The 243,658-nt window shown below is 44.7% G+C and overlaps 3 protein-coding genes and 2 long non-coding RNA genes across 41 annotated transcripts; 3 read left to right on the top strand and 2 right to left on the bottom strand.

Moving 5' to 3' along the window:
- Window positions 1-14,419: 14,419 nt before the first annotated feature.
- PPME1 (protein phosphatase methylesterase 1) lies at window positions 14,420-108,107 on the bottom strand. Of its 3 annotated transcripts, XM_003357190.6 has the most exons (14): window positions 107,850-108,107; window positions 57,104-57,197; window positions 56,477-56,569; window positions 46,088-46,145; window positions 45,601-45,652; window positions 40,259-40,413; window positions 38,913-39,003; window positions 36,638-36,703; window positions 31,743-31,866; window positions 25,465-25,594; window positions 24,566-24,610; window positions 17,795-17,859; window positions 16,919-16,986; window positions 14,420-15,634 (listed from the first exon to the last, which is right to left on the bottom strand). In XM_003357190.6, exons 1-14 carry the CDS (start codon window positions 107,948-107,950, stop codon window positions 15,616-15,618), a joined length of 1,161 nt encoding a protein of 386 aa, XP_003357238.4. In that variant the 5' UTR covers window positions 107,951-108,107; the 3' UTR covers window positions 14,420-15,615. The 3 variants fall into 3 exon arrangements, 1 of the variants encoding a protein (XP_003357238.4); XR_014814605.1 differs by lacking the exons at window positions 14,420-15,634; window positions 16,919-16,986; window positions 17,795-17,859; window positions 24,566-24,610; window positions 25,465-25,594 and adding an exon at window positions 28,849-30,117 and having other exon boundaries at window positions 30,428-31,866; XR_014814606.1 differs by lacking the exons at window positions 14,420-15,634; window positions 16,919-16,986; window positions 17,795-17,859; window positions 24,566-24,610; window positions 25,465-25,594 and adding an exon at window positions 29,314-30,264 and having other exon boundaries at window positions 31,154-31,866.
- Window positions 108,108-108,479: 372 nt separating this feature from the next.
- Window positions 108,480-227,480, top strand: C2CD3 (C2 domain containing 3 centriole elongation regulator). 25 transcript variants are annotated; one of them, XR_014814551.1, is made up of 34 exons: window positions 108,480-108,619; window positions 111,305-111,574; window positions 116,173-116,330; window positions 124,548-124,768; window positions 125,350-125,597; window positions 131,248-131,380; window positions 131,854-131,982; window positions 138,222-138,369; window positions 140,946-141,100; window positions 141,676-141,885; window positions 142,384-142,496; window positions 147,576-147,694; window positions 151,119-151,241; window positions 155,221-155,715; window positions 157,631-157,782; window positions 159,553-159,799; window positions 162,098-162,278; window positions 163,620-163,803; window positions 164,901-165,073; window positions 167,436-167,559; window positions 169,783-170,051; window positions 171,275-171,364; window positions 175,284-175,886; window positions 179,210-179,551; window positions 188,482-188,620; window positions 191,761-191,825; window positions 195,224-195,429; window positions 197,782-197,912; window positions 201,641-201,802; window positions 205,296-205,516; window positions 208,025-208,955; window positions 213,308-213,419; window positions 223,975-224,168; window positions 226,781-227,480. XR_014814551.1 is itself a non-coding variant. In XM_084975136.1 (33 exons), exons 1-33 carry the CDS (start codon window positions 108,565-108,567, stop codon window positions 226,937-226,939), a joined length of 7,068 nt encoding a protein of 2,355 aa, XP_084831262.1. In that variant the 5' UTR covers window positions 108,480-108,564; the 3' UTR covers window positions 226,940-227,480. The 25 variants fall into 25 exon arrangements, 8 of the variants coding, with proteins under 8 accessions (XP_084831262.1, XP_084831264.1, XP_084831267.1 ...); XR_014814558.1 differs by having other exon boundaries at window positions 138,222-138,426; XR_014814562.1 differs by lacking the exon at window positions 223,975-224,168 and having other exon boundaries at window positions 169,874-170,051; window positions 213,308-213,730.
- LOC146399720 (uncharacterized) lies at window positions 217,910-227,552 on the bottom strand. Of its 8 annotated transcripts, XR_014814622.1 has the most exons (12): window positions 227,416-227,552; window positions 225,795-225,945; window positions 225,005-225,256; window positions 224,528-224,654; window positions 223,840-223,920; window positions 222,395-223,532; window positions 222,086-222,268; window positions 221,349-221,422; window positions 220,788-220,892; window positions 220,147-220,368; window positions 218,852-218,927; window positions 217,910-218,652 (listed from the first exon to the last, which is right to left on the bottom strand). It is a non-coding gene; the product is annotated as an uncharacterized LOC146399720 (long non-coding RNA). The 8 variants fall into 8 exon arrangements; XR_014814623.1 differs by lacking the exons at window positions 222,086-222,268; window positions 223,840-223,920; window positions 224,528-224,654; ... (1 more) ...; window positions 225,795-225,945; window positions 227,416-227,552 and having other exon boundaries at window positions 221,349-221,437; window positions 222,395-222,540; XR_014814624.1 differs by lacking the exons at window positions 218,852-218,927; window positions 222,086-222,268; window positions 223,840-223,920; ... (2 more) ...; window positions 225,795-225,945; window positions 227,416-227,552 and having other exon boundaries at window positions 221,349-221,437; window positions 222,395-222,540.
- On the top strand, window positions 227,425-233,295 carry LOC146399719 (uncharacterized). Of its 2 annotated transcripts, none has more exons than XR_014814619.1 (5): window positions 227,425-227,615; window positions 228,183-228,275; window positions 228,477-228,567; window positions 231,427-231,559; window positions 232,204-233,295. It is a non-coding gene; the product is annotated as an uncharacterized LOC146399719 (long non-coding RNA). The 2 variants fall into 2 exon arrangements; XR_014814618.1 differs by having other exon boundaries at window positions 227,425-227,652.
- On the top strand, window positions 231,615-243,091 carry UCP3 (uncoupling protein 3). 3 transcript variants are annotated; one of them, XM_084974584.1, is made up of 7 exons: window positions 231,615-231,719; window positions 234,704-234,995; window positions 235,739-235,940; window positions 236,174-236,374; window positions 237,886-237,987; window positions 238,353-238,533; window positions 240,228-243,091. In XM_084974584.1, exons 2-7 carry the CDS (start codon window positions 234,870-234,872, stop codon window positions 240,400-240,402), a joined length of 987 nt encoding a protein of 328 aa, XP_084830710.1. In that variant the 5' UTR covers window positions 231,615-231,719; window positions 234,704-234,869; the 3' UTR covers window positions 240,403-243,091.
- Window positions 243,092-243,658: the final 567 nt, after the last annotated feature.

Below are 243,658 nucleotides of genomic sequence, written 5' to 3'. Positions count from 1 at the left end.
GATGTGGGCCAGCAGCTGCAACTCCAAATTTGACCCCTCGCCTGGGAATTTCCATATGCCAAGAGTGTGGTACTTAAAAGACAAAAAACTAAGAAAACATCTCTTTAAGTTCTTGATCTGTGCCTCATTCTTTTTCCAAGATGTTGGATCATCTTTACTATCATCACTGAATTCTTTTTCGGGTGGATTGCCTATCTCCTCATCATTTGTGTGTGTGTGTGTGTGTGTGTGTGTTTGTCTTGTTCCTTTGACTGAAAGCTGCTGCTCTGTCGTCTCATAGTGTCTGCCTTTCTGTTCATCATCCCCTTGACAGCTGGTATGTAGATGCCGAAGCAGGTGTCCAGTTCTGGAGTTCTCAGGGCTGTAGTGGCTCGTGTGTACCCAGAACACGTTTTGGGAGCAGCGGTATCACACTTCCTCTCCTGGAGCTGGGTGGCTGCTAGGGTTGGGCTCTGTGAGGCTGGTGGCAGTGACTCCCCATTCACAAGATGGCTTTTGTAGGATGCAGGGGTAGCAGTGGCTCTTGCAACCCGTCCTGTTACCAGGTAGCTTTCAGGACTATTTCCTGCAGCCTGCAATGTCAGCAGTTGCTTCTGCCACCCTGCCCTGTGTCACGAGGCTCTAGGGACTGCTCCCTGTAGCATTCTGCCACCATCCCCTTGCTTGGCCACTCTAGGGCTCTCTCTCTAAAGCCCCAGGGGTGGGGGGCTTCTCCCTAACTGTTGCTAAAAGGCACTCTCTGTTAGCTGCAGGGTGTGTGTTTCTGGCAGTCCCTCCCCTCGCCTGGCTGCTGGGAGGAGCGCTCTCTGAGCCTCCACAGATCAGAATGTAGGTTAATGAGCCTCCCACAGCTCCCTTGGCACGAAATGAGTGCCACTTACCTGAGCCTTTGCAGGGCCACTGGTTGGGACGCTGTAGCTTGTGCTTTTCTCCAGTCCGGCCACGTGCAGCTCTGGCAGGGAGCGTGCACCAGCAGCCCTCTCTTGGCACTTTCTGGTGCAGATCGGGTGCCGCTATCGCGAGCCATGCAAACCCTCGGGGCAGAGCCAAGGGTTTTCCCTGGTTGAGAAGATTACTGCTCTTGTGGGGAATGGGTGCCACCACCAGCAGCTCTTCTGGCACAGGTTGGGTGCCACTAGTGTGGGGGCCACTGGAAGGAGCCAGGAACTTGTGTTATTCCCCCGGGCAGTTACTCCACCTGCTCCAAGAAGTCTGTAGCCCTAAGGGTGGGGCTGCTTCCCAGTTGATGCTAGGCAGCCACTGCTGCCAGGTGGTTCCCGGAGCTGAAGCAGGCAGGGCCCTGGAGCTTGAGACAGTGCCCGCAGGGAACAAGGCTGTGGTGGTGGATCCTGCGCCTTCCTGCCAGCACCCCAAACAATCGCATCTAGCCTCTAAGCCCGACTGGGTCGCCTCCACTTAAAAGCTCACGATTGTGGTCGCCCTATACTTGGGTCTCTCCAAGCCGTTTCTGCCCCCCCTGCTTCCCCCACTTAGCCTAACCCCACCCTAACCCTAACCCTAACCCTCTTTGGGTCTGATCTCTAAGGCCAGAGTTTTAGTTCCCGACACCTGCCGGTACCTGCCTAGGGTTGCCCATTGCACTGACCTTTTGTGAAGGGTTGTTTCCATTTCCCTGCTTCTCGCCGTTTGTCCAGACGCCTTTCTCCCTTTGCGGCTGGTCTCCCCGCTGGTGGGGGCCTTCCCAGGGTGCAGGAGCTATTCCTCCTGGGCAGCGGATGCCGTCTCGCTTCCTTTCACTTCTTTTTCTTCTTTCTTTTGTCCTATCTGCTTTCATGAAGTTTTTCTTGCTCTGTCATAATCCTGAGGGTTTCTGGTCAGTTTTTAGAAAATTTTCTATGCAAATAGTTCCATACGTAGGTATTTTTTCTTTTTAAGGTGATGATTTGGTTTTTCATTCTTGACTTTATATATTTATTTATTGTGTCTTTTTTTAGGGCCGCGCCTGCAGCACATGGAGGGTCCCAGGCTAGGGGTTGAATTGAAGCTGTAGCCACTGGCCTATGCTACAGCCACAGCAACATCAGATCCGAGCTGCATCTGCGACCTGTAGGTATATTTCCAGTGTATTTTTGGGAGTAGGTGAGCCTCACATCCTGCTACTCTGCCATCTTGGTTGGTCTCCTCTGAATCAGTAATTAAAAAACTCCGAGCAAACAAGAATACCCGACCAGGTGGCTTCACAGGCAAATTCTACCAAACATTTAGAGAAGAGTTAACACCTATCCTTCTGAGGCTATTCCAAAAAACATCAGAGGCAGGAACACTTCTGAATTCATTCTATGATGCCATCATTACCCTGATACCAAAACCAGACAGACATCACCAAAAAAAAAAAAAAAAGGAAAATTACAGGCCAGTATCACTGATGAACACAGACGCAAAATCCTCAATAAGATGCTAGCAAACCATCCCCAACAATACATTAAAAAGATCACACACCATGATCAAGTGGGATTTATCCCAGGGATACAAGCATTTTTCAGTATCTCAAATCAATCAGAGCAATGCACCACTTTAATAATCTGAGAATAAAAACTGTACAATTATCTCAATAGATGTAGAGAGAGTTTTTGACAAAATTCAACACCCATTTACGATAAAAACTCTCCAGAAGGTGGGCAGGGAGGGAACTTATCCCAACATAATAAAGGCCACATGACAAACCCACAGGTAATATCATACTCCACGGTGAAAAGCTGAAAGCATTTTCTCTAGGGTCAGGAACAAGCCAAGGATGTCCATTCTTGCCACTTTTACTCAACATAATTTTGAAGTCCTAGTCATGGCAATCAGAGAAGAAAAAGAAATAAAAGGAATCCAGGGCAGTTCCCTTGTGGCACAGCAGGTTCAGAATCCCGCACTGTCGCTGCAGCAGCCTGCGTCACTGCTGTGGCATGGGTTCAGTCCCTGGCCTGGGGACTTCCACATGCCATGGGCATGACAAAAAAAGAGAGAGAGAGAAAGAAGAAAGAGAGGGAGAAAAAGAAAGAAAGGGAATCCAAATTGGAAAAGAAGTAATAAAACTGTCACTGTTCGCATATGACATACTATACTAGGAAATCCTAAAGACACCACGAGAAAGCTACCAGAGCTCATGAATGATTCAGTGAAGCTGCGGAACATTGATCACACCACCAACAAAACGTAAGAGAGAGAAACTAAGGAAGCAATACCACCTACCACTGCAGCAAAAGGAGTAAGATACCTCGGAATGAACCTATTGAAGGAGGCAAAATAGCTGTACTCTGAAAACTATAAGACAGCGATGAAAGAAATTGAAGATGACATAATCAGACGGAAAGACAGACCATGTTCTTGGATTGGAAGAACCAATACTGTTAAAAATGATCACACTGCCCAAGGCAGTCTGCAGATCAAATGCAGTCCTTATCAAATTACCAACAGCATTTTTCACAGAAGAAAATTTTAATTTGTGTGGAAACACAGAAGACCCTCGATAGCCAAAGCCATCCTGAGAAAGAAAAGCAGAGCTGGAGGAATCAGGCTCCCTGACTTCAGATTATACGACAAAGCTACAGTCCTCAAAGTAGAATGGCACTAGCACAAAAAAAGACACAGAGATCAACGGGACACGATAGAAAGCTCAGAAATAAACCCATGTACCTGTGGTCAGTTAATCTATGATGAGGCCAGAATATACAATGGAGAAAAGACAGCATCTTCAATACGTGGTGCTGGGGAAACTGGACAGCTATGTGTAAAAGAATGAAATTAGAACATTGGCTAACACCGTACACAAAAATAAATTTGAATTGGATTAAAGGCCTAATCGTAAGACTGGATACTAAAAAACTCTTAAAGGAAAAAGCATAGGCGGAACACTCATTTTTTGGATCTGTCTCCTGGAGAAATGGCAATAAAAATAAAAGTAAGCAAATGGGAACTAACTAAATCTAAAAGTTTTTGCACAGCAAAGAAAACCATAAACGAGATAAAAAGATAAGTTATAAAATTGGAGCAAATATTTGCATACAAGGCAACTGACAAGGGATTAATTTCCAAAATACACAAACAGCTCATTCAGCACAGTATCAAAAACACAACCCAGTCAGAAAATGGGCAGGGAGTTCCTGTCGTGGCTCAATGCTAACAAACCTGATTAATACCATGAAGACTCAGGTTCGATCCCTGGTCTCACTCAGTGGGTTAAGGCTCTGGCGTTGCCATGAGCTGTGGTGTAGGTCACACATGCAGCTCGGATCTGGCATTGCTGCAGCTGTGGTGTAGGCTGGCAGCTACAGCTCCAGTTTGATCCCTAGCCTGGGAACTTCCATATGCCACGGGTACAACTCTAAAAAGACAAAAGACCAAAAAAAAAAAAAAAAAAAAAAAAAAAAAAAAAAAAAAAAAAAAAGCAGATCTAAACAGACATTTCTCCCAAGAAGATATACAAATGGCCAATAGGCACATGAAAAGATGCTCAACACTGCTAATTATTAGAGAAACACAAGTCAAACCCACAGTGAGGTATCACCGCACACCAGTCAGAATGGCCATCATTAAAAAGTCTTCTAATAACAAATGCTGGAGGGGGTGTGGAGAAAAGGGAACCCTCCTGCACTGTTGGCGGGAATGTAAATTGGTGCGGCCACTACCGAGAACAGAATGGAGGTTCCTAAAAAACTAAAAATAGAGTTGCCACATGCTACAGTAATCCCACTCCCGGGCACATATCTGGAGAAAACTCTGATTTGAAAAGATACTGCACCTCTATGTTCATAGCAGCACTATTTACAATGGCCAAGACACAGACGCAACCTCAGTGTCCATCGACAGAGGAGTGGATGAGAGTGTGTGTGTGTGTGTGTGTGTGTGTGTAATGGAATATTACTCAGCCATAAAATGACTGTCTCCACAGATGGTAACTAGCCTTCTGCTGTTGGCATTACATGTTATTTTGCTGGGGTTGCCTTGCTCCCATTGACAATGTCTCTTGGAAACAACAGTTTTCGAAAGGAGTCTCCAGCCTCTCCCCAGACATGCAAGAGGTCGCGCCATGTGCGGCTGATGCCTGCGGGCTAAGAGCGCCGCCAGGTGGAGGTACTGTGGGACACACAGAGGAATGGCCTCAGGTCCACAGATGCAGAGAATACCTGAGTGTGACCGGCCGTGCTCCACGCCCCATGAGAATCCAGTAAAACGAGGAGGTCTGCTCACAGCCCTAGAACAGAAGTAACACGGGCCCAAATACAAGCCTAGCGATTTGGATGTAATCCCGTAGCAAGCCGTGGGCTGCCCTCCCTAAGGCTCGCGGGAGTGGAGCGCACGGCGGGCACCTTGTGGGTGGCGCGGGATGAGAGGGCTTCCGCGCTGGGGCCCCAGGACACAAGGGCAGAGTGAGGACGTGCACGCAGAGGGCAGGGAACAGCCGCCACCTCCCGTGTCCCCCATGCACACGGAGGGGCAGGGCGCGCTGCCAGGGCGCGGGGAGCCGGAGGGCCTTGATTCCGGCCCGTCCAGCGGTGGCCCCGGGGGCTGGCACAAGGCGCCCTGCCATGGAAGCGCTCAAGGAGTGCCCTGTCTGGGGGCCTGGGCTGCTCGAGCGGAGAAAAACCAGGGACAGGGGGTGGGGTGGGGACAGAGGGACGCGGCAAAATGAGGAATGAGCTTAAGGTCGGGTTCACAGCACTCATGGGCCCCTTTAGCCAGGGAGGAACCCGAGGCTCCAAGAGGACCGCCCCAAGGCCCCGCTGGAGGCTGAGCGCGATGGGGCGCTGGCGCTGCGTTGGTCTCCTGCCATTGGCGCTTGACCCTCTCCCTCTCCCCCTCACCGTGGGCCCCCACGCTTTCTCCCCCGGGAAGCGGCGCCTGCCTCTTTGCGGTCTTCCTTTCTGCCGGGCGTCTTTTAGGCCCTTGCTTCATCACGTGACCCTTCCCATCAAATGCTTGAGAGGCCGGCTCCCTCTAAGGTCCGGGTGACCGTGGGGCCCTCTGTCCCTGCCAGGCGCCTGTTCGCATTTGAAGCGGGAGCCCCTGGTGAAATCAGATACGATGGCAAAGGAATGAGGTGTCTTTCTGGTGAGGGACTTAAGGGCGTGGACCACACGGGTCCCCACAGACAACACCTGTCTCTCCCGCCGCGTTGAGAGGTGGAGCGTAACTAAAACAGTGACCATCATGCCCCCGCTCCAGGCACTTATCACCTGCGGCCAGAGGGCAGCAGTTACTTTCTCTGGCCCAGAAAGGTGAAGTGGCTTGTCCACACAGTGTGCCAGCGGCAGAGCCAAGCAGAAGGCACATTTCCTGGCTCTAGACCCATGCCCTGTCCAGAGCTCCAAAGGTGCTTCTTGGAGCAGGAGCCCAGCGGGCAAAGGATAGAACCAAGCAACCCTGATGGTGTTTTCATGGGCACAGATCTCACGTCTGGCTGTTACTCATCCACCTAAGCGATACTGATGCCATCTCTGTGCCAGGCCCTTTGCTGGAGCTGGAGACGCCAGGGTGGTTCTGACTGAGTGTCCTTGAAGAGCTCGAGAGAAGAAAGCCCAGTGACAATCCTGGTAGAAGGGGGACATGCATATCTTACAGAAGGCCTAAAGGGGCATCACTGTATTTCTGGTGTGAGGGGCTCATGTGACATTTGATTCAGCCCTTGAAGGATAAGGAGGTTCGTGTGTGTGTGTGATGGAAACATGGGAGCTTATCTCCCTAACTTATAAGTGTATCGAGTCCTTAGGTTAATGTTTCTCACACTCAAAAAATCCAAACATTTCTTTAGTTTTGAAAATTCAGATACATTACTTGGGAGAGATTTTCTCTAACTTTCTGTTAATTAATCTGCTTCAGAAAACAGATTTTTTCCCCTTACCAAATAAAAAATTATATTGCTTTTTTTTTTTTGCTTTTTAGGGGCACACCTGCAGCATGTAGAGGTTCCCAGGCTAGGGGTCCAATCGGAGCAACAGATGCCAGCCTACGCCACAGCCACAGCGATGCCAGATCTGAGCTGCATCTGCAACCTACACCACAGCTCACGGCAACACCAGATTCTTAACCCACTGAGCGAGGCCAGGGATCAAGCCCACAACTTGATGGTTCCTAGTCAGATACGTTTCCATTGTGCCACGACAGGAACTCCATATTACATCTTCTTTTAAAAATTACACATGGTCGCCGAGGGGATGCCATCAGCCTAGAAACTCTTATAAGGCTCCCCAGGTTCTAAAGCTCTGGAATTTCTTTCTTTCTTTTTTTGTCTTTTTTAGGGCTGCACCAATAGCATATGGAGGTTCCCAGGCTAGGGGTCGAATCAGAGCTGTAGCTGCCACCTACACCACAGCCACAGCAGCGCCAGATCCGAGCCACGTCTGTGACCTACACCACAGCTCACGGCAACACCGGATCCTTAACCCACTGAGCAAGGCCAGGGATGGAGCCCAGGTCCTCACGGATACTAGTTGGGTTCATGAACTGCTGAGCCACGAAGGGAACTCCTGGAATTTCTATTTTTAACTCTCTTGCAACAAAAAAGGAAATAGGAATTGTCCGTGGGCTCACCTTGGAGAAGCAAAGCAATCGATCCAGCTGCCTCTGCCCAGGCAGTTCCTTCTCTGGTTGCCACTGAGCCTTCTCGGCCCTCAGATGCCTGAGACAGAGAAGGCGTCCTCCCTCCCCTCAGCTCCGTGAGTCCCGCTGGCTCTCGGACGGCAGGCCTGGGGCCAGGCAGGGAAACCTCCGGTGCCTGAGTCATCAGCCCACGTGCCTGATTCCAGGCCCCTCCACGGGGGCTCTGCCCAGGGTCACCCCACTCTCTCTCTCTCCACACCTGGCTGTCTTGAAATGCAAAAACTAGAGAAACACAATGAGGTACCATGTCTCACCACCAAGCCTATCATTTTTTCTTTTTTTAAGGAAATCGCACCCTCACACATTGTTGCTGGGGTTGTAAAATGGTGCAGCTCCTGCGAAAACAATTTGTCAATTCTTCGAAAAGTTAAACACACGACTACCGTATGACCCAACAATACTTCTCCTAGGTATACAGCCAAAAGAATTGAAAGCAAGGACTCAATTTTTTTTTCTTTTTTTTTCTTGGCTGCCCTGTGGCATACGGAGTTTCTGGGCCAGGGATCAGATCCGAGCCACATCTGCGGCCTATGCACCGCCTGTGGCATTGGCAGATCTTTAACTCGCTGTGCCAGGCCAGGGATCGAACCTGTGTCCCAGTGCTCCAGAGACACCACCAATCCCATTGCACCACAGCAGGAACTCCCCAAATAAACATCTGTACACCCAGGTTCATGGCGCATCATCCACAACAGCCAAAAGGTGGAAACAACCCGAGTAGGTCCCTGCAGATGACTGGATACACAAAAGGGGCACACACACGCCACAGACTGCCATGCCGTCCAGTCACAAAGAGAAAGGACTGTTTAATGGCCGCACAGGTGGCACAGGGACGTGCCAGGGGCCGGAGATCAAATCGGAGCTGCAGCTATGGCCTAAGCCACAGCCACGGCAACACTGGATCTCAGCCACATCGGCAACCTATGCTGCAGCTTGCAGCAATGCTGGATCCTTAGCCCACTGAGCCAGGCCAGGGGTCAAACCCACATCCTCACAGAGACCATACTGGGTCCTTAACCTGCAGAGCTACAACGGGAACTCTGAGGAATGAAATTCTGACACATGCTCTAACATGGATCTTAAAAACATTATCCTAGGGAAATAAGCCAGACTCAAAAGGACACACACACTGTATGAGTCCACCTTATGAGGTAGCTGGAACGGGCAAATTCACACAGACAGAAAGCAAAACACAAGTTCCCAGGGGCTGGGGTGGAGGGCGAATGAGGGAGCTGTGCGACCCTGAACAAGTCACTTTCCCTGTCGGAGCCCTCGTTTCCTCATCTGTAGGAAACGGCTAAGCTGCCCGCCCTCGCCTGCACAGAGCTGAGGTCTCTGAAGGCTGTGGATGCGCCGTGGAGACGGCACGTGCGCTGTGGTGCCAGTTATTCCACCTTGATCCGTGGTATCATCGTGGAGCACGAGGAGGAAACTTTGTACCCTCCCGCTGGTCCACCGTCCCCCCCACGCACCTGTCAGAGGCCAGCCGCTCGGAATCTCGGCTTCCAAGGTGCCGCGGCGCTGCAGGCTGGAGTTTTCCAGCAAACCGCCGGGAGAGGAAGGCAGCTCGAGGAATACGGGAGCCTCCTGAGTTTACATAACTTTCTGAGCCCTGGACCCAGGCTGAGAATGTGTTGACTCTGGCCACGAAGGGGCGGCCAGCTGGGGCAGAAGCGTCGGCTGGACGATTCCAAGCCAAACACTGTCCCTGCAGGAAGGAGTCCGATGCTGTTTGCCTTTCCTCCGCCTGTGGCGGACTCTTCTTTCCCTTGTGAAAAGTCCTGAACTTTTAACTCGCCACCCCCAGGTCTGGTGATGGGGCCGGGAGTCCAACGTAAGGGTCCCGGGCACCTCGCTGTCCCTGTCCCTTTCCGCCTCGTTCACTGCACCTGTGGACGCCGAGCCGTTCTCCTCCCGTCCCCCTGCAGCCCCCGGCGACTGTGCCTTTGCCTCGACCACCCTGCCTCCTCCCCGCTCTCCCTGCCTCGAGCCGGTGGCTGCCAGTCCACCCGCAGATACCAGAGTGACCTTGCTTAACTTCTGCCCACTCTCCATCCTGCCGCCCCGGCCTTTTGCTCCTGCCTCCGGCTGCCTGTCCTGTCACAGCTTGTACCCCAGCCACACTAGCCCTAATCCACCCGCCACATCAGACTGACTTCTGAGTCTCCTGGGCTTGGGGATGCTGTCCCCTCTCCCTGCAGTCTGTCTCCTTCTCCACCTCCACTTGTGGTGATGCTTCCAAGCCCCGCTCAAATGGCACCTCCTTTGGGAAACCAGCCCTGACCTGTGCCCGAAGTTTATTGTCCTCTTCCCTTGACAGTGTGGGCTCCGTTTCTGTAACAGTCTCTCTGGACCGTGGTCTCATCGGAAGGGCCTCGTTATTGATCTGTCTTCAGAATCCACTGGAGGTTTGGCACAGAACACGTGCTTAGATTTGCTTAGTCAGCACACACAGCAGGGTTTTGTTTGTTTGCTGCTCCTGTGGCAGTGGAAGCTCCCAGGCCAGGGACTGCACTGAGCTGCAGCTGCAGCAGCCCTGGATCCTTAACCCGCAGGACCACGAGGGAAGGTCCCCAGCAGCAGGTTTAGAAGAGGACACCGGCAGCCACACCCAGTTCTCCTCACGCTCTGAGTCCTCTCAGGCTCAAGACTCCCCACCACCAGCTCTGAGTCTACCCGTTCGCCTACCTTCTTCCTTCAGGAAGTTCTCCTTGGAGAGTCCTTAGGACAGGTATTCAATGGAATGGCCTCCGCTTTAACCCAAGTACGTTCCTTCCGTAGAGAGCCTTCGTTCAGAGGCTCCCAGGGGCTCCTTTATTCTCTTCCTGAGTTTGGGGTGCTGGTCTGCAGGCTTCACAAGGATGCTGCGGCATCCAACACATAGAAGGTGCCCCTTAAAGACACGTTGTGTGACCATGTGCACGGGCTGTCCACTGCTGGGGTTCGAGGCCACACTCCAAGACGGTGCCGTCTCCTAGCCACGTCTGTGGGCCGGTCATCTCACATCTCTGAAACTCATTCCCCTTGCCTTTGAATTGGGGGAAACTGGACAACTACATGGCAAAGAATGAAATGAGAACATCCTTTAGCACCATACGTAAAAATAAACTCAAAATAAAGACCCAAACTTAAGATTGAATACTATAAAACTCCCATAGGAAAACATAGGCAGAACACTGACATATACTGCAGCAGTATTTTTTTGGCTCCTACTCTTAAAGTAATGGAAATTTTAAAAAAAATAAACAAATGGGACCTAATTAAACGTAAACGTTTTTGCACAGCAAAGGAAACCATCAACAAAATGAAAAAATAGCCTATGGAGGAGTTCCCGTCATGGTGCAGCGAAATGAACCCGACTATGAGCCATGAGGTTGCGGGTTCCATCCCTGGCCTTGCTCAGTGGGTTAAGGATCTGGTGTTGCCGTGAGCTATGGTGTAGGTTGCAGACTTGGCTTGGATCCCGTGTTGCTGTGGCTGTGGTGTAGGCCGGCGGCTACAGCTCCGATTGGACCCTTAGCCTGGGAACCTCCATGCCATGGGTGTGGCCCTAAAAAGACAAAAGAGAGAATAATAATAATAAAAAAAAAAGCCTATGGGAATGGAGAAAATATTTGCAAATGATGTGATCAACAAGGGATTAATTTCCAAAATATACAAAGAACTTATACAGCACAATATCAAACAAACAATCCAATCAAAAAAAAAAAAAATGGGAAGGAAACCTAAAAAGACACTTCTCCAAAAAAGACAAACAGATGGCCAAGAGGCACATGAAAAGATGCTCACCATCACTGTTAAAGAAATACAGGAGTTCCCGTCGTGGCGCAGTGGTTGACGAATCCGACTAGGAACCATGAGGTTGCAGGTTCGATCCCTGCCCTTGCTCAGTGGGTTAACGATCCGGCGTTGCCGTGAGCTGTGGTGTAGGTCGCAGAAGTGGCTCGGATCCTGCGTTGCTGTGGCTCTGGCATAGGCTGGCAGCTATAGCTCCGATTAGACCCCTAGCCTGGGAACCTCCATATGCCACAAGAGCGGCCCACGAAATAGCAAAAAAAGACAAAAAAAAAAAAAAAAGAAATACAAAACTACAGGAGTTCCCTGTGTGGTTCAGTGGTACTGAACCTGACTAGCATCCACGAGGACACAGTTTCAATCCCTGGCCCCACTCAGTGGTTAAGATCTGTGTTGCCATGAGCTGTGACGGAGGTCACAGACCTGGCTCATATCGAGTGTGGCTGTGGCTGTGGCTGTGGCGTAGGCTGGCAGCTGTGGACCTGATTCCACCCCAAGCCTGGGAAGTTGCATGTGCTGCTGCAGCAGCCCTTTAAAAAACAAAAAAACCCCACCTACCTCGAGGTATCACCTCACACTGGTCAAAATGGCCATCATCAAAAAGTCTACAAATAAATGTGGTAGGGGGTGTGGAGAAAAGGGACCCCTCCTACACTGTTGGTGGGAATGTAAACTGGGGCAGCCACTATGAAGAACAGAATGGAAGTTCCTTAAACTACAAGGAGAGTTACCATATGCTCCAACAATCCCCCTCCTGGGCATATATCTAGAAAAGACACAAACTCTAAAGAAAAGACACATGTGTCCCTATGTTCAAAGCAGCACTATTTACAATAGCCAAGACATGGAAGCAACCTAAATGTCCATTGGCAGATGACTGGATTAAGAAGACACAGACACACACAGACACACAGACACACAGACACACACACACACACACACACACACGAGAGTACTCAGCCATGAAAATGAATGAAATAATGCCATTTGCAGCAACATGAACGGACCTAGAGATTATTATACTATGTGAAGAAAATAGACAAATATCATACGATGTCACTTATATGTGGAATCTTAAAAAATGATACAAATGAACTTATTTACAAAACAGAAATAGACTCAAAGACATAGGAAACAAACTTATGATTGCCAAAGGGGAAAGGCAGGGGCAGGGAGGGATATTTAGGAATTTGGGATTAACAGATACAACTATATATAAAATAAGCAATAAGGACCTCCTATATAGCATGGGGAACTATATTCAATATCTTATGATATCATAATGGAAAAGAGTATGAAAAAGGATATATATATATATATATATAAATAAAATACTGACTCACTTTGCTGTACACCTGAAACACACTGTAACCCACTTCAATAACAATAACTTGCGTGCACTTAAATGATGCCTATATTTTACAAGGATACAAAGGGTAACGATGTGAGTAGCACAGAATCTCACACAAAGCCAAATGAGCATCTCATTCCTTCTCGGCCTCCATCCATCAAACCTGGTCATCTCCTCTTGCTCTTTTAAGGCAGGTGTCTGTGCCCAAAGGACCTCTGCCCAGGGTTCCCTATATCGTCTAGGATAGGAGGCAGCGTGAAGCAGAAACAGCTTCCGTCTGAATCCGGACACTACTGTTTCTGAGCTATGTGAATTCAGACACAATGCCTACCTGTAAAACAAACGTAACATCACTTACCTCAGAGGGGTGCCGTGAGGATTAGAAAGAATTGTGGCAAGTGAATTAGCCGATGCCCAAACTTCTGATGCCGCTTATGACTTGCCTGTGCATCCCTGAAAACCACGCGTTTGACCATGCTGCCCCCCTGTGGACAGAGAGCATACAGCGCAGCCAAGGGACCTCGGCCCACCTCCGCCAGCCAAGGACACCGATCACACACAAGGCGCTTTCATGTGAAATTGAGGAGTATTTAGTGAAAGTTTAGGACTATTTAGTCAACATCTAATCCAGAACTTCTTCGAATTAATGTGCTTGTTGGGATGCAGATCGGTTTTGATTCAGTAGGTCCTGGGGTAGGGACAACATCTGGAACAAGCTTCCGGAGAATACTGATGCTACTGGCCCACAAACCGCTCTGAGTGAAGCTCTTAAATGTCATATGGGAGCAACGTGGCTGGAATATTAATTGCGTCATCCGCCAGCTACTGAGGAGCCGGTTAAGCCCCATTAAACGTGCGTAGTTCTCAAGCCCCTGGGAGGCAGGCACTACTGCTCTCCATTTTCAGATGAGGGACGGGCCGCAGAAGCAGCCGTCTCATCCAGCCAGTACGGGATGGGCCTCAGGAACTCATTTAGGCAGCCTGGCTCCCTGCTGGGGAGAGGACGCCATCGGCGGTGGAGGACGACCAGGGGAAGGACTGCGGCAAGGAAACGAGGGGACACAGGCTAGAGAAGGAGCTGGGCTTGGTGGGAGACTGGATATGGCTGTGAGACAGGGGGCCGACCGTCCACCTGTAGTACCTCGGCTGCCTGGTTTGGGACGTGGAGAGATGTGGCACCGAGCGCTCGCTAGCTAGGAAACGGGGGAGGAAAGTCCTGGGAGGAAGGTGAGCTCAGCTCTAGGAGTATGAGTGGCTTCTGGTCATCGGGGGCGGGGGTGGGGGGCACAGAGAAGTAGGTGAAACTAAGTTTCCAGAGTTCAGGACATGGCCCAGATTGTCAAGTTTGGGTGCTGGCAGATAGGAAGCCCTGAGAGCCTGAGGTCGGGTGGACAGGGCACAGAGCCTCCTGTTCAGGGCCAAAGCCAACACGGCAAATAACTGGCATAGATGGGATTGGAACCCAGTCTCCCTGGCCGCTGTGGAGCCCGATTCTGTCCGTTTCACTGGGCAGTCTGGATCTGGGGAGCAGGCAGAGCCTAAGAGGTTGACGGGCTACAGGAGGGAGGTGTTTCTGGCGCCCTATGGTGACTAAATCCAATGAACTGCCCCCCACCCCCAGATCACCAGAAATAAGGGCAACTCCAGAGAGAAAAACTGGATAGATAAAGGTTGGGAGATATTTATTTTCTCTAAACAAGGTCTTAAATAACAAAGAAACAAAGTAGGTCCCAGACTCCGGACCCTGCAGCAGGACAGGGAGAGGAAGTTGTTGGGTGGGAAGGTGGAGGGGCTACGCATCACCTAAGACAGTCACAGAGCAGGGGGGCTGCATGAGACCGCCCCCCACTGCCCTCGGAAAGGGCGTGCCCGGGCCGCAGGGGGCTGCAGCGCTGACAAGAGGCGGCTGGAAGAGGGCAAATATTGAGGATGCTGGGCTGTGCTGTTTCTGTGAAGAGTGACATGGAAACCACAAATGGCTAAGACAAGCTGTGGGTCTAGAAAAGGCAAGCGGGCACTCCTGCACACCTCCAGGGACCAGTTACGAACACGGTTAGATCTGACTCTTAAAACCAACTCCACGGCTCCAGCCTGCGGCTCTGTGCCTGGGCTGTACTCAACCTGGGTTACGCTGCGGTGGGTGGGGGCTCAAGAGGCCCCTGCAGCAGCCTGGCCTCAGCCCGGGGCAGGTGCCCAGACATGGGAGTGGGACGATGGACTGTCCCAAGAGGGGAGGCCATGTGCTTGGACGGGCGGGGCCTGATTTTCAGGCTGGGTTCTGGTGGCGCTTCCCACCGCCCTGCCCTGTACCTAAGGATGGGATCCTGGCCTCTCTGAGACTTGCAAGCCTAGAAGAGCAAGACTGGGACAAAAAGGTACCTGACTGGTGTTTATTTATAAAGGAAAAATAAAGACCACCCTGTGTACATGGTCCGTCCCACAAGGAACGGCGGGACCGCGGCAAGAACAACCTCAAGGCATGGAGGTCCCTGAGCAGGGAAATGCCTGCACACAGGGCCCTGCCTAATGCCAGGAGTAGGGCCCGGGGTGGCAGTTCTGTTAGAGGCTTCACCCAGGGCCAGGCAGGGAGGACAGGCTGGGGCGACCCCTGCACAGGGAAGGGACAGGAGCTGCAGACCCTTAGACTGGTGAGGCTGATGTTGGTCAAAGGCCCTGGAAAACCAATGCTTTTGGCAGGAATACACGAAAGGGTTTGTACATCTGGGGATGCCCGTCTATAGGGAGCCGGTGTCACGTGGGCGGGCAGGACGGTGAGGAGGAGACAGCGGCGTCACAGTGGCCTCTGGTGCGATGTATTTACAACAGAGCTCAGTGTCGAAGGAGGGATGCAGAGCAGGTCACTAACAGCCAGGAAACACACTGTGGAGAGTGGAGAGAGCGGAAAACAAAAGTCGCCTCACTGGCTTTCACCCTGCTTCCCCCGGCGCATCCTGGAAACCCCTAAGGACCCCCAAGGTCCCTCCGGTCTCTCCCGCCTCTGCTCAGCCCCGACCAGGGCCAGACGCAGGTCTGCTCTCAGCGTCCTGCGGACCAACCACGGCTCCGAATGGGCCGGGGCCCTCAGGCACTGCTTTACTAAGTTTACTAGTTTCTCTTACTAGAGAAATTACGTCTTTGTTGTTAATTCCTGGGATCCGTCCACGGCCAGCTGCTTGGAGGGGGTCTGGCAGGGCTCCCTGTCCCATGTCCCAGGCTTCTGTCCGCATTCTCGAGGCCCGCCCTGCTCTGTCACCTGCCCCTCCTGGGCCCTAACTCAGAAACCACTGCTTTTCCTTCCACATTTTATCTTCTTCAAACTTCCTGAGGGTGGGGAACAAGTTCCCCTGGACCCTCACCAAAATCAGCGACGACACTTTCCAGCCGGCAGGCGGGACTCCATCGGGCCTGTGGGCTCCAAGGCCCAGGGCCGCTCTGCAGCGGAGACGAGGAGCCCCTTGAGGTGGGGCCAGGACGGCGGGGTTGGGCTCACCCCGCCTCTCGTCCTCGCCCACAAGGAGACCGCCGCGTCTCCCGAATCAGACAGAGCGCTTCCTGGGAGGGGAGGCGGCCTTTCTCCTCTAGATCCAGTGGTTCTCAACTGGGCATGACTTTGCCTCCTCCTTTTGCTATATGGTAAAGTCTAGAAACTATTTTGTTGTCACACCTGTGTCTGTCGGGGGTGCTGCTGGCTCCCAGTCCATAAAGGCCAGGGATGCTGTTTAAACACGCTACGCTGTGCAGAAAGCCCCTCCCCACAAAGGGTTACCTGACCCACATGCTAACGCTGCCGAGCCTGGCAGGCCTGCTCTGGATCGCCACACAGCTCACAGCCTGCCCCCTGTTCCTCGGCAGCAGGGCAGAGGCACACGCAAGTCACTAAGAGCCTGGAAAAGGAGGATTCCCATCCCAGCCTCCCCAGGAGAGGCTGTTTCATAAGCACACATCACAGTGGGGGCTGGGGGACCGGCACCATTTAACGTCGGCTCAGCAACAACTCCCTGGACCAGAGCCCACGGAGAGACACACACGCTGGGCTCGGTGCTGAGGCAGAGGAAAGGCATGGTGACCTAAGCCGGGTGGGGCACGGCAGATGCTGACAACCCTGCAGACACGGCTTTGCTGGAGCGCGCGCTGCGGGGCTCCTTACACGTTGGACCGCCTTACCACTGGAATCCGCCGATGGGCTCTGCAAACCTGTGCCGGATCAGGAAAGTGGCAACCGCTTCAGCGACCTGGAAAAGGGAGAGGCATTCCAGCCGTGTGGAGGGCAGCAGTGGGCTCAGGCTGGGAGGCCCTGTGGACTCTGGTGAAAGGTAAGACTTGTGGGTCCTGTAGGTCTGGGGATGCTGAAATGCACAGGACCTGGGTCCTGGCTGGCCTAGGAGCCTCCTCCTTATCAGCCGTGTCAGGGCTGGTTCTGGAGAAGTCAGGAGGGATGCACATGCAGGCTCATTTGTGCCTCAGAGTTACAGAGTGCTTTCTCCCTACAAGAGCAGCGCATAATAATTCCTACCTGTGACTGTGGTTTAGGGAGCTTCTTGCCTTTGGCTTTCAGAGGTAATGGAGAAGGAGAGCTTAAGAGCTTAACCGAGGGGAGTTCCTGTCGTGGGGCAGTGGAAACAAATCCAACTAGGAAGCGTGAGGTTGCGGGTTCAATCCCTGGCCTTACTCAGTGGGTTAAGGATCCGGCATTGCCGTGAGCTGTGGTGTGGTTCGCAGACGAGGCTCAGATCCCGCGTTGCTGTGGCTGTGGTGTAGGCTGGGGGCTACAGCTCGGATTAGACCCCTAGCCTGGGAACCTCCATATGCTATGGGTGTGGCCCTAAAAAGACAAAAAAAAAAAAAAAAAAAAAAAAAGATCTTAACCACGGGGCGCTGGGATGAAAGGGCAGAAAACCCGTAGCTCCTCAGTGCCACACAGACAGCTGCCGGGAAGAGGTCGGGGCCCGTGGGGTCGCATCTGTGAGGCCCACAGCAGCTGCTGCAGGCGGCCTCACTTTCACAGTTGTCCTTTTTTCAGTCATTAAGCACTAGACTCACCTTGTCTGGGGCATCCTCATGGACCGCGTGGCCACACTGGGGTAAGACCTGCATCTGGAACTTTCCTGGGGAAGAAACAAACCAAAGCCTCCTCAGGGACTAAAACAGTCCTCTTCTTCCCAGCTCTGCAGCCTCACGGGCCTCCTCAGGAGGCAGGACCCCCCACCCCCCCACCCCCCATACTCTGGACTCAATTGCCAAGCCTTTGATGATAATACTTGATAATTATAAAAATAGTAATACTTGAAGTTGTAACCCTGAGCAAATCATTTTTCCTTCACTTTTTTCTTCTGAACTAGAGTGCATTTACTTCGGGCCAGACACATAGAAACAATTCCTATTTACACTATAGTGTGAGAGCAAAACATGAAAACCAGTATTTTAATACAGCCTGTAGTTCCTGTGAAAACAGTGAGCACACAGAACTGGAAGAACACAAACAGGGATCCAGGAAGGCTTCCCGCACAGAAGAAAATCACTCACACCAAGGGAAGAAGGATCAAATGGCCTTTGCTCCTGGAAAGAAAAACTGGGGGATGGTGCTCCTGAGAGTTAACAGTGAGGCTGGAGGGTAAACTGGGACCATACCAACAAGGGCTTTGTAAGCTACATGAAGGATCTGCGGATTGATTACTACAATAAGAAGTTATCACCCAGAGTTCCCATCGTGGCGCGGTGGTTAACGAATCCGACTAGGAACCATGAGGTTGCGGGTTCGGTCCCTGCCCTTGCTCAGTGGGTTAACGATCCAGCGTTGCCATGAGCTGTGGTGTAGGTTGCAGATGCGGCTTGGATCCCGCGTTGCTGTGGCTCTGGCGTAGGCAGGTGGCTACAGCTCCGATTCAACCCCTAGCCTGGGAACCTCCATATGCCGCGGGAGCGGCCCAAGAAATAGCAACAACAACAACAAAAAAAGACAAAAGACAAAAAAAAAAAAAAAAAAAGAAGTTATCGCCTGAGTGGTTCACTATGTGCCAGACTCCTACTAAATAAGCACCTTCTCACACTGTCTTGTAGATCACTGTAAGCTCACAGCTACCCTGACAGCTATGAACAGTGAACAGAGACCACTGCTAAAGACCTCTAAGAAGACGGGACCCGGAGCTTCTCAAGGCAGGGAGAGCAGACTCTCAGAGCCTCAGCGTCTCCACTTACCAAATAAGGAAGCAAGCTCTGGAAGCCCCTCTGGTTATCACATTCTGTGACTCCTACCTCTGTTACACAGTGCTTTACGAATTTTCCAAAATACTCATCTATCCATTAGTAAAGGCGAGCCTCAAATTTACGCTATAACATTAAGCAGGAACAATGCTGAAATTCCTTTTTGAGATGATGAAACTGAGGCCATGATTAGTGAAGTGATTTGCCCAGGCTCCTTGGCCAACAGAGGGACCAAGAACACTCCATGCAGGAAGGTCCAGCTTATGGCCTCCCTTGCAGCAAGCTGCCCGTGGGTGTTCCTGCCTAGTCCCCTCTTCCCTGTGTCTCCTCATGTACTACTTACTGTTAATGCACCTGGGTCCAAACACAGAGAAGCTCGTGCCCCTCCTGTTCTAAAAGCTACTCTCTATATGCCACTGTGCCCATCTCCGTAAGAGTGTGTCATTTCCACGTGAGAGCAGGGCCAGGGTCTTCACTCGCTCTAGATCCCTAACAGGACCCAGCACAGGGCTGGACACCGAGTGAGCGCTTAGTACGTCCTGGATGAATGAATGATTGAGCAAATAACCTGATAAAACTTACCACTCAAACCATCCTGGCCTTCGTGACTTGGGGTGCATTTTTCACTCCTCTTTGGAAGAAGGGAATAAGGACGGGGAGAACTCCCGCTAACGACACTGTGCCCGGTCCACATAAAATAACGCAATCAGGGGGAGTCCTCACAATGGCAGAGGAGGAATTTTAGGTTCAGAGAGACTGAATTATTCACCAATTCGCACCATGAATGGGTGCTGGGTTCCCAGGATTCAGTAACTAATTCTACTGGTTCGAACACACTGTTGGGAAAGCTATATTTAACGTCTGTGCTGACTGAGCCACTTCCTTTTGCTTTACGGGTGGTATCCCTCATCCAAGCCACTGACTCTATAGATACTCATGGAATGCTGGGAAAGAGAAGGTGGGCTTGGCATAATCCTTACTGGGGCAATAAGGGGAAATTTCATGAGGAATTGTGAGCACCTCCTGGACACAATGAAGCCATCGTTTATCTTACTTTAACCACATTTTTTCATTTAAACCTCACACAACTGTACTGAGATATTTCATTATCTCCATTTTATAGATAAAGAAACTCAGAATTAAAGTTAGCAATTCACTCAGGCCACAAAACCAGTAAGAGTGATTCAAACCCAGGACTGCTTGCTTCTGAGGCTGGTGATCACTGCTGGGTCCAAATGCTATTCCAGTCTAGATTAACTGCTTTCAGAGAGTATCAGGGCCACGTCTGATTCTTCTGTGTGCCTAGCGCCAAGCATAGTTCTTACACAGAAAGAGTGCGTAGAAAAGCTTTGCTTGATTGAATTTAAGGGGAAATGTCTAAGCTCAGAATTATCAACATCAGCTTCATAAAAGTCACACAGTCCCAGTCCAGGGTCCTGCTCAAAGCCTTAGGACACTCTGTAGCTGGGGGAAGGGAAGGGTATGAGGGTCTAGGGCCAGAATCTGAGAATCACTCAGGGCCTTTGAACAACTGTTATTAAGGAATGTAGAACGGGATTAAGATGGCAGAGTAGAAGGAATGGAGCTCACCTTCTCTCATAAAAGAAACAAAATTAAAACCAACTACTGAACAACCTTCAATCAAATAGACTGCAAACTATCAAAAAAGATATTCTACTCCAAAAGACAAGGAGGAGGCTACAAGACGGTAGGAGGGGAAATTATGCAATATAAGCAAGCCTATACCCATTGGGTGGGCAACCCACAGCCTGGAAAGTAACTGCATCACAGACTCCCCTACAGGAGTGAGAGTTCCGAGCCCCACATCAGGTCCCCAGGCCTGGGGATTTGGGATTGGGAGAAAGTGCCCCTGGAGCATCTGGCATTGAAAGCCAGTGGGACTTGTGTGCAGGAGCACCACAGGACTGGGGGAAACAGAGACCCCATTCTTGAAAGGCACACACAGGCTTTCATGTGCACTGGGTCCCAGGGCAGAGCAGAGACTCGATAGGAATCTGGGTCAGACCTGCCTACAGTTCCTGGAGGATCTCCTGGGAAAACAGGGGGTGACTGTGGCTCATGGTAGGGGAAGGACATTGGAGGCAAAGGTCACGGGAATAATCATCAGCATGAGCTCCTCTAGAGGTGTCCATTTTGGAAAAAATCTGGCCCCACCTATCAGGACTGAGAAGCCCCAGGCCAAATAATAATCGGGGTGGGGGGGAGGGATCAGAGCCCCACCCATCAGCAAACAGGCTGCCTAAAGACCTCCCAGGCACACAGCCACCTCTAATCTGCCCCAGAGACAAAGCCCCACCCACCAGAGGGATAAGAATCAGCTCCACCCACCAGGGGGCAGCCACCAGTCCCTCCCATCAGGAAGCCTGCAGCAAGCCCCCATACCAGCTTCAGCTACAAGGAGGGCAGATATCAGAAGTAAGAGAGGCTACAACTCTATTGAGAAGCTATAACTCCATTATCTGCCGAAAAGGAGACTACACCAAAAGTCTACACAAAATGAAAAGGCAGAGGATTGTGACTCAGATAGGGGAGCAAGAACCGCCCCCACAAAAACAGCTAAGTGATCTGGAGATTATCAACCTGCATGAAAAAGACTTTAGACTGATGATAAGAGAAGATGATTCATGATTCTGAAAATAAACTGGAGGCAAAGATTGATAAATTAGAAACACACTGAGCAAAGAAATACAAGGTTGAAGGATTAAGGAAGCAGAGATGCAAAATATAATAAGTGAAATAAAAAATTCATTAGAAGCAACCAATAGCAGAATACAGGAGGCATAAGAATGAATAAGTGAGGCATAAGACAGACTAGCGGAAATCACTGACATGGAACAGATAAGAGAAAAAAGATTGAAAAGAAATGAAGTCAGTCTAAGAGAACTCTGGGACAACGTTAAATGCACCAGTGTCTGTATCATAGGGGTGCCAGAAGGGAGGGAGAGAGAGAGAGAGAGAGAAAGGGCCAGAAAAAGATATTTGAAGAGATCATAGCTGAAAACGTCCCTAACATGGAAAAGGAATCACTCATTCAAATTCAGGAAGCAAAGAAGTATCATATAAATAAACCCAAGGAGGAACAACCTGAGACACATATTAATCAAACTGACCAAAATTAAAGACAAAGTAAAAATACTGAAAGCAGCTAGGGAAAAGAAAAAAATAACATATAAGAGAACCCCGATAAGGTTATGGGCAGATTTTTCAGCAGAAACTCTGCAGGCCAGAGGGAGTGGCACAATATATCTAAAGTGATGAAAGGAAAAAACCTCCAACCAAGATTACTCTACCCAGCAAGGCTCTCATTCAGATGAGAAGGAGAAATCAAAAGCCTTACAGACAAGCGAAAGCTAAGAGAATTCAGCACCACTAAACCAGCTTAACAACAAATACTAAAGGAACTTCTCTAGGTGGAAAAATAAAGGCCACAACTACAAACAAAAACATTACAAATAACAAGGCTCACCAGCAAAGACATAGCTATAGTAAAGGTAGGAAATCATCCACACACAAATATGCTACCAAAATCAGAAATCATGAGAAGAGGAGGGTACCAATGCAGCATACTGGAGATGCACTTGCAGTTAAGAGACCAACAACTTAATCTCATATATAGAGAGACTCCTGTATCAAAACTTCAGGGTAACTGCACATCAAAAATCTATAATAGATATACATACAAATAAGAAAAAGCACTCCAGGAGTTCCCGTCATGGCGCAGTGGTTAACAAATCCAACTAGGAACCATGAGGTTGCGGGTTCGGTCCCTGCCCTTGCTCAGTGGGTTAACGATCTGGCATTGCCATGAGCTGTGGTGTAGGTTGCAGACGTGGCTCAGATCCCGAGTTGCTGTGGCTCTGGTGTAGGCCGGTGGCTACAGCTCCGATTGGACCCCTAGCCTGGGAACCTCCACATGCTGCACGAGTGGCCCAAGAAATGGCAAAAAGACAAAAAAAAAAAGAAAAGAAAAAGCACTCCAAACACAATGCTAAAGATGGTCATCAAACCATAAGAGAAGAGAACAAGAGAAGAAAAAAGAGCAACAAAAACAAATCCAAAACAGTTAATAAAAAGTCAGTAAGAACATACATGTCAATAGTTACCTTAAATGTCAATGGACTAAACGTCCCAACCAAAAGACACAGACTGGCTGAATGGATACAAAAACAAGACCCATATATATGCTGTCTTCAAGAGACCCACTTCACTTCTAGGGACACATACAAATTGAAAGTGAGAAGATGGAAGAAAATAGTCCATGCAAACGGGAATCAAAAGAAAGCTGGCATAGCAATACTCACATCAGACAAAACAGACCTTAGAATAAAGAATAAGAGACAAAGAAGGACATTACATAATGATCAAAAGGAAGAAGATGTAACAATTTTAAATATATATGCACCCAACACACGATCACCTCAATATATAAGGCAACTGCTCACAACCTAAAAAAGAGACATGACAATAACACAATCATAGTGGAGGACTTTAACACCCCACTTACAGCAATGGACAGATCATCCAGACAAAAAAATCAACAAGGAAACACCAGCCCTGAATGAAGCATTAGACCAGATGGTCTAATAGATATTTATAGGACATTCCATCCAAAAGCAACAGAATACACATTCTTCTCAAGTGCACATGGAACATTGTCTAAGATTGATCACTTCCTGGGCTACAAATCAAGCCTTCGTAACTTTAAGAAAACTGAAATCATATCAAACATCTTTTCTGACCACAATGCTACATGACTGGAAATCAACAAGAAAAAAACTGCAAAAAACACAAACACGTGGAGACTAAACAGCATACTACTAAACAACCAATGGATCGTTGAAGAAATCAAAGAAGAAATTTTAAAATACCTAGATGCAAACAATAACAATGACAACAATCCAAAATCTATGGGATGCAGCAAAAGCAGTTCTAAGAGGGAAGTTTATAGCAATACAAGCCTGCTCGGGAAACAAGAAAAAGTTCAAATAAACAACCTGACTTTACACCAAAAGCAACTAAAGAGAGAACAGACAAGACCTAACTAAAGTGAGGAGAAGGAAAGAAATCATTAAGATCACAGCAGCAATAAATGAAATAGAAACAAAGAAAACCATAGAAAAGATCAATGAAACTAAAAGCTGGTTTTTGAAAAGATCAACAAAATTGATAAACCCTTAGCCAGATTTATCAAGAAAAAAAAAAAAAAAGAGAGAGAGAGAGGACTCAAATAAAATTAGAAATGAAAAAGAAGTTACAATGGACATCACAGAAATACAAAAGATCATAAGATGTGCTGGGGGTTTGGGATCATAATGCTATAAAATTGGGTCATGATGATTGTTGTACACTTATAAATGTAAAATTCATTAAATAATAAAAAAAAAAGAAAAAAGAAAAAAAGAAAAGGAAGATATTTGCCCATAATCATGTGGTGGGTCAAGAGCAGAGGTAGATGTCAAATTTGAGTCTAACCCTAAAGCTCGTGCTCTCTTCACTGCACCCCACCATTTTAGAACGTTCATTTCCACATGACTCTACCAATTTTTCTGTCCTTAGGGGGGCTAAAAACATAATTTTTTCATGACTTACCTTGCATTTGGCCAATAGTCAGATCTTTATCCAATCTATCAACACCTAGAACAAAACAAGAAGATCCATAAGTAGTTACTAGAAAAGGCTGTGGGAAATAGGTTTTGCTGCTGAAGTACAAAATAAAAATTGTTACAAAGTTGTAAACACGATGACATTCTCAATTCATGTTAAGGCCAATCCTAACTCCTTGAGGATACATTATTACCACATAAAGCTTTCTGGGCTGAGGTTCCCTGTAATCACTTTGCTTATTTTAATTGGTTTCTGAAAACAGGGTTTTACTTTTTTAATTTCCATTATGTTCAGAATATCCTTATACCTCTCAAGGAGAAGGACTTGGGCTTGACCAGGTACAGAGGCCAGGCCAGAATCAGGCCACTCCAGACTCGATCAGGTTTGGGGATTTGGCACAGGGAGGAGGAGAGATCACAAATGAGTGAGGCTGGTACTTCACTAGGGAAGTCGCCACCCACTCGATAAACAGTTTTAACAAAGACATGTTCAGATGACACTGCCACTGACTGAACTGTGTCCTCCCCAAATTTTATATACTTCACGATGTAACCATATTTGGAGATATGGGCATAATTAAGGTTAAATGAGTAGGTAATTAAGGTTAAATGTGGTCACAAGGCAGGGCCCTCTTATGACAGGATTAGTGTCCTTATACAAATAAACACAGAGAGCTTGCACTCACTCTCTCTGTCATGAAAGGACATAGCAAAAAAGTGGCTGTTTGCAAGCCAGTAAGAAAGTTCTCGTAAGAACTTGACAAGGCTGGAACCCTGATCTCAAACTTCCAGCCTCCAGCACTACGAGAAAATTAATTTGTTCTTTAAGCCACCCAGTCTACGGTTTTTTGTTATGGCAACGCAAGCTCACTAATACATACTTACCAGCCAAGAGCAGCAATTTAGGAATAGGACAACTAAGAAAGAGATTGGATAAGCCTCGGAACCAGCCATCCCAGTATTTTTCTGTTTTTGCCAGTTCAATTCTCCAAGTGTAAGGATGGTCTTTCTTGGTCTGGAGGAATAAAAGCAAATGCTGAGTCTCTGAGGGCAACCCCTGGAGGCACAGGATAAAAAGTAGGTTCCTGAGAAAAGGCAAGGGAAAGAAACTTGAGGGCCTACCATGTCCCAGACATTTTAATATATATTCAATCCTTAACAGCCTTATGGCATGTTATTATTGTGATATCTGTAGTCAAATATCATAGTTTAGATAGTCAAAGTTTACTTTTTACTTCTATTAGTGAACCTAGGAATCTTTCTTATGGTCAAAAGACAGTAAATGGTAGACCTAAGACTGAGCTTCTCAGAGCTCCCGCTGTGGCGTACTGCGTTAAGGATCTGGGATTGCCACAAGCTGCGGTGTAGGTCACAGATGTGGCTCAGATCCCAAGTTGCTGTGGCTGTGGTGTAGACTGGCAGCAGCAGCTCCAATTCAACCCCTAGCCCAGGAACTTCCATATGCCTACATATGCAGCCATAAAAATAAATAAATAAATAAATAAATAAATAAATAAAAAGGAAGACGACGACCCTGCTTTCATTTCTTTTGTCTATATTCCCAGAAATGGGGTTGCTAGATAATAAGGCAGTTCTATTTTCATTTTATTTTACTTTTTGTCTTTTTAGGGCTGCACCTCAGGCGCATGGAGGTTCCCAGGCTAGAGGTCAAATCGGAGCTGCAGCTGCGGGTGGCCTACACCACAGCCACAGCAATGCCAGATCTGAGCTGCATCTGCAACCTACACCACAGCTCGCGGCAATGCTGAATCCTTAATCCACTGAGCGAGGCCAGGGATTGAACCTGTGTCTTCATGGATACTAGTCAGATTCGTTTCCGCTGAGTCACGATGGGAACTCCTAGTTCTATTTTTAACTGAGTAATGCCATACTGTTTTTGATAGCAGTTGTACCATTTTGTAATCCCATCAACAGTGCACAAGAGCTCCAATTTCTCCATAGCCTTGTCAATACTTGTTATCTTGTTTTTTTAACAGTAGCCACATTAATGGGTACAAAATGATATTTCATTATGGTTTAGATTTGATTTGCAGTGATCACTAATGATCGCATATACTGTATGATTCCACTTGTATGAGGTATCTAAAGTACAGTGAAATTCACAGAAACGGAAAGTAGAACAGTGATTATCAGAGGCCAGGGGAGGGGGAAGAGGAGGGTTGTTTAATGGCACAGTTTCAGTTTTGCAATTTGAGAAAATTCTGGAGACTGGCTGCACAATTACTGTGAACATACTTAAAACTACTGAACTACACACTTTAAAATGATTAAGATGGTAATTTTTTTTGTCTTTTTAGGGCTGCACCCTCGGCATATGAAGTTCCCAGGCTAGGGGTTGAATTGCAACTACAGCTGCCCACCTACGCCACAGCCACAGCAACACGGGATCTGAGCCACATCTGTGACCTACACCACAGCACCACAGCTCACAGCAATGCCGGATCCTCAACCCACTGAACGAGGCCAGAATCGAACCCAATGGTACTAGTTGGGTTCTTCACCATGGTACTAGTTGGGTTCTTCACCACTGAGCCACAACAGGAACACCAAGATGGTAAATTTTATGTTTTTTAAAAACGACAATTTTTAAAATAAACTTATTTTTTTCTTCCCTACCTCCTAAAGACATTTTTTGTTTGCGGTGAATTAGAGAAAATGAGATGGTCCTCCCTGGTCTGGAGATGATGATGAGAAGATTATGATTTAGGTGAAGTCTGAAGCTTTTGGTGATAAGGAAGAGGGGAGATGGGAGACCTAGGTGGAGGAATAGGCTAATAGTGTAAGGAATTTGGAGATAAAGGATAAGGTTTTTTTAGGCCATCGAGTGCATCTCTCCTCTCCAGTCCTTGATGTTGATATTCTTTCTTTGACATACTGGGAATTAATTAGAGCTCAAGTCACTGCCTTGGTTTCTCTCAGTTCAAACCCTCCATGTCCCAACTTCGAGGATCCCGGGCTTCGCTGCGGGCAAGTTAGAACCAGGGAACCTAGGCACAAACTCAGACATAAGCCTGATGATGTATACAGGCACAACTGCAAAGACCTGGCTCCTCATTCCCACCTTTCTACTCTCCTGCCAGGCAATCAGTTCATTTGCATCATGAACCCACTCTAGACACAGAGGAACTATAACATCAGAGATTTCACCAGTACCATGCCTCCCCAAGTTGTGTGATCCCTTGACGTCTAGCCAGTTCAACTGGTCTTCCATCGGAGTTCATCTTCCATTGCAGGAAGATCTCCTTTTGCAGAGGCAGACAAGTACTTTTCTGGTCTCAATTGGCTTCCATTGCTATATAAAGACCTTTGGTTGGCTGTCCCAAAATTTAAGAAAAAGATCACTGGGGAGTTTCCTGTTGTGGTGCAGTGGAAATGAATCCAACCAGGAACCATGAGGTTTTGAGTTTGATCCCTGGCCTCGCTCAGTGCGTTAAGGATCCAGTGTTGTCGTGAGCTGTAGGTTGCAGATGCAGCTCAGATCTGGCATTGCTGTGGCTGTGGTGTAGGCTGGCAGATGTAGCTCCAATTTGGCCCCTAGCCTGGGAATCGCCACGTGCCACCAGTGCGGCCCTAGGAAAAGCAAAAAAAAAAAAAAAAAAACCACTGAATGGGAAGTCAAGAAACATGGGTCTTCCAGTTCTCACTAAATAACTCATTATTCAGAAAAGACAAAAAGTGGAAATAACCCACATGTCCATTAACTGATGAATGGATTAAAAAATGTGGCCTATCTATACAGTGGAATATTATTCTGCCATAGATAAGAATGAAGCACTGACACATGCATAGTCCCTAAATGTCCAAATTAGGCAAATCCGTGGAGATTCAAAGTAGAGTTATGGTTGTCCAAGCTTGGAAAGGTGGAGAAAAATGGGAAGTGACTGCAAGTGATTATGACATTTCTTTAAGAAATGATGAAAATGTTCAAAAGCTGGATTGTTGTGATTGTCGCACAATTCTGTGACTGTGCTAAATATCACTGAATTGTATACTCTGGGTAAGTTATCACTCAATAAAGTGGTTTAAAAAGACAGAGATTTATGCATGAAGAAATATCTCCTCGACAACTGAATTTTATTCCTTTAAGGACCAAAGCTGAAATATTTTCCCTTTCTTTTCTGTATTTTAACCATTTTGTATTAGAGTCTGCCATCTCCAATAAAAATGTATAACTTGTCTGCTTCTACAGAGCAGAATGGATGCAACTGACCTCATATATAACTCAGGGTCATTTCAAACACAACTCTATTTATTTATTTTCGTTTTCTTTTCTTTCCTTTTTTTAAGTTGAGAGTTTTATTTTATTCAGTGGACAAAACTAGGAGTTAAGCCCAGTAGACAGCATCTCAAGCATCTTTTTCATCCCTGAGAAAACTGCTCTGAGGAGGCAAAGAAGCAGCTAGTTCATTTAGGAGTTTTGCAACAAAGGGCAGGTAGTATGAATAAAAGATTTTTGTTTTAACACAACTTTTTATATTGTGCTTAACAGAGACGCCCCTAAGAAGTTATGCCTGAGTTTTTTTGTTGCTGTTAAGTTTAACTATCAGTCTTAATGTGGTTTCCATCGTTTTATTAGTTTATTTTACACTGATTGAGGAATAATTGACATACAACATTGTTCAAGGTCTGCAATGTGTTGCTTTGAGATATTTAATATTGCAGCATGATTACCACCACAGAGTGAGCTAACACCTCCACCATGTCACATGATGCTTTTTTTGTTTTTTGGTTTTTTTTTTTTTGTGGTGGGAACAATTAAGATCTAATCTTTTAGCAACTTTGAAGTTTACGTTATAGAATTGTTGCCTTCTGGACTTATCTATCTTCTAGTTCCAAGAAGTTGTGACTATAGGAGTTTTGTCTAATGTGTCCTTCCTCAAGTGAAGACTGTTCAGCTCTCCTCCTTTATTGATTGACGTGCTTTGGTTTGCACGCCTAACAAAATTGCTGGAGTTCATAAAACTCCATATAATTGGGCTTATAAAAAATTACAAGGAGGAGTGCCCGTTGTGGCTCAGCGGGTTAGGAGCCCGACAAGTATCCATGAGGATGCGGATTTGATCCCTGGCCTCACTCAGTGGGTTAAGGATCCAGTACTGCCACAAGCTGTGGCATAGGCCACAAATGCAGCTTGGAGCCCACGTCACTACGGCTGTGGCATAGACTGGCAGCTGCAACTGCAATATGACCCCTCGCCTGGGAACCTCCATATGCTGCAGGTGTGGCCCTAAAAAGGAAAAAAAAATACAAGGAAAAAAATGAATGAGAATTAAAATTCAGAGGAGCTGGGTGTGTTTTAACACTAACATTTAAGTGTGACCACAGGCAAGTATGGGCATCTGAGTTGTAAAATAGTGCAGACAGCTATAATGCAGAGCCAAAAGGAGAACTAGAGAGAACGTGAAATACTCAGTATAGATCCTAGCAAATAAAAGGTAAAAAGTATCTGACACTTTGTATCAAGAGTCTCGATTCTGCTAACCACTACTTGATTACCTTGGACAAAGCTCCTCCTCTCTGAGTCTCAGTTTCTTTTTTTTTTTTTTTGTCTTTTTTTTTGTCTTTTTGTCCTTTGTTGTTGTTGTTGTTGCTATTTCTTGGGCCGCTCAAGCGGCATATGGAGGTTCCCAGGCTAGGGGTTGAATCGGAGCTGTAGCCACCGGCCTACGCCAGAGCCACAGCAACGCGGGATCCGAGCCGCGTCTGCAACCTACACCACAGCTCACGGCAACGCTGGATCGTTAACCCACTGAGCAAGGGCAGGGACCGAACCCGCAACCTCATGGTTCCTAGTCGGATTCATTAACCACTGCGCCACGACGGGAACTCCGAGTCTCAGTTTCTACACTGTTGATACGGAAGAGAAGCTCTCCCTCACCTTACAGAGTATTGGAGGGCAAACCGATCACGCATTACGTATAATTTTGTAAACTCCAAGGAGGTAAAGTATTACTCACCAATCTTAAGAATGACAAGATCTTCATTAAATTAAAAATATTACTTTAAAAATGTACTCTCCTCCTTGCTAACAAATCTTCAAATGCAAAGGACTATGTGATGTACACCAAGTCCATTACTGGTCTCAGTAAGATACGCATAATCCATCGCAGAAAGCCCATGGCTCACACACACTCATCACTTCCTAGAAAAAGCATCCATTCCCGCTACTACCCTCAAATCAAATGCTCAGCAAATACTCACAGAACATGTATTATGCACATAATCCTGAGCTGAAGGCCAAAGAAAATTCATACAGAACATCAGTTCCTACCTTCAAAATATATAGGTTATTTTTGTTGGGAGTCAATTCTTGTGCTATTAGAGGACACTGAATCTGCATTCTAGGGATAACTATCAGAAATCCATAATTTTGGGGGAGTTCCCATCATGGCTCAGCAATAATGAACCTGACTAGCATCCACAAGGACGTGTGTTCGATCCCTGGCCTCGCTCAGTAGGTTAAAGGATCCAGCGTTGCCATGAGCTGTGGTGTAGGTTGCACATGGGGCTAGCATTCCAACTGCTGTGGCTGTGGTGTAGGCCGGTGGCTTACAGCTCCAATGTGACCCCTAGCCTGGGAACCTGCATATGCCACAGGTATGGCCCTAAAAAGACAAAAAAAAAAGGGGGGGGGGGACGACCATAATTTTTTTCACTGTGGCTTATGAAAAACCGTTCCATGTCTCAGTCACAACTTCAGAAAAGAAAGTACTAAGCTGGGTCCTACAGACTTTCAGTGCTGTATTGCAGAGGAAGTATAAACCAAGAACAGAAAACTTTCCCAAGGAGATACACCTTGAAAGATGGGTCAGATCTGGATAGGCTTAGCATAGACTGGTAGGAAATGGGAAACTCTCATGAGATAACCAAAGGAACAGAAGTACAGAGGTGAGAAGGTACCTGATAAGAGAGCAGTCTGTTTAAGGGAAAGGTAGGACGGTAAGTTTTATGTTACAATCTGTCAGAGCTACCAACAAGTGCTTTGTACCTTAGAGTTAACCTACGTATCTCAGACGGTAATAGCTTTGTCCCCTAAAATACCTCACAGTGGACCAAAAGGACAATGTCACCTTCCTGTCCCCACCTCGCACACTCTGAACCATCCCTACCCCGTCCTTCCGGGAATATGGGCTTTCACCCACCTCCATGTCATCCTCCTTTTTCCTCTTGTTTACTGACTCACTTCCTTCTTCATCTTCTTCTTCCTCCTCTATGATTCCTTCCACTATAGATTTTGAGCCTTCTGGACTTGTAATTCCTTCACACCTAGGATTAAAAAAAAAAAAAAGTATCACACACCTCTTCTACACACAAATTGCCTTAGAGATGCTGTTATTTCTGTCCTTTTATAATCAAACATTAGTTAAAACTTAACAACGCTCCTTGGAGAAGGCGAAGTGGAAAAATGTGCATTTAAAAATGTACGATTATACCAGGGCTGTGGAAGGTTGGGCCGATGCCTGACTATACTCCAAGGGCTGGTGGTGTCCAGTTCCTGCACCCACACTGACCCACAGCAGGGAGTAGGCATTTCCTGAGGCAAGGTGACAAGAGGTTTATTGGCGGTGCCTTACATAATCCTCACAGCAATCCCATAAAGCAGCCCTGAAGAGTGAAAAGGAGCACGTAGCTCATGAGTGGATAAGGCTGGCAGGCAAATCCAGGCCCAATTAACTCTAAAACACGGCACTTTTCCACTGTACCCTGCTTATAGCAGAACACGGCTCAAAGAGAATGGTAGAAGGCCCCCACTTTTAATTAGCTGACAGAAACTGGCAATTACCATAACCAGGGCCAGATGAACCTTAGAGATTAGTATATCCGATCCGTTCCTCTAAAAAGTAACAGCTCTTTATTATATAACCAGGTAGAAAAATTATTATAGGAATAGCTGGTACCATAATTCCTTTTTAAAGGGAATTTGTAGAAAATTATAGGAATAGCTGGTACCATAATTCCTTTTTAAAGGGAACTGACATGTGCCAAAGGTAAAATCCCAAGGGCTCAGGTAGCAGTTAATGCCAAAGTCTGCTCTGCAGGACAGAGAATCTGTCATTTTGTCCCTGAAAAGGGAGAGAGGAGGAAGAGGAGAGAGAACAAGCAAGATAAAGAGAGTGAGATAAATCGGAGGGTCAGAGAAACTTCAGTAGTGGGTTTCAAGAATGATAACCTCTTCTCTGTCTCTTCTACAGAAGCTTCAATGAAGTGTATGTTCACAAATATTTTGTTAGTGGAGGTTTTCTATGGAAGCTGAGGTGTCAAGTTTCGTATCTAAGTCAAAGTAACCAAGAAAGAGCAGGGGCTCTGGATTTGCACAGCAGTGGATTTGGAGGTTCAAGAGAATTATACCCAGATCAAGAAAGGCAGGAAGGGAGTTCCCATTGTGGTTCAGCAGTAATGAACCAAACTAGTATGCATGAGGATGTGGGTGCAATCCCTGGCCTGGCTCAGTGGTTTAAGGATCTGGTGTTGCCACAAGCTGCAGTGTAGGTCACAGATGTGGCCTGGATCCGGGGTTGCCATGACTGTAACATAGGCAGCAGTTGCAGCTTCGATTTAACTGCTAGCCTTCCATATGCCACAGGTGCGGCCCTAAAAGCAAAAAACAGAAAAAGAAAGAAAGAAAGGCAGGAAGGTTCCAGCTGATATCTGTGTGACAACTAAAACACACAAACTGTTACATACACAGGTTTATATAACTAAGCAACACTTAAAGTAAAAATCTAAAAATCACGGAACTACCTGTATATAAGTAACTTCCTTTCAAAATGCTTTACCCCTGCTTAGACAAGTCAGATGTCAAATATTTAAGCACTGCAAACTGGGCAGTCTCACAGCTTATTTAAATCCTTGCATTGTGTCTGCCAGATATTACTATTCAAACTGCCCTTTCAGGCATAAAATCCCTGACACAGGCTTTAAAGTTAAATACACAGAGGCTCTGTCATTCATCAGCTATGTAATCCTGGGAAGGTCACTTTACCTTTCTGAACTTCCATTTCCTCCCTATAAAACAATATCTATCTTGAAGAGGTATTGTAATGATTAAATAAGAGAGTACAAGTGAATTAATGAATGAATCCAGGTAATGATCATCAGTGGGCCCAAATATTTAAAAAAAAAAAGACAATCAGACCTTATGTGCTTCTTGATGGCAGTACACAATTCCACCGATCCAAAATAACAACAAACTTGAACCTGATCAAACCTCTGACCTAACTAACAACTTGCGGAAAATACAGGAAACAAAGGAACACGTTAACTCACACCTTGAGAAATCAATGAGCAAATACAGACTGTGGGAAATGCTACAGGGCAAACAACCAGGCTTCTTCAACACGTAAAATTGCCAGGAAAAAAAATGTTCAAAATAGAAGCAGAACTTACAGATTAAAAGATACTTAAGAGATTTATTGATTTATTGCTATATATCTACCCTATTGTAATTCTGGTTTGAACTGAAATTTATGAGACAATCAGAAAAGTGAATTCTAGACGTTTGGTAATATTAAGGAATTATTACTTTCTTTAGGTGTGATAGTGGTATTGTAATTTTTGTTGTTGTTTTTGGCTACGCTTGTGGCATGTGGAAATTTCTGGGCCCGGGACTGAAGCGGCCCCAGTTGAGGCCTACCACAGCTGTGGCACCGCCGGACTCTTAATCCACTGTGCCAAGAGGGAACTTCCTGACTGTGCTTAAAATGTCCTCACTTTTTAGAGCATACTGGAATCTTACAGAGGAAATTATATTGATCTGGAATTTGTTTCAAAATATTTTGTGCTTAGAGGAAATCTGTGAAATAAGACTGGCCAAGATGAAATAAGACTGGCCAAGATGAGCAATGTGAACAGTGGGGTTCATTATATTATTCTACTTTTGTACATAGAATTATTTTCCATTAACACAAGGTTGTAAAATTTATACAGAGTATATAAAATACCTTGCACAGTGCCTGGCAAACAGCAGATATTCAATAATGCTATTATCATTTTCATCAACTCTTGTGCTCCCTATCTGTTCCAGTAGGCAACATTTTCCCAATTCACCTAAAGTTTATTTTGTGACCATAAAGCAGTATCTAGAACTCATGTAACCCTATCCAGGAAAGTCAACTGGGCTACATCACCTTAGCTCACCTTTAGAATCTGGCTTTCACTTAGGCTATGCCAAAGGTTTTATGCGAACTCTCCTCACAAGCAGGTTTGGCTCAGAAAGAAACTGTTACCATAATGAAACCATAGCTGCTGGTAGCAGAGTAAATACTTAGTTTAATGTCCTTTCTCCGGTATTCTTCACCTACAGCACCTGGAGTTGTGCTAATAAGGTAATCTAGTATTATACAGAAAATATTATTTGGCTTTGGGATTTCTTCAAAAAAGGAAAGAAAAAGAAAATCTAGTGGGATAGACTGGGAGTCCAGGGTTAACAGATGCAAACTACTGCATCTGGGGTGGATAAGCAATGAGATACTGCTGTATAGCACAGGGAACTATATCCAGTCACTTGTCACATGATGGAAGACAATGTGAGAAAAAGAATATATATGTGTGTGTGTGTGTGTGAATACATATATATATATGACTGGGCCAGTAGAAACTGACAGAACACGGTAAATCAACTAAAATGGAAAAGATAAAATCATACAATAAAAAAATAATAAAATAAAATAAAATCACACCTCCCAAAATTAAATACCCAGGATAAACCTGATCATGGAGGGGAAAGACTTAAATGCTGAGAACTACAAAATATTAATAAAGTAAGTTAAAATATTAATAAAGTAAATAATTCAAAAGAAATGGAAAGATGCCCCATGCTCCTGGATTGGAAGAATTAATATTGTTAAAATGGCCATACTACCCAAAAAAATCTATAATGTGATCCTTATCAAATTACCCAAGACATTTTTCATGGAACTAGAACAAACAATCCAAAAATTTATATGTAGGGAGTTCCCATCGTGGTGCAGTGGTTAACGAATCTGACGAGGAACCATGAAGTTGCGGGTTCAATCCCTGGCCTTGCTCAGTGGGTTAAGGATTTGGCATTGCCGTGAGCTGTGGTGTAGGTTGCAGACGCAGCTTGGATCTGGCGTTGCTGTGGCTGTGGCGTAGGCCGGTGGCTACAGCTCCGATTAGACCCCTAGCCTGGGAACCTCCATATGCCAAGGGAGCAGCCCTAGAAAAGGCAAAACAAAACAAATTTATATGCAGTCATAAAAGACCCAGAATTGTCAAAGCAATTCCCAGGGGAAAAAAAAACAACAAAGCAGGAGACATAAATCTCCCAGACTTCAGACAATCTCACAATGCTACAGTAATCAAAACTGTGTGGTATTGGTATGAAAACAGTCATATGGATCAATGGACCAGAATAGAGAGCCCAGAAAAAAACCCACACACCTATGCTTAATTAATCTTTGACAAAAGAGACAAGAATATAAAATGGGAAAAAGATGGGAGTTCCCATTGTGGTGCAGCAGAAATGAGGAACCATGAGGTTGTGGGTTCAATCCCTGGCCTCACTCAGTGGGTTAAGGATCTGGTGTTTCTGTGAGCTGTGGTATAGGTTGCAGATGCAGCTCGGATCCTGTGTTGCTGTGGCTGTGGCGTAGGCTGGCAGCTGTATCTCCAATTGGACCCCTAGCCTGGGAACTTCCATATGCTGTGGGTACAGCCCTAAAAAGCAAAAAAGCAAAAAATAAAATAATAAAATAAAATAAAAATCCTGTCTTTAAAAAAAAAAAAAAAAAGGGAAAAAGACAACTCTTCAGCAAGTGGTACTGGGAAAACTGGACAACTGCATGTAAATCAATAAACATACCTTTACACTATTAACAAAAATAAACTCAAAATAGCTTCAAGACTTAAATAGAAGACATTAAAAAAAAAGCAAAAAAGAAAATCTACATAGCTGGCCAATTGAGTTCACTTATAAAAATTATCTAAAATAATGAAGGATGGTAGGAGAGGTGTATGGCCAGAAAGCAATCTGTAATTCAGCCTCTAACCTGCCCAAGGGGAAAATAAGACCTACTGTTTGACTTGGCCAACCATTGAGACTCGAGCAGACTCCAGATTTCGAATCTGGCCACTCTTCACACTAGAAGAGAAAAGTGAGATGGGAGAAAGGAGGTTATTAAGCATCCATCTTACCATGTCACCAAAGGTCAAATCAATACTTCTGCACACTGTGTGGGATCTTCTAAAAAATAGTGGTTACCAGTGTAGCTTAACATAGAGACTTCCACTACTTCCTACTTGGTTATTATGCTATAAGCCAAGCAGTAAAAATTAGGTAAAGGCATTGAAGCCATTTTGGTTCTGCAAATACCTACCAAGAGGATACTATGTGCCAGGGCTGTGCTCAAGAAGCACATAATTCAGTGGGGAGAAGGAACCATAAACAGTTTTATTATAATAAGGCAAGGTTCGAAGAAATCATTACATTTGGAACGAGGTTAGAGAAAGCTTCCCCAAAGTCCTGCCTAAACTGAGGAGGGAAGCTAAGAGGTTGGTCAGAGCATAACAGGCAGAAGGCACATGGTGAAGGAAGGCACTGCGATGTGAAAAAGTCGGCAGGATGATGATTTTAGAGGGCAGACTGCAAGGAGAAGCAGAGGAGAGTTTCAGAATAGGACAGGAAGGCAGGGCTAGCTGATAGAGGGTCTTGCACGCAACAATATATATAGAGCTTAGGAGTGCAGACTCCCAGAATTGGCAAAGTGCACCACAAAATGACTGCCTGTCCTGGGGGAACTGGGAACATCACCTGAAGCAGGAGGAACATCACCAGAACGCATTTCGTTAAATCTCAGTTTATGGCTTAAAAAAAATTACATAAAAGTTTAAAGTATACCCCTCTTGGACACTGACCTTGTTCCTTATTTTAATGATAAACAGAAGCAATCAAAGCTATTACTTCATTTTTCCACCACCAACTAAATCTACAAACTCACCAGTATTTAAATTATTTAAAGTTATTTTACTTGTTTACTTTTTTGTTTACACCTGTAGCACATGAAAGTTCCGGGATCAGGGACTGAACCTGAGCCACAGCAACAAACGCTGCCACAATAACAGCACTAAATCCTTACCCACTGCACCACAAGGGACCTCCAACCCACCAGTATTTATAATCATATACTCTGTCCTGAAGACTGTTTAATGTAGGAAATGTTTCTATCCAAGACTAACATTGGGCCCTGGTTCCCATTCTCTCTTGCGGATTAAGACCTTGTTTCCTTTACTTACTCTCTCTGGTGTGTTGTCATTTTTTTTCTCTAGTGGTCATCATAAAACATCCTTTAGAAACATTCTTTAGCCTTTAAAAAAATGCCCAACCCCACATTCACTACTAGATACTACCCCACTTCTCTGCTCTCCTGTACAACAAAACTTCTCCAAAAAGTCATCTTACTTGCTTTTATTCACTTTGTCACCTCTCATCCTCTCCTCAACCAATATCCCAGCTGAGAAGGAAACACGCACCTGTTTATCTTCTCTAGAAAGTGAATCTAGAACCAGGAGCATCAGAGGTGGAAAAGGGCTTAGACTCTCAGTTCAAACTCTCACCCTAGAGACGGGAACAGCTACATAGCAGATGATCCAAAATTACTATGATTCTAGGAGGTACTATAGTGTATTGGAAAAAGGATGGGTTTTAGACAACTGAGCCAAGTCTGAAACATTTAAAACATTTTCTGGAGTTCCTGTTGTGGCTCAGTGGTTACGAATCCAACTAGGAACCATGGTTGCGGGTTTGATCCCTGGCCTTGCTCAGTGGGTTAAGGATCTGGCATTGCCATGATCTGTGGTGTAGGTTGAAGACGCAGCTCAGATCTGGCGTTGCTATGGCTGTGGCGTAGGCCAGTGGTTATGGCTCAGATTCGACCTCTAGCCTGGGAACCTCCATATGCCACAGGAGCGGCCCTAGAAAAGGCAGAAAAACCAAAAAAAAAAAAAAATTTTTTTTTTTCCCTAAAAATCTGCCCTTGTAAGATCCCTGTGGTGCAGCAGTTTAAGGATGTGGTGTTGTCAAAGCTGTGGCACAGGCCACAACTGCAGAGTAGGTTTAATCCCTCGCCTGGGAACTTCCACCTGTCACAAGTGCAGCCAATGAATAAATAAGTGAATAAATAAATAAATAAATAAATAAATCTGCACTTTATATAACATTTCCATATATGACATTACAATAAAGCTAAGGCTTGGAAATCCAACTATTGCTTTCAACTTGATACTTGAGCTGATAAAAAATGAAAGCTACAATCTAACACTTAAAAAATAGACAATATAGATTTGTGGGTTACCTCCATTCAATGGCATTCTCCAAAGACTTGAAGGTTTTAGGACGACCACGTAAGAAATTCTGCATGCTATTAAGTGCATCCATGGCTGTACCTAGATGTTAAACAGAAAATTTTAACAACATGGAGCTTCCTAGCAGTTAAGGGTTCAACACTGTCACTGCTGTGCCTTGGGTTCTATCCCGCAGCCCAAAAAAAATTTTTAACCACACCACTTAAAATGTTCTGAGCATTTATATTTATTGAATCAACTGTCTACAACTCCTCTCACTGACAGCAGAATAAAGTGACGCTTGAGGGAAAAAAGAAGCAGTTGAAGAAAATTCCGAAGACTGATGTAACAGCCAGTTTCCAAGATGGCCTCCAGTGGTTCCCGCCTCCTGGTACTCACGGTCCATCCGCACTGAATAGGGCTGACTTGTATAAGCAATAGTATGACCTCTAGGCCTGGGGCCTAAAAGACATGGCAGTTTCTTTTTACATGGTAAATAAAATTATGGGACATATATACAACTGAAATATTATGCAGACATTAAAGATATTTATGAAGAGTTTTTGATGACATGTAAAATGATTATATAACGTGGGGTGTGGGCAAAATGGGTGAAGATATGAAAAGTACAAACTTTCAGTTATAAAATAAGTCCTAGGGATGTAATATACAGCATTGTGAGGATAATTAATAATACGTATTGAATATTTAAAAGTTGCTAAGAGAGATCTTAGCAGTTCTCATCACACAAAAAAATGTAATTGTGTGTGGTGATTAATGTTTACTAGACATATGGCAGTGATCATTTCACAAGATATACATACATCAAATCATTACATTGTACACCTGAAACTAATGCAAATTATATGTCAATCATACCCCAATTTAAAAATACCTGGAAAGCCTCTGCCACAAAATAATATTTAAAAAGAGGGACAACTCAGGGACTTGGAGAATAGATGTGTGGTTGCTGAGGGGGAGGGAGTGGGATAGACTGGGGATCTTAGGTTAATAGATGCAAACTATTGCCTTTGGAATGGATAAGCAATGAGATCCTGCTGTATAGCACTGGGAACTGTATCTAGTCACTTACGATGGAGCACGATGGAGGATAATGTGTGAAAAAGAATGTATATATGTATGTGCGACTGGGTCACCTTGTTCTAGAGTAGAAAACTGACAGAACACTGTAAACCAGCTATAATGGAAAAATTAGAAATCCTCGGAAAAATTTTTAAAAATTTAAAAAAATAAAAAAGAAGAACACACTTCAAGATAAGAGAAGTAAATAATAATTTACCATGGATGTCTCAGCTAAATCAAAGATTTTGACTTGGTCAGCACTGAGAAAACTTACCTTCCACAACATCAATCATGCACAGACCCAGGAGGCTTGGCACCAGGTTGGATGACGCTGTGTGGACTGCAATAGCACCGCCCATGCTATGTCCAATCAGCATAATTGGAGGGGGGAGGTCCCCGTACATGGCTTCAACCACATTGCCCACATCTCTGCAAAGAGAAGGAAAAAAAGCAGGGAATGTTCTCTGACGGCACCGTAAAGACAGTTTTCTTCCCTAACTCCCCCTCTGATTTATGACTAAGGTCCTGATGGTCCCGTCGAGGTCCACTGGACCATCTTGCCAACGTACCTATATAAACCTGCCAGCAGCCCCCCAAGGCCCTATACACACAGCCACACATCTAGCTCTTCTGACAAATGACTTAGTTTAAGGACTAAGAACCAAAATTTTCTGGTTTTCCTTAACATCATACTTTCACAGCTCCATATATGTACTCCAATTACATAAACATATATGTTTATTTTAAACCTAAGCTTAAAACTGGACAAATCATTTAACTGCCTATGCCTTAGTTTCCACATCTACAAAACAGGAAAGAAATTTTATTAAGCATTAAAATGTAGTAAGGTTTGACATCACAAGATGAACTGCAGCCCCAGTTTATTTTTTACTATGTAGTCTTGGATTAGCTACTTAATCTCTCAGACAGAGTTTCAACATCTATAAAATGTAGATAAGAATATCAGTTACTAGGAGTTCCTGTTTTGGCTCAGTGGTAGCGAACCCAACTAGAATCCATGAGGACAGTGGGTTAAGGATCTGGCATTGCCGTAAGCTGTGGTATGAGTCGAAGATGCAGCTCAGCCTATACCAGCGGCTGTGGTGTAGGCTGGTAGCTACAGCTTTGATTCAAGCCCTAGCCTGGGAACTTCCATATGACACAGGTATGGCCCTAAAAAAAAAAAAAGAACATCAGTTACTATTCTGGATTGCTTTGAAGATTAACTGAGACAGTGACTGTGAAACTACTTGGAAAAGAGTAAAGGGCTAGACAAACATTAATTATTATTTACAATTTGTTATGTAAAGTTGTTTGAAGTATGAACACAAATTAAGTATAGTGTTCTAAGGAATTAGAAAGATGTTTAGAGCTAATTTTTACTGGCTTCTGTTCTAGTCTTTAATTATGAGTGGATCTATTTAACAAAGTCAAACCTTAAAGCTTTGAAAATGAGAGTGAAGCCAGAACTTTGGTTTTTATTTGCATATGCGCCTTCTCTGCTATAGCGGCAGGTAAGTAAGGTGTGTTTCTAAAGACCACTGACTCTACTGTCTTCTTTGGGTTTTGGGTTTTTGTTTTTGTCTTTGTCTTTTTAGGGCCATACCTGTGTTACATGGAAGTTCCCAGGGCAGGAGTTGATTCGGAGCCATGGCTATAGCTATACTGCCAGCCTACGCCACAGCCACAGCAACACAGGATCTGAGCCGTGTCTGTTACCTGCACCACAGCTCACTGCAACACCAGATCCCCAACCCACTGAAAAGACCTAAGATCGAACCTGCATCTTCATGGAACTAGTCGGATTCGTTTCCACTGTGCCACAATGGGAACTTCCCCTACTGTCTTCTTTTGGGAGTGGGTGAGCCAGTCAACTTCAAAAGACAGTATTGTCCAGCTAAGTGTCACCACATACCTCGGGCACTCACACCATGTTAGCTAAATATAGCAGTGGTGGAGGTAGTGACACAGCCTTTTAGATATGATTTCCACAATATTCAGAATGACAAAGCTTTAATTTTAAAAATCTCATACAACAACTACAGATGTAAATAGGGCAGCTGCAGCATCTGCAGACAATCTGAATGGGAGATAAGGAGGCTGCCCAATTTTATAAGTGAAAACAAAAAACAATTTAATATTTCTTTGGAGTTAAATAAATTTAAGGTTAAAACCTTTAGTAAGTAACAGATATAAGCAAAGAATAAAAGGACATTATGAAAGACTATCTAGATAGTAATTGGAGATACCACAACTTTGGTAGATGCTTTCTAGAGGGATTCTATCATATTTATTAATAGTAGTTCATTTCCTGAGCAGTATAGTATATCACAGACATAACAGAAAAAGAAGTATCACAGTAAACTGAGCTCAAATATTGGCTCTTTTATTTTCAGTGCAGTTGCATTTTATGTAGAGTTTCGGTTCTGAAGTTGATCTGAAAGGTAAAAATCATGCTGTCGTGGGGTTCCCACTGTGGTGCAATGGGTTAGGCATCCAACTGCAGCGGCTCGGGTTGCTACAGAGGCATGGGTTTGATCCCTGGCCTGGTGCAGTGGGTTAAAGGATCCAGCACTGCTGCAGCTGTGGCACAGGTTGCCACAATCTCTGGCCTGGGAACCTCCATATGCTACAGGTTCGACCATTTAAAAAAAAAAACAAAAAAAACTCCTGCTGTCTACTACTTGAAAACCCCACCAGTGCTACTTGAGAGCCTCACTAGTTGCGCATTAAGATGTCTATTTTGAGATTTTTGTTTCACAGAATGATAGAACTCAGAAACCATATAAATATTTACTATTTCAACTATTTCAGTAAGAATCCAACTTACTGGCTTCTGATTCTTGGTAGTTTATTACAGAAGGTTTTAATCATTTGTTTTCTTTTTAACTTTTTTTGATAAATTATCAATTCATTGTCTCTTTCGTTCCCATTCACCCTTATTGCATGTTCTGCAAAACTGGATAAGGATTTTAAATATCTTTCCTTTGCCGGCTGGCCCGATGTTAAGCTGTTATCAGTAGAGGGCGAAGGAGAGACACTGCAGAAAGACAGGGTTTGGTCCTGGTTTGGGCTGACTCTACAAGCTCCACTAGCTTGTCTAGCACCTGGGACCTGCAGCACGCACAGCTTCCCCAGTGCCCAACTGCTGCAGCACAGCTCGCTTCTCCAAAGGCTCCACCCCGCAACCCCCAATGTTCTTTTTACCCCAGCTTTGTTGAGGTATAACTGGTAAATAAGAAATGGTGTACAATTAATGTGTTCAACTTGGGAAGTTTGGATATATGGACACATGCCTGTCACCATCAGCACAATCAAGGGAATAAACCATCACCTCCAAAATATTCCTTGCACTGCTTTTGTGTGTGTTTGTGTGTGTGGTAAAAACACTTAACTTGAGATCTATGCTCTTAAATGTTTAAATACACAGTGTCTTATCATAACTATAGGCATTAACTATCATGCTGGACGGCAGATCTCTGGAACTGCCCCCAGTATTTCTACTGCAGAGTCCCTCTGGTGAGATGTACCTCCCTGTGAACTGCTTCTCCTGCACCCTAAAGGGTAGGCTCCTGATAAGTCCTGCCAATGTAGAGTCAAAGTGACTTCACCACCTTCAGTAAGCCATCACTGTGTCCTCTCCGAGGTCTAGATCTCACCCTCTCCCATCCAGGTCCTATCTCAGGCTGAGAGGAAACAGGAAGTGGCTACTTCTTACATCTGCTATTCCTGCCTTTCTCTGATTTTGAGTTTTTTCCAGCTTTACTGAGATGTAACTGGTAAATAAAATTGTAAAAAATTTAAAGTGTACCATGTGATGACTTGATATACGCTGTACACACTGTGATTCCCACAATCAAGTTAATTAACCCTACATTCTTTAGAGTTCTCTTTACTTCTTACTAGCCAGCTCCTCATTGCTCTAACCCCCTGTTATGGTTAATAAATCTTTATATTAAACTTTCCCTGTTTAAATTACTGTGTAGTTGCTCTCTCCTGATTGTCCCTGACTGATAGATTATTAGACAATGTTTCCTTAAGGTCATCAACTAATTCTTTAATTTCATCTCAAATGTCAATCAAGCCATCATCACTCTTGCCCGGTTGCCTGGCCACTTAGATGATGTACTTCACTTTTTTTTCAACAGTCAAGAAACCCTTCAAAAATTGTTCATGAATATCCCATGTATCACTAACATGCTTGATTATGTCAGGCTTTACTGTTCTCACATTACAAGGATCAATGAGGGAGCAGACTCTTGGCTCTTTCCACGGTTTCTCAGGCAGTACGTCTGTTGAGTGGAATGGTTCCCATGTTGTTATTTCTCTCTCTCTCTGCCAAGCACTACAGCTAAGTGATCCCAATTCTGGACTATTAACTGTGTGACTTCATAAAGTTATGCAGCCTACCTGAGCCAGTTTCCTCACTGGTAAAAAAAAAAAAAAAAAAAAAAAAAAAAAGTGATATTTACAATACAGAGCTGATAATATAGACTAATTAAAGTAAATAATTGAATTGAATAATTTATTCTTCATAAACTTTTTTTTTTCAGGATGTTTTTTGGCCACACCCATAGCATATGGAAGTTCCTGGGCCAGGAATCAAATCCGAGCCACAGATACGGCCTGTGGCAAAGCTGGATCCCAAACCCGCTGCACTGTGCCAGGGACCAAACCCACACTTCATCAGCGATCCAAACCTCTGGGGAGACAACGCTGGATTTCTTAACCTGCTGTACCACAGCAGGAATGCCAATAAATATTTAATTTATCCTTAAAGCCCAGCATATTGAAAGCACACAAATAGCACCTACCATAATGAGCTCTGAAGGAAAAATAGTTTACTCATGGATGAAAACTGCTAAAGAAAGGAGGAAGAAGATACTTTAAGGCCAAAGCCGGTCAGCCACTTGAGAGAGCACGCATTAAGCATATGAGGAAGCACATGTGTAAAGCAGGGTAGTTAGAAGATCCCTGTTTATAACAGAGAATAGTACTTCCCAAACACTGGCTATGGGACTGGCTGCATCAGATTCCTTTATGGAAATTTATCAAAATACAAATGCCCAGGCCCACTAATAGAAGCACCAATCCAGCAGGTCTGGGGTAGGGCCGGTGAGTGACCAAATTTGAGAAACACTGTATGGACTATATTCAGCTTTTACTTCAAGGCCCAGGGTATAATCTGTTATTCTTTAATACCCTGTTCTCATCTTACTATAAAGCTGGACAAAGAATGTGGGCAGGATATCTTAAGAACACCTTACAGGGCCTCTTGTGCACAACTAGTTTCCAAGCGTGGGTCCCCAGTAGATATTTAGATTCTAGTCAGCTCTGTCAACAGAAGGACACACTTCAAAAGCCAACACAAACTAAACTGTGCCTTGAAGAATGTTCAAGGGCTTTAAGCGATGACCCTCACGTTGATACCAGGAAAGATGGAGGCTTCTTTCGATAGGAAATAAGAAAACACCAGAGAGAATAGAGAAAAGAAGTAAAATTTTCTCTGTGCTAATTATTGTTCGACAATTTCACTAGGAGAGCAATAAAGATATACTATTATTTATAACAGTAATGGAAGCCAGGTGATTATATAAACAATAGTAAATGTCTTACTTTGCCATTGTTTCTGCAGACAGGTCTTCAGAATTCTTGACTTTTGTTTCACCTAAAAGGAAAATATTTTAAAAACAAAATTCCCAAGGATGGGAATTATAAAAGCAAGAGTATTCTCTTTCAAAAATCTCACCTTAGGATAAAGAAATGGGGACCTTATAATTATATCTAATGGGCACAGCAAGGATTTGCTGTTACAGACATCTCTCTATAGTTGGCCATCTTAAGGATAATCACGGTAGCAAAGATTTTTTTCACATTCATTACACATCACCAGCACCAGAATTTGATTACATTACTGGACATTCCTTAGCTAAATAATATATACACATTCATTTATAAAATATTTATGAAAACTAAAAGTGAGGACTTCCCTCAAAACGCCCAGATGGAACAGACCAGGTCACACTGATGTCTGTAATACTTAACACTAGTCAAAGGACCTGGTAAATACGTCACTGAGTCAGTGACTAAGAACTTCACTCACCATGACCTCGAAGATCCAAAGCCACAATCCTACACTGAACTCTGCTAATGATTGCTGCCTAGGAGGAAAAGGAAAAGGGTTAAGATCATCTGGGTTAGCAAATCTGTCCCCACTACCAATGACAACCTTGTTGGATGAACAGCCATCAGAATTCAAGGATCTCAAGACAATCAAAAGACTTTCCACTTTTATTTTAAGCAAAATTTTAAAAATAATAATTCTTTTTTGAAGTTGGTTCTATTAAAACTTCAAAATATGGCTTCGTCCACCTAAATGACCCCTTTTTTTTTTTTTTTTTTTTTGTCTTTTGTCTTTTTAGGACTGCACCTGCGGCACATGGAGATTCCCAGGCTAGGGGTCTAATCAGAGCTGTAGCTGCCAGCCTACACCACAGCCACAGCCACGCAGGATCTGAGCCGCATCTCCAACCTACACCACAGCTCACGATCCTTAACCCACCAAGCAAGGCCAGGGATTGAACCTGCATCCTCATGGATGCTAATCAGATTCATTTCCACTGAGTCATGACGGGAACTTCCTAAATCCCTCTTTAAAACTTAACTTTCTAGCTTTTCATGAAACAGAATAAGTGCCTCTAAGTAATGATGCTCTAAACTCTGCTATTACCTATGATTTTCTCAACTCATTGGTTATCTTGTCCCTACTCTGGAAGGGAAATTCTCTAGATAAGGACCATGAGTCAGTTTATATCTTGGTTCAGGATACACACAAATGGGGCATTCAGATCATGAAATAACCTAGAAAGCAGCACAAGTCATGAAATCTACCAAAGACTCCCTTAAGATAGGGCAGGAGTACACATAATCTTGTACCAGTTAAACAAAAATATATTGAAAAACAAGTCACAATATCATAAGGAGGTACAATTTTAGAGGTTTAAACAAACCTGCAGTAACTGAGGATTTTCTTCTTCAAATAAATTAGATTCTTTCACAACAATATATCACAGTTAGTGTTGGTAAATGTCATCTTTTTAACTTTTAAGAATAAAATAGGAGAAATATCCAGGCTAACTTTCACATTTTATGAATGAAGAAATTGAATCCAAGAGAAAAAAATTTATCTGCTCAGGGTCATGTAACTAGTAGTAAAAAGAAGATCAGAGTCAAGGTAAGTTGATAACATAATTTATAACACAAAACCAATCAGAGTCCTTAAATCACATTTTCTCATTTCATTTTTAATTGATTAAACATATTTTGAATATATGTCATTATAAAATGTTGAAAATATAGAAAACTAATGAGAAAAGGAGAAAAAAACCCTTTGATTTTCTCCCCAGCTCTGTTGAAATATTATTGATAAATATCATATACAAGTTTAAGGTGCACAAGGCTATAATTTGATACATGCGTATGTGCAAAATGGTCACAAATACCTCAACCCCCCTCACATAGTTACCACTGGTGTGAGCGTGGGGTGGGGGTGAGGATAACATTTAAAATCTACTTTTTTAACAACTTTCAGGTATTAAAACAGCGTAATTAGGAGTTCTTATTGTGGCTCAGTGGTCAATGAACCCGACTAGTAACCATGAGGTTGTGGGTTCCATCCCTGGCCTTGCTCAGTGGGTTAAGGATCTGGCGTTGCCGTGAGCTATGGTGTAGGTTGCAGACTTGGCTTGGATCCTGCATTGCTGTGGCTGTGGTGTAGGCCGGCGGCTACAGCTCCGATTGGACCCTTAGCCTGGGAACCTCCATATGCTGTGGGTGCAGGCCTGAAAAAAGACAAGACAAAACATAACAAAACAACAAAAAGGTGTAATTAATAACAGCCACCATACTGTACATTAGATCCCCCAAACTAATTCATCTCATGGCTGGGAGGTTGTACCCTTTGACCAGCTTCTTCCCTACCTCTCAGCCCTTGACAACAACTATTTGAATCTCTGTTTCTATGAATTCAGCTTTTTTAGATTCCACATTTAAGTGAGAACATGCATTATTTGTCTTTCTCTATCTGACTTTTTTCACCGACCATAATGCCCTCAAGGTCCTCCATGTTGTTGCAAGATTCCCTACTTTTTCCCGGCTCAATGTTCCTCTGCGTGTGTATCACATTTTCTTTATCCATTCATCCACTAGATGCTTAGGTTGTCTCCTTGCTGTGGCTATTGTAAACAGCACTGCTGTGAACATGGGGGTGCAGGTATCTCTTTCAGATCATTTTTTTCATTTCCTTCAGATATACAGAAGCAGAGTGTTTGGCTATACCAATTCACATTCCCACTGGAGTTCCTGCTGTGGTGTACTTGACTGACTTTTTTTTTTTTTTTTTTCTTTCCCCAGGAGCTGCACCCATAGCACATAGATGCTCCTGGGCCAGGGACTGTATCTGAGCAACAGGTGCCAACCTATGCCACAGCTGTGGCTACGCTAGATCCCTTAACCCACTCCTCAGACCAGGGATCAAGCTTGTACCTCTGCAGCGACCCAACACCTGCAGTCAGAATCTTAACCCACTGCACCACAGCGGGAACTCCATGATTCCTGTTTTTTCAATAGCCATTTTAATAGGTGGGAGGTGATCTCACTGTGGTTCTGATTTGCATTTTCCTGATGATTAGTGATGGTGAGCATCTTTTCATGCACCTGTTGGCCATGTGTATTTCTTCTTTGGAAAAACGCCTATTCAAGTATTTTGTCCATTTTTAAATTGGATTGTTTTCTTGCTATCGAGTTGTGTGAGTTCCTTATATATGCTGAATATTAAATTCTTATCAGATAGATGGTTTGCAAATATCTTCTCCTTTTCTGTAGGTTGCGTTTTTATTTTGCTGATGTTTTTTCTTTTTCTTCCCCGCCATGCAGAAGGTTATTAGTTTGATGTAGTCCCAACTTGTTTATTTTTGCTTGAATGAAAGCACTTTTGGTGCCATATCCAAAAAAATCATTGCCATAGGGCTTTTTCCTTATTTTCTTCTGGCAGTTTTACAGGTTCAGATCTTATGTTTAAGTATATCTTTAACCCATTTCAAGATAATTTCTGTGAGTGGTATAAGATAGGAGTATAATTTCATTCTTCTACATGCAGTTATTCAATTTTCCCAACATCATTCATTAAAGAGACTTTTCCCCCGCTGAGTCTTTTTGATCTCTCGTCAAATATTAGTTGAGCGTATATGTGGGGGTTTATTCCTGAGGCCTCAATTCTGTTCCATTGGCCTATTTCTGTTTTTATACCAGTACATTATTATTTTGACTACTACAACTTCGTAATAAAGTTTGGAATCAGGAACTGTGATGTCTCTAGCTTGTTCTTTTTCTCAGGATGGCTTTGGCTATCTGGGGTCTTTAGTTGTTTCATGCAAATTTTAGGATTTTTTTTTTTTTATATTTCTGTGAAACACATCATTGGAATTTTGAAGGGATTGCACTGAATCTGTGGATGGCATTGAGTACTACAGATATTTTAACAATATTAATTCTCAAGATCCCTGTACATGGGCTACCTTTCCATTTGTTTGTATCTTCTTGAATTTCTTTCATCAATAAACCTATCTTTCACTTCCTTGGTTAAATTTATTCGTAAGTATTTTATTTTTTTATACTATTGTAAATGGGATTTTCTTTTTTCCCCCCTCTTGTTTGCTGGTGTACTGAATCACATTTTTAAAATCACCTAAAAAATCAAGTCTGTTTCTACTTTCATCACTCTTATGAATACCTTTCAAGAGAACAATGAACTAAATTTTAACACACTTTGCAATTTGTTCCTAAAGCTAATTTATGGGAATTATTTAATGCATTATAGTAGCATTAAGGCCTTTGAGACCAAAAACAAATCTCTATTTTGCAAATAAAATTAACTGTCAAAGACAGCGTCAAATTTGCCTTATTGCTCTATATTAAAAAAAAAAAAAGGAAAACTAGGTCCACAGAATTGCAACAAAATATTCATTTAAGTGCAGAAATGGTCAGTTCCAATTTTAACTTGAAAACAAGAATTTACTATCTTATGTGCTTGTCAAAAAACACTGACAATAATACCAAAAACAGATTTTTCACTCCCGTAGTTAACAAATCTTTCTAAAGTATACAACTGCTGGAGCTGCCCTCGTGGCGCAGTGGAAACAAATCTGACTAGTAACCATGAGGACGCGGGTTTGATCCCTGGCCTCACTCAGTGGGCTAAGGATCCAGCGCTGCCGTGAGCTGTGGTGTAGGTTGCAGACTTGGCTTGGATCTGGCGTTGCTGTGGCTACGGCTCCGATTGGACCCCTAGCCTGGGAACCTCCATATGCCATGGGTGCAGCCCTAAAACAAACAAACAAACAAAGTATATAACTGCTAAAATTCTGACCCCAAGTGAACATTCGGGTTACAGTATGAAAGAGACAGTCAATGTTTCTGTTCCCAAGACGTTTACATTCTAGTTGGCTGGAGGAAAACTAGTCAACAATAAATGAGCAAAGTAAATTTGTGGAGTAATACATCTTCTAGATAATGAAAAAGTGCCAGAGCATGGCTATGGCAGCCACTCTAGATTTTGCCTTACAGCACAACTTTACCACTCCTGAACAGATGAGAGGAAAACAGCTATTTAAGAACCAGACTTATCTAACCATTTTCTCAATAGAATTTGTGGTGTTAGCACTAACAGCAACAATAGTAGTAGCACTTAATTTTTATTAAATCTTACTATGTGTCAGGCACCAATCTAAATGCTTCAAATGCATCATCTAATTTTCTCCTCACAATTCTTTTATTCAGACACAACTGTCATGTTACAAGTGAGAACATTTCATGGAGAGATCTGGGAACTTGCCCAGGGTCAAAGAGCTAGTAAGTGGTGAAGTCAGGACTATAACCAGGGTCAAAGAGCTAGTAAGTGGTGAAGTCAGGACTAAAATATAAACAGCCGGATTCCAGGTGGTTCACAACCCTGGCAGCAAAACAGAATTACATAAGGAGCTTTAAGAAATACTATTACCCAGGAGCTAATCCACCAGAAATTCTAATTTAAGTGATCTCCATAGGGGCCAGGATATCAAGACATTTCAGAATTCCCCAGGTAATTCTAATATGCAAAGTTCAGCCTAGCCCTAGAGAATAAGAGTCAAGACCAGAAGTGAGATCTGCGTAGTAATAAAATTTTTCTGCATCACTTTGTTACTTCACTAAATTATCTCCCTGAGAAGTAAGCTGGGAAGTTATTAGCTCGATTTCTGCAGCTGACAAAACAGATTCTGAGAGGTCCATCAAGCTCTGGTGAAGGTATGGAGAAAGAGGTATCCTCACAGACTCAAGAAATCCTCAAACTTTATAATGTTGGCTAATTTGATAAGTGAAAAGTGGTATTTTATTTTACTGTATATTTTCCTCATTAATAGTACGGCAGACCCATTTTTATAAGTTTATCAGTTATTTATATTTCCTCTTCTGTGAACTGCCACTTCATATCTCTTGCTCATTTTTCTACTGGATTGTCTTTCACTTACTGCTTTGTAGGAGTTTTTAAAATACATAATGAAATTACTAGCCCTTTGTCTATTATTCATATTGCATATATTTCAAACTACTTTTTACCTAATACTTTAAGATATTTTGTCTAGGAGTTTTAAGATATCTTGGTTAACTTTAAAAGTTTTTGGTTTTGGCAAAGTTGAATATATCAACCTTTTTTTTTCATGGCTTTTACTTCCTGTGGCTGCCCAGGGTCATATATGAATGTTCTTGTAGTTTGTTTGTTTTCTTTTTACAGTTGCATCTACTGCATATGGAAGTTCTCAGGCTAAGGGGTGAACTGGAGCAGCAGCTGGGGCCTACGCCACAGCCATGGCAACACCGGATCCTTAACCCACTGAGCCACAATGGGAACCTCAAGTATTTATTTATTTATTTAGTCTTTTTAGGGGTGCACCCAAGGCATATGTAAGTTTCCAGGCTAGGGGGTCGAATTAGAGGTGCAACTGTCAGCCTACACCATAGCCACAGCAACATGGGATTTGAGCCGTGTCTGTGACCTACACCGCAACTCACAGCAACACTGGATCCTTAACCCACTGAGTGGGGCCAGGAATCAAACCTGCATCCTCATGGATACTAGCCAGGTTCATTACTGCTGATGCACAAAGGGAACTTTTTTTTTTTTTTTGGAAAATGAATTTTTCCTTCTTTTATTTTTTGGCTAGAAGCTCCAGTATTAGTGTTGAAAACTGCCCGCTTATCTTTGATTTTGAAAAGAAAATATCTAATTTTTACCACTAAGTACATTTATGTAATTTTCTGGTATATAAGCTTAATAAAATTAAGTTTTTCATTTATTGCTAGTTGCCAAGAGTTTTCAACATGATGGGTAGTTGTTACACTTGATCAACTCCTTTTTGGCATTATGTGAAACGAGAAATTAATTACATTGATAGATTTTCTAACGCTGAACCATTCTCACATTCCTGGGAGAAAAAATCTAGTTGGTCACAGAGTATTATTATTTCCCTACACTACTGGATTCAATCTGTTGCTATTTTATTTAGGATTTTATATCTATTCTATAACCAAGATTGGGTCACAATTTTCTTCCAGTCATTGCCTGCTTTTGATATTAGACTGATGCTACCTTCACAAATAAAGTGGGTAGCTTAAAACAATGCTATTCTAAGTAGTATTTTTATTTTTTATTAAAAAAAAATTTTTTTTTAGGGCCATGCCCACAGTATATGGAAGAGGTCGAAACGGAGCTGTCGCTGCTGGCCTATGCCACAGCTACAGCAACTTGGGATCTGAGCTGCATCTGCAATCTACACCACAGCTCACAGCAACGCCAGATTCTTAACCCACTGAGCAAGGCCAGGGATCAAACCTGCATTCTCACAGATACTAGTCAGATTCATTTCCACTGAGCAAAAACAGGAACTCCTAAGTAGTATTTTTTAACATGGTGAAAATTCTTACTTAAGCTTTCTCCTTTGGGGAAGAAATTAACATTCCATAAGATATCAGATATTTCGAATTTAGTAATACAAGAGTAGCCTTTTAACTAGTCTCTCTGCCTCCATTTGTGTCTCCTGTTCAATCCATCATCTATATCAGTGCCTGACTGGCCTCGAGTTCTTCAATGGCTTCCTACTGCCGAAAACAGTGATACTCAATTACACAAGTAGGCAGATGTGTAACAAAATGCTCAGCTTCCCAGAACTTTACAGTCTAGATGTGTCTGCAATTGTTTCAAGCAAATCAGACTTTCCGTACCCCTGCCCTAAATTTTGACATGCCTAAAATATGTTTAATGTGGATGTGGAAAGGAGTGGTTTTGTGTTTAAAAACAGCTTCCTCTAGGAGCTCCCATTGTGGCTCAGGGGGTTAAGAACCTGAGTAGTATCCGTGAGGATGCAGGTTTGATCCCTGGCCTTGCTCAGTGGATTAAATTAAAGGATGCGGTGTTGCCACAAGCTGTGGCATAGTTTGTGGATGTGGCTCAGATCTGATGTTGCTGTGGTGTAGGCTGGCAGCTGCAGCTGCAATTCGACCCCTAGCCTGGGAACCTCCATATGCCATGGGTGCAGCCTTGAAAAGAAAAAAGAGGGTGGGAGGAAGGTCCCTCTACTACTACCTGGAACTTTAGAATAAGGTGCAATTCCCTACCAGGTATAAAAGGCCCTCCCCACAATTTTGTTCCTGTGATCTCACTAGTCACCTCCTTCCCTGCCCCCCACCCATATAATTTATAATCAAGCTACTTACAACTTTCAAAGCATACTTCACTGCCTTTGAATTCTCTCTCTTTGAAATGCCTTCTCTGCTAACCGCTTTCTAGTCAGTCTTGACCGCTTACCAAACTTTCCTCAGAGCCCCGCCTCTACTCTCACCACCGAGTTCATCATTCCCTCCTCTGATACGTCTGCATCTTGAACACAGATGCTATAAACTCATCTAACAACTGAGCACGGGAGTCAAGCACTTTACCAAGAATTTCATGTCTTCTGTTCATTTTCACAACCATCCTATAAACTAGGTTGTAGTATTATATCCATTTCACAAGTTAAGAAACTAAAGCTTGATAGATGAAGCTGTTTTGATATTCAAACCCCAGTCTGTTGGAGATAAAAGCTTCTTAAATTTTTTGCTCTATTATTTTTATGTATGTGTTATCTCCATTTTTCCTATTTTCCCCAGTAGACGTAAAACATCACATGAAAGAAGAAGATAGGACATATGCATAATTCTCCACTGTTTTCCTTTTCTGACCTGGGCTCACTCAGGGCAATCACAGCCTGATTTTTACTACTTTTTCAATGTTTACTACTATAGGTGCTGCATTAGGAACAGGCACATTTTGCTATTACTTGCTCATTCAAAAAACTTCCCTTGAGAATACAATATGCACGTTATGCATAAATAAACCCTGGTCTTTGCCTCCAAAAGAGCTCACAATGTAGGCTGGGGATGTAAATAACTGAAGCCTCATTAAAAGGACCCGAAATGTGGCCAGTCTAAACTAAGATGTGCTAGAAGCATGAAATACACACTAGATTTCAAAGATAGCATAAAAAAATACGGTACTAAAAAAAATGTGAAATATCTCAATAGTTATCTTTATATTGCTTATCTGTAGAAATAACATTTTAGATACAATGGGTAAAATAAAATATATATTAAAATAAATTTCACCTGTTTCTTTTTTCTTTTTTTTGTCTTTTCTCAGGATGCACCCAGGGCATATGAAGGTTCCCAGGCTAGGGATCTAATCAGAGCTGTAGCCGCCGGCCTACACCACAGCCACAGCAATTCGGGATCCGAGCCACGTCTTCAACCTACACCACAGCTCACGGCAACACGGGATCCTTAACCCGCTGAGCGAGGCCAGGAATCGAACCCGCCGTCTCATGGTTCCTAGTCGGATTCATTAACCACTGAGCCACAATGGGAACTCCAATTTCACCTGTTCCTTTTAATCTATTTACTATCCCTACTAGAAAATTTAAAATTATTGTGTGGCTTGCATTATATTTCTACTGGGTGACACAGGTCTAGAGACATGAAAGAGTCTGGCACTTACAGGCAAATCATACAGTTACACTTAGATTAAGAGAAAGGAAGTAGCAAACAAGAAAAGGGCCAAATCATTTAATCATTTAATAATGGTTGAATAAACACCTATGTGTCAAAAACTGTTTCAGGCATTTGGGGAAAAAAAGAACTAAGATATTACCCCTGTTCTCAAGGAATTCATAGTCTAACAGAAGACATGAGAAGGCGTCTTTATACTTAATTTCAATAATTCTGCTGCCAGGAACAAAATGCTATGTTCAGGCCCTCTTCGCAAGACCTGGCTCCAGGTATCTCATGCTGCATTCGCACCTGCTCCCACTTGCTGTCCTTCAGACTCCCTCGTGGTTCAGAAGAGAACATATGTGTTTCTACTTGACACGTATAAGAAGAGACGACAATTTTTTGTGGGTAAGAACGATGTCAGTGTCATCCTTAACAGCATCTCTCCTTACACATGGGCTACCCTACCGCAGAGGCAAGGAGGTGAGGACGATCTACGGCAGTGTTCACACAGAAACATATTCTCTACTGTAGACTAGCACTACCATCCACTAAGTATCACTTACCTCCTAGGAGCTCCCCAGTTCCATTAAAATATAAAGCATTATTTTAAAAAAGAAGAAACATTTTCCACTATTTATGGGACATCTCTACGTATTAAGTGCTGTAGTAGCTCTATTAGGGAGACACAGGACAGACAGTATCTCTCTCTAAAGTGCCTGAATAGAGTCTGTCTGTTCGTCCATCACTTAGGTCCCTGAGATACAGACCCCCCCACTTTTGACAGTTCCATCCCCTTCATCCCAATGCAATATGTAGAAAACACCTGACTGACTGAAGAAGACATGCATTAAAGCTCACATTGGTTAAAAATCTCTAGTTTAAAGACCAAGTGAATCTGGTCTACAATGATCAATATTTGGAATCAACTTACACCCCTAACCTTCTTAAATGAAACCAAGTGAGTGACCCCGGAAGAAAGAGTTAGACTAGTCAAATTCATCCCAAAGAAAATAACGATCTTGGAGTTCCCGTCGTGGCGCAGTGGTTAACGAATCCGACTAGGAACCATGAGGTCGCGGGTTCGGTCCCTGCCCTTGCTCAGTGGGTTAACGATCCGGCGTTGCCGTGAGCTGTGGTGTAGGTTGCAGACGTGGCTCGGATCCTGCGTTGCTGTCGCTCTGCCATAGGCCAGTGGCTACAGCTCCGATTCGACCCCTAGCCTGGGAATCTCCATATGCCGAGGGAGAGGCCCAAGAAATGGCAAAAAAGACAAAAGAAAGAAAGAAAGAGAGAGAGAGAGAGAGAGAAAGAAAGAAAAGAAGAGAACAGAACAGAACGGTCTTGCTAACATTAACTTCCACTGTCAACTACTTACCGTGAACACAGCCCAGGAAAGGGCAGAATGGCCTCCTCCATGCAGAAGGAGTAGGACAGGACCCTCTGAGCCACTCTTATAAACTCGAAAAGTGTAAGAATAGTTAAAGATAACATAGCTAACTTTTGCTCACTGAAGTTTTTAATTATTTAGTCATAATAATACTAATTAGAAAACTAAAGACCAAGCTCTAAGCAAAACTGCAGACTTTCAAACTTAAGAGACACTTAAATAGAAGTTTCTGAAACACCAAACCTCTGTTTTTGAAGCTTGGAGCCAGTATGACTATTTTCTCAATGGGAAAAAAAACAATTTCCTTTGTCCTGATGATGAGATAGTCCCCCTAGACAGTAAACCAGTTCAACTCATTTAACTCATGAAACCATTCCCTGGGCCCTCAAAAGATGTATCAGTTTCAGGAATTTAATTCTTGATCATACCCATGCATCAGATAATTACAGCCAAATAGGATACTGGCATAATTTTACAAGTAATATTCCATGCTGTACAAAGAACAGATAAGGAATAAAAATGAAAAAAACGATAGGAATAGAGAACACAGAAGAAACTACAGACGTCTTCTTAGACATAAGCTTCCTAAAGAACAAGCCATTCTGCAAAGGATATATCCTTGCCAGTTTCATTCTCTACTTCTACATCTTCCATTGACTCAAAGTACTGACTCCAAGGAACAGGAGAAAAGTCCCGCTTTCTTCCAGGGCTAAGGGGAAACAGAGAAATTTCAAGTAAAAAATAGTTATGAATGAAAATATAACATCTTGATCATAAATATTAAAAGTAAATCTGAAATAAAAGATAAATTCTCGTAAAGATATGAAGACTTTTCATACACAAAGTATTACCTTAAAAATGTGTTTTAAAAAGCTCAAGCAGGAGTTCCCATTGTGGCTCAATGGGTTATGAACCCACTAGTATCCATGAGGATGCGGGTTCAATCCCTGGCCCCACTCAGTGGGTTAAGGACCTGATGTTGTCGTGCACTGTGGTATAGGTTGCAGATGCAGCTTGGGTTCTGCACTGCTGTGGCTGAGGTGTAGGCTGCAGCTCCGATTTCAACATTTTCAATGTGCCACGGATACAGCCGTAAAAAGCAAAAAATAAACAAAAAAAAAAAAAAGAAAGAAAAGCTCAAATATATATAAAAATTTTATAATTTTAGGAGCTCCCCTTACGGCTCAGCGGAAATGAATCTGACTAGTAACCATGAGGTTCCAGGTTTGATCCCTGGCTTCGCTCAGTGGCTTAAGGATCTGGCGTTGCTGTGAGCTGTGGTGTAGGACACAGACACAGCTCAGATCCCTCGCTGCTATGGCTGTGGTGGAGGCTGGCAGCTGTAGCTCTGATTTGACCCCTAGCCTGGGAACCTCCATATGCTGCCTCCATATGCAAAAAAAAAAAAAAAAAAAAAAAAATTATAATTTTAGTAAACTGATTAGTATACTTTATAATTGCAAATATATTCTGTGTATATACACAATATAAAACCTGATAGTTCTCTCACCTTCTTCTTGGCTATAGGCTCATTCCTCAAACCACTTTAATATTGTTCCTGCTTCAATAATTTTTGGTCACTACTGCTTCTTCATACCTTTAACCCTTCACATTTTTTTCATGCTTCTTTCGTATTTCCCAACCAATCAATATATAACCCTCATAGAAGGCAAACTGGCAGTATCAATACCTTGAATTTTGACTATTCATCTGAAGATAATCTCACACAAAATGTACTGACTTATCTACCAATGTAGCATTATTTGTAACAGAGAAAAACCGTAAATAACCTAAATATCAGCAGGTGACTGACTAAAATACATTTTGAGGAGTTCTTTTATGGCACAGCGGGTTAAGGATCCAGCATTGCGCTACAGTGTCTCAGGTTACTGCTGTGTCACAGGATCAATCTCTGACCCAGGAACTTCCAAATGCTGTGGGTGTGGCAAAAAAAAACCCAATAATAAATAAAATAAATTTTGGTACATAGATAAATAGTATTTACTTATAAAAAGAGGGATGCAATTATATACTGATAAAATTCTTTACATATGGATACAACACACTAAGTGGACAAACATGATGCACACACTACCATTTGGATAAAAATGTGAAATACATATAAATGTAATTGCTTACTTATGTTTAGAGTATCTCTGGAAGAATACTAATATGGCATTGATGGTATCCTGGAAGAGGAACTCTGACTGGAAGGTGAGAGGGACAGTTTTCAAGGTACATCTCTATCTTTTGATTTTTGAACCATGTATTATTTTAAAATATTAAAATATTTTAAAACAAAACATATCAAAAATAGCCAGCAAATGTCAATTTACAACCTATGTCTTCAACCTTGAATAGAACACAAGAAAGAAACCCTGAGTCTGTTCCTACTACTACACCTATTCTTCTTTCCAGTAACGTAGAAAACTCAGAATCCTATCAGCAGCAAAACATTACCTCCTGCCCGACATCTTCTTATACATGCTGTGGGACCAAACTGAGACTATGTACAAAGTATAATACAAAGCTCCTTTTAAAACCTAATACCAAAGCATTCTAGGTTGACTATAATATTGGGAAGAATTGCAGTGGGGCAGCTAGGCACTCAGGGATGTGTTCTTTCAACAGTCAAGTATTTATTTATTTATTTATTTATTTTGTCTTTTCTAGGGTCACACTCATGGCAATTGGAGGTTCCCAGGCTAGGGGTCGAATCGGAGCTGTAGAAACCAGCCTACGCCAGAGCCACAGCAACGCCAGATCCAAGCCACATCTGTGACCTACACTAAAGCTCATGGCAACGCTGGATCCTTAATCCACTGATCGAGGCCAGGGATCGAACCTGCAACCTCATGGTTCCTAGTCGGATTCGTTAACCACTGAGCCACAACAGGAACTCCAGCCAAGTATTTATTGAATATCTACTCTACAAGACGTTGAAACAGGTGAGTAGTTCTCAATCTATGTAAGAATAAAATTACCTAGAGAGGAGTTCCCATCGTGGCTCAGTGGTTAATGAATCTGACTAGGAACCATGAGGTTGCGGGTTCGATCCCTGGCCTTGCTCAGTGGGTTGAGGATCTGGCGTTGCCATGAGCTGTGGCGTAGGTTGCTGACGCAGCTTGGATCCCGCGTTGCTGTGGCTCTGGCAAAGGCTGGCGGCTACAGCTCCAATTTGACCCCTAGCCTGGGAACCTCCATATGTCGAGGGAGCGGCCCAAGAAATGGCAAAACACACACACACACACACACACACACACACACAAAATTACCTAGAGAGCTTTTAAAAACACAGCTGCTTGGGTCTCACCTCTAGAAACTGATTTAGGAGTTGTTTTGTGGCACAGTGGGTTAAGGGTCTGGCGTTGTCAATGCAGCAGCTCAGGTGGCTACTACGGCACTGCTTCCATCTCTGGGAACTTTCACATGCTGCGGATGCAGCCCCCCCAAACACACACACACACAAAAAAGAATACAAATTGATTTAAATGGTCTGAGCTGTGGCCTACGTACTGATAATTTCTAAAGTTCCCCAAGTTGAGAGAGAGGTGCTGGAAATACAAAGGAAGAGTGTATGATTTAGAATGAGAGAGGAGTTCAAATTCCTCACAGTTCTCACCATTTCCCTCGAATTCCCTACAAATTCCTAACACTTACAGTATGGGCTTGGGCATATTCAAATTATCTAAACTCTTTCTGCCTTGAATTGCAATGACCTAAGTAAAATATACCTTGTAAAAGAATCCAATACATCTGGCATTTTTGTAGTTGCTCAGGATGTGGGTATTTTCTGATACAAACACCCTCTCTATGGAAGTAAACTACAACTTTAGCCTAGACCTATTTTTCTGATCTGCTGTTTGCACTTGAATTCCTACTGGAAAACTAAAAGCAGAATTATTTTTGTTTGTTTGTTTTTAGGGTTGCAAGTGCAGCATATGCAAGCTCCCAGGCTAGGGGGAGAATCGGAGCTACAGCTGTGGCCTACACCACAGCAACACCAGATGTGAGCCACATCTACAACCTACACTGCAGCTCACGGCAACACCAGACCCTTTAATCCACTGAGTGGGGCCAGGGATCGAACCCAAGTCCTCACGGATACTAGTACGGATACCAGCTGGATACCAGCCGGGCTCATCATTGCTGAGCTACAACAGGAACTCCTCTTTTTTTTTTTTTTTTTTTTAAGCACTTATTTATTTTTACTAAAGTATAGTTGATTTAAAATATTATATTAACATCAGGTGTACAGCATAATGATCCAGTATTTTTGCAAATTATATCAATATAAGTTATTATAAGATAAAGGCTATTAATTTCCTGCATGATACCGTGTAAGTCTTTCTTTCCTTTTTTGTACTTTTAGGGCTGCATGTGCGGCATATGGTAGTTTCCAAGCTAAGGGTCAAATCAGAGCTGGAGCTGCCAGCCTTCGCCACAGCCACAGGCATGCCGGATCCAAGCCACATCTGTGACCTACACCACAGCTCACAGCAACACTTAACTCACTGAGCAAGGCCAGGGATCAAACCCACATCGTCATGGATATTAGTTGGGTTTGTGATTGCTGAGGCATAACCTAATTCCTATACTGTATATCATTTCTGCTTATCTATTTTACACATAGTAATTTGTATCTGTTAATTCCACATCCTTAATTTGTCCCTCTCCTTTCTTTTGGTAATCACTAGTTTGTTTCCTATATCTCTGTGAGTCTGTTTCTATTGTGCTATATTTTGCTATAGATTCATATACATTCACTGTATTATTTTTTAGATTCCACATATAAGTGGCATCAGATAGTGTTTGTCTGTCAATAGTACCTGACATTGCACTAAGCATAATATTCTCCACATTTATCCACGTTGCTACAAATGGCAGAATTAAGTCAATTCTACTAACCACTCACGAATCCACCTATGCATACACTAATTTGAGTAACAACAACAGCATGGCATGACAAACATGTTATAATAAGATCTATGCATCAGATTGTTTTCCATTCTTTGTCACTTTTATTCAGTGGTATTCTCCCCCCCCCCCCTTTATTTTCAGTGCCAGACATGGCAAGGAGTCATTACAGCCAACTGTTATTAAAACATTTTGCAACATATACTCCCTTTACCACTGACTCCAAACTGACTCTTTTTGTGTGCTTTCATTCTTTCCTTTTTTAATATACTACCACCAAGAGTGGGTGGACATGCATGAAACTCTGATGTCTAAACCTAGGATATCATCAAAGTAATAGTATCCAGCATTTACCGTACATAGCATTGAGTCATTGTGCCCATTTTCAGGTATGATTCTATTTAATAATCATGAAACTCTGGGTTATTGTTATTCCCATTTCATAGATTAAAAAAAAAAAAAAAAGACTGAGAGATACAAAGCACCTTGCCCAAGGTTATAAGACTGAGTGGCAATGACACCATTCAAATCCAGTTCCAGGAGTTTCCACCGTGGCTCAGTGGTTAACAAATCTGACGATCCCTGGCCTTGCTCAGTGGGTTAAGGATCCAGCGTTGCCATGAGCTGTGGTGCAGGTTGCAGACGCGGCTGGGATCCCGAGTTGCTGTGGCTCTGGCATAGGCTGGCAGTTACAGCTCCGATTCGACCCCTAGCCTGGGAACCTCCATATGCCGCGGGAGTGGCCCAAGAAATGACAAAAAGACAAAAAAAAAAAAAAAAAAAAAAAAAATCCAATTCCATCACACTTCAAAGTCTCTGTTCTCTACTCCAATGCTTTATTAATTCTCAGACCCGTTTTCTCTCTCATTCTCTTATTCATGCCTCTGAAAGGTAACAAGGTTTTATTTAAGGCATATTATTAGAGGTTTCCTTTTCATAGTCTAAATACGGCTGACTTTGTCAAGGCCATAGAAATTTTTCAGGTTGGCCAAGCACTAGTTAAACAAAAATTACTTTTGATGGAACAGACAAGATGGCAGAGAAGGACATGAGCTCATCTCCTCTCATGAAAACATCAAAATCACAACTAACTGATGAACAACCACTGAAAAAAAGATTGGAACCTACCAAAAAATATTTTATGTCCAAAGACAAAGAAAAAGCCACAAAGACGGTGGGAGGGTTAATTCCATACCTGCCAGGTGGGCAATGCATGAACTGGAAAATAATTATATCAATGGTTCTCCCACAGGAATGAGAGTTCTGAGCCCAGTGTCAGGCTCTCCAGGCTGGAGGTCTGGCATCAGGAAGAGGAGCTTCCAGAGCATCTGGATTTAAAGGCCAGCAGGCCTTGAGTACAGGAGCTCCACAAGACTGGAGAGCACATACAAGGTTTCATATACCTGGACTCCAAGGCAAAGTAGTGACTCATGAGTGGCCTGGGCCAGATGTACTTGCGGGTCTTGCAGAGTCTCCTGGGGAGGCAAGGGTTGGCTGTGGCTCAACACTAGAAGTGGAGGAATATCCAAGGAATATCCATCAGCATGAGCTCTCCCAGAGTCACCATTTTGGCACCAAGACCTGGCCCCACTCAACAGCCTACAGGCTCCAGAGCTGGGAAGCCTCAGGCCAAACAACCAACAGGGTGGGAACACAGCCCCATCCAGGAGAAGACAGGTTGTACAAAGTCATCCTGACCCCAGAGCCACCTCTAACCACACCCCTTGACCCTGTCCACCAAAGAGACAAGACCCAACTCCACCCACTAGTGGGCAGGCACCACTCTCTTCCATAAGGAACTCTGCACAAGCCCCTGGACCAACTTCACCCACCAGGGGGCAGATACCAGAAGCAAGACAAAAAACAATCCTGTAGCCTAAGGACCAGAGACCACAAACATAGAAAGTCAACAAAATGAAGCAGCAGAGAAATACATTCCAGACAAAGGAACAAGATAAACCTTAGAAAAACAATTAGGTGAAGTGGAGATAGGTAATCTACCTGAAAAAGAATCAGAAAAATGACAGTAAAGATGATCCAAGATCTCAGAAAAAGAATGAGGCACAGAATTCCTGGTGTGGCTCAGTGGGTTAAGAATCCAACTAGTATCAATGAGGAAGCAGGTTTGATCCCTGGCCTTGCTCAGTGGGCTACAGATCTGATGTTGCTGCAAGCGGTAGCATAGGTCACAGACGTGGCTCAGATCCTGCATTGCTGTGGTTATGGCACAGGCCAGCAGCTGTAGCTCCTGACCCCTAGTCTGGGAACTTCCGTATGTCACAGGTACAGCCCTAAAAAAAAAAAAAAAAGAAAAAAGAAAAAAGAAAAAAAAAAAAAAAAGACAAGGAAACTGAGGCACAAAGATTGTTTTCTAGTATTAATTTCACATCCTGCAACTTTACCAAGCTGCATTTCTATACGATAACAATGAAAGATCAGAAAGAGAAATTAAGGAAACAATCCGACTTACCATCACATCAAAGAGAATAAAATACCTAGAAATAAACCTATCTAAGGAGGCAAAATACCTGTACTCTGAAAACTATAAGATACTGATGAAAGAAACTGAAGATGAAACAAACGTGGAAAGATACACTGTTATTGGATTTAAAGAATCAATATTATCAAAATAACTATTCTACCCAAGGTAATCTACGGATTCAACACAATCCTAATCAAATTACCAATGGCATTTTTCACAGAATTAGAACAAAAAATATATATATATATATGTATATATATATATATTTTTTTTTTTTTTTGTCTTTTTAGACCCTCACCCATAGCAAATGGAGGTTCCCAGACAAGGTTCAAATCAGAGCTGCAGCTGCTGACCTACACTACTGCCACAGCAAAGTGGGATCCAAGCCATGTCTGCAACCTACACCACAACTCACAGCAATGCCAGATCCTTAACCCACTGAGCAGGGCCAGGGAACGAACCTGTGTCCTCACAGATACTAGTCAGATTCACTTCCGCTGAACCACAGTAGGAACTGCAAAAAATTTTTTAGGTTGTATGGAAACATCAAAAAAATCCCAAATAGCCAAAGTAATCCTGAGAAAGAAAAAAAATGGAGCAGAGTAATCAGGTTCCCTGACCACAGACTATACCACAAAGCTACAGTTATCAAAAGAGTAGAGTACCAGCGCAAAAACAGACATATAGATAGATGGAACAGGTAGAAGGCCTAGAAATAAACAACACACCTAAACAAACTACAACAGAGGAGGCAAGAATATACAGTGGAGAAAAGATGGTCTCTTCAATAAGTGGGAAAAATGGATAGCCACAAGTAAAAAAATAAAATTAAAATGTTTTCTAGGAGTTCTTCTGTAATGGGAATCTGACTGCAGCGGTTTGGGTCGCTACAAAGACAAAGGCTCAATCCCTGGCAGTGGATTAAAGAATCTGATGTTGCCACAGCTGTGGCATAGGCAGCAGTTGCAGCTCAAATTCAATCCCTGGCCCAGGAACCTTCCAAGAACAGTGGAGTACGGCCATAAAAAAAAACAAACAATGACAAAAAATTCTCTAACACCATACACAAAAATAAACTCAAAATGGATAAAAGATTTAAATGTAAGATTGGATATCATAAAATTGTTAGAAACAATAACTGTTAGAAAACATAGGCAGAAGACGTTTCAACATCAATTGCGGCAATATCTTGTTGGATATGTCTCCTAGAGTAATGGAAATAAAAACAAAAATAAACAAATGGGACCTAATTAAAAGCTTTTGCACAGCAAAGGAAACTATAAACAACAAAAAAAAGACAACCCACAGAATGAGAGAAAATACCTGCAAATGAAGTGACCAACAAGGGATTAAGCTCTAAAATATACAAACAGCTCATATACCTCAATGTCAAGAAAACAAACAACCCAGTTAAAAAATATGTGCAGATCTAAACAGACATTTCTCCAAAGAAGACAGACAGATGGCTAAAAAGCACATGAAAAGATGCTCAACATTGCTAATTATTAGAGAATTGCAAATCAAAACTTCAATGAAATATCACCTCACACTGGTCAGAATAGCCAGCATCAAAAAATCTACCAACAAGAGGAGTTCCCGTCGTGGCGCAGTGGTTAACGAATCCGACCAGGAACCATGAGGTTGCGGGTTCGGTCCCTGCCCTTGCTCAGTGGGTTAACGATCCAGCGTTGCCCTGAGCTGTGGTGTAGGTTGCAGATGCAGCTCGGATCCCGCGTTGCTGTGGCTCTGGCGTAGGCCGGTGGCTACAGCTCCGATTCGACCCCTGGCCTGGGAACCTCCATATGCCGCGGGAGCAGCCCAAGAAATAGCAACAACAACAACAACAACAAAAGACAAAAGACCAAAAAAAAAAAAAAAAATCTACCAACAAGAAATGCTGGGTGGGGTGTGTAGAGGAACCCTCCCACACTGTTGATAGGAATGTAAATTGGTACAACCACAATGGAGAACAGTATGATAATCCATTGTGGTACAACCACAATGGAGAACAGTATGATAATTCCTTAAAAAACTAAAAATAGGAGTTTCCATCATGGCTCAGTTGTTAACGAATCTGACTAGGAATCATGAGGTTGCAAGTTTGATCCCTGACCTTGCTCAATGGGTTAAGGATCCAGCGTTGCTGTAAGCTGTGGTGTAGCTCACAGATGCGGCTTGGCTCCTGCAGGGCTGTGGCTGTGGCTGGCGGCTGCGGCTCAGATTGGACCCCTAGTCTGGGAACCTCCATATGCCACAGGTGCAGCTCTAGAGAAGACAAAAAAGATAAAAAGACAAAAAAAAAAAAAAAAAAAAAAAAACCTAAAAATAGAAGTACCATATGATCAGCAATCCCACTCCTGGACATCTATCAGGAAAAAGCCCTAATTCAAAAAGATACATGCACCCCAGTGTTCATTATAGCACTATTTACAACAGCCAAGACATGGGAGCAACCTAAACATCCACTGACAGAATAATGGATAAAGATGTAAAGTACATATATACAGTGGAGTATTACTCTGCCATGTGCAGTAACATGGATGGACCTAGAGATTATCATACTAAGTGAAATAAATCAGACAGACAAATATCATATGATATTACCTATAGATGGAATCTAAAAATGGTACAAATGAACCTATTTATAAAACAGAAACATACTTACAGACATATGGATACCAAAAGGGAAAGGTGTGGGAAGGGATAAATTAGGAGTTTGGGATTAACATATACAAGCTACTATATACAAAATAAAGAATCAACAAGGACCTACTGTATAGCACAGGGAACTCTACTCAATATTCTGTAATAACATATATATATTTAAGAATCTGAAAAAGAATGGATAATGTATATGTATAACTGAAGCACTATGCTATACACTTGAAACTAACATTATAAATCAACTATACATCAATAAAACTTTTAAAAATGAAAAAATATAGTCCAATATAAAATAAAAATTGAATTAAAGAAAAATTACTTCCTACATTCAGAAATTATTCCTAAAAGAACACCCTCCAGTTCTCTCCCCCTCCCTCTCCCTCTCTTTCTCTCTCTTTAGGGTCACACCTGCAGCATACATAAGTTCCCAGACTCGGGGTTGAATTGGAGCTGCAGCCACAGTAACGCCAGATCCAAGTTGGATCTGCAACCTATGCCATAGCTTGTGGCAATGCCAGATCCTTAACCCACTGAGCAAGGCCAGAGACTGAACCTGCATACTCATGGATACTAGTCAGGCTCTTAACCCACTGAGCCACAATGGGAACTCTGTCACCCTCTATTTCCAGTCCACATTTTTTAAAAAATTCCAAGGACTACACAATTTATATCAACAAATGAGTAATTCCCGTTTTATTAAAGACCTAAGCATCTATACCTCAAAAGGTTTCTCTACTCCCACTGGGATTTTTCTGGCTTACTCCTAACATTTGTATTTGAACATACAATTGTTTATACACTCAAAGACTTCAAGAAGTTTTACAACCAAATGTTAGACAAAAAGCAGAATCAGTAAGGACCTTACATGAATCTTTATATTCTAGTCAGAAAGAATACCTGTATTTTAGTAACGAAGTTTTTGTTCTTTCTAAAAAGTTCATTTTCTTATTCTTTTATTCCTAACTACTTTATGACCATTACAACCTGTATAAGCTTTTTTTCAGCTATAATTTTTAAGTGAATTAATTCCTGACTTTTTTTCTCTGTGGCGTCACAATGATAGAATTTTGAAGTCATGAAAACAACTTCCAAAAACCTAACAAGGTGAAGTTTTACTTTAAAAATAAGGATTTATTCACCAAGAATCTATTACATGTACTAGGCCGGAAGTGAGGTGGAGTGGTAGGAGATGCTGGGATAATTATAAAACTAGTGAGACAATGCCTCTGTTCTCAAGAAGCTAATATCATTTCCCTAAATATCTAACATAATGTATAGATAAATACCCTAAGAGGAAGAGCTAAAGTGCTATAAATGTTCAAAGGAGGGAACAAAGACAACTTTCAGCTTGGCAAACAGAAACCTCAAAGAAAAAAAAAACATTTAAGCTAAGAAGGATAGACAGAATTTGAACTAACAATGGAAACAGGGAAAGAGGGAGGGGTAAGGAAGGCATTTCAGGCGGATAGAAGGACATAAAGAAGGATCCAGTATGATGACTGTCATAGGAGACAACGATAAAAAATTTAGAAATTAACTACAAGAGGTGGGAATAGTACAGCAGTTCTGAAAACTTAAAACTGACACAACTAAAAGCAGATAGTGGAGAAGGAATAATAAAGTAGAAAATCATGTTTTCTTTCTGTTATTTGTATGTTAGTGCCCCAGACGTCAGATAGGATTTGGATGGTACTGCAGAAAATGAAGAGCCACTAGAATGCACAGATTAAAGTATTTCAGAAAGATCGATGTGGTGAAAGGTACAAGACAGACTTGATTCTGGAAAAAAAAAATACTGCAATAACCTGGGTAGGAAAAGAGGGGAATCTAGACTGGTAATGGAATTCAAAACGAGGAAAACACAGAGAGAACTTTCAAGAAGGCAATCAACAAATCTCAGTAATATCAAGATATGGACAATGACTAACAGGAGAATCAAAGCTAATTCTAAAGTTTTGAACTAATAGGTGAATTATAAAGTCCTGAAATTGGTAGGTAAAAATCTACTTTGGGAGGTAAATGTACATAGAATTTTTGATGTCAAAAAAAAAGATTATATCAAACCTAACAAAATAAATGTTTAATTTCCTCCCAGTTCCTGCTACCAGAGGAGCAGATTGGAAGAAAGGGAGCAAAGCAGTATGAGAGATACACAGAAGTATGGCTCTACCTAAACCACATGAATCGAGTGTGTTTATGGATCCTTTGCTATTATCCCAGACCCTGTTCAGAATATGATGAGCTGAGAACCCATCACTCTAGAAAAAAATGCATATTCATGTATTTTGTATACAATTCCACCGGCTTCAAGAAACCCATCTATGAACCCCAAGCTAAGAACCTTTGGCCTAGACTTTGACCTTAAGATCTACTTCCAGGAGTTCCCATCATGGCTCAGTGGTTAACGAATCTGACTAGGAAACATGAGGTTGCGGGCTTGATCCCTGACCTTGCTCAGTGGGCTGAGGATCCGGCGTTGCCCTGAGCTGTGGTGTAGGTCGCAGATGCAGCTTGGATCCCGCACTGCTGTGGCTGTGGCGTAGGCTGGCGGCTACAGCTCCGATTGGACCCGTAGCCTGGGAACCTCCATATGCCATGGGTTCAGCCCTAGAAGAGACAAAAAGAAAAAAAAAAGAATCTACTTACAGTAGAAAGAGGAAAATTTCAAAGAGGAAGAAAAAAAATGAGGGGCTACTGCACTCTTAAAACTTCCTAAACTTCACGCAAATTTTCTATTTGCTAGAGACTAAAGGTTTCTTTTCATAAGCCAGTTCTGCTTTTATTAATTGTGTGACCTTGGGCAGGTCACTTAACTTCTCCAGGCCTGAGTTACGTCATGTCAGATAGGGTTGCATCATCAGTTTTACAGGGGTTGTTAAGAGGTTTGAAGTAGCCTTGTTATTCCTTAGTTACTCTCAAATTAGCTGTTCTATTTTTGCCACAGAACTAATCATTTTCTAAAATTAGCTTGTTCCTGTATTTATGATCCTCCAGTAACTCCACCTAATTTGCTACTAATGTTTGAGATCCATGAGAGCAAGAATGTTTTCCATTCGTTCACCACTGTGCCCTCAAAGCCTGACACACGGATGATTATTTGCTGACAGTATGAAATAAGCTATTGCGCATAAAGTACTTAGCTTGGTGTCTCAATAAGTGTTTAGGCTTATAAACAGAATCCTTACTGAATCCTGCTAAGGCTTCCAGTAAAAAAAAAAAAAAAAAAAAAAAAAAGGACACTACAAAGCTATACTAACCAACACTGCAATATAGGCATGAGAGTAGATATATAAATTAATTGAATAGAACTGAGAGTCCAAAAATAAACTCTTAAGTTTTACAGTCAATAGATTTTCAACAAAGGGGCCAAGACAATTCAGTGGGGAAAGAAGAATCTTTCCAATAAATGGAGTTAAGACAACTGCAAAAGTATTCATGCAGAAGTTGAGACTCTGCACCCTTCTCCTCACACTACACACATAGTGAAATTAATAGCTAAAAATAAAAAATGCAAAAGAAAACACGAGAGGAAATCTTTGTGATCCTGGAGTAGGTAACAATTTCTCAGCTACATCACCAAAAACAGAAATGATAAAAGAGAAGATATAGGAGTTGGATTTCATCAAAATTAAAACTATTCATTAAAACTATGTATAGAGTTTATAGTACAACTATGTACAGATTATTTGAGATTAAATTTTATTTCCAGGAGTTTCCGTCATGGCTCAGCAGAAACAAATCTGACTAGCATCCATGAGGACGCAGATTCGATCTCTGGCCTCACTTAGTGGGTTGAGGATCAAGCACTGCTGCTCACAGACGTGGCTCGGATCTGGTATTGCTGTGGCAGGCATAGGCCAGAGGCTACAGCTCTGATTCAACCCATAGCCTGGGAACCTCCGCATGCTGTGGGTGAGGCCCTAAGAAAGCAAAAAAAAAAAAAATTATTTCCAACAATTACAAGCTTTATGACCATTAACAGGTTATCTCTGCTTCAATTTCCTCAACTGTAAGTTCTGAAATGTGATTACAAGGAGGCACATAATAGTTCATAAATATTAGTTATTACAGAAATACTGTTTATACCTAAGCTACAAGGTATAATGATTATATATTTTCTTTTTGTACTTCTTACTTTTCTACAAAATAACTGACTTTTACTTTTACTTTTTTATTAAACTATCACTATTAGCTTCCAAAAACTTTTTATAGACAAAAGACATGAACAAGTATTTCACAAAAGAGGAAACACAAATAGCCTATAAACATATTAAAAAGCTTCCTAATTTTTTTTTTTTTATATGGAGGTTCCCAGGCTAGGGGTCTAATCAGAGCTATAGCCACCTGCCTACACGAGGCACAGCAACAAGGGATCCGAGCTGCGTCTGCAACCTATACCACAGCTCACGGCAACACCAGATCCTTAACCCACTGAGCAAGGCCAGGGATCGAACCTGCAACCCCATGGTTCCTAGTTGGATTCGTTAATGAGTGAGCCACGCCGGGAACTCCCTAATTTTGTTCATAGTAAAGAGACGTAATATTTTATTAAACAGGAGAAAATCAAAGTTTAGTTACATGTATATAGGGGAGAGTCCCAGAAAAACTGACTCACTCCAAAAGACATAATATTTTAAAATACAGTAAGGTATAATTCCATACCTACCATGTTTTTTTTTTTTTAATTATCATTATCTTTTGTCTTTTCCATGGCCACACCTGCGGCATATGGAGGTTCCAAGGCTAGGGGTCCAATCAGAGCTGTAGCCACCGGCCTACACCACAGCCACAGCAATGCCAGATCCGAGCCACATCTGCGACCTACACCACAGCTCATGGCAACTACATGGTTCCTAGTTGGATTCGTTTACCACTAAGCCACGACAGGAACTCCCAAACCTATCATGTTGACAAAATTTAAGAAACCGGATGTTACCAAGTACTGGGGAAGATCTAGATAAGATGGAACTATCATCCACTGCTGGTAGGAGGGAAAAATTGTTTGGAAAACAGTGAGGCATCATCTGGTAAAACTGACAGGTATCCTTCAATTTTGTAGTTTCACTTTATAGAGAAATGCTTGCACATACGTACTAAGATACACATAAAAGGATGTTCATAGAATCATTTCCATAAAAGCAAAGAACAACTAGCAAACTAAATGTTCACTATCTCTGGAATATGCAAATTGTGATATATTCAGGCAGTTGAATACGGCACAGATGTGAAAATGGATGTGTTAGAATTACAGGCAATACACCAAAAAAAAACAAAACACCTAGGAGTAAACCTGACCAAGGAGGTGAAAGACTCTGTAAAACATTAATAAAGGAAAATAAAGAGGATTCAAAGAAATTCCATGGAAAGATACTCTGCGTTCCAGAACTGGAAGAATTAATCTTGTTAAAATGGCCATACTATCCAAAGCAATCTACAGATTTAATGAGATCCCTATCAAATCACCCATGTCATTTTTCACAGAATTAGAACGAATAATCCAAAAATTCATGTGGGGCCATAAAATACCCAGAATTGCCAAGGCAATCTTGAAAACAAACAAACAACAACAGAAAAGAACAGGAAGCATAACTCTCCCAGACTTCAGACAATATTGCAAAGTTACAGTAATCAACAGTGTGGTATTGGTACAAAAACAGACATACAAACCATGGAACAGAATAGAGAGCCCAGAAATAAGCCAAGACACCTATGGTCAATTAATCCTCAACAAAGGAGGCAAGAATATAAAATGGAAAAAGACCATCTCTTCAGCAAGTGGTGCTGGCAAAACTGGACAACTACATATAAATTAATAAAACTAGACCACAACCTCACACATTGCACAAAAATAAATTCAAAATGGCTTAAATATTTAAACATAAGACATGACACCATAAAACTCCTAGACAAGAACATAGCCAAACATTCTCTGACATAAACCATACAAATGTTTTCTTAGGTCAGTCTCCCAAGGCAAGAGAAATAAAAACAAAAAACAAAAAACAAACAACAACAACAAAAAAAACAAAGGGGATCTAATCAAACTTACAAGCTTTTGCACAGCAAAGGAAATCATTAAAAAAACAAACCAAAAAAAGACAACTTACAGAATGGGAGAAAGTTGAAAATGATGCAACCAACAGGAACTTGGTCTCCAAAATATACAAACAGCTCATACAACTCAACAACAACAAAAAATAAACCCAATTGAAAAACGAGCAGAAGACCTAAACAGCCATTTCTCCAAAGAAGACATACAGGTGGCCAGTAAGCATATGACAAAATGTTCAACATCACTAATTATCAGAGAAATGCAAATCAAAACTACAATGAACTACCACCAGACACCAATCAGAATGGCCATCATTAACAAGTCTAAAAATAACAAATGCTGGAGAGGGTGTGGAGAAAAGGGAACTCTCCAACACTGCTGGTGGGAACGTAAACTGGTACAACCACTATGGAAAACGGTATGGAATTTCCTCAGAAAACTCAATATAGAACTACCATATGATCCAGCAATCCCACTCCTGGGCATATATCTGGACAAAACTACAATTCAAAAAGATACATGCACACATATGTTCATTGCAGCATTATTCACAATAGCCAAGACACGGAAACAACCTAAATGTCCATTGACAGATGAGTGGATTAAGAAAATATGGTACATGTATGCAATGGAATACTAGTCAGCCAGGAAAAAGAACAAAATAGTGCCATTTGCGGCAACATGGATGCAACTAGAGATTCTCATACTAAAGTAAGCAAGTCAGAAAGACAAAGACAAAGACCGTATGATATCACCTACATGTGGAATCTAAAATAAGGCACAAATGAACTTATCTACAAAACAGAAAAAGACTCACAGAGATAGAGAACAGACTTGTGGGCGCCAAGAGGGAGAGAGAAGGAAATAGGATGGACTGGGAATTTGGGGTTAGCAGATGCAAACTATTACATTTAGAATGGATAAAAAATGAGGTTCTACTGTATAGCACAAGGAACTATATCCAGTCTCTTGGGATAGACTGTGATGGAAGACAATATAAGAAAAGGAATGTATATATACATACGACTGGGTCACTTTGGTGCACAGCAGAAATTGGCACAACATTGTAAATTAACTAAAAATATTTTAATTAAAAAAGAATTACATGCAATAACATGGATGAATCTCAAAAACACAATAGAGAAAGAAATAAGCATAGAAGAATAAATGTAGTATAATTCTATTAAAAATAAAGTTCAAGGAGTTCCTGTGGTGGCTCAGTGGTTAACGAATACAACTAGGAACCATGAGGTTGTAGGTTAGATCCCTGGCCTCGCTCAATGGGTTAAGGATCTGGTGTTGCCGTGAGCTGTGGTGTGGGTCACAGACTCAGCTCGGATCCTGCGTTGCTGTGGCTCTGGAGTAGGCCGGTGGCTACAGCTCCAATTAGACCCCTAGCCTGGGAACCTCCACATGCCGTGGGAGTGGCCCTAGAAATGGCAAAAAGATAAAAATAAATAAATAAAGTTCAAGAACAAGCAAAATTAAATAATACTTTTTTCTGAATATATGATAAAAGCATGGGAACAATAAACATGCAATTCAAGACTGTGGGGAGCTCTTGGGGAGAGGCAACGAGTTTCTCAAGTGCTGATAATGTTCGATATCACAAGCTAGGTGGTGAATACATGGGAATTTGTGTGTGTGTGTGTGTCTTTTTGCCTTTTCCAGGGCTGCTCCCGTGGCATATGGAGGTTCCCAGGCTAGGGGTCAAGTCAGAGCTATAGCTGTCGGCCTATGCCAAAGCCACAGCAACGCGGGATCTGAGCTGCGTCTGCAACCTACACCACAGCTCATGGCAACGCCGGATCCTTAACCCACTGAGCAAGGCCAGGGATCGAACCCACAACCTCATGGTTCTGAGTTGGATTCGTTTCCACCGCGCCATGACAGGAACTCCACATGGGAATTTTTTTTATATTTAACTTTGTTCTTCAAGTATAGTTGAAAATACATGGGAATTTATTCTTTAACTGCGTGTATATTTCATCATTAAACATTTTTAAATTAAAAAAATTTTTGAGGGAGTTCCCTTGTGACACAGCAGGTTAAGTATCCAGCATTGTCACTGAAGTGGCCCAGGTTGCTGCTGTGGTATGGGTTCTACCCCTGCCCTGGGACCTTCTGCATGCCATGGGTGCAGCCAAAAAATAATTACAAAATAATTTTAAAAATTAAAAAGTACGCTTAGAGTTCCCTGGAAGCCTGGCAGTTAAGGATTCAGCATTGTCACAGCTCTGCTGTGGGTTTGATAGCTGGCCTAGGAACTTTCAAATGCCACGGGGCAGCCAAAAAAAAAAAGAGAGAGAGAGAATGAGAAAAGTTGGGACTTGACCAGCTTTTGACTCCTCTCTCTTGGAAAAAAAGAAGAAAGAGAGACCCTGCTGTGTAGCACTGGGAACTATGTCTAGTCACTTATGATGGAGCATTATAATGTGAGAAAAAAGAATGTATACATGCATGTGTAACTGAGTCACCATGCTGTACAGTAGAAAATTGACAGAACACTGTAAACCAGCTATAATAGAAAAAAATAAAAATCATTACATTAAAAAAATAAAAGCTGGCAACAATAAAAAAAGAAAAATAACTTGAATTAGAAAAACTTTTTTGAGAAATTGTAAAACTTCTCTTAATATAGTCAATCATATTAAATGATTTATCAGGTTCATGTTTTCTCTGGAAACACCTTTTCTGGCACCTACTATTCATTTGCTCCAAATGCGACAGCTTGCTCTCTGGAAAGGATGAATTCCTATCATTTCATCATCATTCTGGAAATTCCCCTTGCCTTTCTTCTGTGTTGAATCCTTGATTCCCATTTTCTATATTTTTCTTGATGCACTCTCTTATTTAATGGAACACTTTCTCCATTAGCTTCCTGAGAAAGAGGGATCAATTTTGAAACTATGCATGTCAGAAAATGCTGTTACCCATTTTTATTTATACTTGACTGACAGTTTTCCTCACTATAGAAATTTTATGTCAGGGACTGTTTCCATCAGTGATAATTAGGCACCTTGATAGATCCAACTTTGGGAATACTGGCTAAAATTATGTGTATAAAAAATATAAATATACAAGAATAAATATAACACATGGGATAATATTTACATAATTAGATTAATTATATTTTAAAATATATATTCTTATATACTATAAGTTATATATTCATCCATTCTTTTTAAATACATAGATGAGGCTGGCAAGAAAGTAAAGAATACGGAATATTGAGGCCACAAGTTAAGTGAAGGTGGAAATTCAGAGAGGGTCATTCAGTCAAGAAGATGGTGGAATAGAAGGACTGGAGCTCAACTTCTCTCATAAGAACAACAAAATTGGAGTTCCCATCGTGGCGCAGTGGTTAACGAATCCGACCAGGAACCATGAGGTTGCGGGTTCGATCCCTGCCCTTGCTCAGTGGGTTAACGATCCGGCGTTGCCGTGAGCTGTGGTGTAGGTCACAGACGCGGCTCGGATCCTGTGTTGCTGTGGCTCTGGCGTAGGCTGGCAGCTACAGCTCCGATTCCACCCCTAGCCCGGGAATCTCCATATGCCGCAGGAGCGGCCCAAGAAATGGCAAAAAGACAAAAAAAAAAAAAAAAAAAAAAAAAAAATTACAACCAAATGCATTGGAAACTTTCAAAAAGATATCCTATTGCAGAAGACAAAGAGGTAGGAGAGGTGATTACGTGAAATAAGGAACCCCATACCTCCCAGGTGGGAAGCCCAACAGACTGGAAAGTAACTGTATCACAGAGACTCACCTACAGGAGTGACAATAACACAATCATAGTGTCCCATTTATAGTAATGGACAGATCATCCAGACAAAAAAATCAACAAGCAAACACAGGCCCTGAATGAAGCATTAGACCAGATGGTCTAATAGATATTTATAGGACATTCCATCCAAAAGCAACAGAATACACATTCTTCTCAAGTGCACATGGAACATTCTCTAAGATTGATCACTTCCTGGGCTACAAATCAAGCCTTCGTAACTTTAAGAAAATTGAAATCATATCAAACATCTTTTCTGACCATAATGCCATACGACTGGAAGTCAACCACAAGGAAAAAACTGCAAAAAACACAAACACGGAGTTCCTGTCATGGCGCAGTGGTTAACGAATCCGACTAGGAACCATGAGGTTGCGGGTTCGGTCCCTGCCCTTGCTCAGTGGGTTAACGATCCAGCGTTGCCGTGAGCTGTGGTGTAGGTTGCAGACACGGCTCGGATCCCGCGTTGCTGTGGCTCTGGCGTAGGCCGGTGGCTACAGCTCCGATTGAACCCCTAGCCTGGGAACCTCCATATGCCGCGGGAGCGGCCCAAGAAATAGCAACAACAACAACAACAAAAAGACAAAAGACAAAAGACAAAAAAAAAAAAAAAAAAACACAAACACGTGGAGACTAAACAGCATGCTACTAAACAACCAATGGATCACTGAATAAATCAAAGAGGAAATTAAAAAATACCTAGACACAAATAACAACAAAGATACATCACTCCAAAACCTATGGTATGCAGCAAAAGTAGTTCTAAGAGGGAAGTTTATAGCAATACAAGCCTACTCAGGAAACAAGAAAAAGTTCAAATAAACAACCTGACTTTACACCAAAAAGCAACTAAAGAGAGAACAGACAAGACCTAACTCAAGTGAGCAGAAGGAAAGAAATCATTAAGATCACAGCAGATATAAATGAAATAGAAATGAAGAAAATGACAGAAAAGATCAATGAAACTAAAAGCTGATTTTTGAAAAGATCAACAAAATTGATAAACCCTTAGCCAGACTTATCAAGAAAGGCATTCAGTCCATTAAAGCTAGCTTTTACCTTTTTTTTTTTTTTTTTTTTGCCTTTTTACGGCCACACAAGCAGCATATGGAGGTTCCCAGGCTAGGGGTCGAATCAGGGCTGTCTGTAGCTGCTGGCCTATGCCACAGCAATGCCAGACCAAGCTGTATTTGTGATCTTAACCACAGCTCCTGGCAACACCAGATCCTTAACCCACTGAGCAAGGCCAGGGATCAAACCTGCATCCTCATGGATGCTAGTCAGATGCATTTCCACTGAGCCATGACTGGAACTCCAAAGCTGGCTTTTATCTTGATGGCATTTGCCAACTAGCTGAACTTGAGGTTTTGGGGATTTCCTAGGGCACATAGAACAAGACACAAAGCCCAAGATGGGAAGCCTTGGTGGGGAGGCCAGTAGGAATCCTTTTTCCCATAAAGCTGAGATCTCCAAGGATTATATCATCAATTAAAGAGTAAAGCAGAATAACTCTCTGCTCCCTACCCTGATTCCAAGTTGAAAAGTAGAGGGGGGTGTGGACATGTCTTGAGAGTTGCTGCTGAGTGAAAGAGAAAAAGAGAAAAAAAAGCAAAAAGCCCTTCTCTGATGAAACTGTAACCTCAGACAACTCTCAAACTGATTTTAGCTAAATTCATACACTTACATAATACAAGAAGTTTCAAGTTGAAAATTTAGTTTAAAGTAGACCCAGGAGTTCCTGCTGTCGCAGAACAGGATTGGCAGTATCTCTGGAGCACTGGGACACAGGTTCAGTCCCCGGCCTAGCATAATGGGTTAAGGATCGAGCAGCAGGCCACGACAGCAATTCGGATCTGATATCTGGCCCAGGAACTCTATATGCCATGAGACAGCCAAAAATAAAATAAAGAATAAAAAAATAAAGTGGACCCAGACTAGGAGTTCCCTCGGGAGCCCAAAAGAAACAAAGGTAAATCTTCTCTGAAGGAACCAGCCTTCATTCTAGGCCCAAGAACTCCCATGGAGTATGTTCCAAAGTCATTGTCTACCTCAGAGCTAAAACCATAAAACATGTGAGGAAACATATGTATAAAGGCTTCATGTATTGAAATTATAAAATAGAATATAAAATAAATGTTAATATATTTTAAAATAATAGAAATTTAAAATAAATACAACTTCTAAAATGAAAAGAATAGAATTAAAAAGTGAGTTTAAAAGCTAAGGAGAAAGGTAAAGTAATACATTTATTCAGATATATCCGCATACCTCTAGAATGTAACATAGAAACTAAAGATGAAAAATATGAAAGAAGTTCAGAAATATAGAGGAGAGAGAAACATGTTTTACATTTGTCAAATCGTAATTCCAAAAGGAAATCAGAGGGTGGGTAAAAGTTTGAAGAGTAATAACTTAAGTTTTAAGAACTAAAACTGCAAACCACAGATTCATGAAGCTCAACAAATATTAAGATTTTAAGAGAATTCGCATGTTACAGTAAAAGTACACAACAATGAAGACAATTACATTAAAATTAGCCCCCAGTTCTCAAAATACAAAATGATACATGCATTAATGTGTTCATTTCAGTAATATCTGAAATAGAAAATGAAAAGAACCCAATGTCCATCAATAGGGAAAGTGGTTGAATAAACTGTGTTATATTCACACGATGGAGTTCTATGCACCTGAAGAAGAGAAAAAAAAGAATAAGAAAAATCTCTACATACTGTTAAGGAGTGATCAGGATATACTAAATTTTAAGAAGTAATATGCAGAATGGTATATATCTTATCCCTTATCTAAGAAAGAAGGGCATACAAATAGAAAGAAGGGCATACAAACTTTTTTTAAAGTGGAAGGATTAAACAAAAAATAATGAAAACGTTTATCTATAAGGTGCCAGAGGGGAAAACGACAGATGCTATACTTTTCCATATATACACTAGTATAACTTCATTTCTGGAGTCATGTAAATAATTTGACTTTTGTTTTACAAATATGTTTAAACACTTGTAAAAACTGGAGTTCCCGTCGTGGCTGAGTGGTTAACGAACCCAACTAGCATCCATGAGGACACAGGTTCGATCCCTGGCCTCAGTCAGTGGGTTAAGGATCTGGCATTGCCATGAGCTGTGGTGTAGGTCACAGACGCAGCTCAGACCATGAGTTCCTGTGGCTGTGGCATAGGCCATCAGCTACAGCTCAGATTTGACTCCTAGCCTGGGAACCTCCATATGCCGCCAGGGGGGCCCTAAAAGACAAAAAAAAAAAAGAAAGAAAGAAAGAAATTGTAAAAACCAATCACTATCACCAACAAAAAAGGGAACAAATTAGCCTAATGGTATACTAATAATTATTCCAAGAGATTTTAAAATATAATTATTTGACTATACATCTCTGGCGGGACATAATTTAAGGGAAAAAGAAGAGAATAGAAATCTTAAAGAGTATCCAGTAATCACATTGTTAGTAGTCTTTTGGTAGTATAATTGGTTATTTTGCACATCACATATGTGCATATTTATATACATGAATACAGCTAGTATATAGGTTAATATTAGGAGGAACCAAGATTCCTAATAAGAGAAAAGAGATAATTATATAATGTCAAAGCATTAAAAGGCCCTGTTAACCAGATGGCTTCACAGGAGAATTCTATCAAACATATAAAGAGGAATTGGTGCCCATCCTCCTTAAACTCTTTCAAAAGGTTGAAGAAGAAGGAATACTCCCAAAGACATTCTATGAGGCCACCATCACCCTCATTCCAAAACCAGACAGAGATACCACCAAAAAAGAAAACTATCGCCCAATATCATTGATGAATATAGATGCAAAAATTCTCAACAAAATCTTAGTCAACCGAATCCAACAACATATCAAAAAAATTATACACCATGACCAGGTAGGGTTCATCCCAGGTTCACAAGGATGGTTCAACATACGCAAATCAATCAACATCATACACCACATTAACAAAAAAAAAGTCAAAAATCATATGATCATCTCAACAGACGCAGAAAAAGCATTTGACAAAGTCCAACATCCATTCATGATCAAGACCCTCGCCAAAGTGGGTATGGAGGGACCATTCCTGAATATAATCAAAGCCATTTATGATAAACCCACAGCAAATATAATCCTCAATGGGGAAAAACTGAAAGCCTTCTCACTCAAATCTGGAACAAGACAGGGATGCCCACTCTCACCACTGCTCTTCAACATAGTTTTGGAAGTCCTAGCCACAGCAATCAGACAAACAAAAGAAATTTAAACTTACATGAAATTTAAACTTCACTACCTACAAATAAAATTTTATTGCAATATGGCCAGGCCCTTCATCAACATACTGTCTGTTGATGAAGGGTAGAAGAGTTGCCGCAGAGACCGTATGGCCATATGGCTAGTGAAGTTGGCACTTTACAGAAAAACTTGCCAAGCCCTGGCCGGCCTTGGAGATGGCATAAAGTGGGGGTCACCCTCCAAATCACCAGAAAGTATTCAACATATTTGGATGGCATTTGACTCAGGATCTCATCAGAGATTATTTTTCACCATCCTTCCAGTAAACTAAATAAGCTTTTTGAGGAATAGACCATATCTTATTATATCTTATATCCTCTGTTAAGCCTTACAAAGAAAAGGCGATCAATAGCTATTTGGAAATGCTATGAAATTGGGTTGTGATGATCATTGTTCAACCATAAATGTAATAAAATTCATTGAGTAATAAAAATATATGTAGATTAAAAAATAATAATAAATAGGAGTTCCCGTCGTGGCGCAGTGGTTAACGAATCCGACTAGGAACCATGAGGTTGTGGGTTCGGTCCCTGCCCTTGCTCAGTGGGTTAACGATCCGGCGTTGCCGTGAGCTGTGGTGGAGGTTGCAGACGCGGCTCGGATCCCGCGTTGCTGTGGCTCTGGCGTAGGCCAGTGGCTACAGCTCCGATTGAACCCCTAGCCTGGGAACCTCCATGTGCCGCGGGAGCGGCCCAAGAAATAGCAACAACAACAACAACAAAAGACAAAAAAAGACAAAAAAAAATAATAATAATAATAATAATAAATAAATAAATAAAAGGCCCTGTAACCTTAATTCTGAAAAGGAAACATCAATACGAACTCATGTTTTTTGTTTTTAAAAAAAGTACATTTTAATAGATGCAAAAATTCTCAATAAAATTTTAGCCATCCAAATCCAACAACATATCAAAAAGATCATACACCACGAACAGGTGGGATTCATCCCAGGTGCACAAGGAGTTCAACATACGCAAATCAATCCATGTCATACACCACAGTAACAAAAGAAAAGTCAAAAACCACATGATCATCTCAATAGATGCAGAAAAAGCTTTTGACAAAGTCCAACATCCATTCATGATAAAAACTCTTACCAACGTGGGTACAGAAGGAACATACCTTAACATAATCAAAGCCACTTATGACAAACCCACAGCAAATATAACACTCAATGGAGAAAAGCTGAAAGCCTTCTCATTAAAATCTGGAACAATACAAGGATGTCCACTCTCACCAGTGTTATTCAACATAGTACTAGAAGTCCTAGCCACAGCAATCAGACAAACAAAAGAAATAAAAGGCATCCAAATGGGAAGAAAAGAGGTAAAACCGTCACTGTATGCAGATGACATGATACTATATATAGAAAACCCTAAGGACTCAACCCAAAAACTACTTGAACTGATCAACGAATTCAGCAAATTAGCAGGATATAAGATGAACACTCAGAAATCAGTCACATTTCTCTACACTAACAATGAAATAGTTTTAAAAAAAAGCAATACAAAAATACAATACCTTTTAAAACTGCACCCAAAAAAATCAAATACCTGGGAATACACCTGACCAAGGAGGTAAAGGACTTATATGCTGAGAACTATAAAACATTAATCAAGGAAATTAAAGAAGATGTAAAGTAATGGAAAGATATTCCATGCTCCAGATTTGGAAAAATTAATATTGCAAAAATGGCCATACTACCCAAAGCAATCTACAGATTCAATACAATCCCTATCAAACTACCCATGACATTTTTCACAGAACTAGAACAAACAATCCAAACATTTATATGGAACCACAAAAGACCCAGAATTGCCAAAGCAATCCTGAGGAACAAAAACCAAGCTGGAGGCATAACTCTCCCAGACTTCAGGCAATATTACAAGCCATAGTCAAGACAGTGTGGTACTGGTACCAGAACAGACATATAGACCAATGGAACAGAATAAAGAACCCAGAAATAAACCCTGACATCTACGGTCAGTTAATCTTTGACAAAGGAAGCAAGAACATAAAATGGGAAAATGAAAGTCTTTTCAACAAGTATTACTGGGAAACCTGGACAGCTGCAGGCAAATAAATGAAACTAGAACATACCCTCATACCATGCACAAAAATAAACTCCAAATGGCTGAAAGACTTAACTATAAGACAAGACACCATCAAACTCCTGGAAGAGAACATAGGCAAAACATTCTCTGACATTAACCTTATGGATATTTTCTCAAAAGCAACAGAAATAAGAGCAAAAATAAACCAGTGGAACCCAATCAAACTGAAAAGCTTTTGCACAGCAAAGGAAACCAAAAAGAAAACAAAAAGACAACTTACAGAATGGGAGAAAATAGTTTCAAATGATGTGACTGACAAGGGCTTAATCTCTAGAATATACAAGCAACTTATACAACTCAACAGCAAAAAAACCAACAACCCAACTGAAAAATGGGCAAAAGACCTGAATAGACATTTTTCCAAGGAAGATGTACAGATGGCCAACAAGCACAGGAAAAAATGCTCAACATCACTGATTATAAGAGAAATGCAAATCAAAACTACTATGACATACCACCTCACACCAGTCAGAATGGCCACCATTAATTAATAAGTCCACAAATAACAAGTGCTGGAGGGGCTGTGGAGAAAAGGGAACCCTCCTGCACTGTTGGTGGGAATGTAAGCTGGTACAACCACTATGGAGCTCAGTATGGAGATACCTTAGAAATCTATACATAGAACTTCCATGTGACCCAGCAATCCCACTCTTGGGCATATATCCAGACAAAACTTTTCTTAAAAAAGACACATGCAAAAAAAAAAAAAAAAAAAAAAGACACAGTCACCCGCATGTTTATTGCAGCTCTATTCACAATAGCCAAGACATGGAAATAACCCAAATGTCCACTGACAGATGATTGGATTAGGAAGATGTGGTATATATACACAATGGAATACTACTCAGCCATAAAAAAGAATGAAATAATGCCATTTGCAGCAACATGGTTGGAATTAGAGACTCTCATACTGAGTGAAGTAAGTCAGAAAAAGACAAATACCGTATGATATCACTTATGTCTGAAATCTAATATAAGGCACAAATGAACCTTTCCACAGAAAAGAAAATCATGGACTTGGAGAATACACTTGTGGTTGCCGGGGCAGGGGGGAGGGGGAGTTGGGAACTTGGGGTTAATAGATACAAACTATTGCCTTTGGAATGGATTAGCAATGAGATTCTGCTGTGTAGTACTGGGAACTATGTCTAGTCACTTATGATGGAGCATGATAAAGTGGAAAATAGAATGTGTACATGTATGTGCAACTGGGTCACCATGCTGTACAGTAGAAAAAAATTGTATTGGGGAAATAACTATTACAAGTAATAATAATAATAATAAAGTATATTTTAGCTCTGTACCATTATAAAGGCCTATACCAATAAGGAACCTAGTAGCAATGAGTTCTTCTATTGCCTAAACTGAGACATTTAAATATCATTTCCATATTCTAGAAGCTGCATGTATTAGTTGGCTCATATGTTCTTCCTCCATTTTCAAAGTCAGCAAGCAAAGCAGCATCTTCAAATTTCTCTCAGATTTTGGCCTACTCTTCTGCCTCCCTTCTTTAAAGGACACTCATGATTACACTGGGCTCACTCAAATAAACCAGCATAATCTCTTCAAAGTCAGTTAATTAGCAACCTTAATCCCATCTGCATCCTACATTCTGCTCTGCCATGTAAAATAACATATTCACAGGTTCTAGATATAGAACCCAAGTATCTTTGGAATTGTTCTGTTTGCCATAGGTTTCTAAAGTCTTTGCATTATCTCAGAAGAATGGCAGAAGTACTGATTCAATTTGCAATTTTATATATTAAGTATGCATGTTAAAATGTTTAGGGTGAGGGGGTGTTTTGCCAATTTTATTTACAGAACTAAATGTTAATATTAACAATAATTGTGACGCTTGCATTTTTTTTAAAAGTCTAGGGCAAAATCCTAAGAAATCCATTAAAAAACTAAAATGGATATAAAACTAGTAATAAGCTCAGTAAAGCTGCAGAATACAAGATCAATATACAAAAATCAATTGTATTTCTATATACTTGCAATGAACAATCCAAAAATGAAATTAAGAAAACAATTCCATTTACAGTAGCATTCATTAGTAAGAACAAAATACTTAGGAATAAATTTAACCAAAGAAATCTAAGATCTATACATGGAGAACTACGTAACATTGTTGAAAGAAATTTAAAATGATATCAATAAAAAGAAATTCATATTCATGGATTACAAAATTTAATACTGTTATAATAGCAATACTACCCAAATTGATTTACAGATTCAGAGTAATAACTATCAAAATTGCATCTAACTTCCCTGCAGAAACTGACAAGCTAATCCTAAAATTAATATGGAAATTCAAGGGACCCAAAATAGTCAAAACAAGTTTTAATGGAAGACCTGGTTGAATGACTCATACTTCCTGATTTCAAAACCTACTACAAAGCTATAGCAAAAAATACAGTGTGACACTGGTATAGAGATAGATATATAAACCATCGGTATAGAATTAAAAGTTAAGAAATAAGTCCATAGATTTATGATCAACTGATTCTTTTTTTTTTTTTTTTTTTTTGTCTTTTGTCTTTTTTTGTTGTTGTTGTTGTTGTTATTGTTGCTATTTCTTGGGCCGCTCCCAAGGCATATGGAGGTTCCCAGGCTAGGGGTTGAATCGGAACTGTAGCCACCGGCCTACGCCAGAGCCACAGCAACGCGGGATCCGAGCCGCGTCTGCAACCTACACCACAGCTCACGGCAACGCCAGATCGTTAACCCACTGAGCAAGGCCAGGGATCGAACCCGCAACCTCATGGTTCCTAGTCGGATTCGTTAACCACTGCGCCACGACGGGAACTCCTGATCAACTGATTCTTGACAAGAGTGCCAACATAATTCAATAGGAAAAGAGAACTCTTCATTAAGTGGTGTTGGGACAATGGATATCCAGCAAAAGAATGAAGCTGGAATCCCTCCTCACATCATACACAAAAATTAACTTACAATCGATCAAAGACCTACAGGCAAGAGCTAAAACTATAAAACTCTAAGAAAACACAGGCATAAATCTCTATGACCCTAGGTAAGACAATGGCTTCTTAGGTAGGATACCAAAAGCACAACAAAGAAATAGTTCAATTTAGAACTTAAAAATTAAAAATGCTTGTGCTTTAAAGGATACCATTAATAACATGAAAAGACAACCCACCGAATGGGAGAAAATACTTGCAAATCATAGATTTGATAAGAAACTTCTATCTAGAATATATAAAGAACTCATAACTCAACAGAAAGAACTCAATTTTTTTTTTTTTGTCTTTTTTAGGGCCACACCCACGGCATATGGAGGCTCCCAGGCCAGGGGTCGAATCGGAGCTGTTCATAGCAGCAATGTTCATAATAGTTAAAAAGTAGAAACAACTCAAATGCCCATCAACCATTGAATGGATAAAGTGTGGTATATATCCATACAATGGAATATTATTTTGTAATAAAAAGGGAATGAAGTATTACAACATAGATGAACCTTGAAAATATCATGGTAAGCAAAAAAAAGTCAGTCACAAAAGATCACATATATTGTATAATTCCCTTTATTGTAAATGTCCAGATTAGGTAAATCTATAGAGACAAAAAATAGATTGGTTGCCTAGAGCTCACAGGTTTGTAGGAAAATGAGAGCTAACTGCTCATGGATATAAAGTTTCTTTTGGAGGTGCTAAACATGTTCTAAGGTGATTGTGGTAATGGTTGCATAACTCTGGGAATATGCTAAAAACAACAACAACACTGATTGTACAATCTAATTGAGTCAGTTGTATGGTATGTGAATTCTATCTCAATAAAGTTGTTATCAAAAAATGATAGGTGAGGAGTTGCCACTGTGGCACAGCAGAAATGAATCCAACTAGTAACTATGAGGTTGCTGGCTCCATCCCTGGCCTTGCTCAGTGGGTTAAGGATCTGGTGTTGCCGTGAGCTGTGGTGTAGGTCACAGCCAAGGCCTGGATCCTGCGTTGCTGTGGCTGTGGTATAGGCCAGCTGCTGTAGCTCTGATTCGACCCTAGCCTGGGAACCTCCATATGCCTCGGGTGCGGCCCTAAAAAGCCAAAAAAAAAAAGAAAGGGGGGTGGGGAATGATACGTGAAATTTGAAAGAATAGATTGCATCATTACTCTTTACTACACTAAGAGAAAAAAAAAATGGAATGAGAAAAAGAAACAGGTCAGATGAGACAAACAAAATACAAAATAAGATGGTAGAAAAAAATCCAAATATATGAAGGATAGACTAAATACTCTAGGTCTGAAACATCCTCAGATGCATTGTTTTTTTAATTCCAGCTATATACTACTTAAGAGAGAAAACGTTCCAAAATAAAAACGATGGACAAATACATAGTAGGCAAATACTAGCCAAAACAATTTTAGGTTAGCTATGTTTTCATAAAATTTAGGGCATTTTTCTATCAACTTCTAATAAAGGTATTGTTGTTGAGGGTTTTTTGGTGGTTTGGTTTTTTTTTTGTTCTTTTTTTTTTTTTTTTTTTTTAGGACCACACATATGGAGGTTCCCAGGCTAGGGGTTGAATCAGAGCTGCAGCTGCCAGTCTAGACCACAGCCAGAGCAATTCAGAATCCGAGCCTTGTCTGCGACCTACACCACAGCTCACAGCAACAATGGATCCTTAACCAACTAAGTGAGGCCAGGGATCGAACTCGCATCCTCATGGATTCTAGTCTGGTTCATTACCACTGAGCCTCAATGGGAACTTCTTGCGGTTGAGATTTTAAGAATCTTTTTATCCTCCATATTTCCAAATTTTAATCTTAAAGTAGAACAAGTTTCTTCCTAGGAGATTCCTTAAACTTTCTCTTCCACTGAATTTACATCTACTATACATGTTCTCGTTCCCAACACACCACTTCTACTTTGCTCTCTGAAACAAGGTTCCTTTTTTTTTTTTTGGCTGTGCCTGCAGCATATGGAAATTCCCATGCCAGGGACTGAAGGGGTTCCTTTTTTTTTAAGGAGCATTGTGTTCTTATTTCACAGATGCCAGACTGTCTCTCGTCTCTGACAAGAGACAGTAGTAATATTAGTATTTTCTTTCGTTCTACACATTGTTTTCTATTCTCATTTTGTTTTGGTCTCTGTCTTTTGTGTTAGAGGCTTTCTCTGGATGGCTGGTGATTCTATGAGAAAGCAGGGCTTGCCGACTATTGAACATCAGTGTAAAGTTATCAAGCAGAGACCCACCCTTTTAAACGGGGGACTCTTCCCCCAGATATCTATATCTGCATGTCTTTTCTCTTAGGCTAGTCATTTCTCCAGAGAGAAATCCTCCTGTCTCCTGCCTTCAATCTCACAAAATACTGCATGTGAGCCTTCCAGAAAAGGATCTAAATAGTCTCATTTGTTTACTCACTCAACAAATATTCACTGAGCACCTATGAGATATTATTTTAGGCACTGGAAATACTGCAATGAATAAAAGAGACAAAACCTCCTACTCTTGTGTTAACACTCTAGTAGAAAGAGACATAAGTAAAAATTTGCAAGGTGGCAGTAAGTACATGTAAAGCCAGGAAAGGGGACAAGGACTACCAGGCTGGGAAAGACTAAGTTTAAGTAATGTGATCAGGGAAGGCATCTTTAAGCAAAGACCTGAGGAAGGTAAAGGAGAAGGCCATGAACTTACTTAGAAGACAGAATATGTATCTTCACTTAATCCTCATTTCAGCTAGTTGCTTTCTTTTTGCCCTCATATGCCTACTACCTCTGAGTCCGGAGCCACCCTGGTTTGTTTCCTCCAATAGATAATCTACCTTCCATCATTCGAAAATTTATTTCCAATAAATTGAGGGAAAGGAAAAGATCTGGGAGTCTAACGGAGTTAGTCAATCCTCCTGTTTTTAGCCCCCTTTCAGACATACCCAGCCCCTACAGCTCCTGAGCCTTTGCGGGATTGTGACATGGATTAACCTGCACTTACTTTCTCCTTCTGCAGGCAGTTTCCCATATGTTCTTTTCTTTAATGAGTTAATATTCTTCAACTTGCTATCTTCCGAAATCTTGTTGGTATCTTATCTTTCCTCCTCTCCTTTAATTATATTCCTTTCTCCAAATTACTTTACTATACTTTTCTATAATTTCATGGGGTTTGGAGAGAAAAAGCAGATAAACACATGAGTTAATTTCAACAACTCCCTAGGGTAGATACTATTATCCCTTTTTTTGCAAATGAGAAAACTAAAGCCAAAGAGGTTAAATAACTCATCCAAGACCATAGAAAGTAGCCTAGATAGAACCTTATTTTTAGGGTCACTTCCTTACCAGTTTTTTCATTTGATTGTTTGTTTTGTTTTGTTTTCATTTTTGGCCAACTGGCAGCATATGGAGTTCCCATTCCAGGGATCATATCCGAGCCCTAAGACTCAGCTGTGGCAACATCAGATCCTTAACCCACTGTGTAGGCCAGGGATTGAACCTGTGTCCCAGTGCTACCAAGATGCCGCAGATCCCATCGCACCACAGCAGGAACTCCCCCCATCAGTTTTTAATACTACCCTCAAAATAATACTAGTTTCTCTCTCCATTCTTAAAAATCATCAGAGCTCACAATGAGCACCTAGAAATCCCCAGGAAAAGGTGGAAGAGGATTGGTTCCTGCTGTAGGGATAATGAATGGTAGAAGACTCTTGTAGCAAGCCTGAGAACCATGGAGACTAAGAAGAAAGTCAAAGTCTATAATTGTTATGATAATGACAGCAGGGAGGAGGACAGAATGAGAAGGAAGAGCCAAAGACAATTTTCAAGTTTCCCTGATGTCATTCACAGGGAGCGATCAGAGGAGACCTTTTTAAAGGAGCTCCAACTTAATATATACGGATTTACCATGTGCTTAAAAATCCTACCTCATATCCCTGTTACTCTTCTGTGTTGGCCATTGATGAGAATGTTAATTGTTAATGGGGCATCATGGAATCCAGAAGTAGAAACAGTTGAATCTCACACAATGTCCTGCATTACACAGGACAGGATACCTATGGCCCAAGATACAATGTGGTTTCAAGCAAATGAATGAAATCTTATATTACTTGAAACTTCTTTCAGATATGATACAGTCATGGAAATTTCCAACCTACTGAGTCAGATCACACAAAAATATACTTTGCTTGTAGTTCTCGTTGTGATGCAGCAGAAGTGAACCTGACCAGTATCCATAAGGATGCGGTTCAGTCCCTGGCCTCTCTCAGTGGGTCAAGGATTCGGCGTTGCTGTGAGCTGTGGTGTGGGTCTCAGACGTGGCTAAATCCCTTGGCGCAGTGGCTGTGGTGTAGACTGACAACTGTAGCTCCAATTCGACCCCTAGCCTGGGAACTTCTATATGCCACAGGTGCAGCTCTAAGCTAAAAAAAAAAGATACACACACACACTTTGCTTTAAGTGGATGTATCACGACAGACCACTGTAGCATAAGAAACAGGTATAATCTTATACCTCAGATGACAAAGGATTCTGTTTTACCCAAGTTAAAAATTTTTCTAAACTTTATTTCTGCCACTCACTCTACATAAGAACAGCATAATTAATTACTTTTTCCCAAAACCCTAAACATAAAGAGAAAAAAAGATACAATGACAACTTTACTACAACGATCTGTTCTCAAACAAAAATACAACTACTAGGATATCAGTAATGAAAGCAAAAAAGCAGACAGAATAGAAGGCTTTTTGATATTTTGTAAGGGCTAACTAGAGCTGTTCACTCTCATAGTCAAAGTGTGTGTCCATATTCAGGGATCCGAATGCATGTGAGCTACTATTCTGCTTAGACTTATCACAATAGGAAGAAAGCAAGCACGTTTGAAGTCTTGAGTATGAAAGCCAATCAAGTCCATATGGAAATGAGTGCTATTTCAGAACCAATGGCCTTATAATCCCCTCCTCAAACTCAGCTGAATGCCACAATGATCTATGATGAGACAAAGAGCAAATATCTTTAGGGCAATTATTTTAGAGATTCCTTCCAGCCACAACCTGCTTATATAAACAGCTAACTTAATTCCAATTCATCTAAAAAGACCTTTGGGTATGCCCTGTATGGGCACTAGGAAATCAGCAAGCCTGAAATTCCCAGTGATGAATAAAAGTTGGTTCTTGAAGTCAAAGAGTTCATGACTAGAGGGAAATAAGTAAACAGTCACAGTATACTATGGATAAGACATAAATGAACCTAACACACCAGGAGAGCTCATAGATGGGCCATTCAGTCTTGCTCTGGACACTTAAGGGGATGGAACGAGGTCAGGGAAGGATTCACAAAGATTACATCTGGTATGAAGATTTTGTTACACCAAATGCTATAAAAACTTTGAAGTAATATTCTTACCTTTTGCTATTCTTTAAAGTTTTATTGAAGTATAGTTGGTTTACAAAGTTGTGATAATTTATTTTTATTAAACAATGACCTGGATAGGGAAGAGGCAAAGGTACAAACCGTCTAATTACCAATAAAGAATATTATTTCCTTATAGATCAAAGGAACAGAAATCAATATTGTCAAAATGACATTACCAAAAGCAATCTACAGATTCAATGTAATCCCTATCAAATTACCAAAGGCATTTTTCACAGAACTAGAACAAAAAAAAATTTAAATTTGTTGGAAACAGAAAAGATTTTGAATAGCCAAAGCATTCCTGAGAAAGAAAAACGGAGCTGGAATAATCAGGCTCCCTGACTTCAGACTATACCAAAAAGCTACAGTCATCAAAACAATATGGTACTGGCACAAAAACAGACATATAGATCAATGGAACATGATAGAAAGCCCAGAAATAAACCCACACACCTATGACAATTAATCTATGACAAAAGAGGCAAGAATATACGGTGGAGAAAAGACAGTCTCTTCAATAAGTGGTGCTTGGAAGACTGGACAGCTACATGTAAAAGAATGAAATTAGAACACATTCTAATATCCAAACAAAAGTAAACTCAAAATGGCTTAAAGACTTAAATGGAAGACTGCATACTATAAAACTCTTAGAAGAAAACATAGGCAGAACTCGCTTTGACATAAACTGCAAATTCCTTCCAGCCACAACCTGCTTATATAAACAGCTTTTTGGATCTGTCTTCTAGAGTAATGGAAATAAAAACAAAAATAAACAAATGGGACCTAATTAAACTTCAAAAGCTTCAGCACAGCAAAGGAAACCATAAATAAAACAAAAAGACAACCCTCAAAATGGGAGAAAATATTTGCAAATGAAGTGACTGACAGAGGATCAATCTCTAAAATATACAAATAGCTCAATATCAAGAAAACAAACAACCCAATAAAAAAACTGCACAGACCTAAATAGACATTTCTCCAAAGAAGACAGACAGCCAAAAAGCACATGAAAAGACGCTCAACATCACTAATTATTACAGAAATGCAAACTGAAATGACAACAATACCTCATACCAATCAGAATGGCCAACATCAAAAAGTCTATAGGGAGTTCCCGTCGTGGCGCAGTGGTTAACGAATCCGACTAGGAACCATGAGGTTGCGGGTTCGGTCCCTACCCTTGCTCAGTGGGTTAACGATCCGGCGTTGCCGTGAGCTGTGGTGTAGGTTGCAGATGCGGCTCGGATCCCGCGTTGCTGTGGCTCTGGCATAGGCTGGTGGCTACAGCTCCCATTAGACCCCTAGCCTGGGAACCTCCATATGCCGCGGGAGCGGCCCAAGAAATAGCAAAAAAAAAAAAAAAAAAAGTCTATAAACAATAAATTCTGGACAGGATATGGAGAAAAGGGAACCCCCTATACTGTTGGTGGGAATGTAAATTGGTATAGCCACTACAGAGAACAGTATGGAGAGTCCTTAGAAAACTAAAAATAAACTACCATATGCTCTAGCAATCCCAAACCTGGGCATATATCTGAAGAAAACTATAATTAAAAAAGATACACCTTTGTTCACTGCAGCACTATTTACAACAGCCAGGACATGGACGCAAGTGAAATGTCCATCGAAAGAGGAATGGATAAAGATGTGGTACATATATATAATGGACTATTACTATTTAGCCACAAAAAAGAATGAAATAATACCATTTGCAGCAACATGGATGAACTTAAAGATTATCATACTAAGTGAAGTAAATCAGCCAGAGAAAGATAAATGTCATATGATATCACTTAAATGTAGAATCTAAAAAAATGATACAAATGGAGTTTCCAGTGTGGCCTAGTGGAAATGAATCCAACTAGTATCCATGAGGATGTGGGTTCAATCCCTGGCCTTGCTCAGTGGGTTAAGGATCTGGTGTTGCCACAAAACTGCAGTGTAAGTCGCAGATGAGGCTCGGTTCCTGAGTTGCTATGGCTGTGGCGCAGGCCAGTAGCTGCACCTCCAATTCAGCTCCTAGCCTGGGAACTTCCATATGCCACAGGTACGGCCCTAAAAAGCAAATACATACATACATACATAAAAATATGATACAAATCAACCTATTTACAAAATAGAAACAGGAGTTCCTTCTGTGGCGTGGTAGGTTAATGATTTGGCTTGCCTCTGGCTGCACCAGTTCAATCCCCAACCTCACTCAGGGGGTTAAAGGATCCAACATTGCTGCAGTTGCAGCTTAGGTTGCAGCTGCAGCTCAGATTCAATCCCTGGCCCAGGAACTTCCATATGCCAAGGGTGCAGCCAAAAAAACAAACAAAAAAAAGCAAACAACAACAAATGAACAAAAAAACAACAGAAACAGACTCACAGACCTAGAAAAACAAGCTTATGGTTACCAAAGGGGACAGGTAGGAGGAGGGATACACTAGGCGTTTGGGATTAACATATGCATGCTACTGTATATAAAATAACCAACAAAGTCCTACCGTACAGCACAGGGAAATCTACTCAGCATCCTGTAATAGCCTATATGAGAATAGAATCTAAAAAACAGTGGATATTTGTATATGCACAGCTGAATCAGTTTGCTATACTGAAACTAATAAAACATTGTCCATCAACTATATAGCAATATAAAATAAAAATTAAATTGAAATAATAGAAAAGAACATGATTTCCTAGCATCAGTGAAAAGAAAAAGTTAGCATATTCTCCAACTTAAAAGAGTTTACACCCCAAAGGTTTGTACAGTAGGTTGTTGCAGGGAAAACTGAGGTACATTTCTCCTTTACAAAATATTGGTAGATTCTCAGGGAAACATCATGCCCAAATCTAATTAGCCATAAGACATTGAAATGATATTTGTGATGAAATTCAGCAAATAATAATGATGTGTCTCAGGTGATTAACAGAAAACCAAACTTGAAGTGATATTGATATATCTCATAGTATGGTTCTTATGGTTAAGGAAGAGTTGGTTTAATTAAAGAGATTGAGAATGATTAAATGAAACAAATCCATGTATTTATACTGAGCACTTGACAAGCATTATCTAAATTTAATCCTCACAACAACCTGGGATATATTTTCTTAGTAGGATAAAGAGAGATGGCTACAAATACGGAATCACAGAAGAATATAAATAAGGTCCATATTCATTTTTGTATATTGTAAATAATCACAGTTTTTATGAGTATAGAATCTCATTTCTATACGCAACAAGTCTGGCTCTTCCTAATTCACGTCCCTACTAAATTCAGGGTGCACATTTCTAAACTGTTGGGAAAAAATGTGGTATGTCCTCTGTATCTAAGCATAATTCATTCACTGATCAAATGTTTATCGAGCTCCTGTGTGCTAACCACTCTGGGGCAAGTAAACAGACACAAAAGGAGTTTGCAATTAAATTAGTGAAGACTAAACAAAATAGATCACAATCAAATTGTTAGAACAGATGTACATATAAGGCTCATACAAGGCTCCATCGACTGTAAGATGAAGCATAATTTTATGTACCACTAAAAAAAAAGAGCTACCAATTAAAGTATGACATAATACTTTATATCTTAGAATTCATTTTACATTTCTTGAAAGAGCTCTTTTATAAAAATTTACATTGACTCATCATATGTCACTTATGGGTATAAAAGAAAAGGGGGAAAAGAGAATAATAAATACTTCATACCAAAAATTCTAGTCTCTTCTGAATCACTCTAATACAGTCCTGTGTGCCTTACAAGAACACTGGTGATAAAATGTTCCTTAAAACTAAACATCAATTCATATGCTTACTTTGCCATTATGTAGAGAGAGCCATCTTAGTTTTGGCTCTCACTTTAGGAATACTGCTTAACTCATCTCATTGAATACCTACCCTGCCTCACAACCACTCAGTTCTCAGTGATTAAAAGACTGCTCCACTTTTGTCTCCAGGATTTTCTTCCAAGCTGCCAACACCTATTTTACAAGTTTTGATATTGGTCTTGGTGTTCATTCATGTATAGGAAATGAGAAGCAAGTTAGAACTTACCTGGCCAATAGCAATTATTAAGACACCATCATTTTAAATATGAAAAGAAATGTATCTTATACTTTACGAAATAGAGTAAACAAGCTTCTCTTATACAGCTTTACTATTTAAATAATGATTCCACATATGTATCATCTTTTTCCTCAAAAACAACTCTGTAGGGCTACTATTACCCATATTTTAAGAAAATACACCAATTAAGTAGTATGTAGTAAAGCCAGAACAATTCCAGTTTGCTGACTTAAAACCTACATTCTTTCTACTACAAGGCAGAAGAAGTATGGAGCAAACAGTACTGATATGGGGTTGGCAAACTATGGCAACTGTGGGGTTGGCCCAGGGGCAAATCCAGCCATCTGTTTTCCTGTGGCTCATGAGCTGCAAGTGAGTGGTCTTTACCTTTTTAAAGGCTAGGGATGTGGGGTAGGGTGGAGGGACAAAGAACAGAGTAGTATTTAATGACACGAGAAAATTACATAAAATTCAAATTTCAGTGATCACAAAGAAAGTGTTGGAACTCAATCACATTCATTTACACATTGTCTATGATTGCTTTCACTGTACAACAGCAGAATTGAATATTTGCTATAAAAGCTATGGCCTGCAAAGCATAAAATACCTAACAGAAAAATTTTGCCAATCTCTGGTATAAGTGATAGGTGCTACAAAAGGACAGAAGATGGAAAGATAGTGCAGGTTGATCAGGAAAAGCTTCAGGATCTCATTTTAAATGAATGTCGTGTGCCACATGCCCATTAAACCAAATTTTATAAGAACATTTTTTTTAACTGTGCTACTGTAGAAATCACAAAGAAATAAAAACAAAGGCCCCTGCACTCAGGGCCTTTAATTTTATTGAGGAAACTAAAAAAACAAAACAAAAACAAAAACAAAAACATGAAATACAAATTACTATTAACTATGGTAATCATTCATTTAAATTACTGTAGAAACTACCATAAATAACTGTGACATAACAATTAGAAAAACACAATACCAAGTAGTAACATCCACCAATTGGCAAGTGAGAAGAAATAACAAAAAGAGCTACAGATGATCAGAAGACAGAGCAAATGAGTGAGCTAGAATAGTCTGAAAGAGCTTCATGGATTTTCAAAGGATAGGAAGGACTTGAAAAAGTGATACTGGAAGGGGGTGCATTGCAAGCAAAACGAAATTGGCAATTGGTAAGTGCAAGAAACATTTAGAAAATTGACACTGCCTGGGACATGACTGTGGAGAGCTTTTAATGCTAGCTTTTATCAGTAGACTGCTTGCCCTCATCCCTATACCTATTAGAAACACCAGTGTGTAGATATAGCCTCACTGGAAAATTAGTCTTCTCTCTCAGAGAATAAAAGATAAACTGAACAAGGGCAGAAAAACCCAATCCTATAAAATGCAGCTAGTCTGAAAATAATTACTAACCGACATTTTCTCTTTTATAGTAACAGACCTGCTTTCAGGTTTGGGGAATGAGAGAGGAAGAGATAAAATGTCCAATTCTTACAAAGTAAAACTAAGCAACTGGCATGAATTTTTCACATAAGAGACTAATTCCAAGGATGAGTTTCAACTATATAAGTATCTTATGTCTCAAATCAGGACAATGTATCTGTAAACATGCACAACACACTCTACCTAAATGCTGGTGTTGAAATAAAGTATAGATTCTATTATTTTAGGATGTGAAACAGCTTTCAGGAGTTCCTGTTGTGGCTCAGTGGTTAACGAATCAGACTAGCATCCATGAGGACACAGGTTCAACCCCTGGTCTCACTCAGAGGGTTAAGGATCCACCGTTGCTGTGAGCTATGGTGTAGGTCACAGATGCAGCTTGGATCCTGAGTTGCTATGGTGTAGGCTGGCGGCTACAGCTCTGATCGGACCCCTAGCCTGGGAACTTCATATGCTGAAGGTGCAGCCCTAAAAAGACAAATCCCCTCCCTCCAAAAAAACAAACCTCTGCTTTCAGAAGAAATGAAGTATAGCTTTGCTTATGTTACCATAATGGAACTGGTAAGGAAATAGAGTTGTCCTTATAGAATGAGACTAAATAGGTTTAGAATATGAGCTTCTCAGTGAACATGTAAGTAGCCAGCATGCTAGGCACCGGGAAAGTTAAGACACAGTTTCTACTCTTAAGAAGCTCACAGTTTTGTTTTGTTTGTTTGTTTGTTGGCCGTACCTACAGGATATGAAAAGCTCCCAAGCCAGGGATCAAATCTAAGCTGCACCTGCAACCTATGCCACAGCCAAGCCCACACCACTGAAACAATGCCATATCCTTAACCCACTGTGCCACAGTGGGAACTCCAAGAAACTCACAGTATGGAAGAGTAGGCACATTACCTATAATTATAAGCCAGAGAGATATGTATTATATATACAGAAGCTATGGGGGCTAAAGGACATGCTCTTTTTGTTTTTCTTTTTAGAGCTATACCTGTGGCATATGGAAGTTCCTGGGGCTAGGGGCTGCTGGCCTATGCCAGAGCCACAGCAATGCCAGATCCAAGCCGCATCCACAACCTATGCCACAGGTTGTGGCAACACCGGATCCTTAACCCACTGAGTGAGACCAGGGATTGAACCCGCATCCTCATGGATACTAGTTGGGTTCTTAACCTGCTGAGCCACAATGGGAACTCCAAAAATGTACATCTCAACTATTTAGGTGATGATGCCTACTAGGAGATAATAACTGAAACCAACAAAATTGTATGACTGCTATATAAGTGCTGAGGAAATAAGCAAGAGGAAGGGAGAAAAGGAGGGAAGAAAAATTTTCCTTTCCTACTTAGAGAGCAAGGAATAAGCAATGTAAGTTGTATGTTTTTAAGTGAATGTCTCAAATACATATAGACGTAATAAAATTCAACATCTATTAGGCTGCTTAAGTCTGTTAGAATATTTATCACTAATGAGTCATGAGCAGCACAGTAGCAGCCCTAGTCACTGTTGTCATAAATTCTCCAGTTTAGGTGTCTTGTAGTAGAGACAAAATACTGCAGTTTAATTGCAGCCAGCTATTTAAACCAAGGCACCACTGCTTTAAAAAAAAAAAGTATCATTAGCAACACTGAAGAAAATGGAAAGAATGAAAAGAAGGCAACTAAATGGCTGTCTGGGGTCCTGGTGGTTTGGAGTGTCCATTACTATTGATAAGGGCATCTTATTAAAGCAGCAGACTTAGATTCTAAAAACCACATACTGGTTCAGGCTATTAGAGATCATCTTACCAACTCTTCCTTTACAGAAGAGAATAATTAGCTGTCTATTATGTAACAAACAGGGTTTTGAATTCTACAAGAAAAATATCCCCCTTTTAATAACAGAGAAATATAGGCTCAGAGACATAAGATAACTCGCCCAGAGCCACTTTCCACAGCACTGGAGCTTGGATTTAAAGGCAAGCACGTCTGGAGGTAAAGTGTTCTTTCCACTGCACCACAACTGAGAGGCCCAGAAAGAGGAAAAATAACTTGGCCAAGCCACATGGCTTATCAGAGGCAGAGACAGGATTCCCACCTACACCCGGATCAAGTCCATGGCAAAGGATACACAGAGAGGTACAGTAAAAAAGGACTGACAGCCAACAACTTCCGCCTTTTGCTATGGTTTGGAGAGACTAGAATTTTCAACATAATCTCTTAGTCGATTTTCAAAATTTAGAGTTGACCCTTGAACAACTCAGGAGGTGGGGCAGGTGTGTGTGTTTGTGTGTGAGAGAGCTCCTCTGGTCAATCGAAACTCTGCTGGCCCTCTATGCAGTTGGCCTTCCCTATCCATGGGCCCTCCAATTTCAACATTCCACATACATGAATTCAGCCAGTCACTGACTGCATGGTACAGCTGACCCTTCAACAGTACAGGTATGAACTGCATGGTCCATTTACACAAAGTTTTTGTTTTTTTTTTTTTTTTGGCTTTTTAGGGCCGTGCCTGCAGCATATCGAAGTTCCTAGGCTAGGGGTCGAATTGGAGCTACAACTGCCAGACCACACCACAGCAACACAGGATCCGAGGCGCATCTGTGACCTACACCACAGCTAATGGCAACACTAGCTCCCCAACTCACTGAGGGAGGCCAGGGATCAAACCTACGTCCTCATGGATCAAACCTTCATTTCTGCTGCACCACAACTGCAACTCCTAGGGATTTTTTTCAATAGTAAATACTGCACAACTTTCATAGTAAATGCTACACAACTGGAGGTTGGTTGAATCCACAAACTTTGAACCATGGTACATGGAAGCCCAGCTGTAAGTTACATGTGAATTCTCCACTGTTTCCCGGGGGGGGGGGGGGGGGGAAGCGGGGGTTGAAACCCCAATCCCTTGTTGTTCAAGGGTGAACTGCATTCACCACTGAAAAAAAAAAAACATGTTTAAGCGGACCTGCTCAATTCAAACTTATTCAAAGGTCAAGTATGTTGGTAGCACCACTGTCAACACTGTATTTGAAGAACATCTAAGTGTGGCATGTAAGTGGACCACATTTTAAATAGTGCTATTAATTAAAACTTTCTTCTCTAAAAGAAACTATTTCCTAGCATGAAGGAAAAAAGTTTTTCCCAACTGACCAGAAGTATTTTCTCAAATCTGACATCAAGCTACATAACAAGAAAGGCTCATTAGGTTAAAAAAAAAAAATTCCAATTACTCAATTTTGGAGGCACTAAAAAGAAATAGATTTGTTGGCAGCAGTTCAGCAACAGTGGAAAAATGGATATTTACTCAAAAGTGCTCAGGTCAAGGGGCTCAAACTTCAAATAAGGGGAAGAGAGATAATAAGGAAGAGAGAAAGAGAGAATTACCTCCTATACCTGTGCTGTAATGAAAACAGTAGGCAACTTGAAGTCAGATCAGTCTCCCTTCACTTGTTAATGTCAGGACGGGGAGCAGATGCTATTTACTCTGTGCTCCAGACATTCCCTTCCCACCTCCCACCACCCTCTATTCCCTAACAGAATTCCAAATTGTGTCACTAGCTAGTAGGAATCTTTTGTGATCTTTCCTCCAGTCCAAAGGAATGAATCAGAACTGGTCTAAACTAGTCATAGTAATCCCATTCCCTTCTGCTGTGATTAATTTTAGGATGTACATGTGAACCAGTTCTGGACAAAGAGACTTAAAGGAAAACTCTGCTGGGGAGTTTCCCTCCCAGGGGAAAAAAGGGGGTGGGGGGAACAAGCTTAGCTAGGAGAAGGCTTTTGCTCTGCTCCTTCCTTTTTATTTGGAAAAAGAGAAAAAAGGTAAGATGCAAGTGGAGTTGCAGCAGCCATCCTAAAACCAACCATAAGGTGATATCAAGAGAAGGAAAAGCCAACATTCCTTAGGATGGCAAGAGAAAGGATGCAAAGAGCCTGGGTCCTGACTGATACAGCTGAATAACTGGATCAACTCTGAACTTCCTATTAATAATAAGTATTGGAGTTCCTGTCGTGGCGAAGCAGAAACACATCTGACTAGGAACCATGAGGTTGCAGGTTCGATCCCTGGCCTTACCCAGTGGGTTAAGGATCTGGCGTTGCCACGAGCTGTGCTGTAGGCCAGCAGCAACAGCTCTTTAGACCTCTAGCCTGGGAACCTCCATATGCCACAGATGCGGCCCTAAAAAGACAAAAAGACAAATAATAATAATAGTAAGTATTATTTTTTAATAAATAATATTTTCATTTAAACCACAAACAGAAAATTAGATTATTTCACATTAATGTAATATTGCAAATATGAATTTGAGGAGTTTTGTAGGTTTAGTTGTGTTGAAATAGTAAATCTGTTGAGTTTTATAATTATATAAGAGTAAAATGGAATTTACTTTTTTTTTTTTTTGTCTTTTTGGGGCCACACCCAAGGCATATGGAGTTTCCCAGGCTAGGGGTCGAATCGGAGCTGTAGCTCCTGGCCTGTGCTAGAGCCACAGCACTTGGGAACCAAGCAGCAACCTACATCACAGCTCACAGCAACGCCGAATCCTTAACCAATTGAGCAAGGCCAAGGATCGAACCTGTGTCCTAATGGATACTAGTCAGATTCATTTCCACTGAGCCATGATGGGAACTCCTGGAATTTATTCTTACACATAGGAATTTATCCTCATTTTATTTTTTACATATTTAAGTAACATCAAATAAGTAATATTTACATAATATAATGTAAAACATTAAATACAATTTACGTCAGTACTTGGGGTCTGAAATATTTTTCCTTCAAAAGGGATTCTTACAAGTTGAAAAATTTATTTCTTGGCATTCCCACTGTGGCACAATGAGATCTGTGGCATCTCTGAGCACCAGGATGCAGGTTCGACCCCTGGCCCAGCACAGTGGGTTAAAGGATCCAGTGTTGCTGCAGGTGCAGGTATAGGCTGCAACCATGGCTGGGATCTGATCCCTAGCTGGGAAACTCCATATGCTGTGGGGCTGCCAAAAAAAGAAAAACGTGTTTCTTCAAGGAAGACTCAGCATCATAAAAATGTTTATTCCAAGTTAATTTACATGTTGAATATAATGCCAACAAAAATACTATGAGGCATTTAGACTAGATTAGAATTGATTAGAAAGTTTATTTGTGAGAATAAGTAAGAGGAGCCAGGAAAATCTTGGAAAAAAAGGGGGGGGATATGTCTATCATGTATTAAAAGATATTAACAATTCTTCTCTCATTAAAGTGTAGTAGGGGCACACAAATAGGCCAATGGAAAAGGAAAGAAAATTCATAAACAGACCCAAATCTACATAGAAATTTGGTGTATGATATAGATGCTATTTTAACTAGTGAGGAAAAGTTAATTTTTATTGAGGTGAAATTCACATAATGGGAAAAGGACTTTGTAATAAATAGTGTTACAACAACTCAATAGCTTATGGATAAAGGATCTGTTCCTCACTTTGGTCCTCAAGAGAAATTTTAAATGTAGTTAAAAAAACAAAACATACACGTCCTAGAAAAAAATACGTATGTGAATTGCTTTTTAACCTGGGAAAAAGAAATGTCTTTCCATAATCCAAAATCCAGAAGCAGCGGATTTTGCTAGATAGATCTGGGCACATTACAATTTACAAACAAATAAACAAATAAAAAAATTAAATAAAATTTTTAAAAACAGAGCTTTGTACATGGCAAAAAATATCACAAGCCAAGTAAAAAGGCAACTTGGAAAAATATTTTTAACACTTATAAAGAAAAAATATCCGTAATACATAAAAAGCTTCAAAGACCACTTTGGAAAACAATTTGGCAGTTCCTTTAAAAAGTTAAACATAATTTACCATATGGCCCAGCAATTCCATTCTTAGGTATTTACCCAAGAGAAATGCAAACATACTTCCACACAGAGATCTGCATGTGAATGTTCACAGCAGCATTATTCATAATAGCAAAACACTGGAAACAAATGTCCAGCAACTGATAAATGAGTAAATAAAAAATTGTAGTATATCTATAAGTGGAATATCATTCAGCAAAAAAAAAAAAAAAAGAATGAAGTACTGATACATGCTACAACACAGATGAAACTTGAATCCATTACGCTAAGTGAAAGAAGCCAGTCACAAAAAACCACATCTCGAGTGATTTTATGTTATCTCCAGAATGGGCAAATCCATGGAGACAGAAAGTAGCCTGACGGCTGCCCAGGGGTGGGGGGAGGGGAAGTGACCGCTAACAGGTAAATAGTTTCCTTAGGGGATGATGAAACTGTTCTGGAATTGGGGCTCATGATAGTACAACTTTGAATACATTAAAAATTACTGAACCAGGAGCACCCTTCAGGGCACAGCGGAAAGGAATCCAACTAAGAACCATGAGGTTGCGGGTTCAATCCTTGACCTCGCTCAGTGGGTTAAGGATCTGGTGTTGCTGTGGCTGTGGTGTAGGCCGGTAGGCCGGTAGCTACAGTTCTGACTGGACCCCTAGCCTGGGAACCTCCATATGCCAAGGGTACAACCCTAAAAAGCAAAAAAAAAAAAAAATCACTCAACTGTATACTCTAAAAGAGTGAATTCTATGATATGCGAATTGTAACTTAATTTTTTGAAATTGATAATGAACAGAAACAGAAACACTAAGACTCAAATCTTTTAGTAACTCAATATGTGACCTTGAGCAAATCACTCCACTTTGCCCTTTATTTCTCCATCTGTGTGAAAAGCTCCTTAAAGTCTTCCTGGAAGGCCTGATATCCATTATAAACTTAGGAAGTTAAATGAAAAACTATCTGATCAGGTATGAATAAATAACAGCTTGAGGAGAAAAAGCTGACATTATAAGATATTGAAAGGAGCACTTCTACTTCATAAAGAATGAGCCTTTCTCATAGTTCGCAACATAAATAATTTAGTAGTCATCATTCCTTAAAAGATTATGTGTCAGGAAGCATAACTACTTTTCACATATTATCTCATTCTCACAGCACTCTAAGGTAAGCAGAAGTATCCCAGTTTTAGAGAAAAGAAACTGACTATGAGAGGTTAAATGACTTAGATACTTAAGCTAGCCTTCGAACTCCAATCTTTATCACTTCAAACACCAATCTCTCTGCACCAAGGCATAACAGGAGCAACAATGGCCTACAGATCTAAAGTCTGGGTTTCTGAAGCCTTGTTTCTGCCAATTAATGATTCTGTGATCTGAGGCAAGTGAATGAACATTTGAATTCTCTCGTTAAGAGAAAATATTAAATCTTGCCCTAACTTACAGAATAACACAAAAAGGCACTAATACATACATATCAGTTAAATTACTTTAAAAATGTAGGAGATAATTATAGAAACAAAATACAATTGAGGAACCAAAAATATGTTGAAAAATGAATGGTTTTAATAACTTGTAATCTCCCTAATGGTAATGCAATGTACTGAAGCAGTGATTTTCAAAACATCCTCCAGCACAGCAAGTATTATAGACTGAATATTTGTGTCCCCCTCCCAAATTCACATTAAATCCTAACCTCCAATGTGATGGTATTTGAAAGTGGAGCCTTTGGCAGGTGATGAGGTCACGAGGGTGTAGCCCTCACAAATGGGACAGTGCCTTTATAAGAGAGCTACCTTCCCCCTTCCACTGTGTAAGGACACAGCAAGGAGACTGCCATCTGTAAACCAAGAAGGTCCTCACCAGACACAGAATCTGCTGCTACCTTGAGCTTGGACTTCTCAGACTCCAGAACTCTGAGGAAAAAAACATGGTATTTTTGTTATGGCAATCCTAACAGACAAATACTGGCTGCAGGTAGGGCTCTAAAATCAGAGTAGCTCCAAAAGCTTTAATTAAAAAGTTCAAAACAATTGTTTTAGGCATCACCTACCGGCATCTATCAAGGAACAACAAAACCACAACTTCAGTTCTTATCCAAGAGTGTTCTGAAAAGAGAATGGATTCTAGGGACTAAACCTAGATTGGATCCTGGTTCCATCACATACTACTGGGTGACATGTAATCTCCAAGTCTGAATTTCTTTACTTACAAATGCAGGGCAATAACACCTTGCAAAACTGTGGGCTGATTAAATAAAATAACATACATAAAGCTACTACCACAATGCCTAGCACATGGTACTAACTCAAAAAAAAAAAAAAAGTAATTGCTATCATTGCTTTATCCATCAATACTCTGGAATTATTAAATTGAATTGGAAAAACTAAATTAATGGAAACTTAAGAAAAAAAACTCAAGAGTTCCCGTCATGGCTCAGTGGATAACGAGGAACCACGAGGTTGCGGGTTGGATCCCTGGCCTTGCTCAGTGGGTTAATGATCCGGTGTTATGGTGAGCTGTGGTGTAGGTCGAAGACACGGCTCAGATCCCGTGTTGCTGTGGCTCTGGTATAGGCCAGCAGCTACAGCTCCAATTGGACCCCTAGCCTGGGAACCTCCATGTGCAGCGGGAAGCGGCCCCAAAAATGGCAAAAAGACAAACAAAAAAAACCCCTCAAAACCATCCTGAATATGCAAACATATCAAAATAAGGTTTATGAAACTGAAGGCAAGAGATTATGAAAAACAGTTGAAAGAATAAGTCACATAAGAAGCTGTCAAAGGAAGAGGTCCAACCTGAGAACAAGAGACAGACTGGGGAGGGGAGAAGATGGGAAGCTTTAGGGAAAAAAAAAAAAAAAAAGGCAAGTGAGTAGAAGTTAGAAATAAAGAAGGATGATTTGAAATTGGTGGAAATGAGACTTCCGAAAAGACTGAGGAAAGGGGGGCACTGAATCCTAGAGTATTTGTGAAGGAATAAGATACACAACTCAAATTTAAGTATTGTCAATGATAACAACTCTGAATCCAAAACACGCAGTGAGTCTCAGAGTCAAGTCCTAGTCCCAAATCCTAGTCCTTAGTGGCTCTACTGCTAAGCTTCTAGGGTGCCATAGTGTGAGGAAGATTTGGGTTTCTGGTTTTTCATTTATTAAAAGAAAATACCTGCCTCTTAGTTCACCTTACAGCATAGAGAATTCTCCAAGTCTGTTTCCCCAAATATACAGTGAAGTGGTAAGATCACCTCAAAGCTCTCTTCGACCTTTACGATTCTAGTGGGGAGAGTCTATATTATCACTGACATGAGACTTACATGAGGCATGCCTATGTTCCAAGAAAGAAGAAAATAAAAATCCAGGAAAATAAACTACTTGAAGACCACATAAAATTCACCAACATATGCTCTTCTCTTCACAATACTATAAAGAAGCATTCTTCTAAAGAACTTTACATTCCAGGATAAGCAATTAACCTAAATTAAAAGGACCAAAGCATCTATTTAATCAGCTTAAGTTACTAATAATCTTCTAATCAGTAGATGTTTTTTTCTCTTAGTATTTTATTTTCTCTTCTTCAGTTCATCTTCAGAGAACTTGTTTTGACAAAATGAGAAGCTAAACTCTAATTAAACTTATCTGAAGCATGCATAGTTATTTTAAAACTAACATTTTTATATACTTTTAGTGAAGAGTGATGGAATACTGAAAGATCAAAGTTTAGTTTAAGACAGCAACCAAGACACGTATCAACAATAAACGTTACATTAATTTTACCCTCCAGGTTAATTTTTCCCAAATAATCTGTTATAGATCAACTTCCAGGTGCTCCATGTTACAGTTCTACCTTACTATCTATCAAAGCTAAAACAATCTTCATTTTATCTTACATGTAGCCTTCCATCATGTACTGTGCATCCTTCGACCTATCTTCTCCGTCAAAATTTTCTGTTTTCTACTGTGTCTCATAGGTCTCTACCTCAAAGTGTCCTGGTTTTTCCAACCATTCTAACCACCCCTCTACCTATTTTAATCTATAGGACTCCCCTTTCTCTTTGTTTCTAGGACCTGCTTTCACAGCATTACCTATCTTACCTTCATCTCCTTTTTGATCATTTTTTGTACATAACATCTCTTCAGAATCTAAGGTTTTTCTTCTCTAGTCCTGAATCCTAAAATAGCTACCAACCTATCTTTAGAATCCCAAACACATACGCTTGACTACCTCAGACCTAAGTATTTTTCCTACCCCTTTTTTCCTTACAGTCACTAGTCTCCAGAATCCCGATTCTACAAATACTCCGCAAAACCAACTCCCTGTTCAATTACCTCTGTTTCAAATAACTACCTCTCCCATGTTCAACACGTTATACTCTCTCTTCTACACCTTCATACCCCCGAACCTGGCACAAGCCATTCAATAACCTAAAACTCCCAAAGCCAATACAGCTCCTCCCAACCCAGTAAAGGAAGGTTTCCCCTAAAACACTTTAAGTGGCTACACTCCATACTCTGTTAATTGAATCTTATCAGACCCAAACATAGCTTCCATCAGATGTATTAGCCCAGAAAAAATCAATTGCCCAAATCGCCCTCTTTATGCTTCCTGGACTTAGCTCTGCAGCCCTGCGTTCACTAAACCCTGTTCCTAGTCATCTCTCCGTCTGTGGAGCCCCTGGTCAGTCTCTAAGGCCCTCAGCCCTCCTCCCCTTATCCCCGCCCGCACATCTCACCCCAACAGTCTTCTGGAGTGTGTTCTCCATCTTTCCTCTGGCCTGTTCTCCACACTTGCGCGGTACCCCTCAAGAGACCTAATCTCTAAGTCGCCCGCTCACTCCCTGAATCTGCCTCTTACACCTCTAGGAACTCTCTCTAGAACCTTCTGCTCCCTGTTTCTCTCGTCTGCTCCAAGCCTGCCTCAGGTGTTCTCGCTTTCCGTCGGCTTTTTCTAACACCTAGTGTTCACAGTCTTCTTACGCCTCCTAATATTTCCCTGGTTCTTCTAATTCCCCTCAACTTTTCTCTGTCATTTCCCATTTCTCTCAGCCCTCCCTGGCAGACTTCCCTCCACCTCTGTCACCGCTCATCTCCCTTTTCTCAAACCTCCTCCACCCCTTCTTCTGGGGGTGCCTCATTACCTCTCTTACACGATCCTCTCAGCCTCTTCAATCTTTGCCTCATTCCCCTCCCTCCAATACTATTTGTCCTCCAATTCCATTGACTTGGCGCCTCCCCTAGTCCCCAGATCCACCTCCTACTTCATCTAAACGTCTCCAGGCCGCCGCCAACATCTTCTCCCCTCCTGAGCCCTCCTGGTCGTGCCGCCCTAAACGCGCAGAGACACCATTCTCCAATGGCCGGGGCCTGGCCTCTAGGGAGAAGGGGTATGGGTCACGTACCCCATTCGCATCTTGGCTCCGCTCTGACTGCCCCCGCTGCCGGGGAGAGGCGGGCGAGAGGGCAGACGGCCGAGGTGCATGCTCTTCTCGAGGGCCGACATGAAGGGGAGGCCGCAGGTAGCCGAACTGTAGCCGAAGCTCCGTCCCACGCTAAGAGCGGCCCAACCGGTCACAGCTCGCTCCCCTAGCGACGCCCTGTAGCCTTTGGACAGCACCCAGCTACCGGCAGCACCGCCCACCGGCTCCGTAGACTCCACCCCCTCGCCTTGCGCTTCCACCGGAAGTGCGCAACAGCACTTCACAAAGGGAGCTGGGTAACGGAGTCTCGGACCCCTCAGACCCCAAGCGGAGAACTTCACGATCCCAGACGGAAAGAGAAGTGCTCCTGAAAGCAATGCACCCTGGGCAATGGAGTCCTCAAAGGGAGTATCCCTTTGCGCCTGCGCAGCTGGAGGAGACCGTCTCCAACCCCGCGAAGGTAGTGTAGCAAAGCATTCTGGGTGTTGTAGTCTCCTGGCCTGAAGGAGTATTGCCGCCTTTCTTTCTCATGGCTTCCCGGGGACTGTTAGAGAAAGAGTCGCTTCTTCCTGCCTCCCAGGCTGCCCAGCGGCGCCAGTTGCTGGGGAACGCAAGCGCGGTGGGAAGGGATGGCGGGAGGTTACGGCTTGGGTGCTGTGGCCGGATTTGAGTTGATGAAGAGGAGCTCGGGCTCGCCATGAAACAACGGAAAGCCCAGGGGCCTGGGGCCGGCCGCAGCCGCGGGAAGAGAGGTAACGAAAGGTTGAGGGCAGAGTGGTAGGGCGGAGTTAGGGGAGCAGGGTGCCAGACGTTCTAGGCAGACTCCCCGCCACCCCCACCCCTCCCATACGCACAGCCGCCTGTTTTTTAAAAAGGGGTTGGAGAAGGGAGAATAACCAGGGAATCAGAAGATTGAAAAGACAGGGCGTTTGGCTCTCCTGCGAATGGAAAGGAAATAGTGGCCGAAGTAGGAGGCAAAAATGAGTAAATGAAGTGAGGATTAAAAGGGGACGCTTCTAGAGGAAGGGAACAAAAAAAAAATTGTAGGAATGTTTTGCTTTTTACTTTTTAAAAATTGAGATTATAATTGACATATAACATTGTTCGTTTCAGCTGTACAATATAACGATTTGTATATATTTCGAAATGAGTTCCACTGTCTAGGTAGCATCCATCACCAGACATAGTTACAAATATTTTTTTCCTTCTGAGGAGAGCTTTTAAAATCTACCCTTTAGCAACTTTCAAATAGACAATACACTATAATTAACTGTAGTCACTGTGCTGTATTTAAATCCCCATGATTTAGGAGTGTTTTTGATAAAGTCAGACGTGTGTTGGGGATGGGGGTGGGGAGGGTGTAGTTTTGCAGGCCACATGGGACTGGAAAAAAAATAAGTTGTAGAGGAGAGTATAGCCGTGATCCTAATGGGCAGGGGTCATGTTTAATACGTTGCCGAATCCCCAAGAACTAGCACAAAGCTGGACTCAGTAAATGTTAGTTGAATGACTGAAGGTGAGACGATCATAAAGCATCCAGGGCTACAGCTGGGAGTAGCGAAAGGATAGTTGTGAAGGAAAGAGGAAGAAAAGCTGGGGAGTGGTGGGGGTTGCCGGGGTTGTGAGGGCATGAAGTTCTCTGAAGGATTTAAGATGAAAGAGTGTGTAGCAAGAGAACCTTATCAGGTTAGCATGCTCAAGGAGAAGCAAGCTCACCAAGAGACCAGGAAAGTGTTAGCTGCAGCAAGAACAGTCACCCTGGGAACCCAGGACAGATCAGGAAACGAAACTGAATCTCTACAGGGCTGCTTCAAAAAACATATTAAAAAACCAAAACAAAAAATCCTGGGTGAGTCTGCCTATTTATATTATAGGCAAAGCAGTATTAGGACTCGTGATAGTGCATTAGGCCATTAGGTTAAGAATGAAAGCTGAAGTTTGGGGATGAATCTTATCCACACTGTGTAACAATAACACAGTTTTGAGGCAATGCCTTTCCTTCTAGGAATGATGGGAGGATATGAAACAGAAGCATGGAACTGTGCAGTGCTCGTGCTCCCTGTGTCAAACCAGTCAAGCATATTTGGTTGCTAGGAGGAAAATCAAAACAGAAATAACATAAGAATGTCCTTCTCACTATATACCATATGCATATACAGTAATGCTCATGTGCATACCTGTGTATAATTTTTATACTGAAACTAGCTATATGGTGAGTCTTTTCCTTACTAAAGAAAGCAGAGAAGGTGTTGGCTTTAGAAATCCAAAGAATTGCTAACATAAATTCCTTATCTGATGCTTTCCAATATATTTTCTTCTGGGGAGGCATGACCACTCCCCAGAAAAAAAAAGGAATAGAAAGGTGTGTGTAATATAAGAATGAGTTCTTTTTTCCTTTTTTTATGGCCACACCTGCAGCATATGTGAGTTCCCAGGCGAGGGGTCAAATTAGAGCTGCAGCTGCCAGCCTCCTCCATAGCCACAGCAATACGAGCTGCATCTGTGACCTAAACTACGCTGCAGCTTGTGGCAGGCCAGACCCTTAACCCACTGAGCAAGGCCAGGGATCGAATTCTCATCCTCACGGACACTGCGCTGGGTTATTAACCTGCTGAGCCACAACCAGAACTCCGGAATGCGTTCTTCAATTTCCTGTGAGTTACGGTTACAAGACACTGTGAATGGAAGGTAATCAGTGTCAAGAAAGGAAAGCTTTATAGAAACGTCGTATTAATTGCCTCATTTACATTTTATCCCTCTGAAATCCAATAACTATTATAAAGGCCAATAATTATGAACCCAACACTGTGCTGAAAAATAATGGCAGGATGTGAAGATGATAGTTTCTGCCTGCATTGACTTAGGATGTTGGCAGGAAAAGGCACAGGCAGTTTAAGGTGGTCGTTACTGAAATGCCAAGTTGTATTGTGTAGACTTAACCATTTGAGAGTTGAGGGAAGGGCTTTGTTACTATTTTATGTTTAATGATGGTTTTAAAGTAAGAGAATTAGCTAAAGATTGCATCGTCTTAAAAACTGTGGACACGGCAATGATCCAAAAAACAGTATTTGGAAGAAAAATTTCAACTACCTCAAAGATGTCTTAAACCTATATATTGTATCATTGTATTTGTATTTTTCATTTGGTGCCTTTCAGTGAAAGAGGAGTTCGTATTAGCAGGTCTTAAGTTGGTGTGGTCTTTACTTAAAATAACCTGAATCAAAGCCTAAATGCAGACTGTCAAGGTGGGTTAAGTGATCCGATAGGTTATTCTGTGGTCTGGTTTGCTAGTTACTTCTCATATATTAGAATAAAGAGAACAAGCCATTTCTCCATAGAGACTGAAATATTTTTGTGTGTTTTCATTCAAAAAGGAGATTATGTGTTTTCTATATTTAGAATAAATTTTGACTTCATGTTCTTGGATTTCTCCCCAGGTTTGAGTGACATTTCTCCATCTACGAGCCTCCCGCCCCTGGTTGAAGGCCAGCTCCGCTGCTTTCTAAAACTTACTGTTAATAAAGTCATATGGAAGATTGCGAAGCCTCCTGCTTGCGTACTTGTTCGAGTGAGATGGTGGGGAGAAACGTCGGAAGGAACCATCTTTTGTCCCAGGGATGCGTTGCAGACCGAGCCAAAAGCTGTGAGAACAACTACACGTTACGCTATCCGCTGTGGTCCAAAGCAGTTTACCTCCTATCTAACAGGTATAGTGTGCGTCTTATCATTTTACCTGTAGGCCAAATAAGAAGCAAGTGGTTATGTTAGATAAGTATTACTGTGTACCTAGTGTCTGTGGTATTGTTATTTTTTGTTTTGTTTTTTTGGGGATTTTTTTGTCTTTTGGATGCCCCACCTGCGGCATATGAAGGTTCCCAGGCTAGGGGTCGAATCAGAGCTCTAGCTGCCGGCCTACACCACAGCCACAGCAATGCCAGTTCCAAGCCGCATCTGCGACCTACACCACAGCAATGCCGGATCCTTAACCCACTGAGCAAGGCCAGGAATCAAATTTGCATCTTCATGAATACTAGTCAATTCGTTTCCACTGAGCCAACACGGGAACTCCTGTGGCGTTGCTCATTATCGAGGAGTAGAAGAGGTTTTATAGCCACTTGAGAGTGTACTGTGTGCTAGCAATTGATAACACATGTTATTTCTAATCCTGAATAACCCCGCAAGATAGATATTCTCTCTTTTTTATAGACAATGAAACTAAGGTTCAGAGAGGTGAAATTAATACTCTCTAAGGTTACGTAGTTGATAAATGACAAAATTAGATTTAAACCCACTTTCTGACACCAAAACTCATGCACTTATCACCACACCACGCTGCTTCAAGTAATAACTGTAGTCTCTGTTCTGGGGCTTATGTCATGCTCAAGAAAAGAAGGTAGAGATAGAAAGTTTACCGATAATATGAGATAATACATGTTAAATACCAAATGAGTGGTTTAGTGAGTCGGTAAAGAAAGGAGAAGGGAGCTCCTTCTGCAGAGCCAGAATTTCTTCATTTCTCTTCAAAGAAAGCATTCTAAAAGTACTGTATTCTCTATGTGATCAAGCTTTCGCATAAACACATTTTGGATGGCGGAGTAACTTATCAAGTCAATTCAGTTCAAGTCAGTAAAGATTAAGTTTTAGCACATAAACAGTGTTGGGCGAAGAGAACTGCAACACCAAAGACTAATTAAAGATTAACCTGCCCTTAACTTGACATTCTTCCCAGAAGAAAAGTTTGAAGACATCAAAATACAGAGAACAAAGACTTCAGTTATTCACAAAATGTACATTGAGCATTTAGTTTGTGTTAGACATTGTGCTAGGCACTGTGGAGAGTCCAAAAATGAATCCAAAAATTTAATCAGAATGGTGTCTAATTCTAACTAAACTCACACAGAAGTGACTAGTACAGTAGTTAACTGTAGTAGGTGGAAAGTGATTAGAGCTGTTAAAAGATACCCAGAGATATTCTACGTACTATAAACCTAAACGTAAACCCTGCCTCTATTCTGCACTGCCTTTCTGCTTAACTTTGAGCAGCTGTTTCATCTCCCTGGGCCTTAATTATCCCGTTAGTAAATTGAAGGATTAACAAGCAAATGGGCCAGGACTAGAATTGCATGATTCTAGTTAGGGAAAAAACCCCTGAAGAAGATAGGATTTGAATAGGAAACAGATGGGCGATGGCCCAGCTCTGGACCTGAGTATAATAATGCCTGTTAGAAAATGAAGACACAATGTGAAATTAGATTGTTACGATCATTATACAACTACAGATGTGATAAATTCATTTGAGTAATAAAAAAAAGTAAAAAAATAAAAATAAAAAAATAAATAAAAAAAAGAAAATGAAGACACAAGAGGTCAGACGTAAGTTTACACGAGAGCGTGCTCTAGCCGAAAACTTGGAAAAAGCATAACTGTTTCTTGAGCTATGTGGCAGCCATTTGTTTTGTTGTTACTCTTTTTTTTTTTTTTTTTTTTTTTTCTTTTTAGGGTCGCACCCACGGCATATGGAGGTTCCCAGGCTAGGGGTCCAATCTGAGCTGTAGCTGCCGGCCTACGCCACAGCCACAGCAACATAGGATCTGAGCCGCATCTGCCACCTACAGCACGGCTCCACGGCAGCTTTGGATCCTTAACCCACTGAGCAAGGCCAAGTATTGAACCTACATCCTCATGGATGCTAGTCAGGTTTCCGCTGAGCCATCACAGGAACTCCTTATTGTTATTCTTTTATGTACTCTTTTGTTTGCATAGTTCATATAAAAGAAAATAAAATGGATAACCTAATGAATATGTTGTCATTAGCATAAAACATAAATCTTTCCAGGCTGGAAAGAGGGAGGCAATAATTGGATTATATTAAATCCTCAGGGAGTTCTTGGATGGCCTAGTGGTTAAGAATTTGGCATTGTCATTATCGTGGCTCAGATTCAGTCCTTGGCCCAGGAACTTCTGCATGCTGTGAGTGCTGCCAAAAAAATCATGGAGGCCCCACTGTGGCTCAGCAGGTTGAGAAACCCAACTAGTATCCATGAGGGTGCAGGTTTGATCCCTGGCCCCGCTCAGTGGGTTAAGGGTCCAATATTGCCGTGAGCTATGGTGTAGGTCACAGACACGGTTCGGATTGTATGTTGCTGTGGTGTAGGCCGACATCTGCAGCTCGATTCAACCACCAGCCTGGGAACTTCCATGTGCCACGGGTATGGCTATAAAAAGAAAAAAAGAAAGAAATCCTCAGATAAAGATAATATATGGGAACAAGTGAAAATGTATAGAATTTTATACTTTATAAAATTCTTTCAAGTCCATCATCTTACTTGATATGAAAAATATTCTGTAAAGTAGGTAGGAGGATTTTTTTTATTCCTTTTATCTACTTCGTCTTATTCCAAACAGAACTTAGGGCAATTACAAAAACATGTTAAATACGGAAAGGTTTTTTTAGTTAATGAGAAAAACTTAAATCTTTAAAAACTTTTAGTTTCATGAAAATGAAAATACAGTAGGAGGAAAAAGAGGAAGCCACCTGGAAGTGCCTCCTTGAGGCTCTGTACATTTGCAGTGGGTATCACTCATTTTCGAAGTGCTGCACTTGAGCTTCAGAGTTAAAAGTGACTTAGCCAAGGTCACCCTAACACCACCCCTAATTTCAAGGGTGCTGTGACTGCAAGATCAGTAATGTTTGTGCTATGCATACTGCCCAGGAAATACAGGATTCTAAGGTATGCCTCAAACTTTCTTCTATCTTTCCTCCTCTACCCTTTATCTCTTTACAGGAAGTAGCAGCCTTGAAAATGTCTGGAGCATGGGAAGGTTAGAGTAGAAACTGAAAAATTATGATACTTCCCTGACCCTTCTAACTTAATTTTTGCCTCTCTTTAATCAGATAGGATTCATTTAGAAGGAATATGAAAGGCAATGGGAGGAGGAAGACTGCTGGACAGTAAGGATTCTAATTCCACCGCAAAAGCAAAAGTGAAGGATAGAGGTCAGCAGTCTTTTAGGAATGAAGTTTTTTCTCCCTAGAGGTAGTAAATAATGAAGCAGCCTGGTGTCATGGGCTTTATAGTTGAACAGAACTGAGTGTTAGCCCAGTTTTGTCACTTTAAATGCGGGTGAACTAGTGTTACACGACCTCTCTGAGCCTCCGTGTTATCCTCTAATGGGGACAGAAACAGCTGTATCATAGATTTATTTTAAAAAATGAAATAGACGTAAGCGAGCCTGGCTGTTAGTAAATAGCTAACAAATGTTGGTACATTTCCCCATTCTATGGATGTGTGTTATCGTCTACAAAGCACTTTTACATCTGTTAGCTCATAGAATTTTCAGGTAACCTCATGAGTATGTAAGACAGGGCCTGTGATGTGTTAATTTGCCGAAGGTCATATAACAACCATTCAGCAACGCTGTGCGAGAGGGATCCTGTGCTGTGTGTTCCACTCACAGCCCTCCTGTTCCCCACACAGCTGCGATGCGGATATCATGATGCCTGTTTTATAGACAGCTGTGGCCTCCGCGGAACTAGCTTGTGAACATTGGAGCCACAGCACAATCATAGGTCTTCTAGTTATAAATCCAGTGCGCTTTTCACTACAGTATTGCGCACATGGTGAAAATGAACCATTTTCTCAAGCTTGGAAGAAAACATTCAGAAGTTATACTGCCCTGAAATAATCCCAGATTGCATATGCACGCGTTGTACATCTCCTGCTATAAATTAGGACCATGAAGACGTTAAGTCTAAGGAACCAGTTGAAGAATACACTTAAGGCGTTATCTCCATTCCTCGTAGTTCTGAGTGCTCGCAGCATTTCAGTGCTCCAGATGTAACTGAGGAGTAAGCAATAAAATACTCCTGGGAAGCAGCGACCGACCCATGCGTCTATACAGGAGAAGCCCTTTGTCTAGTTCAAAGTTAGAAATGGTCAGAATTTTAAAACTACTAATTGTTGCTTTTTTATGTCAAAACCAAAGCCTGAGTACTTGCCAAATGTGTAAAAAGAAAAGAAAAAAAAAACCCTCTTTTAAAGATATTTCCCTTATCAAACACTTGATATTTTTATGTAAGTTTTTTTCCATATGAGGTATTTGTCATTATTCTTCTCTAAAACTTTGTTGTTCTTTTGATCTTGGGTTCACTCTCCCCCACCCCCAAATGATATAATATGATAAGTGTAGTTTATTTGAAAATAAAATGAGTTTTTTAAGTAAAGAAACTTGATAATGTATACCTCTCTGCCCCCTTCCCCCCAAAAAAACTAATATCTGCCCATGTTTTAATGTTTGTGATTAGATATGGCTGTGCTGGTTCTGGAGGTGATCACCAAACTCGAACATCTTCCAGTTGGGAGAGTTCAGATCAGTGGACTAGCCCAGCTCTCTCCAACCCGTCACATCAGTGGATTTTTTGCCATCGTTTCACCAACATCTAAGAAACTTGGAGAACTCCAGGTAAAAATATAATTCTTTGCTACCTAGAATAAAACTTTTGAGACACAAAGAGTCGAATGTGTTTGTAGAATGGGTAGGCCCGTGATTGCCATGCACCATGCACATTCCCACTTCATGCCTTCGTTCATGTTTTTACTCAGAGACTTTTATGCGCTTACTTCCCATTTATCCATATCCTCCTTTTTTTTTTTTTTTTTTTTTTCTTTTTTCTTTTGTCTTTTTAGGGTCACACCCACAGCATACGGAGATTCCCAGGCTAGGGGTCCAATCGGAGCTACAGTTGCCGGCCTACACCACTGCCACAGCAACACAGGATCCAAGCCACTTCTGCAACCTACACCATAGCTCACAGCAATGCCAGAGCCTTAACCCACTGTGCGAGGCCAGGGATCAGACCCGCAACCTCATTGTTCCTCGTCGGATTCGTTTCCACTGTGCCACAGTGGGAACTCCTATCCACATCCTCGTAGTGCTTTGCTGCCCAGCTCAAGCTCCAAGCATCCTTCGCAGCTCCTACTGCGGCGCTCATTCTTCTCTGTACTCTTTAATCCATTCACAGTAACATGAATTACGTAATCATTGTTCAGTAACAATCCTACATCGTCTCCAAAATTATGTATGTATACTTTCCCTTTAATTTTCCTTCCTTTTAGTTTCTAGATTCTCTGAGAGACAGGACAACTTTTTCTACGTTGTTTTTGCCATAGCTCTTAACATAATGCCAAGCACTAATTTTTGACTCATCTAAGCAGTATCTTTGATGTTCATTCATTGGTTCAGCCTACATTTTTTTTTTGATTTGCTGTTATGGGCCAGTAATGTAGGATATAGATATAAGAGGTGGTCCTTTTATTTAGTTTTTCACAGTCAGGTAGGTGGAAATAGAAGAGAGTAACGAGTAGAACCCGGCGTGATCCACGTACACCATAGATAAGTGCAGGATGGTGAGAAAGAACATAGAACCGTCCCCTTTGGAGGGAGACTTTACTTCTTCCTAGAGAATTCCGAGTATTCAAATCCTTTAGAAATTTCGTGAGTTTTACACCTTGTCAAATCGGTTCTAAAATATGTATAGATATTTAAACGGGATGTGAGAAATAGTTCTGAAAATATGAGGGAAGAACATATAACATTACCAGATGTAAGAACCTGTTCTAAAACCACAAGCACATAATTGTGTCAAAGGACGAGAATCAAGTCTAGAAATACATTTATCTAAGGGAAAGGACTTTAACGTTTTCTATATTCTATTGTATTTCTAATTTATAATATATTAAAAAATAGCGACACCATATAGTGGTACCTTCATGGTGAAATCAGACTGGTTTACTCCTACTTTTCTGATAATGGTATAAATTTACATCAAACCTAAAAAAAGTTTGATGTTATGTTTCAAGAGCCATGAAAATTATCATTTACCTCAGTAATTCTATCTCCAAGGACTTATCTTAATGAATTTTAATAAAAAGAGGGAAGTAATATGCTTAGGAGTGGTTATGGGAATAAACTTCTAATATTGAAAAATGAAAACGGTTTATTCAACAATATTAAAATCATAGTCTATTAGCAGAATAGTTTGTTTCCGTAAAAGATAAGGTTACGCAGTTACTGTGTAGCAACACAGAAGAACTGTTTTGGATCGATGACAAAAGAGAATTAAATTCACCCGTTTAAACTATACAGTTCAGTAGTTTTTAATATATTCACAAGTTAGTACAACCATCCCTATTATCTAATTCCAGAGCATTTTTTCACCTCAGAAGGAAACATTATACCCATTAGCAGTCATTCCCCTTTTTCCCTTTCACCAGCTCCACTAATTTACCTCCAGACCTGCAGCATATGGAGGTTCCCAGCCAGGGGTCAAATCGGAGCTGCAGCTGCCGGCCTGCACCACAGCCGCAGTGACGCCAGATCCAAACCACATCTGCGACCAACACCGCAGCTCATAGTAACGCCAGATCCTTTAACCCACTGAGCAAGGGATGGAACCCGCATCCTCATGGATACTAGTTGGGTTCATAACCGCTGAACCACAGCAGGAGCTCCTCTACTTTCTGTCTCTGTATATTTGCCAATTCCGGACATTACGTATAAATGATGTGATATAATATGCGGCCTTTTGTATCTGACTTCTTTCACTTAGCGTAAGTTTTCGAGGTTCATCCATGTCGTGGCATGAATCTCCTTTATTATAGCTGAATAACATTCCATCGTATGGATATAGCACATGTGTAACCATTCTTCGCTTGGTGGACATTTGGGTTGTTTCCACTTTTCTATCGTGAATAATGCTCTGAACACTTGCATGCAAGGTTTTTGTGAACAGATGTTTTCAGTGTTCCTTGGTAGGTACCTAGGATTAGAGTGGTGATCATATGGTAACTACGTTTAACTGTGAGGAACTCCTGGACTGTTTTCTAAGGCGGCTGCATCATTTTTTCCTCCTTATTTAAATGTTAGTTGATACAATAATACTTGTGTTTTTTTTTGTGTAAATGTCATTGGATCTGTTGATAAAACCTTGGAGGCAGAGGTTAGATTTTAGAAGATTATGGAATAAGTAATTACAGCGAGGAAGGAAAAATAATGGAGAGTTCTGTTTTTCAGGTAATGGCAGTGAAGAGAGGGAGAGGTGATGTGATCTAAAGAAAATAGCACCAGATTTGGATATAGAGAAATTGGTGATGAAAGCATTTCTGGTGTTGATCTGTATCCTCTTCTGTAAAAGGAGGATAGTAACATTTGTACCTCGTAACACTCTTATGGGGATTAGAGGATGTGAAAAAATACGGAAACACTTAGCATGGCACTTAGATGCATGACAGGGACAGGCCAAATGTACTCGAACTGAAGAGAGGAATGTGGATGATAGGTAGAGAATTGAGAACAGAGGTTGGCAAACTTTGCCCAGTAAATCAAATCTGGCCTTCCAAATGAAAATGGTTTTTACCATTACCATTTTTAAAGCGTCATTTAAAAAAAGAAGAATGTGCAATAAAGCCCGAAATATTTACTCTTTGCCCCTCTGCCGAATGAGTTTGCTGACCTTTTTTTCGAGTATAGAAGGTCTGCTTTGTAGACCGAGAAAGCAAGTGAAGAAAGAGATTGAAAATAGGATAATTGAGCCAGTCAGGTCATGAAGAGCATTAGATGGGAATGAATTTCTTTCTTAATTTCTTTTTTTGTTTGTTTGTTTGGTTTTTTTTTTTTTTGCTTTTTAGGGCCGCACCCATGGCATATGGAGGTTCCCAGCGGAGCAACATCAGATCCGAGCTGCGCTTGTGACCCACACCACAGCTCACGGCAACACCAGATCCTTAACCCATTGAGCAAGGCCAGGGATCAAACCCGCCACTGCCTGGTTCCTGGTCGGATTTCTTTCTGCTGAGCTACGACAGGAACTCCAGGAATGAATTTCTATCATAAACACAGCTGATAGGGATTGCCTTTGGAATGGTGGAACTATAGCCATAAGGGAAAGAGGAGAAACATTTTGAGATGGACAACATTGGAGGGATTCATGCTGATAACTTTTTTAATCAACATTTGTCATATGCATGCCTACTTCATGTTAGGCACTGTACTTTTATTTCATTTAATGTTTATGTTTTTATTAAATAGAGATAGATATACCAAAAGATATCTTAGATGTGTAAGATACAAAAATAACCATTCAGTAAACACCCATTGGGGAATTCCCGTCGTGGCTCAGCAGTCAACAAATCTGACTAGTATACATGAGGATGCAGGTTCAATCCCTGGCCTCGCTCAGTGGGTTAAGGATCCAGCGTTGCTGTGAGCTGTGGTATAGGCCGGCAGCTGTAGCTCGGATTCAACCCCTAGCCTGGGAACCTCCATGTGCCGTGGGGGTGACCCTAAAAAGCAAATAAATAAAAACACACAAATAAATGGCTTCTCACACAAGTTAAGAAATGTTTCATTTTATTTACTTACTTATGTGTTTATTTTTTGCTTTATTTTATTTTATCTTTTGAGCGCCGCACCCCTCAGCAACATCAGATCCAAGCCCAGTCTATGAGATACACCGCAACTCACAGCAATGCCAGATCCTTAACCCACTGAGTGAGGCCAGGGATAGAACCCGAGTCCTCACAGATGCTCCTCTGGTCCGTTAACCCCTGAGCCACATCAGGAACTCCCATCCGTTGTCTGTATTTTTAAACAGCAGTGTCGGGAAAGCACGAACGCAGCCCCCCACTACCACAAATTATGCGGAGGAGTTTCCCACATTTGGGGGAACCTCCAGTTTTATCAAAACGATTCTCCAGTAGACCCAATGACATTTAAAGAAAAAGCGCACAAGTATTATTGTACCAACTAACATTTAAATATGGAGGAAAACGTGATGCAGCCGCCTTAGGAGACAGTCCAGTGGTTCTGTTACCATATGATCACCGTTCTAATCCTAGGTACATACCAAGGAAAACTGAAAACATCTGTGCAAATCACTGTACAGGTAGAGGCATTTTTTTTTTAATTTTTTTTTTTTTAATTTTTTGCTTTTTAGGGCTGCACCCTGGCGGCATATGGAGATTCCCAGGCTAGGGGTCTAATCAGAGCTACAACTGCTGGCCTACACCACAGCCACGGCAATGCCAGATCCTTAACCCATTGAGCGAGGGCAGGGATTGAACCCGCAACCTCGTGGTTCCTAGTCGGATTCGTTTCCACTGCACCACGACGGGAACTCCGGTAGAGGCGTTTTGATGTATCTGTAGGAGTAGGTGAACTTTCTGTCCTACTACTCTACCATCTTAGGAATCCTCCCCAAGAAATGTTAATGGAATAACTGGAAGAAGCCAATTTTGCAGAGTTGAGTTCCATTGTTTGGATATTACAGAATTTTCATTCTTTTGCCTTGGACGAAACAAAGCCGATATCCTTGCTTGTTCCTGTTTGTGGGAGGAAAGCCTTCGTTTGGTCTTTTTATTGTTAAACATGATGTCAGATGCAGATTTTTCATAGATACCCTTTTTCAGTGAGGAAGTCCAAGTTTTCTGTGAGATTTTATCGTGAATGGAAATTGAGTTTTATCAACTCAGCTGTTGCTGGAGGGTGGAGGTGAGAAGGTGTGACTTAAGAGGGGTAACACCAGGGAGTTTTGGGGCGTGATGGAGTTCCCTGTCTTGATTATGGCGATGGCTGTATGCATCTAAACAGGTTAAAATTCATAGGCGTGTATATATACAAAAATGTTTGTTTTACTGCAAGAAGATACAATTTTTAAAAAATAGATCAAATGTGGTGAAAAACAAGAGTCATCACTGCTGAGGACTTTGCAAACCGGAGCACATACCCTGACCGAAGGTACTAGCCTCCTCCAGCGAATTTTTGCCACGTTGGGATGGGGACCCAGCATTGCTGGATCTTTTGACTTTCCAGGAGAAGTCAGAAATTGAAATTTTTATAGAAAGTCTTTTTTTAAGCATTGTTAAACACTTTTTAAGTAAATGCTGTATGAGCAGCATAAGTCTGAAAAATAGACATACTCATAGGCTCTCTCCAACACTGATGCCTGTTATAGTGTAGTAGTTCATCGTGGGCAGCTTAGTGCTAAAGGGAGAAGAACTGATGTGTCCGCTTCAGGTTGTCACATTACAGACACGTGAATCATATGGCATGGTCACGGGAGTCGTGGATGGCATGGAATTCAGAAGAGATGTGATGTATTCGAGGGGTAGAATGGCGGTCTGGGGCCAGCCCCATAGGGAATAAGTCACTTTGCCGCCTCCTGGCCAGTAAAGTAGTGGTTTCCACTGGAGAGGACTTTGGGGAGCTGGGGACGTTTTAAGAAAGAACTATGCAGTTGAAGTGGTAAGGTAGTTTGTATAAAACAGAATTTCTGCAGGGCTCAGGGAAGGGATTGGTGGAGGAGTGAGCACAAGGGTGAACCGTGCCTGGGGAGGAACCTCCCTCCTGTGGACGGGAGGGAGGATCCGGGAGGGGATGCAGTATATTGGGCACATTATATGGAAGCAGAGGGCTCAGGAGGGGAAACCCCTTGGACTGGCAGAAACTGCTGGAACGATACTGTGTCTTACACCTGCGAAGTCTGACTCGTGCTCTTCCCTCTGCCTCAGTCCCCCTCAACCTTACTGCTCGTTCATATCGAAGATTCTGAACTCAGGTGTTTCTTCTGCACTCCTGGAAACCATCTCTCGTATTCCTTCCTCACCTGTTCCCCACACAGCACCCAGTGCACGTCCTCATCTCAAAACTCACCATTTTATGTAAAATTACATCTTTTTAAATTCTCCTGCAAGATACTGTGATCCTCTGGGTCAGGTTCCAGATTTTATTCATCTGGGCCTCAGGCAGGTAGCACCCAGCCTGGCACTTAACTAGTATCAACTCTTATTTGTTAACTGAGCAGAGAAGTTAGGCAGCACTTAATATTTTGATTGTGGGGTGGGCGTGGCAGGTGCCGGGACTTTCTTTTTCCCCAGGACCCACAGGCAGCAAAGGCCTTTCAGCTGTTTTGTGACTACTCAGATTTGCTTGGGCAGGTGGGGGTTTGGGGGACACAAGACTCTGGCCAGGCAGCAGGTCATCATTAAGGCCGGGGAGGCAGCCACTGTGTGTCTGGAATACAGTGGCAGTCTTTGGGCAAGTGATGAATGGCACTTCTACTTGGGCAGCTAGGATTTCACGGGATAACTCTTAGAGCCATCACTGCACAAAGTATTTGTCCTGTTGCATTCTGGTCCTTTGTAGAAAATCTTGAAGATGAATGGATTTAAAGGACTTTATGCCACCGGGTTCATGAACAAAATTCTCCTCAAGGCCCCAGTGTGTCTATTGAGTCTGTGCCTTGGCAGTTTCTCCACACAAATTATTCCACTGATCTTCCCAGAAACTTCTTCAAATATGTAACTGCAGCCTTTCATTTTTGTCTTAGGCCATTCATCATTATGAGAGACTCCCTGGCTGCTTAAACAATTCCTTCTGCTTTCCTGTCCTTGTAACTGAACTCTGAGCATCGCTCTTCTGTTCTTTTGGAGCACATTCTTCCATTTCTTCTCCAGAGTTCCGGTTTGGGTTCTGTTTTATTCTCTATTCCTTCATTATGCTTGTCTCCATTGGGCTTTTCAGAGGGCGAAAGAGCCTTTTCGTAGAGAGCCTGAACTCAGGAGAGTGAGGCGATAAAAGGAAACTTCAAGTGATTTACCTTGCATCTTAATGTTCCTCTCTCTTCATCCTGCCTCTCTCCCAGCATAGAACTAGGGCCTTATTTTTCTCAAATAATTACCAGTAAGGATGCAGTGAGTGCTAAGTCATGCTTTGATTTGTCAGACCGTCAGGCACCATTAGGCACACTTGACTTGTACCCTAACTGTGTCCTCTGCTGCTTGGCCTACAGAAAAACGAGTAAGACGGTCCATGGCTTTCAAGGAATTCGTAATCTAACCAGGATGATGGATAAACAAAGTACACACACAGAGGCTTCGAAGCCTCTGTTTTTATTTTATTTTTAATCTTCTAATCAGGATAGACTTCCCTGACAGAGGTGTATCATCCCATCAGCTTCTGTGTTTGAGGACCTTAGCACAGTTTCCGGCCTGTTATAAGTGGTCAGTAAATGGTGGTTTTATAAATACAGAGTAAATAGAAACAAGAGAGTGGCCATAACATCTCTGCTTAGATAGAAAGAAGGTTTCACAGAGGAAGTAATGCTGGAGGGAATTTGCATGTACAGAGGCATGAGGGAATGAAATACAGGGTACATTTAGGAAACTCGAAGTAATTGGTATGTCTAGGAGAGAGATGCAGGAAGGGAGCACCCTGAGAGAGGAGACTTCTGAGGTGGGCAGGAATTTGAACTTGATCCTGAGGAATAGGGGCCATTAATTTATATTAGGTAGGGAGACTCAAGATTACTCACTGCTGGAGTTCCCGTCATGGCTCAGTGGTTACTGAATCTGACGAGGAACCATGAGGTTGTGGGTTCAATCCCTGGCCTCGCTCAGTGGGTTAAGGATCTGGCGTTGCCGTGAGCTGTGGTATAGGTCGCATATGCAGCTCAAATCCTGCGTTGCTGTGTCTCTGGCATAGGCTAGTGGCTACAGCTCTGATTAGACCCCTAGCCTGGGAACCTCCATATGCCGCAGGAGGCGGGCCTAGAAAAGTCAAAAAGACAAAAAAAAATTACTCACTGCTAAAGAAAACTTCTGATATATTATGTGCCTCTTCTAGGTTTCTCTTGCCCTGGAGCCTTTGTCAGAAACTTACGACAGCTACAATCCTCTTCCTACCGCTGACGTGACAGAAAATGTCCTTTTATCTGAGCAGGGAGTCAGAGAATATCCCAAGGCAAGCAATACTCAGTTTCTTGTTCCGTCAAGGCCTCATAGGATCCCTACCACCAAAACTGATGGAAAAGAAGCAGCCAACAGCAGTAGATCAACCACTCCAAGGTAATTACCACACCGGATACCAGTCTGTCGGTCAGCCAGCTCCCACTGTGCTCGTGTTTTCTGTCTTTCACTTGGGGTTGCGTAAAAGACGAATGGTAGTGTTAAGTGCCCGCTGTGTTCCTGTGCAATACCAGGTGCCAGGCTTAGAAATGAATAAGACACAGTTCCAGTTTTTGAGGACTGCTCACCATCTAGTCAGGAAGCCAACACACAAGTAAATAAGTGTGTGCACGTCATACACAGATGCCGTGACAGATGTACATGAAGGAAAAGAGGCAGAAGGCAGTGTTTTGTGAAATGGAATGGAGTAAGAGAAATAGATTTTGATTCTAAATAATTACGAAGCATTCACTTTGTGACAGGCTCGGCACTGAGCTCTATTTCATTGTCCTACTTTAGCCACAGCCATACCGTGGTAGGTAAAACATCTATGATTCGTATTCACTTGGGAGATGAAAAACAGATCTGCAGAGTCCGAGATACACTGCTGTAAACCATTGGTCCACTTTCTGTCTCTGACAACGTGGAATATTACTGTGATGGGTAACATACCACTGAAGTTCTCCCTCATTTTAAAACAGGGGAAAGGACCACTTGTGCTTTGCAGAGAACTCTGATACAACGAAGCACTCCTCCTTGGGACCACAGCACCATCTTAATTCAGGACAGAGTTTAGAGTCTATGACTTGGAAAAGCAAAGCCCCTCAGAAGCAGGTGTCCATGCTCAACAGTTCTGAATTCCAGCCTCAAATTAGAACAGTTGCCAAGGGTCACAGTGACTCATGCATTCTTTCTTCAAACAACCCCCCGACCAAGGATCTTCTTTCAGGTATGTATATATTTGTGAACTGAGACTAAACTATATTTATTGGGATGACTCTGCTTGTTAGGCACCTTGCAAAGAGAACTAAGACTGAACAAAATAGCCAAATAAAAGTAAATAATCTTTATGGCGTCCAGACGCCCTACGATTTCAGAGCAGCTCTAGTGAACCACTGCATCACTTCCTCGATAATTACTGGGTGCTTATCATTGTAAGCTTCAGGAAGGAACCATTTCAAATGAACCTGGGTATGGGAGGAAAGCCTTAATCATAGAAAAATGTTAGTCCATCTTCTCAAAGCACGTAAGGTTTTTGTCTCATCGTCAGAATTTACTTGTACCATTGTGCAGAGGCTAGTACTAAATTGTTGCACATTCTGAAAACTATTGGTTTCAGTGGAAACATTCAGTGTGCAGAAACTGCCGGGTTAGTCATCCAGCTAGTTTTATTTTATAAGAGTTGGCATTTAGAATAGATAGCAAGGAGTAGGAACAAAAGCCAGAAGAGGTATACCTCCCTGTTGGGCAGGGCCTGTGCCCATGGCATGTAGGAAATAAACAAGGGGAGTATTTGTCATGAACTCACCTGAGTGCCATTGCCATGTGTTCAGGGAACAATTATTGAGTTGAGGTGCAGGAAGATTGCCAGACAGCTCTTTTACTGCAGCTTCTTCTCAAGAAGGGAGTACAAGGTGTTATCGTTGACATGCCGTAGACTCTAGAGACTTTCTAAAAATGGCTATTTCAAGTAAGAAATCACTTGGAGGCCAGTGAATGGACCACTCTTGTTCACATTTGTCCTACTTGTTGTCTTTAATGTTTACTTCTTTTTAAAACCTGCTATTGAAAATATCTTACGAGTTCCTGTTACGGTTCAGTGGGTGAAGGACCCGATGTTGTCTCTGTGGGGATCCCTGGCCTCGATCAGGGGGTTAAGGATCTGGTGTTGCCACAAGCTGCAGTGTAGGTCACAGATGCAGCTTGGATCTGGTGTGGCCACGGCTGTGGCATAGGCAGCAGCTGCAGCTCCAATTTGACCCCAGCCTGGGAACTTCCATGCCACAAGTGTGGCTGTAAAAAGAAAAAAAAAAAATCTTAAGTACCTGTTCCTAGTCGGATGTTAATAACTAATGAAGTCACTCTTAAAATACTACCATCCCCATCATTTAACGGGGTGACAACTTTAAGCTTAATTCAATTCAGCAGGTACCGTTTGAGTGCCTATTTTGGGTCAGCCACTGTTTTGAGTATTGGGATTTCTATAACACATAAAAAACAGTCCCTGACCTTAACAACTTCATTCTGATAAAGGAAACAGACTCTGAAGCAAATACAGTACAATTATGTGTGGTGTATGCAATAGCGGAAGTATTTATTAAAACATTTGATCAAATGAATGCTCCATACCAGGCACCGAGGATACAAAGCCCGACAAAAGCTAGTCCCTCATCTCAGAGTTGATTGGGTGAGATAAATGGTGTTGATACTACATAATTTTTTGATGGAAAAAAACACCTAGAACTTGAGAGCACAAAGGAAGTATTGTGTTTAAGGAATTTAAAATATTGGGTATGGAGTTCCCATCCTGGCGCAGTGGTTAACGGATCCGACTAGGAACCATGAGGTTGCGGGTTCGGTCCCTGCCCTTGCTCAGTGAGTTAACGATCCGGCGTTGCCGTGAGCTGTGGTGTAGGTTGCAGACGCGGCTCGGATCCCGCGTTGCTGTGGCTCTGGTGTAGGCCGGTGGCTACAGCTCCGATTCAACCCCTAGCCTGGGAACCTCCATATGCCGCGGGAGCGGCCCAAGAAATAGCAACAACAACAACAACAAGACAAAAGACAAAAGACAAAAAAAAAAAAAAATATTGGGTATGGGTAAATCATAAAGTACCAAGGCTGTTATCTCCAGAGATGTTTGGGGTATCAATGGAAAAACTGTTTTTCTATGTGGCCCTGAAATCAAATGAAGCTTATTATTGACACTGCTTGTCGGTAGCTGTTTTATTCATAAAGCACTTATTGAGTGGGCCCACCTCATTAAAAAACTTTAAGCAGTATCATATTAAGTAAAGTAGTAATGAAAACTAAAAGGGAAAGGGTTTCTTGTCACATAGCAAACTTTTTTTTTTTTTTTTTTTTTTGTCCTGTCTTTTTAGGGCCACTCCTGCAGCATATGGAGGTTCAAAGGCTAGAGGTAAATGGAGCTGTAGCTACCAGCCTACGCCACAGCCACAGCCAACGTGGGATCCGAGCTGCATCTGTGACCACGGCTCACAGCAACACCGGATCCTTAACCCACTGAGCAAGGCCAGGGATCGAACCCAAAACCTCATGGTTCCTAGTCAGATCCATTGACCACTGAGCCATGACGGGAACTCCACATAGCAAGCTTTTTTAATCAAATTTTTAAGACTGGCAAACAAGGTTTCCCGACCCTTTCTCATTGAATAAACAAGACAGCCATTTTCTGGCTGAATTCCAGTGAGGTTTTGTTCGTTCGTTCGTTTGTTTGTTTTAGCCATGTTTGTGGCATATAGAAGTTCCTGGGCCAGGGATTGAATCCATGCCACAGCAGTAACCTAAACCACAGCAGTGATAATGCCAGATCCTTAACCCCTAGGCCACTCCAAGGAACTCTGCAAGAGATTTTTTTTTTTTAATTAAAAAAAAAAAATTTATTGAAGTATAGTTGATTTGCAGTGCTGTGTTAATTTTTGCTGTTCTCCAAATGAGATTTTGTTAAATGAAAACAAAAATGCCTACAGTGAATTCTGAATGGAATGTCATATACCAGTTTTTACATAGGAAAAAGTTAATGCGTAAAGCATTCATGAAAATAGTATACATAATATAACATTTTTGCAAAATAAACTTTATATATACACATACATATATAGGTATATGTATGCATAGATTAAAAAGCTATAAGGAGGAGTTCCCATCATGGCTCAGCGGTTAATGAATCTGACTAGCATCCATGAGGACGCAGATTCGATCCCCGACCTTGCTCAGTGGGTTAAGGATCTGGCATTGCCGTGACCTGTGGTGTAGGTCACAGACACAGCTTGGATCCTGCATTGCCATGGTTGTGGTGTAAGCCAGCAGCTACAGCTCCTATTCAGCCCCTAGCCTGGGAACCCCTAGCCTGCAGGTGTGGCCCTAAAAAGCAAAAAAAAAAAATTAAAAACTATAAGGAATATATCAGAATGTTAGTCATTATTTGGAGGTAGTGGCATTAGTGAGAATATTAGTTTTCTATTGCTGCGTAACAAGTTACCACAAACTTAATGGTTTAAAAAAACAGTCATTTATTAGCCACAGTTCTGCAGATCAGATGTTCAATAAGGTATGGTTGGGTTTTCTGCTTAGGGTATCATAGGCTAAATTCAAGGTGTCAGCCAAGCTAAATTCTCATCTGGAAACTATGGGGGAAACTTCACTTTCGAGTTCATTCTTCTTGACAGAATCCAGTTCCTTGCAATAGTAGGACTGAGGTCCCGTTTCCTGCCACGTGGCCCTCTCCATCTTCAAGATAGCAATTATACATTATACCCTTCTCATGCTTTAAATCTCTGACTTTATACCCTGCAAACAGCCAGAGATAACTCTACTTTTTAAAGATTTGGGTCTACCAAGATAATCTCCCAATCGTAAGGTTGGTTGGTTTGGAACCATAATTAGACCTGTGAGATCCCTTCACAGCAATACCTGACGAGTGTTGGAATCACTGGGAGAAGGTACGTGTCTACCGGTGGGTGGACGTTTGGAGGGAACTGTCTTAGAATTCTCCCTGCCACCCCTGGCGAACTCCCTTTTCTTTTACTTATATTTTCACTTAATACATTGAACATACGATTATTTCAGGGGGTTGTTTTGCTACAGGGTTTCTGTTTTTTAGTTTTTAAGCTGTATTTTGAACTCCTTATACAACAAATGTTGAGTGTTTATGGATCTGTTTGGCCTTTTTTTTTTTTTCCCTTGGGCTGACTACCCTATCTTCTTTATTTTAGAAACTATAAAATTCTAGACCAAGATAGACAGGTGCTTGGTATGTAGTATCACTTACCTTCTAAGCAACTGAGGAATCTCAAGAAAAATAATAATCCTTCCTATTGTTCCTTGAAATAATTCCACTGGTCCTAAGCTTTTAAGTAGACGTCTAAGAAAAAGTGGGGCTGTGTGTGTGTGTGTGTGTGTGTGTGTGTGGATAGATACACACACACACAATAAATGGTTAAAATCATAGGATGTAGAGTCAGCCTGGTTATACTGCATGCGTAACTTGGCCAAACTAACTTGTCCTCTAAGCCTCAACTTTTTCATCTGTAAAATGATGGAAATAGTAGTTCCTATTTCAGACAATTGTTGAAAGGATTAAATGAATTACTATATGTAATAATGTAATATATGTGGAGCAGTGCCCGGAAGTGTTAAGAGTTCCATAAATGTTATGCACTCTACTTGCTGCTGCTCGGGGAGGGGTAAATTTTACCCATCAAAAAGTCAGAAGACTTCATCCTGACTTGTCTGTTCACCAAATGGATGATTGCAGACGTCATGGAAGTGTTTTGGCCTTCTTTCCTTCATCCATAAAAATATAACGTTGGGGAGCTCCTGTCATGTAGAAACGAATCTGAGTAGTATCCATGAGGATGCGGTTTGATCTCTGGCCTCGCTCAGTGGGTTAAGGATCCAGCGTTGTCATGAGCTACAGTGTAGGTTGCAGAAGCGGCTCAGATCCAGCATTGCTGTGCCTGTGGCATAGTCGGCAGCTACAACTCAGATTCAGCCCCTAGCCTGGGAACTTCTATGTGCCTCAGGTGTGACCCTAAAAAGACAAGTATATATATATGTATATGTATCTATATAGATATAAAAAGTTGGATGAGATTATCACTATGGCTCCTAAAAGTTTAGCCAGTTGGTATAGTTGTTAGTGTTCCTTGAATAGTAATAATCTTAAAACTGTTACAAATAAGAAAATTCGGAGTTCCCGTGGTGGCGCAGTGGTTAACGAATCCGACTAGGAACCATGAGGTTGAGGGTTCGGTCCCTGCCCTTGCTCAGTGGGTTAACGATCCGGCGTTGCCGTGAGCTGTGGTGTAGGTTGCAGACACGGCTCGGATCCCGCATTGCTGTGGCTCTGGCGTAGGCCGGTGGCTACAGCTCCGATTCGACCCCTAGCCTGGGAACCTCCATATGCCGCGGGAGCGGCCCAAGAAATAGCAACAACAACAACAACAACAAAAAAAAAAAAGACAAAAAAGACAAAAAAAAAAAAAAGAAAGAAAATTCAATAAGATATGCAGGTATAAAAATAATATGTTAAGTATTACTAAATTTATTACATATAAGCACCAATTGGAATAGTCAGTACATATAGGTAACAACTCCATTAAGGAGGTTATTCTCTACGGAAGAGACTTCACTCACTGCTGTGAGGCCAACATCGAAAACAGTCCGCATAATTGAAGCTTAGTAAACATTTATTTTAAAGTGAATGTCCTCGAGGAATTCGCAAGCTAGTGGGAAAGACAGACAAGGAAGCCACTGCAGTACCCCCGTGGTGAGGCCTGTGATAGAAGGAAAGGTGCTAAATATTGCAAGTGACTCTGTTGGATTTTAGATTTTCTGTGTTCTGCTTTTGCCCTCTTCAGCTCTGTTAGAACAAGGCAATAAACTCCGTAATGCTATGGTGATTTCTGCAATGAAATCAAGCCCAGATACTAGCATGTTGTTGGAAGAAGTTCATCCCTCTATGAAAGAAGATGTTCTTAGAGCATCGACGCAGTAAGTTACAGGATAAACTTGAACCCCAACAGTTCGTTTTTTAAGAGTTGTTAGCATGTGTTTTTTGTCAAGTTATGGACTAAATGATCTTGGAGATGCTCAGCAAGTAATTCCTTAATGTGGTGGGAAAGATGCCTAAACTCGGAGTTTAGATACTCCAAATCTGGACCTAGCACTGACACTTGCTAGATAGGTGAATGATGAAGTCGAGGTTCCCTGTAAACCAGCATGCTTATCTCTAAAGTGGGTGCATTTTCTCCTCCCTCTCTTATATAAATGAAATGAAATTCTAATGTAGGAAGGTCCTTTGTAAATTGTAAAGTCTGATATATGTTTAAGGTAAAGTCCATAGTGTGTTAAATTTTCCATGTCGAAGCATGTCTATATATACTTCTTAGCTCAATTAATTCCTAATTTAGATTTTTCCCATATGTTAGCCACTGAAAAAGTTTGGGTTTTTTTTCATGCCTTAGAGTCAGAGCCTTGTCTGGGAATCAATTTGAAGACCACATTGAAGAGCACCTCCTCCCTACAACTGAGAATGCATTTTGGAAACTCGACACAAAAGCTGAGACCGGAGCCATACAGCTGCTCTTGGGCAGGTAAGAACTGTTAACCTTTTAAGTTCTTCCTCCAATTCACTATGTACATTGTTAACAGATTAATCTTCCTAAAGCAACACTTCCTTAAAATAATCAGGTTCTTCCCTTGGTTGTTCATTACCTACTAAATAAAAATCCAATCTTTAGCCTTTTATTTTTAGCTTCACTTAGAAAATGGTCCCGGAGTTCCCATTGTGGCGCAGTGGTTAACGAATCCGACTAGGAACCACGAGGTTGCGGGTTTGGTCCCTGCCCTTGCTCGATGGGTTGACGATCCAGCGTTGCTGTGAGCTGTGGTGTAGGTTGCAGACACGGCTCGGATCCCGCGTTGCTGAGGCTCTGGCGTAGGCCGGGGGCTACAGCTCCGATTCGACCCCTAGCCTGGGAACCTCCATGTGCCGCGGGAGCGGCCCAAAGAAATAGCAAAAAGACAAAAAAAAAAGAAAATGGTCCCCAATCCACCTTTTCAGTCTTACTTCTTATCTCTTTCCCTAACACCAGTGTTAGCAGGGTATAATGAAAACATCATGGATTTAAAACAGACACAAGTTGAAATTTAGGGTCTATTTTTTATTACCTATGTGGCCTGCACAATTAAGCAGAAAAAAAATAAAAGTATTCTGAATTGGAAAGGGAGAGGTAAAACTATCTCTTTTCACAGATGACATGATCCAGTATGTAAAAAATCCTAAAGAATCCTCTAAGAAAACTATTAGAACTAACAAACAAATTCAGAAAGATGACAGAATACAAGATAAATACACAAAAGTCCATTGTATTTCTATATACTTGCAATGAACAATCAAAAGTAAAATTAAGAAACAATTCCATCTATAATAGCAGTGATAAGAATAACATACTTACAATAAATTTAAACGAGTGTAAAACATGAACTCTGAAAGCTACAAAATATTGTTGAAAGAAATTAAAAAAGATGGGTGTTCCCGTCATGGCGCATCGGAAACAAATCTGACTAAGAACCATGAGGTTGTGGGTTTGATCCCTGGCCTCACTCAGTAGGTTAAAGATTTGGCATTGCCATGAGCTGTGGTGTATGTCGCAGACCCAGCTCGGATCTGGCGCAGCTATGGCTGTGGTGTAAGCCGGCAGCAATAGTTCCCATTAGACCCCTAGCCTGGGAACCTCCATATGCCCTTGGTGAGGCCCTAAAAGGACAAAAGGCCAAAAAACAAAAAAACAAAAACCTAGCAGAAAGGCTCTGGTAAAGCAATTAACACTAGGGTGTAAATAGCTGACAAAACCTGAAATGTGTTAAGTAGTCAGAAGTATTTACATGTTAATAAAGGACAGAGCATTTTAAAAAAAAAGAAAGAAAGAAGATGTAAATAAATGGGAAACATCCTGTGTTCATGATTCAGTGCAATCCTTGTCAGGATCATAGCTGATTTCTTTGTAAAAATTGGCAAAATGATTCTAAAATTACTGTGAAATGGCAGAGGACCCATAGTAGACAAAACAGTCTTGAAAAAGAAAAAAATTAGTGAATTCACACTTCCCTATTTTAAAATTTACTACAAAGCAACAGTAATCCAGTCAGTTTGGTACTGGCACAAGGATAGATATATAAATAAATGGAATAAAATTAATAGTTTAGAAATAAACCTATGTGTCTATAGTCAGCTGATATTCAGCAACAACGTCAAGACTATTAAATGGAGAAGAATTGTCTTTTCAACAAATGATGCCGGGACAACTGGCCAGCCATGTGCCGAAAATGAAGTTGGACCCTTACCTTAAACCATATAAAAAAATTAACTCAAAATGGATCAGTTAGCTAAACAGAAAGGCAGAAGTGAAACTGCCACTATTTGTAGACAACATGAAACGCTAAAGTCTCTGCCAAAATATAGTTAGAATAAAGGAATTCTGTAAAGTTGCAGGATGCAAAATCAGTACACAAAAATCAGTTGTGTTTCTATACACCAACAATGAACTAATGGAAAGAGAAATTAAGAAAACAGTCCATTTGCAATAGCATCAAAAAGAATCAAATATCTAGGTATGTTTAACCAAGGATGTGAAAGATCTATACACTGAAACTGTAAGACATTGATGAAAGAAATTGAAGAGAACACAGATAAATGTAGAGATATTCCACGTTCATGGATTGAGTTAATATTGTTAAAATGTCCATACTACCCAAAGCAACCTTTAGAGTCATGCAATCTCTATAAAATTCACTGGCATTTTTCAGAAGAGTAGAAAAAACAATTCTAAAATTTGTACGGAACCACCAAGGAGCCCAAATAGAGCCGTCTTGGAAAAGAACAAAGCTGGAGGGTCGCACTTCCTGATTTCAGGCTATGTTCCAAAGCTATAGTACTCAAAACAATATAGTTTTGACATAAAAACAGATACATAGATCAATGGAAAAGAGTAGCGGACCCAGAAATATATGGTCAATTAGTTTTTGAGAAAGAGACCAAGAAGACTCAATGGGGAAAGATGGTCTCTTCAATAAATAGTGTTGGGAAACTGGCCAATCACATGTAAAAGACTAAAACTTTGTTATGTATGCTGTCTACACTGTACACAGAAATCAACTCAAAATGAATTAAATCCTTGAACATAGACCTGAATCTGTAAAACTGCTAAAAGAAAACATCGGGGTAAGCTCCGTGACATTGTTCTTATCACTAATTATTTGGATATGACACCAAAAGCAAAGGGAACAAAAGCAAAAATAAACAGATGGGACTACATGAACCTAAAAAACTTCTGCAGAGCAAAGAAAACCATCAACAAATTACAAAAGCAGCTTTAGGAATGTTAGAAAATATTTGCATACCACATATCTGATATGGGATTAATATCCAAAATATACAAGGAACTTAGACAACTCAATAGCACAAAAAGTAAATAGCCCAATTAAAAATTGGGCAAAGAACCTAAATAGACCTTTTTTCCAAAGAAGACCTACAAATGGCCAATGGGCACCAAAAATATATGCTCAGCTTCCCTATTAATCATGGAAATGCAAATAAAAACCGCAAAATACCACCACACACGAATTAAGATTTCTGTTATCAAAAAGAAAAGAGAGAACAAATGCTGGTGAGGATTTGGAGAAAAAGAAAACCCTCTTATACCATTGGTGGGAAAACGGTATGGAGGCTCCTGAAGAAATTAAGACTAGAACTACCATATAACCAGCCGGCCTAATTCTGGATATATATCCAGAGGGAATAAATCCATATCCTGAAGAGATACTCATACTCCCATGTTCGCTGCAGCGTTATACAGAATAGCCACGGTATCATAGGTGTTACGGCAGCCTGTGTCTATCGATGGATGAATGGATCAAGAAAATGTGGTATATACATAAAGAATGGAATATTATTCAGCCTTAAAAAAAGAAGGAACTCCTCAGAGTTCTTATCGTGGTGCAGTAGAAACGATTCCGACTAGGAACCATGAGGTTGTGGGTTCAATCCCTGGCCTTCCTCAGTGCATTGAGGATCCGGTGTTGTCATGAGCTGCGGTATAGATCACAGAGGTGGCTCAGATCCCACGTTGCCAGCAGCTGTAGCTCTCATTAGACGCCTAGCCTCGGAATCTCCATATGCTACAGGTGTGGCCTTAAAAAGCAAAAAAAAAAGGAACTCCTGTTATTTGTGACAACATGGATGATGAATCTGGAGAGCATTATGTTAAGCGAAATAAGCCAAAGAAAGACTTACACGTAGAATCAAAAATAAAGTCAAATTTGACACGGCTCCGATTCCGCGTTGCTGTGGCTCTGGCGTAGGCCGGGCGTCTACAGCTCAAATTGGACCCCTAGCCTGGGAACCTCCATATGCCTCGGGAAGCGGCCCTAGAAAGGCAAAAAGACCAAAAAAAATAAAGTCAAATTTATCAAAATATATTATCAGAAAGTGGTTTCTGGAGATTGGAGGAAATATGGAGAGGTTGGTAAAAGGGTATAAACTTTCAGTTCTAAGAATATTTCGATCTTGGCATCTATTGTGTAATAGCGTGGTGACCATAGCTGATAACACTGTATTGCAGAAGTTCAGTTTGCTAAGGACTTCCCTAGTGGCTCAACAGGCTAGGGACCCGTGTTGTTCCTGGCCTGGGAAATGCCACATGCAAGGGATATAGGCAAAAAAAAAAGAAATTTGCTGAGAGAATAGAACTTAAATGTTCTTTAAAAAAAGAGGAAAGGACGGACAGAAAAAGGAAATAAGTGATGGATTCATCACTTTCAGTTAATTCACATTCAGTTAATTCAATGAGGGTCCTTTCGCAATGTCTAGCACATCATCATCTTGTATACTTTTAGTATGTTAACAAGTTTATTTGTTAATTACACCTCGGTAAAGCCAGAAACAAACAAAAAGAAGACTTTTCTACCAGCTCCGTGGAAGACAGTGGAGAATTGCTTTCAGAATTCTGAAAATTCCTCTTTTTTTGGTCTTTTATCATTTTAGGGCCGAACCCACGCCTTATGGAGGTTCCCAGGCTAGTGGTCGATTTGGAGCTACAGCTACAGACCTACGCCACAGCCACATCAGTGTGGGATCCAAGCCATGTCTGTGATCTGGCAACACCAGATCCTTAACCCACTGAGCAAAGCCAGGGGTCAAACCTCATGGGTACTAGTCAGGTTTGTTAACCACTGAGCCACAATGGGAATGTCTTTTTTTTTTTTTTTTTTTTTTTTTTTTTGCTTTTTTGGGCCACACCCAGCGGCATGTGGAAGTTCCCAGGCTAGGGGTTGAATCTCAGCTGCAGCTGTTGGCCTACACCACAGCCACAGCAACATGGCATCCAAGCCACATCTGTGACCTACATCACAGTTCACAGCAATGCTGGATCCTTAATCCACTGAGCAAAGCCGGGGATCAAACTAGCAACCTCATGAATAATAGTGAGTTACACTACCACTGAGCCACAGCAGGAACTTCCAAGTATTCTGCAAATTCTTAATTGTTGACCTCAAATCCATTTGTGGCGCAGTGGGTTAAGGATCCAGCATTGTCACTGTGGCAGCTTGGGCTGAGAAATCAAAGGGAAGAAATGCGTAGCCACTAGCTTGAAAGGGAAGCAAAGTTGTTGAAAGAATTGATCATAGAAATGCTTAGCACAGTATTGGGCACATATTAAGTATTTAATGTTATTGTTTTTATTATCAATGACATTTTCGTTAAGAATCAGCAACTGATGTTCATTAAGTGCTAGTTACTATAGAGAGACAAGAATAAATGAAATATACCCTCTCTCTCTCTCTCTCTCTATATATATATATATATATATATATTCTTACCTTTCTTTTTTTAAATTCTTTTTTTTTTTTTTTTGGTCACACTGGAAGCATGTGGAAGTTCCCAGGCCAGGGATCAAACCCATGCCACGGCAGTGACCCGAGCCACAGCATGGTCACTGCCAGATCCTTAACCCGCTGAGCCACCAGAGAATATCTGTTTTATTAGTTTCTCTATCCCACATAGAACTAATCTTGCCATAATTAATCAAAATACACGTTTTTGCCAATAGAAGGCATGTTTATGAATTAGCCATTCTTCACAGAAACAGTATATGACATTTAATTCATTGAACGAAAGTTAATTCTTTACCTTTTTCTCTTCCCTGCTGTATAGGAGTAGAACAAATCATCTTAGCCATCTCTGTATTGTTCAGGACCTAACACCACGCCTGGCACATAATAGGTGCCCAGTAAAATGTTTGTTAAATAAATGAGTGAGATCACAATCGGTGTCAGTCATGTATTTTTTAAATGCTGCATGTTGACATCCCAGAGAAAGGGCAATATAACCTGAACCTGTTACTCAGGTAATCTTCTGTTTGGTGTGAGTTTTCTTTTTTTTTTTTTTTTTTTTTTTTTTTTTGGTCTTTTGTCTTTTGTTGTTGTTGCTATTTCTTGGGCTGCTCCCGCGGCATATGGAGGGTCCCAGGCTAGGGGTCCAATCGGAGCTGTAGCCACCAGCCTACGCCAGAGCCACAGCAACGCGGGATCCGAGCCGCTTCTGCGACCTACACCACAGCTCACGGCAACGCCGGATCGTTAACCCACTGAGCAAGGGCAGGGACCGAACCCGCAACCTCATGGTTCCTAGTCGGATTCGTTAACCACTGCGCCACGACGGGAACTCTGAGTTTTCTTTTTAACGTATTTTCTTCCATATTTAGAACTTGAGAAAGAATAGCTCAGCTGAAACGTCCTTTAAAGTCCTGCTTTATTTTTCTTATCTCTGCAGTGCTGAATTATCTCAGGGTCGTTCCTGGGACGGGCTCGGCTCTCCTCCAGATTCCCCGTCTCCCGGGAGTGATGTGTCCTGCATCAGTGACCTCAGCGACCCTCAGTATGACCAGAGTCTCCTGGAGAAGTTATTTTACACAGTACCTGTGAGTCACGGCATCTGACGCTGTAGGAACTGGAGCACAAGAGTGTTGCTAATATTAGTAGGTGCAAGCGTGTTACCACTTGACAGACAGACAGCCATCCATTTTGCATCCCTTGTGTAATTCTAGTGACAATCTGAGGAGGAGAGTATTCTCATTTTACACATGAGGGGATGGCCTAGGAAGATGAAGTATTTTGTTCAGGGACACATAGCAAGTACGTGTTACAGCCAGGACTCAAATTCACGTTTACCTGAGTCCAAACCCTATGTTCTTAATCAAGATGTGGCTTCCTTGGAGCTCTTTTAAGGAAGAGCTGACGCAGGTATAACCTCAGAACCACCCTGGACTGCTGTCTTTAGACACAGGTGTTCCAGAGACAACTCTGCTCACAGGGGACAAATACCTCTACTGGAGTTCCCATTGCGGCTCGTGGAAACGAATCTGACTGGTGTCCACGAGGATACAGTTTCGATCCCTGGCCTCGAGTAGTGGGTTAAGGATCCGGCGTTGCTGTGAGCTGTGGTGTAGGGGTCAGATCCCGTGTGGCTGTGGCTGTGGCGTAGGCCGGCAGCTGTAGCTCCGATTCGACCCCTAGCCTGGGAACCTCCGTATGCCTTGGGTACAGCCCTAAAAAGACAAAACAAACAAACAAAAAAAACCTCTACTGACCCTCAAGAAAGAACATTCTCTTGTCAGGCAGTTTTAGCATCTTCAGAGTTCTTTCTTATATCCAGCTGTATGTTGTCACTGGTTTAGTATCTCCTAGAGTATATGTAAAATGAGTTCATTCTCGGTTCCACAAATAATCACTTATGTTTGTGAAGATTCCTGTCGTACTCCTGATTTTCTTTCCCTCCAGGTCATTCAAGGTAACTGAAATATACAGTGTAGTTTATACCAGCTCAGTGGAAAGACAGTGGGGGCGGCCAGGGTTCAGAAGAAGCAGGGAGGAACTTCTGTGAGGTCCTGCTGGGAAGGCGCATCATGCAGGATGAGGGGTTTTAACCGAGACCTGAGAGACAGTGTTCGGAGAGGGAAAGGATGCAAGAGGGGAGTAGAAAGATTGGCATGTCGACTAGCAGTTTGTGTGCTACCAGGGACCCGATGCGATGGAGTAAGACTTTGTGCGGAATTGATGAGGAGACGCAGTGAGGCAGGCTCTTGCGACCAGTCTGTGGGAGCATCTGAATACCCAGTGAGGAGGAAAGGATACGGCGCCCCCCACCCCCGGCTGATCTGATAATGACGGCGGAGATCAGCCAGGGGAGAATAAGCAGAGCAGGTAGGGGGCCCCTGGGTTCTCGGAGGTGTGAGAGCCAGAGTGAGTGGCAGCCGTGGGACTGGACAGGAGGTGCATTTAGAAGACATTGTGAATTGGTAGGACTTCATGACTTTCTGCCTCAGAACTCACCACTGTTGCCGTGTTACCTGTAGGAGAAAAGGGAAAGGGAACTTAGGTTTATTACCCATTTTCTGTGCGCCAGGGAATTTAGGTTATCTGTTATTTACTAAGTACTGAACCAAATGTTTTAAATTCATTATTTCCTTTAATTCTTTGACCATCCTCACGAGATAGTGTTATCTCCTTTCCGTATCGTGAAATAAAAGCTCAGAGACATTAACTACTGGTCATTAAATGGCAGAACTAGAATTCCTGCCCTAGTCTATCTAGCAAAAGAAGCTCGTGTGTTTTGTCACTAGACCACACCATCTCATAAGCCTTGAGCTTGGCCTTAGAACCTGATCTCAACTTAACCTCCCTAACCTCATCTCCCGCTTTTGTCCTGTACGCAGTCCAGTCATGCTGGTTGTCTCACCACTCCACAAACAGTCTAGCCCTTTCCTTTTTTTTCCTAAAAGAAAGACGAAAACAAGAATCTATTTATTTTCTTTTTTCTGGTTTTTTTTTTTTTTTTTTTGTCATTTTAGCCGTTTTTGTCATTTTTTTGTCATCCAACTTCCTGCAGTATATGGAAGTTCCCAGGCTAGGGGTCAAATTGGAGCTGGAGCCGCCAGTCTACACCATAGCCACAGCAGTGCGGGATCCGAGCCGTATCTGTGACCTACACCACAGCTCACAGCAACACTGGATCCTTAACTCACTGAGCAAGGCCAGGGCTCAAACCCACATCCTCATGGATACTAGTCAGGCTCATTATGGCTGAGCCATGATGGGAACTCCTGTTTATTTTCTTTGAACTGAACTTCTAGGTTAATTTTGTGAACTTGAGATTATTTTTGCATAATCAGGAAAAACATGGGATTGTCTCTCTGGTGTCAGTTCTCTCTCTAAGAGACTGATTATATGTTCAGAGAGGGATTTATTAGAGAAATGTTTTCATTACCGCTCTCCCCAAAGCCGTTATCTTTTTAAAGTTTTTTATTATAGTTGACTTCCAGTGTCCTGTCAATTTTGCTGTACAGCAAAGTGACCCAGTTATCCGTATTTATACATTCTTTTTCTCGTATCTCTTCTCTCATGTTCTATCACAAGTGGCTGGATGTAGTTCCCTGTGCTGTACAGCAGGACCAAAGCAGCTCTCTTTGAATACTTTGTTTTTGCTTCTTCCCCCCAGAAATCTGATTCCAGCGTCAGTGATGTCTGCAGTGAAGACGATGGCGTTGTTCCCTCTAAAACAATGAGCCAGTCCACAGCTCCTGCCAGCGCTCGGAAGGTTCTGGAGTCAGCGGATCCTAAGTTGAAGAAGAGGGCCGTGGGCAGGAAAAACAGGTGAGATTCGCTATGAATGCTTGTTTAGAGGCAGAAACAAAGGAAGGTTATTTTCACGAGACCTCCCCAAGTGAAGTGAGCTGTATTTGCCCACCTATCAGACTGGCTAAGTTACAGTAACTCCTTAAGCCTTGTGATCCTTAAAAATGGGGTAACATGAAAAGACAGATAGGATGTAATGCCTAAGGAAGAAAGCGGAAGTCTAGGTTGTATTGTATAAAATGTGCATAAAGAAAGACGTGAAAACGAGTACACAAAAGGGATTATAGAAGTTACATTAAAGTAATCGGTGGCCGACGTCAAGTCTGTATCCCTTGTCGAAAACCTTATTCTGTGACATCGCGTCTCTGCCTGTGTAGAGGTGAGCTTTTGTACTATAGGAATGGCTTCAGCTTTTTTAAGATTTCTTTCACCGTAGTTGAAAACCACAATTACCATGATCAATGCCACTTCTCATTCCTTGGTAACGTGTGAGATGCTTTCTGTCTTTCCTCTTTCCTCCTCTTGCCTGTACGAACTAGATCATTTCACGTTTGGCTTCTGACTGTTGCACTTTCTGTGTGAACTCCTTTCAGAAATATGGTTGAACCACCGATCCTTTCAGAAACTCTGGAAGATGCCCAAGCGATGACACTAAGTGTGGATAGACTGGCCCTTCTGGGTAGAGCACATTCAGTCAGAATCATCATTGAAACAATGGGAGTTCCTCCAGAGAGTCCTCAGGAGACTCCTGGCAAAAAAAACTTCGCTGGGAGAGCACCTAAGCCGACAGCAACAAAAAAGCGGTACGTCTCAAATGAGAAAACGGAATTTGACATTTCTGAGAAGTGTGTCTGATAGTAGTAATAAATAATTGTCCAGCAGTTTATGATTTGTGAAGTGCTTTCGTATGCTTTATTCGGGCAACAAAAACGTACTGAATCCCCTACTCCCTACGAGGTCCCGAGCACTCTGCTGGGTTCGTGTACGAGAAAAAAGAAAATCAGGACCCAGACCTTAACAGCCACCAGTAGAGAGAGAAAAACATTTAAATGGCTCTTTGTCATAGGGCTTAAGGGGCTAAAAGAGATGTTTTATATCAAAAGTATTGTGGGAACACAAGGAAGGGAGCCTTCAATTCTGCCTGACAAGATAAGTAGAGGCTTTGAAGAGAGAAGTTCTGTCCTCTGAGGACGTGAGGCTCCAAAAATAGGGCCTTAAAAGATACGTAGGATTTTTAGAGAGAAAATAGGTTTATTAATTGGGTTTGTTTTTAAATTACCTTTCTTGTTTTGATTTTTTAGCACCTTCTTTGTGGAATATCACTTTCCTGTGGGCTTTTCCAAAAGTAGATTGGCAAAGACAGCTTTGATCACTGAGGTCGTTCGACTCGCATCCAGTAAAATTACAGATGGAAGTAAGAGAACCCGGTTCCTGCTCCTTAGACATTGTGGCTTTGGAAGAATTCGTGACTCCGTAATTACTCATCTGACTCTTCTTTTATCATTAGCTCTTAGAGGTCGAAAGAATTTTGAAGGAATAAATCTATCCTAATTCCTTTACTTTATACATGAGGAAACTGGCCCAGAGATGCTGTGACAGTCCTGATGCAAGACAGCAGGGCAGTAACGTAGCTGAGACTACAGCTCAGAATTCCTGATACCTAGATCATGTTCTTTCAGCTATTGCCATTTTCTTTTCTTCCCTTTTTAAAAACAGCTTTATCAAGATATAATTCACCAACTATATATTTCATCCATTTGAAGTGTACAAGTCAGTGATTTTTCCTATATTCACAGGTTTTGTAACTATCACCGCAATCTAATTTTAGAACATTTTCATCCCCCCAGAGGTAATCTTATACTTGTTAGTATTTATTCCTCAATTCCCTCTTTCCTCTTTTTCATTAACTCCTCATCTATTTTCTGTCTCTTATCAATTTTCCCCTCCTGGACATATCATATAAATGGAATCATACCGTATGCAATTTTTGTGACTGACTTTTTTAATTTACTCTAGTAATTTCAACTTTGTTTTCCATATTTTGCTGTTGAAAACAGTTCTTCAGGAGTTCCCAGTATAGTGCAGCAGGTTAAGGGTCCAGTGTTGCTGCAGCTGTGGTGTAGGTCATAGCTGCAGCTCGGATTCAATCCCTGGCCCCAGGAACTTCATATGCCTTAAGTACAGCCAAAAAGAAAATAAATAATAAGAATGGTGCTTCTGTGACTAGTCCTGGGCATGCACCATTTCTCGCTTGATGTATCTCCAGCACAAACGTTAAGAATGTCTTTACCCTTAGAAGCAGCTCGTAAAGTGATTTAACACACTCTTCTACCAGAGCACCTTGTTTCACCTTCCCATCACCTTAAGGGAGAATTGGGGCACTGACCGTTGTTCATATGCTTCCTTTCTTAAATGATTGGTAACAACTGAAGGTGCTCTGGAAGTTCCTTCAAAGCATTTGAGAATGTGTAATTGATTCTGCTGGCTTAAATGCGTCTCAGGAGCTTTCATGTGGTTAAACTGTTTTTATCCAACTCCAAAAAAAAATGTTGGATTCTTTTCTCAGGTTTTCCCTCTTGTATCTCTTTCTATCTGTATGACAGTTGACAGTGAGGTCCTTAAACCTTCTCTGAGCCTCCAGTTCCTCATCTGTAAAACTGAGGTACAGCAAGAACGTAGTTCTGATACGTGCAAGTTTCAGTTAACATAGTGTCTTCCGAGCGAGACCTGCCAGATTGTACAAGGGATTAATGGACGGTCAAATGAGATAATGAATGTAAAAGCTATTAAACTCTAAACTAGTGTGTAACTGGTAGTAGTTCATGTTCACAGGCACTGAATTCTGTGCCAAGCTCTCTACTCAGTGTTTTACATACATTAATCATTTAATCCTTAAATATACACACAGATAAGGAAAGAGGTAGTTGAGACATAGATCAATTAATCAGTAGCTCGTCTGAGATAACACAGCTGGGTTATAGTAGAGCTAGAAGGTGAACCCTAGAACTTTTTTGATTCCAAATCATGTGCTTTGTTTCTGTTTTTTTTTGTTGTTGTCTTTTTTTTTTTTTTTTTTTTTATTGACCTCGCCTGTGGCATGTAAAAGTTCCCAGGCTAGGGATCAAATCCACACCACAGCAGTGACCCAGGATGCTGCAGTGACAACACCAGGTCCTTAACCTGTTATGCCGTAAGGGAACTCCCTCAAATCCTATGCTCTTAATCTGTATTGCTTCTCATGCATTGTTATTATTGTTGGCCACAGCAATTGAGTTCTATCTCCTTTTGTCCTTCTGAGAAAGATAGTATGGGACGTGTGGAATAAGCATCAAGCCAAGTATTGCTTTTTTTTTTTTGTTTTTTTTTTAAGGGCTACTCCTGCAGGATATGGAAGTTCCCAGGCTAGGGGTCGAATTGGAGCTGCAGCTACAGCTGCAAAAATGCCAGGTCTGAGCAGTGTCTGTGACCTACACTGCAGCTCATGGCAACGCCAGATCCTTAACCCACTGAGCAAGGCCAGGGATCAAACCCACATCCTCATGGATACTAGTTGGGTTCATTACCACTGAGCCACCACAAAACTCCCTTCAAGCCAAGAATAGGAAGACAGAGGTCTAGTTCTGGTTGTACCACACACTTAATCGTGTGACCCTAGACAAAAGGACTTCATCAGTGGGCCTCTCTCAACAATAATATGGAATGGACGAAGTATTTTCAGGATCCCTTCCAACTCTTAAAAAAGGTCTTCTGGAGTTCCCGTCGTGGCGCAGTGGTTAATGAATCCGACTAGGAACCATGAGGTTGGGGGTTCGGTCCCTTCCCTTGCTCAGTGGGTTAACGATCCGGCGTTGCCGTGAGCTGTAGTGTAGGTTGCAGACGCGGCTCGAATCCTGCGTTGCTGTGGCTCTGGCGTAGGCCGGTGGCTACAGCTCCGATTGGACCCCTAGCCTGGGAACCTCCATATGCCGCAGGAGCGGCCCAAAGAAATAGCAAAAAGACAAAAAAAAAAAAAAAGGTCTTCTTTGGGACCTTGTTACCAATTTATTTACGTAAATTTCTTCTTCCAGTGTTACCTTAAAACAATATTAGTGTTTAAAAAAAAAATGAGCTTAAAGAGTTCCCATTGTGGCTCAGTGGAAACAAATCTGACTTGGATCCATGAGGACGCAGGTTTGAACCCTGGCCTCACTCAGTGGGTTAAAGATCCGGCACTGCCTTAAGCTGTGGTATAGATCGAAGATACGGCTGTGGCTGTGGCTGTGGCATAAGCTGACAGCTGTAGCTTTGATTCAACTCCTAGCCTGGGAACTTCCATATGCCGCAGGTGCGGCCCTAAAAAGACAAAAGACAAAAAATAATTTTAAAAATGAAAAAAATAAGCTCGAGAGAGAGAATTATGGAGTTCCTGCTGTGATGCACTAGGTTACAAATCCAACTGCAGTGACTCAGGTAGCTACAGAGGCACAGGTTCGATCCCTGGACCAGCACAGAAGGTTAAGGATCTGGCACTGATTTCTGGCATGGGTCTCAGCTGCAGCTTGGATTTGATCCCTGGCCTGGGATCAAATCCATGGCCATGGGTACAGCCATAAAGGAAAAAAGAAAAAAGAAAATTGTATGAGAAATTCAATAATACAGCGCCAAGACACACTGAAGCGGTTAGGAGAAATCTGAGTAGCACCAGAGGAAATAGGGCTCTGTTTGTACCTGAAGGATTTTATAGTGTCCAGAGTACTTTTTCATCCGTTACCTCAGTTTATCCTCTCAGCACACCAGTGCAGTGTAGGTCTTGTCTTACTTTTCTTTCCATGGCGGGGTAAGCAGGTTAACTGGTCTGATGGATGTGGGCTTGCTGGGCCCAGACCGTTGGTTCACAGGTCCTGTGGGCGGATCCAGGTAGCAAGACCCACATCCTGTTCATGAATACCAAGAGCAATAGAGGCAATAACTAAGATGGCACAGGTAGAAACCAGTAGGTCCAAGGGGCAGTTTGAATGACTGCCAGAGACAGTGGAGTCTCTCTAACTGGGCTTTTTTGGGAGGGCTCTTCAGATCCATTTTTAAGGGTTTAGCAGGAGTTCCTGTCGTGGCGCAGCAGAAACAAATCCCGCTAGGAACCATGAGGTTGCAGGTTTGATCCCTGGCCTCGCTCAGTGGGTTAAGGATCCAGCGTTGCCATGAGCTGTGGTGTAGGTCGCAGACACGGCTTGGATCTGGCATTGCTGCGGCTGTGGTATAGGTTGGCGGCTACAGCTCCAGTTGGACCCCTAGCCTGGGAACCTCCATGTGCTATGGGTGCAGCCCTAAAAAAGACAAAAAACCAAAAAAGCAGGGGGAAGCTAGCAGTGAATGGACTGGATCATTTTATAGGTGATAAGTTGTGACTGAGGTGGTCATTAGAAACAAAACTCATATCAAATGATTCTAGCCACAAATTCCTTTTTCTTTTAACCTGTTAAAGCCCCATAGCAGTGAGCACAAACTAAAATACTACCCTCACTTCCTCCCACTAACACGTGATGTCACAGCAGAAACCCCCTCTTTGCATCTAGAATGCAGACTGCATCCTGCCTAACACTGCTGGCAGCCGTCAGGACCTAGAGCCTTGTCTGAATGTCACAGTAGGAGCCCTCTAGTCTTCAGCCCAGGAAATCATTATTTTCATTATTACAGTTTTTGATTCAATGTCTTCGCTTCATTTATTCCTCCTTGCCCCATGTCCAGCTAGCCCCCTTCTTTCACCACACTGTCTTCCAACTTGTCCTTTAAAAGCACTAAGTCAGGAGTTCCCACTGTGGTACAGTAGGTTAAGAATCCAGTTGCGGCAGCTTCAGTCACTGTGGAGGTGTGGGTTCAATCCCTGGCCCAGCACAGGAAGTTAAAAGATCCCTGGCTGGGGAATGTCCATATGCCGAAGGCGCGGCCATAAAAGTAAATAAATAGGAATTCCCGTTGTGGCTCAGTAAAGATGAACCCAGCTAATATCCATGAGGATGCAAGTTCGATCCCTGGCCTTGCTCAGTGGGTTAGGATCCAGCATTGCTGTGAGCTGTGGTGTAGTTTGCAGATGTGGCTCAGATCTGGCATTGCTGTGGCTGTGGTGTAGGCTGGCAGCTGCAGCTCTGATTCAGCCCCTAGCCTGGGAACCTCCATATGCTGTAGGTGCAGCCCTAAAATGCAAAAAAGATAAAATAAAAGTATAAATTAATAAAAACGCTAATAGTGAAGTACATGGTATATTTTTATACATTCTATGTCAATCCTTATGATTGACATTCAAAGCAAAGCGACATAGCACTGCATGTCTTCTCTGTGTTGTACCCAGGGTTTTCTGTTCCTGCTGTCCTGACACTTTGGTGAAATTACTCTGATTGTATTCCTAAAAGAGATTCTAGTTGGATTTGAAAGGGAAGCGGTTGGTACCAAGGCCTGGATTGATGAGATGTCTCTAATCAAGCAGTGTGACGTGTCATCTGTCTGATTCTCCTTATAGCGGTGAAATTCCAGCAGAGATTTGTGTTTCCAGTACAGTTTGGTGGCCCGATGATAGAACACTGGTGGAGTTCCAGTCTCACTTTCCAAATTTACACAAAGAAAACCCCGCAGAAAAAGGTACTTCACGTGATTTGACCTTTCCTTTACGCATTTATTCACACCAGGGATTTGGAGCATACTTCACATTACATTCCTGCCAAAACTAGGAATTTCAGCAGGGTCAAACACCACTTAGGCTTTTCATCATTATTATTTTAAATTTCTGTTTGTTGTTACCTATAGACCAGTGTTATGCTAAAGGTTTTGCATGCACAGTACTATCAAATTTAATAATTAAAACAACTCTGAATTATGTACATTATTATCATCAATTTACAGATGAAAAAACTGAGACTAAGTAACTAACTTGGCTAAGATCACCCAGCCTAATAAAGTAAGAGGACTTTGTCCCAGGTCTTCTACATCAGATCCCACGTTCTAAACCTCTGTATTGTGCTCCCTGCTGTGGAGAGTTGACCGTTTGAATTGATGTAGGATATGGGCCTTAATTTGATGTATCCAGCCTGTGTCCAAATTCATAAAATGTGGGTAGCAGTTTCACCAGCTCATTCAAAGTTTAGGAGTTTCCATTGTGGCGCAGCGGAAACAAATCTGACTAGGAACCATGAGGTTGCGGGTTCCATCCCTGGCCTTGCTCAGTAGGTTAAAGATCCAGCTTTGCCATAGCTGCGGTGTAGTTCGCAGACGCGGCTCGGATCCCAAGTTGCTGTGGCTGTGGTGTAGGCCAGCAGCTGTAGCTCTGGGAACATCCATATGCCACCAGTATGGCCCTACAAAGCAAAAATAAAAAATGAAAAAAACAGGAGTTCCCGTCGTGGCGCAGTGGTTAACGAATCCGACTAGGAACCATGAGGTTGCGGGTTCGGTCCCTGGCCTTGCTCAGTGGGTTAACGATCCGGCGTTGCCGTGAGCTGTAGTGTAGGTTGCAGACGCGGCTCGGATCCCGCGTTGCTGAGGCTCTGGCGTAGGCCAGTGGCTACAGCTCTGATTGGACCCCTAGCCTGGGAACCTCCATATGCCGCAGGAGCGGCCCAAGAAATAGCAAAAAGACAAAAAAAAAAAAAAAAAGAAAAAAACAGAGTTTATAAAATCTACTTGCAGTGGTACAATAGAAATCAATGAACTATGTCATGAGCAGTTTTTACTTCATTTGAAAGAGTAGCTTTTATAATCTTTGGCCTCCTCTTTAGTATAGATAGAATGAAGAATGCATCTTGTTTTCTTTTTGTTTGTATTTTCAGGGGATGTAAATAATACAAGTTCTTTTTGGAAAATATACCAAAATAGGAAGAGAAGGGAAAATGCTTAATTTCACAATCTCAAGACAAGTTCTATAAGCATGTCAGTATATTTACATTGAATCATGTGGTTAATGACTATTCTAATTATGAAAGAATTATATATATTTTTATAGAAAAATATTTTAGGAGTTCCCATCTTTGCTCAGTGGTTAACAAACCTGACTAGCATCCATGAGGACACATGTTTGATCCCTGCCCTCACTCAGTGGGTTAGGAATCTGGTGTTGCCCTGAGCTGTAGTGTAGGTCAAAGACTCAGTGGGATCCAAAGGCTTGGATCCTGCATTGCTGTGGCTCTGCCGTAGGCCAGTGGCTACAGCTCTGATTTAACCCCTAGACTGGGAACCTCCGTATTCTGCGGGTGCGGCCCTAAAAAGACCAAAAAAAGAGAGAAAAATATTTTAAGACACAAAAATCACCTATAATCTCATCACCAAGATATAATTATTATTAATATTTATTTGTATCTTCTTTATCTTTTTCAAATGAATATATTATGTCTATAAATCTTTGATAGTATTAGAGCAATTTTATATGCAGTTTTAACCTGCTGTTTTAAAGTTTAGCATTGTCTTGAGGATTTTTATTCATTTTTTTCAAAAATATAAAATCTTTGAATTCCCTTTGTGGTTAGCTCAGTGGGTTACAAACCTGACTGGTATCCATGAGGATGCAGGTTCAATCCCTGGCCTCACTCAGTGAGTTAAAGATCCAGTGTTGCCGTGAGCTGTGGCATCGGTCACAGATGCAGTTCCAATTCAGCCCCTAGCCTGGGAACTTCCATATGCCGCAGGTGCGGCCCTAAAAAAAAATCTTTTGGAGTTCCCGTTGTGGCACAGTGGAAACAAATCCCACCAGGAGCCATGAGGTTGCGGGTTTGATCCTTGGCCTAGCCCAGTGGGTTAAGGATCCAGCATTGCAGTGAGCTGTGGTGTAGGTCACAGACAAAGTTCAGATCTGGCGTTGCTGTGGCTGTGGTGTAGGTCAGCAGCTGTAGCTCTCATTCAGCCCCTAGCCTGGGAACTTCCGTATGCCATAGGTGCCACCATAGAAAGCAAAACAAACAAAAAACCTTTCCCACATAATTTTATAAATATGTGAATGTTTACTATATGTATAATTTAACACCTAATTTCTAATACACACAAATACTGTTCATATTATTTCAAACTTTTCGTAAACATCATTTTAATGGCTATATATTCCATTTCAGGAATGTGCTTTAATTAACTTAATAATTCCAGATTATTGAACATCTAGCTATTTCTCATTTTAACTTTTAAAATATATACATTTGTACATAAGCTTCTTTGGGATTTATTACTTCTTTAGTATAAATTCCCAGAAATGAAATTACTGGGCCAAAGTATGACTATTAAAAGCTTTTTATATTTATTGCTGCATTTGCTGTCCAAAAGTATGTTGCCAGTTTATATTCCCAGATTCAGGCATATGTCAGCCTGTGTTCTCCCATAACCTTGATAGCATCAAATATATTGTTTTAAAGTTTGCCTAGCTTTAATGGCAAAAATTTGTATCATCGTAATTTGACTTTTTAAGAGTGAAGTTGAACATTTTTCATAAAGAACTAACTCTTCAAAATTGAAAAAGATGTGGAGTTCCCGTCATGGCACAGCAGGAACGAATCTGACTAGGAATCATGTGGTTGCCAGTTCTATCCCTGGCCTCGTTCAATGGGTTTAGGATCTGGTATTGCCGTGAGCTGTGGTGTAGGTGGCAGACAAGGCTCAGATCCTGATTGCTGTGGCTGTGGTGTAGGTCACAGATGCCGCTCGGATCCTGCATTGCTGTGGCTGTGGTGTAGGCCGGCAGCTGTAGCTCCAATTGGAACCCTTTCCTGGGAACCTCCATATGCTGCGGGTGCTTGTGGCCCTGAAAAGGAAAAAAAAAAAAAAAAAGAAAGAAAGAAAAAGATAATCTTCTAACCTCTTTGTGACTCATGAAACCCTTTCTAATCTTCTAGGGAGAGGTGGTAAAACCCAGAAGGGGGACCAAAATATGGTAGAATATATGAATTCCCACCTGGACTTACCTCAAATGATTAAGCTGTTGATTTCAGAAAGCATGGATGCTTTTATAAGCCGTCATAGGTTGACACTTCAGTTAAAGTCCCCTGTGGCTCTTTGTAAATTTAACCTAAACTTTTTCTTCTTCCCTCAGCCAGAAGTCATTGGATCTGCGTCACTCCCTTTGAGAGCTGTCATTCAGTCTGAGCTGCTTTCTTTCAGTGACCAGCTTCCAGTGCAACAGGAAAATGGGGAGACCGCACTTGGCCCTCTCAAGGTACGTAGATAATTCAGGTAGTCAAGTATTTCTGAAGCTTGTGTGTTACTAGCTGACCCTGAGAACATAGCAGTGAACACAAAAATCAGGGCCTATATTACAACAGGGTAACAAACGTACTGGGAAGGAGCTAAATGGTAATGAGGAGTTCCCGTCGTGGCGCAGTGGTTAATGAATCCGACTAGGAACCCTGAGGTTGCGGGTTCGATCCCTGCCCTTGCTCAGTGGGTTAAGGATCTGGCGTTGCCGTGAGCTGTGGTGTAGGTTGCAGACGCGGCTTGGATCCCGCGTTGCTGTGGCTCTGGCATAGGCTGGCAGCTACAGCTCCGATGCAACCCCTAGCCTGGGAACCTCCATATGCCGCAGGAGTGGCCCAGGAAATGGCAAAAAGACAAAAAAATAAAAAATAAAAATAAATGGTGTGATGTGACGGTGAGTACCTGGGAGGAAGCGGAAGATGAGCAGGTCTCTCTCTAAGAAGGTGACAGACACTTACGGTTAGACTTGAGGAGTGAGAGGAAGAGGCCACCAAGAAGAAAGCACAGGGAAGATCATTCCAGAGAGAAGGCTAGCGCATGCAAAGGCCCTAAAGTGAGAACAGGCTGGGCTTCGTCAGGGAGAGAGTGCTGCCTCGGGATAGTGAGCCAAAGGGAAAGCGCTAGAAGCTGAGATGGAATAGGCAGAGGGGAGCTGTGTTACTCAGGGCATCGTAGGTCAGAGTAAAGGGTTCAGCTTTTATCCTACCAGCCAGGAAAGGGCACTGGAGCATGGAAGTGGCTCATTTACATATTAAAAAACTGCTGTATCTGAAGTTCCCCTCTTGGCTCGGCGGTAACGGTAATGAGCCAGACTAGTATTCATAAGGGCACGGGTTCGATTCCTGGCCTCTCAGTGGGTTAGGGTTCTGGCGTTGCTGTGACCTGCAGTGTAGGTTGCAGACACAGCTCAGATCTAGTGTTGCTGTGGCTGTGGTGTAGGCCAGCAGTTGCAGCTGCAGTTCGATCCCTAGCCTGGAACTTCCATGTGCCTCAGGTACAGCCCTAAAAAGACAAATAAGTAAATAAAATAAGATACTGGCTATATTCCCTGTGTCGTACAATATTTATATACTATATATATATATATATATATATATATATATATATATATATCCTTGTTGCTTATTTCATACGTAATAGTTTGTGCCTCTTAATCCGCTCCCTTTCTATCACGCCTCTCTGCTTCCTTCTCCCCACTGGTATCTGTGAGTCTGTTTCTTTTTTGTTATATTCACTAGTTTCTTGTATTTCTTTAGATTCCATATCTAAGTGATATCGTACAGTATTTATCTTTGTCTCTGAATTTTTTCACTTAGCATAAACCTTCACGTCCATCCATATTGGTGCAAATGGCCAAAGTTTATTTTTTATGACTGAGAGTCCATTGTCCAATATATGTACATCATCTTCTTTATATCCATTCATCTGCTGAGGGACACTTAGGTTTCTCCTGTATCTTGGCAGTTGTAAATAATGTTGGTGGCATTGGGGTGCATATGGCTTTTCAAATTAGTGTTTTTGTTTCTTTCAGATATATACTCGAGACGAATTGCTGGGTCATATGGTAGTTCTGTTTTTAGTTTTTTGAGAAACCGCTATACTGTTTCCCACTGTGGCTACACCAGTTTACGTTCCCAATAGGTAGAAGAATTTGAATGTGTGGCTTTGGTATAGCTTTGTCCTATTGTCCTGGCAAGCTTTTGAAGTCATCACAACCAGGCTCCAAACATTCCCGTGGCTCCTCATCACCCAAAGCATAAAATACAGGGCCCACCAGATGACCCCACCAACCCCTGAGCCCGCCCTCTTGCAGTTGCCCAGGAGGTAGCCATGTCCAGCTAGGCACAGAATTGCTGAGGTGCCAGACTGTCGTATGCACCCTTGCTTTTGTTCTTGATTTTCATGCTGCTTCCTCTTCTTGGAAGCCCTCTCTGCCCTCTTCCTGGCCTTCCTGATAATAAATACCATTTAATTTTAAAGACTTGTTGGACTATCATTGCAAAAAATTAACAATATGTTATTCTTCCTCTACCAAAGGTTTGTTTCTCAGTTTCCTATTTCATTGTAGACTGCAAGGTTTATCATCAGAAAGGGTTAGTAAACAGGATTGATGGACTAGAAATAGCCTCTGCCCTGGCTGTGTTGGAAGAAGTACTGTTGTAAATGGACTGCTGCCTGTAGTCAGCAGAGCAGAAGAACTTCGCTGGGGGTTTTAAGTAAAAGGAATAGCAGGTCCTCTTTGTCTCTAGTAATTCAGTCTCGTAGTAGCGACCACTTTCATTGCTCAGCATTTATCCCTCATCCTGTTTTACTTTGTAACATTTTAAACTTTTTAAAATAACTTAAAACAGAGAGAAAAATTGCAAAAATACTACAAAGAAATCACCCTTTACGTGGACAGGTGTTATTTGTCATATTTGCTTTGTAATTATTCATCCACCTCTAATCTCTCTCTTCCTCCCTCTCTCTGTCTCCCTCTCCACTCTCTGTACATAAACACACACAATTTTTTCTGAAATTTTTGAGAATATGTTAGACATTAAACCTTTTTCTCCCTAAATTCTTGCATGTATTTCCTAAAAACAAAGACAATATCATACATATCTCTGTACAGTTATAAAAATCAATTTTTTTTTCTCTTTTTAGGGCCACACCCACGGCATATGGAGGTTCCCAGGCTAGGGGTATAATCGGAGCTGCAGCTGCCGGCCTACACCATAGCCTCAACAATACCAGATCTGAGCCGCTTCTGTGGCCTACACCACAGCTCATGGCAATGCTGGATCCTTAACCCACTGAACACGAGGCCAGAGAACAAACCTGCATCCTCATGGATACTGGTCTGATTCATTTCCACTGAGCCATGACAGGAACTCCATAAAAATCAACTTAACAGCAATACTATATTCTGTCTTTAGTCCATACCCAAATTTCACCAAATGTGTCAATATCTGCCTTTGTAGCAATTTTTTTTCCAGTCTGGGATCATCCATTACATTGAAGTGTCGTATCTCTCTAATTTCCTTTTAGTCTGGAACAGTTCTGCACTCCTTCTTGGTCTTTTAGATATTTATGAAAAGTAAGGCCGGTTTTGTAGAATGCCCTCCATTGGGGTTTATCTGGATCATTTATTACTATGATATTGAAAGGATATGATTTTGCAACTTCACCATTCACTCCACCATTCCTGGTTCATTTCTTAATTGGCATTCCACCGTGTGAACCATTCCCAGTTCTTTTTTTTTTTTTTTTTTTTTTTGTCTTTTTCCCTTTTCTGGGGCCGCTTCCGAAGCATATGGAGGTTCCCACGCTAGGGGTCGAATCGTTGGAACTGTAGCCGCCGGCCTATGCCAGAGCCACAGCAACACAGGATCTGTGCCGCGTCTGAGAGCCACACCACAGCTCACAGCAACGCCGGATCCTTAACCCACTGAGCGAGGGAGGCCAAGGATTGAATCCAAAACCTCATGGTTCCTAGTCGGATTCGTTAACCACTGCGCCACGACAGGAACTCCCTGGTTCATTTCTTAATTGGCATTCCACTGTGCGAACCAGTCATGCCTTCTCCTGTATTTATTTATATTTATATGAACTCATGGGTTCTTACATTATTCGGAAGGTTGTAATGAATTTATTTCATTTTGAAACTCAGATTGTGCCAGATTTGTCAGGAACTGGATTCTATCTCCTCTCAGTATAGCTCTTCGTTTCTGAGCACTTCCTTATTTTCTGGTGTAAGATGATGATCTTGTATTATTGATAAATCACCTGCCTAGCTTTTCTTAACCCTGGTAAGGTGACGTATATGCAGTCTGTTCTTTTGTGATATTGGAGGATGAGTTCATTTACTTCCTAATAATCTGATACCGCTTCGACTCCAAAATTCTGATTCCAATTCTAGAAGATATTCCCGTTAACCTTCTTCCTTTTATGTTCTATAGGTAACTGTGGAGCTGGTTATAGATAACAAGGATTTCGCTGCTAACAATACAAAGCTAAGCAGCAACACCCACCATCCTCCACTTTGTGCTCTTTCAAGTCCAGATAAGACACCGCCAGAACCTAGCCAACATGTTACCGGTACCAAAAGTCCTCAGAGCTTAAACCAAATTCAAGAAGAAACTGTAAAGAAAACGCAGAATTTGGTACTCCCCACCCCAAAGTCACCAAGCCCTGTTGTACCAAATTCTTCAACCTTCATGGCTGTGCCGGCCTCTCATGATTGGATAAATCAGATAAGCGGGTCAGCAAGTGAGAATGCTTTGCTGTTGCATGTGCTGTTGATGGTGTCCGATGGGAAAGATTTCATGACTGGAGAATCTGAGAAGCAACCACCATGCAATGTTTATTTAAATTGCAAACTCTTCAGCACAGAGGAGGTCACCAGATCTGTCATCGCGTGGGGCACAACAAAACCAGTCTTTAACTTTTCTCAGGTAACGTTGCACCTGTCTTAACATTCTGTATCCATTAAGGATGAAGGCAGGAGTTGTGGGAGGGGAGACAGTCATTATAAAATTTTTTGTGTCTTTCTTTCTATTCTGTCTCAGTTGATATGGTTTCTCACGCTTTCTTTTGCCTGAATTCTGAGTTGTATTCTTTTATCTATTTATTTATTTTTTTTTGTCTTTCTAGGGCCACACCCGCAGCATACGGAGGTTCCCATGCTAGGGGTCCAATCAAGAGCTGTAGCTTCTGGCCTACGCCAGAGCCACAGCAATGCAGGATCTGAGCCGCGTCTGTGACCTACACCACAGCTCACAGCAAAGCTGGATCCTTAACGCACAGAGTGAGGCCAGGGATCAAACCCGCAACCTCATGGTTCCTAGTCGGATTCGTTAACCACTGAGCCACCACAGGAACGCCCAGACTGTCCTACCTGCTTCTTATTTCTCCCTGTCTGTTGCTTCCTCTGTGCACCAACAGGAACGAGCTATGTAAAACACGAACCTGAATATTTTATTCTGCTTAAAACCTTTCAGCGACTCCCCATAGACTTCAGGAGAGAATCCACATCCTTGCGTTGGACTTACCAACCCCTTTAAGGCCTATCTGTTCTTCTCCCGCCTCAGCTCCTGCTTCTCTTCACAGTCCAGCTGTGCTCAGCTACTTGCCGTTTCCTGCATATTCTCTTTCCAGCCTCTGTGTCTTTACCTTCTGCCTTGAATTTCCTCTCAGCCTTGATGACTCCTGTTAGGCAGAGCCTTTAGTTGTAGTTACCTCCTGCTTATCCTCAAGCTTTAGAATCAATTCTCCCAGAAGCTCTCTCTGAAATCTTTCTATTTGGAGGCTACTTTGCTGTGTTTTACCTTTTTTCAGTTTCAGGGAACAGTGATGTGTTCAGGATGCCTATGTAAGTGGAGCTTCTTATATGGAAACAAGAGCGACTCTGTTGGGTGCTCTGCTCTCCCAGCATCTTCCTGTCATCACACCACACGTCATTTCTAGTTTCATCCTTTTCGCCTCCCATGTTTTCTCTTGGTTTCATCATCAGGGCTTCTGTTTCCTGTGCTGTTACAGTCATGCTGCAGCTTGGGTTCCTTCAAATTGGTGGGCCTTTGATTCTGCCATTAATTCAACTGACCCACTCTGGGCTCTCAATCTCTAGCTCTCCTTCTGACTTCTCTTTTCTCTTTCAGCTACCAGCTGGCTGGCCAGTTCTAGAATAATTTTACACTGAAAATTTAGGTAAATAGTTGGCCTTGCTATTTGCCATGATACCAGCTGGGCAGATCGTTTTGTACTAGGCCATGCCGCCCAACCAGTGGCTTGGTAGACCTGTATAGGTGCTCAACACTAACCTTAACAGTAGGCATCTTTGTTTCAAAAACATCTGTCTCTTGGAGCTCCCCTGTGGTGCAGTGGGTTAAGGATCTTGCACTGTCACTGCAGCAGCTCAGTTTGCTGCTGTGGCACAGCTTCAATCCCTGGCCTGGGAATTTCCACATGCTTTGGGCATGGCCAAAAACAGAAACTCTTATCTCTCAGCAGGGGTTTGTAAGTGAATCACGTCACCTTGGAAGGGGCTGCATTGCAAGCGCTTGGCACACATCCTGATTGACGTGTCTGGCAACCTTCTCTGTGTCCGTGAACCCCTGTCTGTAGAGTCATCAGGGAGTGAGCTTTGTCCTCAGAGAATTCGTGCCATTTTGTGTTTATAGCCTTTATGTGTTGGTCTCTGACACAGGACTGCAGCTTCAGACGGAGGATACAGATGACTCACAGATTTTGATGTCTTCAGCTCCTGGCACTGTGCACGGCACACGATGGGCTGTCAGAAATGCTTGCTGGGTGAAAGTATAGGTTGCGCTCTGTCTCAGATGCGAAGTGTTGTCTCGTTCCTCTCCCCAGGTGATTCCCGTCTCTCTGTCTCCCAGCTGCCTGGAGAGGCTCAGGAACAACATGATGGTTATTGAGACCTGGAACAAGGTGCGGCGCCCCGGACAGGACAAGCTGCTTGGGCTGGTGAAGCTCCCACTCCATCAGTTTTACGTGTCATTCAAGTAAATGGGACCTTTCGAAGTATTCCTTATCTTATATCTTTCACTTGGTCTGATCTGAAGAGGCGCGTGTGGGGTTCGCCTGCGTGACCAGGCCAGTACGTCCTTGGAGGAGCTTTCTCACCTTCACCACACGTGCTGCTCCTCCTCCTGGGTCACAGCAGAGTCTCCCACCTTCCGCTGTGCCTGTTTCCCCTCTGCTGAGACCCTCACGTACATCAGGGCATTCAGTCCTCCGAGGCAGGTGACCCACGTGCCCTGTTTTACAGAGCAGTGAACAGGGCCACAGAGAAGTTAAGTAACTTGTCTTGATTGTGAGTTGTAGAGCCAGGGTTGGAACCCACAGAGCCTGGCTGGCCCGTCCACTCTCCTCCCAAGGAGCTCAACGACCAAAGGTCATCACCTCACAAGACGGGAGCGTTATCTCCGTCTGCGACCGTTAATACTGTTCACATCGGGCATTTGCAGGACTGCTGTGCTGAGTGTGTCTTCTAGACCCTCCGATCTCGTTGCTGGACCTCACTTATCGCTACCCAAAGCCTGGATGTGGTGTTAAATGATTTATCTGAAGACGATTTCTGTCTTCAGTAGAGACCACTCATTTTTGTTTTGATCCAAGGTCCTGATTTTAAGTATTTTAGAGCTGATCTTTTTGCTAACAGCCGTCTCACGGCTCTTTGTTTTAAGTGCCGTGTTTGACACGGTACGAAGAGCGCTGCTGAGGGTGCTGTCTCACGGAACAACGGGAGATTGTCATCATCCCCGTTTACCAGGGAGGAAGCGTGTCGGTTCACTTGGAGAAGTCAGCCTTTCCGGCTGTCTTTTCATCCTCTCTGACACGAGGTGGTGCGAGATCCCCCGTCTCCCTCTTGGAGCAACCGTGAGGCTCCAGTGAGAAATAGACAGGTAGGCCTTGGGTGAACAGCTCAGTAATTCTGTGCCAGTAGCACGGGCAAGGAGTTCTGCTGGAATCGGGGAAGTTGTGGTCAGCGCTAGGCTTTGGGGTTTTTTTTCCCCTTTTTTGTTGTGCTACTATTCTGGTCTGCTGTTCCCCTGTCCTTCTCATTTCCTTAGACTCCATTCTTTGTTGAGAAAACATAAAAAACAGTAGCTACCAGTTACCAAGCCCTTAGCATGTTGGTATTTTATATCTGACATCTCACCTGAGTCCTCACAACAGCCCTTTGATGGATTTTACAGTTGAGGAAACAGACGTTTAAAAGTTATGTTGATTATTTTGACTCATAGAGCAAGTAAGAGGCAGATCTAAGGTTTAGCGTGGTGTGATGAAGAGCATTTGGACTTGGTTCTCATCTGTTCATAGCGGGTGATGGCAGCCCTTGCAGTGTTAGAAGGATTATAGAAGCCTTATGAAGTGCTCACCACGTAGTAAGTGCTCACTCAGTCCATGGCAGATATTGTCGGTGATTTTACTCCAAACTTTCTGCCAGACTCCGGAGTCTATACTTTTTCTAGTTGATCACACTGTCTACCTCTGAAATAATGCTGTTTGGCAAGCTTCGGGCCCACGATGCTACAGAGATGAGGCAGACGCATTCTTGGCCCTCAGACTGCTACACTTGGAACTTGGCTGCCTGGTCATTTTTATTTGATGGATTATAGATGGAGTCATGGTTTTCCAAACCACTGTTACTTCTCTATTTGTAGATCCGTTTTTAACAAACTGAGAAAATGAGCCGAGTAAGAAATGCAGCAACTCTGTGCCATGACTAATGACTGTTATTTGCTTATGCACAATTTCTCTCCCTTTAGAGACCCTAAGATTTCTCGCCTGCTGCTTGATGCTCAGTATCCAGTTGTTGCTGTCGACAGCTATATGCCTGTGATTGACGTGTTCTCAGGCCACCAAAGTGGGAGTCTTCGAGTCCTTTTAGCTATGGGCTCTTCAGAGCAGATAACAGCAGTGCAGAGGTTAAAGAATGAAGAAGGAACATTTCCGCCCTTCAGCCCCAGGCCAGCCCGTTTCCTGGACCAGCCATCTGTGCCGTCTGTTTCTATGGTAGTTACTAAACACTTAGTTTTTTTCAAGTGCTATAATCTTATTTAAAGGTTTGCAGGGTGATGTTTTAATACATGTATATGTTGAGAAATGACTGCCTCAATCAAGCTAATTAACATATCCATCATTTTACCCAGTTACCTTTTGTGTGTGTTTGGTGAATATACTTAAGATCTACTCTCTTAGCAAATTTCAAACATTATCATCTCATTTTATCTTGCATGTTTTAATGAAACCATTACCCAGATTCTTATTTCATTAGTGAAAGACTCAACGAAAGAACATCCTTGCATTCCAGTACTTGCTGCAGATCAAAGGCGTCGTCTTTCTTTCATGGTTTAAATGGATATATGTGTCCCTCGAAGCTCCTTGAATTTATAAAGAACATGTAACCAGGTCTTAATTTTCTAATTTACTAACCTAACTGCTTTAAAAAAAATTGACATGAACTTAAATCTGCTTTAAAAAAAAATAGTCTCAATGAAAAAAAAAAAGATAATCTGGAGAAAAAAGTTGTGAGGAGTTGAGAGGGATCCTAAATGTAGACCAGCAAAATCTTGCTCTGTGTCTTGATAAAAGTCCATATGGTAAGTTAAATTGAAGTTCCTTGCTTTTCTACTAATAATGTACAGGTCATTTTTTGGTGTACAGAGCTGTGCAGTCGAGAAAGCACCGTGACGAACTTTATTGTGTGTATTTCCCTAACAGCCACAGGAGATGGGTCATCGTCATTCTCTTTTTTAGACGATGAAACAAAAGCAGAGCGCTTCTGTTACTGATCAGGGCACACGGCTGAGAATGGGAGCGCTGCTACTGAGACAGGGGTGTTCTAAGTCCACTGTCTCAGGTCCTCCTGTATCTCGCATTTGATGTCTTTACCAGCATAGCCAAGCTCAGTCTCCACACCTTTTAAGTATTTTTTTTTTTTTTATCTGAATCTGAAGGAAAAATACAGTGTCCCTGACAGAGAAAAAATTGCTAGGAAAGTATCTATTAATAGGTTGTAGTTTGTTATGGGCGCTAAACTTTTCTGTTATATATTTGTGTCTGTCACTTGATAATAGTGGTGATCTTTTAAAAATGACATAAAAGCACAAATAAAAAATATCTAATATTCACAAGTCGTATTTAGGTGTCATATAGCCCTCACATTGCAATGTAGATTCTGATTTTTTTTTTAATTTCACCCTAAATTTTTAAAAATGTTACTGTGAGCGCAAAAGAGGTCCTTAAAAGGTTAGATAGCTCCAATTGTTTTTCTTTCTACACTCAATAATCCCTCATCCCATCCAGCATCTACAGAACTGAATTTCTAAATTACTGTAATACTGTTTGGCTAAATTAAGCAACTGCTGTAATTAAGAGGTTTGTTTTTGTTTGTTTGTTTGTTTTCCCATATCTTTCTTCACTGGGGAATCAAACTGCAAGTTTTCTGTTTTCCTACGGAAATTTTTTAAGCAGCTCTCACTGGCGTATGCTTTTAGATATCAAGGCAGAGACCTAGTGCAATCTCTCTTCCACATTTTTTGAATTAATAGCTAGAATGTGAAACACGTATAAATCATGTAGTCTGACCCTTTTCTGATTCCTGAATTCCCCATTGAATACTCCCAGTAATCAGTTCTCTAGTGTCTGCTGAGGTTGTCTGAAATAGAGGAAAAGAACATTGGCTCTGGAGTCAGACCACCTGAGTTGAAACTCTGGTTCAGCTGTTACTCGCTATGCCTGTCAGATGAGCTGATGTAAGTGACAGACGCGTAGTAAATTATAAACACATCATCAGTTGTTATTAGTGGAAGTACCTTCAGGAACAGTGGACTCACGACTGCCCCAAGTAGTCCTCACCATGAATAAACAGTCTCCAGGTTGTTTCTGACTTCATTAAAAATAATAATTATGTAAATTATAGCTATTTGTTTCAAATATGTATTCTTTATCCTTTTAAGGGAATAGCCCTCTAAGTGTACAAAGACACAGAAATAGATGTTAAATTTTATCAGATGCCTTTTTGGCCTTTACTGAGATGGTCATTTTTTTCCCTTCCTCTGTTAATGCACTGGGCTATATGTATGTATTCCCTAATACTGATCCAGTTTCGCAGTCTAGAGTAAATGCAGCCTGACCTGAGTACAGGGACCAGTTGTGAAGCAGATACAATGAAAATTAAGTGTCTGTTTTAGAACCAGCTAATTAGTTATACTCATTTCTGCCTCTCTTCTCAGACTTCATAGAGAAGCAGGAACACTCCCGTACAAGCGACTCTTTAAAGCTCACCCGTATCTCTGTTTCATTTAATAGGCAGGGGACCAAGGAAATGGATTGATGGAGCATCACTTTGAACTCCGAGTGGACAAGGTGAAAGGGCTCGCCCCTCTTCAGGCAGCGGTCTGGGGAGAAGCAGACTGTTACGTCCAGTACTACTTCCCGGTTCAAGACCCGCAGGCCGGGGCGCCGAAAGGACCAGAGTTCCCCGAAAGCGGTACTGCGCCGCCTCGTTCTCGCGTGGCTCTTTTATTGAATGTATTTAGGAACTGCTTTTTTTCTGGGTGAAGTTTGCATTCCTGAGTATTTCTAGTCTTACTGGGCAGTAAGTTTTAACTGTGCTTAAATTGTTTCTTGTAACTTTTAAATTTTTTTTTTTCAAATTTATGGAAAAGTTGCAAAAATAGTGCAAAGAACTTCTTTATACCCTTTATCTAGGTCCATCAGTTATTTATATTTTGCCTCATTTTATGTCATTGACGTGACTCATCGCTCTTATCGTCCGTAAACATATGGTTGATTTTCACTATCCACAGTAGCTATATTCTGTAAAATCATCAAGAGCACTGAATTAAGAGAATCAAACCGTTGCCTCTGGGGAGTACACATACCCATCACACGTACATCATAATCTCAAATCCTAAAGCACCTTGTCCTAGTAGATCCTGTTGTGAGGTTCAGAGCCTGCCCCACTGGCAAGCGCCAAGGTTGGCATTCAAACCCTGCCCAACTGGCCCCAGACCCAGAGCTTCTGCACTGTACTGCGGTGTCTGTCCCTTGCCATCTCCGTCTTCTGGTCATCTCAGAGCTAAAACAAGGAGGTGGAGTGTTGCCTTGTTTGATCTCAATGAGCACGTTGGGTGACTCGAATTTTCTGCCATTCTGAGCATGTACGTGAATAGCTGTGAACGTGCTCACTGGTTTTGAGGTTCAAATAAGGGACTTGTATCCAGGAGACATAAAGACCTCTTCAAATCAGTGGTAAAAAGACAATTCCGTTTAAAAATGGGCAAAGCCTCTGAAGAGAAGCTTCTTTAAAGATTTACAACTGGTCAGTAAGCTCATGAAAAGATGGTTGATTTAACATCATTAGTCACTTGGGGGATGAAGCCCAAAACCACGACACATACCACTTCGTACTCACTGAGATGGCTATAATCCAGAAAACAAAAACAGACTAACAAGTGTTGCTAAAGAAGTGAAGAAACTAGAACCTTCACGTATTGTCCACCAGCAAAGAGATCTCTTTCTTCCATTTTATCACGGCACGTCGGGACCATAGCTGCCAGGGAAGTGGACCTCGGTAGGAATAATAACAGTCAGAAGACAGAGATTGTGGTTTCAGGTCTTTGACCTAGTAGCTTTGGGTTCACCGTGTGACCTCAAGGTATCCATACCCTCATCTGTGCAGTAGCAGAAATAATACCTGCTTTGTTTTCTTCACAGGAGTGTTGTGAGGATAAAATTGAATACTCCTGGGTATTAGCATACTGTCCTACTGAATAAAACACCCTCAGTGACGTGTCACGTAATTGTGAACTGCTTTTCTTTTCCAAAGGCCTCTCTCTGAAGCCTTTCAGATCTGCAGCCACCCTGTGTGTTCCAGACCCCGTCTTTAACAGTGAGCACCATCACTCCCTCCTGTTGCCAAGAGACGTTCCGGTGCAGAGGGTCCTTCTCAGCGCCTTCTCTGCGCTCGGGCTCGGACCTGGAGGTGGAGTCCAGTTTGAAATCTGGTGCAGGTACAGTGTGGAGAACCCAGTGTGCCCAGGAAAGAAGCAGGGGTGTAGAGCATCCTTACCTTAGTGAGCCCTGGTGGAGTTGTAAAGAAGCCAGACAGCACCTCCTGCCCAGCTTCATAGTATCTCCAACTGATCATGACTCTTCCAGATTTTACTGAAATCAGTTAAGTTATTAGGCTCTTGGGAGCAGTTTTATTCTATACTTAGGCCTAACCACTAGTTACATTTGGAAGGGAAGTTTTAGTTTTATCTCCTTTTGTCACTTAAATGTATCAGTCACCTTTTTTTCCTACTCCTCTTTCTGCGTTATGGAGTTTAGGCCCTCATCATATCATGCCTCGGTTGCTGTCATAGCCTCGTAACTGGTCTCCCCACTTCTAGATTCATTTCTCATAGTCTTTTCTCGCAACCACCAGAAGAGAAGCCTTTGTAAATGAAAATCTGCTCATGTAACAGACGTGGGCAGATTTCTGGGAAAGGTAATGGCACGAATGCAGATGGTTAACCTTTCCCTGTGCCTCTCCACTCCCAAGATGATGCCTGGGAGGGTGTAAAGATGAAAGGAGAGGAAACAGCTTCAGGAACAGAACTAAGGAAGAGTGCTATCCACTTGCCAGAAACTTTTCCTAAATACGGTCAGGCGGAAATTATTTGACTTACAGCTTTATGATCTAAGAGTGGAACGTTTTAACATGAGATGGAAATAGAGTCGGTTCGAACAGACCCTCAGCACCCCTCCCAATTCCTATGGCCCGAAACCATAGGAGAGATTAGGACTGCCTCACTTAGAACCAGTTATGCTGCAGGATGGATGCTTTCAGCAGCAGCTATTCCCAAGGGCCCAAGCCAGACGCAGATTCTGCAAACAGAAGGCCTGTGAGAAGCGAGGCTTTGTGCTTTTAAACACAGGCTATAATTTATGGGGTTCCTCCTCCAGGTAATGGGCAGTTAATCCAGCCAGACATAACCACAGCTGTATACCAGAGAATAGTCGGGCTCCAAAGATAACTAGACACTGAAAGCTGATCCCCAGGCCGACGGAATCATCCATCCCTCTAATTCTTCCAACTGACAGCTTGTGCTTTTGTGGCTTGCAGATACTATTATCCTAATGTGAGAGACCAGATGGTCGCCCGGGGAACCCTGCCGTTGTCGAGGATCTGTGCCCTTGTAACCATGCAGCACCGTGAGGATGTGGGAGCACAGTCCTTCAATCTCCCGTTAGCCTCCAGGCTAGAGGATAAGAGCGACCCAAGGAGCCAGTTGTCAGGTAGCTGGAGACTTGTGTAGCTTCCCCTTTCAAAGGCAGCATGTGTAAATATCCCTTTGCTCTCTGAATGAGTAATTCTTCACATTTTGTGGTACTTATCCTTTTAAGAATCTGGTAAAAAAAAAAAAAAAAACCTGAGACACCTTCTCTTGGAAAATGAGTGTGGAATATACGCTGCAAATTTTGCGTATAATTTTAGAAAAGTCCTAGTTGTATAGACTGTAAGTGTTGCTTATCTCATTTTCCCTTGAACTTCATCATAGCATAAATCCTAAGTCCTACATAGTGTACTCAAAAGAATCATTATTCTAAGGTAACATGATGTGGGATTGGGAGAATACAGTCAGCGTGAACTGGGAATTCACTCTAAGGGAGGAGGCAGGATTTAAAGTCAGAAGAGATGAGGTAGAATTTGCAGTTTTGAACTATATCCATATGGTTGCAGCAAGACGACCTACCCTCAGATACATCACCCATAACCAGAACTAGCTTCTTCAGTCAAATTACTATTCCCACTTGCTGGAGAGTGTCTGCCCAGACCAAAGGCTTTATCTTACTGTGATTAAGATGGAGTTGTTCCTGTCTGGAATCTGATATATGGCACAAATGAACCTTTCCACAGAAAAGAAACTCATGGACTTGGAGGACAGCCAAGAGGCAGGGGGAGGGAGCGGGATGGATTGGAAGTCTGGGGTTAATAGATGCAGACTATTGCATTTGGAATGGATAAGCAGTAAGATCCTGCTGTAAAGCGCTGGGAACTATATCTAGTCACTTGCGATGGAGCAGGATGGAGGATAATGTGAGAAAGAGAATGTATGTATGTATGTGTGACCGGGTCACTTTGCTCCAGAGTCGAAAATTGACAGAACACTATAAACCAACTATAATGGAAAAAGTAAAAATCGGGAGTTCCCGTTGTGGCACAGTGGTTAACGAATCCGACTAAGAACCATGAGGTTGCGGGTTTGATCCCTGGCCTTGCTCAGTGGGTTAAGGATCCGGCATTGCCATGAGCTGTGGTGTAGGTTGCAGACGCGGCTCGGATCCCATGTTGCTGTGGCTCTGGTGTAGGCCTGTGGCTACAGTTCCAATTCGACCCCTAGGCTGGAAACCTCCATATGCCGAGGGAATGGCCCAAAAAATGGCAAAAAGACAAAAAAAAAAAAAAATCAAACATGAGGGCTAACCCATATCCACCAATGCTATCAGTTCTATATGTAAAAAAAAAAAGAAAAAGTAAAAATCATTTAAAAATAAATTAATTTAAAAGATTTTTTAAAAAAAAGATTGAGTTGTTGCACCTGACCCTCAGTGATCAGCTTTTTCTGTTGTTCCATAGAACTTTCCCTTGGAAGGAGAAAAAGCTTTCCCTGAACTATGATAGAATAATTTTTATGAAAAGATGGCATGTTAAGTGTAATAGGGTGATAGAAATATGAATGTAAAAACCTTAAAAAGGAGTTCCCGTCGTGGCGCAGTGGTTAACGAATCCGACTAGGAACCATGAGGTTGCGGGTTCGGTCCCTGCCCTTACTCAGTGGGTTAACGATCTGGCGTTGCCGTGAGCTGTGATGTAGGTTGCAGATGCGGCTCGGATCCCGCGTTGCTGTGGCTCTGGCGTAGGCCGGGGGCTACAGCTCCGATTCAACCCCTAGCCTGGGAACCTCCATATGCCGCGGGAGCGGCCCAAGAAATAGCAACAACAACAACAAAAGACAAAAAGACAAAAAAAAAAAAAAAAAACCTTAAAAAAGGAGAAAGGTTGGAGTCCATCTCAAGTCTATAAAAATAATTGGGAGTTTAATAAATCTGAAATTAAGTTCAGCCTCTGAGAGTTGTATGATCTTGGCAAGCAGTTGAATCTCTGAACCATCGTTTCTTATAAAGTGAAAATAGTCACTTCTGCCTCTGTTAATCCTCAAGTACAATATTATATGATTCTGGGAGTTCCCCTCGTGGCTCAGTGGTTAAGAAATCTGACTAGAAACCATGAGGTTTCGGGTTCGATCCCTGGCCTCGCTCAATGGGTTAAGGATCCGGCATTGCCATGAGCTGTGGTGTAGGTTGCAGACGCAGCTCGGATCCCGCGTTGCTGTGGCTCTGGCGTAGGCCGGTGGCTACAGCTCCGATTCAACCCCTAGCCTGGGAACCTCCATATGTCGCAAGAGCGGCCCAAGAAAATGGCAAAAAGACAAAAAAAGAGTGACTCTGACTATAGATAGTTGTACTGCTAAGGCCCCTTATTATTAGGATTATAGTGTTTATCCTCTTCCTTCCTGATCAGGACTCGGGGTTTGGTGAGAGAGAGAGTATTTCAACCAACCCTCTTATCATTTTCCCTTTTGTGCTCATTCCTCAGGTTTACTGGATGTGGACCTAAGGTACAGACGTACTCCAAGGTCGGCAGAGGGAGTTCCTGCTGCCCGAGCTGTCTCCATCTCGGTCCATATCATCAGAGCCTGTGGTTTGCAGGCAGCAGCCAAGTAAGTCCACCTTAGAAAAGCAATTCTCAAACCACACCTTTTCCCACCTCTCTCCACGTGATATATGATGCTTGAATAGCATAAAACTTTATGTGTTCAGTTTCCAGTTTATTAACCATACCTCTGCTCTTTTCTTTTTCTCTTAAGAATACATATAAGACTCTAGGTGAGGGAGTTCCCACTGTGGCTCACTGGAAACAAACCTGACTAGTATCCATGAGGATGCAGGTTGGATCCTTGGCCTTGCTCAGCGGGTTAAGGATTCAGCATTGCCCTGAACTGCAGTGTAGGTCACAGACGTGGCTCGGATCTGGCATTGCTGTGGCTGTGTGGCTGTGTCCAGTGGCTGCAGCTCCTGTTTGACCCCTAGCCTGAGAACTTCGTATGCTGCAAGTGTGGCCCTAAAAAGACTAAAAATAAAAAAAGAATATAGGCGAATAAATCACTTGCAAGTTTCGCTTTTTTAACTGCTTCTAGCAACTTAGTTCCTTGACCTTGTCCAACGATTTCTACCCTCTACCTCTTATTCGCAAGATCGGACCCTCTGCCCACACCCCGAGCCGGGACCAGTCACTACAACCCCTCTGTTGTCTCATGTTCAGCTCTGAGCACCACCTCCTGCTTTTCTAGCCCACACCCCTTAGTTTTTTCTCTTTACAGAAGCCAGTGGTCTTACAAAAACACTAATCAGATCTTGACACGCATCCACTTAAAACCCACAAAATGCCTTTCCATCTCATTCAGAGTAAAAGTTAAGAGTTTTAAAATGGCTGTCAGGGAGTTCCCATGTGGCTCAGCGATCATAAGCCTGACTAGGAACCCTGAGGTTCGATCCCTGGCCTCGCTCAGTGCTGTGAGCTGTGGTATAGGTCGCAGATGTGGCTCAGACCCTGTGTGGCTGTGGTGTATGCCAGCAGCTGTAGCTCCGACTGGACCCCTAGCCTGGGAAGCTCCATATGCCAATGTTGCAACCCTAAAAAGCAAAAAAACTAAAAGATAAAATAGCTGTCAGGGGTTCTCTGGTGGCCTAGTGGTTAAGGATTTGGTGTTGTCACTGCTGGGGCTCAGGTTCGATCCCTGGCCCGGAAACTTGTGCATGTGACAGGTGTAGTCATAAATAAATTAGTACGTACCTGTGTACATATGGCTCTCAGACTCACAGCCCTGATCTGACCCCGTTATCTTTATCACTAAATTCTTCAAATAGACTTTTTCGATAACTGTCCGAGATCATCTTAGTGTTAATGAGACACCAGAGCGGTTTTTAATTATGTTCTCCCACATATTCAAACTTGCGATGGTTTCTTATTGTCAGTAGGAGTGGTCTCCTCATTTTAATTGTACATTCCTATTACTAAAAAATAAAAATTTAGCATACTGTCTAAATGTGCTTGTACTTATTCATTTTGAGTCATCTTCAGGTACTACTGTACTGATGCGTTATGTACACTCTAAAATATGCCATGGAGTAGTAAAACTTTAATATACCAGATGGCAGCTCTAAAAGTTTTTCGTATTTTCTTCCTGTGCCCAGATAGTTTACCCTGTGAACCCCGAGTCGTACTCCCTCCACCTCAGGGTGCTGGTCCACAGGATAAGGTTCAACCTGCTTGTTCAACGTGGCATTCAAGGCCCTTGAAAATATGTTCATCTGAGTCTTAAAAGGAGAATAGGAGTTATCAAAATGCCCAAGAGAGCTGAAAATTATTCTGGTCAAAGAGCAGAACATACGCAGAGGCAGTGGAGCCATGGCACTTGTGGGTGTGGAACCTGTTCAGGCTGAGACCCAGCCCAGGTCAGAACTCTTAGATATGATGTTAAATTCGCTGATGTTTAGTTGGCAGAGAAGGGTTTCGAATTTTAATACTCAGTAGATTTCAGAGAGTGAATAGTGGAGAAGAAACGTGGTAGATTCTTTCTCAGGGGATTCCTGGGGAAGGTCCGATTGGATGGCAGACAGTTTGTTGAGTCCCACATTTGGTCCGTGTACAAAGGAGTGTCCTTGGAGTGTCACTCGAGTAGCAGGCGAACGTCGTCGCCCCACACACATAAACTGTGATACCTGGATTACTAAGAGCCCAGCGTGGCACCGCCAAAAGCGAGACAGGGAACACACGGTGGGTCAGTGTTCTTGGCGGCGGCGTGGAAATGCTGCTGATTTCTAGGCAGTCAGGCGGATTTCTGGTGTTACCTCCTTCTCATTCCCCCCCTTCTCCCCTCCAGGGCTTTGGCTGAGCAGGAACCTGCTCTACAGTTTAGCGCCACAGTCGGGGTCAATGCCTTTGTCACCACTCATCTCTCCTTCCTGCCCAAGGGAGAGCAGCGCCAAACCCGCCCTGTGGCCTGTTCCTTCTGCCCGGAGTTCTCCCATCACAGTGAGTTCTCGTGTGACTTGGTAACGCAGCACCTCGGTGGAGAGGCCTGTCTCCTGGCAGAGCTCTTGGAGTTTGCAGAAGTTACTTTTGCTGTTTATCATGAAGATACCAGGTCAGGTGAGCACCAAATGACTCACAGCCAGAATTAAACGGGCTCTGTTTTGAATGGAGTAGCCCTTCCTTAGGAAGTAGGTGCTGAGGTGTTGAGGGCTGAGGAATTGTATTCTCAATAATGTACTTTTGAAGGGTACAACAAAAATAAGTCAGATATATAGAGAGTGTGTTTTGTGTGTGTTTTTTTAATTTTTATTGGAATATAGTTGATTTAAAATGTTGTGCTAGTTTCAGGTATACAGCGAAGTGAATCAGTTATACATGTAAACATACGTCCGTTCCTTTTCAGATTCTTTTCCTATCTAGGTTACTAGAGTATTGAGTAGATTTCCCTGCGCTATGCAGTAGGGCCTTCTTAACGAGTGTGTTTGAGAGAATGGAGAGAGAGAGCACATGTGTCGAAATGGTAGTGGGCGAATCTTGATGAAAGGTATATGGGAGTTCATGGTAATATTCTTATAAGTTTTCTGTGTGCCTGAATTTTTCAAAATAAAATGATTTGTGTGTGTGTGTGTGCATGCGCACACATGATAAGTGATTTGATTAAAATGATTTGGAAGGAGTTCCCATTGTGGCTCAGTGGTAACGAACCCAACTAGGATGCAGGTTCGATCCCTGGCCTCGCTCAGTGGGTTAAGGATCCGGCGTTGCTGTGAGCTGTGGTATAGGTCACAGGCACGGTTCAGATCCCACATGACTGTGGCTGTGGCGTAGGCCAACAGCTGTAGCTCTGATTCGACCCCTAGCCTGGGAACTTCCATGTGCCGCAGGTGTGGCCCTAAAAAGAAAAAAAAAATTTTTTTTTAGAGAGCATTCAGGTTTTGACTGGAGCAAGTTTTTTGGGCTTTTTTTGTTTTTTGTTTTGCTTTTTAGGGCTGCACTAGCGGCATATGGAGGTTCCTAGGCTAGGGGTCGAATTGGAGATACAGCTGCCAGCCTACACCACAGCCATAGCAACACAGGATCTGAGCCGCATCTGTGACCTACACCACAGCTCACAGCAGCACCAGATCCTCAACCCACTGAGTGAGGCCAGGGATTGAACGTGCAACCTCATGGTTCCTAGTCAGGTTCATTTCTGCTGCACCACGACGGGAACTCCTAATGCATCTTCTATCACTGAAATTCACTGAATATAAACGGAGGGTTCTATGGATATATTGTAAACACAAGGCCTTTGGTCAGTAGACCACCAAATCATTTGTCTTTTTTGTTTGATTTAACAGCCAGTGATATAACCAGTATCCACTCATTCAGAGATTATCTACTTGGAGTAGTAAAGATTCCAACAAAAGAGCTGCTGATGAAGAGATCTGGTAGGGATCCTGGATTATCACTTTCTAATCCCACCCTTGCCCACACACTTCCTTGCAGGAGATCATTTTGTCTGGCTCTCTTGCAAAGTATGCAAAAGAAAACCTGACCGCTTAACACATGCTTCTGAATTCTCCCAAATCCCACATAGGTTTTCTCAAAAACATTTCAAGTCCTTTGCTCATCATTTCGCATGTCTTCTAATAAGGCAGAGAAGCTCAAAACATTGTGCTGTCATCTCACTACAGGAAAGATGATGAGATGAGTCTTCTGATAATGAATATGGCAATATGATCGCATTATATAGCACTCTTAACAATATTTTCAGATTTGTTTTTTTGTTTTGTTTTGTTTTTTTAGGGCCACACACGCGGCATATGGAAGTTCCCCAAATCGGGGTCAAATTGGAGCTCTAGCTGCTGGCCTACATCACAGCCACAGCAGCACCGGATCCCTAACCCACTGAGCAAGCCAAGGATTGAACCCTCATCCTCATGGATACTCGTTGGGTTTGTTACAACTGAGCCACAACAGGAACTCCCACTAGTTGGATTCTTAGCCCACTGAGCCACAGCAGGAACTCAGATCTTGGTTGAGCCTCATGATACGCTTATTGATGGGTAACCCATTAGACAGATGAGGAAACTTAGGCTCACCGAAGATAAGTGATTTGCCAAAACCACACAGCTAGGTAGGGTAGAGTACTGGAAATCAAAGCCACATTCTCCCATTCTTTTTCTCTCTACTCTCCTCTCTGGCTGAAGAAGAAATAAGGACATTAGTGAGGTGAAAGGTCCACAAGAAGGCATAACCAGCCACAGAGGCAGTCTGGAAATACTGGTCCCGGCCTACTTTTTACTCACCCAGTGACCTCGACCTCTCTGAGCCGTGGTTTTTTCTTTTTCCCAATTTTGATTTACAGTGTTATACCAGTTTCTTCTGTACAGCAGTCATTCAGACATGCATATATATAGATACACACACACACACACACACGCATTCTTTTTTTATATTATTTTCTATCATGGCCTATCCCAGGAGATTGGGTAGAGTTCCCTGTGCTATACAGTAGAACCTTGTTGCTCATCCATTCTGTTAGGTTTGGGGCTTTTAGTGGGGACGGGGGTTGTTTCTGTTTTGTTTTGTTTTGGGTCGCTCCCACGGCATGCAAAATTCCTGGGCCAGGGGTCAAACCCATGCCACAGTAGCGATCCAAGCCACTGCAGAGACACCACCAGATCTTTAACCCACTGCTTCTTCATTCTAAATGTAATGGTGTGGATATACTAACCCCACACTTCCAGTCCATCCTGTTCCCTCTCCCCTCCCCTTTGGCAGCCCACTTTTCCTCTCCTATGGATGAGAGTGTTAATCCTGACAAGTCAGTGACTAGGCAGGACTCCATGGATACAGAATATATTTCATAGGGTATGTAAAGTACCTGACGCATGGTAGGCGCTCAGTAAATGTTAGTTTTCTTTTTCTTGCCCATCTTCCTCCCTAAGATTATATAATATAGTTTCCAAAACTTTATCACACATTTCCCAAACTTAATTGTGAATTTAAATTTGAGCAATACTCTAATAAACGGGTACTGTGTGCCTGCCAGAGAAAAGTCTCTTAAACTTGATGTAGGGTTCAGATCTCACTTCTGTCACTTTTGTGATCTAGAACAAGTCACTTCATCTCTCAGATCCATAGTTTCTTCACCTGTAAAAATGGAAATAATGAAATCTTATTTGCAAGGTTATTGAAGCATTCAGTGAAATTACACCTGTGAAGGATCTTGGGCACATAGGACACCTCAGTTTCCTTCCTTCTGAAACTTGCTGCTGCGTGTGTCAGGGCATAGCGGCACCATCTGGGAAATCCCATCTCTCCAAATTAAATTTAAGCCCTTGGAAATAAACCTTTTGGACTCTTTGGGATGTATCATTTGTCTTCATCTTCAGAGTTATTTTAAAGTGAACATTCTGTTTTGTTTCCCCCCCTGCCAGTAACCTCAATTATAAAATCATAGAACAAAAGGAACAATCCAATCCAGGAGTTCAGTGCTGAAATGACGTGAAATTTTTTTGTGTGTTTGTGCAGTTTTCTGGGGATAACTTTGATTAGAGCCAGAGGGACCTGTGACCAGAAAATGTTAAGAACCACTAGGTTGTGAGGAAGTTAATACCCAGTGGTGAGAAGTTAGGAAAGACAGAGCCATAAGTGCTTAGTTTGACCGTGTCAAGAGGAGGCTTAGAGAGCAACTCCTCCTTTTACAGATGAAAAATGGGAAGGCCCAGAAAAATTAAATACCTTTTCCTAAAGTCACGCTACCTTTAAGTGACTTGACAAATTAACCCCAATAAGTCTAAATCGTCTCATCTATAATTTTAATTAATAAAACCTTTCTCAGAAAATTGCTGTGAATATTATACCAACCCACCTGTTTTACGTAATTGGGAAATCCAAAAGGCTCAGAAAAATCAAGTTTTTTATTAGCTCATTAAGCAGCCAAATCTGACCTCAACTGACATGAGACTTTTTTTTTTTTTTTTTTTTTTTTTTGTCTTTTTACCATTTCTTGGGCCGCTCCCACAGCATATGGAGGTTCCCAGACTAGGGGTCTAATCGTCGGAACTCTAGCTGCTGGTCTACGCCAAAGCCACAGCAACGCGGGATCTGAGCCGCGTTTGCAACCCACACCACAGCTCAGGGCCACACCGGATCCCTAACCCACTGAGCAAGGCCGGGGATCGAACCCACAACCTCATGGTTCCTAGTCGGATTCATTAACTACTGCGCCACAATGGGAACTCGGACATGAGACTCTTTAGTCTTTATTTTCTGACTTAGGTCACTGCCTGATTATATAAAGTTTTTTTGAACTACATCGTGCCCATTTGTTTTCATATTGTCTGTGTGTAGTTTCACACCAGAAAAGCACAGTTGAGTAGTTGCAGCAGAGACCATATGGCCCAAAAGCCTAAAATACTTTACTATCCCAGCTTTTACAGAATAAGTTTACCAACCCCTCACTTAGGAGCCCACTGACTAGTACATAATATTCAATTTATATATCACTGAAAGTTTTTAAATTCAGGACAAATCTGACCCTAAGGGTTTCAGGTAAGGCTCTGTGAACCTATGGTAGGTGGTTGTAGACTTGAAAGCCAGCTGGACCTGGGTTCAGATCCTGGCTCTGCTACCCGGTAGCTGTAATAACTGGGGCAGGTCTCTGAGGTCCATTTTCACATCTGTACAATAGGGATTATTATCCCGTCTAATCCTCACAGGGTTATCAGGAGAATTAAATGAAGTAATTAATATGTGTAAAGTGTAGGAGAATTTTAACACATAGTAGATATAGATACTCAGTGACGAGTAGCTATTATTTTAAGTTGTTATTTTGAAATCGAGTGCCTGCTCCCTGGTATGTGTTTGCTAAGTGGCAGTTCCCTTGGCGAAAGACTCAGGATTAGACCCCAGACTCCTGACTTCTTGTCCCATGCCTTCTCCTTGTACTCCTGGTACCGTGATAATATTTCGCATTTTTTATTCTCTTTAAAAGCTCTTCCGAAACCATTATCTCATTTGACAATCATAATAACTTTTCCTGGCAGACAAAATCAACACTAATTTTCTCATCTGTCAGTGAAGGAAATAAGGCTAAAAGAAATGATGGTTTACTCAGACTAAACCACTGGTTTTGGATGAGCCAAGGAGCAAATGCAGGTCTTCCAACTCCTGGCCTTTGTGCTTCTCATGGCCCAGTCTCACTGCCTTTCAGTGGTCGCATAAAGCAAACTCCAGGGCATTGTGGGTGTATGTTTTCTGTTCTGTCTTGGGCCAGGGTGATGGTGGCATCAGGGTGGGAAGTAGGTAAGTCTTTACTTTTCAAACCGCAGGTGAAAAATCTTTCTTTTCCCTCCCAAGGGATCTCAGGATGGTATCCTATCCTGCTACCAGAAGAGGGGGCCCTACCTCATGGCTTGGAGCTCCTGCACAAGGTGGTGGGTGGTCTGGAGCTTTCCGTCTCCTTCACCCGTCCGGGAGACAGAGAGCGGGTGTTGGAAGCCGCTGAGCCGTTGGGCTGGACCTTTGAGAATCATCTGAAGGACCTCGTCAAGGTGGGGGACGCGGAGCCAGCCACCGTCACCATCTCCACCCCGAGGCTCTGGCTGCCCGTGCATTGCGTGCTGCTGGCCGGCCAGAAGCACTTGCATAAGGATACCTACTGCTACCTCCGCTACAAGCTCTATGATCATGACGGCTTTTGGACCCCTCTCAGGAAGCCTAAGGAATCTGCAAACAGAAAGCAGGTCATGGTTACTTTTAAGGCATCCAAAAGAGCAGAAGTCACGCGGAGCCCGTCGCTGCTGTGGTACTTCAGGGAGGAGCGGTTAGAGATCCAGGTGTGGCGAGCTTATGGCAATGACAGTGTGGAGAGGCCCCACCAGACCGACAGCTGGGTGGGCTCAGCCTACGTGGACCTGGCCAGACTTGGGGAGAGGTCGGCAAGGACGCTGACCGTCAGTGGTAAGTGAGGAGCCAGCCTCCACTCTGGAGGTTTGCGCAGCTGCCACCGTGACAAGCACCGTGCGGGACACCCTCTCAGACGTTACTTTATTTATCCTCCCAGCAATCTCGTAAGATAGGTGTCAAACCTATTTTTTAAGATGTGAAAACGGAGGCTCAGAGGGCTGGGACAGCTGCCCAGGGTCCCATGCTGGGAAGTAATGATTTCTGTTATTGCACGTTGAAACATTAATAGTAATGCAGTAATGCTTCTTGTCACTAAGGAGATTTTAGAAAGAAGGAAATCTGGCTGCTTTAAAAGGGCATTATCTAGGCAGTGCCCTGTTGGCTCAGCATGTTAAGGATTCGTTCGGTATTGTCACTACTGTGGCGAGGGTTTGATTCCTGGCCCAAGAACGTCCACATGTCGTGGGCACTGCCGGAAAAAGGTGGGGGGACTTATCTAGCGACAGTATACCTTAATGAGGTCACCGCAGACCTAAGAACTGGCTCTGAGCAAGGAGCCCTTAGCGTTCATCCACATTCATCAGATTGTTGCACCTAACACAGTGCCTAGAACATTGTAAGCACTCTGTTAATATGTGTAAAATAAAAATGAGTAAATTTAGGGGACTGCATTTAACCACATGTGTAAGAGTCTTGCGATAATCTAGAACGTTTGTTTTTTAAATACACTGAAAATGTACCTGCTAATGAGATGAGGATATCCTTTCTGTCTGGTCAGCACATCTTAAGAGTCATAAAATCTCCATGTACTAAACTGATTCACAAGGGAGAAAGGGGCGGGAAAAGGCAACAGTTTGCAAGTGGCATTATGGGTGCTTTTCTTTCAAACATTTGTTCAGTGCTTGCTGTTTGTCCTTGGCCCAGGGGACTCAAAGGTGAGTCAGAAATAGTTAACGATCTAATGGGGAGTCGAGTAGTAAATAAACAATTACAGTGAGGGGTAAAGACTATTTAAAATGTAATCTCAGTAGCATTTTGGGAGCACAGGGACACAGCATCTCTTTGGTTGAAGGAATACATCTCAGTAGAAGTGGTGCTTGACCTGAGTTTCAAAGGATTTAGGAGTAAGTCAAGAAAAAAGCAAAAGAAGCATTTTCTAAACAGGAACAGTGTGGGCAAAGGCACAGAGAGGTGAAGCAGTTCGATACATTGTAGACGCTGTAAGTATTTTGGTCCTGCTAGATCACAGGATACACAGGTTGGAAAATGATGGGGGATGAAGCTCGAGTGGTGCGCAGGCATGCTGTGTTGAAGGCCTCTTCGAAGTGGGAGAGTTTGGCCTCTTTTCTGAGAGCCGTGAAAAATTATCATGGAGTTCCCAACATGGCTCAGCGGACACAAATCTGACGAGCACCCATGAGGATGCAGGTTTGATGCCTGGCCTCGCGCAGTGGGTGAAGGATCCAGCATTGCCATGAGCTGTAGTGTAGGTCACAGATGCGGCTCGAATCTGGCATTACTGTGGCTGTGGTGTAGACTGGTAGCTGTAGCTCTGATTAGACTCCTAGCCTGGGAACCTCCATATGCCACAGGTACAGCCCTAAAAAGACAAAAAAAAAAAAAAAAAAAAAAAAAACCTGTTATGACAAGTTCCGAATAGAAGAGTGACGTGGCTTTTCTTCCTAGAAAACTTAAGTCTGGCAACTATAGTACAGAATGAATTGAAGATGGCCAGACTAGACTCTTTACAAACATCATATTTATTCATCTTAATATTCCTATATGGTTAGTTGTCATTTCCCCCACTATACATTTGAAGAAACTGAATCACAACCCTGTTTTAGCTCTGTTATCCTTGTGCTCTGAGCCTGTTGTTGAGCAGGTGGCCCAAGCTAAAGAATGTAATATCTGGGTGACCATCCCAGATGCTCTGGTTCTCTCTGGACCCCACAGATAGAATTCTGGCTCTACAGAGCACCTCATCAAATGCCGTGTGCCCTATTTGATCTGGTTTGGCCTAGAGTCACTTCGGAGAGACTGCAGAAAAAGTCCTTGAAGTGTGCAAAGCTCACTTGAACTGCAGTTCATAAAGACAGACATTTAAATTTAAGCTCACTGCGCTGAAGAAAGTAGGTTTGGGATGCTTGATACAGATTTAAAGGTCCAAACTCAAACACCCTTTTTTTAAGTCACTTCATTGAGCGATATACCAAAGGCAGTATTTACCTTCTCCTATTGCCCATTTCCCTCCTGCTTTCCCACCCCACCACCGTTTTATCCTCTCGTAAAGGGGCCTTGTACAAAGCGAAGCATTAGATGTGTTTGTTGGATGAGTCGGTCAGTTCATCTAGTCATCCATCCATCCGACCACCCTCCCAAGTCCTCTTAAGGTTCTTGAGGGTAAGGATTTAACTGGGTTGCTTTTGAGTACCTTCCCTTCTGTGACCTGCCCTTATTTTCTCCTTGTGATAATCCTAAGAATCCGCACATTGCATGGGAAGAAAACAGGTCACCTAAAAACAAAAAGCCAGGAAGGGTTCTGTCTTCGTCCCATCTGTGAAGCAGTTAAGTCCATTTTCCTGAATTGAAATAGGTCTAGTGAAGCAAACTTTGAGATTTTCAAGGAACCGTTAATGCCTCCTACTTTGTAAATAAGTATCCAACAAATCAGAAAAATGTAAATCCCTGAGTTTAAATCTGCCATTTATTGGGCGTCATCTCGACAGGTTACACTCTGTTTTAAGTTCTGTTGCAGTGAAGTTAATTTACAAAGTTGTGATCGCTTCTGCCGTTCAGCTTGTTTCTTAACCCCCCCGAGATTCCAGCACATGAAAAATACTCAGCAGATGCTAATTCCCTTATTTTCCTTTTTACCGCCTTCTGCCCCCCCCCCTTCCCTTCCACATGAGCTTCAAGGCTCCTGCCAGAACCTGTTTTGCTGGCGAAACAGTCTAAAATGAGCACCAGCTCAGCTTCCTAATGAGAAAGTCTAAGAAAGGGAAAGAATGGGACATGTGGAAAAGAAGACGGCTACTCCTGATCCATCAAAGCTTAAACTTTTAAGAGGCTTCGGAGGTCATCCACGTCTAGTTGCCCTCAGCATGTGACCTCCTTCGCGGCGGCTCTGCCTGGAGGTCCCCTGGCTTTGGCCTGAAAGCGCTCACCACTTTCCATTATTGGAGATGGTGGCGGGGAGGGGGTCGAGGGGAGGGGTGTGCCTGTGTAGTCACTTCACAGTTTCGTTTGCACGTCGGTGTATTAAGGCCACTCTCACCAAAGGAGTGCGGGCCATAAGCACCCCCTGCCAGCGTCTCCAGGTTGAGAGCGTGTCCTTGGCCCCTGCTTGCCTAGGCTTATTCTCCTCCATCCTCTCATAGGTGTGTATCCTCTGTTTGGACGGAATGCTTCCAACCTCTCCGGAGCTGCCTTGCGAGTTCACGTGGTTCTTTCCTCTCTTTCTTCACACCCTGGGCCCCCTCACGAGCTGGACTCCATGGACTGCAGCAGCCACAGCGAGTCTGAGCAGCTCCCCAGAGGAAACGATGAGACCCAGCTCTCTCCGCCACGTGGCCGCCCGAAGTCCCCAGCCTCCACGCAGGTCCCCTGCAGCAGCAGCAGCACCGCCGGCGTCGGCCCCGCCCAGGAGGGCCCTGCGGAGCTGGATGGAACTTTTGCAGCCAGTGTCTTGGTAGAAAGGGCCATGCACTTGAGCCTGAAAGGTATGTTGTCCTCACTTATCCAGAAACACGTATCTGACTCCACAGGCTCTGGTCCTGTCTTCACAGATCTTTCTCCCAGATCATGACAGCTGGGAGAACGGGTCATCATTTTAATCAGTAATTATATTTCTGAACCTAAATGGACCACATCAGTTCTCCTAATTTTGCGTATCATAAATTCTCCAGTCCAGAAACCTGAGTATCAACTTAAATACTTCTCTTTTCCTTTTCCATAGTCAAATTGTCTTTTTTCTTTCTTTGTTTTGAGGGGCCACGCCCACAGCGTGTGGAAGTTCCCCAGCCAGCCAGGGATCAAACTCAGGCCACAGCAGCCACCCAAGCTGCTGCAGTGACAATACCGGATTCTTAACCTGCTGCGCCCCAAGAGGACTCCTGTCTCTCTGCCTTCTCCATTCCCGCCAACTCAGGCTCTCTTCATTAGGTCCCTAGAGCCAAGGGGTTTTAGGATCCAGAGACCCCCAAAGGATCCAAGGATAAAAGTCAGAGTCGGTGAACTTCAATAGGAAGAGAATTACATCTTTATTTTTATTAACTAAAATTTAACATTTCCTCCAACTGTGAATGTAGACATTAGACACTAGTGATGTTAGCAGTGTTGTGATGTCAATAATAAAAATGGCAAGTGTTTGCATATGATGTTTTAGGTATTGCAGATACCTTGGAATATTCTTTTTTTTTCAGGGGCATAACCCGCAGCATATGGAGGTTCCCAGGCTAGGGGTCTAATTGGAGCTGTAGCCACTGGCCACAGCCGCAGCAGCACTGGATCCTTAACCCACTGAGCAAGGCCAGGTTCCTAGTCAGATTCATTAACCACTGAGCCACGACAGAAACTCCTGGAATATTCTTTATACTTCCATCGTTACCTCAAAATTAAAGTAGTTATTAAACCTGTAGTTAGGTCTTGTTATGTATCAATAAAGCACATATATTACTCTATCACAGTTTTCTTAACATTTTGATAATTTATGCCAATATAATTTGATTTCTTTGTAATCCTGATATTTTACGTTATGCTTTTTTTTTTTTTTTTTTTTTGTCTCTTTGCCTCTTCTAGGGCTGCTCCCGCGGCATATGGAAGTTCCCAGGCTAGGGGTCGAATCGGAGCTACAGCCACCGGCCTACTACGCCAGAGCCACAGCAACACGGGATCCAAGCTGCGTCTGCAACCTACACCACAGCTCACAGCAACAACGGGAACTCTAAAAAAAAAAAAACAATTTTAAAAGAAGAAGCCCATAGACCTCATCAAAAGCCAAAGGAATCCATGGCACGTAGAACCTGCCCTGCTTTTATTCAGCCTTGTAATTGCTTCTAAAATTTTCCCTTTTACCATCACCTTTCTCTTTTGCCTGATTCCACCTCTCTCAAAACTCAGCTCAAGCATCATCATCGAACAGTTTCCCTGTTTGCTCTCCTAGCGCTTTTGCCTCTATCGCAGCATGTGTCACCTGCACTAAAATTGTTGGCATGATCTTCTTCTCTACTAGGTAGGAGCTGTTTAAGAGCAAAGACTTTATCTCATTCATTCGTCATTCATTCAGCAATAAAACTTACTAGTATTTGCTGTATGCAAGCACCGTCCGTGGTACTGGGCATAAAGCAATGAACAAAACAAGCAAAAATGGTGCCCTCGAGAAGCTTGCATTCCAGTAGAAATATATTCAGCCCAGTATTCCCAGCCAGTAAGTTGTGTGTGTGTGACCCGGAGCTAGTTATTATCTCTCTGTGTCTTGACTTCCTTATGTGTAAATGGCTGTGATTAGCGGTTCAGAGACGTGCAATGGCTGCATGAGAGCCAGAAAATCCGTATTATGAGTCCAGAAGATGTCAGCGTGCATCTTTTGGTTTGACCTTCCTACTTGGCTCCTGTCAGTTCCGTGTTGCCTCTCCGTTTGTGTTGTGTATTTTTATTACTTTGGAAGAGAAACAAAACTCATGCTCACAGTAGCTGTTGTTTGTCTTTCATTCCTCTCTCTCCCCATACACGCTACCAGCAGACCTGACTGCTGGGATTATAAGCATCCACAGAGACCCTAAGGTTCTCATACATCTCATCACCTTTGTGAGTGAGAGACTCGGAAACGTTCTATCTGCGGACAAAGTCTTCTCCCCACACAGTCTCGCTTTGCTGTATTAGAGATACTGAGATCCTGTATGAGTCATAACATTGGGAAACAGGCTTTTTCCTTTTCATTGCCCTCCCTAAGCAGCCCTTTTGTGACAAGTTCATTTATAAGCACTGAACTTGTAAAAAAGAAAAATCAGTAGATAAATGAATTTTAAGGTAAGCACAAAAAAGCTTTTACTTTTGCAAGAATTGTTCTGGTCTTTTTGTTTTTGCATTGAAAATAAAATTTAAAATTTAATTGGTAAACGTATGGGAGTCAGAAGACTGGCTTCTGCCTGCCCAGGCCAGTGACTTGCTTCGTCACTTTGGGCAAACCTACGTTTTCCTCAGCTGTGAAATGTGATGGCCTCTGCAGCTCTCCTCTTCTAAGAACGTGTCCCCACACTCTGGGAGTCAGCTATAAACTGCCAAGCCTTTGTGAAAATCGGGTAGAACCTTCCTTAATACCCGCGTCGGCTGTCTTCTGCCCTTTAACCAAGTTCTCGGTGCAGTCATCCCTTTCATGCCTCGGAAGCGTCTTCCTTGAGGAAGGAAATCAGCGCTTCCCTAGTGCAAAGCTACATGCAGAGGATTCATAGACAGCCCTGAACTAGGAGCTCTGCCCTCGACAAAAGTTAAATCTGAGGCAGCATACTCCCCAGTGTGGTCCTGGTTCTGAAATACAAGCATTTGTTGGATACTTTTGTTAGGAAAAGCTCTGAGAAACCTTCAAAAATCAGCTTGTTGAGCACTCATAAGGTTTGTGTACTTATCTCTAGCCCTGTCTGACAGCGAGGCAGTCAGTGAACAGAGAGGTGGTGTGATTTGAGGTCTGGTCTAAGTTATAGGCAGTGAAAACCAAAGCCACCCTCAGTGTCATCAGCCTTCAGAGGCTCTCTTTCCCTGGCCCAAGTAGGCTTAGGGGGTCCTTCTGGGTTCCCCTTATAGTCTTTATCTTATCTTTAGCTTATCGTATTTATAGTATTTATTTAACTCTGCCTCCAGATCAAGAATCAGATCTGACTCATCTGTGCCTGTGTGACAGAGCAGGTTTCAGTTAATGTTAGCTTAACAAAGTGAACTGGGCTTTTAGTAACAAACGCATTTGGGTATCGCTTGAGGGCAAGTTTCATCCATTTGCCCGAGACGGAGGGAGGGCTGTGCCCTTCAGCAGATAGAATTAATTAGGACTGTTGCAGTGGACTGTCCCCGGAGAAGGAATTGGGAAACCTGGCTGCGTCTTGCAGTTGCTAGTTTACCAGACGTGTGATGAGCAAGCCAAAGAGCAGTCTCTCCTTCATTGGTTTTGTTTTATTTTGTTTCCACTATAGCTGGTTTACAGTGTTCTGTCAATTTTCTACTGTACAGCATGGTGACCCAGTCTCACATACACATTCTTTTTTTCTCACATGATCCTGCTCCATCACAAGTGACCAGACATAGTTCCCAGCGCTAGACAGCAGGATCCCATTGCTTATCTGCTCCAAAGGCAATAGTCTGCATCTACTGAGCCCAGATTCCCAGTCCCTCCCACTCCCTCCCCCTCCCCTGGGCAACCACAAGTCTGTTCTCCAAGTCCATGATTTTCTCTTCTGCGGAAAGATTCGTTTGTGCTATATATTAGATTCCAGATATAAGTGATCTCATATGGTATTTGTCTTTCTCTTTTTGACTAATTTCATTTAATATGAGGGTTGCCTCATTTGTAAAATAGAGATCATGACGCCTTTCTTGTGTGATTATCAGGGGTGTTAACAAGCACAGGTTTAGTATATTAAAAAAAAAGTTTGTGAACTGTATAAAGTGTCAAAAATAAGGGTTATTTTAATCTCATTGAAACAAATATACCATTCTTTTTTTTTTTTTTTTTTTTTTGTCTTTTTGCCTTTTTAGGGCCATACTCACGGCGTATGGAGGTTCCCAGGCTAGGGGGCCAATCAGAGCTGTAGTCGCTGGCCTATGCCACAGTCAGAACCACACGGGATCTGAGCCATGTCTGCGACCTATGCCACAGCTCACAGCAACACTGGATCCTTAACCCACTGAGCAAGGCCAGGGATCAAACCCACAACCTCATGGTTCCTAGTCAGATTCGTTTCTGCTGGGCCATGACAGGAACTCCCCATACCATTCTTAATGCTACTACTTTTCATACTTACATAAAACACAGGAAATTCAGTGAAAACACTTAAGATGGAAAAGCTGATTCATCCCAAGTCCTCCTAACTGCTCTGTTGGCTCCAGGCCTGTAGGAGGTCCAGCGCCTTCATCTGGGCGGCCTCCAGAAGGGTTTCAGAGCTTGACCTTTTCCAGAAATGCAAACAGACCCAGCTGAACTTCCATCCCCAGGGGAGAGCCAAGGGAACCTGACAGACCTGCTCTCCTAAGCTGCTGTCTTTATCACCTGCCTGTTTGGCTGAAAGGAGTATTTCTGATTCAAAACTGAATACGGAACAATTTTTTTCCAAAGTAAAAATAGTACTTCTATTTCAAGGTCTTTAGCATATAGCAACCTCCAAAATAACAAACCTTAAAAGCAGGGGTTGGGGTGTGAGCGAGATCTGAGCAGTGCTGGTACGTATCTAGAATCATAGGGGTTTATCATGGGAAGAAATTTGAGAGCACATGTTTCTGCTGAAGGAACTCGATGCCCAGAGAGCCAGAACGAGGTACCCGGTGTCACACTAAATCAGTGACAGAGAACGCCAGAAGCAGGGGTCGCGTCTCAGAACTAGAGTTGGTCCTCTGCCGAGCGCTCAGCCTTCCTGAGCAGCTGCCGTGTCCTCCACTGCACCCGCCGCACTTCCCTCCTTCAAGACCTGGCAAGTGTCTAAACGTCGGGCAGCGGGGAGTCTGCACACCTTGAGTAAGGGCTGTGGCTCTACTCTGTGCATTCAAGGAGCTCTCAGTTGCGTGAGGGAAAGACAGACCCACCAATGATTACGGAATAGTCTGGAAACTGCGAGCATAGAGGCAGATGATTGCTCCCAAGCTCTGAGGACTCATGCCATTTGATTAGAAGCTTGAGACCTACTCAGGAAAATGGGAGAGAGCAGGGGGACAGGGAAGGAGAGACAGGAGAAATGGCCGCTGTGTCAGGGAGAGTCCAGTTATCCGAAACAGCCCACCCCAGCCATTTTAAACAGGAAGGAGGTTAATATAGATTTTTTTTTTTTTTTTTTTTTTGGTCTTTTTAGGGCTGTACCCATGGCATATGGAGGTCCCCAGGCTATGTAGGAGTCCAGTCGGATCTGCATCTGCAGCCTACACCACAGCTCATGGCAACACCAGATCCTTAACCCACTGAGCAAGGCCAGGGATCGAACCTGCGTCCTCATGGATACTAGTCAGGTTTGTTACTACTGAGCCACAGTAGGAACTCCGAATATAGATTATTAAAATACTTCAGATTCCTGGAAGGGCTCAAGGAATGGGCTCTAGGCTAAGCTCTCAGAAGAGAACCGGTAGATCTTTTTAGTTCAGAATACAGTGCCAGCACAGCAGTCCAGTGATCAGAAACTCTCATCGCTATTACCTCAGGGCCTCTGGGCACCTAGAGCAGGAAACTCCCTGTTGCCCTTGCTGGGAGCAGGAGCAGAAGGGAAAGGAGCATGTCCTCTGCCTCACGTCTGTCTGCCAGATCCGTCGTTAATGGCCTCCCGTTGTTCGGCCAATTGGCCTCCAGAGTCCAGCACACACGAGACGGGGAGGCGGAGTCCTGAGCCTTCCATCTCTGCAGCGCAGGAATACGAGAAAGGGGCAGTGGATGCGGAGCAAGTCAGCCCATGTCCTGCTGTCAGTTTCGTGAAAATAAAACTAAGACGATAGCTCACTAGATAAAGGTACGATGAATGCTCTTTTGTATGTTTTTCACTGGTAAGGATGGTGCTGGATTGCGGATTTCCATGGCATTAACGCTTCTTTGTTTACGACCATCTTATTTGAATCATTTTCTTCTGCTCTTTCAAGAATATGTTTATAAACTGGTTTCGCCACGTTGTAGCCAGTGTTTTTTGTTTTATTTTGTTCCTCCTATAGTTTTTCTCTGTATCTTAGTGCTTTTCTGATTCTGAGGCTCTTCTGCCTCGTAGCCACCAGCACTCTCCCTCCTAAGGCGAGCCTTCCTCTTCCTCCTCTTCAGGTCTCATTCCGCAAGCCTCCTTGAGAAATTTCCACTCCCTTTTCTCTGTCCATCACCCATTTTCTTACTTTATTAATTATCCCCAGTAAGAAGGAGTGAAAAGTAATGCCATCTGGTCTTGTTTTTAAGCCATGAGATTAATAACATGACAAGATTTGGGGGTTGGAGGGAATAATATTTTTAGTTTAAACAAATATGGCTACATTATGGAAGATACTATAACATTCTTATGAATTTTTTAATTTTTTGACCATGTCTGCAGCATGTGGAAATTCCTAGGTCAGACATCAAACCTGTGCCACCTTGGTGACCCAAGCCACTGCAGTGACATTGGCGGATCCTTAACCCACAGCACCACAAGGAAACGCCTCACATGAGTTTTTCGATAACATACAAGCCTGCTGATAGATGTCATGTTTATTGTTGCACTTTCAAGGCAGCAGGAGCCCCAGCACTCCAGGTTTCAGAGTTTACTTTTCTCTAGGTTGTTGTTGCTTTGATGGGAAAATTTGAACAGAATTCGTCTACTCTGATGGCACATGTTTGGGTTGAGGAAATAGAGCAAAGCAAGAGTGCAGGTACTTCTGTTTCCCTAAGAGGAGGTGGAAGTTGGAGAGCTCTAATTGGGCGTGTGCAATTCAGTGATTCCGCCTAGAGAGTCCAAAGAGGCGTTTCAGAATAGAGGGCGTTGGAGTCTGTCTTGTCAGGGTGACTTATTAAAAGTTACGCTGCTTGTGGGAGGAAGTACAGTTAGCAATTCTGAGTAGAAATTTGTCCATCAGATTGCTTTCTGTTCACAGGGACAGCCTGAAGAAGAGTGGCTGCTAAAAGGCACAATCAGAGAAGGAGCAGGGTGGAGCCTCAAAGATTAACTTCAGCCACAGAGTGAAGTGGGAGTTGGATTTGGGGGAACCTTGAGCTAGTCAGGGAGAAAGACAAATCCATTAGAATCCACATGCAGAATTTGCTCCTCTGGGTCGCATGAATGTTTCAGACATACTGCTTTTCTTCTGTTCTCTTCCCTTCCTCTGGAATCCCCAGAGTCATAGCATTTTAGAGTTGAAAGGGACCTTACCGACGTATAGTGTCTGTAGTATTCACTGCTGTCCCAAGGAACTCTGTCCTCTGATGCACATGTTCTCTGGTTTTACTGTCCAGTGTGGTAGCTCTTGAGTGCTTGAAATATAACTAGTGCAGCTAAGAAACAGAATTTTTAATCTTACTCAGTTTTCACTAACTTAAAGTAGAATAGCCCCATGTGGCTACTGGTTGTCTTGCTGGACAGCTCAGTTAGACGATCTAGTATTGCCATCCATCTTCATTTTACATTGTTTTAGGAGAGAATAAATGGCTAACTCTCCCACACTGGACACCTGATCTTGTAAAATTAACACCAGCACAGTACTCAGTGGTTTTTGTTTTTTGTGGCGGGTGGGGGGCAGGGCTTGTTTCCTGCAGCGTATGGAAGGTCCCAGGCTAGAGGTTGAGTCAGAGCTGCAGCCACCTACCTACGCCACAGCCACAGCAACACAGGATCCAAGCCAAGTCTGAAACCTATACCACAGTTTACAGCAACAAGGGATCCTTAACCTACTGAGCGAGGCCAGGGATCGAACCTGCATCCTCATGGATACCAGTCAGGTTCATAACCAGCTGAGCCACAACGGGAACTCCCAGGACTCAGTGTTTTACATTCATATAACTCGAGTGGAGGCAGTACAGGTCATGGCTGAGAGCTTGGACCCCAGGGCCAGAATGCTTGAATTGGACTCTCAGTTTACCATTCAGTAAAGGGAGTGTGACCACTTAATAAATGTTTGATACCTCTGTACCCCAGCTTTTTCATCTGTGTATTGGGAAGAAGATCTTCCTCATAGGTTTATTGCAAGGATTAAAGGAGTTAATACATGTATAGTTCTTAGAATGGTGCCTGGCGCACAGTAATTGGTATATAAGTGTTACCTACTATTATTTGGTTTTAATCCTTACAGCATCTGTGGAGATATAACTATCATATGCCCCACTTGGGGAATCAGTGGCCTAGAGACCTTGCCCAAGGTCACATAGAATGTGTATGGCAGAGCTGATCACTGATCATCTGACCTGTAGGTCTGGGCTCTTAGCAGTTCTTCTTTTTTTTTTTTTTTTTTTTTTTTTTTTTTGCCATACCTCTGGCATGCAGAAGTTCCTGGGCCAGGGATCAAACCTGCACCACAGCAGCAACCCGCACCACAGCAGTGACACCAGATCCTCAACCTGCTGTGCCACCAGGGAACTCCTGCAGTTCTGTCTTTTGCCTCTCAGTCTAGTATTTTCCATCATCTCACAAAGTACAAAGAGATGGGAAAAGTTGTTTGCTTTTGTTAAAAAATATTTTTTATTATAGTTGATTTATCATGTTCTGTCAATTTCCGCTGTACAGCAAAGTGACCCAGTTATACATATATATACGTTCTTTCTGAGAAGTTATTCCTTGTTGGGTAATATTTATGAACTGAGCCTTGAAAGGACAGCTTCAGTAGCAGAAGCTTTTCAGATACAAAGAATAGCTCAGGCAGAGACCCAGAGGGTCGGGGAGAGGCGGGACTGGTTCTTCTTGTGGCTTTATAAAGAGAGGCCTCCAGCCCAAGCATAGTCACTCCACTCTTCTCTTTTCAGGGAGCCCCTTGACCGAGCGGAAAGTCTCAGTACCCAGTTGTTGCGTTTCCTTTGCAACAGCTGATGAGCCATCTCCTGTCTTCACCCAAGTGGTTGAAAACACAGATTCCCCCATCTGGAATTTTCAACAGCAGTCAAGGTTTGTATTTTATGTTGTTCCATCGACCTTCAGAATCTGCTTTTTGTTCCAAGAGACAAACTCAGAGCAAAGAATGTAACAGACACAACAATACTGAATCAACTTAGAGCATGCTTTCCTTATTAAATGGTTATTTCATCCTAGTTCCTGTGAATTCACAGCTAGTGGTGGTTTAAAGGTTTCGTTGTGTTTTTAACTCTGCTCACTGCAGCTCAGTGCCACACTGGTGTTCGGTGAAGACGTCTTAGATGTTCTGCGCTGTTCTAGGCAGCAGGAATTAAAGCCGATTATAACAGTCCCCCTGGAGTTCCCATTATGGCTCAGTGGAAAGGAATCCGACCAGTAATCATGAGGTTGTAGGTTTGATCCCTGGCCTCACTCAGTGGGTTAAGGATCCAGAGTTGCCATGAGCTGTGGTGTAGATCGCAGATGTGGCTTGGATCTGGCATTGCTGTGGCTGTGGCATTGGCCGGCGGCTCCAACTCCAATTTGACCCCTAGCCTGGGAACCTCCATATGCCACAGGTGTGTCCCTTAAAAAAAAAAAAAAAAACAGCCCCTGAAGACACCTCAGGTGAGTGTGGAAGAGAGTATACAGGTTGTCTAGGCGAAGAGGGCAGAGAGCACTGATCACAGGAATCCAAGGATTATCCATCTGTAGGAAAGATTTCTGATGCAGTGCAAAGAGCCTGGGCTTTGGAACTAGAGAGACTTGACCTTCAGCCCCATCTGCCATTTACTAGCTCCGTGAGCAAGGTATATAACATCTGGGAGCCTCGGACTCCTCGTCTGTAAAGCAGAGGTGAATGTCACCGGGTTATTGTGAGGTCCGGATTATATGACATTTAGGAAAAAGACCTCATGGTACCTGGTAGATACATAACAAACAACCATCTCCTTTGGAAGGCTCACAGAGGGGAGGAGAGTCCTGTCGGTTGTGGGGCAGTGAGGCTGGGTGGTCAGGGGCTGGCCTAGGGAGCCTGTGTGGTACAGGGCTCTCCTCCTCTCCTGTTATCTGTCTCATCATTGTTAAAGATGTGTGGTCTATCACTAACTGTTGTCACTATGATTTTTACACAGCATCACCTTTTTATTTTTTAGATTTTTTCCTTTTTAGGGCCACACCTTTGGCATGTGGAAGTTCCCAGGCTGGGGCTCGAATCAGAGATGCAGCTACCAGCCCACACCACAGCCACAGCAACATGGGATCCAAGTCACGTCTGCAACCTACACCACAGCTCACAGCAATGCCAGATCCTTAACCCACTGAGCAAAGCCAGGGATCAAACCCTCATCCTCACGGATACTAGTTGGACTCCTTACTGCTGAGCCACAATGGGAACTCCTGGCATCACCGTTTGTAAAGTTTAATTCTTATCCTTCAGTACCAGCTGTGCCATGTGGTTTCCGATCTGCTCTTTGCTCACAGTGTTTATGTACCTAATCGAGTCTCAGCAGTTACTCACATGTTCAGTGTTTTGAAATGTGAGAGGATAACCCGAGTCAGGAGCTGCAGTAACAGCTCAGTACTATCTAAGGTGAGCTACTGGAAATTATAGAAATTTTGGCCATCATGCCCAGTACTTTGTCTCAGGGTAATATCAAATCTGCCTCAAAAGGTAAGTGACCAGAGGGCTGAGCTCCTAAGTGAGAGGGATAGGTTTATTCAGAACCTAACTTTGAGAGTTCTCTTGCGACACAGCCGGTTAATGATCCAGCATTGTGTCACTGCAGCAGCTTGGGTCACTGTCATGGCATGAGTTCGATCCCTGGCCCAGGCACTTCCACATAATACATGCATGGCCAAAAAAAAAAAAAAAGAAAAAAAGAACCTAACTTTACAAACTTGTTAAAGCAACATTGACAGTCACCTTATTTCATCCCCTTACTTTACGAGTCCTTTAGTTGAGGAGATGGTGGCCTATGGCAGTTACAGTCTGTTGGTGACAAAAGCAAGATTAGAAGAAAAATGAATGGTGATGCTGTTTACAGTTTCTCTGTGATGAAATTGTTTTATTTGATCCTTCTAGAAACCTTGTAGCTAGTAGATAATACCCCATTGAACAGGTGAGAAAACCAGGGCTCAAAGAGACTGAGAGCTCAGGGTCCCCTAGGTGGCAAGAGGACAGCTGGAATTCAGAGGTGGATCTTTTGACCCCCAGCTAGAATTCAGAGCTCTGGCACAGTGTTCCAAGTTAGCAGGTGCCTCAGCCGCTGTCACAGTCGGCTCTCTTCAGTTCCCCAGTGGAATCTGGGGAAGAAAACCAAGTCTCTTGGTTTTCTGTGGTTCCCCATCTTGCTCGCCTGGAACAGTGGTGCCCGGTTTGGAACTTCCCAAATCTTAGTAATTTAATACTTTATATAAAATGTATTAAAGATGATCCTGAACTCAATATAGCCTTCTTTAATCTGATGAGAAAGTTGGTTCCCTTCTTCTTTTGGTGCCTTTGGAGTCAGACACACTCGGGTTCAAATCCCAGGTCCGCCACTTACTGAATCTTATGTGACCTTAAGCAAATCCCTTCTCTCTGAGCCTGCCTTCACCACGAGGATGGTAAGACCCATGTTGTAGGTTTTGCGCAGGGTACGTATATGAGAAACACTTGGCACTGTGGCTGGCCCAGGGTAGGTACTCAGTAAACATTCTTTTCCTTCTCTTCTCACCACCCCAACCCACCACCACAAGACATGAGAAGAATCCTTACCTGCTCCAGTAGAACGGGACAGGGGGATTAGGGGAGAGTACTACATCAAGGTTGCTTGGTTTTTATTTTTTGGTTGGTTGGTTGGTTGATTTGGGGCACACCCACAGCATGTGGAAATTCCCAGGCCAGGGATCGAACCCATACCACAGCAGCAGCCCAAGCCATTGCAGTAACAATGCCAGATCCTTAACCCACTGCACCACAAGAGAGAGCCCACGGGTTGCTTGTTTTCAAGTCTCAACAAATTACTAGTCATTTCACCTCTCTGAGCTTCCATCCCCTCTTTTAACTATGAAAATAAAAATATGTCCTAGGAGATAAGCATGAAATGAAAGTGTTAGGGAAGTGCTCTGCAAAATATAAGATATTCTGCAAATGTGTCATAGTGCAGACGCTTCCTGCACAGTTAACTTACGGTGGTGGTTTCTCTTAATAGGCTATCGAAAGAGCTTCTTCTGGACCCACAGCAAACTCTGGTCTTCAAAGTTTGGCATAAAGGAGGTATGAACTCTTATCTTTGTGTTTGTTTGGTTTTTGTTTTTTGAGGGCCACGCCCACGGCATATGGAGATTCCCCGGCTAGGGGTCAATTCGGAGCTGCAGCTGCTGGCCTGCACCACAGCAGTACGGGACCCAAGCCACATCTGCTACCTACACCACAGCTCACGGCAGTGCCAGATCCTTAACCCACTGAGCAAGGCCGATCAAACCTGCATCCTCATGGATACTAGTCATATTTGTCTCCCCTGAGCCACGCAATGGGAACTCTGAACTCTTTCCTTATTTAGTTATAAAAATAAGCTCATACCATGTTGACAATTTGCCAATCCTTTTCTTTTTTTAACCAAGTAAAACCATGGCACTGACAGTGCTGGAAACACGTGTATGTGTTAGAGGTAACCCCGCAGAATGGCCTGTCGTTCTCCTATGGAATTTAAATCCTTAGGAACCACACTGTTTTGTTTGATTACCTGCTAGTGCAGAAATGCAAGTACATTCGAGTCTTTCCAGTGGTGTCGTAATACAGCGCCCTGTTAGCAGACACAGCTGATTTCCTCCCCTTTGCGTGATGTTATGCCTTCTGCTGACTGGCCTAGTAACCCAAAGCCTGTTATGTTCAGGCAGTACACAGACTAGAGTGTGACAGCTTGTCCTTCCCTGTTTTAAGATCCAGGATGGCGTGCTTACGTCATGGTCCTTGGATCTACCTTTACTCAACTGGCACTTACTAAGAGGTTTAATATAGCAGCATTAAGAGCACAGACCCTGAAGCCACACTCTTTGGATTCAAATACCAGTTCCTCTCCTTATAAAGTAGTATGGCCTGGGGTTTTAACTTCTCTGTGCTTCAGTTTGCTTATTTATAAAGTAGGGAGGATAACGGTACCTATGTCGTAGGGTTTCAGGAGAATTAAATGAGTGCCTGATTCTTAGTAAACCCCATCTCAGTTTGGTTTGTTTGTTTGTTTTTATTAGTGAATGCCACTATCCCTTTACAGATACCCCTAATCCTACCAGGTAAAAATATAACTGGTTTAGTTTCATAGATGTAAAAATCTGAGTCCCAAGGAAGTTTAGTGGCTTGACTAAGGTCATGCCTAGTAATTGATGGAGCTAGGACTCAGACCCCGTTCTGACTGGCCAATAGCCTTCACTGTTTGTACACGGTCTGGTAAGATGGGATAACTCAGAAAAATAAAGTGGTTAGGACATTCGACACTCTCACAGCTCTGATACTTAGGAAAATTTGTCTCACCAAATCCCTCCTATAAATCTAGCTCCTTTAAGATTCCTCCTGGGTCTTGGTCTCTGAACCTTCAGTGGTTTTGAGTTATCTGCAGCATCATAGTGTTTGCTTGCCAGTGGTAAGTTTCAGAGCTAACCCCAAAGCCTGTAAGGACCTGAGGGTGGTCCGGGGTAAAGGAAGTGGACTTAGCTGGCTCTCCTTCTAGGCTCCTCTTTGGGACTCATGCTGTGGGTCTGGTTTGGCTGATTGATCCCATCCTGCTGCCATGGCTTCCAAACCTGCCCGGTCTCATCAGCAGAGCAGGAGCTGATCATAAATCAGTTTTCTCTGTATCAACACCAGGAATTTCTGTTTTATTCAGCTTCTCTTTTGTTTTTGTTTTTGTCTTTTTTGCCATTTCTTGGGCCACTCTCGTGGCATATGGAGATTCCCAGGCTAGGGGTCCAATTGGAGCTGTAGCTGCTGGCCTACACCACAGCCACAGCAACACTGGATCCAAGCCACGTCTGCAACCTACACCACAGCTCACGGCAACGCCAGATCCTTAACCCACTGAGCAAGGGCAGGGACCGAACCCGCAACCTCATGGTTCCTAGTCGGATTCGCTAGCCACGACGGAAACTCCTCCTCTTTTGTTTTTTATTCCTGTCTTCTCTCTAAAGTACTCCACAGATTCTCAGGCAGACTAGGCTTTTCCTCAATTTGACACTTAGTTTAGCAAGAAAAGAAAAAGTGTAAGCATTGGTCATATGCAGATCTGTATTCAGATCTTGGCACTGCTATTTACAAACTCTGTGGTCTGAGACAAATCACTTTACATCTTTGAGCCTTTATTTCCTTATTTATAAAATTAGGGTAATAGTGGAGTTCCCACAGTGGCAAAACGGAATCAGGAGCATCTCTGCAGCACCAGGACACAAGTTTGATCCTCAGCCAATTACAGTGGCTTAAAGGATCCAGCATCACCGAAGCTTCAGTGTAGGTCACAACTGCAGCTCAGATCTGATCCCTAGCCCAAGAACTTCATATGCCATGAGACGGCCAAAAAGGACCAAAAAAAAAAAAAGGATAATAGTACTAGCCCTACAGGGTTTTCGTAAGGATTAGAGATAATTATATATATAAACAGTGTTTGGCACGTAATTGGCACCTAGTAAATGGAGCTTTTTTTACTGTGGCTACTACGTGTCGGGTACCGTGCTAGGACTGTTGGGCATAGCGATGAGTGAAGCGGGAATAGCGCTCATCCAGCTCTGTCTTGGGCTCCTAGGATGTGGGGGGATGTTGGGCCCGTGGCGGAGAGTACAGGGAGCGTGGAGCGAGCCAGGCTCCGCTGTTAGGTAGGCCCCGGCCCGAAGGAGAGCACATCGGCGACGCACGTTAGAGGTGGTCGTGACCACGCCTCTCAAACATTCGCATTCCTTGATTATGTAGCAAATTGAAAAGGAAAATTGTGGCCACGTTCGGTAGAATCAGCCCTTGATGTATTCAGTGTAGAAACAGGAGCTGTTTGTCCTCAGCTGCTTTCATGTCAGGAGTGACAGCAGGAAGCAGTGCGTCTGAGCAGCTCGTCCGGCCCGGGAGTCCTCCTTCCCTGTCGTCAAGAGCAGCCTCAGCCCGGGCTCGTTTTGCCCCCTGAACTGGTTTTCTAGGGAGTTACTAGTCTGTGTGTGTGTGTGTGTGTGTGTGTGTGGTTTGCGTCACTTTCATTCTTCAATATAATACATATATATGTTATAGCAATTTAAATACAGGCTACTGTAAATAAGAAAACGAAAACCCCTTATAATTCCACGGGTGATGGTCTTTCAGGGGATTCCTTTCAAGATCCACTGCTCTGAGGAAAATCTGTGAGACATGACAACCTGGGGGGAAAAATAGGTGTTTCTTATGTTCAGTGGGTGTTTCCTCGCCTACGTCAAGAAGACAGGACTCGAGACCCTGCCAGCTTTCCCCTACTGTGCAGAAAAGGGAATTCACAGTAGGCATCTGGCTCGAGTTGCCAGTCTCTCACCCTGTTATCTGTCTTCCCCGTTGATTGTGGCATCACGGAGCCTTCCCATCCCCCAATTCAGCTTCCACGCGCGCTGCCTCGGATCTCAGCGGCAGGACGTGCGCAGCCACACCGCCCGGCCCTTCTCTTTACCCTGCAGGTGAGGAGAGGGTGATTGGTTTCGCCTCGGTGGACCTCTCCCCGCTGCTCTCTGGCTTCCAGTTTGTCTGCGGCTGGTACAACATCACAGACTTCAGTGGCGAGTGCCAGGGGCAGATAAAGGTTGCTGTCTCCCCTTTGGAGAGTTTAATGCGCTTCAAAGAAGAAAGACAAGCAAGACGTGGGGTGAAGACTCCAGGATCACTGGTACGTATCCTGATTCACATTCTTTTTTTTTTTTTTTGCTTTTTAGGGCCATACCCGAGGCACGTGGAAATTCCCAGGCTCGGGGTGACATCAGCGCTACAGCTGCCAGCTGCAGCCACAGCAACAGGGGATCCCAGCCGCATATGTGCCCTCCACCACAGCTCACAGCAATGCTGGATCCTTCACCCACTGAGCAAGGCCCGGGATTGAACCCGTGTCCTCATGGATACTAGTCGGATTCATTTCTGTTGCACCACAATGGAAACTCCTTTTTTCCTTCCTTTTTTTTTTTTTTTTTCTGATTCACATTCTTAACCAGTAAGGCTTCTACTGAGCAAAACCTATAAGAAGATAATTTACATGCACTTGGTACTTTCCAGCATACGAAATAAATTTGAGTGTCATAATGATCTCATGACCTTTTTGAGGTAATAAAAAAATCTTCTAGAGCAATGAGATCCTGCTTTTCAGCACTGGGACCTACATATCCAATCACTTATGATGGAGGATAATATGAGAAGAAAGAATGTGTATGTGTGCCTGGGTCGTCTTGCTGTACAGTAGGAAATGGACAGAACACTGTAAACCAGCTACAATGGAAGAAAATTAAAATCGTAACCCTGATGGCTCAGTGGGTCAGCACTGCTGCGGCTCTGGTTCCTGTGGCGCGGCTTCAGCTCCTGGCCTGGGAGCTTCTGCATGCCTCCGGTGTGGCCACAAAGGAAAAATTCTGGAATTACATGGTAACGGTGGATCCACGATTCTGAATATACTGAAAACTGCTAAATTGCACACAAAGAGTGAGTTGTTTTATAATACATGACTAAAATCTCAGTTTTTAAATAAAATAAGGTTAGTTGCAGTGGAATCTGAAACCATATCAGATGAACTTTTTTTAAACTCTTAAATTAAAATTTTTGGTCTGGGAGTTTCTGTTGTGGTGCAGTGGTTAACGAATCCAACTAGGAACCATGAGGTTGCGGGTTCGATCCCTGACCTCGATCAGTGGGTTAAGGATGTGAGCTGTGGTGTAGGTCACAGATGCAGCTCGGATCTCTAGTTGCTGTGGCTGTGGTGTAGGCCAGCGGCTACAGCTCTGATGAGACCCCTAGCCTGGGAACCTCCATATGACGTGGGAGCGGCTCAAGAAAAGGCAAAAAGACCAAAAAAAAAATTTTTTTTTAAATTTAAAAATTTTTGGTCTGTTTAAAAAAAATTGAAAGAGAAAGAACGAGAAGAAGGGAATTGATGATAGTAAGCATAGACAGCTCTTTCATCGAGTGTAACTGTAAAGGAAGGGAGAGTTTTCCATACTGTCCCAAATACAAGGGAGCGCTATCAAGACAAACACTGTGGGGGGTGTTTTCTCTTTTTTGGCCACCCCATGGCATATGGAATTCCCAGGCCAGGGATCAGATCCAAGCCAAAGTTGTGACTGCAGCTGCAGCAACACTGGATGCTTAACCCACTGCCAGTGTGGGGAGCTAACCTGCATCCCAGCACTCCAGAGACACCACCACTCCTGTTGCGCCACAGCGGGAACTCCCAAACACCATTTTATTCACCTCTCCATCACGCATGCCTGGCACAGGGTCTAGTACAGTGGGCATCAGTAAATATCAGATGAGTGAATGAGTGAAGAAATGCACGCTTGAGAAGATGACAAAGAGGTAGATAGTCCCCATATAGGAAGGCCTTTTCTTTACATCATTCCTGGTAATCATGAGATAAGAAGTATCACAGCCAGATTATCCTCACATGTAAAGAAGATGTTAGCTGTCCAGGCAGGAGTTGATAAACCTAGCTGGAGGAAACAAGGGCATGAGTAAAAATAACTCAGCTTTCAGAAACAATCTGAGCGTATAGTCTATAAAGTGGAGGTAATAATAGTACCTACCACAAAAGCTTATTGTGATTTTTTTTTTTTTTTTTTGGTTTTTGTCTTTTTAGGGCCACACCCTCAGCATATGGAGGTTCCCAGGCTAGGGGTCTAATCAGAGCTGTAGCCACTGGCCTACACCACAGCCACAGCAATGCGGGATCCAAGCCACATCTGTGACCTATACCATAGCTCACGGCAACACCAGATCCTTAACCCACTCAGCAAGGCCAGGGATGGAACCCACGTCCTCATGAATACTGGTCGGATTGGTTAACTACTGAGCCACGACGGGAACTCCTATTGTGATGTTTAAATGAGAAAATGCATGTAAGTTTCTTAGTACAGTGTTCAACACATAAGAAATATTCAGTAAATTATACACACATTATAAATTTGACAAATTTATTTTACTGCTTTGATCCAAAAGGATTTGTGGTAACAGGTGTACATTTTTCTCGTTGCTTCTGCAGATGCCGGTACACAGCCCTTTCTCTTTCCCCGCCTCTGATGTGTTGGCTACGTTCCCTGGCTGCTTTGCAGGACAGACTCCAGAACGTGTTGCCCACACCTCCTCGGAGGCTGATTTTTCCTCTCCTGGGAGGTGAGTGATTTCTCAGTGGTAGGAGGAGATGGAGTCAAAGATGGAAGCGTGCAAATTAGCTGGTTATTTCCGTCTTTCCTTTTTTAGAGGGAGAAATGAGGGACAGGGAAAGACCATTGACCTTCTTTCTTAATTCCTAGGAGCCCCAAGAGCCTGTGGAAACAAAGTGCTTATAAAATGGGACCTAGAACTTTTACCCCATCAAAAAGATAGCTTCAGGGAGTTTCTGTTGTGGCTCAGAGGTTACCCACCCAACTAGTATCCATGAGGATGTGCGTTCGATCCCTGCCTCGCTCAGTGGGTTGACAGTCCAGTGTTGTGAGATGTGGTGTAGGTCAGAGATGTGGCTTGGATCTGGCATTTCTGTGGCTGTGGGGTAGGCTGGCAGCTACAGCTCTGATTCAACCCCTAGCCTGGGAACTTTCATAGGCTGCAGGTGCAGCCCCCACAAAAAAAAAAAAAAGGATAGCTTCAGTGCAAGGGACTCTTCTTCCCTTTTCCTCAGAGGCCTTTAACATTCATCCCTAAAGTCAGTCGTCTGTTGTGTGAGAATACATGTCATGCCCTTTCCGCTCCTAAACCCGTGTGCCAGATTATTTTGTGAAAAATAGCTCCCCATCATTTTGACCAAGCCTGCTGTGGATGCGTATGTGGAACAGGGCTGGAGCGTGTTCTGTCTATCAGAGGGCAGGCCCTAAGAATGAGCACTCCCTTCCAGGCCCCAGCACCATTTGGCATCCCTGCTTCCCTGACAGGCATCCATGAGGATGCAGGTCAACCCCTGGCCCTGCTCAGTGGGTTAAGGATCCAGGGTTACTGTCAGCTGTGGCGTAGGTCGCAGACGTGCCTCAGATCTGGTGTTGCTGTGGCTGTGGTGTAGGCTAGAGGCTACAGCTCCAATTCGACCCCTGGCCTGGGAACTTCCATATGCTGTGGGTGTGGCCCTAAAAATAAATAAATGAATTTAGACAAAAAAGTGTAGAACTTACTCTGAAAATTGTAAACCATTGTTAAAAGAAATTAAAGACATTCTAAATAAATGGAAAGGTATCCCATGTTTCCATGGATTGGAGAACTTAATGTTATTTTTTTGTTTTTGTTTTTTGCTTTTTTAGGACCCCACCTTTGGCATATGGAGGTTCCCAGGCTAGGGGTCAAATCGGAGCTGTAGCTGCCGGCCTACATCACAGCCACAGCAACACAGGATCCGAGCCGTGTCTGCCACCTGCACCACAGTTCACAGTCCTTAACCCAGCAGCAGGGCCAGGGATTGAACCTGTGTCCTCATTGGTGCTAGTCAGATTCGTTAACCACTGAGCCATGACAGGATCTCTAAAAACTTCATATTGTTAAGATGGCAGTATTCCCCAAATTGATCTGTAGATTCAGTATACTCTTTATATACTAATCCCTGCTGGATTCCTTAGGGAAATGGGCGAGCTAGTCCTAAATTCATATGGAAATTTAAGGCCCACAGAAGAGGCCAAACAATATTGAAAAGGAAAAAAAATGTTCCCAATTTCACAACTTAGTACAAACCTACAGTAAACAACACAGTGTGCTATTGTGATAAAAATAAAGGTCAATGGAATAAAATTGACAATCCGAAAATAAACCCACATGACAAGGACTCCAAAATATCAAAGATGCCAAGACAGCTTAATGAGTTTAACTGGTTTAATTGTCTTTTCAGCAAATGGTACAGGAACAGCTGGATATCCACATGCAGAAGAGTGACCCCTTTCCTCAGATTATATACAAAAACTAACTCCAAATGGGTCATATATGTAAATATTAAGAGCTAAAACTAGAACACTCTTAGAAGAAAACCTCCGCGTAAATCTCCCTAACTAGATTAGGCAATGATGTAACACCAGAAGTACAAGCAACAGAAGAAAAAATACTTGGATTCATCAAAATGTAAAACTTTCATGCTATAATCAATAGCTGGAGAGTAAAAAGACAGCCTACAGAATGTGAGAAAATTTTTGCATATCATAGATCTGATAGACTCGTTTCTAGAATATATAAAGAATTCTTACAACTTACTAGGATAAAGCAGCTAACTCAATTTAAAAACAGGCCAATGATCTGAATAGATGTATCTCTCGAGAAGATACACAGGTGGCCAGTAAGCCCATGACAGAGGTTAGATAACATGAGCCGTCAGGGAAATGTAACTAGTGACTCTGACGAGGTTCCACTTCACACGCAGTCGAACTGGCTGTAATCAAAAGGACAGATACCTCAGGGGCTGGGGGAGATGCGGAGAAATGGGAATCCTCACGTGTGGCCGGTGGGATTGTAGAATGGTGCAGCTGTTTTGGAAGACAGTCTGGCAGTTCCTTAAAAGGTTGAACACGGAGTAACCATGTGATGCAGTAATTTCACTCCTAGGTATATACCAGAGGGAAGTGAAAACACATGCCCACACAGAAACTTGTACGTGAATGTTTGTAGCGGCATTCTTCCTAATAACCAAGAAAGAGAAGCAACCCTTATGTCCATCAGCTGATGAGTAGATACATAAAATGTAGTACCTGTATCCAGTAGGAAAATCATTCAGCCGTGAAAAGGAATGGACGAAGCTTGAAAACACGCCAACTGAAAGAAGCTCATCACAAAAAGTCACATGTTGTATGGTTCCGTTTATATAAAGCATCCAGATGAGGCACCTCTGTAGAGACACGAAGTGGATTAGCATTTGCCTGGGGCTGAGAGGCTCATGTGGAAGGTTGGGGAGAGGAGAAAATAGGGAGTGATTGCTGTTAGGTGTAGGATTTCTTTTTAGAATGATGAAAATGTTTTAAAAATTGATTGTGCGATGGTTTCACAACTCAATATATTAAAATCAATTGAATTGTACACTTTGAATGGGTGAATTGTATGGCATGTGAATTGTATCTCAGTGCAGCTATTATTTAAAAAGGAGATGAGAGTTCCCCTCTTGGCTCCCAGCGGGAATGAATCTGATTAGCATCCATGAAGACACAGGTCCAATCTCTGGCCTCACCCAGAGGGTTAAGGAACCGGCGTGGCTGTCGCTGTGGTGTAGGCTGGCAGCTACAGCTCCGATTCAGCCCCTAGCCTGGGAACCTCCATGTGCCAAGGGTGTGGCCCTAAAAAAGACAAAAAATAAAAATAATAAAAAATAAAAAGAAGGGAGCTGGGGGAATGCACTGGGGGTTTGGGATGGAAATGCCATAAAATTGGGTTGTGATGATCATTGTATAACTATAAAAGTAATAAAATTCATTGAATAATTAAAAGAAAGAAAAAGGAGAAGGTGGTTACTGCTAGGATCAAGTTCTTGAATATCCTGCCAGGGCACCTGAGGCGTATTCTATAGATGAAAAAAGAGAAGCCAAAGCTAGAAAGGAATGATGGTAACTGAATAGGTTGGTGCGTGTTAAATGCTTAGAACAGTGCTTGGCACATAATGAAGACTCCATAAATGTTGTTCTTACTGTTATTTCAGATCTGTATTTTTAAAAACCCACTGAGGCTATAATGTTGAGAATTCATTAAAGGGGAATGAGTGAGACTGAAGGCAGAAGTATCCCGGAGAGAACTGCAGTCCAAGCAACCGAGTCGATGGGGCCAGAACCGTGGTAGTGGGGACGGACTTGCAGTACCATGTCAGGAGGGCGAATTGCTCGTTGTCACACATTTATTGTTCATTGTCCCATTGCTTGGGAGTTTATTGTGCCCCCATTTGTTCCTGACAGAAGCGGTACCGCCAGAAGCCAGGCATCCCGCCATGAAGAGCATGTGCAGAACATCCGCCGATTTCATGAGTCCCTGCAGCAGAGTGAGGCCGTCTTGCCAAGTGACAACAGACTGTCCGCATCGCCCTTGTCCTCCCATGCGTCCATTCTGACTTCTCTCAGGTGAGGCGCTCTGCTGAGAACAGGCAGGGAGCCGCGCTGGAGCACAGGGTCATGGGCCACGGCAGCTGCCAGCTGCCACTGCTTGGGAGGCTTGCAGGGGCATTCCTGGCAGCGTCAAAGGGAACTGCCAGGAACCTGTCTCAGCTCGGGGCCTTCCATTCCTTGAGGAGCTCTATTCCTGGCCCACCTGTGCACGTAGACACTCCAGTCACCAAATTTAACCCCAGCAGCCCCACATCTACTCCACAGCTGGGAAAGACTCCTCTTGCCCGCTGCCGTATCCTCTCAGCCGCTGGATTTGTCCAGACCGGCATCTGTCCTGTCACTGCTTCCCTCTCTCTTTCTTAGTCTAGTCAGCCTGTGAGCCCGAAAAGCACTGTGAGAATTGAAAGGGCCCTTACGGGTCGTCGGGATCAGCCCCTGGATTAGCTAGTGAGAAGTCCGGTGCGGAGAAAGGGATGGCGCTAGAGTCTGCTAGACCTGATTTCCAGTCCCAGCAGGGGACACAGCCGTGTTGCCATGGCAATCGTGGCGATGCGCGGTAAGCGTTCCAGGTGTCCTGGCCAAGGGCGAAGGGCGGAGTGAGGAACATTCTAGGTTGGTCATGGAGAGACAGCAGTCACATTTGAACTGGTCTTTGAAGGAACACAGGAAAAAATGTGCCAAGGCCCAGGGGCATGAAATAAGTCCAGTCTGGGAAAGTTGAGCGTAAGATGTCAGGAGCAGGGCTAGTTCTCTGTGGGTCAGATTTTGAAGGGCCTTGAATGTCAGGCTAAGAATTCGGACTTTTGGTAGAGTGCTTCTCACGTGGAAAGTGATGGGGTCGGGAGGAAGAGAGAGTGTAAGGTTTGAGGAAAAGAATGGTTAAGGGATTTTATATTAGGGGCAGGCTGACCTATCGTCTGGGTGCATAAAGCAGGCTTAGAATGAAAGATGAGCAGAATCTTCTGGGGTGGGACATGGCTTGGAAAGGATTGAGCGATCGTGCTGTATAGACTGGGAAACTGCTCACACTTATAAAAAAGTCGTGTTCAGATTCTTATTTTAGTAAGATGCTAGAAACTGGAGGCTAAGTAAAACCATTGACAGTTTGGCCACATTTTATTGAATTCTTTAGAACCCACCTCGGAAGGAGAAAAAGAAACTCTCCTTTGCCCTGAAGCAGCTTCTCTCAGCCTCGGCACTCGCGTCATTGGGCAGCTGCTTTGCTGTGGGCGCCTGTCCTGTGCGTTGGAGGATATTTAGCGGCATCCCTGCCCCTCCCCCAGTTATGACAACCAAACACGTCTTCGAGCCTGCCGGAGGCCCCCTTGGGGCCCAAACCACCAGGCTAAATAAAAACCACCCTAGAGCAGTGGTTCTCCAAATTTAGTGTCCGTCAGAACCTCGTGAAGGGCTTGATGAAACAGTGGTGGCTGGGACCCACCCATACAGTTCCTGACGCAGCAGGTCTAGGAAAGGGCCTGAGAATGTGCATTTTTAACTTCTCGGGTGACACTGATACCGCTGGGCCTACAGCTAGGCTTTGAGAACCACAGCTGTAGATGAATTCTCTTCAAAACCGACCAAACAAGATGATGTCAATGTTGCATCACCGCCTTGGGTTCCCAGAGCCCTCGAGCAGCCTTCGATGTGAGTCACAGCTCCCCTCTGAAGGCCTGCGGGGCAGATGTTACCGAACCTCTTTCCACAGATGAGGAATCGGTAGCTCAGTGTAGTAGCTGCTACACCCCGAACCTCTGGCAAGGCCTAAAAGCTTCGCCGAGTTTGCAGTTGTTTGCAGGTTCCCGCTACAGGTCTTGACCCATGTGGCCTACACCCGGGTCCAGAGGCCGTGAAATCCACTGTGATGTGATAGAGTGTGGCTTCCAGTGGTGGAATGGGGGTCACCTTCGTGCTCTCGTTTAATTTAAATTTGACTCTAAAACACGCACACTGTTCCTGACAAAAACACAGACTGTTTACCTCACAGGTGTTTAGTGTCTGTGTTGTGCCCGTTGTGTCAGGCACGGTGTACCAGGGAAACAGAGACGTCGAGGTGTTATCTTCTATTACCAGGTGCCCGTGGCCTAGTTAGGGAAACGAAACCAATGCATAATGGGAAAACTAAGGCAAAATCTAAGACAGAAGGTTAGATGCCAAGAGTGAAGGAGTTTAAAGGAGAAGTGGCCCAATGATTTGGGGTAATGGACTTTTGCGGGGGGGGGGGTTGTTTCGTTTTGTTTTTTTGCTTTTTAGGGCCACACCTGCAGCATGTGGAAGTTCCCAGGCTAGGGATCTAATCAGAGCTGCAGCTGCCGGCCTACACCACAGCCACAAACACCACAACACGGGATCCGAGCTGCATCTGTGACCTACACCACAGCTCACGGCAACACTGGATCCTTAGCCCACTGAGTGAGGCCAGGGATCGAACATGCAACCTCATGGTTCCTAGTCAGATTTGTTTCCACTGCGCCGCAACAGGAACTCCTGGGGTGATGGACTTTGAAAAGGAGAAATATGATCTTACATCTTAAAAATAGGATAGGCTAGGGATGGGACAGGGAGCCTCTTGAACTCAGGCTTTGGCGTGCAGAGGTGCGAGGCGGAAATGAAGCCCGTTGGGATAGAGCCCATCTCCTGGAAGGGAAAGAGCTTCAGACCTGGAGTTCCAGATTCTGAGAAGCTGCACACGACTGCTTACCCAGGAAAATCACTGAAAGTCTCTGATCCACACATTCTGTATTTGTGAAATAGTAATTACTGATCTCATCTGGTTGGGTGAGAATTAAGCACGATACTGTATTTGAAAGCATAAACATAAAATCCCCCGCAGGTGAAGTGGTCAGTGTGACTTCTCACGGGAGTAGTAAGAATGAATGTGGCCCGTTACAAGTTTTTGAACCGAAGATTTTTTCAGTCCTTTATTCATGTTGATTTATCCATTCAGCATTCATCTGTTTTGTGCCGAGCGCTGTGCTGGGTGCAGCACAGCTAAAGGAATCAGCCCAGCGTGCACATTGGATCAGGGGAAGCAGATGTGAATGAAAAAGATGATATTGTCGGAGGGCACAGAAAGAACTGTGGAGCACGGGGAGGGGCCCTTACCCAGCTTGGAGGGGCGGGGCAAGCTCGCGGAGATGTCACCTGCTTAAAAGCTTGAATGGTTCTGAGGCAGCGGAGGCCAGTGCCAGCTCGGAGTAAGGAAAGGGAGGACTGAACGGATGACGGTCTAGAATGGTGCCCTCTGAGGAGGTGAAATACCTGCTGGGCATCAGAGGAGGAGCGCCACGGGCCAGGCAGAATGGGGAGGACGTTGTCCCCAGCGGTGGGGTTGTATTGAAGAGTCCAAGGACGAATTGGAGGATTGGAGCGAGAGGGGCCCTGTGTTAACAGACCAAGCTAGAGATGCTGAGGTCCCAGCTCAAACGTCAGAAGGTCAAGGAAACACAGGAGATGCTTCTAATCCCAGGGAATGACCCTTTGGTCCTCTTCTTCCCTTTTTTTGCAGACGGAATCTGAGTGAGCTGGATCAGATCCAGAAGTACTTCAGCCAGAAGCTCACCAAGCCTCTACTTCCCCTCAGCCCTCCAACCCCTGAGGCCATCCTGCAGTGCCAGGAGAGCCAGAGGGACCATCTGCAGCCAGGTGCCAGCAGCCTAGCCTCCGACAGCCAGTGCCTGGTGGAGAAATCCAATAACCTAGTGCTGCAAGTCAGCTCCTTAATCACGGGTATGGCTCAGGCCCCTCTTGTTGAAAAGTTATGGTTACTGGCTGCTTATTGCAAAAGCATTTGAGGAGTTCCCTTGTGGTGCACCGGGTCGAGGATCCAGCATTTTCACTGCAATGGCTCGGGTCTCTGCTGCTGTGCAGGTTTGATCCCCGGCCTGGGAACTTCCACATGCCCCAGGAGCCCCGTCACTCAAAAAAAGTGTGCCCGCAGACAAGCCCCTATGACAAATAGACACCAGCCACTCCCACCGTCTTACTTATTTACTGCTTTCCTTTTGAAAGAGGAGACGTAGTGCATGGCACACAACAGGTATGCAGGAAGGGCCTTGGACTGCGAGGCAGGGGACCCAGGGCGGGTCCCGAGTGGGTTTCTGGCAGAGGCTTAACTATTTGACCCTGTGCATACCTTTTCCCTTCTTGAGTTTCCCCCAAAGAAAAAGAGGAGGATGGATTAGTTGAGTTCTTCAGTAGCAGTTCTTGAATTTGTGCCACTCTATTTTCATAAAAACTCAACCACAAGCATATTTAAAATTTTAATTCTCAGGAGGAGTTCCCTTTGTGGCTCAGTGGTTAACAAACCTCACTAGGATCCATGAGGACATGGGTTCAATCCCTGGCCTCGCTCAGTGAGTTAAGGATCCGGTGTTGCCGTGAGCTGTGGCGTAGGTCGCAGACACAGCTTGGATCCCTCGTTGCTGACTGGTGTAGGCCAGCGACTACAGCTCTGATTTGACCCCTAGCCTGGGAACCTCCATATGCTGCAGGTGCAGCCCTAAAAAGACAAAAGACAAAAAAAATTTTTTTTTAATTCTCAGAAGCCAGAAGTCTGCATTTTTAGCAAGCACCCCAGATGATTCTAGATATTGGTAGCCCATAATCTCCCCTTTGAAAAACCCCTTAAAATGCTGGTTTACACTTTGACTGTATTAGAATTATGGATGGAGCTTTTTAAAGTCCGAATCCAGGCTACACTATAGTTCAGGTGCATCCGTATTTTTTTGTAACTTTCCAGGTAATTCCACTGTGCAGCCAGAGACCACTCTAGGACGAGTATTTCCCAGACTCGCCTGAGCATAAGAGTCACCTGGAGTGCTTATGTTGAAATACAGGTTCCTGAGTCCTGCTCCATCCCACTGAATCAGAATCTGGGGTTAAAGTCTGGAAATCCGTATCAGGCACACCTTGGGAATAACGAGAAATCAGCTAGACCAGCATCTTTAGCCCTCACTTGGTATCATTTTTGCTCAAGCAAAATGGGTAGCTTCTACACAGGGATGAATAAGTTCGTTCTTTTTCTCTTTAAAGAAAGATATGGTTGATGTTAGACACAAACCTTCCTACCCTCTTCTCCCAGCTACCTAACCTGTTGGGAGCCAGGCCCCCAAAAGCGTCCTCTGTATCTGGCTTGCACTTGCTTGGAAGTAATCAGTGAGCTCTTGATTGAGCACCCGCTATGTCAGGCATCAGTCTGTTACTAGTTCCAGCAGGATACAGCGCTGGACGAGACAGGCATTGTCTGTGCTTTCATCAAGTGTGTATCCCATAGTCAACCAACGAAGCCGCTCCCCGGAAAGAAAGCATCAGAGCAAGACAGGCTTGTTTGGGGTGGAGGTGAGAGCAGACAAGGGGAGTCCCTTTAAAGGTCACCTGGAAAGAGGAGGGCAGGGACAGCCAAAGGCGTGCAGCCTGAAGGGCCTTGAAGGCAAGCCTGGGAGTGTGTCTTTATCCTGGAGGGACACGGGCGCTCCGAGCAAGGGAAGGGCAGGAGGGAACTGATTGTCACAAGGAGAGGGTAAATTTTGAAAGGAGCTAATGATTGCGTATATATGTGTGCCACACAGTATGTGCCCATTTATCTCAAGTATTTCTTACCATAACTCTGTGAAAACGTTAGGGTTAATCACATTTTAAAGATAAACTCAGGATAGTTTCCTCATGTCCACAAAGTTGACAAGTGACCGTAGACTTGAACCCAAGACGGGCTGTCCCCAGAGTCTTGCTCTTTCCAGCATACCATGCTGCCTCCGTTTTCTCTGTAAATATGCCCTGCCTTATCATTTGATATTGATTGGTATTTCCTTGCTTTTATTTTCCAAGTAACATAGTTATAGTGACTGTCATCAAACAGGTAAATAAGTGGCTTTCTCATTTTGGTTTTTAATGTAGGTAATTACTGAAGTTTATGGAAGGATGAGCATGCCCACCAGGACTCCCAGCTCCCAAGAATTCCTGAGCATGACCACGTGGTCTCGGAAAGCCTTTCCACAGATGTTACCACAGCTATAAGAAGTAGATTAGATTTTGGTCCTCTGATATTAGAATAAAGTGCTAGAAATTGTCCTGCCTTGAATATAGTTTCACTGACTCTTGGGGGTGAATTAACTGCTATCTTTAAGGTTTGTTCAAAGTCTGACTGTAAGACGACATCTGAAACTAGAAGCTAATGTGGGAATGTCGCGTGGTCTGTGGCCCTACCTGGTAGTAAGAGTGATGTCTGTTGCTCTTCAGATCTGCAGAATATCGCCAGGAATTCTCAAGGATCTCTGAGTCCTCGCCGAGCCAGGAGTAGAAGCAGAGGCGTCAGCACCCTCCCAGACACTCAGGACGCAGCGGCCGTGCAAGACCAAAGCACAGCTCTAGACCTGCCTGTGGCAGGAGCCCCAGATGAGGGCCCAAACGCCCCGCCTCCCCCTCCCGTCGAAGCGGCTTCAGGTGGCAGAGGCCTGCCTCCTGGGTCCCCGGGGCACACAGGGCCCATGACGAGAATGCAGAGCGGCGAGGACCCTGGGGACCCTGGGGCAAGCCCGGCCTGCAGCGACGAGGACTATGAGGAAGACCTCGTTGAGCCCCGGACCCTCAATGAGGTCACCACCGTGACAGACAGAACCAGCCCTTGGTCCAGTTTCACGTCAGACGCGAGTGGGATCCTCAGCCCTGAGCCTGACGAGGTGCAGAGGAAAGGCCACTCTCGTCCTTCAGAGCCTTTCCGCAGAGAGGAGCTCGACGTCAGAAGCCACTTTCTGTCCGGCCCAGAAAGGGCTGTCGAGCCCCCCTTGCCTGGGCCGGGTTCTCCTGGCCAAAGTCTTGTTCCTCGTGAGGGTGAGGCCTCTGAGGCCGGGGTCGGCGGGCCTGTCTCAGCAGCCCCTCTGCTCAGCTCCCGTGTGACCCTCTCAGGAGCCCAGCAGAGCGAGAGCTGTGTTGGCTGGAACTCACCGAAGGCAGACCAGGCCCAGGAGCCCACGCCAGAGGCCCAGTCTGAGGAGGAAGTTGCCTCTGATGAGCTAAGTGACTCTGGCGAGAGCTCTGAGCAATTCCCTCTGTGCCCAACCTCCCAGAGCAGAAGGGAAACCCATGAGGAGCCAGCCAGCAGCTGCCCCGACATCAGGCAAAGGCAGGCGACCTCTGGGTCAGAGGCGTCCACGAGGCACAGCCTCCTCCTGTATCCTTTGGTGATTCCCCCAAGTGGCCCCTCAAGCCGTCTCTAGGCCCTCGGGAGGCTGGTGCCTCAGCCAGGCGCCCGCGCGGGAGCAGTGACCCCCTGTGGAAGGCGCTCAGGGCCGTGGGGAGCCCCTTCCTGCTGAGGACGTGCCTGTGCTGAGCAGGTGCTACGTCGGCTCTGCGGTTATCACCAGGCCTCTGCAGCGTAACGCTGTGAACTGGGCGTCGGTGTTGGTGGCACGTTGATCAGCCGTACCTGGTCTGCTTGATGTGCCTGACCCAGCGGGTCTCTTACACCCGGAGGCAGGGCTCTGCATCTAAGGGATGAGACGGTTAACCTCCGCTTTCGGGGAGGGCGGAGAGTCAGGGGTGCGCCGTGCGCTCTTCCCACGTGCCATTTGGTCATCGTGAGTCTTCAAGGTCGGTGTCATTTCTGGTTCGCATGTTACAAAACGGAAGCTCGGAGTTACAGTGACTTGCCTAACACTTAATCCTTTTAAGAAGCGAAGGGATGGGGCCCAGGGAAGGGGAGGTGGGCGCTGTTGAAGTGAACTTGCCCCAGCCCCCCAGGGTGGCAGTGTTGACAGGAGAGGGACATCTGACATCCCGGCTTCCTCCTCTGAAATGCAGGTGGGCGTGTTGTGGGCAAAGGAAGTGACTTGGGACGCTCAGTAGCCCTCACACCTGCAGCCCAACCAGCTGATGAGATCAGCTCACCTGGAAGCCCAGCGGCAGGCGGAGGTTGCTGTGCTGCGGGCAGGTGAAGCGGGCTGCTGTGCCCAATGGAGACCCTTCTCCACCGAAAGTCGGGGGTCCGGCTTTGACCCTTCCAGACCCAGCTCTGTTACCCTGAGGAACTTCGGGCATACAGTTTACGCCTCCGAGCCTGTGGGGTGGAGGTGGTGATCCCTTAGCCACCAGCCTGTGCTCTCCCAGCTAAGTCAGGGACCTTGTCTTCCTCTGTGTCCCCAGACCGTGCGCACAGAGGGATCAGGAAATATCCACGGAGCTGAACTATCACAGTTTCACAGGGTCGTTGCGAAATCAATGAGCAGGAACACGTGCTCACCACACACAGACGCCAGGCCGAGGGAAACCTGGGAGGGGCTGGCACGGCCCCCGGAGAGGCCTCAGGCGTGAAGCGGCTGGGGGCTGAGCGCTGAAAGCGGGCTGCCTGGGTGTTCTTGCCTGGCCTCCTCCATCCTGGCTTCTGACCTTCCCGCCTTTACAGTCAAGCTAGTTGTGCTCAGAATGGTCAGAGGAGGGGCCGTCGCGTGTGCCCAGGTCCTGAAGGTGCGGCTTCTGCTCAGGCCTTCCCAGCTCCCCGTCCTTTCAGAGGTGTTGCCAGGCCTTGTGCTGCATGACGGGGACAGAGGCGCTTCCAAGTCATGAGGTGGGCGACAGCCAGTGACCGTTGGTTCTGGGGCTGTGATGAGATGTGGAGGAAACGCTCGGGGGCGAGGGAAGGAAGCGGCCGTGACTGTTTGGAGGCCCCGGAGAGACAGGAGAGTGGGCCTCACAGATGCACGGGTATCCCGTGGGCGGAGGCAAGTTCTAGTCACAGCGAACTCTGTACGTAGAGGCGAAGGAGCCTGGCTGTGCTTAGAGCCTGGGATGAGCGGGGCCGTGAGAGGTGAGGCAGGGCTGGATCTTACGGCCTTGGATTCTGTCCTATTAACAAATTAAACGTGTTTCCTTATCTGTAAAGCAGAAGTAGTAGTAGTATTTTTCTTGTGGGATTATTGTGGAAATTAAAATAGATTCACAGCATAACCTCCCAGCATAGTGCCTGGTATACAAGGCTCAGTAAACGTTAACCGGGAAGCAGGTGTATGATTGGTCAGGTTTACGTATTACAAAATTTCCCCAGTGCCTTGTAGAGGGTAGATTAGGTCAGGGAGACCGAAGCCGGGTGACCAGGTAGGAAACTTGGGATAATAATAATAATAAAAGATGAAGGAGTTCCCGTCGGGGCTCAGTGGTTAAGGAACCCAACTAGCATCCATGAGGACATGGGTTTGATCCCTGGCCTTGCTCACTGGGTTAAGGATCCAGCGTTGCCATGAGCTATGGTGTAGGTCACAGATGCCGCTTGGATCTGGCATTGCTGTGGCTGTGGTGTAGGCTGGCGGCTGCAGCTCTTATTGGACCCCTAGCCTGGGAACTTCCATATGCTGCAGTGTGGCCCTAAGAAGACAAAAAAGATAAAAGATGAAGAAAGTCTGATCTAAAGCATAGACTGCTTTATTAGGAAGAGGAGGAGGGATTTGAAAGGAACAGATGGGGCAGAGGACAAGAAAGGAGAATAGAAAGTATGACTTAGAGATTTCATTTCTTCCTTTTCTTTTTTTGCTTTTTAGGGCTGCACTTGCGGCATGTGGAGGTTCCCAGGCTAGGGGTCGAATCAGAGCTGCACCTGCCAGCCTGTGCCACAGCCACAGCCACACCAGATCCAAGCGGTGTCTGCGACCTACACCACAGCTCACGGCAATGCCAGGTCCTTAACCCGCTGAGTGAGGCCAGGGATCAAACCTGCATCGTTGTGGATCCTATTCCGGGGAATTCCATGGCTTAGAGATTTCTGACACAAGTTAGGTCATTTACCAGGTAGGGAACAGCGCATTAGGAGTTTGGAGGAAAGGGGGAGATTTTCTTTGTGCACCCATGCCTGTGAGGTGTCCAGGAGAGGCAGACCAGCTGTGAAGGTGGGCATCTCTGGAAAGAGGGCAACGGGGAGAGCGGGGCCAAGGGCGCCCACACGAGCCGGAGCCCTGAGGGTCAGCAGTACATGAGGGCGGGGGTGCAGACACACTGACGGGGGGCCGGAGGAGAGGCGGGAGTGGTGATCCCCACCCCGATGCCTGAGGCAGGTCCAGCAGGAGGCGCCTGACCTGGATTTGCACGCTTCGGCCTAGGACAGAGCAGAGGTGGGGTGGGAGGCAGGCTTCATGGCGTGAGGGAACCCGTGTCACTTTCTCTCCGCAACTGGAGGAACGAGAACAGCTGGCGTGTGAGAACTGCTGTGTATCAGGCGCCATTGTAAGCACCTTTGCATGTAAATCCATTTCATCTTCAAAAGGTGGAATGATTACATTTGTCTTATAGGTGAAGAACAGACACCAAAAGTGTACTTTCCTGAAGCTACCATCTAATAAGTGGCAGAGGTTACCTGCCGAAGGAGGGCCCGAAGAAGGGTCCTTTTTACTCTTAGAAAAGATGCATTCCGGACACCTCACAGCTACGCTCTTCTTCCCCAGGGTGTCAGCAGCTGTGGGGCCGAGTCCCCAGCAGTCAGAGTGGCAGCAGCAAACGGGCCCTCCCTCAGCCAGGCCCCTGGGGAAGCCTGAGGCCAAAGGGCTCTTGCCCTTCAGGATCTCAGCTCCACCCCCACCTCTGCCGAAGCAGCAGGGACTTGAGCCAAAGCAGGAAATGGTGTCCTTCATTCCTTCAGTAGACATTTGTTGAACAGCTGCTGTGTCCCAGTGACAGGGACATACAGTATGAAGCAGCTCATCTTCACCCTCCTGGAGGCCACGGCCCGACGGGGAAGAGGAGCGATGGACCAGTTTGCATCAGAACCGTACTTGCTGAACAGAAACAACTGGCCCTCAAACAGCTCCCTCCCAAGTGGAATCAGTGCTTTGAGTGAACAAATATTTGTGGAGCACCCTATTCTCAGCAGTGCTGGGTCCCGCCAGAGGATTCAGAGAAATGCAGGATCTGGTCCTGCCTTTTAGGGTTCGCGTCCAGACGGCGGACGGCTGTGCCCACTTTTGCAGAGCCCTTGTTTCTGGAAGTGAGCACAGAACACCCACAGGACAGGTCCTCCTTCAATGCCAGCCACCTCCCTCCAGCCTGAGACACTGCCCCTGGAGCCACCTTCCCACCGTGTCCGGTTGGGGCCAGCAGGCCCTCGGCAGGTGTCATCCAGAGCTTGCTGCCTACCAGGCTGGGGCAGGGCTCCGGGGAACAGGGAGGTAACTGAAAGCAGGACCTGCCTTTGAGAAGCTTAGGGAAGCAAACAGACCCATGTCAAACTAAGTAATCAAGCACTAGCCTGTGTTGCAGACGGCCCTAGACTAGGCAGGAGGGGCCCCTGGGGCCTGAGACTGGGGGGAGGCTTCCTGAAGGAGGCAGGATTTGAACTGACCTGTGAAGTATATAGAGACTGATTTGTTAGGGGCGGGCGGGGCCTTCCAAGCAGAGGGAGCCACTTGAGCAAAGGATTCCTGGGCAGGAATAAGTTGGGGTGGCAGGGGCAGGAGTGAGGGGACAAAGGGGTGATTGAGATGAGAGGCGGTGCTGGTCTGGGAAAGATGTCTAGGTGTGTGCGTCCCTTAACTGCCTTTCCAGCCCGGAGCCCATCGTGGTGCCCAACTTCTTCCTGCCGCCCCGGCAGCTGGAGGCCTCTCTGCGGGTGCTCTCACTGTCTGCAGCTTTGCCACCACCAGCCGCCACAGATCAGGTAAGAAAACAGCCAGCCAACCTGCCGCCTTCCGTAGAGCTGTCGCCTCTTCCGTAAGCATGTACCGCACGCAGAGCTGCCCCAGCCATGTCCTGGAGAGGCAGCAGCAGGGCTCACTCTCCAAGCTTGGAGCTGAGCCTGAGCCGTGGGCTCAGCAGTGAGAGGAGCTCAGGAGAGGCGAGCAAGAGCAGCTGTGTTAAGAGCGAGGGCGTCATCAGCTAAGGTGACAGAAGAGACAACACAGAAGCATAAAAGTAGGACTCGGCCAAGGAGCGGATCCTGAGTGCTGTGGGAGCTCCAGCTAAGCAAAGGTGGGTTTGAACGGAGGAAGCTTCTAACGAGATGCATCCTGGGGCGCCCCTGGCAGGTGAGTAAGGTCTGGATGAAGGGAGAGAGGGCTAACAAAGCAGCTCGAAACGATTCATCACGCAGCTGAGTTAGGTGGTTGGAACCTTGGTGCAAATCCCCGCTCTCCTCTTTTCTGCCTTGGCACAGCACCTGACCTTTCCGGCACATGGCAAGAAAATAATATCTACTACTCTCGTCATTCAGCCTGTAATTCGTATTTCAGGTGACTGTGCTGTAAATAGCACAGGCATTGTGCTGGCTGCTGAGCATAGAGTAGTAAATAAAGCAAATACCCCGTCCTAATGATTGCGTTCAGTAAGTCAAAAGGATATGCACACATATTTACAGATTGCGATGAGGACTGGATGCTTTGGGAAAGAACTGGCTCTCTGAGGAGCAGTGTTTGAAGCTCTTTATAGTAACGCATTAGTTCAGCAACCTAATGAACTGTCCCTAAATTAAGATGAAACAATTCCCGTTGTGGTACAGTAGTAACAGACCCTACTAGTATCTGTGAGGATGCAAGCTCCATCCCTGGCCTCACTCGGTGGGTCAAGGATCTGGCTTTGCCTCGAGCTCTGGTGTGGGTCACAGACTCAGCTCAGGTCCCGTGTGGCTGTGGCTGTGGTGCAGACTGGTGGCTACAGGTCTGATTCGACCCCTAGCCTAAGAACTTGTGTATGCCACAGTTAAAGCCCTAAAAAGACAAAAGACAAAAAAAAAAAAAAAAAAAAAGGAAACTGAAGCACAAAGAGATGAAGTAACTTGCCTACACAGGCAGTAAGTGGCAGAGCCAGAATTGGAACCCAAGCATGCTGGTTTCGAAATCTGTGCCGTTCTGGGAAAGAAGCACCAAGCCCCTGCCTTGCGGCACTTTTAAAAAATTTGTTTTAGAGATAGTACATGCTGTGAGCAAAGTGTTTCAGCTTGTTAATTATAATAGCTGGGAGTTCCCGTCATGGATCAGCAGTGAACCTGACTAGGCTCCCTGAGGACGCATGTTCAATCCCCGGCCTTGCTCAGTGGGTTAAGGATTTGGCATTGGCGTGAGCTGGTTGCAAACGTGGCTTGGATCCCATGTGGCTGTGACTATGGTGTAGGTTCCTATTTGACCCCTAGCCTGGGAATTTGCATAGGCTGCAGATGTGGCCCTAAAAAAACAAACAAAAAAATTAGTATTAGGAATAATAGTTATTCTTAGGGACAATAGCTCATCCCTACTTAATGCTTACTATGCTAGGCATTATTCTAAGCACTGCACATGTGTAAACCAATTTAATTCTCCCAAGAACTCAATAAGAAGGGTGCTGTCATTTGGGGGTTTGGGGGGCTAGGCCCACGGCATGCAGAAGTTCCCGGGCCAGAGATTGAACCTGTGCCACAACAGTGACAACACTGGATCCTTAATCACAGCCACCAGGACACTCCAAGGGGTACTATTGTTATCCCCATTTAATAGATAAGAAAACTGAGGCTCAGAACTTCCCATACAGGCCTACAAGGAATTGTAGTTTCTATTCTATATAGAAACCAAGACACATAAAGGTTAGGTGGGTTGTCACCTGCCCAGGGTCTCCTAATCAGTAAGTAAAAATAAGATGGCTCCAAACTCTGTGCTTTCCATCTCACTACTTTTTAAAATTTTTTTGTTATAGCTGATTTACAATATTATCTCAATTTATGCTGTACAGCGAAGTGACCCAGTTATGCGCATATATACAGTCTTTTTCTCACATTATCCTCCCTCATGTTCCATCACAAGTGATTAGATGTAGTTCCCTGTGCTGTACAGAAGGATCTCATTGCCTATCCACTCCGAATGCTATAGATTGCATCTCCTAACCCCCGAACTCCCCATCCCTCCCCGTCGCCAACCACATGTTCTCCAAGTCCATGGGTTTGTTTCTTTTCTGTAGATAGGTTCATTTGTGCCATATATTAGATTCCAGATATGTGATATGGTATTTGTTTTGCTGCTTCAGACTGATTTCACTTTGTATGATAATCTCTAGTTCCATCCACATTTGTGCAAATGGCATTATTTTATTTTTTTTATGGGTGAGTGATATTCCATAGTGTATATGTACCACATCTTCTTAATCCAGTCATCTGTCAATGGACATTTAGGTTGTTTCCATGTCTTGGCTGTTGGGAATAGTGCTGCAGTGGACATAAGGGTGCATGTATCTTTTTCATGGAAAGTTTTGTCCGGATATATGCCCGGGATTGGGATTGCTAGGCCATATTGTGGTTGTGTATTAAGTTTTCTGAGGTCCCTCCGTCCTGTTTTCCAAAGTGGTTGTACCAGTTTACATTCCCACCAGCAGTGTGGGAGGGCTCCCTTTCCTCCACACCCTCTCCAGCATTTGTTATTTGTTGACTTAGTAATGATGGCCATTCTGACCAGTATGAAGTAGTGCCTCATTGTAGTTTCGATTTGCATTTTAATAATTAGTGATGTTGAGCATTTTTTCATGTGCTTGTTATCTATCTGTATGTCTTTGGAGAAATGTCTCTTCAGGTCTTCTGCCCATTTTTTTGCTGTCATCACATGAGTTTGTATACTTTGGAAATTAAGCCCTTGTCGGTTGCGTCATTTGATTTCCATTATTCTATCTTCCAAATCACTGTTTCATTCCTCTGCATTATTCATTCTGCTCTTTAACTCAGATTGCATCTCTGCAGATTAATTTTCTAATTTTTCTTGGCTCCTCCATATACTTTCTGGTTCCTTTCTAAAGTGATCTGCATTACTGTTCGTATCTGCTCTCAATTCCTTCGTATACTCTTAATCTTTCAGTATTTTCACTATCTCCTTTTTGAACTTGGTGTCTCTTAGACTGCAGAGGTCTGTTTCATTGTTTGCTCCTTTTGGGGGACTCTGGGCATGGTTCCTGAGCTGCTTCACTGGGGCTTATATTTTTCTTATTTATCTCCTCTTGCCTGTCCCATATGCACGTCAGCACTTATGCTAGGGTCTCAGGGCTGTCCAGCACCAAACACAAGCTTTTGAGCAAGATACCTATGAAGTGAAATACTGGATCTGCTATGTGACTAAGTGATCTGGAGAAAATGACCACTTTCTGCATCTCAGTTTTGTTGTCAGGTTGTGTGTTTTAGGGCTTCCCAGGCAGCATGTAAAAATTCCCAGGTTTGGGGTCGAGTCAGAGCTACAGCTGCCTGCCTCGGCCACAGCCACACCAGATCCGAGCCACGTGTGGCCTACAGCACAACTCACGGCAACGCTGAATCCTAACCCACCGAGCAAGGCCAGGAATTGAACCCGTGTCCTCAAGGATACGAGTCGGGTTTGTTTCCCCTGAGCCATGATGGAGTCCCGCCCGAGGAAGGGAGGCGTGTGAGCGATTGTGTTTGAGCCATCAGCCCTTCGAACACGACCACTGTTCCGGCTTTTGTGTTTCTGCCTTCATGAAGTGCCAGCTCCCTGGTTGGGGGGGGACATTTATTATCGTCGATATTTTAAGTGTAGGATACAAAGCGTGGGAGAGGGAGAAATAAGAGTGTTGACTTCAAGGGCAAAGCTGGTTTGGAGAAGAGACGTCTCATACACTTTGCAGCCTTTTTTCTCTCTTGCCCACAGCAAAACTCCACTGTTTTTTTTTCAAAGATATTTTTTTTCGCTTAAGAATCCTAACTTGGAGTTCCCGTCGTGGCGCAGTGGTTAACGAATCTGACTAGGAACCATGAGGTTGCAGGTTCAATCCCTGTCTCGCTCAGTGGGTTAAGGATCCGGCGTTGCCGTGAGCTGTGGTGTGGGTCGCAGACGCGGCTCGGATCCCGCGTTGCTGTGGCTCTGGCGTAGGCCGGTGGCTACAGCTCCGATTCAACCCCTAGCCTGGGACCCTCCATGTGCCGCAGGAGTGGCCCTAGAAAAGGCAAAAAGACCAAAAAAAAAAAAAAAAGAACCCCAACCTGAGTGTTTAGCATTTTAGAACCATCACTCCACATTTTACCGCCTTCTGCCGTTTCTGATGAGAAGCAGCCCTCATTCTTGTTGTCGCCCCAAATGCAGTATGACCTTTATTCTTTGGCTGCTTTTAAAGTTTTCTCTTTGGTTTTCAAGTTTTCCTACACCGTTCATGGTTGTGAAGGCAGGGCTGGGATGGGGGAGGAAGCACACATAGGAACTAGGTTTTATTTCTCGGGCTGGGGCGTGGGTTTACACATGTTCATTTTTATCATGCTTCATAGTTTACACATGTTACGCATTTGGTACGTTACACAATGAAATCACAAAATCGTATGTAATTTAACTTTGTAGAAGGATTGAATGGTGATGAAATGGAGACATCAACTTCTATAGCTTTGGCTGTGACTGTGGAGCAGCAGTATAGGGTGGTGAGTGGAGTAGCATCTGAGATAAGGGCAGGGTTTTGGTTTGGGCTTTTATATGAGAAAGGCTGCTGCTTTCTGTACGCCACTGCAGTGACCCGTGGAGAAGGTTCAGGCGAGGGAGGGAGAATAAAAAGAACAGTCCTCGGTTGGAGAGGGCATGAGATCCACATCCTTCTGAGAAAACAGAAACAGCCTGTGGCATGCAGGCCGACAGAAGAGGCTGGGAAGACAGGTACTGGAGTGGGTGGGATTGGAGGGGCGATAGGGTTCCGCTGTGTGATGGACGCGTGTTTCCTGTCTCCTGTTTTCGGTTATATTTCAGGCACAATCAGCAGTTCAAAGTGAGAGGTAGACAGGGCAGGGCAGGAGGCCTGCCTTTTACCCCCAACTTGAGGATTCCGTCTTCCTAAGGCCCTGAAGGCTCAAGGCGAGCATTGTGAGAGGCTGCTGGGCTCAGCTCAGCCAGTGTCCCAGGACAAGCTCTGTACTGCAGCTCACTCGCTTCAGGGCCAGGGCACGCGCCCCATGCCTGAAATAGGAGCAGGCTGGTAAGTGAGGGCCGGTTACCCTGGCTTCCCCAAAGATCTCAGGGGAGCCGAAGCCTTCACCCACATCAAAAAGAGGCCCCTGAGCCTAGAACCCTCCCAGCCAGTCTCCACTGTCCGCACATGTGAAACCAGTGTTCCCCCCCCCCCCCGCAGTATCGTGGATACACGTCTCTGTGTGACCTTGGTCAAGTCTTCTGATCTTTCTGAATCTGTCATCTGTCACGCGGTGTTATCCGGGCCTCAGAATGCTTGTACCCTAGAGCACCAGGTGTCACAGAGGGGGCGTGATTTGTACCCTAGAGCACCAGGTGTCAGAGGGGGCGTGATTTGTACCCTAGAGCACCAGGTGTCACAGAGGGGGCGTGATTTGTACCCTAGAGCACCAGGTGTCACAGAGGGGGCGTGGGGGCGGCTCCCAGCCCTCCTTCCTCATGACTGGTCTTATGGTGTCACCCCTTCACGAAGCAGAGGAAGGAGGATCGTAGGCCTAGTGGCATATTTGCAATTACTTAACGAGTCCATCAAGTTCTGCTGCCTCTGCCTTCTCTTTCCGGTGATAAAGTGCCTCTTCCCTGAGGGCTTCAGGATTTAATTCATAGTTACTTCTAATTCTGTTTAGCTGCCTGGGGCAAACTATTGTTACCAACTTCCCTAAAAGGGAGGTAGAGGATGAGACAGCACTATCGATACATCTTGTTCTCTCCTGACTTGTATCTTCTGCTTTTTGCGGGGGTGGAGGGCACACCTGCAGCATATGGAGGTTCCCAGGCTAGGAGTCTAATCAGAGCTGCAGCCGCTGCAGCCACAGCCACTCCAGATCCGAACTGCATCTGCCACCTACACCACAGCTTACAGCAACGCTGGACCCTTAACCCACTGAGTGAGGCCAGGGTTCGAACCCACAACCTCATGGTTCCTAGTTGGATTCGTTTCCGCTGCACTACGATGGAACTCCATTCTTTGGGAGAATCTTAACCACTCCAATTACTTCAGTTATTTATAGTTTGCTGACTCAAATCTTCCTCTCCAACCTAATTTCTCTGCCATGCTGCAGACACACGTGGATTTGACTGCATCCTAGAAGTCTTTTCCTCGCTGTGTGACAAACTTGAGCTTGTCATCTTCTGTCACGGACCCCGCTACGCGTCCACTCCCTAGCCCAGTAAACCCAGCTCAGTAAACCCAGCCACCGTGGTAGTTATTCCCGCCAGAGCATCTGTGCCGGGCTCCCCCCTCCTCCTCCATCTCCCCGAAACCAACAGCCAGTCCATTAACAAGGCCCGTTACTTCTGTCCCCCGAATGTCACCTGTCACTTCTCACCAGTCGTTACCCAGTCCCAGTCACCTCCCCCAGGACGGCCTCTAACTAGTCTCGCTCCTGCTCGCGCTTTCCCTGCCCTGCCGGCTCCGTGCTGCGGCTGGTGAGACCACCCCTGTGAACCGGGCAGCTGTGATCCGACTTTTACCCACTTTACCTGCAGCAGAGGGAGGGGCGCTTCCAGATTGTCAAAATCAAAAAACCCTCCAAATTCCTAAGCCAGTTATTCAGCCTGGCCTCTTGGCAGCGGGGGGCACGGTTGATCTGTCCTTCCAGCGTTTTCTCCACTTCCTTCTGCAGCCTCAGTGCCTCGTGCTTCTCCTCCCTTGTGGCTGCTGCCACTCAGCCTGCTCTGCCGGTTCTCCTGCAGTTCCCCTGCCTGTTAATGTAGGGGTGACGGGGTGTGGTCTTCTAGCTTCACTGTTTACACTTACTTTCTAGAGGAGCCCGTCTGATCTCAAGGCTCGAAACCCCCTCTCTACGCTGCAGACTCCTAGTGGTTCTCTTCGCCCAGACATGGCCTCTGAACCCTAAGCTCCCAGGTCCAGCCGCCGCCGCAGCGCCTCCGCGGGCGGTCTGGTCACTCACACTCAGCACCTCCCAGCTCCGCTCCAGATTCTGTCCCCAGTCTTCCCCTTATTATCTCACTCAGTGGATACTCTGTCCTCGATTAGTTGTTCGGGCCGTGCCCCTTGGAAGCCGGCTTCCCTGATGCCTTGACGCCCAGGCCACCAGGAAACTCTGGGAGTTCTACCTTTCAACCCAAATCTGACCACTGCTCCCCACTCCCACTATTACCTGGTATAACTGTCGTCATTCTCTTGCCTGGATTGTTGCCAGAGCCTCCTAACTTGCCTCTCGGCTTCTGTTCCCTGGCAGTCCGTTCACTCCCCATACAGTATCCTGGTAAGTTTTTAAGGTGTTAAGTCAGTCATCAAACGAATCATGTGACTTCTCCACTCAGAACCCCCCAGTAATTTACTGTGACTAGGAGAGCCCTCGGCGGGCCTGACGACAAGCCAGACACAGGGAAAGTCGTTCCAGTCTCAAACTTGAAATGTACACCTTTCAGCAAATTACAAAGCCACGGTCCTGAGGTAGGTCCCTGGGGGAGTCGGCTTTGCACTTGAGCTCCACCAGCTCACCACGTGCCTCTCCTGCTTCGAGAGCTGAACTGGTGCCCTGGGCCCTGTCTTCCAGGAGCTCCCAGTTCCTGGAGAGGCACTGGCCACCAAACCAGTCACTCTCTCCAGTGACATTAGCCTATATTAGTAATTAAATAAAACATAGATAAAGGGTTTTTCTCCAAACTTTGAATTTAGGATTCCAAGAAGGTTTTTTTGAACAGTTGTATCTTACCATTCCATAGTGCAGTCTGGAGACTTTCCTGGAGCCCCAGCACTAGCGCTTCAGGAGCTGTAGAGCTGACATGACTAAATAGAAGAACACTTTAAAAAGACAATAAGGAAGTTCCCATTTTGCACAGCAGAAATGATTCCAACTAGTATCCATGAGGATGCGGGTTCGATCCCTGGCCTCGCTCAGTGGGCTGGGAGCTGTTGTGTGGGTCACAGATGCGACTTGGATCCTCTGTTGCTGTGGCAGTGGTGTAGGCCAGCAACCGTAGCTCCAGTTTGACCCCTAGCCGGGAACTTCCATATGCTGTAGGTATGGCCCTAGAAGATCAAAAATAAAAAATAAAAAGACAGTGAGTACAGAGAAAGGAAGACAGAGCCACGTGAAATGGCTTGAATAGAGTTCAGCAAAGATGAGGAAAAGGCTTTGCAGACTGGATTTGGAGAAACGAAACCTCCCAGAGAATCAACGGAATTTGGTAACTGGGGGGTGCAAACTGTGAGAGAGGTCAGAGCTGGGGTGCACAGCCTGGACTAAGGTAGTCTGGACAGGAGAAGAGTCAGAATTGCCGAGAAGGAGCTGCCCTCTGAGCCCCTGGGGCAGCCGCACGCCAGGACCTGGCCCCTTGCTCACGAGGCTTGCGTGCGTGTCGGAGGCAGGGGGTCGGAGCAGAGGCCAGGCCCAAGCATCCCCTTGAGAACCCCGAGCCGCACAGCCCCATCCCACCCTTGGGCTCTTACCTCCACGCCACCCGACCATGGCGTTTCAGAGCCCCCGGTCGAGGCCCGGAGTGGGAGCCGAGTCGGCAAAGCGGGTTTCTTGCCCTGGCTCTGTTGCGGGCCCCCGCAGTGCTGAACCAGGCCTGGGGAGGCCACAGACTGAATCTGTGCCTGTAACCCCACTGCTCCTAGCAGGTGCGGTCTCTGAATCCAGACAGCCCAAGTTCAGAGCTGAGCTTTGGCCCCGTCTAGCTGTGTAACCCGGGCAAGCTCCCCAGCTCTCCCGTGCGTCCCTTCCTTTATCTGAAAAATGGGCTTAACGGTACCTACCTGTAGTCCTGGACGGGTGGCTGAGCAGCCGCTTTTGGGGCAAGAGGCCTCATCTCTTTTAGCTCCCAAGGCTGTAGCCCTCCGCAGAGCCCCAGGAGGAGACCCAGAGGTCAGAAGGTTTCTGCTCTAGGGCCACGCAAAGCTTTGGGGAGGAGAGAGCTCCCTGGCCAAGGGTGTACAGCAGTCAGGGGAAGCACGCAGACCGGGCTGGTGCCTTCCCCCGCCCCCCCCCGGCCCAGAATGCAGCTTGGCAGCCCCGTGAGGAAGGGCCACGGGAATGCTGGGCAGGTGCAGGGCTCAAGTTGCCTGCACTGCTCTGAGGCCAGAGTTGGGGAGGAGCCAGGAGCTCCAGGGGGGCCACGTTAACCCTTCCTTCTCAGGAACCTGGCCTCAGGAGCCCTCTCACTGGCAGGCCATGGGTTCGCACAGTTGAGGGGTCTTAATCGAGTCAGGCCTCTTTATTGTGTAGGTGAGGAGACCGAGGCTAGGGCTGAGGGGTGACCCATGCCCCCCACGGAATGGGTCCCAAGTCAGGGACACCTTCTTGGAAGAAGGAAAGGGGGTGCTGAGGGAGGAGGGAGCTTGGCGGTGGTGACAGCCACGTGACGTGGTCAGATTCAGGCTTTGCCCCTCCAGGCTAGGCCCCCATCTGTGTCCTGTCCTCACCCCCCGCCCCAGCCCCTTTGTGTATCTGCCGAGTTTGCTACCCTCTTGTGCGCAAGGAAGTCCAAATGCCAGCCTGGGTGAGGGCGCAGGGAGCCGCTCCCGGGCAGGCGGGTGGCCAAGGGGGTGAAAGGCCGCCGGGCCTCCCGTCACTGGAGCAGCGGTCAGCTGGCAACCCCACCTCGCCAGCCGGAGCCAGGCAGCTGTTCACGTTCAGTTTCAGCACCTCACCAAGCTTTGCTTCTCGCTCCCGACTCAGTGCTCATGTCACAGAAGGGAGCTTCTCTGGAAAAACAAGACTTCAGTCCTGCTGCCAGGCCAGGGGCCCACAGGGCAGAGGCCTGGGTGCGGGGAGAGGGTGGCCTGGCCTGGCCCCTTGGGCTCGCCGCTGGCGTCGGCTCTGGCTTCAGCTTAGCCCTGTGCTTTAGAAGACGTGCTTGGCCACGGCCTGGGTCGCATTTGAGTTGTGTTTCAGCTTCACGGTAGACCAAGGGCAGAGAGGCAAACAAGGCCTCAGCTCCACTTATAATGAAGATACCGAGACCCAGAGGGAGACCCCGCCTGGCCGTGAGCGAGTGGGGCAGGAGGACAGGGCCCCAGACTGGTGTTCTGTCCCCTCCTCGCCTCTCAGACGGTCCCAGGGACGCCCTGAGGCAGGGATGAGCCTGCACCTGCCAGGCTTCTGAGAGCTTGGGGTCTGTTCGGGGGGCGCCATCCAGGTACTGGATGGAGGGAACCAGAACACAGGGGCTTGGATCAGATCACAGATCCGCTCTCGGTACCTGCAGTCAGCCGGGCCCATCTCCACTACTTTCCCAGCAGGGAAACTCCTTCCTCACTCCTTTGCTCGGCCGTGACTCCACCTGGAACACCCCCGAGTCGTCTTTGTTCACATTCCGCCTTTATGTTGTTTCCAGTCCGTCTTCCGTGTATGACACCTGCTCCCCGGACCCAGGGCCCCTGCAGCCCCTCAGGCCGATGAGCATGCTGCCATGTGGGCGCCTCCTGCCCCCGCACCAGAAGGCTGAGGCTCCTCACACCACAGGCCATGGGGAGTCTGCTCGTGCCCCCAGAGCTCCAGCAGGAACGTGGGGATACTTTCCGAGGACTGGTTAGTGCACGTTGGGCGTCCCTGCTCGGGGCAGCCTCACCTCTACCGGCCCCTCCAAGCTTGTGTCTTAGGGAAGCAACACTGATGAGAAAAGAAACCTTACTATTGCTGTTTTTTTCAGACCCTACTGAGGTCAGCAAAAGCCGCATGCTGCCCAGTGTGTGTTCTGTCCTGCCACACCTCCGCCCTGCCCAGTCGCTGGGCCTGGCCCATGCAGATAAGGGCCCCTGGGTTATTGGCCGGGTGTGGTGCCGGTTCCCAGCCAGCAGGTGCAGGACTGCACTCAGGCTGTTCCCTCCAGTGTAGTGACCTCCCCCCACCACCACCCCTGCTGCAACCCAGCCCATCTCGGGCCCCACCTTCTGCGAAGCCTTCCCGGTCCTTCCCAGCTGTCTTGCTCTTTCGGCTCCCAAGCTCCAAGTTTCATCTCTGATGGCTGGGTAGGTTTGGTGTCCATCTTCTTTCTAGCTTGAGCAACCACTGGTTCTGGAATGAATGAGAGAGATATTTGCTGGAAGAGCTATCTCCTCCCCAACTAATTTCAGCCTCTGGTCCCAGTGGCTTGGACCCACCCACTCACGAGTCTAGCAGCTCCCAAGCTCCTGTCTTGGACCCATCCCAGTGGGTCCAAGCAACAGACTGAGTCCCTGACCTGCAGGGCGCCCACTCTGGAGGCAGAAGGGATCAGGCAGTGGCTGGGTGACTGGCCTCCCCGGCTGAGGCATCATGGGGTACAGGTGTCTCCCCCATATTTCAGAAAGAAGGACTGTAAACACCAGCATTTTTTTCCCCCTCTTAACCTCAGCCTGCCTGGAAGATGGGCTGTGTGTTCTCACCTCTGCTGGGTATGCCCCAGCGGTGCTATGCTCTTGGCTCTCAGGCCACCCTGCCCGTGGGCCATCTGGCGGTAGGTACTCCCTTGGCGTTTAGAATTCTGGATTTGGCGTTTCTGTCGTGGCGCAGCAGAAATGAATCTGACTGGGAACCATGAGGTTGCCGGTTCAATCCCTGGCCTCGCTTAGTGTGTTAAGGATCCAGTGTTGCTGTGACCCCTAGCCTGGGAACCTCTGTGTGCCATGGGTGCTGCCCTAAAAAGCAAATTTTTAAAAATGTTAAAAATTAAAAAAAAAAAAAAATCCAGGAGTTCCCGTCGCGGCACAGTGGAAACGAATCTGACTGGGAACCATGAGGATGAGGGTTTGACCCCTGGCCTCACTCAGTGGGTTAAAGATCTGGCCGCAGACGCGGCTTGGATCTGGCCTTGCTGTGGCTGTGGTGTAGGCCAGCAGCAACAGCTCTGACTCGACCCCTTGCCTGGGAACCTCCACGTGCCACAAGTACAGCCCTGAAAAGCAGAAAAAAAAGATTTCCAGGTTGGCAGGGACCCTCCAGGCTGCCTGACTTCCATCCCCTTTAACCCATCTTGGGAGATAAAGAAACAAAGGGAAGAAGGGGCCGCTGAACGTGACTGATCCCAGAAGCAGCTCCAGCTGCAGCGTCACAAGCGGCAGGAAGTCGGCTCAGTCTCTAGGGTCTTCGCCACGTGGAGTCTCAGCGCCTAGGGATTCGGACCCATGAGCTCAGGACGGCCCTGGGATTGGGGGCCTGGGAAGAAATACCACCCACAGGGCAGGCTGCAGGCTGTGAGGGCGACTCCCACGACCTTCCAGCACCGCCTCTTCCTCTGCTCAGCCTCCACCTCTTCCCGGGGCCGTGCTCTCAGCTGTCCACCTGGGGTGGCTTTCCTGGGTCCTGTGAGCTGCTCCAGAGCAGGAATCTGGCACAGAGTAAGCACGAGAAAGTCGAACACAAGAGATGAATTGGGGAGTTCCCAGTGTGGCTTAGCAGGCCAAGAACCCAACTAGCATCCACGAGAACGCAGCTTTGATCCTCGGGTTAAGGATCCAGCATTGCTGTGAGCTGCAGTGTAAGTCACAGCCGTGGTTTGGATCTGGTGTGGCTGTGGTGTAGGCGGCAGCTATAGTTCCGGTGTGACCCCTAGCCTGGGACCTTCCGCGTGCCAGAGGTGCGACCGTAAAAAGACAAAAACAAAAAAAGCAAAAAGTGGGGGTTGAATGAGCAAATGGGCGAGTCATAGAGAAGCCCGGAGACCAGGCTGTCCTAACCCAAATGCTCGCCCCTTAAAGGGGGGTCAGTGCGACCCCGTCAGCCCGAGACGGGGAGAGGTTGGGCAGCGGGGCCGTGGGTCCCCAAGGGCGTGCAGACCAGCGTCTTCTCCCTGGCAGGGTCACACGGCACAGTCACATTTCAGGGGACACATGGCTCGTCTAGTCCCATGAAGAGGGCTATCCTGGGGGTACCGCCCTCCGCCAGAGGCGCAGAAGGAGCCTGGCCAGGGGTTGCGTCTTAGCTCTGCTGCTCTGAGCTGAGTTATAACTGAGTTATTCCACCTGAGCTGAGGTTTTCTCTGTGACACAGCAGCCACGTACCAAGCTGTGGGGTCGCGGCCAGGGCTACACACGCTCAGGGGTAGAAGGGGCTTTGTAAGCCGGTCAGCTCGGGACTGGTCTTGGCTCAAAGACCAGAAGCTGAGAGTCAAGATGTGTCAGCCGCATGCACAGTGCTAACCTTGCCGACCCCTTTCTCTCCAGGACAAGAGCGAGGCCACCAAGGGAGCCCTGTCCCCGAGGCCATGTCGCCCCCGACCCAACTCACTGCCTCCCACCCTGCCTGAGGAGGAAACTCACAGGATCGCACGGATATTTTCTTCCCGATGCTCCCGGAAAGAGCCCTGCAGCCCAGGGGACTGAGGCGAGGGCCCGCACAGCTCCCTCGGCCTCGGCCGGCGACCCTCGGGGCTGAGAAAGCCCTGAAGCCACCGCCAGCCTGCTCCGCGGCCCCAGGGCCCGGACACGAGGAGCCCCCGGCCAGCCGGTCCCGCTGCCAGGCTGTGCGTGGCGAGGCAGAGGCTGGAACCCGCGTTCCTGTGCCCGAGTGGCCGCCTCGGCCGTGAGCAAGGGCCGGCAGGTCCTCGCGGCGTCGGTCGCAGAGCCTCCGCTGTCCTCGGCCGGACGCGGGGCCGCTTTGCCTTGGGGTCCGGGCTGGGCGGGGGGAGAGGTGGTGCTTGGAGCCTGGGCGGGAGGGCTCGGGCCGCCCCCACGTCAGCTGCTTTCTAGCTGGCGTGTGCCCTGCTGAATTGATCAGAAGGAGGAGGGAGGGAGACGGACCCCCTTCAAACTTGGTATCCGATCGATCGTCTGCAGTTCTGACCTTGCTCGTAACTTACTGTTTTCAGCAGCTGTGAAGGTCGGCGCCCCTGCCTGTGTTTGAATAAAATCCCATCGGTGTTTGTGTTCGGTGCACAAGTGCTTTGCCGGGGCTGCGGTGGGGGGGCCTGCGCTCCAACAGCCAGAGAGAAGCCTTGACAGCCTTGGAGAAGCTTGGAGACGCGACTCCTGACTCCCCCAGAGATGAGGGTGACGCCTGGTATTTCCTCTGCTGGCACCTCAAGTCTGTCAGCAAAGTGAGGGGCTCTCCTGGCACAGGCCGCTCAGAACCCCCATCTCACCAGGAGGAGTTGGGAGCTCTGGCACCGACTATCAGCCTCCAAACGTTGGAGCGACCCCCCTAGACAGGCCTGCGGGGAGGATTAGGCTGCAGGGAGTTCCCTTCGCAGCTCAGCGGTTAACAAACTCGACTAGGAGGTTGCGGGTTCGATCCCTGGCCCCACACAGTGGATTAAGAATCAGGTGCTGCCATGAGCTGTGGTATAGGTTGCTGATGTGGCTTGGATCTGGCACTGCTGTGGCTGTGGTGTAGGCCGGCAGCTACAGCTCCGATTCAAGCCCTACTCTGGAAACTTCCATAGGCCACCGGGGCAGCCCTAAAAAAGAAAAAAAAGAAAAAAGGGGCAGAGGTGTGTGGAGAGGTTGGGCGGGAAGGTTGGAAGGGCGCTCGCATGGAGGGCCCCACTTTGCACCCCCAAACTCGGGTCGCTTCACTTAGTCCTCAGAACGACACTATAACCCACATATGTTAATTCCCATTTTATAGGTAAACTGAAGCTGAATGAAGCGACTTGCCTCTATTCGTGTACCTAGGACGTAACCAGACACCCCCAGACGTGTCAAGGCTCCTGTGCCCCGGGTACAGTTAAGGGCTGGGAATTCAGGGGAAACCACGGGGGCAGAGCAGTCAGGCCTTCCTGTGAGTCCGGGGGCGGGGGATGCCCAGGGAGGGACCACAGGGCGTTCGGGTGCAAGCAGCCGGGGAGAGAGCAGAGAGGGGGCTGGCCCTGCCACCTCCCCTGCTAGGTCCCCTCCAGCCTGACTGTCGCCTCATCTGCAGAGCGAACATAAAACCCCAGCTTCCGAGGGCTGTCGTGAAGATGACATTTGTGAAAGTGCTTCGCCTGCGCTTGGCGGGAGCCCGGGAAGAGGTCAGCCCCTCACCCCCGGAGCCAGTCAGTCAGTAGGCAAAGCGCACCGCTGACCGTGCGATGGGCAGGGCATGCCCCAGAGAGCACGGGTGACGCGGGAACCCGAGGCAAACCACGTGCCCTCCGCACTGGTCAGATGCCCTCAGAACAGGGTGTCCCTCTTCGTCCACCCCTAACACTTCACCCGCCAGCTCCCCCTCCCTGGTGTCTCCCTCTCAGCTCACCAGCCACCTGCCCGCCAGAAGCTTTCAAGGCTGAGGTCTCTGCCCACCCCACCACCCCCAGGGCCGCAGAGAACCTCCCGAGGGGCAGCCGGGGCACAGGCCTGAGGGTTAAGCCTCAGATGGAGAATCCCTTTTAAACCCTGCCCCGGCTCCTGTAAATAACTTGAGCAGAGTCAGCTGAGGCCGAGGCTACGGGAGGACAGGCGTGGCTCCCGCACAGGCTGAGAGCAGCCTCCAGTGACACAGACACACCGGGAGGGTCGAAAGGCCCAGATGCTGCGCAGCAGGTGTTACTTACCAGGATCTTCTCCCCCAAGCTGGACGTGGCTTGAGAGACACCCCACTGAGCACGTGGCACAGGCTAAGGGCACGAGGGACATGTTTGTTCCCACCGTCACCAACAACTAGCTGGCGTCTCCCCACTTCCCTTTGAGCACCCCCTCCGTAGAGCCCTGAACGTGGGTGTTTCTGAGCACCCAGAGGCTGGCTCATCTCAGCCCATAGCAGCCTGCTTTGGACCTTGTGGCATAGGCTGGATTTGGGGGGCAGGGAGCCAAAGCCTACAGGCCTGGCCTTGCCCTCACAGGGCTCCCAGGCCCTCGTGAGCAGAGCCTCCCGCCCTCCCGGGTTCTCCAGGGCCTGCCGCCTCCTTGTCTGGGTTCCTCCTCGTCCCCCTTCCCCACCTCCTGGCTGCCATTTTCCAGTGGAGCCAAGAACCTACTTCCGGAACCCTCCCCACCTGAGCAGCCCTAGCAGCCCCTTGCCTTATAGGGCTAACGCAGTTGCCTGTTCTGCTGACCTTAGGGAGGGCCTGGTCCAAGGAGGAGACCTTTGACTTAGTGTCTGGACGTGTGACCACTTGCGCCACGGCCGTGGCTCTGCGCCCAAGTCCAGAAACAGCCTCTGCCGCCACCTCTGCCCCACCCAGTTAACTCCCGCACCCTCCCACCTCTCTCCCCATCTCCTCCCCTGACCCCTTCTGCTCCCTCCTCTTTCCACAGTCACTTGTTCCCAGGTTCACATGTGCTCAATGCTTAATTAACCTCAGGGCCGACCGACAGAGCTTAGAGTGGCTGCTGCAAGAGACCCTTCCCGCCCTGCCCCCCACACCTCCCCAGATCCCTTTGCTCCAGTCCTGTCCATGCTGAAGCCTCCAGGCGTCATTTCCTGAAGAATCATGGTCACAGCAGATAGGCCCAAAGTACATGATGATTTCCAGGCTGGAGGTCAGGCCCTGCCGCATAGGTGAGCTGTATGACCTGGCTAAGTCACTGTCCTTCCCTGAGACTCAGCCTTCTCCTCTGTAAAATAAGCATTAAAATGCATGGATCCTCCAAAACTACAATTCAGAAAGATACATGCACCCCTATGTTCGGAGCAGCACTATTCACGATAGCCAACGCATGTACACAACCTCAAAGTCCATTAACAGATGAGGTACGTATATACAATGGAATACTACACAGCCATAAAAAAGAACAAAATCACATCATTTGCGACAACGTGAATGGACCTAGAGATCATCTCAGTAAGTGAAGTCAAAGAAAAAGACAAATACCATATGATATCACTTTTATGTGGAATCTAAAATATGACACAAATGAACTTAACTATAAGAAATAGAAACAGGCGTTCCCTTGTGGAACAGCAGGTTAAGGATCTGACATTGTCACTGTAGCAGCTCCAGTCAGCAGCAGTGGTGTGGGTTCAGTCACCGGCCCGGGAACTTCCACATGCTGTGGGGCAGCAAGAAAAGGGGGCCGGAGATAAAGAAATCTGTGGAGACAAAGTAGAGGAGTGATTTCCTGGGCTTGGAGGTGACACTGTTGAGGTGAAGGAGGATACCTGGGGGGGGGGGCGGCTAATCAAATGTTTTAAAATTGATTGTGATGACTGATATTTGCGTAACTGTGAAGACACTAAAAACCTTTGAATTATACTCTTCAGATAGGTACCCTTTAAATTGTATGGTATGGGAATTACATCTCAATAAAGCTTTATTTAAAACAAAAACAAAAAGACCCCTTGGAGTTCCCGTCGTGGCTCGGGGTAACGAACCCAACTAGTATCCATGAGGATGCAGGTTCAATCCCTGGCCTCTCTCTATGGGTTAAGGATCTGGCGTTGCTGTGGCTGTGGTGTAGGCCGGCAGCAGTAGCTCCGGTTCAACCCCTAAGCCTGGGAACTTCCATGTGCCACGGGTGCAGCCCTAAAAAGCGAAAAAAACAGACTCCTAAGTGTCCCCTCCTCACAGGAAGTACATGTGTGAAGTCTCGAACACACAGCAGACACTAAGAAATGAGTTACCGGGTTTTTGTTACTAGTATTTTTAGGGTCGCATCCTCGGCATATGGAGGTTCCCAGGCCAGGGATTGAATCAGAGCTGTAGCTGCCGTCCTATACCACAGCCACAGCAACACCGGATCCTCAACCCACTGAGCGAGGCCAGGGATAGAACCTGCAACCTCATGGTTCCTAGTCAGGTTTGCTTCCACTGCGCACAACAGGAACCTCTAGAGTTAACATTGTTATTAGGAGGAAGCCCGGGAGAGCCCTGCCCAGCCTCCCGTGGGAGGCCTGACCTTGGGCCTCAAAAGCGACAGGTCCCAACCTATCTATCCCTTTATCACCCCAGCTGGCTCCTCTGTCATCAGCCAGAAGGTGCGATTGTCAAGAACCCCAAGTCCAGGAGCGGGGGCAGACCTGGCGCTCTGACCTTTCCCCTCGCCTCCAGTCAAGTGATCGGGCTGTCAACGAGCTTCTCCTGGGTAAGGTTTCAGGTCAGCCGCGGAGTATAAAAAGGCGTGCCAAGCCAGAGGCCGCAGAGACGGCCGGCACAGGGCACTCGGGTCCCTGCTGCCGCCTCCTGGGGTGGAGCCCTGAGGAGCCTCAAGGAGGCCCTGCGCTTCCCCCGCCCCGGCCGGACTGGTAAGACCCCGCTCCCCACCCCGCAGCCCCCTCCCGGCAGGGGTCCCCGGCCACCGCAGGACAGAGCCCCTAGGGACTGAGATGAGGGACCGGCAGCCCTGAGGGGGGCACTGCAGTCCCAGCTCCCGTGTCGCTCAGCCAGGACTCGCCTGCGCCTGGCTCTGCTGGCTGCCGCTGCTGTGATTTTGCAGATCCCCACAAATAAAATGTGACTTTCTCCTTCGTCTGGCCCAGGGTCCCCAGGACGCCTCTGGAGCATAAAGCCCTTGCCCCACGAGGACCCCTTTCCTGAGGGGGGGTGGCAGACCCCCCAGCTCTGCTCAGACAGCATCCTCAGCGGGGATGCCCTGGAGGTTGGCCAGGAGGGTGGGCTCGGGGCTGCCCCGACAGACGGAGGACTTGTTTCTAACGCAGATTCCCAGGCCCCGGCTCAGACCTGAATGGGGACCTCGGGCTGAGGGCCAAGAATCTGCTCTGTAAACAGGCAGCTCCAGGGATCCTGAGCACTCCCTGAAGTCTGAGACTCTGGGCAGCGGAACAGACACAGGTGCCAGACAGACCTGGGCTCCAGTCCCAGCTCCGTCGCGTTAGCCTTAGCCGAAGCCACCAAAGCCCGGGACCCTTGTTCATGAAGCAGGAACAACCACGGCCACTGCCCGGGAGCCTTTCTATAACGGGGTTGAAGGAGTCAATGCCTGCGAAGCCCCCAGTGCGGTGCCCGGTGCAGGAAGCGCTCAGCAGACATCCCCGGGGCACCGCTACTCCAGGCCCTGCAGGGACGAACCCCCTGAGCCCCCATAGAGAGCAGCTGGGGTCTTCTCTCTGCATGTCTCCTGTGCCAGTGGCGAAGGTCTGCCGGCTGCTAGGGCCCCCCACCACCGAGTCCTGGTCAGGAGAGTGGGAGCACTGGCCTAGGGCCTCCCCCGACCCTGCCAGTCTGGAGCCCCCCTCGCCTGAGCCCTTGTCTAGCCACTGCGCCACCCCCCATGGGGCTCAGGGCTCAGGACAGCCACCGCACAGGCGGCTGCTACAGCCCCGGCCGCACCAGCCCATCGACCTCACAGGTCCCCGAGCCTCCAGCAGCTCCCTTCCAGCTCATCCTTGCCGCCGCCGCCGCCGGCACCGACATGACCCAAACAGGCCTGACGCTGTAATTCCTCCCTGAGAACCACCAACCCAGCTGGCATTCTCACTAGATCAGGTGCAGCCTTGGCAATCGAGGCCCCCCACAAAGAACACCGCGGGCACCCCAGATCTTGTTGCCCAGCAAGCGGGGTCCCTTGGTCACCAGATCCTCCCTGGGCCCTCAGGGGAGTGATAGCATCAGAATGACACTCGCACTCTAGCTAGTCCTCAGCCAGAAAATCTCCCCCTCATTTGCTGTCCAGGTCTAATATTCCAGAATCGGTATACAATTTTATATTATAGGTCAGTGACCATCAAAGGCACAAATCATTATCTGTAAATTATATCTCAATTTAAAAATTTTTTTAAATAAATATAAAATGTTCAGTGCAACCTTGTGCTAGGAAAGATCAAAATAAAAGCACCCCCTTCCTTGGGGCAGGACTCAAAAGGTGTCCTTTGGATAATTCTATACCTGTTTTCCTGAAAATAAGCTCCTTTGGGGCAAGGGCCAAGCATGATTCATCCCGTATCTTTCCTTCCAGCCATAAAGGCAGTAAAATAGCTAGTCATTAAGATAGTCACTCACACCTTAGCATGAATTAGAACATTGGCGCCTTCTTAACAACAGACTTGTCTGGGGAAAGGTGACAGCAAACCTAAGAGTCCAGGGAGCCATGTGGGTGAAGAGACAGCACAGGGAGAACCAGAGTTGTAGACAGTGGCCCTTAAAGAAGCCTCATGTGATGACCCTTTTCCTTTGGCAGCTAATTTCCCACTGGTCAACAGGTTATCCCCATTTACCCAAGAGAGGTTAAATGATATACCCACGGTCTCATCACCCATTAGTAAGCCATGAAGACAGGGAAGGAGCTCAGGGCTTCTCGCCCCAGGACCAGAGTTCTCCTGTTGCTGTAGAGAAGGGGGCGTACGTGCTGCCCCCTTCACAGCTCTGTGAGATGGGCCCTGGCTCCAGGGGTGAGAATGCTGAAGGGTCCAGGATCCCCGCACAGGGGGAGGGAGTGTTGTGACCTGGGGTCCCAGCAGGTGTGACCCACTAAGAGGTCAGCACTACAGGCCTGATGCCCAGCAGCCCGGGGTTACAGGAACGCAGGGCTGCCCGGGACAGGTGTGCCAGCCTCCCAAAGAAAGCAGGGCTCCGCCAGGCCCCTCCGGTAAACACAGCCCTGCTCCACCAGCAGCAAGATGAAGGCAGGCACGGTGCCCACCTGGGGGCAGGGAGGGAGTTCAGTCCCTCCACCAAGGCTGACCCTCCTCTGTCTGAGAAGTTCATCCCCTTTGGCTGCGAAGATGCCCGCAGAGGGTGAGGAAGGAAAGATCACGTGCTGGGTCAGCGGCGGGACCCCTCTGCCGCCGCCCCCTGAGCCCTGGGGAGGCCCAGCAGCAGCAGGGCCCAGGGCCCAACCCCCACCGCGCCTCCCACCACCGCAGAGCAGCAGCCTGCGGGTCCCACGCTGCCGTCCCAGAAGAATCGTCTTTAGTGACGAAGAAGGAAGCTTATGTTTTACAGAAATAAGAGTATATTCAGGCAGACTTGGGGGAGCAAAAACCCTTCACCCAAGACAGCGAGCGGCTTAACTGCGCCCTGAGGCGTGTTGATTTTGTTGATTTGGGTGGAAGGACCTCAGGTGATGAGACAGCAGGGCCCCCCACACCTCAGGGAGCAGCCTCTCCAGCAAGCCGCTCACTGCTGGGGAAGGAGAATGGGGCTGGGATGCAGGGTCAGAACCTGGTCTGTCCCAACCAGAGCCAGTGTAGACCAAGCTCTGGGCAGAGGCTGGGGGAGGATGGCGAGAGCTACGGGAGGAAAGCCCCATTCTTACACGTCGAATCCACAGGGCAGGGCCAGTCCCCTGCTGGTGCTGCGGGAGCCGGGGAACCGTCCCAGAGGCCCGGGCTCCGTGGCTCGGCTCCTGCAGCCTCCCCCGCACGGAAGCCCAGGCCGGGCAGCTCTCCTGGAACCTCCCCGCTGGGCCCTGGGGGACCTGGCAGAGCCCCTGGGACATGGTGGGCCTGAAGCCTCCCGAGGTGCCGCCCACGACGGCCGTGAAGCTCCTGGGGGCGGGCACCGCGGCCTGCTTCGCCGACCTCCTCACCTTCCCACTGGACACGGCCAAGGTCCGCCTGCAGGTAGGTGCCCTTTGGCCAAAGGTCACTGTTCCCAGAGGGGAGGGGTCGAGTCCGCCACCAGGGCCCCCGGGCCCTCTGCCTGCTGGTCCTCAAGAAGGGCCCTGAGCAGCCCAGTCGCCCCGCGCCCCACCGCCCCATCACCGTCGCCCAAGACCAAAGGAGCTTAACTCCTTGGCTTGATGAGCCAGGTCCCCCCTTGCCCTGCTCTGTAAACCATAAAGTGAAGTCCACGCAAGGAAGCTCTCTGGGAGCTTGGACAAGCCACTGACGATTCTCAGTGAGCAAATGACACCGCCCTGCCATGCTCCCTAAGGATCAAATGCCACACCATGTCCATCTAAAAGCTGGAAACTGACACCAGTCTGGTTTTTTTTTTTTTTTTTTTTTTTTTTTTTTTGTCTTTTTCAGGGCCGCACCCATGGCATATGGAGGTTCCCAGGCTAGGGGTCCCATTGGATCTGTAGCCACCTGCCTACACCACAGCCACAGCATCTCAGGATCTGGGCCACATCTGCAAACTACACCATAGCTCACAGCAACACCAGGTCCTTAACCCACTGAGCGAGGCCGGGGATTGAACCTGCGTCCTCATGGATGCTAGTCAGGTTTGCTAACTGCTGAGCCAGGACAGGAACGCCACGAACCTGTCATTTTTACTGGGATGCGACCCTGCGATCACGCTGGTCTGAGGTCCAGCCCCGTCCACCCCCACTCAGCTCCTTACTGCAGGGTGTGTCCCTCAGATCCAGGGGGAGAACCAGGCGGCCCGGAGCGCCCAGTACCGCGGGGTGCTGGGCACCATTCTCACCATGGTGCGCAACGAGGGCCCCCGCAGCCCCTACAACGGGCTGGTGGCCGGCCTGCAGCGCCAGATGAGCTTCGCCTCCATCCGCATCGGCCTCTACGACTCCGTCAAGCAGCTCTACACGCCCAAGGGAGCGGACCGTGAGTGCAGAGGGCAGGGCGGGGGGGCAGGATCCAGGCTGTGGGTCAGGGGCCAGGGCAGAGGGCAGGGCAGACTCAAGAGGCAGAGCTGGGCCGCGGGAGGCTGGCACCAGACGCCCATGAGGAGCCTCGGCCTCCATCAAGGAGGCTCTGGAACCCTGGCCCTGGAGGGACAGCACGAGGCCCAGGGACATGCTGGACAGCCGAACATGGTCCATCCCTCGCCTCTCCAGACTCCAGCATCACCACCCGGATTTTGGCGGGCTGCACCACGGGGGCCATGGCAGTGACCTGCGCCCAGCCCACGGACGTGGTGAAGGTTCGATTCCAGGCCAGCATACACGCCGGGCCCGGGAGCAACAGGAAGTACAGCGGGACGATGGATGCCTACAGGACCATCGCCAGGGAGGAAGGGGTCCGGGGCCTGTGGAAAGGTAGGTCCGGACTCCAGGCTGGGGGACTTCGGCAGCGCTTTCCCTTCCCAAGGGCTGGCGGCAGGGACCGAGCAATGGGGAGCCCCCAGCAGGTCTACTCCTGCGATTCTAAACCAACACCCTACCCATCCCAGCATCCCTGCCACGCTGCCCTGAGTTCCCTTCAATGTGCCAACCCTTGGCCATGCGCAGGGCTGCGAGGAGACAGAAATGAAAAGAGGCCGCCCTTGTGGCTCTCACAGTGACACAGAGGGGATGGGACGTGTCCAGGAGCAGCCGTTCCACGGGGCAGGACGTGCTGGGCTCACGTGGAGGCGCAGAGCCAGAGGCGGGAGAGGCTACGGGCTGGGGGAAGCAGTTCAACCGCTGGACCTCAAAGGCCCCGTGGGCTCCCGGTGTGTGGAGATGGGAGGAAGGGGCGAGCCCAGCAAAGGCCTAAGGGGTGACAGCAGAGCACCGGCTAAGAACAGGCCACTGGGGGCAGCTGCCCAGAGGAGGGGGCTTGCTTCAGAGCAAAGCTGCAGGCTTCCCTACGTGTCTAAGTAGTGACCACCTCAACACATGCTGGAGTCTCTCCCACATGGGGCCAGGGCTCAGGAATCGTGCAGAAGCAGGGATCCACCTGCATCAGTTTTTTTTTTTTTTTTTTTTTTTTTTTGCTTTTTAGGGCCGAACCTGCAGCATATGGAGGTTCCCAGGCTAAGGGTCGAATTGCAGCTACAGCTGCCCGCCTACACCACAGCCATAGCAACGCAGGATCCAAGCCGAGTCTGCAACCTACACCACAGCTCATGGCAATGCCAGATCCTTAACCCACTGAGCGAGCCAGGGATCGAAGCTGCATCTTCATGGACATTAGTCGGGTTCATTTCCACTGAGCCATGATGGGAACTCCTCACAGCCTTACTTTCAGTGGGCCCTCCCAGGGCCCAGCCCTCTTCTGAGACCAGGGTTTGGTCTTGATGCTCCAGGAGCCCTGCCAAGGTTTCATTCTGTCCCTATTCCAGGAGCCCAGCCTTCTTCTTCCAAAAAAAAGGCTGCCTTTTCTGGCTCTAGCCAGGTCTCCGGGAGGCATTGTTTTTCCTTTCTTTCTTTCTTTTTTCCACCCTGCAGCATATGGAGTTCCTGGGCCAGGGATCAGATCCAAGCCACACTGTGACCTATGCTGTGACACCACCCGATCCTTAACCCACTGTGCAGGGCTGGGGATCAGATCTGCATCCCGGTGCTCCAGAGACGCCTCCTATCCCATTGTGCCACAGTGGGAACTCCGAGACATAGTTTAATTTCAATAGATGTTGCATGTTATCCTCCAAAATGCTGCCCAAACACACACAAGAAGGCCTCTTTGTCTCTAAGACAGACACGGATAATCTGAGTGTTTTTAAACATCCGGAAGCAAAGCGTGGGATCTACCTGACGTGGGCTCCTCTGAGACCACGTCCCCCAAACTGGGGCCTGTGACCTTGCAGCCGGGGGCCCACTTTTCCTCTTCCCCCCTTCCCTGACAGGAATTCTGCCCAACATCACGAGGAACGCCATCGTCAACTGTGCCGAGATGGTGACCTATGATGTCATCAAGGAGAAGGTGCTAGACTACCACCTGCTCACGGGTGAGCCCCTGGGCTCCAGGCAGACTCCACAGCCCTCCCACAGCCCGGGGGGAACCTGGGCCCCCTGGAGTGGGCACCACCCACAGGCAACTGGGCTTTAGAAGGAGTAGGGGGAGGGGGAGGCAGAGCGCCCAGTCCAACACCCGGTCCATCATTCTGATGACTAGGAAAGCAGCCGGGACAGGAGGCCAGAGACCTGGGCTCCGGGCTGGCACCGCTCATCCCTGAGCGCTGCGAGAGACTTAGAAAGCCCATCCTCATGCTCCGGGAATCCAGTGACATTAGGGACACACACACCCCCCCCAGAAAGCAAGGGCCCCTCCCTCTCCCAGCCGGATGTCTCCTCTTCCCCTCCCCCGATGCAGACAACCTGCCCTGCCACTTTGTCTCTGCCTTCGGAGCTGGCTTCTGTGCCACCGTGGTGGCCTCCCCAGTGGATGTGGTGAAGACCCGGTACATGAACTCGCCCCCCGGCCAGTACCAGAACCCTCTGGACTGCATGCTGAAGATGGTGACCCAGGAGGGCCCCACAGCCTTCTATAAAGGGTGAGCCCGCCTCCCCCTCCCGCCCTCGGTCCCCGCCTAGACTGTGCCTATCACGGTCCATCTCAAAAAGTGGACCAGGAGTTCCCGTCGTGGCTCAGCAGAAACGAACCGGACTAGTATCCATGAGGACGCAGGTTCGATCCCTGGCCCCGCTCAGTGAGTTAGGGATCCAGCATTGCTGTGAGCTGCAGTGTACATCACAGACGTGGCTCGGACCCTGCGTTGCTATGGCTGTGGTGTAGACCGGCAGCTATAGCTCTGAGTCAACCTCCAGCCTGGGAACTTCCATATGCTGCAGGTGTGGCCCCGAAAAGAAAAACTGTAAAAAGTGGACCAAGTCTGATTTGCAAAGTCGGGGAGGCTTATCTGAGGGAAGGGTATCCAGGCATAGGTCAAAGTGCCATCAGCAACCACGCTGGATGGGGGAGAGGAGAGAGGTGGTTGGTAACCCTGACCCACTGCCTTCACGGTGAGTCACTGTCAGCAGCTCAAGGACCCAACGTGTTCATGCTTCCTTGCTTCATTTTTCACCCCCCACCGCACCTGCGGTGTGTTCAAGTTGCTAGACCAGGGATCGAATCCACAGCGCAGCCGCAGAGACCCCAGCCGCTGCAGTAACCATACTGATCCTTAACCTGCTGTGGCACCAAAAACTCCCTGATCTTGCTTCTTTGTCTTGGCTGTTCCCGATCCTCAGCTCTGAATGCCTCTCCTACCTCTACATCGTAGCCATCCTTCCAGACTTGTTCAAATGCTGCCTCCTCCCCAACACTCTCAGGTGTAAATTTTCCCTTCCTGTGAATGTAATGCTTCCTCGATACCCTTTTCATGGTATCTACCGCTTCCTACCCTTTTGTTTGTTTTTGCTTTTTAAGGCCACATCCATGGCTTATGGAGGTTCCCAGGCTAGGGGTCGAATCAGAGCTGCAGCTGCTGGCCTATGCCACAGCCACAGCCATGCCAGATCCTTAACCCACTGAGCGAAGCCAGGGATTGAACCTGCATCTTCATGGATGCTAGTCAGGTTCGTTAACAGCTGAGCCACGACGGGAACTCCACCACTCCCTACTTTATATTATTATAGCTTTTTTTTTTTTGTCTTTTTGTCTTTTTGCTATTTCTTGGGCTGCTCCCGTGGCATATGGAGGTTCCCAGGCTAGGGGTCCAATTGGAGCTATAGCCACCAGCCTACACCAGAGCCACAGCAACTCAGGATCTGAGCCACATCTGTGACCTACACCCCAGGTCATGGCAATGCCAGATCCTTAACCCACTGAGCATGGCCAGGGATCGAACCCGCAACCTCATGGTTCCCAGTCGGATTCGTTAACCACTGCACCATGACGGGAACTCCACCAGTTCCTACTTTATATTATATATTCTAGCTTTTTTTTTTTTTTTTTTGTCTTTTTGCTATTTCTTTGGGCCGCTCCTGCGGCATATGGAGGTTCCCAGGCTAGGGGTCAAATCGGAGCTGTAGCCACCGGCCTACGCCAGAGCCACAGCAATGCAGGATCTGAGCCGCGTCTGCAACCTACACCACAGCTCACGGCAACGCCAGATCATTAACCCACTGAGCAAGGGCAGGGACTGAACCCGCAATTTTATGGTCCCTAGTCGGATTCGTTAACCACTGCGCCACGACGGGAACTCCTATTCTAGCATTTTTATGTTGAAATTATCCTCCGTGCTAGAGGGCAAACTCCTGGCAGCGAAGGACTGGAGCTTATACGGTTGACCTTGAACGACACGAAGGTTAGGGGCACGGACCCCAGGCAGCTGAAAACACACGTACAACAACGACTCGCTGGCCCTCCCTGCATGCAGTTCCTCCACTTCGTCAGATCCCAGCAACTGCAGATCGTGTAGTATTTAGCATTTACTGTCGAAAGACAAGACCTGCGCCGTTCCAACCCGGGTGGTTCAAGGGTCAGCTGTACCCATCGCCCATGTCCCAGAGTCCCCACCTCCAGGCCATCACCCCGTAACGCAGGTACCCCTAAGTCATCGAGCATCAGGCCCTGTGCTGAGCATGTCACAGCTATTATCTCAACGCCCCCTGGACTGGACCGTGTTCTCCGCATTTACCGAAGGGACCGCGACTCAGGTCGAGAGACCTGTCCAGGTTCACAGACTCTTGGAGCAGCAGAGCCAGGCTCAAACCCAGAAGGTCGCACGCCACCCCCACGAGCGAGGCGGCACCGCAAGCTGAGCTCTCTGCGCAGCCCCCTCACCTCCACCAGGGAGGGCCGATGTCTGGCGCCCAGGGTTCGAGTAGACCCGACAGGCACACACGGTCTCAACCCTGGGATGGTGTCACAGAGCCGGTTCAGCCGACAGTTGTCCCCTGTAACCGCCCTGTCCCGCACGCTTCAGCTGTGGCCCCTTGTCTCGGGTGTTCTTTCCCTTGGCAGACATTCCCTCGGTGCCCCGGGGGGTTGGGCCCCGTGTGCGCGGAGCTTCCCGAGGATTTGCCGACAGGGGCCCCGGGAGCCTGTGCTGGGCTGCAGGTCCCTGCCGTCCTCGCGACGCCTCCGTGAGGCAGATGCCGTCCTGGTCCTCGTGGTACACAGCAGTAAACCGAGGCTGGGGAAGATGAAGCTCAAGTTCACAAAACTTCAACTGAAACTGGTCAAGCTAGGGTTTGAACCCAGGTCTGAGCCTAGAGTTCAAATTCGTTGTCCCCATGCTACGCTCCCTGCGAGGAGCCCAGGCTGAGGCCTCACGGAGCGGCCTTGGTGGGAGGGAGGTTGTGGTGCCCAAATCAAGCCCCACAGGCCAAGACCAAGGAGCCAGGCAAGGAGAGGGGGTTACACCAGGGAGGAGGAGGGACGCGGGCACAGGAGCAGGAGGGTCAGGCTGGCAGGAGCCGAGAGGACCAGGAGGGGATCTGCAGAGAGCGAAGCGGAGGAGGGCAGGTGGGACGCTCCCAGCTGCGCTGTCCCAGGACAGGGAGGCTCTCTGGAGAGTAGCTAAGCTTGCTGTCACCTGGGACCCCCGCGGGGCTGGCATTCAGGCCCTAAATGAGCCACTTAGGCTGTAAATGAGCCCAGAAATGGCCTGCGGTGGGGTGGAGTCAGGTGATTTTAACTGAGCTACTCAACCTGTTACTCAACCTGTTGCTGAACAACCCCCGCCCCACCGTCCCTACCCGATAGAACCGAGAGAATGAACCGTCTGCCACCGTCCCCCAGCTCACAATGCTGGTTTCCTTTTGTGATTCCAACCTCTGCCCGAGTTCCTTCCATAGAGGAGAAAAAGACCCCACGATCTCAGAAGATGCCCGGGACTGAGCCAGGGCAAAGCCTCGGGCTGTAACACCCAGAGAGGGGGGCGCGGGGTCCACCCCCCTGACCACGTGTCTCTTCCTCTCAGATTCACACCTTCCTTTTTGCGCTTGGGAAGCTGGAACGTGGTGATGTTTGTAAGCTACGAGCAGCTGAAACGGGCCTTGATGAAAGTCCAGATGCTGCGGGAATCTCCGTTTTGAGTAAGACAAAGCCACCTGGCGTTTCACGAAGGCAAAACCAGCCAAGGGGTGACAGGCGCCGCCGTGGGTCTGAGCACATAAGGCCACAGGCCCACCCGCATTTACACAACGGTCTACTTGCCGCCAACTCGGGAAATAGGAGGAGGAGAACTGTGGTCTCCAGTGCTTTACCTTCAGGACACGTTCGTGTGGCACTGCCAAGATGCACAATAAATTATATTAATTTGTGAAACCCACTAGGATGGATGCCTAACATTTAGGCAAAAGAAGATAAACCAGAATGGATCCATATGGATAAAACAGACGTTTGCAAACTTCCGTCCCCTGGAAAACGATCAGGTGTCAACAGATAAGGCTGCAAGCCTGGGACAGGATTCAGACTCGATACACTTGGAAATCAGCCGAGTCTAGAGGGGCACTGCCAAAGCCACACAAGGCTTTCAACGGCAGCCTTCCGCTACCCACGGATCACCAGCCACATTTGCCCTGTGTCTGCCTGGTAGAACCCACCAGGATTCCGGGATTCGGGAAAAGAAAAAGAGCAAAGCCAGCTCCTGTGACAAAGGAGCCCTGCTGGGCCGGCTGGGGCTGAGGCCGGGATGCTCGCGGAGACCCGGAGAGTCAGGAGGGCGGGCTCGGCCTCCTCTCCCGTAAAATGGGAGCACAAAGCCCTCTCTCCTACCTCCCCTGGGGTGTCACAAGGATCAAGCGAGAAGCTGGGCAAGGAGGCGCTTTATAAAAGCTCCATGAAATGTGTATATAAGGACGAGGCCTTGGGAATGTTTTCGTCCGTCAGTGAGGCAGTGCCGGGGAAGAAGCTTTAGAAAGACACAGATGTCCAGAGGTCAGACCAAAGGAACCAGGGGCTGGAGGGGCAGTGGCCGGAGCCCCGCGCCCATGCGGCCTCCCCTCCCTGCTGGACTGAGGCACCTTGAAGGGTGTGGAGTTTGGGGACAAAGAGGTAAATGCTGGGCCTGGAGCCTCAAGTACCAGGACTCCGAATTTGGGGAAAAGGATTATGACTCAATAAAGGATGCGACACCTTGGGTGTGGGAATGAGAAGAGCCACTTTTCTGCCTTCTCTCTCTTTTTTTTTTTTTATTTTTAGGGCTGCACCTGCGGCATATGGAGGTTCCCAGTCTAGGGGTCTAATTGGAGCTACAGCTGCTGCCCTACTACACCACAGCCACAGCCACACAGGATCCGAGCCAGGTAAGCAACCTACACTGCAGTTCATGGCAACATTGGATCCTTAACCCACTGAGCGAGGCCAGGGATCTAACCCGCAACCTCATGGTTCCTAGTCAGATTCGTTTCCACTGGGCCACAACAGGAACTCCGCCAGTCCTTTTCTGCTTCTTAGCCTGTGTGGCTTTGATGACAGAACTGGGTTCAAACCTCACCCCCCCCACACACACACACCCAGCAACCTAACCTCGGGGAGTCCTTGTACTGTGGAGAAGGAGCAATGACAATCCGTCCTTGCAGGAAAAGCTCAGCAATGTCAGCCCCTCCCACTCGACTCCTCCACACTCTGGGAAAGTAAACAGCCACTTACCCTCAATATTTTCCTAAACCTAAATCATAATTTGCAATCATCTGCATAAATTGGAAAATTCCAACAAAAGCAAATAA

Source organism: Sus scrofa, chromosome 9 (assembly GCF_054392235.1).
Source record: "Sus scrofa isolate SSC_HxYL_T2T_F1_AM1 chromosome 9, Sscrofa_HxYL_maternal_Yorkshire_Landrace_v2.0, whole genome shotgun sequence".
NCBI classification, from domain to species: Eukaryota; Metazoa; Chordata; class Mammalia; order Artiodactyla; family Suidae; genus Sus; species Sus scrofa.
The sequence above is the reverse complement of the archived record's forward strand: the minus strand, read 5'-3'. Positions and strand labels throughout refer to the sequence as shown.

Coding starts and splice junctions, on each gene's coding strand:
- PPME1 (XM_003357190.6), bottom strand. CDS start 107,950: ATGTCGGCCCTCGAGAAGAGCATGCACCTCGGCCGTCTGCCCTCTCGC. Junction 46,146..56,476: donor TTTCCTGGGCTGTGTTCACG/GTAAGTAGTTGA, acceptor TTTTCCTCCTAG/GCAGCAATCATTAGCAGAGT. Junction 39,004..40,258: donor CATGATTGATGTTGTGGAAG/GTAAGTTTTCTC, acceptor TTTAACATCTAG/GTACAGCCATGGATGCACTT.
- C2CD3 (XM_084975136.1), top strand. CDS start 108,565: ATGAAACAACGGAAAGCCCAGGGGCCTGGGGCCGGCCGCAGCCGCGGG. Junction 157,783..159,552: donor CAGTTTTACGTGTCATTCAA/GTAAATGGGACC, acceptor CTCTCCCTTTAG/AGACCCTAAGATTTCTCGCC. Junction 197,913..201,640: donor GATTTTTCCTCTCCTGGGAG/GTGAGTGATTTC, acceptor TGTTCCTGACAG/AAGCGGTACCGCCAGAAGCC.
- UCP3 (XM_084974583.1), top strand. CDS start 234,870: ATGGTGGGCCTGAAGCCTCCCGAGGTGCCGCCCACGACGGCCGTGAAG. Junction 235,941..236,173: donor CACGCCCAAGGGAGCGGACC/GTGAGTGCAGAG, acceptor TCGCCTCTCCAG/ACTCCAGCATCACCACCCGG. Junction 236,375..237,885: donor GGTCCGGGGCCTGTGGAAAG/GTAGGTCCGGAC, acceptor CTTCCCTGACAG/GAATTCTGCCCAACATCACG.